Raw genomic sequence first — 272427 nt, 5'->3', positions numbered from 1 at the left:
GAGAGAAGAGGAGAGACGGGGGGAGGGAGAATGAGTGGGGAGGGAGGAGGAGGAGAGGGGGAAGGGAAGGAGGGGGAAGGAGGAAGGGGAGGGGAGGGAGAGGAGAGGAGAGGAGGGAGAGAGGGGAGGGAGGGAAAGAGAGTAAAGCAGAGACGGGGAGGGAGAGAGAGTGGGAGGGAGAGAGAGAGGGGGAGGGAGGGAGAGGAGGGGCGGAGAGGGAGAGGAGAGGGGGAGGGAGGGTGAGGAGAGGGGGAGGGAGGGAGAGGAGAGGGGGAGGAGAGGGGGAGGGAGGGTGAGGAGCGGGGGAGGGAGAGGAGAGGGGAGGGAGAGGAGAGGGGGAGGGAGGGAGAGGAGAGGGGGAGGGAGGGAGGGAGAGAGAGGGAGAGGGGCACAGCACAGCTGTTGACCAGGCGAGACATACCCAAAACTGTAAAACCTGGAGTATATGGCTACTGGCAATCCCCATTAACAAAAAACGAAGTTAAAGGACCACCTCCTGGGTGCTTAGGAAGACTTCTCTCTCTCTCTCTCCTTCCCTCTCTCTCTCTCTCTCTCCTTCCCTCTCTCTCCTTCCCTCTCTCTCTCTCTCTCCTTCCCTCTCTCTCTCTCTCCTTCCCCCCTCTCTCTCTCCTTCCCCCCTCTCTCTTTCTCTCCTTCCCCCTCTCTCTCTCCTTCCCCCTCCCTCTCTCTCCTTCCTCCTCTCTCTCTCTCTCCTTCCCCTTCTCTCTCCTTCCCCCTCTCTCTCTCCTTCCCCCTCCTTCCCCCTTTCTCTCTCTCTCCTTCCCCCTTTCTCTCTCTCTCTCCTTCCCCCTTTCTCTCTCCTTCCGCCTTTCTCTCTCTCTCCTTCCCCCTTTCTCTCTCTCTCTTCCCCCTCTCGCTTTCCCTCTCTCTCTCTCTTTCTCTCTCCTTCCCACACAGACAGACAGACAAACTCATTTATATATATAAAAATATTTGTTCTTTTTTCATAACACGCCCTCAAAAAACCCTCGGCACCGCCGGGCACTCCAGCTAGTAATATATGTAATACCATATTGTATGTACTATTACACTAATATATGTACCACCATGTGTACTACAATACTGTAATATGTAGTACTGTAATATACATGGTATTATAATATTCATAGTACGGTACAGTCATTCTATTGCTGACAACACTTAGGGTGTAATAGTAACCTAACCCATCCCATCGTGCAAGAAACACAGAAAGCTAGCATGCAGGTACAGCAAGCAATAAGGAAGGCAAATGGCATGTTGGCCTTTATTGCAAGGGGTTTGGAGTATAAGAGTAAGGAAGTCTTGCTACAATTGTACAGGGCCTTGGTGAGACCACACCTGGAGTACTGTGCACAGTTTTGGTCTCCTTATCTAAGGAAGGATGTACTTGCCTTGGAGGCGGTGCAACGAAGGTTCACTAGATTGATTCCTGGGATGAGAGAGCTGTCCTATGATGAAAGATTGTGTAGAATGGGCCTGCACTCTCTGGAGTTTCGAAGAATGAGAGGTGATCTCATTTGAACATATAAGCTTCTGAAGGGGATTGACAGGGTAGATGCTGAGAGGTTGTTTCCCCTGGCTGGAGTGTCTAGAACTAGGGGGCATAGTCTCAGGATAAGGGGTCGGCCATTTAAGATGAGATGAGGAGGAATTTCTTCACTCAGAGGGTTGTGAATCTTTGGAATTCTCTGCCCCAAGGGCTGTGAATGCTGAGTTTGAGTATATTCAAGGCTGAGATCGATAGATTTTTGGACTCTAGGGGAATCAAGGGATACGGAGATCGGACGAGAAAGTGGAGTTGAGGTCGATGATCAGCCATGAACTTATTGAATGGCGGAGCAGGCTCGAGGGGCCGTTTGGTCTACTCCTGCTCCTATTTCTTGTGTTCTTATGAAGTTACAGGAAACTGCCTGTTTTACACCCACTTGATTTTACTCTCCATGGGCACCAGGTGTAAAATCTGTGGCCGAGCCAATACCGTCACTTTCCTGCTGGGCGGGTTAGATTACAATTATCCTCTTTGTTTTATCGTGCCTGTGACTAATCTGCTACAATCCACCCCCTCCACCACCGGCGCACTCTGACCGCATTGTGTACTATCTACAGGATGCACTGCAGCAATTCACCCAGCTGACTTTGACAGCACCTCCTGGCCTCCATCACAGAGAAGGACAAGAGCAGCAACGTCACGGGAACAGCATCATCTCCAAGTTTCCCTGCAAGTCACACGCCATCCTGACTTGGACATATATCGCCATTCCTTCATCATCGCCGGGTGAAAACCCTGGAATTTCCCCACCTGGTGGGGCTAATATCACCACAAAACATGCAGTGGTTCAAGGAGCTGGCCCACCGTCCCTTTCTCATGCCAACTAGGGATGGGCAATGAATGCGGCCTTGCCAGTGTCACCCACATCCCGAGAACAAAACAAATTGTAATCATTTTTAATCTGCAAAGTTTTTAAAAATCCCAGAAGTTAATTTGATTGATTCTGGCCCATTTGGTCTCATCCTTCCACAATAATAGTTAATCTTTGGCGATTTCTACCTCCACCAATTTCCCCGTCTCTGCTCACTGTTCACTCAATGTCAGTCACCACATCACCTCCCCCGCCCACAGCCACCTCTTCATCCTCATTGTTGTATCCATGTGTTAATGGAGACACGGAATGCAGGAGTTGGTTTCACAGGTGTTTACTGAACAAAGTCTGGAGGTGAACTAACAGATACAAGACACTATACAGGCTTATATACCCGAGTGGCCATTACCGGCATTACAGTACACAGGGGGCTCTTAAAGGCACATACACCACAATTCCTCCCCTTTTAGACAACCAGTACATAACATTTTAAGTAATCATTAATTAACATGTTACAAGAACAATAATCTACACATTTGCTGCAGTTAATCAATTATAAGTCAGTCTCTCTGGAGGCTTCCTGACTCGGTCCGGATAACGCCTCGTGGTGTAGTAGTTTTTGGTGGTGTAGTAGGTTCTTTTGGCAAGGTCGATTCGGCTTGAATGCAAGTGTCGGGTTCATCTGGTTCCAGTATCACCGGATCGGAGGTAGATACTATGGGTATCTCTGCTTCATCATTAGGCGTATAGAGTTGTGGTGTAGGTTGTCCCTTTTCGGATGACTCTATGATCTGGTCAGCATGGCGCCTTATTATGCTTTCTCCAATGTCCACGGTATACATCAGCGGTCCTACTCGTGTGCAAATAGTTCCAGGCTGCCATTTCTCGGTACGGTAGTCCCGGGCCAAAACTTGTTGACCTATCTGGAAGGTTCTAGTTGGCTTTTCATTCATGCCTTGAAATTGCCGGTTCTCCACGTCCCTTCTGATGTTTGGCTTGATCAAATCCAGCCGGCATCTTAGGCTTCTATTGAAGAACATCATGGCGGGAGTTTGGTTTGTAACCACATGTGTTGCATTCCTGTATGCAAACAAGAAGTTATCTAACTTATGCTGTAGATTTATGTCTTCATTACCCATGGCCTTTATGGCCTTCTTGAAGGTCTGGACAAACCTTTCAGCCAATCCATTGGTGGCGGGATGGTATGGGGCGGACGTGTAGTGCTTAACCCCATTGTTTTTTAAGAACTTCCTGAATTCTTCGGACACAAATTGCGGTCCATTATCAGAACAGATCTGTTCAGGCAGCCCATTCCTGGCAAATATGGTCCTTAATACTGTGATGGTTTTTTCCGTGGTGGTGGAGGACATCTTTATTACCTCCGGCCACTTGGAGTGTGCATCAACCGCGATTAAGAACATTGAGTCCATAAATGGACCAGCAAAGTCGATGTGTACCCTTTGCCATGGAGATGAGGGCCACTCCCATGGATATAGAGGGGCTTGTGGTGGGGCGTTTTGGACCTTCTGGCATCCTAGGCAGCTCTTGGTCATTTCTTCGATGTCTCCATCGATACCTGGCCACCACACAAACGCTCTGGCTAGGTTCTTCATTTTCACTCCACCCAGATGCCCCTCGTGAAGCTCCTTTAGCACTTTATCCTGGAGTTTGGGTGGAATCACCACTCTGGATCCACACATCAAGGTTCCTCGGCACACTGACAGCTGTTCTCTTCTTTGCGAGAATGCTGGCAACAGTGGTTCGCCATGTGCTGGCCATCCTTTCACCGTTAAATCGTAGACTTGTGAGAGAGTCGGGTCATTTCTCGTTTCCTTTTCAATGGCAGAATTTGTTACTGGTAGACATTCCACTATGGTTGAGTGGAACATCTCCACTGGGTCCACTGTAGGTGTCTCTTCTACCGTTGGCAATGGTAGGCGCGATAAACCGTCAGCATTCCCATGCTGTTTTGATCCTTTGTATTCTATATCATATTGGTGTGCCCCTAGGAAAAGGGACCACCTCTGTAGCCTTTGTGCTGTCATAATGGGAACACCCTTTTTAGGGTTGAATATGGAGACGAGGCGTTGATGGTCAGTCAACAAGGTTAATTTTTGTCCGTGTAGTTAATGGTTGAATTTCTTCACTCCCCATACCAGGCTGAGTGCTTCCCTGTCAATCTGGGCATAGTTACGCTCAGCTGAGTTCAATGAGCGTGACGCAAAAGCTATCGGCCACTCCGAGCCATCGGGGAATCTATGCGATAATACTGCTCCTACGCCGTAAGGGGATGCATCGCACGCCAGTCTGATTGGCAGTGATGGGTTGTAATGAGCCAAAACTTCCTTGGACGTGATCAAGCATTTATGGAAGGCACGTTTAGTCTTCGCTCCATTTCCAAATTACTCCTGTTTGTAGCAGTTCGTTAAGAGGGTGCAGAAGAGTTGACAAGTTCAGTAAAAATTTATGATAGTAATTTATCAATCCCAGGAACGACCTTAATTGTGAGACATTTTCAGGTGCTGGGGCTTTTATGACCGCTTCAATTTTTTCAGGTGACTTATGCAACCCTTCCTCGTTAATTATGTGGCCACAATATGATATTTGTTTCTGGAAAAATTCGCACTTGGGGCGATTTGCTCGTAGGCCCCGTTCTCTCAGCCTAGTGAGCACCTACTCCAAATTGGCAAGGTGCTCGTTGTCGTTTTCTCCTGTTACAAGGATGTTGTCTAGGTAGCATTGAGTCCCCGGAATCCCTTGGAGGACTTGCTCCATAGCTCTTTGCCAGATAGCTGGAGCTGATGCTACTCCGAAAACCAGTCGATTGTACTGGTACAGGCCTTTGTGTGTATTTATCGTGAGATACTTTTTAGAGGCCTCTTCAACCTCCATCTGTAGATATGCCTGTGCCAAGTCAATTTTGGTGAAACATTTCCCTCTGGATAGTGAGGCGAAACTATCTTCTATCCTCGGAAGAGGATACTGTACCATGTGAAGGACTGGGTTTACAGTCACCTTGAAGTCCCCACAGATGCGAATTTTTCTCTGTTCTTCAGATTTATCATTATTCAATGTTTTCTTCATGACCGGGACGATGGGTGTTGCCCACTCGCTCCAATCTATCTTGGATAATACGCCTGCCTTTTCCAAATTCTCCAGCTCTGCCTCGACTGCTGGACGAATTGCGTATGGCACCAGCCTTGCCTTAAAAAACTTGGGAATTGCCGCATCTTCCACTTTTATTGAGGCGGTGACGCCTTTCAAGGTTCCTCGTTCCTGTTGAAACACTTCCTTGGCGTTGGCCAAGATGTCTTTTAATCGTTCAGGTATGACGTCATCATCATTTTTTTTCTTACTGGTCACCGTCAGTGCCTGAATGGAGTGCCAGTCTAAACGTATCTTCCTGATCCATTCACGTCCCAACAGCGGTGGACCACCATCTTGCAGAACGTATAAATACAACTTCTGTATTTCCTTGCCGTTGTATACAACAGGCACCCTTATTTTCCCTTTGGGGTATACTTTCTGCCCCATATATGTTTTCAGGATAATGGATGTGTCTTTCAAAGGTATATGCGGAAATAGCCGCTCGTAATCCCGTAGACTTATGACGGTCAGAGCTGATCCTGTATCTAGCTCCATTTTAACTGGGGACACTGCTATCGTGAGGGTAACCCAAATGGTCTGGTAATCTTCTTTGGCAATTACATTATGTAATTTGAGACAGCTTAGTCTCTTGTTTCCGGAGTCGCTATCGCTCTTCTGGTCTTCAGAGCTACTGTCCATCATCATTTGTACTTTTCTGTACTTTGCCTTATTGATTTTTTTCCTGTCCGTGGATATTTTGTTTCCAGATCGGCATACACGTGCAATGTGTCCAATCTTTCCGCATTGCCTGCATGCTTTGTCCTTGAACCAGCAGTCCCTCTGGTCATGGGTGGATCTGCTGCAGCGATAACATCTCTCGAAACTCTGTGTCATTTCATGGGTGCCGAAGTCCTGCGGCTTTTGCTGTATCTCTGCAGCTCCTCTTGCGGCTGCTTCGTATGATACAGCCACACTGAAAGCCTTGTCCAGTGTCAAATCTTTCTCAGAAAGTAGCTTAATCAGCGTTACTTTCATTCTTGTGCTGATTCCTCCTGAAGAATTTGAATCGTTCCACTATCAGCAGCGGTGTTGGGTTTAAGTGCTCCTGTAGGGTATCAACAATCTCCTTAAAATTCTTGTCCTTCGGTTTGGCTGGAGTGATTAAGTTTCGTAACAGAAGTACTGATGCCTTTTTATCATCCTCTATTTCATTTGCCGTGCAATATACCTCCACTCTTTCCACATATGTGGTCCAATCCTCTATATCGCTATCAAAAGCAGTAATATTGCCAGTCTTAGGCATCCTGAAAAAAAAATGGCGCCTCCCGCGCTTTCCTTTCTTCCCCGCAGAAAAAAAATGGTGCCTCCCGCGCTTTCCCGCCGCTGCCGCTGCTGACAACGCTGTTCTCCGCGGTTTTTATTTACATAGGTGTTTTTAATAGATGGAGACTCGTTCCCGCCAGACTCTCTGGGACTTTTCCCTCCCTCTGCTTGGTCCAAACGCCGACCTGCTTTGCAACGCTGGCTGTCTCCCGAGTGCTCCACCCTCTGTCTCTGTTTGCCTCCGCCTTCGCTGCTCGGCCCCGCTGCAGAGCCAGCCGATGGAGCCCCAGCCCGCCGCCCAGGAAGGATTATTGCAGTACCTGCCACCAGCTCGGCTAGCTGGTGAAACCACAGTTTTTTTTTTCTTTCTTGTTTTTCTTCGACTTTCGTCTGAGGAATCGATCTCCTTGAGGTGCTGCCGAATTGCAGGTAAGTCCGTTTCCAATTCGTCGCCACTGTTGTATCCGTGTGTTAATGGAGACATGGAATGCAGGAGTTGGTTTCACAGGTGTTTACTGAACAAAGTCTGGAGGTGAACTAACAGATACAAGACACTATACAGGCTTATATAGCCCGAGTGGCCATTACCGGCATTACTGTACACAGGGGGCTCTTAAAGGCACATACACCACACTCATCACCTCACAAGACCCTGCCAACTCCGAGGTTCCTATGTTTGCAAAGTCTATCTCCGATCGCTTCCTCGTCTCTCTCGCCCACGTTGACTCACTCCCCCCACCCCCACCTTCACCTCCAACACCTCTAACATCAACCCCACCCCGAGAGATAAACTATTCCCTGCTCACTCTCCAAAACCCTCTCAAACTCCCACTTTCCTCTGCTTTGCCCCTCCACCCAGCGTGACAACGTTTCTGCTTTTAATCTGCTCAATGGCTCCATTGCCTCTGCCCTCGCTCCTTCTGTCTCCCACCCACACCACTGTCCCCCTTCACCCCTGGAGACCCCTCGCCCTTAATCTGACAGCTGCAGGCTTGAGCGGACCTCCTGAATGATCGGCCTTTTTGTTCACCACCAGACGTAGCTTGATTGTCTTTAGCAACATCATGGGCAGGATTTTCATTGGGCCGTGGAGGCGGGATTGGAGGCGTGTGGGGGGTTAAATTCTCAAAATCGGGGGCACGAATCCATCCCGCCCCCAACCCGCCTCCATGCCAGTTTCAAAGGAGGCGGATACCTGACCTGTGCTGGGACCCACCTCCCCGAGGCAGGAAGGGGATTAGTGCCAATTAACTGCCTGTTAACAGGTAGTTAACAGGCAGTTTTTAGCCTAATCCCTATTTTTATTGCTGAAGTGTGGGATTCCCGACGGCTCCAAACCATGCCAAATTAGCGAGGTGGGCTGAAGGGCTTGGAGGGGTCAAGAAGTCTGGTGTTCAGGTGAGTGATGGGTGCATGAGTGCAAAGGTAAGTGTGTTTGGTGTGTGTAAAGTGTTTAAAGAAGTTTAATTACCTTTACTTACCTTTACAGCCTTCCTTCCTTCAGGTCTCGGGAGTCCCTCATCTCACCGGCACAGAAAGCAGAATGGCCGCGAGCTGTCAATAGTTGCAGCATTCTGCTTTCTGTTCTGGAGAGATCTCTAAATCAGCCTGAGAGGAAGGAATTAACTTAGTGTACAGATTGTCAGTGTTTGACGGCTTCAAAGAGCTGTCAAACGCTGATATTTCATCTGTCAAAAGCTCTTGACAGATGAAATGTCAATCTGTGACGTTACCTGTTGCCGGGTGGCCCTTAATTGGCCTGCTGAGCCCGCTGGGTGGGCTCAACAAGGTCAATCAAGTGAAAATCGAGTGGGTTGGCCACAACTCGATGGAGGCGCGACTACAACCCCAAGAGTTGTAGTCCCGCCTCCTACACGCCTCCAGTATCAAATTCCAACCCCATGTCTCGGTATCCTCAGCCAAGTCCACAACTGTGCTGGAGGGTAAAAACAATTCCAAAGTCCTTGACGACAAACTGCAACACTGGCAAGACCACGTCTATTGCCCATCCTTAGCTGCCATGGGCCTTCCTCTGGTAGCAATTTGCTTTTATAACTGAGTGGCTTGTTAGGCCACTTTAGCTGGCATTAAGAATCAACCACATTGCCTAGCACTGGAGTCACATGTAGCCAGACTGGATAGGACTGGTAGGCTCCCTTTCCTGAAGGACAGCAGTGAACTAGTAGAGTTTTTAAGAAAGAAAGCAGGACTTGCATTTCTATAGCACCTTTCACGACCTCAGTATGTTCCAAAGCGCTTTACAACCAATGAAGTACTTTTGAAATGTAGTCACTGTTGTAATGTAGGAAACACGGCAGCCAATTTGCGCACAAACAGCAATGTGATGATGACCCGATAATCTTTTATTTTTAGTGATGTTGATTGAGGGATAAATATTGGCAAGGACACCCAGGGAGAACTCCCCTGCTCTTCTGTGAAATTGTGGGATCTTTTACATCCAACTAAGAGAGCAGACGGGGCCTCGGTTTAATGTCTCATCTGAAAGACGACTTATGACAATCCGACATCTTTCACGCTCATTTCTTTCAGGTGCCAACGATAAATGGCCAGATTTATTCGATTGAATTTCACAACTTGCCATGGAGAGATTTGAACTCACGGCCTCTGTTTTATTTGGCCAGGACCATAACCACTCGCACAAACAAACCCCCTCATCCACTAATACCACCTCTCTATTATCGCTTGTACCCATTGGAGAACATATATTCACGGGGTGGGGAAGGAAGGAAGAACTGAAGAACAAGATGTTTCCATAGCTGCTCAAACCCATCTTCCAAGCTTTGGTGGAGGTCTAGAACCTAGAAGCAGACTACCTACCCGCGAGGCTGCAGGCAGTGTGTGACCCAGGGACACCAGCCCAGAGAGGAGTAAAAAAAAATAGTTTGTTTAAAACACACACACACACACACACACACACAGAAAGAGCTGATAATGGACTGAAGCTGTGCGGCGAGATGGCCTGTGATTTGCAGCCAAAGGTTTGATTGGGTGAAAGGTCATCTTTAACAAGGCCTGTTATCACTGGATTTGGCCAGGTTCCAGGCCTGTCGAGTGGGATCAACTCAATCTACACAGGAGGCCCAGGCACATTTCACCAGCTGCTGTTCTGTGGGGGGGGAATCATGTTTCAACCTCTTGCCATCCTGTCCTTTAACCCCCAGAGTACTGAATCTTCCCTTTTCACAGTACGTCATGAATTAAAAGGATGCCGGGGGGGGGGGAACTAAATCACGTCGGCTTCTCCTGATTTTCCACTGTAACGTCGGTGGAAGTTTGGCAGAAACCCTGAGCCATTTATATTGTTTTTCCAGAACTTCCACCGATCTCTCAATGGTGCCGCCACAGCAATTCCAGATGAGGTATTTGTGTGTGCATCTGTGTCTGCTGTGGCTTAGTGGGTAGCACCCTCGCCTCTGAGTCAGAAGGTTGTGGTTTCAAGTCCCACTCCAGGGACTTGAGCACATTAAAGCTAGGCTGACACTCCCAGCGCAGTGCTGAGGGAGTGCTGCACTGTCAGAGGTGCCGTCTTTTGGATGAGATGTTAAATTGAGGCCCCGTCAATTTAAAAGATCCCACGGCACTATTTCGAAGAAGAGCAGGGGAGTTCTCCCTGATGTCCTGGCCAATATTTATCCCTCAAATCAACATCACTAAAACAGATTATCTGGTCATTGTCACATTGCTGTTTATGGAACCTTGCACAAATTGGTTGCCGTGTTTCCCACATTACAACAGTGACTACACTCCAAAAGTACTTCATTGACTGTAAAATGCTTTGAGACGTCTGGTAGTCGTGAAAGGTGCTATAGAAATGCAAGTCTTTCTTTCCCTGTGCACGCACACACACACATATATGTGTGTGTGTGTGTGTGTGTGTGTGTGTGCATGCGTGTGTCAGCATACATGCCAACTTTGAAAGTGAGGTTTATATTCCTGCAAATGTAGAAGTCAATAGCCAGCAGGGTCAATGAGAAGAAGCTCAGTGGATCGGGTATTGGATTCTGCCAATCCTGCGTGAGGCTGTTTCCCGAAGAAGAGCTCCCGGTGACAAACTACAAACCCGCGGGAATTAAGTTAAATCGTCACAAGTTTGACTTGTGTTGTGGTGATCTGCACCTGCCAGTTACAGATACGCACCAGACAATTCTCGCCCCACTGCCCCCAGCTCCTTCACCAGTTTGCTCTCTGACTTCCAGCTCCCTCTCCTCTGCAGTTCCCCCCCACCCCCCCCATTGCTGCCAAAGTTGATCTGCTAAAGAGCTGCTTCACTTCTGCCTTGGATGCCCTCGTCCCCACCAAGTCACAAAACATCTCTCAAACCCTGGTATGGTTTCCCAACATCTCTGCCCCAGGCTTGCTCCCACCACCCCCCGGTCCCCTGGCCATGATTGTCCTGAATAGCCACTCCCCCCCCACCACTGCTGCCCTCCCTTACCTCACCAAGCACCACGTCCTTGGGTCAGGGAAGATGACCAGCAGCCCCACGGTTTCCCGTTCCCGAACGCCGCCCTCTATGTCATTCCCGCCAGCTTTGAGCGAGAGTCAGCGAGCGGACATTAAAATGAGACCCGGGCGTCAAAACCTCACCTAAGTGCCCAATCTTCACGAGTAAGCCTAACCCTAGGCAATGACTGTTGGCAGGCTATTCCACTGTGGTGGGGGAGAGGGGGTGGGGGCATTCAGCCCTATCCTGTCCTCAACTGACATCCAGTAAGACTGACTGGAGAGTGATCAGTAGTGGGCACCATTACTGTTCCTCTGCTTCCTGACCCAGGGTAAAGAAAACCCTTTTTTTATCACATTGACAGGTTGCCTGATTTGTGCCATTTGAACGGTTTCGCTAGCCTCTAATTGGGATGTCAACCATACATTAGACACATGTCCCGACTGCTGTGTATTCTGTTTATCAGGCAGCACCGGCTGAAAGCGGTCGAGAGATAAGGAACGTTTGAAAAGACTGGAATCTACAGGGGCGAAAATAAATACCACTCCTTTCAACTAGAGGAGGTGAAATAACATTTAATGGAACTGCCTTACGGACGGCTCGCTTTGGTGAATACTCGCTGCAGCGCCGAGCCATTAGGAGCAGGAAGGTCCAAGTTCCGATCGCTGGGTCCGTGCCGATTTAACTGATCTGATCACAATCTGCTGGCTTCCGTAGAGACATCGGGTGAGGTTCAGGCTGTGGTGCCACCTCCACAATAGAACAGGCCACCGACACCCACAGTTCTGGTGCCATGTGGGGAACGGCCACTAACAGTCGGTAACCAAAGGACACAGATTTAAGATAATTTGCAAAAGAACCAGAGGGGGGAGATGAGGAGGAATGTGTTCACGCAGCCAGTTGTGATCTGGAATTTTTTTTAAATTTGTTTATGGGATGTGGGCATCGCTGGCAAGGCCAGCATTTATTGCCCATCCCTAATTGCCCTTGAGAAGGTGGTGGTGAACCACCTTCTTGTATAGCTGAGTGGCTTGCTAGTGGCCATTTCAGAGGGCAGTTAAGAGTCAACCACATCACTGTGGGTCTGGAGTCACATATAGGCCAGACCGGGTAAGGACGGCAGATTTTCTTTCCTAAAGGACATTAGTGAACCAATGGGTTTTTACGACAATCCGGTAGTTTCATGGTCACCATTACTGACACTAACTTTTTATTCCAGATTTATTTAATCAACTGAATTTAAATTCCACAGCTGCCGTGGTGGGATTCAAACTCACGTCTCCAGATCATTAGTCCAGGCCTCTGGATTATTAGCCCAGTGACATTACCACTATGCTACCGTTCCCAAAATGCACTAGCTGAAAGGACTGTGGAAGCAGATTCAATAGTAATTTTCAAAAAGGAATTGGATAAATACTTAAAAAGGACAAAATTTGCGGGGCTAGGGGGAAAGTGGGAATAAGTGGATAGATCTTTCAAATGGCCTTCTTCTGTGCTGTATGATTATATGTATGAAATCTGAGTTAGAAGGAGACAAGAGGGAAAGAATATAACATCCTCTGCAATGCAGTAGAGACCTATGGCAGCACACACACCAAAAACAGGAGGGAACGGTGATGCCTGTGTGAGACCAGTATTATACATTATATTAAAAATAGAATTGAAACCATATGGCGTCTCTATTTATCCTTTGAACTCATACATCTGGCAAGTCTAAAAAGACCAGATTTATGATCTGAACAAATCTATTAATAGGGACATAACTGGAACTATTAAATGCCACTCCTCTTGCTGCTAGTTGCCTGCCCTGGCTTGAGTCAGCACAGCTTCCATATAATTTCGAGTTGGAGTAGGTCCACAGCATGAAAAATGCCCAATAAATTGACACGGAATCAGTGATCTCACTTGGAGAGGGTACAAGGATGGTTGGTGCTCTGTTAAAGTTGAAGTTGAGACACAAGGGGCAGGATTTTCATTGGGCCGTGGAGGCGGGATTGGAGGCATGTGGGGGGTTAAAATCCTGAAATCGGGGGGCACGAACCCATCCCGCCCCCAACCCGCCTCCATGCCAATTTCAAAGGAGGCGGGTACCCGACCCGCACTGGGACCCGCCTCCCCGAGGCAGGAAGGGGTTTAGTGCCAATTAACTGCCTGTTAACAGGTAGTTAACAGGCAGTTTTTAGCCTAATCCCTATTTTCATTGTTAAAATGTGGGATTCCCGACGGCTCCAAACCATGCCAAGTTAGCGAGGCGGGCCGTCGGGATGAAGGGCTTGGAGGGTTCAAGATGTCCGGTGTTCAGGTGAGTGATGGGTGCATGAGTGCAGAGGTAAGTGTGATTGGTGTGTGTAAAGTGTTTAAAGAAGTTGTACTTACATTTACTTGACTTTACAGCCTTCCTTCCTTCAGGTCTCGGGAGTCCCTCATCTCACCGGCACAGAAAGCAGAATGGCCGCGATCTGTCAAAAGTTCTAGCATTCAGCTTTCTGTTCCAGGGAGATCTCTAAATCATCCTGAGAGGAAGGAATTAACCTAGAGTACAGATTGTCAGTGTTTGACAGCTTCAAAGAGCTGTGAAACGCTGATATTTCATCTGTCAAAAGATCTTGACAGATGAAATATCAATCTGTGACATCACCTGTTGCCGGGTGGCCCTTAATTGGCCTGCTGAGCCCGCTGGGCGGGCTCAACAAGGTCAATCAAGTGAAAATCGCGTGGGTTGGCCACAACTCAATGGAGGCGGGACTACAACCCCGAAAGTTGTAGTCCTGCCTCCTACCCGACTCCTCAATGAAAATCCAGCCCTTGGTTAGGAACGTGGAAAAGGAGCTTAACTTTTGCGTCTGGCTCTCCATGCTGACCATGGGGTGAACGATGTGCTTCCCAGGTCAGAGATGACAGCCCTGGGCATTGGAATAATTGTCCACTTTATTATACCCAAGCACTTCCAGGTCAGGTACAGCATAATTTGGAAGAAAAGCAAAACTCCTTCTGTGCCATGGCTCAGTGGGCAGCACCCTCGTTTCTGGGCCTAGAAGGTTGTGGGTTCAAGTCCCACTCCAGAGACTTGAGCACAAAAATTTAGACAGTGATGGGGGAATTTATTGTCTGTGGCACCAGAAAGAAATGAGCATGAAAGATACCGGATTGTCATAAATCGTCTTTCGGATGAGACGTTAAACCGTAGGCCCCGTCTGCTCTCTCAAATAGATGTAAAAGATCCCATGGGCCCTGTTTTGAAGAAGAGCAGGGGAGGTGTCCTGGGCCAAGATTTATCTCTTAATCAACATCACTAAAAAAAAAACAGATTATCCGCTCATTATCACATTGCTGTTTGTGGGAGCTTGCTGTGCGCAAATTGGCTGTTGCGTTTCCCACATTACAACAGTGACTACACTCCAAAAAAGTACTTCATTGGCTGTAAAGCGCTTTGGGACGTCCGGTGGTCGGGCAAGGCGCTATATAAATGTAAGTTTTTCTTTTCAATGACCGCCAACTCCCAACCTATGACGTACATCTCTTACTGTATCAGTGAAAGTATTTCAACTTTACATTCTCTGCCAGCATTTTTGCGTAACTTTATATTTTAGTGCCAGATAGTTCTGGCAGAGAGAGGAGCGACTCATTGTACCGGCATGGGGTGTTTCAAACCTAAATCCCAAAGGACTATAGGGTGGATTTTTACAAATTTTCCTTAATGAATGGAAAATCCCGTGGAACTCAGTGACCTCCGCTCACATTCCTGATTCCAGTGTTGTGCTCTGGAAGCACAAATTAGTCAAATCTAACCCTATGTTGTACCCATTGCATCAACCAGTCCTCTAGTTGACTCATTTCTAATAACTCTTTAGAGTACAGAGAGCTCTCACACAACACCGCTCCACTCCACACAGGAAGAGAGCGGCTGATTTCTGTGTGAATTGGATTCCAAGAATCTCTCTTCTATCGTACTGTCAGCAGATTGTTATCTCTGCATTTCTACTCTTTTGAAAGCGGCAAACCTCAAACGCAGATCACAGTTTTTCTTCTGCCAAGCAATAAAGGTTAAAGTTAATCTCATTCTTGCCGGCTTCTCTGTTAAAATTTTCAATACCACACATTAGTCATCCACATAATTTAGTCTTTGTGGTCTTTCTCTTAGGCTCTTCCCATAGACTGCCCATCAATCGATGATCCTCGTTAGTTACTGAGCCTTTTTTTTCCCTTCCATCTTTTCCCCCGTGCAGGATTCATGATTTTTATTCATGTTCCCGATTCTCCCCACCTTGTTGGGGATTCTGGCAGTGGAGTTCCCCTCCGTCCACCTCCATGACCCCTTTCACTTCTCTCTCAACCCTTTCGCAGTCTAATTCAGGAATGTACTGTACATTGTGGCATCACATAATCACAGGAAAGGCGTTTTTACCCTTTGGAAGGGTACAGTAGCATAGTGGTTATGTTACTGGACTATTAATCCAGAGGCCTAGACTAATGATCTGAGGGACATGAGTTTAAATCCCACCATGGAAGCTGGGGGAATTTAAATTCAATTAATTAAATAAAATCTGGACTAACAAAAAAAAGCTAGCATCAGTAATGGTGACTATGAAACTCCCATTTTGTCGTTAAAAACCCATCTGGTTCACTAATGTCCTTTAGGGGAGGAAATCTGCCATCCCTACCCGGTCTGGCCTATATGTGACTCCAGACCCACAGCAATGTGGTTGACTCTTAACTACCCTCTGAAACGGCAGCTCACCACCACCTTCTCAAGGGCAATTAGGGATGGGCAATAAATGCTGGCCTTACCAGCATCCCGTGAATGAATCCAAAAAAAAGGGGGCAGAGGGGAGCAATGGAGATGGTTCTGGGTATCAGGAACTTAAGTTATGAAGGAAGTTGGACTTTGGAAAAGAGTAGGATTCAAGGCAACCTGAATTAAATGGTAACGGAGATAAAGAAAGTTCAATTAGGGTGAAAGGTTCAAATTCCAAGGGCCAAAAGTTAAAAATTAGGACATTAGGAAAAAGTAGGGAAGGAATAGAGTAATAAAATAAGTTACTGGAGAAAACCGATGAAGTATAAATGGCTTCAAGATACAAATAGAGGTGTTTCTGGAGTGTTGAGGAATATGAATAAGCAGATAGATGGAGTTCACCTATTAAATGGGGCAAGTTTGTTAAGCCTAATGGGGCTAGAACTTGGCCTCCTTAACGCTTCCCGTTATCGCCTCCGGGGGGCAATAATGGGGCGCCAAGCACTTACTGACTGACCGACCGACCGAGAAGGTCGACTTCCGTTATATTCGGCGGGAGGTTTGTGGCGTTGGGCCCCAGATCTCCTTCACCCGGAGATCGTGACATCGTCACCGTGCGTAGCGCCCCGGACCCGAACTTCGGTTCCGCCCCCTGCAGCTAGGCTGGGCGAAAACACCGGCAGCTGCAGGAGGCGTTAATTGGGAGGCCGAGCGGTTCGGGGGGCCGATACTTAAAGGCGAGGTGGCCGAGGTAAGTGAAAAAAAATTCTGAAATGCTCGATTTTTTTTTTTCATTTCTCTTCGCCAGCGATCGATCAGCCCGGCACTCTTGCTGCAGTGTATCGGGCTGATCAGGCCGGATCGCAGCTGCCGTCGGGGACCAGGTAAGTTTCCCTCTTGCAGAGCCTGCAGCGATGGCCCTTCCCTTTAAGGGAGGTGACATGAATCAGTCATTCGTGAAAGAAAGACTTATGAAATGATACTGAGCGGCCTGCGGGTGGCGCTGTCCAGGGAGAGTATAAATACTCGGGCACGGGCCCAGCTTGCGCAGGACATTCTTAACAGGAACTAGTGAAGGACACAACTAGACCTCCCATGTTGTAAAACAGTTGATTAAAGCTTTGTTTAACGCTTAGACCAAGTGCCTAGTAGTTTTCTTACATCAGGAGGGAAGGAGTCTTCCAACGCGGCAGCGCTGCTCACCTACCGCTCCGCCTGCTGCCTGTTGCGCTCCAGGAAGGAAGTGGAGCGCTTCATTTAACACTCCACCTCCTTCCTGGAGCACAAACTCCGAACGTTTTAAAAGTTGGATAGCATGAGCGCCTGGCACTAATTTTTTCAACTTTTAAAAGTTAGCGCCCCAAACCGAATTTCTCCCCCGTGGTCTTTTCAAACCTTTAATGGAACAGAAAATCAGATGGGCACCGATTCGCTATTGACCATTGTGTGCTATCAACGTTGACCAGTTTCACCCCAGTGCCTTTGTGAGTAGATGGGGGGAGGGGAGTTGGATGGGGCACGGAGTCTGAACTGGGGCAGGGGGTCATATGTTGGAGATTGAGTGTGGAAGTAAGGTTTAGGAAGTTGGTTTGCTGAAATTCCAAATCTCACTTTGTTTCTCTTTCTAAATGTAAATGAAAGAAAAATAAATCACTGGTGGTCTGTGATTCCGCTGCCAGCACTCTCCAGGAGCAGCGTTCCACACCGGGAGCAGCGTTCCACACCGGGAGCAGCGTTCCACACCGGGAGCAGTGTTCCACACTGGGAGCAGCGTTCCACACCGGGAGCACCGTTCTACACCGGGAGCACCGTTCTACACCGGGAGCACCGTTCTACACCAGGAGCAGTGTTCCACACCGGGAGCACCGTTCTACACCGGGAGCACCGTTCTACACCGGGAGCACCGTTCTACACCGGGAGCAATGTTCCACAGCGGGAGCACCGTTCCACACCGGGAGCACCGTTCCACACCGGGAGCACCGTTCTGTGCCGAGAGCAGCGTTCCACACCGGGAGCACCGTTCCACACCGGGAGCACCGTTCTGTGCCGAGAGCACCGTTCTACACCGGGAGCACCGTTCCACACCGGGAGCAGCGTTCCACACCGGGAGCACCGTTCCACACTGGGAGCAGCGTTCCACACCGGGAGCACCGTTCCACACCGGGAGCACCGTTCTGTGCCGAGGGGGCCGAGTTACAGAATCGACCATTTGGTTTCCTCTTTGATACCAAGCAGTTCTTTTCCCCTCAACAAGCACTAACTCTCTATAAAGCCAAAGTCCAAAGACTTGAATAGTTATGAGCACGGAGGAGATTATGTAATAATTTAATGTCTTGATTTCTCAATTTTAAGAAATTATCAAATTCTCCCATCCCCCGCCACGATTTTCTCCCCTTCTCTTCTGAAGGTGCGGACTACTTGCTGGGGTACAGTGCCACAGGTGCAGGTACCACGTTTGATCCCTGGTCTATGCCGAGCTGGCTGATCTCTGGTTGGGCAACAGCCGAGGTGCTCCAGACGAAACCACACCTCAGAATCATTAGTGCCATAAGGATAGGAGGGGAGAGGGAATTACACTCAGAACAGTTTAGTATAAACTGACGTCATCGCAAAGTACTTCACATCAATTTCAATCATAAAGGTGCGCTATTTAATGTTGCAGGTGACAGAGTGACAACTCAGATGTGGCTGGGCTCCAGGTGGAGGACCCTTTAAGTTGGCCCATGGAACAACTTCACAATATCTAGTTGAGGAATGCGAATGGATAAATATTTAGATGGAAAGTTAGAACACAGATAGCTTATCAGCATTTATCAGGTTGGCAGAAATGCCAAGACTGCAGAGCCCCGTGTGATACCACAGGGACGAGGAGGCATGGCTGGGATTGAATTACATGTGTTCTGTAACAGGCTCCTTCAATTACATCAGCACAGTGCCCCCAGCTCACAACCTGCATGTCTGAGTGCAAGTACGTGACTGAAAATAAGTTTGGAATTTGCAGGAAAGACTGAACAGGCTGTTTTCTCTGGAAAAGAGAAGACTGAGGGGTGACCTGATAGAGGTCTTTAAGATTATGAAAGGGTTTGACAGGGTAGACGTAGAGAAGATGTTTCCACACAGGGAGACCAGAACTAGGGGCCATAAATATAAGATAGTCACTAATAAATCCATTAGGGAATTCAGAAGAAATTTCTTTACCCAGAGAGTGGTTAGAGTGTGGAACTCGGTACCACAGTTGAGGTGACTAGCTTAGAGGCATTTAAGGGGAAGCTGGATAAACACATGAGGGAGAAATGAATAGAAGGTTATGCTGATAGGATTAGATAAAGAGGGATGGGAGGAGGCTCGTGTGGAGCATAAACACCAGCATAGACTGGTTAGGCCGAATGGCCTGTTACTGTGCTATACATTCTATGTCATTCTTTGACTCCCATCAGCACCTACGTGCCTTGGGCCTCAACCCATCAACCTCTCTAGCTGCTACTTCAGTCCAGAAGCATGGAGCCATGGTATACGGCTTGACCCAGAGCTTAGCTTTCTCCTCCACATCCACTTTGTTATCAAGACAGGTTTTTTCCACCATTGCAGAAAGTTCCTGCCTCCAACCCTACCTCTCCTCATTGTTATTGAAACCCTAATCCATGATTGTATCACCTACAGGCTTGACTTCTCGCCTAGCTGGCCTCCATATATCACAACACACTCAGAATGCCATGGCTGCACATGGCCTTGCATTCCTATCACCCACATCTTTGCCCAGCTCCACTGGTGCCATAAGCCCAACCAAATTACCTGCAAGGAAGAATGAGAGGGGGATCTCATTGAAACTTATAAAATTCTAACAGGACTAGACAGACTAGATGCAGGAAGGATGTTCCCGATGGCGGGGGAGTCCAGAACCAGGGGTCACAGTCTAAGGATAAGGGGTAAGCCATTTAGGACAGAGATGAGGAGGAATTTCTTCACCCAGGGAGTGGTGAACCTGTGGAATTCTCTACCACAGAAGGCAGAGGAGGCCAATTCATTAAATATATTCAAGAAGGTGTTGGATATATTTCTTAAGGCTAAAGGGATCAAGGGATATGGGGAGAAAGCAGGGACAGGGTACTGAATTTGGATGATCAGCCATGATCACATTGAATGGCGGAGCAGGCTCGAGGGTCCGAATGGCCTACTCCTGCTCGTATCTTCTATGTTTCTATGTAAGGTGCTAGGTCTCATTTTAAAACCCTCCATGGCCTTGCCCCAACCTTCCTCCGTGATCTCCAGCCATTTATCCCTGCATGCACCCTCAGATCCCCCAATACCAGATTGCTCCTCATTCCCTGCTCCCTCTGCTTCACCATCCAATCAAAACAGGTTCAGCTCAGAGGCTTCAGAGAAGGATAATTCTGGGGCTAAGGGCAATAGAAAGACTTGCATTTATATAGCGCCTTTCACGACCACCGGATGTCTCAAAGCGCTTTACAGCCAATGAAGTACTTACTGAAGTGTAGTCACTGTTGTAATGTGGGAATGTGTGTAATAAGGACATCTTATTGTCCTTAGGCCCAGAATAAACCTTATCACCCTTCTCAGAACCCTCTTAAAAGCATCAATGTCCTTTTAAAACAAATAACTGGAAAATTGAGAGGACAGCAAATTAGGCCCACTGACCTCCGCATCCAGTGGTGCATTCTGCCATCTTGTCAAGGGTTGCTCTGTGCCCGGAGCACGAACCCGTACAATTTACCCCAATATTTCAAATATGGCCACCGTACGAGGGCTGAGTAACTTAATTGGACTTAAAGTCAAATGCCCTTCAGATGGATCCTGAATACTTGGATAGTGTTTTCGATGACAATTTCACATTGACTGGATGGTTTCAGCGATTAATCATTCAAAGCTCATTCCTTCTGCACTTTTTGTCAATGGACGCCACTTCATCTTGTACCCGTGTGAATTTTTAACGCCGCTCCCCCTGCAGTGATTTTCAAATGTTTCTACGTGGCGGCTCCCCTGTAAATATAGGCACACACCCTGTCCTAACATTCAAATGTCAGCTACCTAAAGGAATACAGTGCTATCATTTCAGAACATGTTTTTCATTAGGAACAGACGTAATGGGGATAATTTTAACCTAACTCGTCGAGTGGGAAACCCAGGGGATCGGGGGGAACGCCGGTTTTACTCTCTGCCTGATATTATTCTCCACTGACTTCAGTGAAGAGTAAAATCAGGTGGGTTGTAAAACCAGCGTTGCACCCAATCTCGCAGTTTCCCGACAAGCGTTGTTCCAGTAAATCAACAGGTACAGAAAAAAGTATCAAATAAAAATTTCCTGAGACAAGGCTTGTGGCCTGACCACAGGTGGACAGAGTTCTCACTATGCAGACCCTCACGAATCCCTTCATGCACTCCCCAGCGACTGATGCCTCGCAGTTTGAAAGCCAATATTGTAGAAAAGGCTCCTAGTGATGTCTCCCCTGTGTGGGTGGGCTTCACTCCCACAATCTGCTAGTCTGCTAGAAATACAGGACTATTCATCATATTTTACCGTCTTTCGGATGAGACACTAAACCAAGGCCTCGTCTGCTCTCTCAGATGGACGTAAAAGATTCCATGGCACTATTTCGAAGAAGAGCAGGGGAGGTGTCCTGGCCAATATTTATCCCTCAATCAACATAACAAAAACAGTGCTGTTTGTGGGAGCTTGCTGTGCGCAAATTGGCTGCCCGCGTTTCCCACATTACAACAGTGACTACACTCCAAAAGTACTTCATTGGCTGTAAAGCACTTTGAGATGTCTGTTGGTCGTGAAAGGCGCTATATAAATGCAAGTCTTTCTTTTATATACTCCTCTCATATTTCCTTGTCTATACATTATCTTGTGGCAGAACCACTGAATGACTCTGGATAACTGTATATAATTCCCTTTAACGATGTTCTTACACCAGCCTAAACCTGTACCATTGTGTTAGGCATTACTGTGTTTTGTATATAGAGTTTGCATGTACGGGGCGTGGCCCCTTTAAGAGCGTGGGAAAACGCGGGCAAACGCGATGACGTCACGTCGCAAACCACGGGGCTGCCCAGGCAGTCCCTGTGGCATCTCCTTTGAGTAAAGACCTGTTTAATTGCTCTCCTGTGTCGATCTCAGTTATTCGTAGGAATTCGTTAATTCCTTCATTGGTGACCCCGTTTTTGTGAACGTTTTCACAGAAGAAGAGCACAGCATGGAAGCAAACGCCATTTCACTAAAGCTACCGCAGTTCTGGGAGCAGCAAGTGCCCTCGTGGTTTATTCAGGTCGAGGTCCAGTTCGCCCTGAGGAACATCGATGTGGATCAGACCAAATATCTTTATGTGGTCTCCGCACTCGACAGCCTCTCGGATCGTCAGCCTCCTCGAAAAACCCCCAACGGAGCACAAGTATTAAACCCTCAAAGCGCGGTTACTGCAGGGTTTCGGGCTCACAAAATCGGAGTGCGCCCGTCGATTACTCGCTATGCCCAGGCTCGGGGACTCCAAGCCTTCAGAGTTGATGAGCCAAATGCTCACACTCCTGGGCTCAGAGCGGGAATGTTTCCTCTTCTGCGAGATTTTCCTCAGCCAACTGCCTGAACAGGTACAAGCTGCCCTGGCCAGATCTGAAATAGAAGACTGCGCAACACTCGCTGCGGGGGCTGACAAAATTTTCCCTGTAACTCGGCAGTACTGCGCCGCCATGAGGCACCCATCCCCCGCAGACGCCGCCCCAGCTCGTCAGCCTGCTGGGCTGTGTTTCTACCATGCGCAGTTCGGCGTGAAGGCGAAGCGTTGCCGCCCTCCCTGCAGTTTTCCCCCAAAAAAACAACTTACACTGCGACCACCGAGGAACGGGTCTAACGGGCACCCCGCGGCCGCGATGGCGGTCGGCAACGCGGGAAAATTGCTGTTCATCACTGATACTCTCTCTGGTCGTCGTTTTCTGTGCGACACCGGAGCGCAGTGCAGCATTTTACCCGCGTCCGCCCTCGATGTGCAGACGGGGAATCACGGCCCCGCCCTTGAAGCGGCCAATGGCGGAACTATTCGGACCTTCGGCAGATGGCGAGTGGAGTTGTGCCTCGGGGGGCAACGTTTTCACTGGGAGTTTGTTACGGCCAAAGTTTCCCAGCCCCTCCTCGGCGCGGATTTCCTGTGCGCCAACAGCCTCCTGGTCGACGTTAGGAACCGGCGGCTGATCAACGCAGCAACTTTTAATTCTCTTCCGTGTTACCGCAGTAACACTACGTCACACACCGTCTTCTGTGCGTTCCCGACTCCTGATGAGTTCACTCGCCTGCTCAGCGAATTCCCCGACTTGACAAGACCCACGTTCTCCTCCACAGCCACGAAACATGGTGTGGAGCACCACATCACCACCAACGGCCCTACGCGTGGGCCCGGCGCCTGGAACCTGGCAAGCTGGCGGTCGCAAAGGCGGAGTTCGCAACCATGGAAAGGTTAGGGATTATTCGCCAGTCGAATAGTCCCTGGTCTTTGCCCCTCCATATCGTCCCGAAGCCTGGCGGCGGATGGCGGCCATGCGGCGACTATCGACGGCTAAACGACGCCACCACTCCTGATCGGTACCCGATCCCCCATATCCAGGATTTCTCTGCCCATTTGGCAGGGAGCACCGTGTTCTTAAAAGTCGACCTCATCCGGGGCTACCACCAGGTCCCAGTTCATCCACAAGACGTCCAGAAGACCGTAGTCATCACCCCATTCGGCCTCTTCGAGTTTTTACGGATGCCGTTTGGGTTAAAGAACGCAGCCCAGGCTTTCCAATGCCTGATGGACTCCGTGCTGCGGGACCTCAAGTTCCTCTTCGTCTACCTGGACGATATTCTAATCACCAGTCCTACCAAGGAAGAACATACCTGTCACCTACGCACCCTTTTTCGACGCCTCAGCCAACACGGCCTGATTATCAACCCGGCCAAGTGTCAGTTTGGCCTGCACCAAATTGATTTCCTGGGGCATCGCATCACCTCAGAGGGAGCGGTTCCTTTACCTTCGAAGGTAGAGGCGGTGACATCTTTTCCACGCCCGCAGAACATAAAGGCCCTGCAGGAATTCGTGCCTAAGGCGGCACTACTCATGCAGCCCCTGTACGAGGCCCTCAAGGGCAAGACTGGCAAGAACCCGGTAGACTGGACGGAGGACATGGCCCGAGCATTCGCTGACACCAAAAGCGCCTTAGCCAACGCCACCATGCTGGTGCACCCGCTGCCAGGAGCCACCGTCGCCCTCACCACCGACGCATCGAACTACGCAGTCGGTGCCATGCAACAGCAGTGGGTGAATGGGACGTGGCAGCCGTTGGCATTCTTCAGCCATCAACTACGGCAGAATGAGAGAGCATACAGCACGTTCGACCGGGAGTTGCTCGCCCTTTTTCTGGCCATCCGCCATTTTCGGTTCCTTCTGGAAGGACGTCCTTTCACCGCCTTTGTGGACCATAAGCCGCTGACCTTTGCCATGTCCAAGACCGCCGCGCTGTGGTCAGCCCGACAGCAGCGTCAACTGACCTACATATCTGAATTCACCACGGATATACGGCATGTGGCCGGTAAGGACAACCTGGTGGCAGACTGCCTCTCCCGTGCGATCGTCAATACGGTTCATTTGGGCATCGACTACGCCCTCATGGCAGCGGACCAAGCCTCAGACCCGGAAGTCCAGGCTTACAGAACGGCCATCACTGGCCTCCAGTTGGCCGATGTCAAGTTCCATTTCAGCAGGTACCACGCTGTTGTGTGACGCCTCCATACAGGATCCTCGCCCTGTCGTGCCGGTCGTCTGGCGCCGCAAAGTGTTCGACGCCATACATGGGTTGTCACACCCTGGAATGAAGGCCTCTCAGAAACTGATGTCAGCGAAATTCGTATGGCATGGCATGCACAAAGATGTCCGCGACTGGGCCAACACCTGCGTGATCTGCCAAAAGGCTAAGGTACAGCGCCGCATCAAAGCTCCGTTGGCCGCCTTCACAGTTCCGGAGCGACGATTTGACCATGTCAACGTGGACCTGGTAGGACCACTCCCACTCTCCCATGGTTTTTCACACATCCTGACCATGGTTGACCGCATCACTAGATGGCCAGAGGCGGTCCCCCTGTCATCCACTACTTCGGCGGACGTGGCCAGGGCGTTCATTTCCTCCTGGATTGCCCGTTTCGGAGTGCCCGCAGATATTTCGTCGGACAGGGGACCGCAGTTCTCCTCCGAACTCTGGAATGCAGTGGCCCAAGGACTCGGTGTCAAATTACACCACACCACAGCCTACCACCCACAGGTGAATGACCTCTGCGAACGCTTCCACCGTTCAATGAAAGCCGCCCTGAGGGCCAGCCTCCAGGACGCTGGATGGGCAGACAAGCTACCGTGGGTCCTTTTGGGCCTTCGCATGGCCCCCAAAGAAGACCTTCACTCTTCATCAGCGGAGCTTGTCTAGGGTCAGCCGCTGCGAGTCCCAGGGGACTCCCTACAAACATCGACAGAGCCATGGTCCACGTCTGCCCAGCTTGCTAGTCACCAAGAGGTGGCCAGATGTTTTGCACCGGTGCCCACTTCGCACCACGGGCCGCAGAGGTCACACGTTCCCACGGAGCTTTACAAGGCGGAATACGTTTTTATTCGCCATGACGCACATAGGGATCCGCTCAAGGCCCCATATAGCGGTCCCTTCCGCGTGTTGGAAGCAGGGGACAAAACCTTCACGGTAGATGTCGGTGGTAAACCAGACCACATTTCGGTCGACCGCTTAAAGCCAGCGCATTTAGACCTCGACTGTCCCGTTGAGACAGCACAACCGCCGAGATGGGGTCGACCACCCATCATCGTTACGGCAGATCAAGTGCGACCGCCCGCCAAACTGCCAGCCGCCCAGCAGCCTCCGCCTCGAGAGTACAGGAGTCGTTCTAACAGGCTTGTCAGACCTCCTCACCGTTTGACTTTGTCCGTTAAAGCGAATTCTGGGGGGGGCGCATGTGGCAGAACCACTGAATGACTCTGGATAACTGTATATAATTCCCTTTAGCGATGTTCTTACACCAGCCTAAACCTGTACCATTGTGTTAGGCATTACTGTGTTTTGTATATAGAGTTTGCATGTACGGGGCGTGGCCCCTTTAAGAGCGCGGGAAAACACGAGCAAACGCGATGACGTCACGTCGCAAACCACGGGGCTGCCCAGGCAGTCCCTGTGGCATCTCCTTTGAGTAAAGACCTGTTTAATTGCTCTCCTGTGTCGATCTCAGTTATTCGTAGGAATTCGTTAATTCCTACAATCTTACATTTATCTAAATTACAATCTATTTGCTCTTCCTCAGTGTTCAAACTGTAGCCCGTGGGCCACATACAGGCCCTGGGATGTATCAATCCTGCCCTCAAAGCCCAAGCAACTCAGTCCAATTTTGGGAGTACCTTCACCGCACGCACTGCAGCAGTTCAAGAAGAAGGCTCACCACCACCTCCACAAGGGCAACCAATGATGAGCAATAAATGATGGCCTTGCCAGCAATGCCCACATCCCAAGAACGAATAAATGTCTGAGACAAGATGCTGTGATGACAGGCTATTCCACTGTGGGGGCATAACATCCAAGGTTGCTCCTGTCCTCGCCTGATGTCCATACACAGACTTTCCAACAGGTGTGGCTGCTGGAGAGAGAGAGAGAATGCATTCCCACAGGGAGAGAGGATGAATCTGAGGAAGAGTCACCCCCAAGCTGCTCTCATGCACTCCATAGTCACTGAATGACGTAAGAAAACTACTAGGCACTTGGTCTAAGCGTTAAACAAAGCTTTAATCAACTATTTTACAACATGGAGGTCTAGTTGTGTCCTTCACTAGTTCCTGTTAAGAATGTCCTGCGCAAGCTGGGCCCATGCCCGAGTATTTATACTCTCCCTGGACAGCACCACCCGTAAGCCGCTCAGTATTATTTCATATAAGTCTTTCTTTCATGAATGACTGATTCATGTCACTGGATATAAAAAAAAAAGTCTGAAAGCAGAACTCCATTAATGGCAGCCAGTTTTCAAGTCAGCTCGGTTCAGTTTTTCTGTAACATGCCAAGCTCAGGTTGCCACACTGGTGCCAACTTTGTGCCAAATTTGGGAGTGACCCTATCCCAGGCCTGAGCTCATTTCACCTCACACACTGAGCAGCTGTCAACACACGAGGAACTTGTTTCTGGATTCAGATCACGGTCCCACGGGGTGGAGCTGGTGGCCAAAACTGCACTCAGCCTGGATAAGGGTGTGGGACCCAAGCTCAGAATTCCAAAACCAGTCCAGCCCATCCTGCACAATGCCAAATCCAGGCACACCCCTGATCCCACTTAATGCCAGTCCTGATCCTAGCTAAGCCCAATTCAGATTCCGGCAGAAAGGTTCTTGGTAAATAATTCATAACATTGAAATTATTTAAGAAATCAACCGATTAATGATGTTCTTTTACAAAAAATAAAGCTCTCTTTATTCTACCACAACAATGGGCCTCTGTCCCAACCTCTGAGAATATCCTTACTACACTCATTACAGCCTGTCATCCATATGTGTTCAGACTGCAATAGAGATATGCTGCCAACCCCACTGCCCACCTCTGACTGCACTCTTAGCTTCCAACCTGTCTCTAACACTGCCAACCTGTACCTTAACCCTCGACCCGACTCAACAAGACAGCCTCCGACCCCATCAGGCAACTTCAGACCCAACTGGGCAACCTCTGACCCCACCGGGCAACCTCCGACCCCACCGGGCAACCTCCGACCCCATCGGGCAACTTCCGAACCCACCGGGCAGCCTCTGACCCCACCGGGCAGCCTCCGACCCCACCGGGCAGCCTCCGACCCCACCGGGCAGCCTCCGACCCCACTGGGCAGCCTCTGACCCCACCGGGCAACCTCTGACCCCACTGGGCAACCTCTGACATGACCGGGCAACCTCTGACCCCAGTGAGCAGCCTCTGACCCCACCGGGCAACCTCTGACCCCAGCGAGCAGCCTCCGACCCCACCTGGCAGCCTCCGACCCCACCGCGCAGCCTCCGACCCCACCGCGCAGCCTCCGACCCCAATGGCCAGCCTCCGACCCCACCGGGCAGCCTCTGACCCCACCGTATCCCGCTGAGTCTGCCGGCTTGGCCATCGATCCTGCCAATCTAACTCCAAATCAACCAGGTCTCTGATCCACAAACCTGACTCCGGGTCCACCAACTTGATTCTGATCTTGTTGTGATGCTTCTGAGGCCACATTCCCCTCCCGCCTCCCCGCCTCCCCCCCTTCCTTCCCACTAAACGTTGAAGAAATCTGGAAAGGAAAAGACACAAAAAGCCATTCACTTACAAAATCTCCATAAATCAGACAAAACTGACTCAGATCACTGCGAGTAGTCTGTGATCCTGTAACTGGTCAAAGACTCGCCCTGCAGCCTTGCACTCAGTCTGTCCTATTCCATACTTCCGTGGTCACGTCGTTTCTGCATCTTCCCATTATTTTCCCAACATTTCACCACCATCTCACCTCAGGGACTTCTCCCGAGGGCGCTGTACATCACTCCTGCACAAGGCTGGCACTGCGGGCATGCCAGTGATGCCAGGCGCCCTTCTCTGGTGGCTGGCAGTGTACGCAAGGGAATTCCTGAACCGTCTGTCAGTAATTTACATCGTTCTGTGGCGGCAGTCCAGCAGGAAAGCCTCTCGAGGAGGAGAACCCAGCAACAACACCAGCTGCAACTGCCAGCCAATAGCCTTTATCCTTGATCCGCCCAACTCCATCTGCCATGTGGTTGAAACTCAGAACAGCCGCACCACACTTCTACTTTGTACCACTAAGGGGATCACTTGCCACTATGGTAGACACTAACCACCTTCGTACCCAGGGGGCGGGGCAGGCATAGTGAGGCAGTCAGCAGTGGATTGACATCCTTCAGTCACCAATCTTGCTGGGCTTCATGAATTCAAAGTGACGTGTTTGCATCTGCTTTAAAAAAGCAGATCCCAACTCCTGAGCGCATGTTATCTGCTCACCCTAGAGACCCAAGGCCCCAATGCCAGAACAGGTAAAAAGGAGGGGAAATAATGTTAAAACTTTGAAAAACACCCAGGCACCGGTCACCTTACTTCCCTCTGCCCCCCCCCCTCTTTCTCCTCCTTTTTTCAATGTTTTTCCAACTCCAATCTTGTTCCCGACTCATCCTGGGAGGCAGCCCTTGACAACCTGCCCAAGTGCCCATTCTTCAAGTGTGAGCTGAGGCCGCCACTGCCAACGGGCAATTCGACCGTGAGTGGCAGCACAAGTGCACCGGCGTGGACAGATCTGGTCGATCCCAGTCTTTGCTGAGTTAGCCGACCTCAGCCGTGGCAGCGGTACAGTCAGCCTACCGTCGGCCCAACTGAGCTGGCCTGAATGAGGGAGGGAAGCCAGAATTCACACCTCTGCTTTCGATCCAGTGATTCCTGCTGGAAAGGGCACGGTGTGTGGACGTTGGGCGAGGGTAGGATCAAGCTCGGCTGGGATGCCCATGGATGAATATCTAGCCGACATTCATTTTGCAGATTGACGTAATAAAGACTCACTACGCACTTGGTTGTACATAAAGCAAGGCTTTAATCGACTTGTAACAAAACATGGAGGTCTAGTTAGTAGTCACTAGCTTCCTGTTTCCAGACTGTCTCTGGCCAAGGTGGGCACACGCCCGAGTAATATACTCCGCGGACGGCGCCCTCAGCTGACCGTTCAGTAGTACTTCCTGAGTTAATTCTTGTAGAAGTTGCGATTTATGACACAGATCACGTATGAACAATGACCAATTGGGTGACACATCCAAGGGGCAACAGGTACCCATGCAATTGTACCCCAGGAGAGAGCAACAACAACAACGTCTGTTTATATAGCACCTTTAACGTAGTAAAACGTCCCAAGGTGCTTCACAGGACTGTTATAAAACAAGATTTGACACCTAGCTACATAAGGAGCTATTAGGGCAGATGAGGTAGGTTTTAAAGAGCGTTTTAAAGGAGGAAAGAGAGGCGGAGAGGTGGAGAGGTTTAGGGAGGGAATTCCAGAGCTTAGGGCCAAGGCAGCTGAAGGCACGGCCACCAATAGTTGAGTGATTAAAATTGGGATGCCCAAGAATCCAGAAATAGAGGAATGCAGATATCGCAGAGGGTTGTGGGGCTGGAGGAGATTACAGAGATAGGGAGGGGCGAAGCCATGGAGAAAGTTTGGGGTAGGGGATGGAATTTAAAAAAAAGACTAAAACAGGAGCTTGAAGTACCAACCTGTAAATCACTAAGGTTCCTCAGGGCAATTAGCAGGTAGCGGCACAAGTTAATGAGTGATGTGGAGCCCCAGGTAAATGCTAATTACCATATTTCATTCAGCATGCAGTCATGTCATCAGCATTTGCAGAGCATGGGGATTGAACTGTTCAGTTAGACATTTTCTTCACAGATGTGGAATCTTCTTCTTAGGCAGTCCCTCGGAACTGAGGATGACTTGCTTCCACATTAAAAATGAGCTTGCAGGTGGCTGATTAGTCCAATGCGGGACCTACAGTCTCTGTCACAGGTGGGGCAGACGGTGGTTGAAGGGGCGGGTGGGCGGGGTGCTTGGGTTGACGTGCGCTCCTTGCGCTGCTTGCGCTTGGAATACTTAGGCTACAATCATTTGGAGCTAATCATCTCTTGAAGGAACATTAATGAATCGGCAGAAGAAATATAGCAGTTTGAATTGTTACGCTGCAGTAGCTTAGATACAGACTGATGATTCATCTGATAGGTCGGGTGGGGGTTTTATTGAGTGAGCAGGATGGCCCCAGGATTGATTCGCCGTTTGTGCTGAATTAAATTTGGGGGAAAAAAATGGGAACAGCTGGCTGATTTCCCGCTTGCTGACCCGGGGCACTGAGAACAGTTAATTCAGCACAAACGGCAGATCAATCCTGGGGCCATCTTAGTCGCTATCCATGATTTCTATTGGATGCGCCTGAGTGGATTGTCAGGTAAGGGCAGGATCAAGTTTGGCTGCGACGTTCCCTGGGAGTCGTGCATGCTGCCGACACTCACTGTTAAGGCTCATGCTTTGTCTGAAATGGTCACTTGGATGAGGAATCGGAGACTCACCACAGCAGTGCAGCAGTACCCAACACGGAGTCCATGGCCCCCCAATTTCCTTGGGTCATGATCCAACGGCTTTAGTGGGGATCAGTGGGTGGGCACCTAATTAGCAGGGGGCACGAGCACCACTACGGGTCTATCTCATGCCCACATGCCCGCAGAAACTCGCCTGTTTGCCCCAGCCTTGCTCAGGGACACCCCTCCCCCCCCCGGACCCCACTCTCCTTGGCCGCCAGAGCAAGGAGGTTGAACTGGGCAAAAAAAACAAAAGTTAAATTATGAAGTGATGGCCCTCATGGCCAAATAACCCACTGTCCCAGCTCACACATGAAGAATAGCCGCTTGGATGATGTACTGAAGGGCATCCAGTGTCCACGTAACCGTACTGCAACTGGAATCACCGTTTTCAGGCGCACAGTTGGAGGGAAAAAGAAAGAAAGACTTGCATTTATGTAGCACCTTTCATGACCACCGGACGTCTCAAAGCGCTTTACAGCCAATGAAGTACTATTTGAAGTGCCGTCACTGTTGTAATGTGGGAAACACGGCAGACGATTTGCGCACAGCAAGCTCCCACAAACAGCAATGTGATAATGACCAGATAATCTGTTTTTGTTATGTTGGTTGAGGGATAAATATTGGCCCCAGGACACCGGGGGAGAACTCCCCTGCAAAAAAAAAAGAACTTTAAAAGAAGCTTGAATGGGTGCAATTCAGGACTCCTCAGGACAAAATATTGAATAAGCACACGAACAGTACTGGAAATTCAGACTATTTCAGATTGTGGCCTTTCCCATCCCCGGCATCACTGACCTTGTTTGTGGAATCTGCCGGCCCTGTATATTTGGGACAGGTAGTCATAGCAACCCAGGGAGCCCAGGCCTACTCAACCAGGCTAATAAAAAAAAACAGACATTAGAAGCCCCTTTTTAAACTTTCAGGAAATCATGATTATAAATAAAAACACCTTACTAAAATGTTTGCTTATCTAAGTTTACAGTACTGACAAAGAATTTTCTCCTTCGCCAATACTGATGGGCCTGCTCTGCATTTCCAGCACTTTTGTTTTTTGTCAGACTTCCAGAGTCTGCAGTTTCCATTTTATTTGTGATTGTAAATGTGAGGCGGAGACAAAAGTCGATTTTTATTGTCAGTTCCGATTGTTTCTGCACCAGTACCTTGTGGGACTGACCGGTCTGCACAAACCCGCAACTTAAAAGAGATAAAGTGAAAAAAAACGCATTAAAAAAAAAACCCACTGAAATAAAATGCTGGAGAGGCGTAGCAGGTAGGTCATGCACTTCCAAGAGAAAAGGCAGATGAACGTTTGAAGTGGGACTCTTCATCACAGTCCTGAGCTTTTAACTGGTTCCAATTCTTGCATTTCAAAGCAAGTTCTTTTGTGGGAATAAAGAGCCCGATTCAGGACAGAAATGGACATCCACCAACACCCCTCCCCCCACCTCCCCATCCCCTCCCTTCCAGACACAGACACACCACAGTATAGTACACAGTTACTATCCATATCTGATTGGCTGGATGGTCAGTTGCTTTAAAAATGCTGGTCCCTCCTTTATCCCCCAACAAGCCTCTACTGTGTGAGCCGTCCTCAGCTCCAGTCTGGGCTTGTCCCCTCTGACTGCACCATTCCATCTGGCTTCCCCCCCCCCTTCGGCATTCTTCTCATCACTTGACCTTCGCCCCTTGCGATGTCCAGAGTTCCTGTAGAGCAGCACTGAGGCTCGGCTTGTCCAGGGCTGAGACAAAGCATCCACTGTCCGTATCTGTCTTGAGACACTCCAGCCACCCGACTGCTGCTTCTATTAAACAGCACCGAAAGTTATTAAGACAAGGATAGAAGTCTGATGTTTATTTCAGTAACAGCACGGAGAGATCTGCTCCATACCGGGGACACAGACTTGCAGCCAACAGGTACTTGTAACCAGGTGACTTTCAACAGATACCTTTAAACAGGCAACAAACTCTCTAGGTTTTAATCATTCTATCTTAACAAAAAGATATTGCATCTCGTTTGCATGTCCTTTTCTAAGCATGTTTAACCGTTACTAGTTACTAGGGATGTGATTAATATTTGTGTAATGATCAATATTTTTGTATGGAATGGATTTGGAGACCGCCTGATCTTATTAAATCAGCACAGGGAGAACTTGCTTCAAAGAAGAGTCTGAAAAAGGCAATTCTATTTACACAAGCTCGTTCTAATTAACAGGCCACAAGTGTCTCATAATTCACTTTATTTGTTCTAATTTGCCCCTCTCATCTCCTGAAGGGGCTGACTCTACCTTGTGTACAGTGGCATGGATACCAAAGAATGGCCACTTGGGTGTGAGGTGCCAGGGAGCTGCCGGTTCCCACAGTACCGTACCCTGGCAATAGTCAGCGCCTGTCCCAGCACAGGAGGGGAGAAGAGGGCAGAAACTTAGGGTGGGGGGGGAACAGAAAGGAAATTGTCGCCTGTTTTCACCTCTGCGGCACTGCGTTTGATATGCACGTCGTCTCACGGACACCCTGCAGCTCCAGATGTCCCTCGGGTTAGTCGGAGACTCATTCTCAGTATATTTTAAATGGACACAGATACTATTTATAAGAAGAGAGAGTAGACTGGGGCTCACTGCTTCAAGAGTCGGGTTGATACGCAGTTTTGTACTGGATCTAATACTTTACAAATATTGTACTGTTGTTTGGTTTAAGTGCCTCTAGTTGCTGTACATTAGACTTCGTTGTAAGCAATTCAGTGGACCCATATTTCTTGTCATCTAATGAACAAGTGCTGTTCCACAAACAATGCCTACCATTCTTAAAGGAACACGCACACCACTGAAAAACAAGGGTGCTAGGGTATGCATTACATAAGAATATTTAGGAACAGGAAGAGGCCATAAGGCTCTACAAGCCCCCTTTGACTGATCTGAACTCCACTAATCCATCTTCTCGCTAGATCCCTTATTTCCTTCTCCTTTGAGAAACACATCTAGTTGCCTTTAGGCTTTACTTGATAGCTTATTCCACAAGTCTATTACCCTTCTGTAGAAAAAAAAAATCTGATTCTTCTTCTTCCTCCTAACTTTCCAATTTTTAACTTGAGTCCTTTGGCATTCGAATCCTTCATAATCTTGAAAGTTTCAATTTGATCACCTCAAAAGTCTCCTCTTCCGTACAACTTAAATTTCTAACAATCGGATTCATTTTCCTTGCTCACTTCTGCACCTCCAAGGCCAACAATATCCCTCCTATTATAAGATTCCCAGAGCTAATTCTGCCCTCTTGACTGTCCCCAATTTTAATCACTCCACCTTTGGTGGCCATGCCTAAGCTCTGGAATTCCCTCCCTAAACCTCTCCGCCTCGCTACCTCTCGTTCCTCCTTTAAGACGCTCCTTAAAACCTACCTCTTTGACCAAGCTTTTGGTCACCTGTCCTAATATCTCCTTGTGTGGCTCGGTGTCAATTTTTTTTGTCTTAGAACACTCCTGTGAAGTGCTTTGGGACAGTTTACTACGTTACAGGCGCTATATAAATACAAGTTGTTGTTGTTGTTGTTGAACTACATACAGTACTCAAGGCACGTTGGGGGTCAACAGGTTTCACCATTGCGTCCTTAAAATGCTCCACACAACGAATTTCTTGTTTGAACCGGAGCGACTGCAGTTAGCTCACCACATATAATTAGTCCAGTGACAACGCGACTGAATCAATTTTCAGACAAGGTGCTGAGCTCATGTGTGTTTTTTTTCCCTACATTACAACAGTGACGATTCCTCTAAAGTACTTAATTGGCTGTGAAGTGCTTTGGGAACATCCTGAGGTCATGAAAGGTGCTATAGAAATGCAGGTCTTGGAACAGAGAAGGTTAAGAGGTGACCTAACAGAGGTTTTCAAGATGATGAGAGGTTTTGATATAGAGTAGAGAGAGAAAAATTATTCCCTCTGGCGAGTGGGTCAATAACCAGAGGTCATAGATTTAAAATCGTTGGCAAAAGATCTATTCAATTCAATTCAATTTTATTTGTCATATATGCAGCAGACGTGTATACTGCACAATGAAATATTGATTTTTACGAGTCCTCCTAACATTGGAATAAATATGGCATAACAATGATAAAAATACTAATAGAAATACTAATAGAAATACAGTAATAATAAATAAAACAACAGTAATAAATAATAATAAATTAATCATTCATGAGTCTTATGGCCTGGGGGTAGAAACTGTTTCGAAACCTGTTGGTACGAGACCGTATGCTTCGGTATCTCTTACCGGACGGGAGCAGGACGAAGAGGTTGTGGCTGGGGTGGCTCGTGTCTTTAATGATTCTCAGGGCCTTCCCCCGCACCTCTTGGGGGGCACGGTGGCATAGTGGTTAGCACTGTTGCCTCACAGCGCCAGGGACCCGGGTTCAAATCTGGCCTCGGGCGACTGTCTGTGTGGAGTTTGCACATTCTCCCTGTGTCTGCGTGGGTTTCCTCCGGGTGCTCCAGTTTCCTCCCACAGTCCAAAGATGTGAGGGTTAGGTTGATTTGGCTATGATAAATTGTCCCTTAGTGTTAGGGGATTAAATACGTGGGGTTACGGGGATAGGGTGGGATATGTGTCGGTGCAGGCTCGATGGGGATTCTGTGAGATATCCTGCACAGCAGGTAGTTTAATTCCTATAGTGTGTTGTGCAGCTTTCACTACCATCTTGAGGGGAGATGAGGAGAAATTTTTTCACTCAGAGAGTTGTTGGGATCAGGAACGCTCTGCCTGAAAAGGTGGTGGAAGCTGATTCCATAAATAATTTTAAGAGGGAGTTGGACAAGTACTTGAGGATGAGGGTTACATAGAAACATAGAAGATAGGAGCAGGAGTAGGCCATTCGGCCCCTCGAGCCTGCTCCGCCATTCAATGAGATCATGGCTGATCATCCAAACTCAGTACCCTGTTCCTGCCTTCTCTCCATATCCCTTGATCCCTTTAACCTTAAGAAATATATCTAACTCCTTCTTGAATATATTTAATGAATTGGCCTCAACTGCCTTCTGTGGTAGAGAATTCCACAGGTTCATCACTCTCTGGGTGAAGAAATTCCTCCTCATCTCTGCCCTAAATGGCCTACCCCTTATCCTTAGAAAATTACGGGAAAAAAAGCGGGGGTGTGGGGCTAAGCACGACTGCTCTTTCAAAGAGCCAGCACAGGCACGATGGGCCGAATGGCCTCCTTCTGTGCTGTACGTTTCTATGATTCTACGAAGTCTTTCTTTCTTTGCTTTTGTGAAGCTGGATGTGAAGAAGCCATGGTGTAGAAAAGAAGCACCTGGGTATGTATGGAATAGGGGATTGGTGTCTCCCTGCAGCAAGAGGGAAACCTGAGAGTAAGGCAGTACCTGGACAACTCTCACCTGCCTTTTAGCCTTGGGTTCTGAGCAGCACTAGTGGAAGTCTTTGGGCAGGACTACCCACTCCCTCATAGCCCCAATGCTGCCCACAGAAAACTAATCAAGGTTCGAGGTCTACAGTCCGCTCTCAGGGCTTTCATTTCCCCAGGCTCGTACTTTCAGGTCATATTCTGTTTAAAATAAACAGGTTCACAGCTGCGTTACAATAGCGCGGAAAAGAACTTTACATGAGCATCAACTGGTGTGTAACCAGAGGAAATGAAACCCCTCGTAGATCCAGAGAAGCAACTTATAAATGTACTTGACAAAAAAGATTTCTGATGATTTAAATTCTAAAGGTGTCCTCCGAGTAAAGAAGTCTTACTCCTATTATATAGGGCCTTGGCGAGACCACACCTGGAGTACTGTGTACAATTTTGGCCTCCTTGCCTAAGGAAGGATATACTTGCCATAGGGGGAGTGCAACGAAGGTTCACCAGACTGATTCCTGGGATGGCGAGACTGTCGTATGAGAAGAGATTGAGTAAACTAGGCCTGTATTCTCTTGAATTCAGAAGAATGAGAGGGGATCTCATTGAAGCGTACAAAATTATTACAGGACTTGATAGGGTGGATGCTGGAAGAATGTTTCTCTTGGCTGGGGAGTCTAAAACCAGGGGCCACAGCCTCAGGATAAAGGGTAGGCCATTCAGGACTGAGATGAGAAGAAATTTCTTCACACAGAGGGTGGTGAATCTTTGGAATTCTCTGCCCCAGAGGGCTATGGAGGCTCAGTCATTGATTTTTGACTAGTAAGGGCATCACCTGGCGATAGGGCCGGTGAATGGAGTTGAGGCAGAAGGTCAGCCATGATCTCATTCAATGGCGGAGCAGGCTCGAGGGGCCGAATGGCCTACTCCTGCTCCTATTTCTTTTATGTTCTTATGTCCTGGCCAATATTTAACCCTCAATCAACATCACTAAAACAGATTATCTGGTTATTATCACATTGCTGTTTGTGGGAGCTTGCTGTGCACAAATTGGCTGCCGTGTTTCCCTACATTACAACAGTGACCATACTTCAAAAATACTTCATTGGTTGGGATGTCCTGAGGTCGTGAAAAGCGCTATATAAATGCAAGTCCTTCTTTCTATTTTTATCATATATGCAGGCCTCTCCCTATGGCCGATTAATGAATGCATATTTCTGACCAGCCTGGATTCCAGCAGAGCTCTGTAATAGTTTAACTGAATTCTTGTCCTGAATCCTGCTCACTCTCACCACAGCTGGTGCGAGCACTAACTAACCTGCTGGGTGGCTTCTTTTGTATATTTAAGTCAGGGGCTGTTGGCGCTGTGTGTAAAAAAAAAAGCAGTGGGAACTTGCCCCCCTAGGGATCAGAATTGAGTTCACAGGCCTGCACAATTTGCCCTGAAGGCCTTCAGTTAGTTTATGAGGGTTGTCATGCCGTTACTAATCTGAACTGTCCAATTTGTAGTCTTGGTAATTAATTCTGACAGTGTGGATTGCGCTAGAGCAGTGTGACTGAGGGCTCTCCTGGGCACCTTGTACCCGCGCAATGAACCCTCACGCAGAGAGAAGGCCTCTCCTCCATGGTGATTGTCCACCTCCTGCGCACATACCGGGGCTGTCGGACCCACGTGTTTTAAGGCTGCCGCAGCGCGTCGGTGTTGCCGTAACCCTGCTCTTTCTGTGGTGTTCACGTTGTTCTGAACGAGGAGAGAGCCGCTTGTTCCGTGGCTTGTGTTGCGGGGAGGAGCCCGGGACAGCAGGTAAATAAAGTCGCTGGGTTAGAATTTGGCCATGGGCAGCAGCACTAAAAGGGTGGTATCAGCTCGGCTCGGCCACCTGTTACACTCCCCGCCCGATATTCAGTGCCATTGCTGTCAATACAACTGAATATCAGGCGGGGCGTATAACAGGCGGCCGAGACGATACCGCCCGCTTTGCGCTGTTGCCCAAGACCAATTTCTAAAAGAAAAAAGACTTGCATTTATGTAGCACCTTTCACGACCACCGGACATCTCAGAGCGCTTTACAACCGATGAAGTACTTTGGAAGTGGAGTCACTGTTGTAACGTGGGAGACCCCGCTGATCGCAACCTTGCATTCCAGCTGCAGACCAGGTGAGGCAATACTGAAGCTTGCTCAAGCTGTGTGCGGTAAATTGCATATAATTGCAGTTTGTGCTCAGTATATTATCTAGCCCCATGTTATTTTTTTGGGGGGCGGGGGTGGGGTTTGTGTGTGAATGTTATTTCACAGACTGAAGCTGGGACTGAACATGGATCAATTTACAGTCAAGTCAGTCTGAAAAGTGCATGAACTGTGTGGGTAGATATTCCCCCTCAGGTCACCGCGACCTCAGTGCTGTGTAAACGATGATTTCCCATATTTCCCACACTCAGAGAACAATTTTAACTTTTTATTTATACTTTAGATCCCGGCAGCTGTCAACTTAACTTTGCCCCACTGACCACAGCAGGCTCACAGCGCCACAACCTGAATTCCAAAAAAACGTTCAATGCAGCAGTTAGTCCAAAAAATCAGGAGCTCGGAATTGGAATGAACTCATCGCTTCTATTAATGTGGAATTTTGGGAAGCAACGGCACATAACCCGTCCTGCTCCCCCCACCCAGTGAAGAACGGCATGGGTTATTGCCCAGAGCCCCGCTGTTGGATCTCTTCCTATTCTTCTTCTTCTTCTTAGGCAGTCCCTCGGAACCGAGGATGACTTGCTTCCACATTAAAAATGAGATCGCAGGTGACTGATGAGTCCAATGCGGGACCTACAGTCTCTGTCACAGGTGGGGCAGACGGTGGTTGAAGGGGCGGGTGGGTGGGGTGCTTGGGTTGACGTGCGCTCCTTGCGCTGCCTGTGCTTGGCTTCCGCTTCCTATTCGCTCCAGCCTTGCCAACTCTGGTTGAAGGCATTCCTGGAGGTTTGATCACAAGGTGCTCCGGTCCTGCGCCCTCTGATTATGCGCCGTCTGATCACGGGCCATTTAATCACGTGATGTCGGCAAATGTTATTATATCTACCGCATCAAGGTTGGGTCCCCTGTAGTTGAGTATCTTTGTTGGTTTCGTGCCAGCAACTGTTGTGGGTGAACTTCAGTAGCCATTTGTGGTGAAGCATCCCAAGGCATAATAGCCCCCATTGCAAAAACCTTCCTCCTCCCTTCCCCCTTGGTTCTCCCAGCGCGAATCCTCGGTCTTCATCCCCTTGTTCCCTATTCATCCACCAGCGCAAACAATCTTTCACTATTTGCCCACAGGAAGGGCCCCAGGTTCCGCTCACCCCTTGACTGAAGTGTCAGCCAGTGGCTCAGTGGGCAGCACTCTCACCTCTGAATCAGAATGGATGGTGGTGTTCAAGTCCCACTCCAGAGAATTGAGCACAAAAGTCTAGGCTGACACTCCTGTGCAGTACTGAGGGAGTGCTGCACTGTCGGAGGTGCTGTCTTTTGGATGAGACATTAAACCGAGGCCCCGTCTGCTCTCTCTTCACTCTTTTCTCCTCCTTTAAGACTTCCATTAAAGCCCAACTCTTTGACCAAACCCATCCTAATGTCTTCTTTGGCACAGTGTCCATTTTTTTCCTTATGCCTCTGAGAAGTGCCTTGGGGTATTTTTCTACATTAATGGCACCGTATAGATGCCAGTTGTTGCTGTTGTTGGTAGATACTGTGGCTCAGTGGGTAGCACACTCGCCTCTGAGTCAGGATGGTTGTGAGTTCAAGTCCTACTCCAGAGACTTGAGCACAAAAATCTAGGCTGACACTCCCAGTGCGGTGCTGAGGGAGTGCTGCACTGTCGGAGGTGCCGTCTTTTGGATGAGACGTTAAACCGAGGCCCCGTCTGCTCTCTCAGGTGAACGTAAAAGATGCCACGGCACTATTTCGAAGAAGAGCAGGGGAGTTATCCCCGGTGTCCTGGCCAATATTTATCCCTCAACCAACATAACTAAAACAGATTATCTGGTCATTATCACATTGTTGTTTGTGGGAGCTTGCTGTGCGCAAATTGACTACTGCGTTTCCCACATTACAACAGTGACTACACTTCAAAAAAGTACTTCATTGGATGTAAAGTGCTTTGGGACATCCAGTGGTCATGAAAGGCGCTGTATAAATGCAAGTCTTTCTTTTTTATTGGTTGCTCCTCTCTCGGCGCCGTTCCCACTCCCCACCTTGCTGCTGCTGCTGCTCCCGGCTCTGCAGTAAACGCTGGGCCCCGTGCCCGCGCCCTTCCCACTCCCCAGTCTCCCCCTCTCCCCCCGCCTGAGGCCACTGTCTGCGGTGGCGAGGAGGGGAGTGACAGCCGCGAGCTGGAGGCTTCTCCGTGGCGGCAGCCGGGCGGCAGAAGAGGGACGCTACTGCAGCGAGAAATTTAAAGTTTTCCTGGGATACATGTCCCATTCCGGGAGACTCCCAGGCAATCCAGGAGGGTTAGCAACCCTAATTCACTCCCATTGTACAGAATTCAGATGAACCAAACCGCTTCCCATTTACTCTCATTATATCGAATTCCAGTGAATCAAACTTAATGCATGGTACATACTACCTGGAGCGTGACAGACTTATTACACTTATTGCACTCTAGAAGTATGTTGGCGTTATTCACTGTGAAAATATTGTGCAGTTGGTAGAAGTTGGTAATATTAATGTTGAATTCTTTCCTTATTTTGTAAGGAGCTAATGGAAGCTGCTTCTTCACTCTGTTGCCTTCACAGACCACTTGAACTGCCAATTTATAGAGTTCTGACATCCAAGAAGCGGACAACATCCCTCAACCATGTCCAGCATCCAAATTTATCCCAAACGTGAGAAATACAGAGGTAAGCAATCGGCAGGGGAGTCACTTAACATGTTTTTAAACATCATAAGATTCTGCTAATGGGACCAGAGGTATTGACGGTCGAGGTCAACGCTTAATGTACAAAATATGTTGTGGGATAGGATTTAAATCCCATTCAGAGCACAGTAAATTCAACCCATTCGGGGGATATAAATCATGGGTTTTCGTAATGTATTCCCCATCTCTAGTGACGCCAGACAGCAACTAATGAAACACAATCTGAACAGCGCCAGACAAACACGAGTGAAAATACATTGGGTTCCCACACACACTTCCAAAAAGAGAATTTAGGGAGCGGTTTTCCTAATTCATCACTGAAAACCATCTCGGAACTCTGGATGGAGGAGTTATGGGGAATCTGGAAAATGAATCGTTCCAGAGCTCAGACTAGAAGTACCGTGTGCTGTTCATGTGGACAGAAATGCAAAAGAAGTTTGTGATAAAAATTCTGGTTTGAAATAAAGGAATTGCATCATCTAGGTAGGCCCGAGATTCAATCACATGAGGTGAAAATTGGTTATGGCTCCACATCAACCTTAATTTTTTTTTAACCTACCTTTTTGGTGGCAGTTGCTTGCTAGGCCACATCCAGGCCCAATTTCTCAGAGGGGACACAGAACGGGCCCATCATTAACACATGCAAGGGGCCTAATGCTTGTTTTAAGGCAGCTGCCAGGGATGCCTGGAAACTCAGGCCTCATTGGGGGGCGTGGGTCAGCGCCGTGAAATTGGGCCCCATTCTGAGCGTGAAAAACGGATGCAGCAAGCTCCAATTTCTATTCTCCCCCGCCCGGCCTCTGCTGAGTGGTGTTTGACTTCAGCAGTCCTGGGCTAGGGAGGGGAGGAATCAGACAGGAATTCCAATCCTGGTCATTATCCATTGGATGAGGAAAGGGTTGGGCTCAAGAGAGCAGAAGGGGGGGTGAACATTGGCAAAAATCCTCCCGTGGTAGAGCAGCTGAGAGCAGCGAGCTGGTTTTAAGGCAACAAACCCAGGTTTGTTCCCACCTCCAAAATGGATGACAGGAGCCAGAAAGAAAACATAAATAATGGGCTGGAATTTGCGGTCAGCGGCGAAGCGACGGCACTTGCCGCTGACCTCGAAGAAAGCTGCCCACAAAGATCTAGCGATCTCTGTGGTGTGAATTTCAGCTCCCCCCGACCTTAGTTTGAATCAAGCGAATCTCCAGCATCCAGCAACAGTGATGTGATCAAGCCAGCTAAGCAGCCAATCACATTGAAGAATTCTCACAGACAGCAAACCAGGAAGTAAAATGCACAGGTTATAATTTACATTGTATAAATTTAACAGAGAGCAAAATAATGATTGGGACATATCACATAGGATTAAGGTAGAAGCTGAAATACCATAAACGAACTTAAAAAAAAATTAAAAACCATGTAATTCTTAATCATGTTAATGGAAAAAATTGACACTCCACAAGTATAAAATTAGTTTTTCAGGGCCAGGATGGCTGTTCAGCAGTCAATATGCCGTTAAAAACCCAGTTACACCTCTTTCAACGAGGCTAAACTTTTTCGGGGTGGGTTTAACAGCGATGTTCCAGTGTAATAGGGGAAGTTTTCGCCAGGAACTGTGATTTGAATTGATTGCCAGCACCGAGGAGTTCCACAGCACAACCTACGGAGGAGCAGGGAATAACTGACAGCAGCTTCTGGATTTCCACGTTTATCTGCGCATGCGCTGATCCCCGACGTTGCTGTCACTTTCAGAGGAGTAATGACGACACACGCTGACAGTTTTGCCACCATTACCACCGCAAAATCCGGGCCAATATCTTTTATGTTTTCTTTTAGGAGAAAAAAGGTTTTGAGAGGGAATAAATTAGGTTAGATAGAAAAATAAAATTAAAGTTAAAAAAATTTAAAATAGAAAACACAAGTAAAAGAGAGAACAAGGGGGAAAATAGCAAGGAGGGAAAACAGAATTAACGTTTACATTTTTAAAGTTTAAAGCTATGTTATTAATTTTTATTTTAACAGTTTAGGGTTTAATTTTTAGGTATTACATTTATTTGTGATGTTTGAGTAGCTTTATGACTGCAATATTGCTGTTTAATTTAGTGTCACAGTGCATAAGCTGGAAACAAATACAACCAGTCAGCTCAGGGAAACAGGAGGTTCCCTGGACCTACTAATATTCGAAGGTTGAAAGTACAGTAACTAGCTTTCCAATTTGATAACCTTGGATCCTTTCTACAGAGTGTGGAGAGAATCTTCGCAGTAAATGGGCTTTTCCAGTGGGTAGCTCTCTCGCCTCGGAGTCAGAAGGCTGTGGGTTCAAGTCTCACTCCAGAGACTCGAGCACAAAGATCCGGGCTGACACTCCCAGTGCCAGTGCTGAGGGAGTGCGGCACTGTCGAAGGTGCCGCCTTTCGGATGAGACGTTAAACCGAGACCCCGTCTGCCCTCTCAGCTGGATGTAAAAGATCCCATGGCCACTATTTCGAAGACGAGCAAGGGAGTTATCCCTGGTGTCCTGGCCAGTATTTATCCCTCAACCAACATCACTGAAACAGATTATCTGGTCATTATCACATTGCTGTTAGTGGGAGCTTGCTGTGCGCAAATTGGGTGACGCATTACCTACATTACAACAGTGACTACACTTCCAAAAAAAGTACTTCATTGGTTGTAAAGCGCGTTGGGACATCCTGAGGTCGTGAAAGACGCTATATAAATGCAAGTATTTCTTTCTTCTTTCTGTTCACTTTTGCTTGTTTACTTAGCTGGGCTCAATAGAGTTCAGCCCTGCACAGAGGTCTTGGCAGACAGGAGTTCATCAGATATGCTCCAAGCACAGAGGCGACCCATAAAACACGTCAAACACATCAATGACAATTACATCTGTCTTGTTAGGAGGTTACTGACCGCCAATGCAGGGAGCAGTAGCGAAGATTCAAAGGACTACGTGTAACTTGAATAATGAGCCTTTTTTCACGCGGGACACATACCTGCTACTGGGGCACGGAACAAGACTGGGGAACAAGGGGGCGGATTAAAGGATTACACTGAGCAAGGAGACAGCTGATATTTAAGACAGGCTAATTTAATTAAGATGTGAAGTTATAACTCCTGCACGTGGGTTTGAGCGCAAAGCATGCCAATGGAGAGTCAGATTGGTGATGATAGATATAAGAGAACAGATGGTGCAACACAAGCCCTTTCTGCCTCTAATGTTTTTTGTTTAATTCTTCCCTCCGCCACTCCCTTTTATGAAAGAAAGAAAAAAGGAACTTGGATTTCTATTGCATCTTATCATATTTTCAGTGCTTTACAACCAATGAATTACTTTTAAAATGCAGTCACTGTTGTTTTGTAGGCAAATGTGGCAGCCAATTTGCACACAGCAAGATCCCATAAACAGCGATTGACCAGATTATACAATTGTGGTGGTGCAGTTAAAGAAGGAACGTTAGCCAGGACCCCAGGAGAATTATCCTGTTATACTTAAAGGAGTGCGTGGGATGCTTAATGCCCACCTGAGTAGGCAGGTCTCAGCTCATCCGAAAGACGGCGCCTCCAACAATGCAGCATTCCCTCAGCATTACCCTGGATTAAGTGCTCGGGTCTGCAGTGGGTGTTTGAATCCACCACGCTCTGACTCAAAGCACTACAAACTGAGCCGAGCTGAAGTTGCTGGTTAATGCTGTGCTGAGTCATACAGACGGGGAAGGTCCCAGGTTCAATTCCTGGTAGGCGATGAGTTAGCTGATTTTAGTCGTGGCCGTGGTATGAGGTCACGGTTGAGGTCTACAGGTCCAGGGCAAGCGACGAGCGATACCAGCCAGGGATCCCACTCCTGAACCCGATCCAATGACCCACCCCTGGTGGAAGGCGCACATCAGCTGAGCGCAGAACTGGGTTCAGCTGTGAGGCCACCCATTCCCAAATAGCCGGCTAGCATTCACTGTAACACGAAGGACGGCCACTAGAGTAGAGAATCGGAATACTGTGGAATTCTATCCCAGTTCCTTCGGGGAGAGGAGAACAAAAAATTGGAAGAATGACAAATCCCAACCCATAGACTGAATTACAGGGCGATAGTGGGGGCGAGGGTTTGATTACCATGGTCTTCTCTGCATGACGTAGTGTCGTGCAAAACATGTTACAGGAAACTTCGCGATATCCGGCACCGACGGGACCGGCGTGATGCCGATCTATGAAAACTTCCGGACAGACCAGCGCTAATGTTGAAGGATACGGAGGTTTTCATCTCCGTATCTGACAACAAACACTGTTGCTTAGCAACAGCTTGTAAACAGTTGGCCCGTACCTTGGAAGCATCTCTGTAGCTTAGCAACAGCTTCAGAGAGGCTTTCCAGAGACTGACTGTTTAAAAAAAATGCTAGGAGAAGAAAAAAAAACTAACAAAACGGCTGCTGATTTCTGCCGTTAGATCGAGGTTTCCGGACATACAACCTCCGGATAAACCAAAGTTTCCTGTACTGTGGAAACACGATTCCCTTTAAGAAAGAAAATTATTTTCAGCGGTACAGTTTATTTGTCAGGCCATTCGGTAACACTCCTGAGGCTAATGAAGCCTAGAGGACAAAAAGCACCACAGACCAGTGGCACTGGCTGAGGTAAAGCTTCGAATGGAAAGGGATCATTCTTTCCTACCTCTCCCATTTCTTTTTCTTTTCCCTCCTGCTTTGTTTCTGCGGCACTTAGAGATGCACACGTGTTCTTGATTAATTCCAGCTACAGGACGCCATCCTTTGTCGTGCTTGAAGAGTGCTGTAATGAAACACAAAGGCTTTTAAAGGGGCCTCATGATCTGCTCACAACTGGTGCACCGTGAGATATCATCACTGTTCAAAAAGGGAAAATGCAAAAAGCCCCCTCCTAATGGCGTGGGGGGTTTAAATGCACCACTAGATGTGGTACTGAGGCCAACAGTCCAGGCAGGTAATTGGGTTCAGGTTCCAGTCGGTAATGCATTAGTCAGTCTCAGGTGAGGTGGCAGTAAGTGAAAAGAGCGAGGAAGGGCGGGGCGGGGTAATTAGCCATGGTTCCAAGCTCTGATTATTATCCAGTGATCCTGGTGGAAAGTGCATGTGTTTAGGGTCAAGACAGATTCAGCAGTGATGCACCGTGTGGTCGAATATCGCGTGGACATTTGCCACCTGGGCTCGCACAGGAAAATACTACTTAGATGACTGCGGACTGACCTCAACCTTTAGGATAGGGTAAAACAATCACCCTCTCAAGATTCCTCGACACAAAACATCAGCTATGTGTGAAAACGGGGAATGACGATTTATCCAATATTGCTCGGGTAGCCTGAAATACATGAGACTGACTGACATGGAGATTGTATAGGTACAGCCTGAGAGGCAAGTCAGGGCAGACGGAATAGTACCATGTCCTTCAAAGCCTGAGTAATAGAGGTACTGGAAATAAAAGACTTGCATTTATATAGTGCCTTTCACGACCACCGGACGCCTCAAAGTGCTTTACAGCCAATGAAGTACTTTTGGAGTGTAGTCACTGCTGTTGTAATGTGGGAAACGCGGCAGCCAATTTGCGCACCGCAAGCTCCCACAAACAGCAATGTGATAATGACCAGATCATCTGTTTTTGTTTTGTTGGTTGAGGGATAAATATTGGTCTGGACACCGGGGATAACTGCCCTGCTCTTCTTCAAAATTGTGGCCAGGGGATCTGACGTAAGAAAACTACTAGGCACTTGGTCCAAGCGTTAAACAAAGCTTTAATCAACTGTTTTACAACATGGAGGTCTAGTTGTGTCCTTCACTAGTTCCTGTTAAGAATGTCCTGTGCAAGCTGGGCCCATGCCCGAGTATTTATACTCTCCCTGGACAGCGCCACCCGCAGGCCGCTCAGTTGATTCATGTCAGGATCTTTTACGTCCACCTGAGAGAGCAGACGGGGCCTCGGTTTAACGGTGAATCAGTGCTGTGTGTAGATCCATACTCCAGCAGGGACTATCATCAACATCAACAATAACAACTTGCATTTATATTTTAAAAAAAAGAAAACTTGCATTCATATAGTGCCTTTCAAATCCTCAGGACGCCCCAAAGCACTTTACAGCCAATGAAGTCATTTTGAAGCGTAGTCACTGTTGTAATGTAGGAAACGCCTTTAACAAGATTTGACACCAAGCCACATAAGGAGATATTAGGGCAGGTGATCAAAAGCTTGGTCAAAGAGGTAGATTTCAAGGACCATCTTAAAGGAGGAAAGAGAGGTAGAGGGGGGAGAGATTAAGGGAGGAAATTCCAGAGCTTAGGGCCAAGGCAGCTGAAGGTACGGCCACCAAGGGTGGAGCGATGAAAATCAGGGATGTGCAAGAGGCCAACATTGGAGAAGCGTTGAGATCTCGGAGGGCTGTAGGGCTGGAGGAGAATGGGTCAGGAGGAGAATAAATGTAGCGGAGGTCACCGCTGACAACAGAAGTTCTTTGCAGTGCAGAGGAGCAGGACTTTCTTCTGTGCAATTTAGGTGGTTGGCTCTGCGATCAATCTCTGAGGATCTGAAATGCAGACAAATTGACCAATTACACGAACCCTTCCCAATGCTGTATTTAAACATCACTCGCCTAGCGGGGGATCAATTACTGACGGCTAAGGAGCCTCACGGGTGGAGCACTACCGCTTCCTTCTGCTTTTACAGAACGTGTGAAAAGGCTGGACCGCTCAGAGCTGCAGCCCTTCAAGGGAAAGCAAACAGCTTTAACCCCCGTGTGACTCAGACAGGACAGAAGTGGTTAACATCACGGCCCTGAAACTCCACGGGTCTCCTGCTATAACTCCCGAGGACGCGGGGGAGACCTTTGGCGTCTCCATTCTTTCTGCCAGTTTCCGCATGGACATGTAAGGGGTGGTGGGGAGCGGCAGCACTTCTTTCCGCCCCCTTATAAGGAAATGATGGGCTGGGGGCAGAGCCTGGGGTGGGGGGTGTGTGGGGGGAATCTCTTGGGCCAAGCGCCAGGCCCTTGATGGAGACTCAATGGAGACCCTGGTGTATCTGTGTCGACCGATACGCTGAGCAAAATGAAGGCACGCCAGCCTCCACCAAGGCACGTTTGGCCGGCAGCAGTAAAGTTGTCAAAGGCTGCCAAAGGTCCTTTGGACCCCCCAAAGAGGACAACATTTAAAAAATAAGAAATCCTGGATCCGTCCCCTTGCTTGGCAGCCAATAGGAGTGGCGACAGATTCGGGGCCTGGACAACTGCCCCCTCCCCCATGACCCCCCCCATGTCTGTACCCTGTTCCCCGCCCCACTCTTTATTCCACTTTATAGAATCATAGAATAGTACAGCACAGAAGGAGGCCATTCGGCCCGTCGAGTCTGTGCCAGCTCCTTCGAAGAGCAATCCAGTCAGTCCCACTCCCCCGCTCTTTCCCCATATCCCTGCAATTTTTTTCTCCTTCAAGTGCGTATCCGACTTTCGGAATTTTTACGCCTCCCTCCGCCCAGCGCGGGCAAAGGAGATTTTCTTGTGAGGGGATCTCCTGCGGCGTTGCTCCCAGTGGATGATCAGCCATGATCGCATTGAATGGCGGAGCAGGCTCGAGGGGCCGAATGGCCTCCTCCTGCTCCTATCTTCTATGTTTCTAAGTGAGTTGTGGGGAGGAGGCGGATGACACAATGTTTTATTGTAAGGGTCTCACTTCTCATTGACAAGGCTGCTGGCTCCTGGCTTTTTTTGGCTGAATATTTCGAGTAGCCTGGTGCTTTACTGTAACACGGCAAAACATTTTGTTGTATGGGAACTGCATTCTAATCAGAATGGAGTCTCAGTGGAATGCTATGGTGTGGGGTGTTGGGGCACTAATAGGCAAAGCCATGGAATAGTGGACGCCAGGGTCAATCCTCCAGACTGAGTATTACCCTGTCTTTGTGATGAGGCACCAATTAGGGATGACTCTGTGATGAGGCACCAACAGGGAAGTGGAGTTGAGGCCAAGATCAGATCAGCCATGGTCTTATTGAATGGTGGAGCAGGCTCGAGGGGGCCAAATGACCTACTCCTGCTCCTACGTCTTATGTTCTTATGTTCTTAATTAGAGATGACATGGTTTCCCAGGGAATGGGGGAGGGGGGGAGATCCAATTCCTAGACAACACCCTTTCACCCCTCAGCTGATGGTGTCAGAGCAGCATTGGCAGAGACTGTGGCTCCCTATGCTGCCATCGGTGCACAACCTGTGTTCAAAACAGAGGGACTCTGCATCACACAACCTGGGTGGAGTGTACAGATCGCTTCTGATCTGGCGTCTGACCTTTCACTGTCTGCCATCAATAGACAGTTGAGGAGTTTTGATTTTACTCAGTGTGAGCTCAACTAATAAACAACTGGCAGCCTCAAAAAAACCCTGCAGTCCCTAAATTTCTAACCACCCTCCCAAAGCTGAGCCTTGCATTGCTGATCCTTTCTGGTGTACAACTCCGTTAGATTCCTTGAGTTACGTCTGTGACATTCCATCAGAGCCTGGTTGTAAAGTAGCTCCTACAGAGGATTGGCTTCATAAAATAAGCGTTCATCAGGCAATTGGCTGGGAATAGTTCCTGAACCCAACAGTGTGCGGGAGATGAATTTACAGAAGTGTCCCAGGTTAATGGCTGGATCTTCACAGGTGACGGAGGACAGCTTGACACCCCCACCTAATGATGTCATCAGCACCCCCTCGAAACTATATTAAAAAAAACACAATCAGAATACTTTACAAGAGTTTAGTGTTTCAAAGAGGTCCTGATGGTGGCGTTAGATGTTGAAGCGCAAGCTTGTTATATTTTAATATAATCAGTGAGGCGACAAAAGATTTAAGAATGACACTGATGTCAGCTAAAGTGAAAATAAATCCCAAGTAGATGCACAGCTGATCTGAAGACAGAATTTGGCAAACCTTCGCACACATCCCATCGAGTCCCAGTGGACAAACTCCTTATCATTCACTCCCATTGCATACAATGCCAAGTGGTCAGGCCCCTCCTCATTGACTCTCAAGGGTAAGATGCTCCAGAGCGAATGCAGAATTCCAGTGTACGAGCCAAACCACCATTCGTGTTTTAAGCTACAAATATGGGGGGGTGTTTATACAGTGAGTTTTGCGGTATTCACTCGTCACTGCTTTGAGCATTAAACGTTGTTAATAAACCACATGCCAGATCTCACCTTGCATAGCAGGAAGTCCAATCATATTTGTATAATCTGCTTAATTTTATTCAGGCTGAATTAATGATAAGAAAAAATGGGTCACAAAGATTGACAAAATGGCACCTTTTAAACTGTGATTTACAACATTCCTGATCCACGGATAATCCACATTCAGACTTAACATTTCTTAGCAAAATAATTCTGTGTTTCCTAGCAGGGGGGGTTACGGAAAAGCACTGTCAGAGCGGGGAGCCACTTGGTGGGGGATTGGTTTGTGGTGATGTAAATAAGTGGCAAGTAATATATAACTACCAAAAATCCCCCATTCACACACGGCACAGGGGTCCCTGGGTTTACAGGATTTTATTTCACAAGTATCTGACTATCTGTGAAGAACATCAGCAATTCTGTGAAGACTGCATTTTTTTATTTGTAATTTACATTTCATTTTTTCCCCTACTCCCCCTCGCCCATTTCCAGTCAACTGTAGGGACCTCAACTGAGCTCACCTAAATCAGTACAGACGGGGGGGGGGGGCGGGCACTGAACCGGGGGTGGGGGCTGCAGGGGCTTCGAGGTCAATGTTAGTAGCAAAAAACTAGAGCATTTTTCAGGAAGGTTTTACTCAGTGAGATTCTCTCTCTCTCGATTTCCTGCTGACAGCTGCTTTCTGAAGGGACACCAGTAGTCAACAGGGATCAGGTTCTTTACCCAGCCTCTCAAGCTTTGGGAAGCTGCAGTGAGACATGATAATGAGAATACAACACGTCTCCTTGGAGCACTAGTGAGTTACACTGATATCTCTTTTAGAGGGGCTCGCATGCAATATATCAGTTGCCAACCCTCCAGCATTGCCCTGGACTCTCCAGGAATGAAAGATTAATCTCCAGGACACTGCTGGGAGCAACTCGGGAGAAAAATATCACCGGGGCATTAAAAAAATTATGGCCGAGAAATTGGGTTGAGGTGCCAAAGTGGCGCCAAGTTCGCCTGGGCGCTGATTTTTGCGCAGCGTTCGGAGCATTAGCGAACGTCAGAAATTCAGTTTCAGCGCCCCTAGAGGGAGACGGGGCGAGGCTCGAGGCGCTCCGCGTCCCTCTTAGGGCGCTGAAACTGAATATCACAGCGCAACGTGCCGCAGCGCCACATGCTGCGGCACGGCACGCTGCGGTACTGCAGGCCTTCCTCCCATTCTAAAGGGGGAGGGGCCTGCAACAGCGCGATCCCCGATCGCCAGTGCCAGCAAAAGAGCCCGGCACCGAGGAGAAGTGCCGGGCTCTCGGGAAACAGCCAGCAATGCCGCGGGTGGGGGGGGGGGGTGTCAGGAGGCCGGGGACGGAGGTGCTGGTTTCGGCGGCCACCCCGCACCTCCACCTTAACTTGCGCCACTGCCGGCACAGCCACTGCCGGCACAGCAAGGCCCTGTGAACCGGGCGCGGGTAGCGAACGGCGCTACAGCGGCGTTCGCTACCAAATATCGCGATCGGGGCGCTAATGGGGCGCTGCGCACACTGATGACGTCATCGGTGGCGGCGCAGCGCAACAGGCTAACGCCACCATTAGCGCCCCCGCTGAATATCACGGGAGGCGCAGCCAGTGGCGCTACAGCCACTGACTGCCCTCTTTAGGCGCTAATAGGTGGCGCTACATACCCAATTTTTCCCCTGTTTTTTTCCATTTGCATTGAACACTTGCGTTTTATTAATTAGAAAAATATTGGAGGTGGCAAAAAAAGGCTGTTTGACTGAATCAGAGAATCAGAGAAAAGCACAGCACACACGGAGACCATTCGGCCCATCGAGTCTGTGCTGGCTCTTTCGAAGAGCAATCCAGTTAGTCCCACTCCCCCGCTCTTTCCCCAGATCCCTGCAATTTTTTCTCCTTCAAATATTTATCTATTCCCTTTTGAAGGCTACTACTGAATCTGTATCCGCCGCCCTATCAGGCAGCGCATTCCAAATCCTAACCACTCGTTGCATAAAAATGTTTTTACTCACGTCGCTTCTGGTTCTTTAGCCAATCACTTTAAATCTGTGTCCTCTGGTTATTGACCCTTCAGCCATTGGACACAATTTCTCTTTAGTTTACTCTATCTAAACCCTTCATGATTTTGAACACCTCTATCAAATCTCCTCTTAGCTTTCTCTGCTCTAAGGAGAACAACCCCTGCTTCTCCAGTCTATTCATGTAACTGTAATCCCTCATCCCTGGAACCATTCTAGTGAATCTCTTCTGTACCCTCTGCAAAGCCTTCACGTCCTTCCTAAAGTGTGGTGTCCAGAATTGGACACAATACTCCAGCTGGGGCCGAAATAGTGTTTTATATAAGATTAGCATAACTTCCTGGCTTTTGTACTCTATGGGCTCGATTTTCCCAGCCCCGAGGAGGCGGGTTTGGAGGCGTGTGAGTTGTTAAAATCACCAAAACTAGCGGGCGGGCCCGTTCCCGCCTCCATCCCGCCTTCGAGCAATTTTCCCAAGTGCGTGTTTTCTGACCCGCTTTCCATCCCGCCGGCCCTTAAGGCCCTTAACAACCACTTAATTACCTCTATAATCTCATTTTGAGAGGCCTTTCCGATTTTAACACATTTCCCCCATCCTACACGCCTCCTCTGGAACACGCCAGGTAATCCTGGTGGCCTCATTAGTCGATTGCTTACGAACAGCTGCAGCTCCACCATTACAAAGGAGTTTTTACCGATGATCATTTGCAGGTGGCAGAACTTTGTTGTTTCAGGTCTGGGGGAACTTTTAGCAGACATACTCAGTGTTGTGGAAGTTTGGAGCCTGACACCCATCTCCGGTGTGACCTCCTTGGAAACCCCTCTCCCCACCTTGACTAAGCGCTTCCTCAACTGAGGCATATACCAGAAACATGCCGACCATTTAATTCCTTTCCTCCTGGACATCAGATTCGGATGAAGACCAGCCGCGGCAGCAGCAGAACCAGGAGCAACAGCAGCACCAACAGCAGGAGCATCAACAGGAGCGCCAAGCTGCTAGTTACCCACCTGAAGATGCACAGGCCAGAAGGTGCCAGAACGCCACCATATTGCTGCCTGGGATGCAAGGGACGCACTCATCCTGGCCAGATTTGCTTAGCCTGCACAATCAAACACGTTAGTCTCGCTCCTTCTTACCAGATCATCGACAATGGAGAAGAACCTACAGAACCCTATCACTCTGACCACCATTCTGATAATTGCAAGGCACCCTAAGCCCTCAATGTGAAAGTCCCATTTGCGAAATGACACAGGCCACAACTTCAACAGTTTGCCATCAAAACACTTTATAATACAATTACAATGGCTGGTGCAAAAACAAAACAACACCGCACCCAAGTGACTACCCTTGTGACTACTTGTGCTTTATCTTCCTGTTACGCGTGCTCCTACACGGTGCTTCCTCTGTGGCTTCAGCAGATGTGGAGGCCCCTTGCTCGCTCTCTTGCTGCTCCTGTCTCGATGCCTTTGGTGGGCATCCTCTGGGGTGGCGAACCTGTGCGGGCTTGGCAACAGTCTGCTGCTTCTACGGCTGTGCAGGGGCTGAGACGCCCTTCTCATTTGGGTGAGGACTCTGGTGGGGCTCTGGCCGAGGGCTTTGCTGTGGCATGGTCGTGTGAACGTTTGGAGAGGAGCCCCCACTTCCTTGTTGTCTGCTACCAACATCCCTCTCATGGGTCAGCCCCACTTCAGAGGTAGCAAGTGGCTTGACAGTACCTTGCTGCACTGGGGGCCATGAGGACCCATTTCTGCACTGGAAGTCCTACTCCAGAGGACTTGCATGAAGGTCTGCTTTGTTTGCCCAATAGCTGACCATCGCTCCTCAAGAAATGTCATTCTATTCTGAACAATGACCATGTTTTCAATACCCTTGCGACTAAGCTCCTCCATGGACCATGGAAGGAGTGAGTGTAGTGAATGCATAGCATAAATGCTCAGAAGGGTACAAAGGACCCCCCCTGTGTGTTGTAATCAGTTATTGTCAAGGCATCACAGTGATAGGAAGTGTGAGGGCTGCATGGTCGAATAGTTAAGTGAATATGACCATAGAGAGAGAGGGAATGGGTAAGGGTGCAGGGATGTAAGTGTCAAGTGGGATGTGGAGGAAGAGGTTGGCAAAGCAGAGTGCTGGTGAGGAGAGGCGATAGGGATCAGATTGAGGGTGATGGGAAAGTCATACTCACTTTTCCGGTGCGGAGAAGGCCATGAAACCGCTTCCTGCATTGCAGCCAGGTTCTGCGGCTCATTGAAATGGAGTTGACAACCGGGGCCACTTGTAGCCACACAGCTTTTGTCTGCTGGGCTGGCTTTTTTCTCCCTGAGGAAGGGAACAGCACCTCCTTATTACAGCTGGCTCCGTACACCAGAGCTTGGACGGAGGGCTCATCAAATCGAGGAGCACACATTTGCTTGATCGTTGACATTTTCCACAATTCAACTCCTTCATAAAAATTGCAGAGCCTTTGCAGTCTCCAGAAGAATCAAGGCTGCTTGCAGGCCTTAAATCCAACAGCATTGATGATGTCATCGGAGGCGACTTTCTGTATGAAAAGACTCATTGGGCCAGTGGTTCCCACACGCAGGAAATGAATTGCCCAATTAGGGGAAAATCTCACTTTTTCAACACTTCACTTAGGAGTCGGGGTCCTGACACGATTTCCACCTGACACACCCCAGCCCGCCCATACTGACAAAATCCAGTCCTATGCCTCTATTTATAAAGCCCAGGATCCCTTATACTTTATAGAAACATAGAACATAGAAAAATAGGAGCAGGAGTAGGCCATTCGGCCATTCAATATGATCATGGCTGATCCTCTATCAATACCATATTCCCGCTCTCTCCCCACACCCCTTGATGCCCTTTGTGTCTAGAAATCTATCTATCTCTTAAATATATTCAGTGACTTGGCCTCCACAGCCTTCTGTGGTAGAGAATTCCACAGGTTCACCACCCTTTTGAGTGAAGAAATTTCTCCTCATCTCAGTCATAAATGTCCTACCCCTGTGACCCCTTGTTCTAGACCCCCCCCCCCAGCCAGAGGAAACATCCTCCCTGCATCCTAGTCTGTCTAGCCCTGTCAGAATTTTATACGTTTCAATGAGATCCCCTCTCATTCTTCTAAACTCTAGTGAATACAGGCCTAGTCGACCCAATCTCTCCTCATACGACAGTCCTGCCACCCCAGGAATCAGTCTGGTGAACCTTCGCTGCACTCCCTCCATGGCAAGTATATCCTTTCTTAGGTAAGGAGACCAAAACTGCACACAGTACTCCAGGTGTGGTCTCACCAAGGCCCTGTATAACTGTAGTAAGAACTGCTTTGTTAACCTATCCTGCCACCTTCAGAGATTGGTGCACAAACACCCCCAGGTCTCTCTGTTCTTGCACCCCCTGTAAAACCGATGGTCAAGAATCAACCAATCGGGTAACAAAGAGTCTGTTCACTATCCAATTAGTGTGGGAGGGTGATGCACCGCGAGGGTGTCAGGCAACCGTTGGCGGGAGCATGGGGACAGGGTGCTTGGAGGCGGGAGGTCATGTGATGAATCCTCCAGGAATACCTCCAAGCAGAGTTGGCAACCCCATACCAGTCAGCTGTTTTCCACAGCCTGCTCACTTCACGCAAGTGATTGAACATTTTCTGGTCCCTCTTCTCTGTTTCACATTTATCCACAGTTCAGTTAGTAACAGACCGACTGGTATCAATCAACATCACGGATTATCTGGTCATTCTCACATTGCTGTTCGTGGGAGCTTGCTGTGCGCAAGTTGGCTGCCGCATTTCCTACATTACAACAGTGACTGCACTTCAAAAAGTACTTAATTGGCTGTAAAGCGCTTTGGGACGGCCTGAGGTCGTGAAAGGCGCTATAGAAATGCACGTCTTTCTTTTTTAAATTATTTATAACATCTATTAGTTGTGACATCGGGATGATGCCCAGCAGTGAACCAGTGAGGAATGTTAGCCTTTATTTTTGGTGAGTTTTTGTGCTTATTAATGCTGGGAAATGGAACAGTTTCCACCCAGGGTCTGTATCAGGCACGCTCAGATCGGGTACTGCCAGAGTTAGTCATGGAGGAAAGCTCCCTTTACAACATTACTCAAATTGGACAGAACTTTTTGAGAGGAATGTAAGTATTTTATGTTTTGCAGATGGGATAGAATCTGAGCTTTGGGCTGCCTCAGCTCAGGTCCTGGTCAAATAAATCCACAACATAAAGGTGCCCAGAACCGAACACAAAACTGGCACCAAATTGGAACAACCTTGATGCTCGTTAGCAAATAAAATAGGGGGTACTCACAGAATCACAGAAACCCCACAGTGCAGATAGAGGCCATTTCGGCCCATCGAGCTTGCACCGACACATATCCCACCCGATCCCTGTAACCCCTACACCAACACATATCCCACCCTATCCCCGTAACCCCACGTATTTAATCCCCCTAACACTAAGGGTCAATTTATCATAGCCAATCAACCTAATCTGCACATCTTTGGACTGTGGGAAGAAACCGGAGCACCCGGAGGAAACCCACGCAAACACGGGGAGAATGTGCAAACTCCACACAGACAGTCACCCAAGGCCGGATTCGAACCTGGGTCCCTGGCGCTGTGAGGCAACAGTGCTAACCACTATGCCACCGTGCTGCCGGAATAGTGCTGAGGCAGAGTAGAGACGGCTTTATTTTGTATCAAACCCGTACCTTACCTGAATTAAAGGCAACATTTCCGCTGGTCATGGAGTGTTAGCAATATCGTAAACATAGCAAATCAATTTCTTGTGTTCACTATTTCTAAGAAAATCATAAAAATGTTTTAAAAGAGCACCTTTACGATATTGCTAGAAATAAAAACTGGAAAAAAATCATCCCTCCATGTTTACGATATCACTGAGACACAGCGACCAGAGCAAATCTTACCGCCGTGTTTACGATATCACTAAGACACAGCGACCAGAGCAAATCTTACCGCCATGTTTACGATATCACTAAGACACAGCAACCAGAGCAAATCTTACTGCCATGTTTAAGATATCACTAAGACACAGCGACCAGAGCAAATCTTACCGCCGTGTTTACGATATCACTAAGACACAGCGACCAGAGCAAATCTTATCGCCGTGTTTACGATATCACTAAGACACAGCAACCAGAGCAAATCTTATCGCCGTGTTTACGATATCACTAAGACACAGCAACCAGAGCAAATCTTACCGCCGTGTTTACGATATCACTGAGACACAGCGACCAGAGCAAATCTTACCGCCATGTTTACGATATCACTAAGACACAGCGACCAGAGCAAATCTTATCGCCGTGTTTATGATCTCACTAAGACACAGCGACCAGAGCAAATCTTATCGCCGTGTTTACGATATCACTAAGACACAGCAACCAGAGCAAATCTTATCGCCGTGTTTACGATATCACTAAGACACAGCAACCAGAGCAAATCTTACCGCCGTGTTTACGATATCACTGAGACACAGCGACCAGAGCAAATCTTACCGCCATGTTTATGATATCACTAAGACACAGCGACCAGAGCAAATCTTACCGCCATGTTTACGATATCACTAAGACACAGCGACCAGAGCAAATCTTACCGCTGTGTTTATGATATCACTAAGACACAGCAACCAGAGCAAATCTTACCGCCGTGTTTACGATATCACTAAGACACAGCAACCAGAGCAAATCTTACCGCCGTGTTTACGATATCACTAAGACACAGCGACCAGAGCAAATCTTATTGCCATGTTTACGATATCACTAAGACACAGTGACCAGAGCAAATCTTACCGCCGTGTTTACGATATCACTAAGACACAGCGACCAGAGCAAATCTTACCGGCGTGTTTACGATATCACTAAGACACAGCCACCAGAGCAAATCTTATCGCCGTGTTTAAGATATCACTAAGACACAGCGACCAGAGCAAATCTTACCACCATGTTTACGATATCACTAAGACACAGCGACCAGAGCAAATCTTACCGCTGTGTTTACGATATCACTAAGACACAGCGACCAGAGCAAATCATACTGCCGTGAAATGTTCCCTTTAATTTTTGGGGGGCCGCGTGGCCCATTTAAAATACCGCGCATGTGCGGTTTTTCCATTTAAAAGCCAACAAGCCGGCTGCGAGATCTCTGGAGCGCTGCACGACCACGCAGCGTACAGGGAACAGTGTCGCCATGTTTACGATGTCACTAACATACAGCGACCGGAGAAAATCTTCCCCATGGAATGTTTGACCCTGACACAGACTGTAAAAAGTAGAATATTATCCCTTTACCTCGACAAGCACAAAAATAAATAAACCACAACCCACAGTCTCCAATGGGTTAAAGGGAAACTCCTCAGAGAAATGAAATGAATACAGATGTCTTGGCTAACTGTCAGAGAGAAACCATTAGCTGCCTTACTGCATTCACAAGCAACAAAAAAAAAACACAGAAGATACAATCTAGGTAAGAGATGAAACTGAGAGTTCAGAAAAGAGTCAGCAAACGTGACATTTAAGATGCTTCGAAATGCAGAAAGTGACCTTGTCACTTGAGAAGGCAGCCCAGGCATTTGACAGCTCTCAGGAAGTGACTGTGTAATGATTCAATGCAATCGGCAGAAGGGGAGCTGCCGTGAATGCCATGGAGATGTTGTAAAAGTATGAAGGTCTCTGGCTGACACAGAAGAGTGTTTCTTTTTTCTTTGTAACAGTGCATCTACCGTCTTTCACTGCCTTTGCAAATGAGAGAAAACCTCTAACAACAGGAGCCAACATGAGTTTGAAAAAACTAAGTAAGTGTCAACCGTTGATTTCACGATGAAGCTGAGTAAAAAAAAGTTCTCTCGTGCAGATAAATGTCTTTGTGCTCTGATGTAATATTGAACTGTCAGGCAGTTTAAAGGGAAAGTTTTTTTAAATGGAAAATATGTATGTGGAGTGTGACCTTTGCTGCTTCTCTCAGTCTTCAAGCTGATTTTTGATGCTTTGAGACCTCTATCTTCCATTGTGAGAGTGGTGTGTGTGTGTGTGTGAGAGTGTGTGTGAGTGTGAGTGTGAGTGAGTGTGAGTGTGTGAGTGAGGGTGTGTGTGGTGAGTGTGTGTGTGTGTGTGTGTGTGTGAGTGTGTGTGTGTGTGTGAGGGTGAGTGAGTGTGAGAGTGTGGTGACTGTGAGTGTGAGTGTGAGTGTGAGTGTGAGAGTGTGAGAGTGAGTGAGAGTGTGAGAGTGTGCGAGTGTGTGTGAGAGTGGTGTGTGTGTGTGAGGGTGAGTGTGTGAGTGTGAGGGTGGTGTATGTGTGTGAGTGGTGTGTGTGGTATGTGTGTGTGTGGGAGTGTTTTGTGTGTGTGTGTGTGTGTGTGTGTGTGTGTGAGAGTGGTGTGTGTGCGTGTGTGTGTGTGTGAGAGTGGTGTGTGTGTGTGTGTGTGTGTGAGAGTGGTGTGTGTGTGTGTGTGTGTGTGTGAGAGTGGTGTGTGTGTGTGTGTGTGAGAGTGGTGTGTGTGTGTGTGTGAGAGTGGTGTGTGTGTGGGTGTGTGTGTGTGAGAGTGGTGTGTGTGTGAGAGGTGTGTGTGTGTGTGTGTGTGTGTGAGAGTGGTGTGTGCGTGTGTGTGTGTGTGAGAGTGGTGTGTGTGTGTGTGTGTGTGAGAGTGGTGTGTGTGTGTGTGTGTGTGTGTGTGTGTGAGAGTGGTGTGTGTGTGAGAGTGGTGTGTGTGTGTGTGTGTGTGTGTAAGAGTTGTGTGTGTGTGTGTGTGTGAGAGGTGTGTGTGTGTGTGTGTGAGAGTGGTGTGTGTGTGTGTGTGTGAGAGTGGTGTGTGTGTGTGTGTGTGAGAGTGGTGTGTGTGTGGGTGTGTGTGTGTGAGAGTGGTGTGTGTGTGAGAGGTGTGTGTGTGTGTGTGTGTGTGTGTGTGAGAGTGGTGTGTGTGTGAGAGTGGTGTGTGTGTGTGTGTGTGTGAGAGTGGTGTGTGTGTGTGTGTGTGTGTGTGTGAGAGTGGTGTGTGTGTGAGAGTGGTGTGTGTGTGTGTGTGTGTGTGTGTAAGAGTTGTGTGTGTGTGTGTGTGTGAGAGTGGTGTGTGTGTGTAAGTGTTTTGTGTGTGTGTGTGTGTGTGTGTGTGAGAGTGTTTTGTGTGTGTGTGTGTGTGAGAGAGTGTTTTGTGTGTGTGTGTGTGAGAGTGTTTTGTGTGTGTGTGTGTGTGAGAGTGTTTTGTGTGTGTGTGTGAGAGTGGTGTGTGTGTGTGAGAGTGGTGTGTGTGTGTGTGTGAGAGTGTTTTGTGTGTGTGTGTGTGAGAGTGTTGTGTGTGTGTGTGTGAGAGAGTGTTTTGTGTGTGTGTGTGTGTGTGTGTGAGAGAGTGTTTTGTGTGTGTGTGTGAGAGTGGTGTGGGGGAGGTGGGGGGAGTAGTATTTTAGGCGTGGTCTATTTTTTTTAATGTGCTGTATGAAAAACAATCTATGACATCACTGAACTATTTGGCAACAGCTCCCTACAGAGAAAGCTCAGCTCCCATCTCACAAGTATTATTATTGTCAGATGGCTCAGCTTGGACATTATGAAGGAGAAAAGTAGAACTCCAAAGATAACTTCAATATGCTGTACTTTTTCATGGTTTAAATGGTAATGGAAAACATCTGTGCTTCACAGCACTGTTTACAGTTATTGGTAGAGGACATGGTTCATACTCTTACTGGTGCTCTTGTCGCAAGATGATATAAAGAGGGGAGTATCCAGGGATTGAAATACAGTTTTAAAATGCATGAGTAATCAACTGAGGCTGCCTCTGAATATTTTCTAGTAAAAGACCTGGGAGCACATTACCTATCTGCCTTCATCCATCAGTGAATGTTGCATCGCACAGAGGGAATATAATGACATTGAAAATTGAGAGAATGTGTTTAATTAGAATTAACCAATTCCTCCTGCTCTAGCTGGCACTGTCGTGTAGACAAGGCCATTAAATTCTCCACAACAATCCCAATTATTTTTCAGTCAATAGGAAGCAACCTCAAAGCAAAGATTAAACCAGGTAGTTAATTTTTGTTCCAAAGAAGGATTCTACTGGGATTCCTAATAGCAGAAAGTAGATCGAAGTGACAACAACAACAACTTGCATTTATGTAGCGCCTTTAACATAGAAAAACGTCCCGAGGCGCTGACAGGCAACCATAAAGAAAGAAATACTTGCATTTATATAGCGCCTTTCACAATCACCGGACGTCTCAAAGCGCTTTACAGCCAGTGAAGTACTTTTTTTGGAGTGTAGTCACTGCTGTAATGTGGGAAATGCGGCAGCCAATTTGCGCACAGCAAGCTCCCAGAAACAGCAATGTGATAATGACCAGATAATCTGTTTCTTGTTATGTTGGTTGAGGGATAAATATTGGCCCCAGGACACTGGGTCTTGGTTGGGAGACAGGTGCCCACTTGAAAATGCGGGGCTGTTTTCTTTCAATGGGGCGATTTATAGAGGTGTTTAAAATAATGAAGCGATGGGACATAGATATAAATAGACTGTTTCCAGTGGTTGAGGAGTCTAGGACAAGGGACCATAGATTTAAGATTAAATGTAAGAGATTTAGGACTGAGAGCAGGAGAAACATTTTTACACAGAAGGTTGAGAGGCTATGGATCACACTACCAGAGTAAGTGACTGAAGCAGAGGCCATGTCAACTTTTAAGAATAGGAGTTGTTGGATAGGTGGTCAAATGAAAAGAGAATAAAAGGATATGGGAACAGGATGGACACATAGGATTAGGACTACTGCTCGTGTGGAGGATACATCCTAACATGGACTGTTTGAGCTGAATGGCCTGTTTCTAAGTTGTAATTTCTATGTAATTCAATGTAACAATAACTCCTAAGGGGTTCCATCCATTAAGTTCAATATCAGATGGATGGTTGACATTCTAATTAGGTACAACAGGAGGATCTAGAGTACCCAATGTGGACCCAACGCTAATATATTAAACAACTAATGCAGTATCGCCTAGACTCACTCGCAGGTTTAGTCAATTCTGGATCATAATATGAACACCACATGCTCCAGATATCTAGGGGGAGATTTTAACCTACCTGGACTGGTAGCATGTTGATAAGGGCCGGGAGTTATAATAGGCCAGGCCTGATTTCTGCAGCAACAGGTGTGTATCCAGCTCACCTTACCACCGCACCCCCCCCCCCCCCGCCGAAACCCACCTGGAGTTAAAATCGAGGCGAAACAATGTTAGTGCCTCAGCTTCACCTTGCCTCTGTGACTACTTGCATCCAACATTTGAACCCCCTAGAGGTTGAAAATGAGAATCTGAATGGACACCTGGATCTAACTGGCCTCAACAGAAGTCATAGTTGGGAAACTGGTGATGAACTATGAATGTTATTGATGTAAAAAGACTACTGAGCACTTGGTTTGAGTATAAAACAAGGCTTTAATCAACTGTTTCAAAACCATGAGATTTCTAGTTACAATCACTAGTTCCTGGTTACAGAAACATCCTGAGCAAGCTGGGCCCACGCCCGAGTATTTATACTCCTTGGACGGCGCCACCAGCTGGCCGCCCAGTGTTACTTCATGAGTCATTCTTCATGAATGCTAAGATTCATGACAGTTATCTTTTTGTACGCTTTGTAAATATATAATTGGGGCGGTAGTACTGCACCATGGTGAAGGTACATCAGCAACAGTGCCAGTGTGGGGAGATATTGAGCAGAAACCAATGAGACATATTCCTAAGGCTGCTCGTGTGCACAGCTGATTACAGAATGTTACGTGGATTGGCTGAGGATCAGCAGATATGTGTTCCTCCCCGCTCCAGGCGGGCACAAAGCGGCCACAGGTAGGGGAGAAAATAAATACCCTATACAAAAAATGGCCTGCGGCGCCTAGGACAGAACATCAATACTTCACCAAACTATTCCTAATTTTATTGACAGGCTATGTGACTTGGCCAGCTTGGTCTTTCTGTGGTGTCCAATTGGGCAGCCAGCTGCTCACTGGACATTTGGACAATTGTTCAGGTCTAAAGTCGATTGGGCGTAAATTGTTAGATTCAGGTTTATTCATTCTCACTGCTCGATTCTTTCTGTTACCCTTTTTCCAGGGTTAACCCACTGCACACCGAGCAAAGAAAGAGTTCTGCTAGTGGAGCATAGGAACAGGAGGAGGCCATTCAGCCCCTCGAGCCTGCTCCGCCATTCAATGAGATCTGCACCTCAACTCCATTTTCCCGGCTTTGCTTCCTATCCCATGACACCCTCACCCAACAAAAATCTATCGACCTCAGTCTTGAAAGTTCCAATTGTCCCAGCATCCACAGCCTTTTCGGGCGAGAGAGTTCCAAATTTCTACTATCATCTGTGTGAAGAAGTGCTTCTTCATTTTGCTCCTGACTGGCCTGGCTCTAATTTTAATATTAATACTCTTTGTTCTTGATTCCTCCACCAGAGGAAATAGTTTCTCTGTATCTACCCTCTCGAATCCTTTTAGCATTTTAAGCACTTTGATCAGGTCACCCCTGTCATGAATCTCATCCAACACCAGGTTATAGTCCAACAGCTTTATTTAAAATCACAAGCTTTCGGAGCGCTGCTCCTTTCGTCAGGTGAAGTTGACTTCACCTGACGAAGGAGCAGCGTCCGAAAGCTTGTGATTTCAAATAAAGCTGTTGGACTATAACCTGGTGTTGTGTGACTTCTTACATTTGTCCACCCCAGTCCAACACTGGCATCTCCACATCATGAATCTCATCATTCATGAAGAAATAACTCATGAAGTAACACTGGGCGGCCAGCTGGTGGCGCCAACCAAGGAGTATAAATACTCGGGCGTGGGCCCAGCTTGCTCAGGATGATTCTGTAACCAGGAACTAGTGATGTAACTAGAAATCTCATGGAACAGTTGATTAAAGCCTTGTTTTATACTCAAACCAAGCACTCAGTCGTTTTTTTACATCAACCCCTAAGCTGCAATCTCACTCAAAAAAGGCGACCAAGCTAGATAGGGGGGGAAAGACCCAACTAAAGCTGTTAAAGTTATGTTGCTGGGACACCTTTAAAAAAAAGAGTTGGATGAATATTGTTGGTTAGGATCATTTGAGGGTTATATGGATGAACACAGGCAGAAATAATCCAATCTTACATGGATGATGATGGTTCTTGGGCTCCTGGGCTGCGGATCTGTCCTGCCAAGATAGACAACTGAACTAGTGCTTATAAGCCTAGACTTCGGACCTGTGTTATTTTAACACCTGTAGTAAAATAAATGGCTTACAGCTGGAGTTAAATCTAGGCTTACACTGTAGGATGTAAGGTTAGCTAGAAATTCAGAACTTTGTCTTGATAACCTTTGAGGGGGAGGGTGAAACTTTACTGAATCTGTCCTCAGGAGACTAAACAGATGGAATTTATAATAGAGACAATCTTATTGCCTGTGGAAGGAACACGCTGCTTTCCTTCCATTTTCTCCCTTTCTCAAGGTGCCGACACTTGCTGGGGTGCATTTCCACAGGCCCTCTGCTTCCTCGCCCAAGGGACCATTCTTCACGTGTGAGCCGAGACAGCGAGGGTTCGGCAGGCGATTCAACTGCAGCAAGCATTCACAGCCGAGACCAACCTCGACCTCAGTTCATGGCCATTCCCATGCACTTTCCCGTAGGGATCACTGGGGAGCAAATCGGAGCAGGAACCCCTGGCTCTCTAGCCTGTGGGTGCTGAGGCCAATTATTCACACCGCCCGTTCGTGTTTCACACGGATGATTATGCCTCTTGTTATTATGCCTGTCAGCATACAATAGTCAGCGTGCGATTTGAATTGCTGGCAATTCCACTGAGGTTGCCCCAGAATGCTTTGGAAATATCTTCTGCACATGCCCAAGCAGGTGACTCCCGCATTGGCTCCTGCCCAGGCAGAATCATCTCCACTTTAAAGCTCTGTCCAGCTTCTGGTTTCTGTAATGTCCGTGTGTAATTGAGACACGGACTGCAGAAGTTGGTTATAACAGGTGTTTACTGAAAGGAGACAAAACTGGAACTACTATACAAAATTACTACACAGGCTTATATACAGGGGTGGTCACTACTGGTACTGCAGTATACAGGGGCTGCAGAATATAGTTCCTTCTTCAAGGTACATACACTACAATTCCTCCCCTTTTAGCTAAACAGTACATAACATTCGATTAATAATTAAATAACATATTTACAATTACAGTTGCTATATACATTAGCTGAAGTTAATCAATTATAAATTCAGTCTTTGAGGAGGCTTCCTGATTCTGTCCGGATAACGCCTCTTTGGGGTATCAGGTTCTTCTGGCAAAGTTGATTCGGGATCAACGTCGTTGTTTGGTTCGTCTGCTTCCAATATCACCGATTCTGAGGTAGATGCAATTGGTACTTCGGTTTCATCACCAGGTGTATAGGATCGTGGTGTAGATTTGACGTTTTCCAGTGACTCTAGAATCTGGTCAGCATGGCGTCTTACAATGCTCTCTCCAACGTCCACGGTATACATTAGAGGTCCTTGCCGTGTGCAGATCGTTCCTGGCTGCCATTTCTCTGTGCGGTAGTCCCGGGCCAAAACTGGTTGACCTATCTTGAAACTCCTGGTTGGCCTTTCATTCATATTCTGAAACTGCCTGTTCTCCACATCTCTTCTGATGTTTGGCTTAACCAAATCCAAGCGGCATCTTAGTCTTCGATTGAAGAACATCATGGCTGGAATTTGGTTGGTAACCGCATGTGTCGCATTCCGGTAGGCAAACAAGAAGTTATCCACCTTGTGTTGTAGGGGTATGTCTTCATTACACATCGCCTTGATAGCCTTCTTGAATGTTTGAACAAACCTTTCAGCCAATCCATTGGTGGCTGGATGATATGGGGCGGATGTGTAATGCTTAACACCATTGTTCTTTAAGAACCTCCGGAACTCTTCAGACACAAACTGTGGTCCATTGTCGGAGCAAATCTGTTCAGGCAGCCCATTTCTGGCGAATATGGTTCGTAAGACTGTGATAGTTTTTTCTGTGGTGGTTGAGGACATTTTTATTACCTCTGGCCACTTTGAATGTGCATCCACCGCAATTAAAAACATCGAGTCCATAAATGGACCAGCAAAATCAATGTGTACCCTTTGCCATGGAGATGAGGGCCACTCCCATGGATGTAGAGGGGCTTGTGGTGGGGCGTTTTGGACCTTCTGGCATCCTGTACAGCTCTTGGTCATTTCTTCGATTCCTCTATCGATTCCCGGCCACCACACAAACGCTCTGGCTAAGTTCTTCATTTTTACCCCTCCCAGATGACCCTCATGAAGCTCATTGAGCACTCTATCCTTCAATTTGGGTGGAATTACTACTCTGGATCCACACATCAAGGTTCCTCTGCACACTGACAGCTGTTCTCTTCTCGGCGAGAATGCTAGCAACAGTGGTTCGCCATGTGTTGGCCATCCCTTCACCGTTAAATCATAGACCCTGGAGAGTGTCGGGTCATTTCGTGTTTCCTTTTCTATGTTTGCATTCGTCACAGGTAGACATTCGACTATGGTCGAGTGGAATATCTCCACTGGATCCACTGCAGGTGCTTCTTCCACCGTTGGCAGCGGTAGGCACGACAATCCATCAGCATTCCCATGCTGTTTAGTTCCTTTGTACTCGATGTCATATTGGTGTGCCCCTAGGGAAAGGGACCACCTCTGTAACCGTTGTGCTGTCATTATCGGGACGCCCTTCTTAGGGTTGAAAATGGAGACAAGAGGTTGATGATCAGTTAGTAGAGTAAATTTCTGTCCGTGCAGGTAGTGATTGAACTTCTTCACCCCCCACACCAGGCTGAGGGCCTCTCTGTCAATCTGGGCGTAGTTACGCTCGGCTGCGGTTAACGAGCGTGACGCAAAAGCTATCGGCCTCTCTGAACCATCAAAGGATTTACGTGACAGTACCGCTCCAACGCCGTAGGGAGACGCATCACACGCCAGTCTTATCGGTAGTGATGGGTTGTAGTGAGCCAATACTTCTCTTGAAGTGATCAGGCCTTTACACTTCTGAAAGGCCCGTTTACATTCATCGCTCCATTTCCATGCTACTCCAGTTTGTAGCAGGGCGTTCAGTGGGTGCAGAATTGTGGACAAATTCGGCAAAAACTTATGGTAGTAATTCACCAATCCGAGGAATGACCTCAGTTGCGACACATTTTCAGGCGCTGGAGCCTTAACTACCGCTTCAATTTTGTCAGGGGACTTATGTAACCCCTCTTCATCAATCACGTGGCCACAATACGATATTTGTTTCTTAAAAAACTCGCACTTGGGGCGATTGGCTCGTAGCCCATGTTCTCTTAGTTTAGTGAGCACCTGCTCTAGGTTGGCAAGGTGTTCACTGTCATTTTCACCTGTCACTAGGATGTCGTCCAAGTAACACTGAGTCCCCGGAATCCCTTGCAGGACTTGTTCCATCGCTCTTTGCCATATAGCCGGAGCTGATGCCACTCCGAATACCAGTCGATTATACTGGTAAAGACCTTTGTGAGTGTTTATCGTGAGATATTTCCTAGAGGATTCTTCAACCTCCATCTGCAAATATGCTTGCGCTAGGTCAATTTTTGTAAAACGTTTCCCTCCAGATAGTGAGGCGAAAATATCTTCTATCCTCGGAAGAGGATACTGTACTGTGTGAAGGACTGGGTTCACAGTCACCTTGAAGTCCCCACAGATGCGAACCTTCCTTGGCTCCTCAGACTTATTGTTTAACGTTTTCTTCATGACAGGGATGATGGGTGTCGCCCACTCGTTCCAGTCTACCTTAGATAACACGCCTGCATTCTCCAGATTCTCCAGCTCTGCCTCGACGGCTGGGCGAATTGCATACGGTACCGGTCTTGCTTTGAAAAACTTGGGAATTGCATTCTCTTCTATTTTTATCGAGGCGGTTACGCCTTTAAGAGTTCCCAGTCCTTGTTGAAATACCTCTTTAGCGTTAGCTAAGATTTTTGACAATCGTCCAGGTGTGACATCGTCATCCTTTTTACCAGCCACAGTCAGTGCCTGAATGGAGTGCCAGTCTAAACTTATCTTTCTGATCCATTCACGTCCCAATAACGGTGGTCCACCATCTTGCAGTATGTACAGATACAATTTCTGTATTTCCTTGCCGTTGTATTCGACAGGCACCCTTATTTTCCCTCTGGGGTATACTTTCTGCCCCATATATGTCTTCAAGACAATGGATGTGTCTTTCAAGGGTATGTGTGAGAATAGCCGCTCGTAGTCTCGTCGATTCATGATGGTCAGGGCTGATCCTGTATCCAATTCCATTTTGACTTGGGACCCTGCTATCGTGAGGGTGACCCAAATGGTTCGGTGATCCTCTTTTGCGATTACGTTGTGTAGTTTGAGGCAGCTTAGTCTCTTGTTCCCGGATTCACTATCGCTCTTCTGGTCTTCGGAACTACTGTCCGTCATCTTTTGTACTTTCCTGTACTTTTCCTTAGTAGTCTTTTTGTTGTCATTAGTCTTCTTCCCGGACCTGCAAACTCGTGCAATGTGTCCCATCTTTCCGCATTGCCTGCATGTTTTGTCCTTGGACCAGCAGTCCTTCTGGTCATGGGTTGTTCTGCCGCAGCGATAACATTTTTCAAATCCCCGTGTCATTTCATGGGTGCCGTATTCCTGTGGCTTTTGCTGTATTTCTGCAGCTCCCCTTGCTGCTGCTTCGTACGATACTGCCATGCTGAAAGCCTTATCTAGCGTCAGCTCTTTCTCTGAGAGTAACCTTTTCTGGGTTCCTTCACTCAGGAGTCCACAGACAAATTCGTCCCGTAGGGTATCTGCCAGTCCTGCTCCGAACTGGCAGTGCTTTGATAGCTTGCGTAGTTCCGTAAGGTAATCAGCATTGCTCTCATCTTTATGCTGATTTCGCTTGTGGAATTTAAATCTTTCTGCTATCAGCAGCGGTGAAGGATTTAGGTGTTCCTGTAGGATATCAACAATTTCATTAAAACTCTTCTCCATCGGTTTGACTGGAGTGATCAGGTTCCACAATAGGCCGTACGTTCTTGCGCCCATTAAGTTTAGTAGTACCGATGCCTTTTTCTCATCGACTACTTCATTTGCCTTGCAATATACTTCGACTCTTTCCACATACGTGGTCCAGTCTTCTATTGCATTATCGAAGGCAGTGATATTGCCAGTCTTCGGCATCTTGGAGATCTAAGATGGCGCCTCCCGCGCTTTGCCTTCTTCCCCGATTGAACAAAATGGCGCCTCCCGCGCTTTGCCTTTTCCGCTGCTGCCAGCGCTGTTGCTGGCGTTTTTATGCCTTGATGGTGGCGCCCTATGGTCTTCGCGCGCTTCCCCCCGCGCTGCTGCCAACGCCGCTCTCCGCGGTCCCCGTGGCAAACTGCAGCTCCTCGCGGCTTTCTGCGCTTCTAACTTCTTTTTCCTTTATTTTAATTACTGTTCCCGTCGTCAGAGCAGACCCTATGGGACACTTTCCTCCCTCTTCTTGGGTCTGTACGCTGCCCGGCTTCGTAGCACCGGCCGCGCCCTGTGTGCTCCACCCTCTCTCTCTCTCTCCTCTTTCCCGACAACACTACTCGGCCCCGTTGAAAAGCCACCCGATCGAGCTCTAGCCCGCCACAGCCCAGGAAGGATCAGTGTACTACCTGCCACCAGCCCAATTAGCTGGAACACCATAGACTGGATAACCAAGCCCAGCTCTCGACAGCCTCTCCTGCAAATCTTCGAATTCGATGAATCAGAGGGTGGTTGCCCACGGTCGACGCCCGTTTCCTCTGTCTGTTTTTTTCCTTTTTCCTTTCTTTTTGGATTTCTTCCTTCTGGCTTCGACCTCCAATAACTTCGCTTCAGGGATGGATCCCCGTGAGGTGGTGCAGAACTGTAGGTAAGTTCGGATCTGTTCGTCGCCAATGTAATGTCCGTGTGTAATTGAGACACGGACTGCAGAAGTTGGTTATAACAGGTGTTTACTGAAAGGAGACAAAACTGGAACTACTATACAAAGTTACTACACAGGCTTATATACAGGGGTGGTCACTACTGGTACTGCAGTATACAGGGGCTGCAGAATATAGTTCCTTCTTCAAGGTACATACACTACAGTTTCCACAGAAGCTAAGGCAGCTCCTGTTTAGCTCCAACAACATGGGTAGATTTTCTAACAAAACTAATATCGCCCATGAGAGTCTCGGGAGAGGGGAATTTATTTCACGTGGTGCTCACTCAGTATTCAAGGAGATAGGGGGTGAAATTGGACTTGAGTGGGGAGGGGGAGCGCAAAAAGAGGCGGAATCGCAATTGCCGCCTGTTTTGAAACCCCTCCCAGCCTATGTTCAATTTCACCCTGTAATCCTTTCATTCACTGGATATGAGGCGGATTCTGGCCGACTCTCTATCCTTTGCCTCTAAAGGATGTCATATTTTGATGGATTAACATGGCTTCCAGTATACTTTGAAATATAAGTTTAATATAAGAACATAAGAAGTAAGAGCAGGAGTGGGCCCCGGGCCCTCGAGCCTGCTCCGCCATTCAATAAGACCATGGCTGATCATCGACCTCAACTCCACTTTCCCGCCCGATCTCCATATCCGTCGATTCCCCTAGAGTCCAAAAATCTGTTGATCTCAGCCTTGAATATTCTCAATGACTGAGCATCCACTGTCCTCTGGGGCAGAGAATTCCAAAGACCCACAACCCTCTGAGTGAAGAAATTCCTCCTCATCTTGGTTTTAAATGGCCGACCCCTTATCCTGAGACTATGCCCCCTGGTTCTCTCCAGCCAGGGGAAACAACCTCTCAGCATCTACCCTGTCAATCCCCTAATATGAAAAACAAGTTTTAATTGCGAAGGAGGTAACAAAAAAGAACCCCTGATACATCCAACTCTCTGTAGCAAAGTTGTCAGTGTCATTGGTGCCGGGACGGTGCACTGTGGAGGGACAGCACCTCGGGCAGATCTCATGCTGGTGTCACTGCGGAGGTGATGAAGTGCAAAGAGGCAGCTGGTCTGAAGCCGGTATCTTCCCCCCCCCGGTCAGACATCTGTCAATCAGCCTGAGCAGGGATCCCTGTAGCACCCAGGACTGTAACGAGAAATGTAAATGGAGTCACTTTAATTAATTTTAGCTGTTATACCCAAAGTGCTGCGGTAAATTTCACCTGCACCACATCGTGCCAGGTCCTAACCCAGACGTAAGAAAGCTGGAGTTGTTTACAGTGGAAGAGTAAGTCTGGACTACAGATTAATCCACTCATTTGGGTATCTAGACCAACAGACCAGAAGCATACATGACAGCCATCAACATTGCACACAGGCAGGGCTTTTTAAGCTTCTATAACTTGTCAGCATTTTAATGGATGGAAGGTCATGGGCAACGCAGCCGTGGTTTCCTAATATGTGGGGGCTGGTGGCATGCCGGCAGTGCGAACTCAGAAACACAGCCCTGGTGGGTTTAGCTGCGGCTTAACTTACAACAAGGTCATGTTGCACTATCAGCTCGACCACCCTTTAAACGCATCTCCCGATATTGCCCGTTTTACACTATCGTCTAAAGTCAAAATGACCCAGTCAGTGTGTCCGCATCGTTTCACATGTCGAATGCAAAGACTTCAGCTTCAGTTTTCCTAGAATAACAGGCCACGTTGTGGAATGTGATCTGCAAAGCACTGGAAAAATTTTGCAATCCAGTGTAATAAAAATGGAATTTAACTTATTCAGTCAGTTATTCTCATTGAAACATACAAGATTCTGAGGGGGCTTGACAGGGTAGATGCTGAGAGGTTGTTTCTCCTGGCTGGAGAGTCTCGATCTAGGGGGTCATAGTCTCAGGATAAAGGGTCAGCAATTTAAGACTGAGATGAGGAGGAATTTCTTCACTCAGAGGGTTGTGAATCTTTGGAATTCTCCACCCCAAGGGCTGTGAAGGCTGAGTCTTTGAGTATATTCAAAGCTGAGATTGATAGATTTTTGGACCCTAGGGGAATCAAGGGATATGGAGATCGGGCGGGAAAGTGGAGTTGAGGTTGAAGATCAGCCATGATCTTATTGAATGGTGGAGCAGGTTCGAGGGGCTGTATGGCCGACTCCTGCTCCTAATTCTTATGTTCTTAAGACCTTGAGAGCTGTTCTTGAGTAGTTGGCTGCTTTTTGAGTCGCCAACTTTATTGAAGTTGGGCAGTGTTGATGCGTTTTCTAGGTTGGCATGTACGAACATCCCTATCACAGGCCGACAATGAACTCTGGAGCCTTCTGATCTGGATGGCTCAGTTACAAACCACCTTTACTAACTGAGCCATGTGGGGGGTGGGGGAGCTGGAAACTTCAAGAGCATGAGAAATAGGAGCAAGAGTAGGCCATATGGCCCCTCAAGCCTGCTCCACCATTCAATATGATCATGGCTGATCTTCTAGCTCAACTTCACTTTCCCGCCCTATCCCCATGTCCCTTGATTCCCTTGTGCCAACAAGTGGGGCTATTGACCTGTTCTGATTCCAAGTTTTCTTAAGCAGGGATGGCTGGTGTGAGAAATGGAAACATCACACTGGTACAGTAGGAGTGCTCTTCTGGGGCACACTGTCAAGCCAGAGTAGAGGTCGCTGGTTTTTTTTTCCTTGGTCGATGTTATTTCCTCTCTGAAGGGTCTGATTCTTATTGGTTACAGTTCCACGGGCACCACCAGCCCCCTGGGAACTCACTAAAGTGACAATTCAGGGTCAGCAGGCCAGTCAACCATAGAGTGCGTCTGAGACGCAGCCGATCCTATTCTTTCTCAATAGCAGGCGTCAGTGGATAGCAGTCAGGAGCTGGAATCCTGGGTGACATTTACACCACTTAGCCCAGTGACAGCGAGGTCAATTGTAATGCCCCAACTGTTACCTAAGATCAGCTGGCTTGACACAATCAAACCTACACTGGCTATTGTCTGTACCCACTAGGTCATCAGTGCAGGTTTTATTTTTTGCTTTACTGCATCATGGTCCCTTTGAGCAATTAACCCCATTGCTCACGTACACACACTCCTGCATTACAAAGGTGGAACCAACATGTCCACGGGACAGTGCTGCACCTCGGCCTGGCTGCACCTCCAAGAAGTGCTGTTGAGCAATCTGAGAGGAGACCACCTTCTTCACCAGCTTTACTTCCTCTTACAAGAGCAGCCTGTCGAAACCAGCTGAAGAGGTCCATGTAGAACTAAGCATCGAGTGTGTGGTTCAAATGGAAAACTGGATAAGTACCCAAAACGCCAACCCTGTACTTTCAGGTCTCACCCCTCCTTTTAATGTAATGTATCTTCCAATGCATAAAATATCTTTTTGCCAACATCACTTGTAAATGAGAAGGCTGGAGTTTTCATTCCTGCCAGAATGTTTGCCAACAGCAATACTGTTTGTTTTTAATTTGTCTCTCTCTCTTGGATCAAAACTATATTTTCGCAAGAGAAGGGCGTCAAACAGAAACCTTCACTCGAGAGGCATGACTATTTCTGGACTAACAGGTCAAGACCACGGAAACATATTGGTTTAGAATTATCTGCGAGCAGCTTTTGCCGAGCTCAAGTCTTCAGTTTGTTATCAGCAGCGTGCGGCCTGATACACTGTGGAGATTCAGTTCCTTTTGGGTTCTTTAGCTCACTGAATGCAGCTCTGCAGCTTTTCCCCTTTAGAATTTTATCATCCCAGCCCCTATAGTTGAAATGATTCTCTCCCACTGTCCCCTCATGCCTCGATGAGAAGCTGCGGCTCCCAGTGTAATACTGAACCATTCAAATTGGGACGGTCCCACGTTCCATTGCTAGTCACTCGTGGCTCAGTTGGTAGCGCTCTTGCCTCGGGAGTCAGAAGGGTTGTGGGTTCCTAGTCCCCACTCCAGAGACTTTGAGCACAAAATTTACGCTGACACTCCAGTGCAGTGCTGAGGGAGTGCTGCACTGTCGGAGGTGCCGTCTTTCGGATCAGATGTTAAACCAAGGCCACGTTACCTTCTTAGGTGGACGTAAATGATCCCGTGGCATTATTTCGAAGAAGAGATGGGGCGTTCTCCCCAGCGACATTCCCTCTAAGCTGCGTGGTTGCGCAGCTCTCTGCCGGTCCTGCACAGCCCAAAACCAGCTTTTCCAATGTTAAGTTTCGCGCGCGGAACTGTGAATGGGCTGTGCAGCCCCTTAAAGGGGCCGCAACCCCAAAAGAAGGGGAACATTGCTCCCCAGTGTCCTGGCCAATATTTACCCCTCAACCAACAACCCTAAAAAAACAGATTATCCAATCATATCCTCTAATTCTGCCCTCTTGAGCATCCCTGATTATAATCGCACAACCATTGGTGGCCGTGCCTTCTGTTGCCTGGGCCCTAAGCTCTGGAATTTCCTGCCTAAACCTCTCCGCCTCTCTACCTCTCTTTCCTCCTTTAAGACACGCCTCAAAACCTACCTGTTTGACCAAGCTTTTGGTCACCTGCCCTAATTTATCCTAATGTGGCTTGCTGTCAAATTTTTTGTCTTAACAGACTCCTGTGCAGCGCCTTGGGATGTTTTACTACGTTAAAGGTGCTATATAAATACAAGTTGTTGCTGTTGTTGTCATTATCACAGTGCTGTTTGTAGGACCTTGCTGTGCGCAAATTGGCTGCCGCATTTTCCTACATTACAACAGTGACGACACTTCAATAGTACTTCATTTGCTGTAAAGCACTTTGGGATGTCCTGAGGTTGTGAAAGGTGATATATAAATGCAAGTCTTTCCTTCTTTTCACCAGTCTGTGCTGGGTTCAATCATCTGAACTGGATCAGCAGTCACAGCACTATATCTGGCCTGGGTAGTGACAGCGCAAGTCGCCACTCTTCATGTGTGAGTTTACACAAGGAATGTCAGCAGGCTTATGAACCATGGAGAGCATCACAGACAATTGGATCCCATCCTCCAAACACTTGGGATCAGGAATGGGGACCTCAGCTGATTTGTCTCCTCTCTGAGTCGGGGAGGCTGAGGTCAATTGTAGCACTCCCACTGACCCCCCCCCCCCCAACCCCAGTTGAGGTTAACTGACCAGATCTAACTTGGCACGAGTGGCTCACTACCACGCTGGGCAGCACATTTACCAACTTGGGACATCCTGGGAGCCCAAGTGGACCTTTTGCTTCAACGGTTTAACTGGTTATTAGACAGAAGAGCAACTTTTCTTTTGTCTGATAATCGCTCCCGTGCAGCGCCCTGGGACGTTTCATGACGTTAAAGGCACTATATAAAAGCAAATTGTAGTTGTTGTTTTCATGCATTTCTATCCTGCAGAAATTAGGGAAGGGGTTTGCAAAGACATTTCCACAGCAACGCTCGGTAAATGAGAAACATCCACTTTGAAACTTGTTTTTTGCCTCTGTACGCGACATGATAAAGATGGATTGTGTCGGGAGTCTGATATCAGAGACGGGTTTTGTGTTCGATGGAAGCTCTGTGGAATTTAAGAGTGTCTCTTTAAATAGTTCCCATTCATATTTCACAAATAAATCGGCAGCTTTTCATTCATATCAGGAAAGCAAAGTTTTATAGCCTGCATAGAAGTTCTAATTTATTCGGGGTTGGAGAGGAAGTTCACAGATATTTCTCCCAGTGGAAATTTCACTTATTCCCCAGGACCAGATCCTACACATTCCATTAAAGGCAGCCTTGCCAACAGGACCCTCACTTAAAGGCTCGGCTGGCTTTTTTTTTTACTGAATCTGGCCCGGATTTGCATTTTATTGTTAAATTATTGAACATTTTAAAACCTTGAAATCAAGTGATCCACTGTGCCATTGGTTGGTACGGTGGCCTGTGGTCAGTATGTGGGCACTGTCACTTCATAGATGATGACTCATTATGGTGTGTGTGCAGCCTGCAATATGAAAGAGTCTGTAGGAGCAAGGCAAAATCTGCAGAAGGTATATGAACAAACTGCAGTGCTTGAAAAGTACACACAGCGCTTCAGGGTCGCCAGCCCTCCAGGAATGGCCTGGAGGCTCCAGGAATTAAAGTTTAATCTCCTGTGAGCAACCCGGGAGAAAAATCATTGGGGAATTTAAAATAAATGTGCTTTTCATTTTCTTTGAACACTTGAGTTAATGATCAATATTGGAGATGGGGGGGTGGTAAAAAAGCTGTTCGACTGACAGTCCAGGGTCATCCAATCGGATGCCGAAGAGTCTGTTCACTTTCCAATTGGGTTGGGGAGGCGGCGCCCTGTGAGGAGTGACGCGTCGGGCGACCAATGGCGGGGCAGTCGGAGGTCAGGTGCTGAAAACCTCCAGGAATATGTCCAATCAGAGTTGGCAACTGTACCCGAGAGGGGGTCAGTTACAGAAAGGCATCGGCGGAATCCCGGGAGTGGGCCAGCTGCTCAACTCCTTGCGCACGAGGCTGGCGGGCAGACGGAGGGAAAGGAGAAAAATACTTTTAAAGAAGAGCCCTGCCCTCGGCAAAAATAAAATAAAGTATCACAAATATTTTATAAGCCGGAAACCAAAACAGTTGCTGAGGATCTTCGACCTGAAACGTTAACTCTGTTTCTCTCTCCATGGATGTTGCCTGGCCTGCTGAGTTTTTCCAGCATTTTCTGTTGTTGCAGGAAACTCTCTTTTAACCGGCAAAATTCAGGAGTAGGTTCAGTAAGTTTTACTTCATATTAGTGGCAGTTCCTGGATCTGTGGCTGTGTAACTGGCGTTCGTGCACTTGTTGCTAAGCAACAGGGACGCTTGGTCTATGGCCGGAGTTCCTGCACATGTTGCTAAGCAACAGGGAAGCCTGGATTTGTTGCTGTGTACGGAGCTCTCGTACCTTTTAAACTATACCTCTCTGTAATCCAGACTTTTGGATAAACCGGCACCACGCCGGTCCCATTTGTGCCGGATAATAAAGAGTTTCCTGTATAACCCAAACAGTTAATGCGGATGGAGTGATGTAGGGAGGTGCTGGGGAGGAAGCTAACATCTAGCTGTTTGCCAGTTGCGAGGCGTTGACATTCAACTTCGATCTAAATATAGAGCTGTAGCAGGGAAAGCGTGAGTCCAACAGAGTGTTGTACACAGGACATGACCAACCCTCAGTACAGCTCACCGCATCACCGGCCTTAACCAGACCAAAAAATTTGCCGTCCTTTCCTTTGTTTTTAAAATGATACATGACACAAGAAAATAGACAGACCTGGGTTTGCGTGCACTGTTCTCCCCGTGCCACACGCTCTCAATCTCGGGGGGAATTGCTGAGTAAGAGCGGAAACACAACCTCACCAAGAGGAGAGTGACAGTGTCACCCTGGACTCAAGAGCGTAGCAGAGGCGTAGAGCTGGGAGCAGGCGCAGAGTAAATACAGCGGGCACAGTTTACCTGAACAGTTTGGGGAAAGGTCCCACCTGGGTAAATGAACAGTAATTCAGATAATAGATTGAGAATTCATTTCACTGTTGTACCGCGTTAAATGACATTAATTGTGAGGGAACCTCTTTTATATAGGAAGATTAAATGATACAGCCAGGTATTGTACTGAGCCACACAAACCAGAGACCCAGGTTCAATCCCCTACTGTTAATCTAAGCTGGGGTAGGAGTTGGTGGGTGGGCTACAATTGGACTCAATGGGCAGGATTTTCATTGTGCCGTGGAGTCGGGATTGGAGGCATGCGGGGGGTTAAAATCCTGAAATCGGGGGTCCCGACACCATCCCGCCCCCAACCCGCCTCCATGCCAGTTTCAAAGGAGGCGGGTACCCGCCCCACACTGGATCCCGCCTACCCGAGGCAGGAAGGGATTAGTGCCAATTAACTGCCTGTTAACAGGTAGTTAACAGGCAGTTTTTAGCCTAATCCCTATTTTGAAGGTTGAAGTGTGGGATTCCCGACGGCTCCAAACCACGCCAAGTTAGAGGAGTTGGGCCGTCGGGTTGAAGGACTTGGAGGGGTCGAGATGTCAGTGTTCAGGTGAGTGATGTATGCATGAGTGCAAAGGTAAGTGTGTTTGGTGTGTCTAAAGTGATTAAAGAAGTGCAAATTACCTTTTCTTACCTTTTCAGCCTTCCTTCCTTTAGGTCTCGGGAGTCCCTCATCTCACTGGCACAGAAAGCAGAATGGCTGCGAACTGTCAAAAGTGACAGCCTGCAGCTTTCTGTGCAGGAGAGATTTCTAACTGAGTCTGTGGAGAAGGACTCAGGTTAGAAGTAAGATTGTCAGTGTTTGACAGCTTCAAACAGCTGTGAAACGCTGATATTTCATCTGTCAAAATCTCTTGACAGATGAAATTTCAGTCTGTGACGTCACCTGTTGCCGGGTGGCCCTTAATTGGCCTGCTGAGCCCACTGGGTGGGGTCAACAAGGTCAATCAAGTTAAAATCGCATGGATTGGCCGCATCTCGATGGAGGCGGGACTACAACCCCAAAAGTTGTAGTCCCGCCTCCCACCCGACTCCTCAATGAAAATCCTGCCCAATGCCTCTGGGCTAAGGAGGGGAGAAGAACTCAGCCATGGTTCCTGCTCTTGATTATTACCCAGTGACTCCTGCTGTGAAGTGCAGGAATGTGCATTGGGCTCAACTGAAACGACCTTTTACCGTCTAGGGTCACACAGATTGACCACCTGGGTGAGGTACAGGAAGTTGGCTCAGTGGGAAGCACTCTAACTGCTGGGTCTGAAGGTTGGGGGAATCATAGTCCCACGCCCAGTACCATTGAGCACATAATCTAGGCTGACGCTTCAGTGCAGTACTGAGGGAGGGCTGCACTGTTGGAGGTGCCGTCTTTCAGATGAGATGTTAAACCAAGGCCCCATCTTCCCTTTCGGGTGGACATAAAAGATCCCACAGCACTATTTCAAAGAAGAGCAGGGGGGAGGGTTTCCCCGGTGTCCAGGTCAATATTTATTCCTCAGCCAACACCTAAAAACAGAACATCTAGTCATTATCGCATTTCTGTTTGTGGGAGCTTGCTGTGCGCAAATTGGCTGCTGCGTTTCCTACATTACAAGAGTGACTCCACTTCAAAAGTACTTCGCTGGCGTAAAGCACTTTGGGACATCCTGAGGTCGCGAAAGGCACTATAGAAATACAAGTTCTTTCTTTTTGTCTGTCAGCACTGCAAAAAAATCCACATCTTCGGGAGAAATAATCACACACGCAGGGCATGTTGGGAAGTTCAGCCAGCCTGGATAACTGTCTGGTTTCACACTCGATTCAGAACCTTCTCTGGGCTTCCGGATTATACGGGAGGCATTGCACCTTTGGTGTTGCGTTAGCTGCAAGGTGAAAAGTAACCAAGAATGTTCTTTCAAATGAAAATCACGATGGCAGCCATCGCCATGGTCACAATTGGTGGGGGTGGTGTGGGGGTGGGGAGAGGGGCGCAGGGCAAACAAAACGCTCCAGTCACTGCGTGCCTCCATATTGTAAACACGTTGGCAAAGATGTACTCTGGCTGGTACTTCTCAAAAGGAATGTGTCTACCATGTCGCTACGTATAGCCATCAGAGTGATTCTTCCCTTATTTCAGCAGCCCCCTCTATACATAAGAACATAAGAAATAGGAGTAGGAGTAGGCCAATCGGCCCCTCGAGCCTGCTCCACCATTCAATAAGTTCATGGCTGATCTGATCCTAACCTCAAATCTTCTATCACTCTCCATCCACCCGAACCCATGTGATCTCCCGGGAGAGGCGAAAAACCAGATAAAAAACCCAATGGCCAATTTGGGAGAAAAAAATCTGGGAAATTCCTCTCTGACCCATCTAGGCGATCGAAACTCGTCCAGGAGATCACTCTGTCCCTATATTTTCTACAGTATTTACCTTCTGTAAAGGCAATCTCCACCCCAAGAACCTGGTGCCGTAAGACAGAAATGGGAAGGTTTACCACTGACCAATACTGTTGCAGACTTTCAGCAAACTCAGGGAACCACATAAATGGCCGGTGGTGATCCAGGAGAAAATCAATTCTGTTGCCACATCGCGGCAGACATTTTGTTGCGACATCCATCATTATGATTGTCTTGGGGTTTTGGGTAGGGCTGGGGTGAATTCAGCAAAGAGACAAAAAGAGGAAGGCAGAGAGTGTGACCTGCTGGCAATGGAAGAAAAATTGCACTATCAGTTGTTATTCTCTCATGTGTGAGATCTCAGTGAGACGTGTACAGCAACACGTTCGGATCTCTTGATGGCCTAGTGGATGAAAGCATCACCCAATGTAGTACTGAGCCAGACAGATCAGAAGATCCCAGATTTTTGCCTCATTCTCCCCCCGCTATCCTGCGCCATTTTGGGCAGGATCGCGGATGAGAATCCAGCCCCAAAAAGTCCCGTGCAACCAGCCCTTGTCGGAGACGGGGCGATCCAGTTGCCGGTGTTCATTCTCCCACTCGGTCGCTGGAAGCTGGCGATGTTCCCATGGAAACCCATTGCAACGGAGTGTTACCTAATAAAGGCAGGACCATGCTGAGCTCTCCTGATGACACAGGTGCCGAGTGCACTGATCGATGCTAGGACCAAACTATACAGGCTAGGAAGGTAGCGGGTTCAATGACTAGCCTACGTGGAAATAGCTGACGTCAGCCAGGGCAGCAGCAGCAGGGGGCATTACAATTGGCCTCAGTATCCCTGTGCTGGGTGGGGGGAGGGGGTGGAACAGTCAGTCCGACAGGTTCCTGATCGCTGTCAATCCAAGTGTCATCTGTGGCTCAGTGGTTAGCACTCTGAGTCAAAAGGTTGTGGCATCCATTCCCACTCCAGAGACTTGAGCACGTAATCTAGGTTGACACTCTGATGCCCTGTCTGCTCTCCCAGGTGGATGTAAAAGATCCCTATGTTGAAGAAAAGCAGGGGAATTATCCCTGGAGTCCTGGTCAATATTTATCTCTCAACCAACATCACTAAAACAAATCATCTGGCCATTATCACATTGATGCTTCAGGGAGCTTGCTGTGCGCAAATTGGCTGCCGTGTTTCCTACATTACAACAGTGACTGACATGAATCAACTGAGCGGCCTGCGGGTGGTGCTGTCCAGGGAGAGTATAAATACTCAGGCACAGGCCCAGCTTGCGCAGGACATTCTTAACAGGAACCAGTGAAGGACACAACTAGACCTCCATGTTGTAAAACAGTTGATTAAAGCCTTGTTTAACGCTTAGACCAAATGCCTAGTAGTTTTCTTACATCAGTGACTATCCTTCAAAAGTACTCCCGTGGCTGTAAAATACTATGGGACCTCCTGAGCGTTATATAAATGCAAGACTTTCTTTCTTTTTATTATCAATTGCCCCTTACTAATAGTCAGCAGCTTCAGGAGAGGAGAGAATTGTGGGGGGGGGTGGGGCAGAGATAACAGTTTCAGTTCTAAATTTACATTTATATAATCAAAAAACTGTTGCATGCAACGGAAATTTGAAAAACAGACACTGCGTTTGAGTACAGAATCTGTTTAGTGCTGATGGGCGAAACACAGTTTCCTGTCAGAGATACAAATAGCTTTCCGCTAAAGGGCTGACTTACAGGCTGCAAAACACAGGCCGATATCCGAGGGTGATGAGAGAGAGAGAGAGAGAGAGAACGGATGGTGTTGTTCTAAGTTAAGGGGCTCAGGTGCAAGATCCGGCGGTGGAAGTGGCTTGATAGCATCTCTTTCAGCGCTGTGCCTGTACTCGCTTGTATCAAAAACAATGCACAACAACACTCAACCAGCCACCGACAAGGCCTCTCTCTGACAGCACATATTTGGTGCAGAGCATTCATGGGCCTTGCACACATTTAACCTTCCCCCACCCCACCCCACCCTCCTCCAGTTCACCAACACTTCTGTGAAAATCACATTGCTGGTCAGATAAGCGCAGGCATTAAATGGCACGGGAATCGCTTTAAAACAACCATGTCCCGTTTTGCTTGGCTAACCGGAATTGCTACATTTGAGCAACATAAGCCCACAGCACAGGATGCGGTGTCGGCCCATCAGGCAGAGAGGCTGGTGCGGTTGAAAGAAGGAGGCAACTTCTCGACAGGTTTTGTTTTTTAAGAAGCAAAATTGGCTTGTGGTAATTGAACCCTGTCACATTATGGAGTTAAAAGGCGAGACAAGGCCTACTGCAAGGCCTCTGCACTGTTACAAAGGGAGACAGTCGCACACCTAACTCTCTGTTAGTCTATTTTACTCTTTGGAATGCCGATTCTGAGGTAGTCTGGGAGCAGCTGTTTGTGGAAAACTCTCCCTCATGCGACATTATTAATGAATGGTGCCCACAATCCACCTTCCCCATTCACAATATTTAGGATTGCGGAAAAATGGATCGTCCCAATGTCAGTCTACGACAGAACAAGGATAGCATCCAAGCTTGGGCTGACCAGTGGCAGGTAACACTCACACTACAAGAGTGCCGGGAAATTACCATCTTGTACATCTCACTAAAACATATAAAATTCTTACAGGGCTTGACAGGGTAGATGCAGGGAGGATGTTTCCCCCGGCTGGGGAGTCTAGAACCAGGGGTCACAGTCTCAGAATAAGGGATCTGCCATTTAGGACTGAGATGAGGAGAAATTTCTTCATTCAAAGAGTTGTGAATCTTTAGAATTCTCAACGCCTGGATGCTCAGTCATTGAGTATATTCAAGAAAGAGATTGATAGATTTTTGGATACTGAGGGAATCAAGGGATATGAGGATAGTGCAGGAAAGTGGAGTTGAGGTAGAAGATCAGCCATGATCTTATTGAATGGCGGAGCAGGCTCGAAGGGCCGAATGGCCTGCTCCTGCTCCTATTTCTTATGTTCTTATGTACAAGAGAAATCCAGCCATATCCCCCCTAACATTCAATGGCACCACCATCACCAAGTCCCCCACATCTTAGGGGTCACCAATGACCAGAAGCATAAATGGAACAGACAGATCAACACCATGGCTACAAGAGCAGGACAGAGGCTGTGACAAGTGGCTCACCTCCTGACCCCTCAAAGCCTCACCGCCATCTACAAGGCTCAAGTCAAGAGTGCCATGGAACACTCACCACTCACCTGAATGTGAGCAGCTCAAACAACACTCAAGAAGCTCAACGCCACCCAGAACATGGATGTTCACTTGATCAGCGCTCCTACCACTGGAGTCAATATTCACCCCCGCTATCACTGGCACATTGTGGCAGTAGTGTGTATCATCTAAAAGGAGGCATGGCAACAAATCACTAAGGCTATTTCGACAGCGCCTCCCTCCCCTGCAATTTCTACTACCAAAAGGGACAAGAGCAGCGATATCATGGGAACTCTGTCGCCTATAAATTCTCTATCAAGTCGCAGTCCAGCCTGACTTGGACATGTATTGCCGTTGCTTCATCATTGCTGGGTCAAAATTCTCAAATTGCTCACCTAACAGCAATGTGGAAGTACCTTCGCCACCAGGACTGCAGGTTCAAGGAGAAGGCTCACCACCAACACCTTCTCGGGGCAACAGATGCCCACCTCCTGAGAAAATATAAAAGGGGAGCAGATGCTGGGAGCAGGTTGCAATGGGCAATGGTGCATTTTACCAGATGCCCACCCCTCGCTTGCAGTCCTGGCCTGGGGAAGTGTGTGCAATGCCCGTCTCAGAATCAGTACACCTACGAAGGGTTAATACTGTAGAAAAGCACATTGAACTCTGCATCTCTCTCAGCTGTGGGAGGGTGGTGTGGCCGTAGGGAGGAAGGAACGCAGCGGGGAAACCAGAAAGGACAATACTCAAAAAGGGAAATGGGGCCACTTGTTTATTTTTAAATCGCAGATGGCATTCTGGAGGGAAAGAAAAACCCAAAGATACTAAATAGGAACCTAAAAACAGCCGAGATATTTCAGATGCAGCAGATTTGGATTTTTGTATGCAAATAAATTAGTGATTAGATTCAAAACTGATCAAGAGAGACAGACAGACAGAGACAGGGCCATCAGAGAGAGACAGAGAGAGACAGACAGACTAAGACAGAGAGAGACAGAGAGAGACAGACAGACTAAGACAGAGAGAGACAGAGAGAGACAGGCAGATCAAGAGAGAGACAGAGAGAGACAGACAGACTAAGACAGAGAGAGACAGAGAGAGACAGACAGACTAAGACAGAGAGAGACAGAGAGAGACAGGCAGATCAAGAGAGAGACAGAGAGAGACGGACAGACTAAGACAGAGAGAGACAGGCAGATCAAGAGAGAGACAGAGAGAGACAGACAGCGAGAGACAGACAGAGACAGAGAGAAACAGGCAGACTAAGACAGAGCCATCAGAGAGAGACAGACAGAGCCATCAGAGAGAGAAAGAGAGAGACAGAGAGAGACGGACAGACTAAGACAGAGAGAGACAGGCAGATCAAGAGAGAGACAGACAGACTAAGACAGACAGAGACAGGCAGATCAAGAGAGAGACAGAGAGAGACGGACAGAGAGAGACAGACAGAGACAGAGAGAAACAGGCAGACTAAGACAGAGCCATCAGAGAGAGTAACAGACAGATAGACAGAAAGAGTGCGAGAGCGAAGGAGCGGGAGAGACAGGCAGAGAAGGACAGACAGAAGAAAAACCGAGAGAGAGAAAATGAGTCAGCAAGAGATAGAGATTGAGACAGACCGAAACAGAGCGCTGATGTATCTCTGAGATTAGAATCTGTTTATTCCGGCCCACACGGCGACATTTTACTTGACATTCTGCTTTCTACTGGACTCTCACGTCTATATTTATTTCTAATTTAAAGTAGCATTTCAGGATGAGTACCAAGACAAGATGTACACCTCCTCTTACTGTGCGGTCAGACCCCTTTCGATTGTCACCAGCTCCACCCAGTGGACCAAGGGGTAAATGCACCGCTTGGTGTGGTGCAACGGAGTCAAAACCCGTCTCGGGGCGGTAGAGCAGAACGGGCGATAGCGAATCGGAAACCCGTTTTTCACTCCGCCTGATTTTGTTTTTCCGTTGACTTCAATTCGCTATTGCCCGTTTTGCACTCCGGCCCAAGGGAATTAACGCCCCAATAGGTTAACAGAGGTCAGTCGGACTGAGAAAAAATATTCGCCAGGGTTCCACCTCCTATCCAGTGACGCTTGCTGTGGCCAATCCTTACTGCGTGAGATCAGCTAACTGAACACAGACCGGCCATCACACTTGGCACCTTCCTCCGTCCTTGTTAGAAAAAAAGACTTTAGTTTAAATGTTGGATGCTGATTAAAAAAAAGAGAGAACCTGCATTTATATAGCGCCTTTCGCGACCTCAGGACGTCCCAAAGCTCTTTACAGACAATAAAGTATTTCAGAGGCAGCAGATTTGGATTTTTGTATGCAAATAAATTAGTGAATAAATAAAAAAACGATAAAATGTACGTACGAATGTGCTCATATATGTACAATAGCTTCTTAAATTGCAAACGTACATTGTTGAGATTCCAATAAAAGAAATTTGAAAAATCAAAACTAGAGAGAGAAACAAAAACAGAGACCAACAGATCAAGAGACAAACAGACAGAGACAAGAAGATTAAGACAGAGAGCCATCAGAGAGAGAAACATACTGAGAGAAAGAGAGCAAGAGCGAAGGAGAGGGAGAGACAGGCAGAGAATAAGAGAGAGTTTGCATTTATATAGTGCCTTTCACAACCTCAGGGCATCCCAAAGCGCTTTACAGCCAATGAAGTACTTTTTGAAGTGTAGTCACTGTTGTGATGTAGGAAACGCGGCAGCCAATTTGCGCACAGCAAGATCCCACAAACACCAATGAGTGAATGACTAGATAATCTGTTTTATTGACGTGGGTTGAGGGATAAATATGGGCCAGGACACCGGGGAGAACTCCACCCTGCTCTTCTTCGAAATAGTGCCGCGGGGATCTTTTACATTCACCTGAGTGAGCAGGCAGGGAGCCTCGACTCGACGTCTCACCCGAAAGACGGGCACCCCCGACAGTGCAGTGCTCCCTCGGTGAGGACAATGATAACATCGGTGAAGTGTCTGGCTCGAAGCAGTCTCCAGGTCTGACAGGGTGAGAGAACTGAATTAAGAGACACTGCAGAAGCCAGAGCCTTGCACAGTCAGGCTTAGTAACTCCTCCCAGCTAGTTTCCCTGACAATATAATCAGTACTCGCTGGTTGACCAAAAATAGGCAAAAGACAACTCAGCGAGGAGAAAAAAGTGAATTGCAATTTTTGTAAATGTTCTTTTATAGATATATATATATATATAGATGTGTGATGGTGGGAGGGGGAAAAAAAAACCTTTGAACTGTTGGACACACCAGTGGTTGAATTTCATAATGCTGGCTGTGTGTTGAGTGTGAGGTAACGCACTGTTTTGTAAACGTGGTAAGTATGTGGCTGGAATGTGTTTGCAGCTGTTTTGCAAGCCAGGAAATGTATTTCTGATGATTATCCTGCTGGGGACAGCTGGTGCCCGGAGAACGAAGAGAGAGCGAGAAAGATCAGCTAGATGGCGCAGGCCCCACGGGGTTTCACAGCTCTCCGTGCTCACTCTCCGATATTTGCAATCAAATGCCACTTCACTTACATTTGGACGTGTTTCAGGCAGCAAGAAAGCAGGGGAACATTTCACAAGCACTTTCCGTAACTGCAGTTGGCAGTGCTTCAGGTTGAACTTTAGAACAAAACACTGCTCTCAAAATCTTTCTTTGCAGGTCAAAGGCATAACTTCTTCTTAGGCAGTCTCTCGGAACCGAGGATGAATTGCTTCCACAATAAAAATGAGTTCTCAGGTGACTGATGAGTCCAATGCGGGACCTGCAGTCTCTCTCACAGGTGGGGCAGACGGTGGTTGAAGGGGCGGGTGGGTGGGGTGCTTGAGTTGACGTGCGCTCCTTGTGCTGCCTGCGTTTGGCTTCCCGCTTGCTCCTGGCGAAGAGACTCGAGTTGTTTGGCACCTTCCCGGATGCTTCTCCTCCACGTTGTGCGGTCTTGAGTGTTAACAATCATTAACACTCGGTTACATACAGTGTGCTATACAATACGGTAGCATAGTGGTAGCTTTACTGGGCTAGTAATCCAGAGGACTGGACTAATGATCCAGAGACGTGAGTTCAAATTAAAAAATATATATACTGGAATGTTATACCTAGTGCCACATGTGGTGTCAGCCGTGGCTCAGTGGGCAGCACCCTTGCCCTCTGAGTCTAGAGGTTGTGGGTTCAAATCCCACTCCAGAGACTTGAGCACAAAAATCTAGGCTGACACTCCCAGTGCAGTGCTGAGGGAGGGCTGCACTGTCAGAGGTGCTGCCTTTTGGATGAGATGTTAAACCGAGGCCTCGTCGTCACACCCAGAGTGTATTGTTGTAAACTCGACACAGGAACGTAATACGTCGCAAACATACAAGGTCAGCTCATTTGGGTGCAGGTTTGTTATATAATAATTCCGGGAGTGTTACACCCAACAACACGCTGGGGCTGATAATGCGTTGCTTGGTGCCAGTAGTGAGGGAGATAAACTTGCAGGGCTACGGGGATAGAGCGGGGGAATGGGACTGACTGGATTGCTGCACAGAGAGCCGGCACGGACTCGATGGGCCGAATGGCCCCCTTCTGTGCCGTTACGACTCTATGATTCTAGTGCTGATGCCCATTGTCCACTCCTTCCCTCCCCCACCCCAGTTCGGCCAATCTGCTTCTGCCCCTTTTCCACCCAGCGGTAAAGATGAAAGTTCACCACAGCGTATTATTGTAGAGTACTGGCTGACCTCCCGTGGCGTTGATCACGGATAAGATTTTTTTTAATGATTTTGTGGAACTGAGCAAGTCTCAGCAGCCGGTATCTCTCACTGGGGCGTGTTCATTAATTGTCTCGATAACTTGTCCAGGGGCCCATGGCTTCGACCTAGCTCAGACCTGCGACTGACTTAAACTTTCAGTTACAACTCTTAAATAGCTAAAGTCATTTCACTTATTTAAAAATTCAATTTTTTTTGACGAGGAAGTATAATGTTGTGGAATGTGATTCTTGACTCTGATTGGTTGCTTGATTGATAATATCACATGGTTAGCACATACACCAATCAGAAAGCAGCATGGAACATTATATTCATACAATCATACAGACCCAAGAGATTTTATTATACAGCCAGGAAACTCTCGATTTACCGGCACCTAAATAACCGGAAATCTCTGTTATCCGGCAAAATTGAAGAGTAGGTTCAGGTAAGTTTTACTTCATATTAGTGGCCGTTCCTGGATCTGTGGCTGTGTAATCGGGGTTCCTGCACTTATTGCTAAGCAACAGGGACGCTTGGTCTGTGGCCGGGGTTCTTGCACCTGTTGCTAAGCAACAGTGAAGCCTGGATTTGTTGCTGTGTACGGAGCTCTCGTACCTTTTAACTATAACTTTCTGTAATCCGGACTTTTTGATAAACCGGCACCACGCCGGTCCCGTCGGTGCCGGATAAAAAAAGAGTTTCCTGTATATGGGAGCATTATACTCAGTGATGCACAGAGAGTTATTGCCAAATATATATAGAAGCATTATAAGGTGCCACACGACGGATTATTTCTCAGTAAAGCCCTCTCTTTCCCTGGTTTACAATGAACTGGTTGGTTGAATTTAAGAGCAGTGTGATATTTTCTGTTAGGGGGACAGGGTATGTCCTCTGGCTGCAGTTGCTATTCAGTGTGTCAGTTCTGGCTCAGTAGCAGCACTTGCTCCTGAGTCAGAAAGGTCGTGGGTTCAAGTCTCACTCCAGGGACTTGAATACATAATACAAAAAGAAAATACTGCAGATGCTGGAAATCTGAAATAAAAACAGAAAATGCTGGAGATACTCAGCAGGTCAGGCAGCATCTGTGAGGAGAGAAACAGAGTTAATGTTTCAGGTCGATGGCCCTTCGTCAGAACTGGAAAAAAAGCAGGAAATGGAACAGATTTTTGAGCAAGTGTAGGGGCTGGGAAAGGGGGGAGGGGATGATAGAACAAAAGGGAAGGTCTGTGATAGGATAGAAGGCAGGAGAGGTTAAGAGACATTAAGAGATATTCAGGACAAGAGGAGATGATAACGGGACAGGTTAAGAAACAAAGGATGGCTCGAGATGAAGTGTAAATTGCGCTGGCAGAATGAAAGACAGCTTCCATGTGGGAGAGAAGAAAAGAAGACACAGACAAAAAGTGTGGCTGAAAAATATATATATGATAGGGGCCGAGGTTATGGTCTGAAATTGTTGGAACTCTGTTGAGTCCAGAAGGCTGTAAAATGCCTTCTGTTCCATTTCCTGTTTTTTTCCAGTTCTGACGAAAGGTCATTGACCTGAAACGTTAACTTTGTTTCTCTCTTCACAGATGCTGCCTGACTTGCTGAGTATCTCTGTTTTTATTATACTTGAATACATAATCTAGGTTTGACACTTCAGTGCAGAACTGAGGGGGTGCTGCACTGTCAGAGGGGGTGTCTTTCAGATGAGATGTTAAACCTTTCAGGCGGACATGAAACATTCCACAACACTATTCAAAGAAGAGCAAGGGAGCTGTCCTGGCCGACATTGATTCCTCAAGCAAATTATCTAGTCATTTATCACATTACTGTTTGTGGGAGCTTGTTATATGCAGATTGGCTGCCATGTTTCCTATATTACAACAGTGACTACACTGCAAAGGTACTTCAAAGGCTGTAAAGGACTTTGGGACACCCCGAGGGTGTGAAAGGTGCTATATAAATGCAAGTCTTTCTTTCCTTTTATCTTTTTAACCTATCACTAGAGATGTGCAACAGCATCCACCTCCGACGCTTCCCTTCCCTTCCTTGACTTCTCCGTCTCCATTTCTGGCGATCGGCTTTCAACAAACATCCACTACAAGCCCACCGACTCCCACAGCTACCTGGACTACACATCCTCCCACCCCGCTTCCTGTAAGGACTCTATTCCATTCTCCCAGTTTCTCCGTCTCCGCCGAGTCTGTTCTGACGATGCCACCTTCCATACTAGTGCTTCTGACATGTCTTCCTTTTTCCTCAACCGAGGATTCCCCTCTACTGTGGTTGACACGGCCCTTGACCATGTCCATTCTATTTCCCGCACTTCTGCTCTCACCCCTGCCCCTCCCTCCCAGAACCACGATAGGGTTCCCCTTGTCCTCACCTTTCACCCCACCAGCCTCCACATTCAACGAATCATCCTCCGCCATTTCCGCCACCTCCAATGTGATCCCACCACCAAACACATCTTCCCCTCACCTCCCCTTTCAGCATTCTGAAGGGACCGCTCCCTCCACGACACCCTGGTCCACTCCTCAATCACCCCCAACAGCCCTGCTCCTTCACCTGGCACCTTCCTGTGCAAGCGCAGGAGATGCAACACATGCCCTTTTACCTCCTCCCTTCCCACTGTCCAGGGCCCCAAACACCCCTTCCAGGTGAAACAGCGATTTACTTGTACTTCTTGCAATTTAATATACTGTATTCGCTGCTCACGATGTGGTCTCCTCTACATTGGGGAGACCAAACGCAGATTGGGCGACCGCTTTGCAGAACACCTCCGTTCAGTCCGTACGGGTGACCCTGAGCTTCCGGTCGCCTGTCACTTTAATTCACCGCTTCACACCCACTCTGATCTCTCTGTCCTCGGGCTATTGCATTGTTCCAATGAAGCTCAACGTAAGCTCGAGGAACAGCACCTCATCTTTCGATTGGGCACTTTGCATTTTCTGTTGTTATTTCAGCATCCAGGAGTAATTTGCCATCCAATTTTTCCTTCCCTTGGTGGGGAGAAGTGTTCTCTTCCCCTTGTGTCTACAGATGTTTGACTGCTGCTCATGAGGGACAATGTCAGGGTTAATGAGAATGAGCTGGGAAAACTCTAACCTTGACACTGGATCCTGAACAAAAAAATGTACAATTCACTGCAGCCTTTACAGCTTTAACCTCAAAGCCACTGAGAAGCCCATGATTAGAAGCAAACATAACATCATTCCCAAACTACATCATTTCCTTTAAACAGGGGTCTGATAGACTGATTGTTATTTTAAGATGTCATTAAGTCACCGGATGGGCCACTCAACCGCACCAGGCATCCCATAATCAACGCCACATGCTCGCTCGGAATGCGCTCCAGAAATAGCTGAGAGGGTTTGAATTCTCCTGTCTCCCATACGGCTGATCTGAACCCTGGGAACTTTTCAATTTTCCCTTCATCCCTCTCGGCCATAGATGGTCGATGCTGGCTCCTGCCCTGACCTCTAACCCCTCCTGGAGCGTCAGATTCTAAAATACACCGAGGACATCACAGTTGCCAAATGAGTCCAAGACCCAGTGGAAATTCCACAAGTGAAGGAAATTTAAAGTAATTGGGGGGGGGGGGGGTGGAGAGAACACTGTAATTGCCCATTGTGGCCCCTGGGCCTGATTTTTGCCGCTCCCTAGCCCAGTGGCCACAAAGGCCTCCTCCTGATGGTTGTCCGCCGACTTCCTGCTGGAACGTTCACCTGTGGATGTCGGGAGGGTACAGAATTGCCTTCAGCGGTCGAATAGCCAGCTGACACTCACTATTCAGCTTCACAGGAGGAGAGCGATGGCTTGGGAGAGGTGCTGGAAGTCAGCGAGAGGCTGTGGAACCGTTACCCTGGCGCACGTAGGTGGCTTTCAAACGACAGGATTGCGCTCGCAACCGCACGGTGCTGTGGAATCCGCCTCACAATGTAAATGGACTGAATTACGCAGCACTGGCTCCCCAGCTCATTTGTTTTAATTATTCGTCCATGGGACATGGGCGTCGCTGGCAAGCCCAGCATTTATTGCCCATCCCTAATTGCCCCTTGAGAAGGTGGTGGTGAACCGCCTCCTTGAACCGTTGCAGTCCATGCGGTCCAGGCTGATACCTCGGATGGCAGGAATGACGTATGAGGAGAGATTGGGTCGATTGGGCTTGTACTCGCTGGAGTTTAGAAGAATGAGAGGGGATCTCATCGAAACTTATAAAATTCTAACAGGACTAGACAGACTGGATGCAGGAAGAAAGTTCCCGATGGTCGGGGAGTCCAGAACCAGGGGTCACAGTCTAAGGATAAGGGGTAAGCCATTTAGGACAGAGATGAGGAGGAATTTCTTCACCTAGAGAGTGGTGAACCTGTGGAATTCTCTACCACAGAAGGCAGTAGAGGCCAATTCATTAAATATATTCAAGAAGGAGTTGGATATATTTCTTAAGGCTAAAGGGATCAAGGTATATGGGGAGAAAGCAGGGACAGGGTACTGAATTTGGATGATCAGCCATGATCTCATTGAATGGCAGAGCAGGCTCGAGGGGCCAAGTGGCCTACTCCTGCTCCTACCTTCTGTGTTTCTGTGTGAAGATACTCCCACAGTGCTGTTGGGGAGGGAGTTCCAGGATTTTGACCCAGCGACGATGAAGGATCGGCGATATACTTCCAAGTCAGGATGGTGTGTGACTTGGAGGGGAACTTGGAGGTGGTGGTGTTCCCATGCGCCTGCTGCCCTTGTCCTTCTAGGTGGTAAAGGTCGCGGGCTTGGGAGGTGCTGCCGAAGAAGTGACCACCTCCATTCAAAGAGGCTGCATAACATAAAAAGGCCATTTATAGCCCTTCAGTTTGGGCTTTTGCTTTTTACAATGTTAAAATTAGGGGGGGAAATATGCAAAATTACAACCCCTCCCCACACACATCCAGGGTTTCATGCTGTTCCAGATGGATGTGCCTGGACTTCGAGCTCTGCTCTTACTGGGTGAAAGGGTGCGTGCCTGAGTTTGACATTATTTAAAATGCTATTTATTTATTGCTCAGAGGGGTCCAGACCCACTGGGGACGGACTGTTACAGATCCTGCAAGGGCCCCAGTGGGGGTAAAACCACAGCTCAACCGAAGGCAGGTCTGGGGAGGCCATTCAGCAAGGAGCTGAACAGGCGCAGTGTTAAAGGCCTGAAATGGGTTTGCTGAAGAGAAAGTAATTTATTCATTCAACATACTCCCCAATTTATTTTTTCAAATCCACTTTCTTTAAAAGTACACAAGTCCTTACATTTAATTAAATATTATCACTTTGGGCATAATGCAAAATTTGGGCACTTCTATACACCAGGAGATAGCGGATCATCTGCCTGTTATACACCTCTCCCAATTTTAATTTCCTTGGATTTCATGGGAATGAAAATCGGGAGAGATGTATAACGGGGTGGATGATCCGATATCGCCTCTTATACACTAACGCCCAAAGTCAAAATTAACCCCCCGCCTCCACACACCAGCGTCTTTTCGGTAAAGGTCGCAGAGAGCAATCAGTAGCGAGACCCTGCGTGGTTTTATTGCCTCCGTAGTTCTGAGATGCTCAGGGGAATCGTAGCGCACCCCATCGCCACCCTGGCTGGGCTCAGCAATCAGAGCTGGGGCATTACGATCAGCACGGCTCGGGGGCTCGGCCCATGTCACAACTGAGCTGCCGAGAGTGCTCGAGGTCATTTCAGTAGAATTTCAGTATAAGAGGCAGCAGCTTGGATAAGAAAGATCTACTTCTCTTTCAATTATTACAAAACCAAAAGTATATATATATATTTTTTTAGTGCTGCTTCATTTTCTGGGTCCTGCTCCCGGGCGGGGGGTGCACGGGTTGAAAGTTTCTGCTCCAGGTGATTAGCTCATGAGGGCTGTCTATAAAGACAGGGCAGGTAAGGTCGGGTGGGGGACAACGCCATTGCCATTCTCTGACCAGCCACCAGGAGGTGCAGGAGAGTCACACACAAAAACAATAGAACAATAAAACATTTAAAAAATACACAGCAGATGTTTCTGCATCTGGAAAGAGATTAAATTGGTGTCTCAGAGAGACCCTTCGCCTGTAACTTAAACGTGAACCCATTTTCCCTCCCCTTCTTCTGTCCGCTAACAAACCTGTGTATTTACAACACTTCTCAGTTTTTATTATCAGTAATACATGAGCAGGAGATTGCTTGCTACCAGTTTTGTTCCTGTGTGTAGTTTTATGGCCCGAGTGTCCTGGAGCTGTGGAACTCTTGCCTACCAACACAGAGTTTGTTTCTGGCTGCTCACCACACATGGCTTGCCCCCTCCTCCCATCACCCACTGCCCCCTCCGATGCCAAATCTATCGAATTGAACTGTGGGGTGGGGAGCGAGCTGAACCTCACCTACTCGTTTATACTGAACTAAATCACCACCTTCCTAGGAAATGCACAGATCATCATATCCGAGCTCAGACGCTCACAGATCGAATGGACAAGCTCCCATCAAGGTCCTATATTCTTTTACTATGTACATTTTTAAAATTTGTTCTTGGAATGTGGGCAACACTGGCAAGGCAGCATTTATTGCATATCTCTTGGTGCCCTGAGGACATGAGTCAACCACATTGTGTCAGATTGGATTCGTGTGTAGGACCGGTTAGGGGGTGACAGACCCCGGCCTAGAAATTGAGTAGCCTTAGCGCCGCATTTGAGGCGCTAGAGGGCCTAGCGCCGGAGTTATGGCCAGTTGGGAAATTGAGTGGGGCCCTTCCGTCGGCGTTAAGCCGGTAGCGCTGCGCCGGCACCGATGACGTCATCGGTGTGCGCAGCGTCCCGGTTGCCATGACGACGGGCCCCAGCGCCGAAATTCAGTTGCGGCCGCCTCGCCCGTGGCAGCCGCAACTAAGACTCTGGCAACCGAGTCTTCCCCGAGTTAGTGCCGGCGCATTAAGGTCGCGCGGCGGCCGGCCGCTTTCCCGTCGGCTGCCTGCCCGCACCTCCCTCCCCGGACTCCTCCACCCCCCCCCCCGCGGAACAGATGCGTCTGGCCTGCAAGCCCGGCACTTGTCCGAGGTGCCGGGCTCATTTTTTCAATATTTGAACGGACAGCGGGCGGGTGCAGGCAGCTCCTCCTTAACTGAAGGAGGAGGCCTGCACTTCCCCAGCCTGCCGCACCGCATCGGGTGCCGCAGCGCCGGATTAGCGCCGCAATTCGGCACTCAGCGCCCATTGGGAGGCGCTCACGCCCGCCAGTAGCGCCGGCCGCCGTCTGGGCGCGGCGCTACTGAATTTTTGGCGCGCGCAAGGGAATTAGCGCCGGCGCTAAATTTCCGGCGCTAAAGCCCTGGCGCGGCGTCAACTCAATTTCTAGGCCCCCATCTTGGAAGGACATCAGTAAACCGAGTTGGGTTTTTGCAACATTCCTTCACGGTTATTTTTCGGGTGCTCGCCCACTAATTGCCAGATTTTTATTGAATTCAATTTCACAACTTGTCATGGTGAACTCACAACGACTGGGTTGCTTGTCCAGTACCCTAACCACTAGGCTGTGAGGTTATTCACTTTGCTAGGAAGAATAGAAAAACAGAATACTTTTTAAATGGTGAGAAACTATTAAATGTTGGTGCTCAGAGAGATTTAGGTGTCCTCGTACAGGAAACACAGAGAGTTAGCAGGCAGGTACAGCAAGCAATTGGGAAGGCAAATGGTATGTTGGCCTTTATTACTAGGGGGTTGGAGTATAAGAGTAAGGAAGTCTTGCTACAATTGTACAGGGCTTTGGTGAGACCACACCTGGAGCACTGTGCACAGGTTTGGTCTCCTTATCTAAGGAATGATATACTTACCTTGGAGGCGGTGCAACGAAGGTTCATTAGACTAATCCCTGGGATGAGAGGGTTGTCCTATGAGGAGAGATTGAGTAGATTAGGCCTATACTCTCTGGGATTTAGAAGAATGAGAGGAGATCTCATTGAAACATATAAGATTTTGAGGGGGATTGACAGGGTAGATGCTGAGAGATTGTTTCCCATGGATGGGGAGTCTAGAACTAGGGGGCATTGTCTCAGGATAAGGGGTCGGCCTTTTAAGACTGAGATGAGGAGGAATTTCTTCACTCAGAGGGTGGGGAGTCTTTGGAATTTTCTGCCCCCAAGGGCTGTGTATGCTCAGTCGTTGAGTATATTCAAGGCTGAGATAGAAACATTTTTGGACTCTAGGGGAATCAAGGGATATGGGATAGTGCAGGAAAGTGGTATTGAGGTCGTAGATCAGCCATGATCTTATTGAATGGCAAAGCAGGCTCGGGGGGCCGTATGGCCTACTCCTGCTGCTAATTTTTATGTTCTTATGTTCTTAGGATACTGTACTCTGAATATGTACAGGGTTCCCGGTGGTATGTGTGCTGTTCATATCAGACAGGCTGCTTATATGCAGAAATATCTGGTCTGCAAGCCAAAAATTCCTAAAGGCAACAAATCCGTAGGAAGATATTGGTTACCTTTTACTCCACAGTTTTCCCCACATTTTTCCTACGTTACAACACTTCAAAAGTAGTTAATTGACTGTAAAGTGTTTTGGGAAGTCCTGAGGAAGTGAAAGGCGCTATAGAAATGTAAGTCTTTTGTTCTGTGTGAGGGACTGAGGACTCACACAACAGGAGCTGAAGACTTTCCCCATATTGTTAGAGTGAACCCTGGAGATTAGTCACCAGTGAACATTTGATGTGTATTGAGCAGGAATTGAGGAAGAGCATTCAAACGTTCAGGTGCACCTCCTGCTTTCAAGGAGCAGTGCCTTTCTGCAGAGCTTTGGGGAGGAGAATCGTGACCTAACAAGCAGCACCCCAGTAAAATCCCAGCTTCAGGCCTGATCTGCAGATGAAGACACCCTCGCCCCATTGTTTTTAGCTAGTGAACCCATGGCTCTTTGTCCTCAGTCCTAATTTAGGTTGAACACAGAAGCAAAGGTTTAAGAGTCACAAACCTCAAATGAGATTAGAGATTGGAAGATATACACCTCCCCTCCCCTCCCCCTCATAGGGTATTGTGTGTGGCACAGACTTCTAACAAAAGCATTTGGGACTAGGTTGATTAACTCCTTCAATAAGGAGCTGGATAGAGTTGCGATTAGGGAAGAAATTTGGAGTTTCATGGGACAGGTACAGACTCGGCTGATCAAACCCTTCATGGGACATGATGGTTCCTCTAGGGGCTGGAGGTGGGGTGGGGCACAGAGTACGTTGGCTGCAGAGGGCAGGAGAGCACAGTTGAATAATGAAGGTGCAGAATGGATGAATATTATAAAGGTTTGGTTGATTATCTTTGGGGATCAGGAAGTATTTATATTACACAGAATTACATAGAATTTACAGCACAGAAACAGGCCATTCGGCCCAAACGGTCTCTGGTGGAGTGTTAATGCTCCACACGAGCCTCCTTCTACCCTATTTCATCTCACACTATCAGCATATCCTCCTATTCCTTTCTCCCTCATGTACTTATCTAGCTTCCCCTTAAATGCATCTATGCTATTTGTCTGAACTACTCCCTGTAGGAGCAAGTTCCACATTCGAACCACTCTCTGGTTTATATAGAAGCCAACTATCCATTACTTTAAATATGGGGGTTATGGTCCATGATATGGTGAAGAAACAAAGAAAGAACTTGAATTTATATAGCGTCTTTCACAACCTCCGGTCATCCCAAAGTGCTTTACAGCCAATTAATTACTTATGAAGTGTAGTCACTGTTATAATGTAGGAAACGTGGCAGCCAATTCAGGCACAGCGAGTGACCAGATAATCTGTTTTAGGTGTTGGTTGAGGTATAAATATTGGCCAGGACGCCTGTACACAGTCTGTGGAAGGAGCAGGATTGCTAGGTGAAATGGTTGTCTCTTGTTCTATATTTTCTTAATTTCTTAACTAACCAGCTTTTATTCCTTTTGTTTCAGAGTTCTTTAAGTTTAAGGGCTTCAGCAGTTTAACAAACATCCCGCGACATCTGTCGTTCCGACGATCTTCAAGTAGTTCAACTGATGACAAGAAGAAATGGTTGGGAGAGAACCATCTGGACCTCCAGATTCCCAAAGAGATAGTACAAGAAACGGTAGATGATTTAGAGACTATACAACGGAGTCCTAGCTATGCCTGTTCAAGCGAAATGTACACCTACATAGGCACAATGCCACGCCGGAACTCTAACAGGGCACAGAAACCAATCAAAACTCCCAGTACTTCCAATGGACAGACTGGAGGGAGGGGTAGACTCGGGCCTCTGCCGCCAGTGCCAAACAGTGACCAAAATGAGCCACCGGATAAGGGGTCTACACTGGCTGCGGCGGCACAGCCGGACAAGGAAGCCAAAGCAGTTCAGGGATGTCCGAGTTCCAACTGTTCAAAGCCAATATATTCCAGCTCCAAAGCACCAATGCCAAACTCCACCAATTCCTCAACCAAATCAGCTGCACTTCAAAGTAAGGGTGATCCGACCAAACCAGTTGAACCACAACGCAAGGATATCCAGAGCAAACCAAATGAGCCAGAAAATGGAGATGGTCAGACCAAAGCACTTTCTGCTAAAGATGGGGCCGGGCAGCTTAATCCAACACAATCAGAAGTCATTGATGACAGGTATGATAATCGCTGGTCTTCCTTACATGTTCCATTTTGCACAATTAGTCTCAGATATGGCAACAAGACTGTTCTGCTTTAACCGTTTGAAATTTCTTTGGCAAAACCCAACAATTGATTTGTCCCCGTCTTGTTGTGCACCCTATAACCATTTTTAACAGGGATTAAACTGAACCAAGCTGGATCGGCACCTGATTAAAGAGAGGCCGACCGGTAGCTGCTGAGGCCCGTCATTCTTGAGTAAAATATCGCCTTCAACTACGTTTAATTTCTGCCTTCAATTTGACCAATTAGTTATCTTTTTTCACCATTTTTATTCTTTTTAAATTGAAAGTCTTAAGCTTCAGTTATTCTGGTTTCCTCATAGGATAAAAAAAAAGGAAAAATAGAATGAGAAAAGTCCATTCAGTCCATCAAGCCCACTCCACTCCTTCCAAAGGCCATGTCAATCGACCACACACATTTCATATCCTGATACTGAAAAGTTATTAAGCAAGTAGTCACCCATCCCCGCATCTCCACCACTATTCAACTCTGGCCTGCTGTCCCTCAAAGTAAGTCAACTGCACCCCAACAGGACGGGAGCCATTGTGCCTTGTGGAGTATTTGAGGACCTCAATCTGTAGCCGTTCCTGTGACCCTCCATCCTCTTCACACCAGATATTTATCCAGCTCCTTTTTTTTGAAGGAGTTCAGTGACTCAGTCTAAGCTGCTCTTGCTGATGATTCTCATCCACATCCTTCACTCTGTGGGACATAGAAGAAAAGAGCAGGAGTAGGCCATTCGGCCCCTCGAGCCTGTTCCGCCATTCAATGAGATCATGGCTGATCATCCAAACTCCGTACCCTGTCCCTGCTTTCTCCCCATATCCCTTGATCCCCTTAGCCTTAAGAAATATATCTAACTCCTCCTTGAATATATTTAATGACAAATGATCCAGGATAATTTTAATAGGAACTACTGATTGATAGCGAGGGAATTCAGGTTAGTTTTGCTTAACGGAGCCCCTCCCAGATCCTCATCAGTGCTTCTAACCTCCAATTGATGATTGGTGTATCCTTAACTTCTGATTGGCTCAAAAAGAAGGTAATGTCTGTCCAAGTATTGGACACTCTCTCATTTACAGTTTGATTAAGCAATGCTTTTCCTGGTGACATGGGGAATCTGCCGACAAAGTAGGAGCTCTTTGTCGCTGCGTCTCACATTCAGGGAACCCCACACACAGTCTGATAGCCTGATGACTGATACCTGGGATGGCAGGAATGAGGTATGAGGAGAGATTGGGTCGATTGGGCTTATATTCGCTGGAGTTTAGAAGAATGAGAGGGGATCTCATTGAAACTTATAAAATTCTAACAGGACTAGACAGACTAGATGCAGGGAGGATGTTCCTGATGGTGGGGGAGTCCAGAACCAGGGGTCACAGTCTAAAGATAAGGGGTAAGCCATTTAGGACAGAGATGAGGAGGAACTTCTTCACCCAGAGAGTGGTGAACCTGTGGAATTCTCTACCACAGAAGGCAGTTGAGGCCAATTCATTAAATATATTCAAGAAGGAGTTGGATATATTTCTTAAGGCTAAAAGGATCAAGTGGTATGGGGAGAAAGCAGGTACCGGGAACTGAATTGGGATGATCAGCCATGATCGCATTGAATGGCGGAGCAGGCTCGAAAGGCCAAATGGCCTACTCCTGCTCCTATCTTCTATGTTTCTATGACAATAGCATGCAACATAGGAACAGGAGTAGGCCATTCAGCCCCTCGAGCCTGTTCCACCATTCAATTAGATCACGACTGATCTGTATCTTAACTCCCATCTACCTGCCTTGGTTCCATAACCCTTGCCTAACAAAAATCTAGCGATCTCACTGACGTAAGAAAACTACTAGGCACTTGGTCTAAGCGTTAAACAAAGCTTTAATCAACCATTTTACAACATGGAGGTCTAGTTGTGTCCTTCACTAGTTCCTGTTAACAATGTCCTGCGCAAGCTGGGCCCGTGCCAGAGTATTTATACTCTTCCCTGGACAGCGCCACCCGTAGGCCGCTCAGTATTATTTCATAAGTCTTTCTTTCATGAATGACTGATTCACGTCACTCAGTTTCAAAATTTTCAGTTGATACACTTTTTGGGGGAGAGAGTTCCAGATTTCCACTGCTGAAGGGTGATTAAGTGAGGTTCCAGAAGCTGCCAAGTGACTCTAGGAGCTGCACCCAAGTGCGGAGTTAATGCCTTCAGGAATAGGGGGGGTTGCGCGTGGGGAGGGAAGAGCACAAATTGACAGAGAAAATGGTGAGACTAAAAATGAGAGGCTGGAATGGGAGCGAGTAGCTCGCTGCCTCTGCACCACGCGTGTGTGTTTGGTGTCAGCACAAACCTTAACGCATTTTGGAGAAGTGGAATTGTTCATCTTTCCTCAAATGAAGTGAAACCGCTGACCGTGTGGAATTCTTTTGCATAAAAAAAAGCCTCTCCGGAGTCTTTCTGGACGGCCTCCTCTGCGGTTGTTTGTATGGGTCCAGGCTGGGGAGGATCGCCAGTCTGCTGATGCCTCACTGATGTGCTCACTGCACCCTTGTGCTGAACGCCTGAATCCAACAGTTGCACAAAATGGTGAAGAGCTCAGAACAAACTCTGTCTAGATCTACCCGCAGCGGTCTATACCAACCCAGGTCTGCCCAGAACTACCTGGGGCTGCCCAGATTACTTGGTCCAATCCAGATAAACCCAGGCCTGCCCAGATTGATGCTGGTTTGCCAAGATCTACCCAGGTTTGTCCAGCTCAAACACAGATCTGCCCAGACCTACTCGGGACTTCTCAGGTCTTTGCGGGCTTACCCAGATCAATCTGAGTCTGCCCAGATCTACTCAGGGTTGTCCAGCTCAACATGGGATAGTCCAGATCTATCTACGATTGTCCAGATCAACCTGGATTGGAGCGGTCAACTGGGTCTACCCAGATCTACTCAGGACAGGTCTATTTTTCCAATTCTCTGCTCACCTGAAGACTGGCATCTGAGTCCACCAGTGCTGGGGTCCGATTCTATGAGTGTTAGCAGCCATTCAATAACTAACCTAAATGGCCATATATCAGTTGGGGTGGGGGCGGGGGGGGGGTTTCTCAGTGGGGATTGGCTGGTTGGTGCTCACATTGAGGAATGGCTGAAAATTGTGATGAGACCTTCCTTTTTTAATGACACATTCTCTTGCGCATCTTCCCCTCCCTTCCAATCCCTTTGCCCCATCACTGCTGGTAGTGCCTTCAGCTGCGTAGACCCCATGCTCTGGAATTCCCTCGCTAAACCCCTTCTCCTCTTCACTCTTTTCTCCTCCTTTAAGACTTCCATTAAAGCCCAACTCTTTGACCAAACCCATCCTAATATCTTCTTTGGCGCAGTGTCTATTTTTTTCCTTATGCCTCGGAGAAGTGTCTTGGGGAAGGTCTCATCACAATTTTCAGCCATTCCTCAATGTGAGCACCAACCAGCCAATCCCCACTGAGAAACCCCCCCCGCCCCCACCCCAACTGATAGATGCCAATTGTTGCTGTTGTTGGTAGATACTGTGGCTCAGTGGGTAGCACACTCGCCTCGGAGTCAGAGACTTGAGTGCAAAATTCTAGGCTGACACTCCAGTGCAGTGCTGAGGGAGTGCTGCACCGTCGGAGGTGCTGTCTTTTGGATGAGACGTTAAACTGAGGCCCCGTCTGCCCTCTCAGGTGGATGGAAAAGATCCCATGGCACTATTTTGAAGAAGAGCAGGGGAGTTATCCCTGGTGCCTTGGCCAATATTTATCCCTCAATCAACATCACAAAAACAGATTATCTGGTCATTACCACATTGCTGTTTGTGGGAGCTTGCTGTGCGCAAATCGGCTGCTGTGTTCCCTACATTACAACAGTGACTACACTCCAAAAGTACTTCATTGGCTTTGAGAGGTCGTGAAGGGCGCTATATAAATGAAAGTCTCTTTCTTTCTTTCAAAAACGAATTCATTTCAACTTATCAAAAGTTGGTATACTCTTCTTATTTTGGGTGATTAACCAATTGGACTGTAGCTTAATAAAACTTTAAATAAAACTTAACAAATTAAATTGAAATTGCATTGGCCAGGGTGATGATGCACTCCAGTCCCCGCGGCGCCCACCGATTGCGGAAGGCCTCAAGCGTGCCGGCGGACACCGTGTGCTTCATCTCCAGGGCCACCCGGGCGCGAATATAGCCATGGAAAAGAGGCAGGCAATCGGGCCGGATGACCCCCTTGACCGCCCACTTTGGCCAGGCCCAGGAGCAGTCCTACGCGGAGGTCCCCCGACCTGCCCGCTCCCCTCCGCGCCGGGTGACCAAAGATCAGGAGCGTGGGACTGAAGTGCAGCCAGAAATCGAGGAGCAGCCCCTTCAAATAATAAAAGAGGGGCTACAACCTCTCACATTCCATGTATACATGGAACACGGACTCCTCCAGGCCAAAAGTTGGTGTACTCTTTTGATTGGGTAATTAAAAAACAAATTGTCTGTAAATAAATAAAACTTTAAATGAAACTTAACAAATTAAATTAAAATTTGGTTTTCCGGGTTGATAATGCACTCCAGTCCCTGCGGCGCCCACCGGTCATGAAGTACTCAAGCGTGCCAGCGGACACCGCATGCTCCATCTCCAGGGCCACCCGGGCGCGAATATGGCCGTGGAAGAGAGGCAGGCAATCGGGCCGAACGACCCCCTCAACCGCCCGCTGCCTGGACCAATTGATGGCTTTTTTGACCAGGCCCAGGAGCAGTCCCATGAGGAGGTCCTCTGACCTGCCCGCTCCCCTCCGCGCCGGGTGACCAAAGATCAGGAGCGTGGGACTGAAGTGCAGCCAGAAATCGAGGAGCAGCCCCTTCAAATAATAAAAGAGGGGCTACAACCTCTCACATTCCGTGTATACATGGAACACGGACTCCTCCAGGCCAAAAGTTGGTGTAAGGGACAAGACTTTAGATTTCTTTTTTTCCCCCCTATTACCCCCGCCCCCTCCTCTCCTGAAGGTGCTGACTGCTCTACGAGTATGGTTCACACAGACAATGACAGCCGCCTGTACCTCCCTCTGTGGACAGTTTCCAGGTGTGTTGGCAGGCTATTCGAGCCCCGTGCAGCCCTCGCCTGAAACCTGCCTCGCTGTGTGTAACTTCCAGGAATCAATAAAAGACCCATGTTAGAAATAAACCATCAAAGAGAAACCGTTGATGTTCAATCAGACTTGGGGGAATGGGTTTTGGAAAGGGGAGGGATGGGTTTTGGAAAGGGGGGGTGGGTTTTGGAAAGGGGGTGGGTTTTAGAAAGGGGGGTGGGTTTTGGAAAGGGGGGTGGGTTTTGGAAAGGGGGGGAATGGGTTTTGGAAAGGGGGGAATGGGTTTTGGAAAGGGGGGAATGGGTTTTGGAAAGGGGGAATGGGTTTTGGAAAGGGGGGAGGGATTGGGTTTTGGAAAGGGGGGTGGGTTTTGGAAAGGGGAATGGGTTTTGGAAAGGGGGGAATGGGTTTTGGAAAGGGGGAATGGGTTTTGGAAAGGGGGAATGGGTTTTGGAAAGGGGGAATGGGTTTTGGAAAGGGGGGAATGGGTTTTGGAAAGGGGGGAATGGGTTTTGGAAAGGGGGGAATGGGTTTTGGAAAGGGGGGAATGGGTTTTGGAAAGGGGGGAGGGATTGGGTTTTGGAAAAGGGGGGTGGGTTTTGGAAAGGGGGGAATGGGTTTTGGAAAGGGGGGAATGGGTTTTGGAAAGGGGGAGGGATGAGGCAAACAAAAATTCTACTGATTAATACTATTAATTATACTTAAAAAAAGACATTCATTGTAGGTCAACGAAAGGGATTACTGTGTCTCGCAGACATGCAGAAAAACACAAGTAGGCTTAATGCACAGTCTTAACCTGGAATCAGTGAGTTTACAGCATATTTCCCCAGTACAAGTGCAACAAACAAACAGAAAGAGCAAATTGTGTGAGAAAGCGGCTGGAGAGAATGGGATTTCTACCAGCCAGACAGAGTGAGCATTCACTGTGTGGGGAGACTGGAAGTTTCAGGACAATCCTGTAATCCCATTCACAAGTTCAAACTTCGGAATCTCATGCCTCTTCAGTAATCTTACCAAATCCACTTAAGAAAACTCTCACTACCCAGGGAAAAGATGGGATTAAGTCCCTGCCCCCTCACTTGGCTGGGATTGGTGCATTCCATAAGTAGTTCTTTCCTCCCTCTCTCTCTATCTCTGCCCCCACCCCCGAGAGGGTTGCTGAGATTGGATCAGTCTGTGTGTGAGACTGTCAGTCAGTCCCTTGCTGTTGGAGCTAAGCGAAGGCAAGGGCCACTCGCTCCTGTCCGTGACACAGTGAGTGAGGACAGATGACGGAACTAGCCGGTGGGGGCTGGACCATGGGTCTGAGGTAGGTCTGATGTGATTTTGCCTTTTGGTTTCCCCCCCCCCACACCCTCTCCCTTTCTTCTTGGTTCAGTGAAGTTAACTTAATCCAGCTGTGGCTTTGAATGAAATCTGTAGTTTCAGACTGGAGTGGAATGTGTTTCTCACTGTGTGAGACAGGCTTTCAGCTCTGGGGCTCCTTCTCTCTCTCGCTCTCTTTTCCCCCCCCCCTTTGCTTCTGAAACAACTTTTTCCCCCACTGGCAGCCTTGCTGCAGTTTTAAGTTTTCACGCTGCTGCCGGATTGAAGTATTTAAAAACTGCCAGGTTTGCTTGACCCGCTGAAATTGAGAGCTGCTTTTTCGTTTGCGTCTTGCGAAAATAAACGAAACCAGAGGCGCCCAGGGAAAAAAAAGAGGGGGCAGGTCGGAGAGAGGCTGTCAAAGACTGAGGGTCAGATCGGTGGTTAAAGAGACTGCGAGAGAGAAGCAAAGTGAGCAAAACACGAGTGAGACACACAGACAGGGCGACTGTTAAAGGGACAGACACACAAGAGGGACAGATAGTGAATCCTACAGATGGAGATCAAACGAGAAGGCAGGAGAAAGTGTCAGAGAGAGAGAGAGAGAGAATGCAAGAGAGCGAATCATGGAAAACAGACAGGGAGCAAAAAAGGGACAATTGAAAAGACAAAAAAAGAAAACCAATTAAAAAGGAGTTTAAAAGAAAAACATATAGAGACAGAGAGAAGTGCAAACCGATTCTCCTTGTTTGGATCCGGTTCTTTAGTAACAATCGACTGTTACAGATGATTCCTCGTCTCTGTCCCACTATTAACAGGTGACTTGGAGAGGTTCCCATTATTAGGCCCTCTGGTGGACCCCGTTAGCAGGCGACCTGACAATCTCTCAAGCTGTCGTTTGTGCTCTCCCTCAGGCTCAACCGGGAAATGCACCATGTGGCACTGAGCCATACAGACGAGGAGGCACCAGGCTTGATCCTGGTCTCTGCTCAGTTGAGGTTTTAGTTGGAGCCCCACAATTGGCCTCAGTGCCCTCAGCTAAGAATGCACCAAGGTTCCTTGTTCCTGATTCGCGTCTTGTGACTTCTGCTGGACATCGGATGAGGATGGGACGCTTCTCCCCGTGGTTGAATAGTTCTGCAATAATGACTGGCTCGGGTCACGTGAGCGAAGAACCGCAGGGCGTCGGGGTGCCTGTGGAACTGTATCCCAGCAAATATAGTCAGTGCTTTTAGACCAGAGAAAACTGGTTGGGGAGGGGGTGGGAATGGGAAATATTTCTTTAAAAATACAATTCTGCAAATCTTTTCACACCTTCGAGCATTTCTTCAAAAATAATTTCTAATGAAAACAAATGAGGACGACTCTGCAAAAAATGCATCTTAACTGTGGTGGAGATCATGTCTACTACAACAACAACGTGTATTTATATAGCGCCTTTAACATAGTAAAACGTCCCATGGCGCTTCACAGGAGCGTTGTCAGAAAAATTTGACAGCGAGCCACATAAGGAGATATTAGGACAGGTGACCAAAAGCTTGGTCAAAGAGGGAGCTTTTAAGGTGTGACTTAAAGGAGGAAAGAGAGGTTTAGGGAGGGAATTCCAGAGCTTAGGGCCTAGAGAGTTGAATGGTGGAGTGATGAAAATCAGGGGTGCACAAGAGGGCAGAATTGGAGGAGTGCAGAGGGTTGTAGGGCTGGAGGAGATTACAGAGGTAGGGAGGGGCGAGGCCACAGAGGGATTTGAACATGAGGATAAGGTTTTAAAATGGAGGTGTTTCCGGTTTACTACAGCATCAAAGTTGCCTGGTGGCCTGAATACTCCTCAAAATGGTAGATAATCTCTTTTAAATGTACGTGGCTTCAGTACAAAGGGCACTTTATAAATTGTTGATTTGTATAGAGTGCAGCGTAAAGGAAGTCAGTCAGATACTTGGAGCTTGACACGAGAGGATTTCCCTTTCATTGTTTGACTTCAGAATTATTTGTGCATCATTTCCCTCAATAGTTCACCATCTTGACCACTCATCTGCCTTCCTCTGTCACTTCTAGAATTGTTATTGAAGTCTTTAATTTAAAAATTGTATTTCTGAAATGAAATGTCCTCGCCACATCTCTCTGTGGGAGGCAAATAAGCAGAGTTGAGTCATCAGGTGGGAGATGAGGAATCTCTCCAGTAGGGTGGAGAGGGCAAAAAAAAAATCAGACACAGCAAGTTAGTCCCTATTCTTCCTCTTTCGCTCTCGAGAGTGGCTGGTTTGAGGGGATGGTAGGAACCTGGGAGCAGGGAATAGGTTGTGTCGCAGATGGCCTGTAAAGAACAGGGAGATATGTAATATAAGCAGAAAATACTGGTAATACCCAACAGGTCTACAAGAACAACAACAACAACTTGTATTTATATAGCACCTTTAACGTAGTAAAACATCCCAAGGTGCTTCACAGGAGTATTAGAAGACAAAAAATTTAAGGAGAAATTAGGGCAGGTGACCGAAAGCTTGGTCAAAGAGGTAGGTCTTAAGGAGCATCTTAAAGGAGGAAAGAGAAGTAGCGAGGCGGAGAGGTTTAGGCAGGGAATTCCAGAGCTTAGGGCCTAGGCAACTGAAGGCACGGCCACCATTTGTTGAGTGATTATAATCAGGGATGCTCAAGAGGGAAGAATTAGAGGAGCGCAGATATCTCGGGGTGGGGGGGGTGTTGTGGGGCTGAAGGAGATTAGAGATAGGGAGGGGCGAGGCAATGGAGGGATTTGAAAACAAGGATGAGAATTTTGAAATTGAGGCGCTGCTTAACTGAGAGCCAGTGTAGTTCAGAGAGCACAGGGGTGATAGGTGAACGGGACTTGGCGCGAGTTAGGACATGGGCAGCCGAATTTTGGATGACCTCAAATTTACGTAGGGTAGAATATGGGAGGCCAGCCAGGAGTGCTTTGAAATAGTCAAGTCTAGAGGTAACAAAGGCATGGATGAGGGTTTCAGCAGCGGATGAGTTGATGCAAGGGCGGAGATGGGCGATGTTACGGAGGTGGAAATAGGCGGTCTTAGTTATGCCGCGGATATGTGGTCAGAAGCTCATTTCAGGGTCAAATATGACACCAAGGTTGTGAATAATGTGGTTCAGCCTCAAACAGATGTTAGGGAGAGGGAAGGTAGCATCTGTCAGAGAGAGAAATGTAACTAATGGGGACGAAGAAACTCGGAGCTTCCCTGATGCCTCAGCTGCTAAATACAATGGCCAGAGTCAAACTGATCCATACAGAGCGGAAAGTAGCCAATCTCAGCCAGGGCAGTGGATGTGGGTGCTACAGTTGGAACTAAGTGTCATGTATGAACCATTACAGTGTGTATCAGGAGTCTTTCTGCAGTGAGGTCAAACTCGACCCTGTCCTCCCTGACTACCCACACAGTAGGAACAGTAGATAGCAACCAAGACCCTGGCTAATTCTTTCTTCCCCAGGCTATTCAACTATACAGGTCATCACAGTAAAGCCCGATTATTCATTCTCGGGATGTGGGCGTCACTGGCAAGGCCGGCATTTATTGCCCATCCCTAATACAACTGAGTGGCTTGCTGGACCACCTCAGAGGGCAGTTAGGAGTAAGCCACAATGGTGTGGCACTGGAGTCACAGAGGCCAGACCAGGTGAGGGCGGCAGGCTTCCTTCCCTAAAGGACATTAATGAACCTGTTGGGTTTCGTACAACAATCTGACAGCTTCACGGTCACTTTTACTGATAACATGCAATCCAGTAACATAACCGCTACACTAACATAACTAATATCCACAAACACACCCTGTCCAATGGGAGTCACTGAATGGTAATCAGAGTCAAGAATCTTGGCTGGTTAGTCTCCTCTCCAGATCAGGGACATTGAGGTCAATTGTAGGACAGTTTATATTTCTATAACCATCACCCTGGCGGAGATAATTTAACTCGACCCAGAGCAGGTATCGAAGCTGAGACTGCCTGGTCTATATGACTCAGAATAAATTGTGCTCTCCTGGTGTCCGAGGTCAGTATGCTAAGTGTGGTGCTAACAATTTGCGACTTTGACACTGTCTCATGAGCAACATTGGAGAAGTACACCTTGTGCTGGTTAGAGGAGAGCCGCAGGAATTAAGGAAGGAAAATGCGCTCAGCCTCACTAGGAAGATTAAAGTTTCATTCTTAGTGAAGGAGTTCATTTTTTTTTTGAATTGCGGTTGACTTTAATCCTGATTCATCAACTATCACAGGCTCGGAAGAGTAGTAAGCATAGTTGATTTTTTTTAGTAAGTCGTATTTATTGCCGTTTTACTTCCTCCTCCTCCCTCCTCCTCCTCCTACCTCCACCCCACGTCTCGCCAAGAAGGTGCCGACTCACACTGGGATTCAGTTCCACAAGCGCTGGGAACCCTCCAGTCCCAGACCCAAATGCCCATTCTTCATGTATGAAGCTGGATAGTGAGTGTCAGCGGGCTATTCGATCAAGGGGCGTCACAATAGGGTCTATTCCTCTGCTCGCCCAACACCCATACGTCAGAAGGAGTCACAGTTTAACAATGTGAACTTGAGCTGATTTTTCTCATCCCCCCCACCCCCCTAAAGTTAGCAGTCCTACCCCCAACCTGGCTGCGATCAGCTAACTCAGCACAGAGCAGAGATTGAACCCTGGTGTAGTAAAGTGGATTGTTGGGCTGAAGCATCTATAATGAGCTTAGATATTGAGTCCAAACACACAGCCAACCACTGTACTGGCTCAGAAACTACCTATATCTCTATCTACATATGTGTATAGACAGCACCTGCCATTATAAGAGCTGGCGAGCAGTAACTGGATCAGCAAAGGCTCTTGTACATTGTTCATTTGAAATAAAGCCTGATTGTCCAATGAAGGGTTGAATGAGCCCGAATACTTTGGAGTTTCCCGGTGTATATTGCTGAGGAACGAACCTCTTTCAACTTCTAAAAGTTGTAACAAATGCAGTCATTTTGCTTTCCGTCTTTCCTTCCATGTCTCTCTGGCAGTCTCTGCCTCTTTGGGCTGGATTTTCTGGGGGAGGTTAGCCAGTGGGATCAGTAGCGGGTTGGGAGGGAAAATGGGTTTTTCTCGCACCCCACCGCCATGCACCTTTCCCCAATGTCAGGTCCGTCAGCGCTGAGCAGACCCGGCACGCAGTGGCAGGTTCACAGCAGGGGACCCAATTCAGGTAATTAGTGGCTTGTTTAGAGCCACTTAAGAATCAATTTCCGCTCACCTTCTGCATTTGACAGCTCGTCCATGGGGTCCACGCTGGTCGTGGACCACGTCTGTCAAGCTGAGGTGGGAAGCCAGGGATAGCCCCACCATGGCCAGATTTACTTCACTTGACGCTGTACACCCTGGCTGCCACATGATGCATGCGGTTGGCACCACCCCACACCAACACCATAAAACATCCCTACAATGCCCAAGTCATTCCTTTCACACTCATCACCATTGCGGAGGGTACCGTTATGTCTCACCATTCACTGCAACTCACTAAGCCACTTCCAAAGGTGCTCACTGATCTGTCCAAGAGTGCAAAGTGTTGAAAATAAAGGTTTCAATGTTTGACACTACATTAACAGAAACTTTACATGAACATTGCATAAAACACCCAAGTGCCTACCCTTGTGTGTTATTAGTTAGTATGATTGGACTAGGATGAGGGTGAGTGTGAGGGGTGGCTAGTGAGATGGAGATGTGATAATGTAGATAGAGAGGGATGGGTGGAGGTGCAAGGTAAGTTGGTGAGAGTAAGGATGTGCAGGAGTAGGGTAGGGAAGGCAGAGTGAGGGGGATGTGATGAGAGGCACAGCAGGATGAGGTTGAGTGTGGCCTTCTACTAATGTTCCGTAATCTGCTCAGATCATTGAAATGTTTGTGGCACTACACACGGGTCCTCCTGACCACATCCCTGCTTGTGCCCTCCTGTGCAATGTGCAACCAGGCTGTGTTGATCTCCTGGGGAGGTCTCTTCTGCCCATGGGAAGGGAAGAGGACCTCCCTGCGTGCTGTGACACCCTCCATAAGCATATGGAGGGAGTCACGGGAGAGCCTGGGTGCGGCTCTGTGCAGTCATTGTCAGTGATTGCAGCACCTCAATGCTGTAGAACATGGACAGCACAAATGTCAAAAGAAAGTTGGCCATGGTCCCTTTTAAGGAAATAACAACAGAAAATGCTGGAAAAACTCAGCAGGTCAGGCAACATCCGTGGAGAGAAATTTGAGTTGACGTTTCGGGTCGAACCCCTCTTCAAAACTGGAAAGAAAAGAAACTGGATCGAAGGCAGGGCTGCGATCGGACAAAAGAATAAAAGAAACAAAAGAAGTAAAAGAGATTAGAAGCTAGACGAGATGGTAATAGGCTGAGATTAGGTGTAAAGTGTACTGGCAGGGCAAAAGATAGCTGCCAGGTGTGAGAGAGAAACAAAAGGAAAGGGGGGGGGGGGAAAGGAGTGGAACAATTACAAGAGAAAATGAAATGGGGGCTGAGCTTATGATCTGAAATTGTTGAACTCGATATTGAGTCCGGAAGGCTGCAGAGTGCCTAATCGGAAGATGAGGTGCTGTTCCTCGAGTTTACGTTGAGCTTCCGTGGAACAATACAAGAGGCCAAGGACGGTGAGGTCTGAGTGGGAATGGCTGATGATGCGTCATCAAATGACGTCACCAGACTCGCTTCCTCTAATTGGCCAGGAAACGCACTGGGCGGGGCTTAACAAACACAATCGGGAAATTCATTTCAAAGGCCAGGTCGGAGACTGCAGCGGGGTCGGGACCCGCCGAGGTTCATAAAATCGCGGCATTTGAGTCTCTGGGATCGATTTCACTCGGGTCGGCCGCCTGTTTTACACCCCACCCAGTTTTTCTTTCCAGGAAGAACATTGACCTGGGTGTAAATCGGGCATTCACTGGCCGCCCTTTCCTGCCCGGTTAAAATCACCTCCTCTGTGTCTAGTTATCATGCTCAGTTTCACACACCCCTTTATTTTTTTAGTTTACTTTTATCTGCTTATCAAGTTGAGGGGCAGTAATGCTGGAGAATAGAACACTTTGTGTTTCAGGCACTCGGTATCAGTAATAATCCCTCCCAGTTAGATGCAAACTAAGGCTCCTTCTACTCTGCCCACACTCTGCTCAACCTCAGAAAAACATCCCCTGCGCTACCAGTGTGACATTTTCCATTTACCAGCTGTACTGTGGTCTGTCCGGCAGTAAATTGGTATTTTCCTCAATCAGGGTGGTTTTATGCTGTGGTCTATGCACGGGGAGTTAAAATAAGATTACCGTTATAACTCTCATCATCAAGAAACTACTTATGAAATAACACTGGACAGCCAGCTGGTGGCGCCATCCAAGGAGTATAAATACTCGGGCATGGGCCCCAGCTTGCCAGGGACATTTTGTAAGACAAGGAGCTAGTGAAGTACAACTAGACTTCCATGTTCTGAAACAAGTTGATTAAAGCCTTGCTTTATGCTCACACCATTCTGGCATGGATAGAGGATTGGCTATCTAACAGAAGGCAGAGAGTTGGGATAAATGGATCATTCTCAGACTGGCAATCAGTAACTAGTGGTGTTCCGCAGGGGTCAGTGCTGGGTCCCCAACTCTTTACAATCTATATTAACGATTTGGAGGAGGGGACCAAGTGTAACATATCAAAATTTGCAGATGATACTAAGATGGGAGGGAAAGTAGTGAGTGAGGAGGACAAAAAAACCTGCAAGGGGACATAGACAGGCTAAGTAAGTGGGCAGAGATTTGGCAGATGGAATACAATACTGGAAAGTGTGAGGTTATGCACTTTGGCAGGAAAAATCATAGAGCAAGTTATTATCTTAATGGCAAGAAACTGGAAAGTACTGAAGTACAAAGGGATCTGGGGGTCCTGGTGCACGAAACTCAAAAGGTTAGTATGCAGGTGCAGCAAGTGATTAAGAAGGCCAATGGAATGTTGGCTTTCATTGCTAGGGGGATAGAATATAAAAATAGGGAGGTATTGCTTCAGTTGTACAAGGTATTGGTGAGACCGCACCTGGAATACTGCATACAGTTTTGGTGTCCATACTTAAGAAAAGACATACTTGCTCTCGAGTCAGTACAAAGAAGGTTCACTCGGTTAATCCCGGGATGAGGGGATGGACATATGAAGAGAGGTTGAGTAGATTGGGACTCTACTCATTGGAGTTCAGAAGAATGAGAGGCGATCTTATTGAAACATATAAGATTGTGAAGGGGTTGGATCGGGTGGATGCGGGGAGGATGTTCCCGATGATGGGTGAAACTAGAACTAGGGGGCATAGTCTTAGAATAAGGGGCTGCTCTTTCAAAACTGAGATGAGGAGGAACTACTTCACTCAGAGGGTGGTAGGTCCATGGAATATGCTGCCCCAAAAAGCTGTAGAAGCTACATCATTACATAAATTTAAAACAGAAATAGACAGTTTCCTAGAAGTAAAGGGAATAAAGTGTTATGGGGAGTGGGCAGGAATTTGGACATGAGTCTAGGTTCGGATCGGTCATGACCCTGTGGGTAGCGGAGCGGGCCCAGGGGCCATGTAGCCTGATCCTGCTCCTATTTCGTGTGTCTAATTCTGTTAGATTCAGGAGATGGTTCTGTGATAGTAGATTGGCGGTTAGGATCAGATCAGCCATGATCTTATTGAATGGCGGAGCAGGCTCGAGGGGCCGATTGGCCTACTCCTGCTCCTATTTCTTATGTTCTTATGTAGTGATTTTTATTACGCCAATTACCAAACTCATTCTAGATCAGATCCTTACAGTCAGCAGACTGAGGTGACCCTCACTCCGCCGGTTAGGACAGGATGTGAACCCAGATGCCAGAGGTCACAGGTCACTGCCTAACCCACTGGGCCACCCCTATTCGCGCCCACGCTTGTAGCAACTTATTCATTTCACACCTCAGGGGTCATGTTCGCATTTTTACAATTATCTGGAAAGTTGTTGAAAGGCCCGTTCAGTGCTGATGTCAGAAAAGATTTCAACACTTGGAATGGTTTGTCGGGTAGGGCAGTGGAGATGAAAATGTCAGATAAAGAGCGAAAGAAATGGCTTGCATTTCTATAGCGCCTTTCACAGCCTCAGACGTCCCAAAGCGTTTTACAGCCAATGAAGTACTTTTGAAGTGTTGTAACATAGGAAACGCAGCAGCCAATTTGCACACAGCAAGCTCCCACAAACAGCAGTGACCAGTTAATCTGTTTAAATGATGGTTGAGGGATAAATATTGGCCAGGACACCAGGGAGAACTCCCCTGCTTTCCCTTGAAAAGTGACCATGGGATCTTTTACATCTGCCCGAGAAGGCAGATGGGACCTGAGTTTAACGTCTCATCCAAATGACGGCACCTCCGACAGTGCAGCACTCCCTCAGCACTGCACTGGGAACGTCAGCCTAGATTATGCGCTCAAGTCTCTGTGGAGTGGGGCTTGAACCCACGACCTTCTCGCTCAGAGGCGAGAGTGCTGCCCACTGAGCCACGGCTGACACCTTAGTCTTAAGGTACAGTTAGCTGTTCGATGAGAGGACTGGACGGTGGGCTAAGATGAACTGGATCCCTCATCTGCGTTTATCTGTGAGGTTGTTTGCCGCCTTATGATGAAATGTGCCAGCTGTGTTTGTACTTTTAACATATTTGAGAATATTGTGCATTAAGAGACACCCTGAGGTACAACAGTATCCCAGGGGATGCTCCACCATGGAGTGACCGTTGGATGGCCCTAGGAATGTAATGAGCAGAGCCAGGACACCCTCCTCATACCCCCCGCCCCCAACAAGGAGCAGGACAGAGGAAACCAGGGGCCGTGGCGACTCCCCATCGTGTGGCACTCTCGCACAGAGACGCTCCTAGGGACTGGTTTAAGAGCGACACCAGCCTCAGGCCAGGAATTGTCCCTCTCCTTTGCAGTTGGGGGGGGGGGGTGGGGAAGAAAAAATAACAAAAGAATGAATCAAATAAGTAAAGGAAAGGTTATTTAGGTTTAATTGTAGTAATCTGTTGTCATGGAGACCAGGCTGGAGGAAACACATCATTGGGTGATTGATGGTGGAACTAATCTAGAGTCAACAAGGGGATTGTTGGAGAGGGAGCAAGCACTACATCAGCTTGAAGCAGACTGACCCACACCTCTGAAGAAATATCCTGAATTAACAGTGGAGGGACCCTGTACCATAACTTTTTACATTTAAGGTGCACTATTTTTGCAGTGGCTCCGTTGTTTAAGGCATCATCTTGTGTGGTACCGAGCCACACATCGCAGCAAGGCCCCCGTTCCCCTGTCCCCCATCTGGACTGAGCTGGCCGCTCTGAACCATGGCACCAGTTGAAGCGAAATGCCCCTGGGTTACTTGGGAGACGAATTGGGCAGGATTCCTGATCCTGCTGGAAGCTTCATGTGTGTGTGTGTTTCGGTTAAGAAAAGGATGAGCCTGGCTGTTAACCCCCTGCAGATGAATAGCCAACTGATACCCATTGCGCGAGGTACCACAAGGACTCGTGGCTCCCACCGAACCATGAGCCGGCAAGATTCAGCGCCTTCAGCAGAGGAGGAGAGAAACATAGAAGATAGGAGCAGGAGTCGGCCATTCGGCCCCTCGAGCCTGCTCCGCCATTCAATGAGATCATGGCTGATCATCCAAACTCAGTACCCGGTCCCTGCTTTCTCCCCATATCCCTTTAACCTTAAGAAATATATCTAACTCCTTCTTGAATATATTTAATGAATTGGCCTCAATTGTCTTCTGTGGTAGAGAATTCCACAGGTTCACCACTCTCTGGGTGAAGAAATTCCTCCTCATTTCTGTCCTAAATGGCTTACACTTTATCCTTAGACTGTGACCCCTGGTTCTGGACTCCCCCGCCATCGGGAACATCCTTCCTTGCAATAAAAAATAGCTTTGTAATATAACCGGTTTCTCTCAAGATTGTGTTTTAATTCCCTAACTTTTGTCTGGTTTTTCGAAACTTCACTTTGGCTCAGTTGGGTTCGTTTCCACATTACTCCCAGCTGTGTCAGTTGTGGCTCGGTTCACCTCGGAGTCAGAAGGTCGTGGGTTCAAGTCCCACTCCAGAGACTTTGAGCACAAAATCTAGGCTGACACTCCGGTGCAATGCTGAGGGAGTGCTGCACTGTCAGAGGTGCCGTCTTTCGGATGAGACGTTAAACCCTCTCTCAGGTGGACGTAAAAAATCCCACGGCCACTATTTCAAATTTATCCCTGGTGTCCTGGCCAATATTTATCCCTCAATCAACATCACTTTAAAAAAACATTATCCGATCATTATGTTTGTGGGAGTTTGCTGTGTGCAAATTGGCTGACACATTTTGTACGTTACAACAGTGACTACACTTCAAAAAGTATTTCATAGCCTGTAAAGTACTTTGCAACACCCTGAAGTTGTGAAAGGCGCTCTATAAATGCAATAAATCCATTCAAGGTGCGGGCGGTTTTAAGTCGAGGCCGCGGTGCGCAGAACGCGTGCTCCCTGGAAAGACGCTGCTTGTCAGGAGGCTCCTGTGAACAGCTGCTTTCGGATCCGTAACTTGAGACACCCCATACAACAACAGACCAAGCAACTGACTGCATTCCTGACACTCCGCAGTCCTGTACACTCAGCACTTGTCAAACATCTTTCAGCAAATCTCCACCCCTGGAGGGCGAATCGCTCATTCTTTACATTCTGGCAATCAACAGGTCCCCCTCTCAAAATCCCACGTTTTTAATTTACCGTTAATATGTTGCTGCTGAAGATTCAGTGGCTTCCTTCTTTCTGCACGGACTGCTCTAATAGGTGGTGTGATCAAGTAAAGAATATGATTATCATTGGAATAGTGCATTCGAGGAGGAAGGAGCAACAGACAGTGGAGTTGAGGCCAAGATCAGATCAGCCATGATCCCACTGAATGGTGGAGCAGGCTCGAGGAGCCGGATGGCCGACTCCTGCTCCTATTTCTTATGTTCTTGTGACACCGTGTGGTTGGGCTCTCCCCGTGGCTCACTGGGCACGCTGGGTGATAAAGCTATGCAGACCAGGCTGGTCCCAAGTTCAGTTCCTCGGTTTAGTTGATCTCAAACAGGGCAGCTGTGGGGGCACCAGAATCAGCCTCAGAGCCCCAGGGTTAAGGGGGGTGGAAATCACACAGAGTTCCTGCTCTTGGCCGTAATCCAGTGACCCCAGCTGCAAGGCGGGTGTGTGTGGACATTGGGAAGCAATGGGTTTGGGTGCGCTTTTCACCCACACACATTGCCCACATTCACTCTCAAGGTTCACACAGGCAGACTAGCCACACTTGGGTGAGGTACCAAAGAGCAGCCCTGCATCTTTAGAAGCCGTGATGAGAGTTAATGCCTTCAGGGCAGGAGGGGGACATACCTCCATGTCACGTTTTAAATAAAAGATGATTGAAAGCAAGAAGGGCGAACCGCAGTTAATTAATAGCATCATTACACAATCATTCATGGCCACGTTTTATATCATGTTAACGTCTTGTTAATGGCCACTTTATCTCACGGTAATTGATTTTAATTGATTCTTCATATCCCCCCCTCCCCTTTTTAAAACGAAACATTACCCACAATGGGAAGGGAAGCCGCCTGTGAATTAACTCTTTCGCCGGATCAAAGCACTCACTATTGGAAAATGGTCATTGCGTTATTTGTTTTTTCCCGGTGTACTCTCCTCCTCGGGCCGCATGGTCACACATGTGCCGCCCACCCTCTTGCACTCGGGCCGTGCGAGTCCACAGTGTGACTCTTGTCGAGCTTTTCAACCTTGAGGCATCGCAACCACAGTCCTGTCCTCGCAAAAAGTTCCCACGTAAATACCATTCGGCAGGAGCCCCTGGGGCATGGATTAAGAATGGGGAAACTCTGTGATTTGTCCAATTTCCTAACCCACCCTACCCAACCCGAGGACATCTAACTCGGCACAGGCTGGGGATTGAACCTGCGACACTCCTGGTCTAGGAGCATAGGAACTGGAGTAGGCCATTCTGTAGGACTCCGTTCCGAAGTGGGCCGTGCAGGGGCTAACATCGCCACTGCGACAGCCTCCTGTGTGTTTTCACTGTCACTGATAATGATTAAGTTGATCTGCTGAGTTGCGTCTGGCTTGTTTGTGTTCAGTTGACAGAATGCCACCCAGGGGTGAATTTTATAATCTGACCCCAATAATAATAAAGGCTTTGTCACATGGGGTCATGCCAAGAAACAAAAGTTCATCCGAAACTTAAATCCGACTGGTGCCGGGCAATGAATGGGTTAAACCTGCGAGCGTTCCCAGACCCATGTCTGGCACAGACTGAAAGGATACACATGTCCTGGTCGCTGGTTCCTGAGTTTAAGAGGTTCCGTCACACTGAGCGCAGTAGAAGCAGATGTTGTTTCAACAAAATCTTCTTGACATCCGCTTGAGAGAAACTCTTTCTGCTGGCTGAGCGCTATCTGGACAGCGTGGCTGCAGTTTATTTGGGAAGTCAATTAATAATCCGATATGTAATGCACAGGATTTGTGTACATCACGTCAAATCTGTACATCACACCCAGAGCGTCATGTATGTACCATGAAAATCACCCGTCCATACTTTGCTGAGTGTCTTATGATTAAACCACAGGCTGTTCTGGTGACCCATGCTGATTTGTTCAACGCCAGAAAAAAAAAATACCATCCACCAATCATTTGTTTTCCAATCAGGAACCACAAAATGAACCAATCAAATTGGTCGCACAGTCTGTTCAAAACGCTCCCTTGTCCAGCTGAAAGTAACATTTATAGAACCTGTAATGAAACCAATCCGTAAAATCACTAAAATTACCCATAAATTAGTCACTCAACGTTAGAATTGCCGGCATAAAGCTTCCCTTACCCCGTAACCTAGCAGGCTGGATGGCGCCGGAGGAGCTGGCGCGGCGCCTGTCCTGGGCCAACGTCCGGCTCGCAGTCGAAGCCATCAAGTCGGTGAAAGTGGCACTGGGCCCCGACTCCACTAGGTGTATCGAGGCGGCTCAAGCACGTGAGGTGATCCCGTCCGAGCTTACCCCCGTTCGGACGGAATTCCTCATTGGTGCCCGGCCCCGAAACTCCCCTCGGGAACCGGCGCCTCACAACTTGAGCCGTCTCGAGGAAATACCCTCCGTGCCTTTTCATTCCGCGCAGAGCGGTTTCCTGTACGGGCTGCTCCTGCACACTCTCCACTTTGCCATCTTCGTCTGCCGTCCGGACACGCCTTGGCGTGGCGTCTTGCCGACCGGCGGAGGCGGAGGTCCCCAATGGAGGGCTCTCTATGCGGGAGTCCTCCCTTGTTCCATCGGGGACTTGGCCTGGAGGGTGTTGCATGGAGCGGTCCCGTGCAATAAGGTTTTAAATAGGTTCACGGACTCCCAGGCCGCCTGCATTTTTTGCGGCCTGGAGGAGTCCATGTTTCACGTTTATATCGAGTGTGGGAGGTTGCAGCCCCTCTTTCACTACTTGAAGGGGCTGCTCCTCGATTTTTGGTTGCACTTCAGTCCCACGTTCTTGATCTACGGTCACCCGGTGCGAAGGGGAGCGGGCAGGTTGGAGGACCTCCTCGTAGGACTGCTCCTGGGCCTGGCCAAGAGAGCCATCAATTGGTCCAGGCAGCGGGCGGTCGAGGGGCTCGTCCAGCCAGATTGCCTGCCTCTCTTCCGCGGCCATGTTCGCGCCCGGGTGGCTCTGGAGATGGAGCACGCGGTGTCCGCCGGTGTGCTTGAGTTTTTCCGCGACCGGTGGGCGCCGCGGGGACTGGAGTGCATCAACAACCCGGAAAACCAAATTTTAATTTGATTTGTTAAGTTTTAGTTGAACTTTTGTTTACAGTCCAATTTGGTTTTTTTTTTGGTTCAAACAACAAGAGTACCCCGTAACCTAAATCACGTGAAAACCATTTGTTATTGATCAGTAACAGTTGTGAGGTAGGAGTGCTCGAGAAAAATTCATTCCTTGGAAATTTCAACCCGTCAAAATATCCTTATTTCGAGCAATAAGAGTCGGTGCCTTCAGAAAGGACGGTGCTGGGTGTTACAGTGGGTTTTCCCTCCTCCAGTTTTCTTATCTCCTCTTATAAAGCGCTGAATCTTGCTGCGTTCGGGTTCCACAAGCACCCTGACCGCCCCCGAGTACCTGAAACTGAGTGTGCACTCTTCAGCTTTGAGCCTTAATCCTGTCCTCACCTGATGTCTAGACGCAGACACTGGCTACGGTCAGGAGCGGGGCTCCCTCCTACCTCCCGCGGGGGGTGGTGCTGAGGCCAATTATAGATCGTACAACTTCTAAAGCAAATCTGATCAGTCAGCAAACTCAGCATCGACCAGAGACCAAGTCTGGCAGCTTCCTTGTCCAAATAGCTCAGCTATGCAGTGGATTGGATTGGGTGGGGGGGGAGAGGACCGGGGTCAGAAGGAGCTGTGTCAGGCCAACGGTTTTGTGTTTCAGGTCAGCCAAAACTGGACATTATTTCTTCCCCTGGGGAGTGACCTTTCCCAGTAACGGCTGTGAAGAGACAGGCTTACGCACACTCCATCACATGTGAACTATTTGTTCCGATATTTAAAGATCTCTGATGTCATCTTAATGAAGAACGTAAAGGGGCAGTTCTGAAAATTCCATTTGGTATCCACCATGTTGGCAGTTTGCACTGAGCTGGTCTTGTGTGTGTTTCATGCCCAGAATTTCGGAGACAACATTTTGATCCATATGCACCTCTGTGGCAGATGTGATGATGTCACCGTCTCACTGATCCCATCATCATGCATAGCTCAGGACTGGCACAACATAGAATTATATCAAGTCTCCAGCACAGAAACAGGCCGTTCGGCCCAACTGGTCATTGCTGGCATTTATGCTCCACACGAGCCTCCTCCCACCCCTCTTCATCTAACCCCATCAGTATAACCTTCTATTCCTTTCTCCCTCATCTGCTTATCTAGTTTCCCCTTAAATGCATCTATACTATTTGCCTCAACCACCCCTTGTGGTAGCGAGTTCCACATTCTAACCGCTCTCTGGGTAAAGAAGTTTCTCCTGAATTCCCTATTAGATTTATTGGTGACTTTTTCATATTTATGACTCTTAGTTTTGGTCTGTCCCACAATTGGAAGTATAATTTCTACCTCTATCCTATCAAACCCCTTCATAATTTTGAAGGCCTCTATTAGGTCACTATTAGAATCCTACGAAACTCCCTACAAGATAGCAATACTCCTTTAAAGGCTGGAATCCCCCTCGCTGAAAGACGAAATGAGTAATCAGGTCAGGAAGCTCGGGAGGAAACAGTTCTGTCCAAACGTCGGTCCCAGATTCCGTTCCCAGATCAATGTGGAACACAGAGTTTGAATAGCTGGAAGTGCGAGTGCAATCCCAGGACTATCATTAATAAACAGGCCTCCCCTCCCCTTTGGGTTTACAAAGAGAAAATAAGAGTAGCGCTCGACTCTCTTGATTCATTGTGAGTTTGCTGTGCCAGTTGTTTCCAAGAACGGTGTGTATCATCTCTTTCATCGTAAGAGCCAAGCCTAAAGCAATTCCCAGCTCCTGCCCAAGTTCAGGAATTAAACTGAATGAATTCTTTTTAAAACTGAGAAACCAAGATGAAAGGCTGAGGAACATGACACAAGATACCACCGAGATCAACAAGAATAGGAACGAGGAAGACGACAGTCGACAGTAATGGTTGGGTATTTCCACTTTTGGGTATTAGAGCCTGTAGCTGTAGGGTGACGGGATTGCTGAGCGATGTGAGGAGTTCTATGATTTTGGTAGAAGACTCTATGATGCATCCTGAATTCAACACAGTGAGAATGCAGGTAGGGGCAAGAATATGTATGGTGGCATGTTTGGACTTTAGTGGGAACAAGACAGGGAAACGTAAAGTACAATGAATTAGACATAAGAATTAGGAGCAGGAGTGGGCCATATGGCCCCTCGAGCCTGCTCCGCCATTCAATGAGATCATGGCTGATCTTCGACCTCAACTCCACTTTCCCACCTGATCTCCATATCCCTTGATTCCCCTAGAGTCCAAAAATCTATCCATCTCAGCCTTGAATATACTCAACGACTCAGCATCCACAGCCCTTTGGGGTAGAGAATTCCAAAGATTCACAACCCTCTGAGTGAAGAAATTCCTCCTCATCTCAGTCTTAAATGGTCGCTCCCTTATCCTGAGACTATGCCCCCTAGTTCCAGACTCTCCAGCCAGGGGAACAATCTCTCAACATCGACCCTGTCAATCCCCTTCAGAATCTTAAATGTTTCATGGCGGGGTGGGGTGGGGGGGCTGTTTATATAATTTAAGGGACTGTTGTGTGAACTGGTTGAATTCAAGATCACGGAAACATTGGATTCTCTGGGTGGGTGAGGAGAGGAGAAATGTTGATGGTGTTTATCCTTTAATTTTCTCTCCTCCCCCACAATTTTTCTCTCTCCTATAGTCTCCCCAGGTTAAGAGGGCAAGTGGATGATCTGTTCATAAGGCTTCTGTCCCCTTCTTAGATGCTTTCAAAAGGAAACTAGACGAGTACATGAGAGAAAAGGGAATAGAAAGATATGCTGAAAGGCTGAGATGAGGTAGGTGGAATGGGAGGAGACTCAGGTGGAGTATAAACACCAGCACAGATTAGTTGGGCTGAATGGCCTGTTTCTGTGCTGTATATTCTATGTAATTCTATGTAATACTCCAATGCTGCTCTACTCTAGGCCACCAGGAGGGAGGTTACAGGGTCTTGGTGCAACTTCCTGTGAGTTTTGCCTCCATCCCTCTGGAGCAGTGCCTGGCATCCTCTCCGCCCCTCCGGGCGCTGTACGTTGGTTCTCCAATTCACTGAGTCACCTTCCCAATGCCAATGGCTTCACAGCCATCCATAGCCATTGTCTGTCTTATCCTGGCTGCGCTAAAATAATTTATTTTACTTTTTTTTCTCTCTCCACAGTAACCTACAGAACATGGATTCCAAGTCGGAATATGTCAAGGTAAGAGCAGCTTGTGCTTTCCTGAAGGGCCGCAGTGCTCCGTGGAGCTAACATCCTGTTTACGCACTAGCATCCCTCAGAAGTGGGGCTTGGCCATTGATTGTTTTGAAATTTTTAGTGACCAATCTCCCTGACCCTAATGGCTGACTAGTGATTAAATTCCCCTTTGTCGCTGCTTCAACAGATTAGTCGCTCAACATGAAAACTCGATGACATCTCAGTGGTAGCTCTCTTCCCCTGTGTGGGGCTGAGCCATCAGACCAGAAGGTCCTAGGTTCCCTTACAACTGCGTCTGTTGAGACCAATTAACTCAACCGCGCCGAGTTACTTCATCTCAACAGGGCCAGGAGCACTAGAATTGGCCTCAGTGCCATGGGCTGGGGAGGGGCGAGGATCGGCCGAGGCTCCCTGCTCCTGACCATCATCCACTGCCTCCTGCTGGGGAGTGCACAACACTCCAGGTGATAACAGCACCAACCTCAGATATGCCACCACCCCATGTCCCAATAGCCCTCCGACACTGTCCGTCTAGGTTCACACACGAAGAATGGCCACTCTGGTGAGGTGCTGGAGAGTGGTTAATTGCTGTGAAACTGTACCCAGCACAGTCAGCACCTTCAGGAGAAAAAATTGACAGAAAGGCTTTTTAAATAAACACTCGGAAGCGACTCCCTGTGAATAAGGTCTGCCTGGCACATCATAACTCTGATGACTGAATGGTTTTTATTTAGTGTTGTCAAGCACTGAATGCGTACGCTGATTTTTATCGTGTGGTCTGTAATAGCCAGTCAACCCTAATGTGTACTGCATCGCCTGTGAGGAATGGCTCCAGTTGAATGTAGATAATGGCCTTCATTCATACTGTGTATTTAGCCCCAGTATTCAGGCAACACCACTTGTTCTCGTATTGTTAGTTTACTATAGTTAATGGCAGAAGGATTATTATATTTACTGTGGGATATATTGTATGTGGACCTCTGTCTCACCATCCCTCTTAGGAATAGAGAATGAGGTAGAGTTATCAATGAGATGGGGACAGAGGGAGTAAATGAGGGAGAGACAGAGAGAAAGAAAAGAATAGATGGAACAAATGAGAGGTGTGTGCTACCTAGATACACACCCACATTGCGTTCTGGCTCAGAAAAAGAGGTGGAGCTGTGATCATTGATTGTAATTATAGTAAGAGCATCATTAGTGTCTACCCACCGCAGGCCACAATATGTTCACACTGACGGTCTGGTGCTCACTATTATTTTAAAGGGGAAGTTGATCCTGTTCATAGAATGGTAAACGTTAGTAAATTGCAGCAGAGTCCTCTGCCCCACGTTCTGAGTCGGGCACAGCCATTCTATGGATTATTCAGGTTTGTAACATTGCCAGCTGTTTCAACACAAGGGTGTCAACGTTGTACCTCCTTTCGCCTGCTGATATTGTGATGGGGACTGGTTACCAGTAAATGGACCTCAGCAAAAGACTCTCCCTCAAAGGGATCTAGTCAGCCAGCCAAATACTGTTCAATTACAAACATATATATATATATATATATATATCTGAGAGTCTCAACTGTCAATCAATGACACTCAGGCCTCAAACAAGCAACTTAATTATAACGTTACCAGAGTGTGTAAGGTATTTAACAAATTGGATGACTGGGTGAGATATCCCCATTCAGCAGCTTCCCCTGTCGTAGAATCATGCAATGATACAGCACAGAAAGAGGCGATTCAGCCCATCGTGCTTGTACTGGCTCTTTGGTAGAGCTATCCATTTAATCCTACTCCCCATGCTCTTTCCCCCTAGCCCTGTACTATTTTCCCATCAAGTATTTATCCAATTCTCTTCTGAAAGTTACTATTGGCTCTGCTTCCACCGCCCTTTCAGGCAGTGCATTCCAGATCACAACAGCTTGCTGTGTAATAAAAAGTTTCCTCATGGTTCTTTTGCCAATTTCCTTAAATCTGTGTCCTCCGGTTACCGACCCTTTTGCCACAGGAAACAGTTTCTCTTTATTTACTCTATCAAAACCATTCTTGATTTTGAACACCTCTATCAAATCTCCTCTTAACCATCTCTGCTCTAAGGAGAACAACCCCACTTTCTCCAGTCCCTCCACATAACTGAAGTCCATCATCCCTGGTACCATTCCAGTAAATCTCCTCTGCACCCTCTCCAAGGCCTTGACATCCTTCCTAAAGTGCAGTGCCCAGAATTGGACACAATACTCCTGCTGAGGCCTAACCAATGTTTTATAAAGGTTTAGCATGTCATGACATCATTTCTTCAAGCAGCTTGTTAACTCAAATACGAACTTTCAAGTAGAACATAAGGCATTCACAAAAGTGTTTAACAAATTCTATTTCCAATCTGCTTTCAGATTTTTATCAGATATATTGAGTTTGATTTAAGGTCAAGCTCACCAAAACCTTGAATATTGCACCAATTTGTTCTTATTGGGGAAATCCAAGGGAAGGACCAAGGCCCCATAGTGCAGGACACCACCTAGGTTGAAAAGAGTAGGAGAGAAGATGAGATAAATCAAGGAGTGACTAAATGACCCCAAGCTTGGGTTAAAGCTTGTTGTAAGAGGATGGGTGGAGGGAGGCGAGGAGTTCCACAGTATTGAGAAGGTGCAGTGAGTCTTGATTTGAATAATGATGAGGTTGCAGGGAGGGGCAAGAGGGCTTTGGACAGTGTGTAGGTAGAACAAGAGGGGAAAGTTCAGCAAAGTCCCGATGATTGTGGTATAAATAGATTCGAGAGAGACAAGAAAGTTCAATGAAGAGAGAGGATTAATGGGACCCACTGATTTGGGAGTTGAATGGGTAGAAGTAGCTGAAGAGGGTGCTGAATCATGGGAGCAAAAACACTAGGCTGAAGCCTTGGTTCTACATCGCTCCAAGCTTTGAACAAGAGAGAGCTTTGTGCACAACATTTTGAAACCACTGGCACTGCTTTGCCTTTTCTTATTTCTCTCCTTAACTCTAAGAATGAAGCCATCTAGGTTTTTTTTCTTTCTTTTGCATTGGAAAGAATGGCAGAGGGAGAGAGAACTTTTGTAAGAGTTTCCCAGCAAGGGAAACATGAAGGGTTTGAATGAACTCAGCACACAGTCGGTGATTGTTAGCACTCTGTCGCTTTCTAGCTGTCAACTGTGAGGGAATGTAGTGATCTGATGCCAATGTGAAAGACATTTGCTTAAAAGGGCACTATCACTGTTAGTCCACACTAAATCCTGGCCAAACAACGTTTACACTTAGTTTCCAAATGCAAACAAGCTTGACACAAAGCACAGAGGCTCTCTGCTCCAGTATCCGTTGAAGAGTTTGTGGGGTTTTTTCTATCAAGAAATTTTAATTGGAATTTTCTTGCTGAGGATACAGGGGCTATTTCCGGGCTACATCAGGACAGACTAAGTCAGTCTAGAGGATATCCAATACAGCAGAAACTATTCCAATTTGTGTAACAATCAAAGGGTGGCCATAAGAACTACAATGGGTAAATGAAGGCAAACAAGTCAAATTAGCCAGGATACCAATTCCCCATCACAAGCCAGTGAAATAGATCCGAGAGAGACAAGAAAGTACATATGTGTGGATATTGGCTGAGGACAGGGTTGAGTTTTGGCTCAGTTGTGATGGCCCCAATCAAATAGTCAACAGTCACCGTGTACAACAACAACATCCTGCATTTGTACAGCGTGTTTAATGTAGTAAATCAACCCAAGGCGCTTCACAGGAGCGAAATCGAACAAAAAATTGACACCGAGCTACATTAGGACAGGTGACCAAAAGCTTGGCCAAAGAGGTAGGCTTTAAGCAGCATCTTAAAAGAGAGGTGAACGGTGGAGAGGTTTAGGAAGGGAATTCCAGAGCCTAGGGTCTAGACGGCTGAAGACCACAGCTGCCAATGGTGGGGGCGAAGGAAAGGGGGGGGGGTGCGCGAGTCTTGCACATAGAAAAATTAGCCACTTGGCTGAATTACAGGAGGGCAGTCAGTTCCTATCCTATCCCAGCAAGAGTTGGCACCTTCCAGAGTAGGGGGTGGAGGGGCAAATAGAGAATATAAACAAAAAAAGGGAAAGATAAATGGGGTCTCACTTGTAGTCTCGATGTCGGTGTGTTGTGCGAGATGGGGGTGGGGAGCTGATCATGACTTGTGTAAATGTTTGTCCTGGGTTCCTGCTGGTTTTAATGGAGCTGGGTCTATTTGGTGCTTCCTTACCCTGGCCCAATAAACTTTATGAGCTGTATAGTGTGGGACTAATGAAGTGTGCAGCATTTGACGGGACCATTGTCCCTCGTGCCTCTCCCGCTGCCGCTTATAGGTTGCTGTTGAATTTTGCACCTTACGTGTGAACGTTTGGCTTTGGCACAGTGAGCACACTGGTACTATCCAGGGTCAAGGTTGGGGGACGCGGAGGGAGGAGGAGGGGGGGGGGTCATCGGCAATTGTAGTTGATTCATAAAAGGTTCCCAAAGACGGAGACGGAGGCATCTCCTACTTTTACAAATATGGTAAAAGTTTGGTGACCACGTCCAATTCATGTGTTTGGGGAAGATTTGCTCTGGGTGTTATGTGTAACAGAATCTGCACAGACATGGTGCACAGAAGTGTTCCTGATGTTTGGGGAGGAGGAGGCAAGAGAAACAGAATGACAAGACAGGGAGACTCTGGTAGAAAAGCACTGGGTGCAAAGCTGCAGGGATTACTGGCTCCTGCGTCTGATGTATACAGCGGGATTACTGGGTAGGTCTTCAGTATCCCTCGGGGGCTGCTAACGGTTGAGGTGGCGAGAGATGGGGTGGGGTGTTTCCTTTGAGGTTCTGGGGAGCTTGGCTAGTGGGACAGCTGTGTGGGTGTGAAAGTCCATTTCATTAATTGCACCGAGACAAAAAAAAAACAAAATAAAAGACTTGAGATCTCAGGAAGTGAGCAGAAAGTACCTCCAGGAACTGGGAGGGGCTCTGCCTCGGTGAAATCGTTAAAACTTTACTGAATTGGTGTTGCCTGAGCAATCTGTTTTTAAATTATTTACAGCAATGTACGTTCGAAAAATTGATTTTATTCAACGTGATCTCAAACTAGAACTTCGGCGTTGCTGCCATTTTGGAATCAGGGTTCCAAACAGTTTGGCTATCCCATCATTCATCAAGTATAGCTCCATGGCAACCTGTCACTGCAACATGCCATGGGTAAACTTTTCTGCAATATCTTAATGAGGAGGGGCTGGGCCTAAATTAAAGCAGATAGCTGCCTTAAAAGAGCGGGATATGTCAATGGATTGTCCTGCAATTAATCTCTAATATTTCAAAGGGAGAACACTGGACACCCATCGCTACCTTGCAGTTACCCCTTGTTTGTTGGTTGGAGGGCAGTCTGGGAGTGCAATATTTTGCATACCTTACATTGTGAAGTTCTGCTCCAGCAACATCATTAATCAGGAGTGCTGGTGGTGTCACATTAGGGGGCAATTCTCCACAATCTGACTGCTCCCACAGTGTCGGCTGTGGCTCTGTGGGTAGCACCCTCGCCTCTGAGTCAGAAGGTTGTGGGTTCAAGACCCACTCCAGAGACTAGGCTGACACTCCAGTGCAGCGCCGAGGGAGTGCTGCACTGTCAGAGGTGCCGTCTTTCGGATGAGACATTAAACCGAGGCCCCATCTGCTCTCTCAGGTGGACGTAAAAGATTCCATGGCCACTATCTCGAAGAAGAGCAGGGGAGTTATCCCCGGTGTCCTGGCCAATATTTATCCCTCAATCAACATCACAGAAACAGATTATCTGGTCATTATCACATTGCTGATTGTGGGAGCTTGCTGTGAGCAAATTGGCTGCCGCATTTCCCACATTACAAAAGTGACTACACTCTGAAAGTATTTAATTGGCTGTAAAGCACTTTGAGACATCCGGTGAAAGGCGCTATATAAATGCAAGTCTTTCTTTCCTGGGCTGCCTCTACTCTCCATCTATCAAAACATTGAGTTGCTAAATGACATTTCTTATATTTTGAGTGCTGTGATTGGGCTGTGGCTTTTTAAAAATTCATTTATGGGATGTGGGCATCGTTGGTGAGGCCAGTATTTATTGTCCATCCCTAGTTGCCATTGAGAAGTTGGTGCTGAGCCTTCTTGAACCGCTGCAGTCCGTGTGGTAAAAGTACTGTTAGGTAGGGAGTTCCAGGATTTTGACCCAGCAACGATGAAGGATCGGTGATATACTTCTAAGTCAGGATGGTGTGTGACTTGGAGGGGAACTTGGAGCTGGTGGTGTTCCCATGCGCCTGCTGCCCTTGTCCTTCTAAGTGGAAGAGGTTGCGGGTTTGGGAGGTGCTGCCGAAGAAGCCTTGGCGAGTTGCTGCAGTGCATCTTGTAGATGGTACACACTGCAGCCAGTGGTGGAGGGAGTGAATGTTTAAGGTGGTGGATGGGGTGCCAATCAAGCGGGCTGCTTTGTCCTGGATGGTGCCGAGCTTCTTGAATGTTGTTGGAGTTGCACTCATCCAGGCAAGTGGAGAGTATTCCATCACACTCCTTACTTGTGCCTTGTAGATGGTGGAAAGGCTTTGGGTTCTACATAAAGAAAGGATTTGCATTTCTATAGCGCCTTTCACGACCTCAGGACATGCCAAAGCGCTTTACGGGCAATGAAGTACTTTTTTGAAGTGTAGTCACTGTTGTAATGTACATGGTCACTAAATCAGAGCTCTGATTGGGAGCAAGATCCTGTTGCACTGTGAGTGGGATGCTCCCCCTTTGGCACCTGGAATGTAAATGTCACTGGGAGTTTGGGCTGTAGCTCACAGCCTGACCTGTCATGCTTTATCTGTAAAATGAAACTCGATAGTGAAAAAGATCTACACCTGTAAATCCTCTCCTGCCTGCCCCCGGTGATGAATGGTGGAAACCCGGCCCCTATCTGTTAATAAAGTCTGATCATTATTTAATGATCCTGGACCTGCTTCGGAGGTAATATCATTCAAACAAGAGATGGCATCCACGCACCTGACTTTTATGCCTCTTTGGGAATGTCCGTGTCATTTTTATTTTTGTTTCCTCTTTGGAGATTGTACCGTCCTGAACTGATTTGACTCTCGGCAGCGCTTGCAGTTCAGGGCGGTCACACGTCCGACCGAGGTGGGGACGGGAGGGAGGCGTAAAGAGGAAATGGCCTTGATCATCGGGAACACAGTGTGCGGGAGGAGGGAAAAGCAAGACCTTTCAGAGGAAATCTGCAGAGCGACACTTGCTGTATCCTGACGACCCCGGCACCTCCCGAGCTCGTTAGGTTAACCTGATTGAATTGTGTCACTTTTTTTCCCCCTATCCTGTCTCCATCATAATTAAGGCTGGCAGATTCTCACATCTTGCAGCCTTGCTGTTTTACTGATGTGCTCGTCCTCCTCCTACTTATCTACCCAGCTGCAAGTGCAGATTGATTTCAGTTTGTGGCCGTGTTATGTTAAGGGGACGGTAGCTCTGGGAAACAGCAGTCACATTAATTGGCTTTTAAACCAGACGGTCATGCCAGGCCTGGTAATTTTCCCCCTTTGTGGCACTGAATCTCACCTGCCGCTACGGGATATCACAACCGCGCTGTGCCCACCCGCCGGTACCCACATCCGCAGACAGAGATGGCCAGACATTGTTCTGGCGGATGTGGAGGCGCCTCTTTCCAAAGGAAGCCGGGGTGGCCGACCCATTAGCATCATTAGGACAGGTCAATGCCCGACCAACCGTAATGTTGATGGCTTCCTTGGGCACGTCTCAATCGCAGTGGGCCATGCGTTCGGTGACACTGCATCAAAGTGTGAGGTGATGCATTTTGGGAGGACTAACAAGGCAAGGGAATACACAATGAATGGGAGGACCCTAAGAAGGTCAGAGGATCAGAGGGATCTTGGTGTGCATGTACATAGATCCCTGAAGGCAGCAGGACAGGAAGGCATATGGGATACTTGCCTTCATTAGCCGAGGCATAGAATATAAGAGCAGGGAGGTTATGATGGGGCTGTACAAAACGCTAGTTAGGCCACAGCTGGAATACTGTGTGCAGTTCTGGTCATCACACTATAGGAAGGATGTGATTGCACTGGAGACGGTGCAGAGGAGATTCACCAGGATGTTACCTGGGCTGGAGCGCTTCAGCTATGAAGAGAGACTGGACAGGCTGGGGTTGTTTTCCTTAGAGCAGAGAAGGCTGAGGGGGGACCTGATTGAGGTGTACAAAATTATGAGGGGCATAGATAGGGTAGATGGAAAGGAACTTTTCCCCTTAGTAAAGGGGTCAATAACCAGGGGGCATAGTTTCAAGGTAAGGGGCAGGAGGTTTAGAGGGGATTTGAGGAAAAACTTTTTCACCCAGAGGGTGGTTGGAATCTGGAACTCACTGCCTGAAAGGATGGTAGAGGCAGGAACCCTCACAACATTCAAGAAGCATTTAGATGAGCACTTGAAATGCCATAGCATACAAGGCTACGAACCTGGAAAATGGGATTAGAATAGACAGGGCTTGATGGCTGGTGTGGACACGATGGGCTGAAGGGCCTCTTTCTGTGCTGTATAAATCTATGACTCTATGACTCAAAGGAGTCATGGCAGGGTGAGCAAGAGCCAGCACAGTCTGGGCACATCCACCAAGATCTAGGACAAAACAGCCCGCTTGATCGGCACCCCGTCCACCACCGTAAAGATCCACTCCTTCCATCACCGGGCGCACAGTGGCTACAGTGTGTACCATCTACAAGATGCACTGCAGCAACTCACCAAGGCTTCTTTGGCAGCACCTCCCAAACCTGCGCCATCTACCACCGAGAAGGATACGGGCAACAGGTGCATGGGAAGACCATCACCTCCCAAGTTCCCCTCCAAGTCACACACCATCCTGACTTGGAAATATATCGCTGTTCCTTCATCAGCGCTGGGTCAAAATCCTGGAACTCCCTCCCTAACAGACGGACTGCAGCAGTTTAAGAAGACTGCTCACCACCACTTTCTCAAGATCAACTAGGGATGGGCAATGAATGCTGGCCTTAACGTAAACTTGAGGTCATCCGAAACTCGACTGCCCATGTCCTAACTCGCACCAAGTCCCATTTGCCCATCAGCCCTGTGCTCACTGACCTACATTGGCTCCTGGATAAGCAGCACCTTGATTTCCAAATTCTCATCCTTGTTTGCAAATCCCTCCATGGCCTCGCCCCTCCCTATCTCTGTAACCTCCTCCAGCACCACAACTCCCCGAGATATCTGCGCTCCTCTAATTCTGCCCTCTTGAGCATCCCTGATTATAATCGCTCAACCTTTGGTGGCCGTGCCTTCTGTTGCCTAGGCTCTAAGCTCTGGAATTCCCTGCCTAAACCTCTCCGCCTCTCTACCTCTCTTTCCTCCTTTAAGATGCTCCTTAAAACCTACCTCTCTGACCAAGCTTTTAGTCACCTGCCCTAATTTCTCTTTATGTGGCTCGGTGTCACTATTGTTGTTTTATAATACTCCTGTGCAGCGCCTTGGATGTTTAACTACGTTAAAGGTGCTATCTAAATACAAGTTGTTGTTGTTGTTGTAAGAGGAGGACAGTATTGAGCGCGGCTGTGATTACTGAATAGCCAGCCACTGTCTTGGATCACAACTGAAGAATGGCCACTTGGATGAAGTACTGGAGAGCTGCTGAGCCCTTTGGAAAATAAATGACAATCTTCCCATTTAAACGTCACTGGTTTCCGCACCATGATACCAATTTCAAGGAAAAATAAAGCTGCCACCTCCTGCCGACAATTCAAACCTGTCACGGGTCCAAATAGATTCTTCCTCTCTCCTTTATCCCTAAGGACCTCCTACTGTGGCCCATTCACATTTACACAATGTTCCAGCTGGCAAGACAGGCTGAGTGATGACTGTGCTGAAGCTAATGTGTTTCCAAACCCAGTATTGGAGAGGAGCTGAAGGGAGGATTTGTCTCCCACCTTCCTATTCCCTGTGCTGGTGATGGTAGAAACATTGGAAAGTGTTCTCCTAAACCCCTTGACATCCCTCTCTGTGTTAAGCACAACATCCAGCCTTTAGTTAAGGGGGGGGTGGGGGAGTGCCCTGGGAAGGAGATGGAGACTGGGTCAAGTCCTGTTCCCCTTAGTACCTGATCTGAACTGTATCAGGTTGGGGTGGGGTGGTCGGGGGACCACTTCGAAAGGAGGCTGCTGGCAACGTCAAGTTGGGGTTGGAGGGGAAGAGGGATATTCAGAGAGCGGAGGAAGGGAGGGAGGGAGGGGGAGAGAGAGCGAGTGACTCCTGGGTGGTCTCTGCTGCCACCTGGTGGTTAGCAGTCGGGGCCAGTGTGGGCAGGCTGGGAGCAGGCTGTGAATCTGCCCAACAACAACTTGCATTTAGATAGCGCCTTTAACGTAGTAAAAGGCCCCAAGGCGCTGCACAGGGGTATTATAAGACAAGAAATTTAACACCAAGCCACATAAGGATAAATTAGGGCAGGTGACCAAAAGCTTGGTCAAACAGGTAGGTTTTCAGGGGCGTCTTAAAGGAGGAGAGAGAGGTAGCGAGACGGAGAGGTTCAGGCAGGGAATTCCAGAGCTTCGGGCCCAGGCAACAGAAGACATGGCCGCCAATGGTTGAGCGATTATAATCAGGGATGCTCAAGAGGGCAGAATTAGCGGAGCGCAGATACCTCAGGGGATTGTGGGGCTGGAGGAGGTTACAGAGATAGGGAGGGGGTGAGGCCATGGAGGGATTTGAAAACAAGGATGAGAATTTTGAAATTGAGACGTTGCCGGATCGGGAGCCAATGTAGGTCAGCGAGCACAGGGGGTGATGGGCGAACGGGACTTGGTGCGAGTTAGGACACGGGCAGCCGAGTTTTGGATCACCTCAAGTTTATGTAGGGTAGAACGCGGGAGGCCAGCCAGGAGTGCGTTGGAATAGTCAAGTCTAGAGCAACAGATGAAGGGAGGGGGTAAAATGACAGGAAAAAGTGGCACATGGACAAAAAAAAGTACTCCCTCCCCCGCCCAAAACATCATTACAAAATAAAATGGCAGCTGGTGCTGAGGGGGAGGTGAGTGGGCACCATCATCAGTCCCAAGTGATAACGTCCGACAATTGAGTATAGCTTCCAACAAAACAGATAGCAGTAGACACAATCAGCACTGCAATAAAGTCACTGTGTCACTGTCATGCCATCACTTACAAAAGTAACTTGCAAGCTGCTGCACTAGGTGACCGGACAGCCCCTTTAATTCAAACACAGATGGATTTTTCCATATTAATGGGCAAGGAGTCTGCAAACTTCTCCTGGCACAGGCTGAAATTTCAACAAGCCTTGCAGACAGAAAGAGTCACTAATCCATGCCGGAGCACGTACTAATGGAAAAAAAAACCCTTACGAAGCAATCGTGTCAACACCTCCCAGGTCGAGTGGGTCGATAGTGAGAAACGAGTTACTCCAGCAGGTTAATTAATATTACAAACGCAATCGGAATGCAGCAAGAAGGCAGATTATCTCAGCAAATGAGTCTCGTACAGCACAAATCTGCTGACTCCATCTCTACAGCCCTGTCCAAGTGGAAGGACTTGTTGGTGCAGTGGATTAGACATGGGCCGATCACCTCTGGGACCTGTGTTCGGATCCAGCCCAATGGAAAGGATACAAGTCTTTCCTAATTGCTGGCTGTTGTGAGCTTGGGCTGATCCCAACCCAGTGCTTGCTGGGCATGGCCGCACAGTACAAAGCTGGAACTAATTGGCAGTCTGGCTCAGGCCACAGGGACGGCTGTTGTGGGAAATTGGAAAATGTTGCACGAATGTTTCATGAGGTGCTTGCCTGATGTTGGGCACATTAGAGCGAGTTTTAATCTAAATCTGACCTCTTTGGTCCTCGATACGGTTCTTTAAAAAAAAAAAATATGCACCAATTAGTTGTAAAACAATTTGTTTAATTGTCTGCCATTATGGGCTTTTCAGATGGACATCCCGCAGCTTCCGCTGATGGTTAACCTAAAGTGTTTATTAACGGGCCTGCATTCAGCAGACTAACCCGTGTCGCCCACTCCACCATTGTCACAAGCCGTGATAACGCTTCAGAGTAAAGTTTCATTATTAAATAAATTCATCATTTGAAGCATATTTTTCCCCCTGATGTTTGTCCCCTCCAAAATCCAAGAAGATGTTAATAAACTTGCAGAATGGGCATGTCATTGGCAAATTAATTCCAATATAGGTAAGTGTGAGGTGGTGCATTTTGCTAGGAAGAATAAAGAGGCCACATACTGCTTGGATAATAAGGGCAGGATTTTCATTGGGCCGTGGAGGCGGGATTGGAGGCGTGTGGGGGGTTAAAATCTCGAAATCGGGGGGCACGAACCCATCCCGCCCCCAACCTGCCTCCATGCCATTTTCAAAGGAGGCGGGTACCCGACCTGTGCTGGGAGCCGCCTCCCCGAGGCGGGAAGGGGATTAGTGCCAATTAACTGCCTGTTAACAGGTAGTTAACAGGCAGTTTTTAGCCTAATCCCTATTTTTATTCCTGAAGTGTGGGATTCCCGACGGCTCCAAACCACACCAAGTTAGTGAGGTGGACCGTCGGGCTGAAGGGCTTAGAGGGTTTGAGATGTCCGGGGTTCAGGTGAGTGATGGGTGCATGAGTGCAGAGGTAAGTGTGTTTGGTGTTTGTAAAGTGTTTTAAGAAGTTTTACTTACCTTTACAGCCTTCCTTCCTTCAGGTCTCAGGAGTCCCTCATCTCACCGGCACAGAAAGCAGAATGGCCGCGATCTGTCAAAAGTTCCAGCATTCAGCTTTCTGTTCTGGAGAGATCTCTAAATCAGCCTGAGAGGAAGGAATTAACTTAGAGTACAGATTGTCAGTGTTTGACGGCTTCAAACAGCTGTCAAACGCTGATATTTCATCTGTCAAAAGCTCTTGACAGATGAAATGTCAATCTGTGACGTCACCTGTTGCTGGGTGGCCCTTAATTGGCCTGCTGAGCCTACTGGGCGGGCTCAACAAGGTCAATCAAGTGAAAGTCGCGTGGGTTGGCCACAACTCGATGGAGGCGGGACTATAACCCCGAAAGTTGTAGTCCCGCCTCCTACACGCCTCCTCAATCAAAATCCAGCCCTAAGAGTCTAAATGGGGTAGAGGAGCAAAGGGATCTAGGGGTACAGATACACAAATCATTAAAAGTAGCGACACAGGTTAATAAAGCCATAAAAAAAGCAAACCAAGCACTGGGGTTCATTTCTAGAGGGATAGAATTGAAAAGCAGAGAATTCGTGTTAAACTTGTATCGAACCTTGGTTAGACCACACTTGGAGTACTGTGCACAGTTCTGGTCTCCATATTATGAAAAGGGTATAGAGGCACTATGCCTCTGCTGGTCTATGCTGGCGTTTATGCACCACGCAATCCTCCACTCACCCTACATTCATCGAATCCTATCAACATATCCTTCCATTCCTTTCTCCCTCATGTGCTTATCTAGCTTCCCCTTACGTGCATCTATGCGATTCGCCTCAACTACACCGTGTGGTCACGAATTCTACATTCTAACCACTCTCTGGGTAAAGAAGTTTTTCCTGCATTCTTTATTGGGTTTGTTGGTGGCAATCTTATATTTATGGTCCCTAGTTTTGGACTTCCCCGCAAATGGAATCATCTTCCCTATAAAATCCCTTCATAATTTTAAAGGCCTCTATTAGGTCACCCCTCAGCCTTCTCTTTTCCTGAGGATTCTGCATTCTCAGCCAGAGCAGCAGCAGCAGCAGGGGGCTCTGCAGTTATCCCCACTTGCCTGGCCGGGAGGGGGAAAGGTTGGGAGGGGGAAATCGGCCAGGGTTCCTACTTCTAACCGCTACCCAGCGACCCCCTGCTAGGAAGTGTGCGAGTATGTGGATATCGGCCAACAACAGGATCAGGCTCCCCTGTGACGTCTCCCTGCCCCACGGTGGAAGCAGCCACCTGTTGTCGAGGCTCACGCATGAAGAAAGGTCACCTGGGTGAGGTACCGGAGAACATCCTGTGCGTGTGGGACCCCTAACCCGGCCTCAACAAGACGGGAGGGAAGAAAAAATGGCTCTGGGGTCGCAGATCTCGTGTTTGCCCTGGCAACGGGAACAACTCCCATTTCTATGTCGCTTCTCGCATACTTGGAAGGGGAAAAAAACCACATGGTAGACACTGAGCCGTGAGGAAAATAGAGGGAGAGTTTGCGCGCGGGGGCGGGAACTGATCAAGAAGGGCGGCTTTGAAGAGGCTTCTGAAGGGTGTGACAGGGCAGAGGGGCTGGAGGAGGGAGTTCGAGAGGGTGGGAGCATAGTGACCAAAACTTCCAGCAGACCAATCTCAGAACAAGGTCTACACAGCTCCACTGGGGCAACTGTTCCTATTTAAGAACCAAACACCATTACTACAGCCGGGCACAATTCCCTTGAAGCAGGCTCAGGTGCGGAGGCTGCAATCTATTGAAACTCAGTGATCTTCTGTGGACTGTCACCCTCCTGCTAAATGGGTAGGAAACTTCACCAATCAAAACAAGACTGAACCCAACTCTTGGGTTCAGTATAAACGTGTAAAATTCTTAGAGAGCTTGACAGGGTAGATGCTGAGTGGCTCTTTCCCCCTGGCTGGAGAGTCTAGAACCAGGAGTCACAGTCTCAGGATAACGGGTCGACCATTTAGGACTGAGATGAGGAGAAATTTCTTCACTCAGAGGGTGGTGAATCTCTGGAATTCTCTACCCCGGAGAGCTGTGGAGGCTCAGTCGTCGAGTATATTCAAAACAGAGATCGATAGATTTTTGGACTCTAGGGGAATCTAGAGATATGGGGATCAGGTGGGAAAGTGGAGTTGAGGTAGAAGATCAGCTATGGTCTTATTGAATGACGGAGCAGGCTCGAGGGGCCGTATGGCCGACTCTTGCTCCTATTTCTTATCTTATAAAAAAAAATGGGCAAAACATCCTGTTATCAATTGTGCCACTTTATGACTGTTCCCCAAATAACACCCAGTCGATTGTAAGGGTACTCGTGCTCCAATCAGTTGCAGGGAAGGAGAGGACCGCTTTTATAAAAATAAAAAAAATCCTGAGAGGAGGGGAGTGGGAATCAAAAATAAAACCGAGAGCCTTGAAAAAACGATTCTCTTGTGCTTTGACCTCCTTTTACAATTTTTCACCACTCATCTGCGATCATTACATCAGAAATTAGAAAAGGGAAGTGTCTCCCCTCAGCGGTGTGATATCTCCATCAGCTGGAGAGTGACAGACCTTATTGTAACCCTATTATTTCTATTGTACCTGAAGCCCGAGGCTGCAGCAGCTTAGCTCCAACACTCCTAAATTGAACATGGCGTCTTGAATAGGGCTCCAATTGGTGTTCAATATGACTTTAATTGCAGAGATTAGAGACTCGACACAACAATGAGTCAGGGCTGCAGGAAGAGCGAATGCATGGGGGCGGGGGGCACATGACACACTCCTTTATCCTACTCTGCACATAGCTTGTATTTGAATTCAATTATTTAAATCCCTTTCAACTCCGAACAGCCCGCTCATCTATTTTCTAATACAACACTATCAAATGAGGACCCCTGTCATCCAATTGAATACAAGGAATGTTTTTTTTTTGCCTCGGCTACACCAGGCTTTTGGGTCCTGTGCACAGAGAACTTGCTGAATAAACTGAATAGAAGATTTTTTTTTTTGCTAACCTTGACACATTTGCTGGTGCATCACTCGCACAGCAGTGCTGCTGGGAACCGTTAACCCTTTCATCTGCTTCAACTGGCCGATACATCAGCCTTGGCTCAGTGGGTCGCCACTCTCTCTCACCTCTGAGTCAGAAGGTTGTGGGTTCAAGTCCCACTCCAGGGACTGGAGCACATAAAGCTAGGCTGACAGCCTCCAGTCCCAGTGCTGAGGGAGTGCTGCACTGTCCGAGGTGCCGTCGTTTGAACGAGGCCCCGTCTGCCTTCTCGGGTTGGTGTAAAAGATCCCATGGCCACTATTCAAAGGTAGACAGGCCATAAAACACAATATTTGTCCCTCAACCAACATCACTAAAAACAGATTAAATGGTCATTACCTCATTGCTGTTAGTGGGATCTTGCACATATGCACGGCAGGGGTCATTGGATAGCGATCAATAGCAGAAACCCTCACTGATTATCCCCTTCCTAATCTAGGGAAGGTCAGTCTAGTTGTAACACTCCTACTGTAGTCCCAGCCGAGATAAGTTAACTCATCGCAGTATTGAACTGTCTTTACCTTTATACCAAATACCGCTGTCCCAGGAGACAGCAGCAGGCAATACTAAGCATCATGTTTTTAATCGTGTGTTTAGCACAGTGTATTGTGGATCTGGGGAATACTGTCCTCAGGGAGACACCGAACCAAGGTCAGCTGCTCCTGCACAGAGAGGGGAAAATAATATCAGGGTGCACCCCAGGTCCCTCGCACACTTCTAGTGACGGGTGACACGGCAGCATTGACCGAGGGCTAGGCACTGGTTTAACTGCCTATTCTCAGCCAGATGCGGTTCTTGACACAAAGGGACATAGAGTGTGGGACAGGGGACAAGAAAAAATATTGTTTAGGAAAACTGTATAAATCGACATCAAAAACATTTATCCCATTAAAAAAAAAATCTTTCTTTAGCCCCCCCCCTTCCCCACAACTTCACACGCAACATTGTTCACTGGTTGAGAGGCTGGGGGGGGGGGGGGGGTCTATTGCCCCCACCCCCGCCCCCATTGCACTTCACCATGTTATTTGTTGGTTTTCTGCTGGAATATTGATTATGATCAATTTTCCCTGTGAGTTTTAGAGGACGGGTGTGTTCTAGTTTTAAATGATAGAACAATGAAATGATCACTGGATTCCATTCTGCAACACAGTCCTACCAAGCACCAAATTAAACAACACCAAGGCCATTGACTATTCATTACTGGACACTGATGTATGGGCTTATCCCACCGATGAGCTGTTCAGTTCCAAACCGTGAAATGGTTAATGCCTCTCAAATCAATTCAACATGTTCAACAGCTAACGTCAGCCCCTAGCCTAACAGACTGACTTTTTAAGTTCTTCCAAGTAATGGATCACTTAGCTTTCCGAAAGCACGCAGTCTGCTGCTCCCCCCACCCACCTCCCCCCGGAGGCTTAACTGGTTAAGGAGTGACTATCGGACCCATTCAGGCCAGAAGGCTCCCAGGTTCAATCCCCCAGGCTGTGCTGAGCGGCGAGCTGCTCTCTGCTGGGGGCCGCAGTACAGACAGAGGTTGCCAACCCTCCCGTATTGTCCGGGAGTCTCCAGGATTGAAGGATTCATCTCCTGGTCACTGCTGAGGGCAAATCGGGGAGAAAAATCACAGGGGCATTTAAAAAAAAAAATGGTGTGTTTTTGTTTAATTTCTTTGAACACTTTCCTTTATTAGCTATAAAAATATTGGAGACAGCATAAAAGGCTGGTTGACCGGGCGGGGCGGTGGGAGGCGGGAGGTCAAGTGATGAAATCTCCAGGAATACGTCAAACCAGAGTTGGCAACCCCGCAGTATGGGCTTTACAATTGGCGTAAGTGCTCCTGAGCTAAGCAAATGGAAATGTCAAGAGTTCCCTCTCCAGAGACTCCCTCCTAGAAAGTGGTGAGGAAAGGATCACGCAGAAATGCCAAGCCCAGATACACGGGAAAAAAAGTGAGACTCCCACACACAAAATAATTCAAACCTTCCTCCCTGAAGTTTGAGAGCCAGGAAGCTAGTAACAACAACAGTGGGAGATGGCTCAGGGATTGTTATCCTTTTTAATGTCCTTTTACAGCAGATTTCTGTCATTTTAGGGAAGGAAACCTGCCGTCCTTACCCGGCCTGGCCTATATGTGACTCCAACGCGGTTAACTCTTAAATGTCCTCCGGAACCGCGACACCACCTTCTCAGGGCAGCTCGGGATGGGCAATAAATGCCAGCAACATCCCAAGAATGAGTAACAGAAAAAGATATTCTGGAGCTTGTAGATTTCACTGCCATTGGCTCAGGTGACCCCGGCCCATAATACTCTCTCCGAGTGAATGTTGCTAAGGTCTGCCGCCAAGTACAGGCCCACCAGCAGTGCAGTGTTCCAAATGACCAGGGTAGGCTCTGTCCTTCTTCCTCCACCAGCAATGACAGTGGTGGATTAGTACTTGCTTTGTTACAAGTATTTCTGCCAGAGTATCAGAACTTTTCTTCCATTCGGCCTCTGCTGTTCTAATTTCCTGGACCTGGAGGACTGGTAAAGATTGATTCCTGATTGGTGCAAAAAGCAGCTCCCTGAATGAGCGAAATCCACCGAAGAAGGAGCAGCTTTTTTTCCAGGCCCAGAAATTTTAAGGGGCTGAAGCTGAGCTGATGTTCAAATCGGCGCCGTGCGCATTTCTCATCCTTGTCCTCAACTCGCTCCGTGGCCTCGCCCCTCCCTATCTCTGTAGCCTCCTCCAGCCCTACAACCCTTCGATTTCTCTGCGCTCCTCTAATTCTGGCCTCTTGCACGTCCCCGATTTTAATCGCTCCACCATTGGTGGCCGTGCCTTCAGCTCTGCAATTCCCTCCCTAAACCTCTCCGCCTCTCTACTTCTCTCCTCCTTTAAGACGTTCCTTAAAACCTACCTCTCTGACCAAGCTTTTGGTCACCTGCCCCAATATCTCCTTATGTGGTTAGTGTCAAATTTTGTTTGATAATCATTCCCGTGAAGCGCCTTGGGCCATTTTTATTACGTTGAAAATGCAGCTTGTTATTTACAAAGATGGAAAAGTACCCCAGCAAGGGCTTCGCAAGCTGGATAAAAGGAAGCTTGTGGGCCAGCTGTGCCCCACAGGCCACAGCCAATGTTCCTGTTAAGCTGCGTGGCCGCACAGTGGTCTGGAGGTCCCGCGCAGGCCTCTCACCAGCTTTAAAATGGAAGAAACTGCACACACGCGAAAATTTGAATGGGCTGCGCAGCCACTTAAAGGGGCCGCGCATCAAAAAAAAATTATAGGGTACATTGACCGCAGCCCCAATTTTAACCAGATCTGCCTGCCGACAACAAGTTGGGTTTGGGTCAAACGCCTGATTTTACTATCTACTTTCAGGAGAAAAAATTGGTGAGAAAGAGGCAGAACAAAAAATATATAGAGTGTAAAATTGGAGGTGTAAATTGGGCATCCAACCCAAACCTGCCCTATTCTCACTAGGTGGGTTCGGTTAAAATCGGGGCTCGTGTGTTGGTAACCCTTACTGCATAATACATTGTAGATGCATTGCGCCCTTTTTAAAATATTATTTGTTCTTGGGACATGGGCAACACAGGTAAGGCATTATTTATTGCTAGTTGCCCGAAGGCCATTAAGAGTCAGCCACATTCTGTGGAACTGAAATCGCATGCAGGCCAGACCAGGTAAATTCCCCTGAAAGACCTTGGCGAAACAGTTGAGTTTTTACAGTAATTCGGTAGCTTTCGTGTCATTTTCTGATGCTAGCCCACAACTTGCTAGGGTGGGATTTGCTCTAGGCTGTAAGTCCTGTACCATAACTCACTAGGCTACCAGACCCTATAACATATACAGAAAGTATCTGTGTATATTGCACCCAAAAGCCAGCTGGTGTCCAGAGCAAGGAGTCGACACTTTCAGGAGAAAAAGGGAGGAAAGAGGAGAAAGTTGGTGGAAAGAGAGAGAACACGAAATAAAGGGAGAGAAATATTTGTCCAGTTGAAAATATTTGATTTCTTGCCAAACACAAAATGCAAAAACGTGAGTAAGGACCAAATGCATCATTATGTTCCTTGGGATTGATGCGATTGTTGAGAAAATGACACTCGTCTCTGGTCCCTCAGAAACAGATAAAGGTTCGCCAAAAACCCTTCCTCAAGTAGCTGTCTCTTTAAAAGGTCTTGAATTGCTAAATATTTATCCCCTTATTCTCAATGGACTGTTCCACTAATGATGTCACGGGTTGAAACAATGCAGCTGCCGCCACTGTCTTCATTTTGACATCATCCCGTGGAACAACTCACATGAAATAAGGGAAGCAACATTATTGTTGGCAATAAGAATTAAGGGGCAGCATCAACATACCAACCTTTCTATTTTACACACAAAGAACCCATTAGATGTCAGAATTTGAAATGTCTGCTGTAAGATCGGTTGCCTTTACTTTAACACAAGCTGTATAGAATAAGGGAAATCTCGTGGTTACAATACCACAACTTAATTGAGGGTTTCAAATCACAACAAAAAGTGACTTGTTAACATTGGCATCATATTAAACAGGCTTGAGCTCACCAACAGCAATCTACTATTATCAATAATATAAACAGTTATACACACAGGAATTGCCACTGGGGACAACTGTGATTGGCAGGGTCCTGCCTGCCACTGAATTATTTGACCTTAACCGAGGTGCTATTGGATGTAATTTTATCGTATTTTACAAGAAAATAGCAAACCCTGTATATAATATAGGGACAATAGCAGACAGTGTAAAGAGTATAGCGAAACAGCACACTCCTACCCAGTCTGGCCTACACATGACTCTTGCCCGCACTATGTGGTTGCCCTTGAAGTAGCCAAGCAAGCTACCCAGTTGTACAAATAATTACTTCAAGAAGGCGGCCCACCATCTTTTGAGGGCAACTAAGAAAATGCAATGAATGCAGCTCACATCCTGACAACAAATACAGACAAAAAAAACCTACCTTGTCTATCCTACAGAAGAATAACGTCATCCTGTATAGAGGAATAGAAAGGACATATATTTATATAGCACCTTTCACATCCACAGGACATACTAAAACATTTCACAGCCAAATAAAGTACTTTTTGCAACATAGGTCGACACGACAGCCAGTTTCTACACAAAAGGTCCCATTTCCCGCACTTCTGCTTTCACTCCTTCCCCTCCCTCCCAGAGCCATGATAGGGTTCCCCTTGTCCTCACCTTCCACCCCACTAGCCTCTACATTCATCCTACATCATTTCTGCCACCTCCAGCGTGCACCCACCACCAAACACATCTTCCCCTCCCCTTCCCTTTCAGCATTCCGAAGGGACCATTCCCTCCTCGACACCCTGGTCCACTTCTCAATCACCCCAACACCCCCTGCCCTTCCCGCAGCACCTTCCCGTGCAAGCACAGGAGATGCAACACCTGCCCTTTTACCTCCCACCTTCCCACCATCCAGGGCCTCCAAACACTCCTTCCAGGTGAAACAGCGGTTTACTTGTACTTCTTTCAATTTAGTAAACTGTATTCGCTGCTCACAGTGCGGTCTCCACTACATTGGGGAGACCAAACGCAGAGGGTGTGACCGCTTTGCGGAACACCTCCATTCAACCCACAAGTGTGACCCCGAGCTTCCGATTGCCTGTCATTTTAATTCCCCGCCCCACTCCCACTCTGACTTCTCTGTCCTTGGCCTCCTACACTGTTCCAATGAAGCTCAACGAAAGCTCGAGGAACGGCACCTGATCTTTCGATTAGGCCCTTTACAGCCTTCCGGACTCAACATCGAGTTCAACAATTTCAGATCATAACGACTGCCCCCATTATTTCGAACAGCAGCTATTGCTAATGATTCTGCTAATCCCATTTACACCTCCTCTAGACCCATCTTTGTTTCTTTGCTTGTCCCATTACCATCTCCTTTCGCCTTGCACCATCATCCCTTTTGTCATTTAATCTCTCCTGTCTTCCACCCTATCGCAGACCTTCAATTTTGTTCTTTCCTCCGTTCCCCCTATTCCCTGACTCTGTACTTGCTTAAAACTTGTTACATCTCTAACCCTTTCTAGTTCTGATGAAACGTTATCGACCTGAAACATTAATTTAGATTCGCTCTGCACAGATGCTGCCTGCCTGCTGAGCATTTCCAGCATTTTCTGTTTTTATTTCAGATGTCCAGAATCTGCGGTATTTTCCTTTTGTCTTATTATTAATGAGATAAATGACAGATAATCTGTTTTTGATGATGTTGGTTGAGGGATAAAGGCCCCCTGCTCTTCTTCCAAGCTGCTATGGTATATTTTACATCCACCTGAACAGGCAGACAATGCCTCATTTTTACGTCTCATCTAAAAATCAGCACTTCCAACAATGTGGCAGAAATGTCAAGCTAGTTATATGCTCAAGTCCTGGAGTGGGACTTGAACCCACAACTTTATGACTCCGAGACAGAGTGCAACGACTGAAACAGAATGACATGTTTTTCCTTTCTATCTGTTGAGGAATAGTGCCCCACACTGTAGCAATAGAGCACTGTGCATGTATTACAGAGGATTAGAATAGACTGTATATACTATAGAAGCATAGCACAGCCACAGAGTATGTATTATAGAAAAATAGCACTATCGTGATTATATGATATAGGAATAGTCCACTCTGCATATATTATAGAGGAATGGTGCAACCCTATATATATTAGAGAGAATAGTGCACCCTGAATATATTTTACAGAATAGCACACTCTGTATATATTATAGAGAATAGTGCACCCATTATATATTATAGAGAATAGCGCACCCTGTATATATTATAGAGAATAGCACATCCTGTATATATTATAGAGAATAGCGCACTCTGTATATATTATAGAGAATAGCGCACCCTGTATATATTATAGAGAATAGCGCACTCTGTATATATTATAGAGAATAGTGCACCCTGTATATATTATAGAGAATAGTGCACCCTGTATATATTATAGAGAATAGCGCACCCTGTATATATTATAGAGAATAGCGCACCCTGTATATATTATAGAGAATAGTGCACTCTGTATATATTATAGAGAATAGCGCACTCTGTATATATTATGGAGCATAGTGCACCCTGTATATATTATGGAGAATAGCACACTCTGTATATATTATAGGGAGTAGTGCACCCTGTATATATTATAGAGAATAGTGCACCCTGTATATATTATAGAGAATAGTGCACCCTGTATATATTATAGAGAAAAGCACACCCTGTATATATTATAGAGAATAGTGCACCCTATATATATTATAGAGAATAGCGCACCCTGTATATATTATAGAGAATAGTGCACCCTGTATATATTATAGAGAATAGTGCACCCTGTATATATTATAGAGAATAGCGCACTCTGTATATATTATAGAGAATAGCGCACCCTGTATATATTATAGAGAATAGCGCACTCTGTATATATTATGGAGCATAATGCACCCTGTATATATTATGGAGAATAGCGCACTCTGTATATATTATAGGGAATAGTGCACCCTGTGTATATTATAGAGAATAGTGCACCCTGTATATATTATAGAGAATAGTGCACCCTGTATATATTATAGAGAAAAGCACACCCTGTATATATTATAGAGAATAGCGCACCCTGTATATATTATAGAGAATAGTGCACCCTGTATATATTATAGAGAATAGTGCACCCTGTATATATTATAGAGAATAGTGCACTCTATATATATTATAGAGAATAGTGCACCCTGTATATATTATAGAGAATAGTGCACCCTGTATATATTATGGAGAATAGCGCACTCTGTATATATTATAGGGAATAGTGCACCCTGTATATATTATAGAGAATAGTGCACCCTGTATATATTATAGAGAATAGCACACCCTGTATATATTATAGAGAGTAGCGCACCCTGTATATATTATAGAGAAAAAGCACACCCTGTATATATTATAGAGAATAGTGCACCCTGTCTATATTATAGAGAATAGTGCACCCTGTCTATATTATAGAGAATAGCGCACCCTGTATATATTATAGAGAATAGCACACCGTGTATATATTATAGAGAATAGTGCACTGTGTATATATTATAGAGAATAGCGCACCCTTTATATATAATAGAGAATAGTGCACCCTGTATATATTATAGAGAATAGTGCACCCTGTATATATTATAGAGAATAGCGCACCCTGTATATATTATAGAGAATAGCGCACCCTGTATATATTACAGAGAATAGTGCACCCTGTATATATTAGAGAATAGCGCACCCTGTATATATTACAGAGAATAGCGCACCCTTTATATATTATAGAGAATAGCGCACCCTGTATAAATTATAGAGAATAGTGCACCCTGTATATATTATAGAGAATAGCGCACCCGTAATATATTATAGAGAATAGCGTACTCTGTATATATTATAGAGAATAGCGCACCCTGTATATATTATAGAGAATAGTGCACCCTGTATATATTATAGAGAATAGCGCACCCTGTATATATTATAGAGAATAGTGCACCCTGTATAAATTATGTAGAATAGCGCACCCTGTATATATTATAGAGAATAGTGCACCCTGTATATGTTATAGAGAATAGTGCACCCTGTATATATAGAGAATAGTGCACCCTGTATATATTATAGAGAATAGTGCACCCTGTATATATTATAGAGAATAGTGCACCCTGTATATATTATAGAGAATAGCGCACCCTGTATATATTATAGAGAATAGTGCACCCTGTATATATTATAGAGAATAGTGCACCCTGTATATATTATAGAGAATAGTGCACCCTGTATATATAGAGAATAGTGCACCCTGTATATATAGAGAATAGTGCACCCTGTATATGTTATAGAGAATAGCGCACCCTGTATATATTATAGAGAATAGCGCACCCTGTATATATTATAGAGAACAATGCACCCGTATATATTATAGAGAGTAGCGCACCCTGTATATATTATAGAGAATAGCGCACTCTGTGTATATTATAGAGAATAGTGCACCCTGTATATATTATAGAGAATAGCGCACCCTGTATATATTATAGAGAATAGCGCACCCTGTATATATTATAGAGAATAGCGCCCCCTGTATATATTATAGAGAATAGCGCACCCTGCATATATTATAGAGAATAGTGCACCCTGTATATATTATAGAGAATAGTGCACCCTGTATATATTATAGAGAATAGCGCACCCTGTATATATTATAGAGAATAGTGCACCCTGTATCTATTATAGTGAATAGCGCACCCTGTATATATTATAGAGAATAGTGCACCCTGTATATATTATAGAGAATAGTGCACCCTGTATATAATATAGAGAATAGTGCACCCTGTATATATTATAGAGAATAGCGCACCCTGTATATATTATAGAGAATAGCGCACCCTGTATATATTATAGAGAATAGCACACCGTGTATATATTATAGAGAATAGTGCACTGTGTATATATTATAGAGAATAGCGCACCCTGTATATATTATAGAGAATAGCGCACCCTGTATATATTATAGAGAATAGCGCACCCTTTATATATAATAGAGAATAGTGCACCCTGTATATATTATAGAGAATAGCGCACCCTGTATATATAATAGAGAATAGCTGCCCCTGTATATATTGTAGAGAATAGTGCAGCCTGTATATATTATAGAGAATAGCGCACCCTGTATATATTATAGAGAATAGTGCACCCTGTATATATTATAGAGAATAGCGCACCCTGTATATATTATAGAGAATAGCGCACCCTGTATATATTATAGTGAATAGCGCACCCTGTATATATTAGAGAATAGCGCACCCTGTTTATATTAGAGAATAGTGCACCCAGTATATATTATAGAGAATAGCGCACCCTGTATATATTATAGAGAATAGTGCACCCTGTATATATTATAGAGAATAGCGCACCCTGTATATATTATAGAGAATAGCGCACCCTGTATATATTAGTGAATAGCGCACCCTGTATATATTAGAGAATAGCGCACCCTGTATATATTATAGAGAATAGCTCACCCTGTATATATTAGAGAATAGCTCTCCCTGTATATATTAGAGAATAGCGCACCCTGTATATATTATAGAGAATAGTGCACCCTGTATATATTATAGAGAATAGCGCACCCTGTATATATTATAGAGAATAGTGCACCCTGTATATATTATAGAGAATAGCGCACCCTTTATATATAATAGAGAATAGTGCACCCTGTATATATTATAGAGAATAGCGCACCCTGTATATATAATAGAGAATAGCTGCCCCTGTATATATTATAGAGAATAGTGCACCCTGTATATATTATAGAGAATAGCGCACCCTGTATATATTATAGAGAATAGTGCACCCTGTATATATTATAGAGAATAGCGCACCCTGTATATATTATAGAGAATAGCGCACCCTGTATATATTATAGTGAATAGCGCACCCTGTATATATTAGAGAATAGCGCACCCTGTTTATATTAGAGAATAGTGCACCCTGTATATATTATAGAGAATAGCGCACCCTGTATATATTATAGAGAATAGTGCACCCTGTATATATTATAGACAATAGCGCACCCTGTATATATTATAGAGAATAGCGCACCCTGTATATATTATAGTGAATAGCGCACCCTGTATATATTAGAGAATAGCGCACCCTGTATATATTATAGAGAATAGCTCACCCTGTATATATTAGAGAATAGCTCTCCCTGTATATATTAGAGAATAGCGCACCCTGTATATATTATAGAGAATAGTGCACCCTGTATATATTATAGAGAATAGCGCACCCTGTATATATTATAGAGAATAGTGCACCCTGTATATATTATAGAGAATATCGCACCCTGTATATATTATAGAGAACAGTGCACCCTGTATATTTTATTTAGTTGGGTTGTTATAATTGGCTTCCCTGTTTCAGGGCTAAATATTGGAAAACATCAGTAAGATTTGCCCCCTCCGGGGCTCTCTCCAGTAATCCCGGCTTTGTGCGGATATCGATGGGGATGGAGCTTGGCAGGCCTGTCAGCATGTGAAAAGAGAAAGGGCGAAGTCGTGTTTGGGGCCAGGTGTCCATGGGACAGGAGCCCAGGGCGGAGTCAGTGTCTTCAGGTGGGGGTCCGGGGCGGGGGAGGGAATAAACTGGGTTCCTCAGTAAAAAGTGTCAACAATAAAGCAGCATTAGAAAGAAGCAGGGATGGAGCCTGCTGTGTTTGCACAGAGCCAGGCTGCTTTTTATCTTGCAGTAATTAAAAGCCTGTGTGAACGGCTGGCTGCTCACTCACTGAAGCACTAAACAGGCTGCAGTGTCTGGGTCTGCGGGCACCGCGGGCTGCGAGGCTGCCCGTCCAGAAGGCGGCTGTTTCATGTTTGTCTCTTTTATTTTATCCTTTTTATTTGCCCCTTTCCCCACCAAAGTGAGTACCGGTTGCTTCATTGCAGCGAGTCCACTGAGAGAGAGAGAGAGAGAGAGAGTGCCTGACTCTGGGCGTCAGCTATTGATTTGGTGTCTGGCAGGAGGCGACCAGGGGCTGTCGATTTGTCGATTTGCAATTCTGTGGAAGTGTTTTGAACAGAGGGAGGGGGTGGTGGTGGTGGGGGGTTGGAGGAAGGGTTGAGGTGGTCTCACTCACTCCCCCCCCCCCCCAACACCACCACCATTGCAGGTTCCCCATCAATTCCCGCCGGACTTGATTGCATTTTCATGAGCTGGGAGGCAGAGCAGGCAGCTCCCGACAGTCATTGGCGAATCGTGGCTGAGCCACAAACTGTCAGGAGGAGAGCCGTGCAGGAGGGAGTTGGTGATGCTCCCGTGCCCAGCTCCGGGGCTGTTTTAGACCCTCTCATTCTATATATATGTGGGTATATCTAACTACATACATTACTGTACCGCCAGACAGTAATCCAAGGTGAGAGTGTGGGAGGAACCCGCGCCAGCGCTTAATAAGACACTGGATTACAGTCATTTATAAAGACATCTTTGCAAGGAGGGAACATGACTGACAAGTGCAGTTTGTGGAGCGCGATCTCAGCGGCGGCCTGCTGCTTCTACCGAGGCTCCTTCATGCAAGTTCAGGTAAGGAGGACACCCTGCACTGAGGAGAGACACTTTGCCTCTAGTCTGTGTGTGTGTGTGTGGCGTCCCTCCACCGAGGGCATGCTGAGCTGCAGCACACCGCGCCGTCACCCTGCCTATTGCCACTTTATTTTATGAATGAGATTTTTCAAGTAGTAATAGTAAAGTGTTCAATTCTTTCCCTGCCTCTTGCTTTCCAACACCGAAAGGACGGAGGATTTTGAAATTCCTGAAGTAATCCTACGGGATTTGCATTGTATCTTTCTACAGGTACAGTGTTTAAATCTAGAACATTTCTATATTTTAACATTCTGAATGAATAGCAGTGGAGGATGTGTTAGTAAAGAATTATCGGTGAAGGGCCTGAACGGAGGCTCTCAGCTGATAGATGTTATAGTGTCTGGTGCAGGAGGGGTGTTAACAGATCCAAACAGTCCCTGCATCTACCCAGGGACAGACACACAGATACACACTGAGAGGGACATGGCATAATCAGAAAGAAAGGGAGAGAGGGGCACACAGACACAAAGATATATATATAAAGGCAGAGAGACTCACAATATCAATCAAAGATACACAGAGGCAGAGAGGAAGAGAGACAGATGTACAGACAGACCCTGGGAGACATAATCACGGATGGAGAGGGAGCAAAAGAGACAGAGAGAGGCACATAGAGAGAGACACACACAATGATACACACACACATATATATATATAGAGAGAGACAATGCTACACACACATAATGATAGAGAGAGAGAGATGGAAGGAGAGATACATACAGACACACAGTTATACACACCTAGAGACAGATCCTCAGAGAAATACAGACACACACCTATATAGAAAGATACATAAAGAGCGAGGGGCAGGTGCACTGACTCAAGGATTCCATGCACAGGTTTAGTCTGTTGTGTTTCAGTGTGTATTCTTTGTGCTGATGATCCCCAGAATCATTGCAAGCACTCGATGATGTAATGCAGTTACTCTCCCCTTCACGTCGTTACTGAGCACTGTTGGAATTTGAAATATCACCCATGTTACATGTACATAGTTTGATAACGGTCCGAGGTGTGTGAGGTTCCATTCAGTTCCTTGCCGCAGGCAATAGCCCGGTTGGTATCTGTGCAGTGATTGATCTGCACTCAATGATTAAAGTCTCAGCCTCTCACTGAGTTGCTGATACAGTGTACAGTACCTTCAATACTGGAGCAAGCGAGTGGGCAGCCGGGCGAGGCTTGCATTGAATAGTTAAGTATGTTATATTGGAGGGACATTGAACCAGCAAGTTCCTCCTGTCGAGGTGGAAATAGGTTAAGGGACAGAAGCTCTCCGTCACTGGAACGGGCATTGTCCCATAGGCACTCTGACCTATGTTACCCTGCAGTATCTGCCAGGTTACAAACACAAATACACAGCTGGGGGGGAGGGGGGAGGGGGGTGCAATGAAAAGGGCAACAACCTTTAAAAGAGGAAAGTCAGACTTTGAAAGTTTTCAAATGGTGAAGTTACTCTCGGTTTACAACTGGACTATAGAGACTAGGAGAGTCCCCAGGTTCAATTCCCCACCTCCCCCCGGGGTTAGTTAGCTGATCCCCGCCAAGGCAGCTTCAGTACTTATGGGCTAAACAAGAAAAAATCCAGCCAGAGTTCCTGCTCCAATGACTCCAATCACAGTCTAAGGATAAGGGGTAAGCCATTTAGGACAGAGATGAGGAGGAATTTCTTCACCCAGAGAGTGGTGAACCTGTGGAATTCTCTACCACAGAAGGCAGTTGAGACCAATTCATTAAATATATTCAAGAAGGAGTTAGATATATTTCTTAAGGCTAAAGGGATCAAGGGATATGGGGAGAAAGCAGGGACAGGGTACTGAGTTTGGATGATCAGCCATGATCGCATTGAATGGTGGAGCAGGCTCCAGGGGCCGAATGGCCTACTCCTGCTCCTATCTTCTATGTTTCTATGACTCGGGCTGGAGAGTGCGTGGACATGGATACTGCATGAGGGCAGAATCAGGTTTGTCAGTGATTCCCTCCCTGGTCCAATAGCCTGCCAACTCTGACTTCAGGCTCACAAAATGAAGAGTAGTCAACAAGGTAAGGCACCAGTGAGTGTGGAACCATAGAGTCACCACCCTCAGCAGAGGAAATGAAAAAAAAACCTTTGGGGAGGAAATGCCAGACCTTGTGATATGGGGAGTAGATGCTATGTGAGTGAGGGAGCTGTAAAGAGCGTGTGTTATATAGAGATAATAATAGACTGTGGTACGTCAGAGAATGTTGTATTGGTGGGTGTGGTATAACCATAGCGTGTTACAGAGTGAGCATGCTATGCGCCTTCTCTAAGAATGAGAGAAAATAACCTATTTAGTATGGAGAAGTTATTGAGCCTGACGGTGCGAGGAAGCTGGATTAACATACACAGTGAAAACATATTGTACAGAAAGAGTGTTGACTTATGTCCGATCAGCTCCCCTACACTATCGGGCTCAGTAACTCCTTCCCTGCTGTAGTCATCAGTATCCAAACAATGTTAAATACATTATTATGTTTGCTTTTTATTAAGGATCCTGATGTTGACTATTGTTCCTTAATTCCCTTATTTTGTCCTGATAAGTATATAAAATCACTTTAATCTCCTCAGAATTGTGGTGGCCAGCACAGCAATAATCTGGCCGGCAATCCTTGGTAATTGGAAGGTGCTAAAAAAAAAAACCTGCCTATCAGTTTGACCAGATACTCTGAGCAAGGCCTGAATTGATGGAGATTTGCCTCTTCAAACCATTCCGGAGCTTCGGGGCCAGGGTTCGGGTTACAGCGGACTAAGAACAAGGCTGTTCTCCCCATTCCTATCTGTTTTGGATTATTTTGCCAATCTCTTCACCCCCACCCCGACCCCCCACAAACCATTGGCTTAGACTGGGGTACGTCTCCATGGGCGCTCGCTGCCCTCTGGTACCTTGCCCAAGTCGTCATTATTATTGATGTCAGTCTTGACATTGAGTGTCAGCAGGCCATTCCACCACAGGGGCATCACAACTACTCGTCCAACTTGCACACAAATGCACTTTCAAGCAGGGATCAGTGGAGAGGGATCACGAGTCGAACTCCTGACTGTCTCCCCCACCCCCCACCCCCAACACCTCTCTCTCTAACTCATGAGCACTAACAGCAATTTTAGCACCTTTATTGAACCCCCACCTGAAATCAAGTAACTCAACACAGATCAAGAATTGAAGCTGGGATTTTTGTGGTTTAAATTATTCAGTTTCACACTGGCAGAGCATTTATAAACTGAGTCATGAGGGGAGATGGGGGGAGAGACGATATCCAGCAAAATAATAAACGCACTTTATAGCCACGTTCTTTCTAAACGTGCTCTTTGTAAGTGTGTTTATAAATTTGCAACATATAGTGCACAGAGCACCACTTCTCCGAGGTTAGCACTAGCCGATTTATTGCTCAGACTTTGAAATCCAGGAACATGAATCCATTGGAAGCTCACTCGCCATTTTAAAGCACTGTGACTCGTTGCAGAGTCGGTGTGAACAGGGGTTCGAGTCTGCAGCAATACTTGGCCCATCAGCCTACCCACCTTGGCTCGCGACACAATCATCATTTTTTTTTTACAACGTAATACAGGGTTAATGTTTCCAAGACTTGGGGTTATTGAAGATAGAACAACACTGTTGAATGAGCTCAGATTTTATCAGCAAAGCGAAAATAAAAAGACATCCGCAGTCTATTGGAAGTTGGTGATAGAGGGCCATTAATCAGGGTGATGGACTCAGCAAAGCAACATTTCAAACCCATCTACAGCAAGGTGGAGACAATTCAATTGAAATATTATGGGGGGAGAGAATTTAATTTTGTTTTATCCCAGTCATTCAGACATTTATGGTTTTAATGTAAGGGCTCTTTAAATCAGCTGCTGGAACAGTATTCTGCTCCTGATTTGTTGGACCGTTTTAAATGTGCCGGAGAGGGATTGTTTGTAAGTTTGCAGATCGAGAACAGCAGGACTAGTGTCCAGAGGTTTCATGCCATTTCTGTCCTCATGCTACAACGTTTGTCAGGCACAGCAAAACAGGTTCCCAAATAATAAAGGAAATGTCTCTTTAAAACGTTATATAGCCAAGAAATTACGGGTTGCAATTTCAGTTTAATTAATACATTCCTAAGGCATCCCTTTGTCTTCTCTTTTCACAGTGTACAGATACCTCCCTGAGAGAGAGGGACTGAGAGACACCAGTCAGTGTACAGATACCTCCCTGAGAGAGAGGGACTGTGAGACACCAGTCAGTGTACAGATACCTCCCTGAGAGAGAGGGACTGTGAGACACCAGTCAGTGTACAGATATCTCCCTGAGAGAGAGGGACTGAGAGACACCAGTCAGTGTACAGATATCTCCCTGAGAGAGAGGGACTGAGAGACACCAGTCAGTGTACAGATATCTCCCTGAGAGAGAGGGACTGAGAGACACCAGTCAGTGTACAGATATCTCCCTGAGAGAGAGGGACTGAGAGACACCAGTCAGTGTACAGATATCTCCCTGAGAGAGAGGGACTGAGAGACACCAGTCAGTGTACAGATATCTCCCTGAGAGAGAGGGACTGAGAGACACCAGTCAGTGTACAGATATCTCCCTGAGGGAGAGGGACTGAGAGACACCAGTCAGTGTACAGATATCTCCTTGAGAGAGAGGGACTGAGAGACACCAGTCAGTGTACAGATATCTCCCTGAGAGAGAGGGACTGAGAGACACCAGTCAGTGTACAGATATCTCCCTGAGAGAGAGGGACTGAGAGACACCAGTCAGTGTACAGATATCTCCCTGAGCGAGAGGGACTGAGAGACACCAGTCAGTGTACAGATATCTATCTCCCTGAGAGAGACCCGTTAATATAGCAGGTTATCGCCTCTGTTGAAATAGTGAATGGCAACTGACACGTTAATCGTTTGCCCCCCTAATCACTGACAGTCATTTCTAATATCGCTTTAAAATCTCCAACGATTGGGCTGCAGAACATTCAAAAATCTAAAGCCATAAAAAAAATTGCATGAGAAATTCTGTCATTTACACCAGGATTTTGCAGGATTCGTGGATTTCTTGCCGCACCGTTTAATTATTTCCCCTTTAAAGCCGTTGAGGGGAAAAAATGCTACAAGATCAGCTTGATCAGATCAAGGAGATTTTTTTAACCCAGCGAGTTGTTGTGATCTGGAATGCACTGCCTGAAAGGGTGGTGGAAGCAGATTCAATAGTAACTTTTTAAAGGGAATTGAAGAATTGAATACATACTTGATGGGGAGAAAATGGCAAGGTTATGGGGAAAGAGCAGGGGGAGTGGGACTAATTAGACAGCGTTACCAAAGAGCCGGCACAGACACCATGGGCCGAATGGCCTCCTTTTATGCTGTAAGATTCTGCGGTGGGCGGGGGGGGGGGGGGCGGTGTGACTTCCCTTTCATTTTTTCCAGCCCTTCTTGTGGGGAACCCCCAAGCCCCCTACAGTGACTCCCCACAGCGGTATGGCGGAGACTGCCATCGCTCTGAGTGCCAGCTCCTTTGACACGCCCTGCATGTAGGGATCAGTGTGTGTCACACCCCAAAATCGGAGGGAGCGATGCTGTTTCTGATGCACTTTAACATGGAACTGGCTCCAGGCAGCGAATCAGAAAATGATTAAGCCAAAAAAAAAATTGCGTTTTAAACGGTGAATATAATCAGCCTTCAAGCCGCCTGCTATTGTCTTCTAATTGTTACAGACATTCTTTATCTGTACAAGCTGTTCGGGAAATCAGAGGAGAAAAAGCACGTTCTCTGCAAGGATGGCATTTAAGCTCTAAGCAAGCAGCTGTGCGGTGCTGTCTTTCGGCCAATGAGAGCCTTTCCTTTGTGGTAACGATGACATCATTTCTGGCCAATGGCAGCGCTACTAGATGACATCCAGAGAAGAAAGGGGCCGCTGACAGAGAGAGAGAGAGAGAATCCTTAACACGTTCAGAACCAAAAGTTTAATCTCCCCCCCACCCCCTCAGCAGGTTAACTTTTGCTGGCTCCCAGATTGACGCGTCAGTAGCCTTCCAGTGACTAGTCCAAGTTGTCCCCTTTTTCACATGTGAAGCCAATAGTGAGTCTTGGTTAGCTAATCGACTGTGAATGGCATCACAGTTGAGCCCAGGCCAACCGACATATAGACACAACCGCATGTATACATGAATCAATAAACCTAGAGTGAGTTACAGACTGGAAACTAATCGAGTGCTTCAGATGGTTCACATGCAGAGTGGATTCTTTGGTTTACAGCTCTCTGATCAGATTACTACCTTGAAGTCAATCCAGGATTTTTTTTTTTACACAGTGCATACACTAAAGTCTGAGGTGATGTAACTTGGGTCTTGAGGCTGCTTTTTCTGCCAGTCAGAGGCTGCTTGTGCAACGGTGCCAGTCTGTGCACACCCACTCACTGCTGAGTGGTGACGTCTGTGCTGGTGGGTTTAATTGCTGTTACATCAGGGCTGAAGATTTATGAAGAAATTATGCACAGCTCATTACCGGGAAATTCAGTGTCCCGGACGTGTTCAATTTGGTTAATCACCCCTGCCAGTTTTCACGGCACCTCCCAGCTGCCAAGTCAAGCGGTCGAGAGGTTGTGGTTGGAAGCTCTCCCGACCTCAGGCAGCCCACGACCAATGGCATCGCTGTAATATAAATGAGTGGGCACCATGGTCTCCGCTGGGGAGGGGGGGGGGGGCAGGACGGGCAGCTCCTCCAGAGGCCTCCACTGCTGGGTGGAGGTGGCTGGCGGTGGGTGCGAGTTGCCATTTTTCGGCACTCCTTGTGCCAAGCACAGCTGCAGTGTGGTTTTCACCTCATTGTCTGCAGAGACCATTCTCCCGATCGGCTGCCACCACCCCATCAGGCAGTGCATTCCAGATATACCAACAGAGCTCTGTTTCTTCAGTTTTTTCTTCATTTTTTGTCTTCCTCTCTTTAGGTCCTACAAGGTATCAGAGCCTTGGCTCAGGGGGCAGCACTCTCACCTCCTGAGTCAGAAGGCTGTGGGTTCCAGTCTCACTCCAGGGACTCAAATGCATAATCTAGGCTGACAGTTCAGTGCAGTACTGAGGGAGTGCAGCACCGTCGGTGTCTTTCAGATGCGACATTAAACCAAGGCCCCCGTCTGCTCTCTCAGGCAGATCCCATGACACTATTTGAAGACGAGCGGGGGAGTTCTCAGCAATGTTCCCTCGAATTTTTATTTTAGGTGCACGGCCCCTTTAAATTTGCTGCGGGGCTGCGCATGCGCGGTATCTTTTCCAGCGGAGCAGCTGGTGAGCGGCCTGTGCGGGGCCTCCCGATCGCTGCGCAGCCGTGCGCCCAGGCAGCTTAGGGGGAAGGTTGGTTCTCGGCCAATATTTATTTCTCAACCTACATCACTTCTTTTTTTAAAAAGCCCATTTTCTGGTCATTATTACATTGCTGTTTGTGGGAGCTTGCTCTACGCAAATTGGCTGCCATGTTTCTTACATTACAACAGTGACTACATTTCAAAAGTACTTCATCTCCTCAAAAAACCAATCCTTGACCCCTCCGTCCTTGCAAACTACCGCCCCATCTCCAACCTCCCCAAAGTCCTTGAACGTGTTGTCGCCTCCCAAATCTGTGCCCATCTTTCCCGCAATTCCATGTTTGAATCCCTCCAATCAGGTTGCCGCCCCTGCCACAGTACCGAAACGGCTCTCATCAAAGTCACAAATGACATCCTTTGTGACTGTGACAAAGGTAAACAATCCCTCCTCGTCCTTCTTGACTTGTCTGTAGCCTTTGACACGGTTGACCACTCCATCCTTCTCCAACACCTCTCCACTGTCATCCAGCTGGGTAGGACTGCACTCGCCTGGTTCCATTCTTATCTATCTAATTGTAGCCAGAGAATCACCTGCAGTGGCTTCTCTTCCCACTCTCGCATCGTTACCTCTGGTGTCCCCCAAGGATCTATCCTTGGCCCCCTCCTATTTCTCATCTACATGTTGCCCCTTGGCGACATCATCCGAAAACACAGCATCAGTTTCCACATGTACACTGACGACACCCAGCTCTACCTCACTACCTCTTCTCTCGACACCTCCACGGTCTCTAAATTGTCAGACTGCTTGTCCGACATAAAGTTCTGGATGAGCAAAAATTTTCTCCAATTATATATTGGGAAGAGCAGAGCCATTGTTTTCAGTCCCCGCCACAAACTCCGTTCCCTGGCCACTGACTCCATCCCTCTCCCTAACATCTGTCTGAGGCCAAACCACACTGTTCACAACCTCGGTGTCATATTTGACCCGTAAATGAGTTTCCGACCACATATCCGCAGCATAACAAAGACTGCCTACTTCCACCTCCATAACATCGCCCGTCTCCGCCCTTGCCTCAGCTCATCCGCTGCTGAAACCCTCATCCATGCCTTTGTTACTTCTAGACTTGACTATTCCAACACACACCTGGCTGGCCTCCCACATTCTACCCTACGTAAACCTGAGGTCATTAAAACTCGGCTGCCCGTGTCCTAACTCGCACCAAGCCCCATTCACCCATCACCCCCTGTGCTCGCTGACCTACATTGTCTCCCAGTCCGGCAACGCCTCAATTTTAAAATTCTCATCCTTGTCTTCAAATCCCTCGATGGCCACACCCCTCCCTATCTCTGTAATCTCCTTCAGCCCTACAATCCTTCGAGATATCTGCGCTCCTCTAATTCTGCCCTCTTGAGCATCCCTGATTATAATCGCTCAACCTTTGGTGGCTGTGCCTTCTGTTGCCTAGAACCTAAGCTTAGGAATTCCATGCCTAAACCTCTCCGCCTCGCTACCTCTCTTTCCTCCTTTAAGACGCTCCTTAAAACTTACCTCTTTGACCAAGCTTTTGGTCACCTGCCCTAATTTATTCTTATGTGGCTCGGTGTCAGATATTTTGCCTTAAAATACTCCTGTGCAGCGCCTTGGGATGTTTTACTACGTTAAAGGCGCTATAAAAATACAAGTTGTTGTTGTAGTAAAGCACTTTGGGATGTGTTGAGGTTGTGAAAGGCGCTATATAAATGCAAGCCTTTTTTCGATTGAGGTGGGCATAAAGGGGCAGATGACCAAAGCTCTTCTGAAACCAGCTATCGGGAGCCAGGTGATTTCTCTCCGTCCATGATTTCAGTCTGCAGTTCTTCCCTCCAACTGAAATGGAAAAGCACCTGTTCTCATCTGAGCATATCTCTCTTCCCTCCCCCATAAAACTAATGCAATTGGAAATCATTTGGGAGCAGAGGGGCGAGGCGACCGGGGGGGGAGGTCCCTGTTGTAAAAGGTAACTGGATCTGGCCTCTGACCCCCATTAGCTGCCCCATCTCTGGGCGATCAGGGTCGGAGGTGGCATCAGAAAGGTCACAGCTAGAAAACCAGGTTTGTCAGCTGTTTCCCTGTTGCTGGCTGGGTCAATAATAATCTGCCGAGGTTCCACACGACCACTCCGCGAGATGTGTAAAGGCTGTTTGTATTGGTTAAAACAGATCGTAACCTTCATTTCAGGCAGCACAGTGACTGAGGAAAGCAAACAGACTCTCCCCTTTTATAAATGAAAATTGTTTTCCTGAGCAGATTATTTTGGGCTCTGTGAATTTGATGTGCTGAATTAAACTTGTAAATCTGAGACTTCACATTGCTAATTCCATGCAACTGTCAAGCTTCCAACTCTAAAAATATTCGACTTTGTGTCAATATACAATGTAAGCAAGAGAGAGCAATAACTGCCTTATTACAAGGGGCCGTATCAGGCAGTGTTATAACTGGGTGCATTATTATCAGAGTGGTTGTAGCAGACAGTGTTATAACTGGGAGCCGTATTATCAGAATGGGTGTATCAGACAGTGTTATAACTGGGAGTGTTATTATCAGAGTGGGTGTAGCAGACCATGTTATAACTGGGAGCCTTATTATCAGAGTGGGTATAGCAGACAGTCTTATAACTGGGAGCCTTATTATCAGAGTGGGTGTAGCAGACAGTCTTATAACTGGGAGTGTTATTATCAGAGTGGGTGTAGCAGACCATGTTATAACTGGGAGCCTTATTATCAGAGTGGGTATAGCAGACAGTGTTATAACTGGGAGCCGTATTATCAGAATGGGTGTATCAGACAGTGTTATAACTGGGAGTGTTATTATCAGAGTGGGTGTAGCAGACCATGTTATAACTGGGAGCCTTATTATCAGAGTGGGTATAGCAGACAGTGTTATAACTGGGAGCCCTGTAATAACAGTAACAACCTTTGTCTAATAGACTGCCGTGGGGATATAGGAGTGGTTTCACCAATGTAAATGCAGGGAGCTGGCGTACGGGTGCCAGCCTGCCACGACCTGAGCTACAGTAGCAAAAGTGCCCGAGAGTCTAGCTCCACTGGCTTGGTGAGTCAATGCAGCCTCCTCTGCCTTTCCTGAAGGCACTAACCTTTGCTGGGAGATGATTGTTTTGGGTGTTGGTAGTTCTCTGGGCCCTCATCCAAGTGGGCATTTTTCATGTTGGGGTTCAGACAGTGAGTGCCGCCAACAGGCTGTCCAGTCGGGAGGTGCGTTGAGCCAAACCCAATCCTGTCTTCAGCCAGTCACTGGATAGTAATCTGAACCAGGAACCCCATCAACCCCACCCTCCCAAACACCTCCCCTCCTCTTCCTAACCCAGGAAAGCAGTGGCTAACTGAAACACTTTCACTAACTCAGCATGGACCAGAGATGGAATCTGCAATCTTCAGGCATATCGGGCAGTGCATTTTACCCACTAATACAGCAGGGCAGTATTCTTTGGCTGTCGAATGTTTCTCTGATTCTACTTCATGACCCTCTGAAATTCTCAGAGACTGTTATTTACTCAGGTTATTGTGTGTAGTTTGGAAGTTGCTGCTCGCTGGGTAAAGTGTATTCATGATTTAATTAAGAGTTGTCAGGTCAGTTGAACATTCAATAGAGGTACACACTGTACCAAAAGTGATGCATCGAAACGCACTGTGTAAATCATGCTCCAAAGCTGCTTCTACATATTTTATAGACTGCAGTTGATTGTGAGGTTGCTATGGTAACTGCATCCTTCAGCACCCTCGGCTCGAAGCCTGGCAATTTCAGATGTAAGCTTTTGTCTCAAATCATGGGGGTCAGACGTGCTTTTATTGCTGAATATCATCAATATTCTGAAGGGAGGAGGGTGGAGTCACCCTGGGGCGAAGGTGGTGGGGGGGGGGGGGGACCTTGTTTGTGTGAAGATGGATCAGGCTGAAGTCACTCAGGACAGACTGAAGGGAGGTACTGAACGAGGAGGCCAAGTGATTAATCTGCAAGGTTTAAATTAAAATACCATTTTGAGCCTAATGGGCACATCATGGATTATTGAAAAGGCAGAAAGTACTGGAATAAAGCAGAGAGTTTAGTCATAAATAAAAGAATAGAGTTGCTTACTACTCAGTGAGTTAGTCAGCATTGATGCAACACAAACAGTTCCTGTAAACTCCCGACACAAGCAGCAGTGCCAAGATGCATATTTTGTTAACTATTTATAGAGTTTGCACTATTGTAAGTGTGCAATTCACTGGAATAGGAGGACGAGATGGGAAAGTGTTATCCATCGGTAATGCAAGTGTCAGAAACGCTGTGTTCCTGCTCCCCACCCACTGTGTTCCTGCTCCCCAACCCGTGTTCCTGCTCTCTTCCCCCCCCCCGTGTTCCTGCTCCCCACCCTCTGTGTTCCTGCTCCCCAACCCCTGTGTTCCTGCTCCCCAACCCCTGTGTTCCTGCTCGTTAGTAGTTTTTCTGTCTGTTAATCACTGATGGATTGTATATATTATAATTACGCGGGTCAATTGTAATAAGCTAGCCGCATCTGTGATCGGATGATTAAACAGTAAAGTCACGACATAACGCAAAAAGTTACAATTCCTGAGCCCCAGAACGTGGGTATGGAACCAGGTCGGATTCCACACGGGGGTGTGAGTATGATTTGTTGTTATTGTCGTTCGTAGTTTTTCTGTCTGTTAATCACTGATGGATTGTATATATTATAATTACGCGGGTTAATTGTAATAAGCTAGCCGCATCTGTGATCGGATGATTAAACAGTAAAGTCACGACATAACGCAAAAAGTTACACATCAAATGATGAGGGATGACCATCATATTGAACGGTACTGGCTCAGCTCACTTACCTTGGTGGAGGCTTCCACGATTGGTTGACTTGTATGGCCGTCGCAAGATCAGACCAGTCCTTACAAGATCCTGGTTTTGCCGGCCACTTTGGTTGTGGTTAGCGGATGGACTTTTGCTACGTGGACGAGCCACGTTAAGACTCGGAATAGTCACTCAATCAATGGGGTCTAGGCCTCACGAGTGTAACCTGTGTGTTCCTGCTCTTCCCCCCCCCACTGTGTTCCTGCTCTCTCCCCAACCCGTGTTCCTGCTCTCTCCCCCCCCCCGTGTTCCTGCTCCCCAACCCCTGTGTTCCTGCTCTCTCCCCAACCCGTGTTCCTGCTCTCTCCCCCCCCCGCCGTGTTCCTGCTCCCCACCCTCTGTGTTCCTGCTCCCCAACCTCTGTGTTCCTGCTCTCTCCCCAACCCGTGTTCCTGCTCTCTCCCCCCCCGTGTTCCTGCTCCCCACCCTCCGTGTTCCTGCTCTCTCCCCCCCCCCGTGTTCCTGCTCCCCAACCCCTGTGTTCCTGCTCTCTCCCCCTCCCCGTGTTCCTGCTCCCCAACCCCTGTGTTCCTGCTCCCCAACCCCTGTGTTCCTGCTCTCTCCCCCTCCCCGTGTTCCTGCTCCCCAACCCCTGTGTTCCTGCCCCCCCGTGTTCCTGCTCCCCACCCCCCTGTGTTTCTGCTCTCCCCCCCCCCCCATGTTCTTGCTCCCCACCCCCTGTGAAGCACCCTCCCATAATCAAATATCCTGCTGACAATCCCTGTGTGAGGCTCACTCATGAAGAAGGGCCGATTGGGTGAGGGACCAGAGGTTTGCAGATATTTTAAAAAAAACACCCCTATCCATTGATTTGATTCCAGCCTGCAACTTGCTATCGATTATATTACACACATATTATACACTAAGATATTAGACACAGCAATTTTTTTAACATTGTACTTTAAAGTGAAAATGTAGCAGAACTACACTTATTCCTGAGAAACTGAAGGGGTCCTCCACTTTTCCAGGGATGTTGAATCCCACTCCTGCCCTTTTATGAAAGGTACTGATTGTGTGGGATTGGCCCCTCTGCTCTGTGTGCACGGCCGGCAGGTGCAATGTAAATGCTGCAAGTCACCAGGGACTGATTGCATTACAGCAACTTCCTGCCACAGTCGATATTCTTGCTGTGTGTGCATCTCTCTCTTTCTCGCACACTTACATACATACACACATATATGCACAGACACACACACGTAACTGTGTCCATTTCCACCCCCCCCCCCACCAATTCCATCAATTTCCATAATTTAATGAAATTTGAAAAAAAAACTGTCACAACTCGAGATCCTTCTCCGTCTGACTCCCCACCCCCCCCCCCCTCTCTGATTTATTGAAGCATTAAAAATATTTTGTTCTCTCTGTGTGTCGCTGTATTTTATTGGCAGGGGACGGTAGAGGGGAGGTGTGTGTGAAGGGGAGGGGAGGGACTGGGAAACTGCCTGCTGAGGGCTTGCTGTGAAACGCATTGTGAAGAGGCGCAGCTCAGCCAGACATTACCTCATCCTCCTGCAGCCTCCCAGGCAATGGTGTGGCGGGGGAGGGGCGGCGAGGAAAGAGCCGCATGAATCCAGCCTGCGTCAGGTGCCTGAGCGTTAATAAAAGCTCATCTGATTCATTCGACTTGATTACTATTCAGAACAGCAGCAGAAACAAAGAATATGCTTTTTTGAGGCATTTCTGGCAACACTTGGCTCCTTTTTTTTCTTACTTTATGTTTAGCGTCTCTTAAAATATTGCACAGATATTGCTGCTGTCAAGATGAAAAAGGAGCAAAGTAAAAATAACCCATGCAGTGATGGATTGCACTTGTTGTATTTGAAATGCACCTTACTTGCTAAATGGCATCATTTTTTGGGTGACTAATGGTCCTGATTGCCATCCCGCAGCGTGCCAGTTTATAGGGGGGTGGGGGTGGGGGTGAATGGTTTTAGGTCATATATGAACTCACTGCCGTTGTACCATAGCAATCATTTGCCTCTCTTGCCCACCACTACTCAGTCTCATCTCTTCTTCCTCCCAGGGATGGACCAGCTTTCCCCAAAAAGAGAGAGCCGGATTCTTTGGGATCCTGACTGATAAAAGGAGGGGTGCTGACAGGACAGCGTGTGGAACCATTCATGGGAGGAGGGAGGGTCCCCAGGAAACCACCTGTATGTGGTCCGTCTGCCCCCATCCCTCCCCCTCTCCAAGAGAAGTCCCCATTATATCTCCCACTAAGATGTTGCTTACCCTCCTCTATCTTTCCCTCCCCATAAGACTCTACTGTTTCCCTTGGCCTGTCCTCCCCTCACCCCTGAGGGCCTGCCTATCCCCCATTCTTTCTCCCCGGAGTTCTCCCGGCCAATATTTCTCCCTCAACCAACATCACTAAAAAAAAACATTATCTGGCCATTATCACATTGCTGTTTGTGGGAGCTTGCTGTGTGCAAATTAGTTGCCGCATTTCCTTACATTCTTCTTAGGCAGTCCCTCGGAACCGAGGATGACTTGCTTCCACATTAAAAATGAGCTCGCAGGTGACTGATGAGTCCAATGCGGAACCTACAGTCTCTGTTACAGGTGGGGCAGACGGTGGTTGAAGGGGCGGGTGGGTGGGGTGCTTGGATTGACGTGCGCTCCTTGCGCTGCCTGCGCTTGGCTTCTGCTTGCTCCCGGCGAAGAGACTTGAGGTGTTCGGTGCCTTCCCGGATGCTTCTCCTCCACTTTGTGCGGTCTTGGGCCAGGGATTCCCGGGTGTCGGTGGGGATGTTACACTTTTTCAAGGAGGCTTTGAGGGTGTCCTTGAAGCATTTCCTCTGCCCACCTGGGGCTCTCTTGCCGTGCTGGAGCTCCGAGTAGAGCGCTTGTTTTGGGAGTCTCGTATCGAGCATGCGGACAATGTGACCCGTCCATCGGAGCTGATTGAGCGTGGTCAGAGCTTCGATGCTGGGGATGTTGGCCTGAGCAAGAACACGGACGTTGGTGCGCCTATCCTGCCAATGGATTTGCAGGGTCTTGCGGAGGCAGCGTTGGTGGTACCTCTCCTTACATTACAACAGTGATGGCACTCCAAAAGCATTTCATTGGCTGTAAAGCGCTTTGGGACGTCCTTAGGTTGCGAAAGGCGCACGATATAAAATACAAGTTCTTTCATTCTATACACGCCGTCTCAGCCATGCTGTGGAAGGATGTCTGCCAGCGTGCTTGCTGTCAGAGGCCCTTCATGGAGTAAATGGGGCACTAATGAGAGAACATTCCTCCATACCCTTAACTGAGACAGGCGCTGTTCCTGCATCCCATATGTTACCAGCGGCTATGAATTAGGGCTGTGTTTTATATGGTAATGAATTGCTGAATTGAAAAGGCACATCATTAACTGGGACATGTAATTATCAGCCTTGTGTTTAAGGGCACTGACTATTGTTTTGCTTTCCTTCCCCCTGATCTTGTAGAGCGATGCGAGAAGCTAACTGATAAACAATTAATTAGAGTTTACAATTAAAAACTCCAGGAATATTAAAAACTGCTCAGATGTGTTACTGGGGAGGAGGGGATGGATTTCCCAACCAGAAATCATTAAATGCTGATCAGTTCAAACTGCACAATTCAGAAAGTGGGGGGAGGGGGGTGGGTTGGTGCAGGGGGATCATTTAATTTGCTGGTTGTGGTTCAAAGGTCACGGTTCTGCCCTTTGTGCAGGCTCACAGTACGTGTCACTAATGACCAATCAGCTGCCTTAGATCGAACCCCGCATAACAAATGAAACATTCAACAGGCCAAACACAGGTCTGGTATCCAGCTGCTCAGCATTGTAAATTGTGATACAACTGCCCCGGTGAAACTAAGACAGTACCCCCTGTCCCCACAGAGCTGCTTCAGTTAAGTCGTGGAACTGCTTCCATTCGCTGTTCCAAATTTGCCCGGTTTACACTGGTGCCCGCTTTAGATCAATCTTGCGCATGCGCAGCTGTCCAAAGGCTTTGAACGTGGTCATGGCGGGATGAAATATCCCTGCCCACCCCTGCTCTCAGAATATGAGGCCTGAGTCACAAGTTTCACAAATGACTGTGGCTGTGTAGCTGTCTGTTATTGTAGCGTCCACCCACACAATGTCAATGGGAGAGATCCCACAGCACTGGGATACCAGGCACTTTTATATTGCTCGAGGCCCATGCTAGGGCCACCGGGTTCCCCCAAGCTGGCCTTGCACAGCTTGCTGTAAGCCAGATGTAAGGCTGCTGGGAAGATTAGTTTTTAGTGAAATATAACAACAATATACATTTACATAGCGCCTGTAATGTAGTAAAACATCCCACGGTGCCTCACAGGAGTGTAATCAGGCAAAAGATTGACACCGAGCCAAAGAAGGAGATATTAGGACACTGACCAAAAGCTTGGCCAAAGAGGTAGGTTTTAAGTAGCTTCTTAAAAGAGGAAAGAGAGATGGAGGCAGAGAGGTTTAGGGAGGGAATTCCAGAGCTTAGCACCCAGACAGCTGAAGGCACTGCTGTCAATAGTGAGGCAAGGAAGTAGGGGATGTACAAGAGGCCAGATGTGGGGGGAACGCAGAGTTCTCGGAGGGTTGTAGGGCTGGAGGAGGTTACAGAGATAGGGAGGGGTGAGGCCATGGAAGGATTTGAACACGAGGATGAGAATTTTTAAATTGTGGTGGCTGCTTTGAGATCGATTCAGGGTATCCTATGTTTCATATTATATAGTCTAATTTCAGAGTGGATTTATACTGGAGGATTAGTGTTACCAATCTGACGTATTTTAAATCCATTTCCCCCCAGCCCCAGGTTTTGCCCATTTTCTCCCCTCCTCTCTTGAAAGCGCCAACTCAGGCTGGTTGTACAGCTATAGTAAATCTGTAAGCAGTGCCTGATGGGGCTCTGAAGTGAAGTGGAGTGACACTGCCTCCTCCGAGGGATTTTTACTCCACCTCACTCCCTGACTACATTACAGATTTAGCATTGATGTGAAGTGAAAGACTTTGTATTGATGCTGCTGTTGTAGCCTCGATACCTCTGTCTGTCTCTGTCCCACTTCCAATCCCTCCTCCTTTCTTTTTTCCTTCTACTCCTCCTTCTGTTGGCCTGCTCCTCTTCTGTTTCTCTCCTCTCTTCAATAGGCTGTCTTTTTCTCTGTCTCTCAATCGTTCAACCTGTCTTTCTTCATTTGTCTATCCTTCTCCTTCCCTCTTTCCCCCCCCCCCCCCCATTCTCCCTCTCTCACTGAACACCTTGACTGGCTGCTAGCTGGATCCTGATGTTTAAATCTCACCCATTGGCCCACGGGAATCATGACTACCAGAACAGCAGAGTAAAAATATAACATTACATCAGCAGCTGACCTGGATCTGCACCGTGGGCTGTGTATTTGCAGTCACAGCAGCAGAACACATCAAATTAACTCAATGGAATCAAAAGCAATTTCATACAGACAAACCCTCCAGGGCCAGCTAGTAAATCAGTAGCAAACAGGAGAATGAGATCAGAAAACAGCTAACGTCATGATCACTGCTGGAGTTAACAGCAAGGAAATTTTGACTCATTACATTTATACGAGCTGCATGATACCCCACGCTCCCACTTATAACACACCTCTCATCACAACACGCTCCCACTTATAACACACCTCTCATCACAATACTGTCTGATACCCCACGCTCCCACTTATAACACATCTTTCATCACAACACTGCCTGATACCCCACATTACCACTTATAACACACCCCTCATCACAACACTGTCTAATACCCCACGCTCCCACTTATAACACACCCCTCATCACAACACTGATACCCCACGCTCACACATATAACACACCCCTCATCACAACACTGTCTGATACACCACGCTCCCACTTATAAAGCACATCCCTCACTATATTTAAAAAGCCTTTTCACCACTTGACCCCACTCTTCACAGTACCATGAGCACAGATATAATACAGAATGTCTGTGGCTTCTTCAGCTCAGATAATTGAAGAAACATGTCCCTGTAACATACTTTGATGTAACACACTTTTTCCCACAAAGACTATTTCACAGGGAGGATCCAGTGCATTCATTTAATTTCCCGAGATAGAGGAAAATAACTCCCACTGGGAATTAATTTTTGGTCATCTGCTTAATTACATTTGATGTTTCAGGTTAAAATAGCTTTTAGTTTAAACATAGCTTTTAATGGCTAAACTGTGGGCCAGATACTGGGGAATATTCACCTCCCTGTCCCCCTTTGCGCCTTGGAACATTTTACTATGTTAAAGGCGCTATATAAATGCAAGTTGTTGTTGCAGATAATCCCCTGAGACTGTTATGTAGCACAAACCAGGCTCCCCTCCTCCTGCTGTCTGAGTAACAGAAGTTTGCCTGGAAACATGGCACCTTTCACCTTCTGCATTGTTGCCATTGTATTGTATTCTCTCCGAATTAGTGTCACGGGCATTGCAAAAAACCAAAGTGCTCTGTAAATAGGGTTGCCATCTCTGGTTGGATGTATTCCTAGAGATTTTATTACGCAAACTCCTGCTTCCAACCGCCCCGCCCAGTCAAATAACCTTTTTTCCCCATCTTCAACATTTTTATAACTAATAAACATGTTCAAAGAAAATGAAAAGAAATTAACCATTTTTTTTTAATGCTCTTATTTTGTTTCTCTTGGGTTACTCGCAGCAGTGTCCCGAAGATTAATTTTCAATTCCTGCGGACTCCAGGAGTGCTGGCAACCCTAGTTCTGTAACTGTCAGGCACAATGGGGAGACGGGGAGTAGGTTGGTGTGGTTTTGCTGTAGCTATTTTACACCATGTGCAGCAGGCTTTATGCTGCTTTCCATGTTCACCTTCCCCCCCCCCCCCCAATTAGCCCACAACCTGCCTGTGGCTTAGTGGGTAAATGCATCATGTGGTACTGAGCCATGCAGAACAGGAAGGTCCCAGGATACGTCCCCGGTTTGTGCTAAATGATCTGATCCGAGCTGAGCTGAGCTGAGGTGGTGGTGGTGGTGGTTGGGGCTAAAATTGGTAAAAATCCTTCCCATTCCCGATCACTGTCCAGTAACCCCGGCTGGAAAGTGGGTGCGCAGATGTTTAGGGAAAGACGGGATTGGGTTCAGCAGTGATACCTCCTGCTTGAATAGCTTAATCGAGCTCCTCACGTATGATCAATCAAATCAAATCAACTTTTATTGTCATTGTCAGTGCACAAGTGCAGTACAACGAAATGTAGGCTTGCGGCTCCCGAGAGTGTACATTTAGATTAAGACATTTAAACATTCAACATACATTTGGCTTGTAATACATTAACATAAACATAACCATAATAAAGTGCATTGGCAGATGTGCAGGCTTTAGAGTTTATTTGTGGAGTTCAGTAGGATGACAGCCCTGGGAAAGAAGCTGTTCCTAAATCTGGTCGTATGATGAATAGTCACTTGGGTGAGGTGGAGGACCCATACAGTGAAAATGTACCTGGGCACAAGGGGAAGGAGGGAAATGGCATTAAATTGAATGTATTCTCTCTCTTGTTGGATTTGTAAAAGATCCCATGACACTATTCTGAGAAGAGCAAGGCCGTTCTCCCCAGTGATCTGGCCAATATTTCTCCCTCAACCAACGCCACTAAAACAGATTGTCTGGTCATTATCCCACTGCTGTTTGTGGGAGCTTGCTGTGCGCAGATTGGCTGCCGGCGTTTCCATTACAACAGTGACTACACTTCAAAAGTACTTCATGGGGATGTCCTGAGGGCATGAAAGACACTTGTCTTTCTTTTTTTTAATTTATGTTAGGCTGTGTGAAGAACAGTAAAACAGCAGAGATTTCAAAGCAGCTCTTTGTTGGAAACGAACACAATTCGCCAGCTTCACTCCCATCATTTCAGTAGCGTTGATAACCACGAAATTGGAAAAAAAAATAAGCTTGTTACTCCGGTCAGTTGGTGGGCAACAGGTTTCAAAATATCAACCCACTCGGGAAATCCCTCAACATCTGGGGGACATGGGAACCCAAAAAGCCAGTGAGTGATGTCTGTCCAGTTTTAGGGAATTGTTTCCAGTGCAGACGGAGACTGTGTTAAAGCAGGTGTCCATGAGCTTTGAAGGATTCAGAAACTTTTAAGACATGTTGGTAGAATTTGCTGAGCCCGGGCGGGTGTTGCAGACAGGAAATGGTTGGTGGGGGATGGGGGTAGGCGTTGAAAACAAAATGCAATAAACAGACAAAACTAGGTGTTACTTCAAAGGCTGCCAATTATTGATTTTACTAACGTCCAGTTTCTCTTGTTTCCTGCAGTTTTCAAAGGACAAGTACATCCTGGATTCCAGCCCGGAGAAGCTGCACAAAGAGTTGGAGGAGGAGCTGAAGCTGAGCAGCACAGACCTGCGGAGCCACGCCTGGTACCACGGGCGCATCCCACGGGAGGTAAAGCATCATTGCAGAAATGGCATTTTAAATGGTTTCTCTATTAATGAAGGCGAGAAAGGAGCCGCAGGCCTTGTGTTTTATATTAGAGTACAGGGTATGTTGGAGACTATTGTATCTAGGGATATCTACATAGGATTACATTACATCGGATATACGGCACAGAAACAGGTCATTCGGCCCAACTAGTCCATGCCAGCATTTATGTTCCACTCGAGCCTCCTCCCGTCTTTCCTCATCTAACTCTATCAGCGTAACCCTCTATTCCCTTCTCCCTCATATGTTTGTCTAGCCTCCCCTTAAATGCATCTATACTATTCGCTTCAACCACTCCCTGTGGTAGCGAGTTCCACATTCTCACCACTCTCTGGGTAAAGAAGTTTCTTCTGAATTCCCGATTGGATTTCTTGGTGACTATCTTATATTGATGGCCTCTAGTTATGCTCTTCCCCACAAGTGGACACATTCTCTCTGTATCCACTCTATCAAAAATTTTCATAATTTTAAAGACTTCTATTAAGTCACCCCTCAGCCTTTTTTCAAGAGAAAAGAGACATACGAACCTACGAATTAGGAGCAGGAGTCGGCCACTCGGCCCCTCGAGCCTGCTCCGCCATTCAATAAGATCATGGCTAACCTGATTGCTCCACATTCCCGCCTACCCCCGATAACCTTTCACCCCCCTTGCTTATCAAGAATCTATCAGACCCAGCCTGTTCATTCTTTCCTGATATATATAACCTCGCACTTCTGGTATCATCCTTGTAAATCTTCTCTCCACCCTCTCCGGTGCCTCTATATCCTTTTTATAATATGGCGACCAGAACTGTATGCAGTACTCTAAGTGTGGTCTAACCAAGGTTCAATACAGGTTTAGCATAACTTCCTTACTTTTCAATTCTATCCCTCCAGAAATAAACCCTTGTGCTTGGTTTGCTATTTTTTAAGGCCTTGCTAAGTAACCTGTGTCGCAACTTTTAGTGATTTGTGTATTTGTACTCCTAGATCCCCTTGTCCCTCTACCCCACCTAGACTCGCACCCTCCAAGTGATGTAACCTCCCTATTCTTCACATTTATCTGTGTTGAACTTCATTTGCCAATTATATGCCCATTCTGCAAGTTTCTTAATATCCTCCTGTAACTCAGTATTGACTAGGGGTGTTACATATGTTGGAGACTATTGTATGTAGGGGTGTTATATATGTTGGAGACTATTGTATCTACGGATATCTGAAGGTGTTATATATGTTGGAGACTATTGTATCTAGGGGTGTTATGTATGTTGGAATCATGGTTTAGTTTATCGGACACAATGTTTTACAAAAACTAAAAAAAAAAAAAAAAATTCCAATAGCTCCCCTGATGTCTTGCTGACTGTTACACGTTTTAAAGTTGAGTGCACAGTAGAGATTTGTTAATGTATACCTCGGTGTAGAGAAAAGGCATCTTATTTCTCTGTTTCTTCTCTGAGAGCTGCCAAACACTCAGAGAGCTCAGGCTCCCCCTATGGAGCAGAGGTGGTTGCGAGAGGGTTAAGATGCCAAAGATGACAGCAAAATATAGCACGGCTAGCATCTTTTGTGAATGTAAAAAAATAATTAGATTACAACATTCATTGGCACGTTTTATCTTTTTTTTTAACAACTTGTCTGGAAACTTTTTCAGGCAGCTCTGAAATGCACGGGTAGTTTAATGCTGTTTGTTTGTCCCCACTGGGAATTGGGTTTACACTGTGCCACTCAACTCACTTGAAATACAAACATTTGCAAACCTGCCTGTTTCACCCTGGATATATACGTCAGCATGTGCTGTGTGCTGATCTACTGGCGTCAGCCATTTCCAGACCAAACACCTTTTCTAATTCTGTCAAGGAATTTCTATTCTTTAATTTTTAATTCTTCACGAGGGTTGGATATGCATCCAATATTTTATTTTCCTCTCCTATTTGCTCACCTCTTCTCCAGGATATCTGTCTGGATTTCTGCTCAGGCCAGGCCAGGTGACACTCATTGTCCAGGCTTTCACATTATTACATTCGGTGAGGTACCAGAGCTGTACTCCAGCATGAGACTTCAGCAAAGAATGCATAGAAATTGGAAGGGGGAATGGCATTAAAAAAAAGCAAAGTAAATCTGCCTCTCTTAATTCTCCTGCTGGCTTCAAAGGAAGAAGAAGCTTTAAACGTGGAAATATCTGTTTGCAAAATAAGTCAGCCAAAAATTTAGATGGGCAAAACAGCAGCAGATGAAACTTAATATAGACAAGTGTAAAATACTGCACATAGGAATGAATGAATGAATGGTGTTGAAATAGCCAAGAGTGAAGTTGAAAGAGACCTTGGAGTCTTAGCAGACTTGACACTCAACATGTCCAACCATGTAGACCAACAATCAGCAAAGCCAACAGAATGTTGAATTATATCGTCCACACAGTACAGAACAACTGAGCGAAGTCATTCTCAAATTTTACAGTACACTGGTCACACATTAATTAGACTACTTTTGTTGAGTTCTGGTTACTGAGACACAAGAGAGACACGGAGGAGCTGTAAAGAAGAGTCACCAGGCTGATCCCGAATGTCATATGGAAAGACTGGAGGAACTTTGGCTTTTCAACCTTGAAAGGAGGCGATCTTCTAGATAGATATAATTATTCAGGGTATGGTAAAGGTAAATTTGGAAAATTACTTTAAGCCAAATTTGACAATAGGAATAATGGATACAGCTTCGAACTAGTAAAAGGGAACATTTGATATCAAGTCTGATAAAGATGTTTTCCTTCACACACAGAGTTATCAATACATAGAATGGAGTTCCAGATAGAGCAACACATCAAAAACTTTAGAATCATTTAAGGAACAATTGGATGTAGCAATGGGTGAACTTTTGGGTCTTTTATGGATGGGTGAATTAAGATGGACCTAATCGTTATCCTCATCTGTAATTATCTTGTGATATGTAAGAATGCTCAACACAACAGGTTTGTACGATATTCTTCTGGCCACTATTTTAAAATAAACCGGTTGCCGCCTCTATTAAAGTAGTGGAGAGAAGAACTCATGCGACTGTGTCCAATGTTCATACACTAATACTGTATCGCAGTCATTTCTAGATTCAGTTCCTGTTCACTAAAGCCCTATGATTCAGTTCGTGTTTTCAAGGTGTTTGCAAGAGCACTTTGCAAAAAAAAGGAAATTCAGATACCAGAAATGAATCTGATTCAAAAACAAATTGAAATGTCAAGGTGATAGCTCCCCCGAGTATTACTATGAATATGAATTGAGCGATCGAGAGAGATAGTCACCTAAAAGCCGGGTAAACAACTGCAATAGATCTTCTGCTTTTCCTCTTTGCAGGAAAATGGTTTGACGTTTTTACTGCTGTATGCATTACTGATATAAATATACAGCACAGAGGGTGAGGTGCAGCTGAAAGCCAGATACACAGTCGACAGCTGCTCAGTGTCTCCAACCACAGCATTTCATTATTGCCGAGTGTCTTTTATTTTGTGAATTTTGTGCTCATCCAGGCGTGGTGCAGAATGGATGGAACACTCTCCCTTTTCAGGTACCCAGGGTCAGTGACGAGCACTGGCAGGTCAGATACAGCATGGTAAAGCACCCTCTACTCTTCTCCAACAACGTGCCTCAGTCCCAATCACCTGCTGCACCACTGTTCCATTTCTTGTCCAGAGAAGTTGCAAATTAGAAGAATGACCAAATACACGCTTTCCGGGGAGAAGTTGCTGGACCGTGGCTGGTTTTCCCCAACCCCTGGCCCATGGATGGTATGGCCGATGGTAGATAGACACAAACTGCAGGTTGAGCCTGGGACCTTCCTAGTCTGTATGGCTGGGTCAAGGGAGCTGACGCAGAGGCATTGACTGTTAGAATTTATAAAATGTTGAGCGAGGTTAGCAACACAGCGTTAGACTGGAAACTGGGGGGGGGGGGGGGGGATTTTGCCAGCCCTGGGGACTGCCGGGAAAATGGCAAAAACTGGGAGCGGGTACCAAATCCGCTCCCAACTCGCCTCCGTGCCATCTTCCCGGGAGGCGGGTCCCCAACTCGCGCAGGGACCCGTCTCCTTGAGGCGGGAAGGGGATTACAGCCACTTAACTGCCTGTTAACTAGTAGTTAAGAGGCTTATCCCCATTTTACCCACACAAGTGCGGGCTTCCCGATGTCAGGAAACCTCGCCAGGGTCAGCGAGGCGAGCAGTGGGTCTGCGGGAGTCAGAGGGGTCGAAAAGTGCACTGTGGAGGTGAGTGATGGGTGTAAGCGTGGAGAGGTAAGTATGGGAGGTGAGTGAAAAGTGTTAGAAAAAGTTTACCTACCTTTGTTTCTTCCTGCAGGCTTCAACCATTGGGGATCCGGAGGCTCCTCATCTCCACGGCAGAGATGACAATGATTGCTACATTCTCCGATGCAACAGCCATCTGATTTTTGCTCAGGAAAGAGGTTTGGTGAGTCTTGAGTACAAGGACTCACCAAAGAACAGATTCTCCGTGTTTGACAGCTTCTCCAAGCTGTCAAACGATGACAATTCATCTGTCAAAAATTTTTGACAGATGAAACGTCATACGCTGACGTTCTCTGTCACCGGCTTTCCCTTAATTGGCCGGCTAAGCCCGCTGGGTGGGTTTAACAAGGTCAATCAAGGGAAAATAGTGTGGGTTGGCCGGACGTCGTTGGGGCGGGACTGAAACCCGACAACCAGCAGTCCCGCCCCCAACGCGCCCCCATTAATAAAATCCAGCCCCCACTCTCTTCACCCCCTCCCCTCGCCCCACCAAAAAGCTGTTGAGGCTGGGGTCAATTTAAAATTTCAAAACTGAGATTGATAACTTTTTGTTTAGGTAAGGGTATTAAGGGATATGGAACCACAGCAGGTAAATGGAGTTAAGATACAGATCAACCATGATCTAAGTGATCGGTGGAATAGGCTTGAGGGGCTGAATCCTGATCCTATGTTGCTCGAACTTTTTTTTAAAAATCAGCTTTTATTTTTTCAGGTTTCCGAGAACTTGGTGCAGAAGAACGGGGATTTCCTCATCCGTGATTCGCTCACATGCGTTGGCGATTACGTGCTGACTTGCCGATGGAGGAATGAGCCTCTCCATTTCAAAATCAACAAAGTGATGATCAAACCGAATGAGACGTACACCCGCATCCAGTACCTGTTCGAGCGGGAGAGCTTCGACAACATCCCCGCCCTAGTCAGGTTTTATATCGGGAACCGCAAGCCCGTCTCCGAGCAGAGTGGCGCCATCATCTACTCTCCAATCAACCGCACTCTCCCCCTCCGCTACCTGGAGGCCAGCTATGGACTGTCCAATGGGAAGCACGGGCTGGCCCATCCAACCAATCAGAAAGGTGGATACATCAAGAGGCGGAGTGTGACCATGACGGATGGTCTAACGTCTGATAAGATTATCCGAAGTGACAGCTGTGGCAACAGGTAAACATTTGGGTTTTTGGAGGGCTTAAGGTAGCCTCAGCTCCCCTGTGCAAGAGAAAACAAGGCTCAGATCATTAGACAGCAGCCCCAGTATAATGGTCTGTGTGTGTACGCGCGAACATTGGTTGATGACAGGATCAGGCTCGGCTGTGATCCCTTCCCCCCCCCCCCCATGGTCAAATTGCCTCATTGTCTAAGAATAGGCACTTGGGTGATGTTCTGGAGCATGGCAAACACCGATGGAACTGTGTCCCACCACAAACCTGTGCCTTCAGGAGACGGGGGGAATGGGTGGGGGGGGAAATTGAGGGGAGCTTTTCAGAAAATGGCGAAAATGGGGCGGCAGTGCCCAGACAATGGTGGACAATCACCCACCGCCCCCTTGCCACCATCACCATGGCTGCAGCAATGTTTCCCCGGGCCTACTTTTGGGCGGCTGGAGCGGCCCTACCTAGTCAGTAGGTGGGCCCACTTAAAATGCAAATCAAGGGCCTAAGATGTAGTAGGGCCCCGATTACCATTTCTTGGTCTGCACTGGGTGGAAAACGTACCAGCCTGGCCGAGGAGGATACCAAAGCTGAGCTCCTCTTCATTTTTATGGGGCCGAGAGGAGCAGGAGTGCTCCTTGGGTCTCTATAAAACCAGCCTGGCCTGCTGCCGCTCCAGGTTCCTCCCCCCACCCTCAGAGAGCAGGGCCCCACCCCTATTCTTTCAGCCCAGAGGCTGGCCCCGATATTGCGGCGGTTCAGAGCCGTTTCGCTGCCGCCAGGATTGCCTGATCTTCATCCGCAGTCCATCAGCCTGATGTTAACGAGGATCCGGCCCTCAAAATGGACCAGGCCTCACGCCGGGACCACCAGGCATCAGGCCAGTGCATTCCGCGGCCAGCTGACCGAAGTCCTCCATTTGACGCCTTAGAGTATTTTGTAGCCTCTTAACAGCTTCTTAACAGTTATGTGGTTAGTGAGTGAATGATGGAGCTTCCTTGCCTTTCTTCAGTATTCCGTCACCACATCACAAGGAAACAATCCGGAATTTTGCTCTCAGTATGGATCAAATCAAGGATATTCGCCATGGGATGTCTCCAGTGAACGAGATCCCCCTGTCTCCAGAATACAGCACAAGTAAGTGGCATATCGGTAATACAGTTTATGGTAAATTCCTGCCATCCATCATTAACAAAAACACTTGATAAAATTCTGAACAGACATTAATAATAATTTAAAAATCAATAATGTTCAGGAGGTTTGGAATGTAGAATTCTTGAGCGTTTATTTTTTAAATCTGCTTCCATAGTTGTAGAGTGAAAAACAGACACAATTCCTGGACCTGATCACTATCCAGTGACTCCTGCTGGCAAGGGCATGTGTTTGTGGACATCAGGTGAGCTCAGGCCCCGGCTCCACCTCAGGCCCAGGTCCAGGCCCAGGCCCCGGCTCCACCTCAGGCCCAGGCCCCGGCTCCAACTCAGGCCCAGGCCCCGGCTCCACCTCGGGCCCAGGCCCAGGCTCCACCTCGGGCCCAGGCCCCGGCTCCACCTCGGGCCCAGGCCCCGGCTCCACCTCGGGCCCAGACTTCCACAGTCAAAAAGTCTCACTCTCTAGGCCTGTACATGAAGAGTGGACACTAGGGCAAGGTATGGGAAGGGGCCCAGTCCTCAACGTGCCAGCACCATCAGGAAAGGAAAGGGGCGGGGAGGAAATACACGTAAGAATACTTTGCCTCTAACATTTTGTCACATCTTCCACAGGTTTGAAGCACAAAAGCCAGCTAGGCCGAGTGGCAAGGATGTCGCCATCGTCGCCGGTGCTGCGACGGTCTAGTGAGCCACAGCTTAGCCCACCGATCGGTAGTAGACTGTGCCAGGACTCTCACAGGGAAGGGCCCCCGGAGGCCTCGAGCAGACCCCACTGTAACAGTACACATTCCACCCCGTTGCACGGCTCCTTGCAGTCGGCCCAGAGGATCGCCTCAGAGAATTTCAGAGAACCAGAACACAGCCACTACAGTGAGCTGCGACCCTCGTCACCAATCGACTGGGAGAGGCAGCAGCTGGAACTGGCCCTCAAGCAAAGTCAGCTGATGGCAAAGAGCTATGTGGAGCGGTTGAAAGTAGAGGAAAATCCCAGCATCTCCAGCTGGCAATCCGAGACGAACTTCGGGTTCCTGGAGACGGAAATGTACCTCAGTCCGATGCCGAGTTGCGCGGAGGAGGGGGAGGAGGACCTGCACCATCTTTCGTTCACAGCCCCGGTCATCGAACTGGTGTCTTCCTTCAAGCCGAACGGATACCAGTCGATGCTCATTCCCTTGGAGAACAAGCCACTTGAGATGACTGTGCTAAAGAAAGTCAAGGAGCTGTTGGCCGAGGAGGACGCAAAAACCACAGCCAAACACATCACAAAAGTAGACTGCACGGTGAGAAAGTCCAAGTGCCAGTGGATTCTCCCCAATTGTGTCTTCAATTTTGCATTGTGTTGTGGAATTGACAAATTTTTCTTTGTAGCAACACCTCACCCAAAGCCCCAATGCCTCAGTAGTTAATTACACTGATCGGTGCCATAAAATTTTCATTCACATAATGCCTTTCATGTCCTCAGGATGTCCCAAAGCACATCACAGCCAATGAATTCCTTATTTAAGGAAGGATATACTTGCATTGGAGGCAGTTCAGAGAAGGTTCACAAGGTTGATTCCTGAGCTGAAAGGGTTGCCTTATGAAGAAAGGTTGAGCAGGTTGGACCTATACTCATTGGAGTTTAGAAGAATGAGAGGTGATCTTATTGAAACATACAAGATTCTGAGGGGGGTTGACAGGGTAGACGCAGGGAGGATGTTTCCCCTCGTGGGGGAATCTAGAACTAGGGGGCATAATTTCAGAATAAGGGGGCACCCATTTAAATCGGAAATGAGGAGGAATTTCTTCTCAGAGGGTTGTGAATCTTGGAATTCTCTTCCCCGGAGAGCTGTGGAGGCTGGGTCATTGAATATATTTAAGGTGGAGATAGACAGATTTTTAAAAGGTAAGGGAGTCGAGGGTTATGGGGAGCGGGCAGGGAAGTGGAGTTGAGGCCAAGATCAGATCAGCCATGATCTTATTGAATGGCGGAGCAGGCTCGAGGGGCTGAATGACCTACTCCTGTTCCTATGTCTTATGTTCTTATGAATTACTTTTTGAAGTGTAGTCACTGTTGTTATGTAAGCACATTTGGCAGCTGATTTGTGCACAGCAAAGTCTCACAAACAGCAATGAAATGAATAACCAGTTAATCTGTTTTAGTTTTTTTGGCTGAGGGATTAATGTTGGCCAGGACACCCTGGGAGAACTTCCTGCTCTTCTTTGAATAGTGCCGTGGAATCTTTTACATCCATTTGAATGGGTAGACAGGGCTTCAGTTTAAGGTCTCATCAGAAAAGCAGTACCTCCAACAATGCAGCACTGCCTCAGTACTGCACTGAACTGTCAGCCTAGATTATGCACTCCAATCCATAGCGGGCCTTGAACCCACAACCTCTGGCTCAGAGATAAAAGTGCTACCACTGAGTCAAACCGAGATTGTAAGGGCCTGGAAGGACCCACAATTCTGTGCTGTTGGCCAATCTCAGCTAGGGTTTAGGTGGTGGCACTCCAGCTGGCCTTGGTGTACCTGGTCTAGGGGAGGGGAAAAGCCGGTCAGGTATCCTGCTTGTGATTGTTATCCCAGCGCTCCCCCTGCTAGAAAGTGCATGTGTGCGCACATGTCTGGTAAGGACAGGATCCGGCTCAACTGTGATGCCACCCACAGTCGAACAGACTGTTGACACATACTATCCAGGCTCTCACATGAAGAGCGGCCACTTGGGTGGGGTACCGGAGGGTGACTGAGCCTGTGGAGGTGTACACTAACAAGAGTTCGCCAGCTCAGGAGAGGAAATGGAGGGAGGTGAACCTGCTTTATTTATTTGTCTTAGAGCAATATTGTTGGCGTGTTACCATTCTGTTCCAAAATCTCAGTTCAATGTTCCCGATGGTCGGGGAGTCCAGAACCAGGGGTCACAGTCTAAGGATAAGGGGTAGGCCATTTAGGTTAGAAATGAGGAGGAATTTCTTCACCCAGAGAGTGGTGAACCTGTGGAATTCTCTACCACAGAAGACAGTGGAGGCCAATTCATTAAATATATTCAAGAAGGAGTTAGATATATTTCTTAAGGCTAAAGGGATCAAGGGATATGGGGAGAAAGCAGGGACAAGGTACTGAATTTGGATGATCAGCCATGATCGCATTGAATGGCGGAGCAGGCTCGAGGGGCCGAATGGCCGACTCCTGCTCCTATCTTCTATGTTTCTATGTCTTGGGGACAATAGTGGCTCTGTTCCTTTTAAACTAAAATAAAGTGAAAATCTTTCAGTATTTACACTCGCAGACTAATGTGGATCTAGAGCATTTATCTTGTCCATTCTGTGAGACGAATGTGTGTCCCTAACAGTTAATCGGGACTCTCGATATTTCACACATGCCAAGATAACTGCGGAGATGCTTTTGATAAACAGATCGATATGCAGTGGGTGAACGCGATGCCTGTTGCTTGCGGCCTTGTAATTGCTGAGAGTGCAAGTTGATTAATCTCCTTTTATATCCTGTCCCCACAGGTTGCTAGGATACTGGCCGTTTCTAAGGAACTGCAGAAGCAGATGGGAGTGAGTTCGGGGCTGGAGTTACTCACTCTGCCCCACGGGCACCAGCTCCGACTCGACTTACTGGAACGGTGAGAGAAGCAGAGGGTCGTGCGTGATGCAAACCACGTCCTGGGTGTTCTTGGCTTGTGGCGCTGCTCAGTTACAGAGGGACTCGTAGGAACAGCTTCATAACAGTTCTGGCATCAATTCGTAAAACCTCCCTTGACTTAATGTCGCTATATTTGAGCCGGCCTGCTTGCTTGTACTGAATCAGATGGTGTATCTACTGCCGCACACATTTACACAACTAAGTTTATATTTTATTTCTTTATTCCCCCCCCCCCCCCCCACCGAGGGGAGGTGAGAGAGATATGATCATTTTCTTCATCTCCTGAAGGCGCTGGACCCCTGCTTTGCTACCCTACCTTGGGCACATCCAAGTGCTCATTCTTCATATTAGAAACCCAGCCAGTGAGGGTCAACGGGCTATTCCGCAATGAAGGGCATCACAGGATGGAGTCACCGGATCGCGATCCGGAGCAGGAACGCTTGCTGATTTTTTTTTCTCTTCTCTTCCGTAGCCCAGGAATGTAAAGACCAATTCTGGCATTCCTACCAGTGCCGTGGTTGAGATCAGCTGACACAGCACAGGCTGGGGGGTTGAACCTGGAACCTTCTGGTTCGGTGTGGCCCAGTAGCAACAACAACTTGTATTTATGTAGCGCCTGTAACGTAGTAAAACGTCCCAAGGCGCTTCACAGGACTGTTATAAGACCAAAAAAAATTGACACCGAGCCACATAAAGGGAAATTGGGGCAGGTGACCGAAAGCTTGGTCAAAGAGGTCGGTTTTAAGGAGCGTCTTAAAGAAGGAAAGAGAGGTAGAGAGGTTTAGGGAGGGAATTCCAGAGCTTAGGGAGCCGGCAACAGAAGGCACGACAGGCAGTGCATTTGCAATTGGATTTACAGTAGGGAGCTTTGTGTGGCCTTCTCCACCGAGCTTCCACCGCCAGAAGCACAGGCTGGAGTCCTGCTCCATCCTCATGTCTCGAAGTTCGCAAGAACCTCAATATCTGGGTTTGTACATGAAAAATGTGAGGGTCTGGGGGTTGGTGGGGGGGGGGGGGTGCGTGGTGGTTGTCCCCCAGCAGGTCAGTCCCTTCAGGAGAGTAAGGTTGGGGTGGGGAGGGTGGAAAGTGAAGGAAGGAAAAGCATAAGCAGACGTGTCAGGGTGAGTTCCTTTGCTCAGCCCTCCACCCTACAACACAGCTGAGCTGAGGTCAGACCCTTTCCCATGGGTTGGAAAGGAAAATTAGAGGGAATCTTCCCGGCCCAACCCAGCTGATCGCGTACAGACTAGTGAAAGTCTCGAGAGTGGCACAAACACAGACACGGAGCAGTGTGCGTACCCGTACCTCCTCAAGTGAGGAACGATGCTCTGCTGTGTATCAAAACATATCCTGCACATGGTTTGGAACTCCCAGCTATGGGAGTGTCAACACCTACTTACTGTGTTCTGCACAGTGAATGACCAATCCTGTGCAAGCTGTCGGGATGTTTGAAAGCTCTGATCTCTCGGTGTCATTCACTACAATAACCTCTGTTATTTTCAATGAAGCTGGTAAAACCGTTCACTGATTTTTACCTGCTATCAATTTAAAGATTAATTTGAAGAAGTTGGACACAGACTCCAGGGGCTGCTAACTCTATTAGAGAGTTTGGAGCACCCCCAGATGGTGCCCTTACCAAACAGGTACTGCTGTCAGATAAAATCAGTGAATGGTTGTACCAGATTAGTTTAAAATAACAGCTAATAATATGAGTGACATTCAGTGGTAGAGCTTTCGAACAGTGGGAGTCTGGAACTGAATAGAAGTGACCGAATGAGATCGGCCAATGGGGGGGTCAGAAGAGAGAAAGATAAAGGAAAAGGAGTGTGATGAATCACTCGCTGTCAGGGGGGTTAGAACAGGCGACATGCATGTTATTTTACAAAACGTATGCAGCTACGTAGTTTCTCCTGTAAAGAATGGCCAGCGACTGCCGGAAGGAATTACCGTCAAATTCTGACAGTCGTCTCCCACAGCAGAAACAATAATGCAGCGTGTTCTTGAAGAGCACCTCAGAGTAATGTTATTTACTGAAATAATTAGACTGGGAGTTAGGGTAGAGTGAAACACTCAGGGTCTTGAAGAAGTTCTGCTCTTCTCTCCGACGGGCAGTTCTGACGAAGGGTCGGTGACCTGAACCGTTAACTCTGTTTCTCTCTCTCCACAGATGCTGCCTGACCTGCTGAGTGTTTCCAGCATTTTCTGTTTTTAACTCAGGGGATCTTTTTGCTCTTTTGGTAGGTTTAATACCATGTCGATCATGATGGCAGTGGATATTCTGGGCTGCACTGGCAGCACAGAGGAGCGGGCAGCCCTCCTACACAAAACGATACAGCTGGCTGCTGAACTAAAGAGCAATATGGGAAATATGTTTGGCTTCGCCGCTGTGATGAAAGCATTGGAAATGCCTCAGGTAGGCGCTGGAAACAGTCAGGCAATTCTTTTGAGGGTTTCTTATCCTTGTTTTATTCGATGACCGCTACTGTGTAATCTTCTCAGGCAGTCCCTCAGAACTGAGGATGACTTGCTTCCACATTAAAAATGAGTTCTCAGGTGACTGATGAGTCCAATGCGGGACCTACAGTCTCTGTCACAGGTGGGGCAGACGGTGGTTGAAGGGGCGGGTGGGCGGGGTGCTTGGGTTGACGTGTGCTCCTTGCGTTGTTTGCGCTTGGCTTCCACTTGCTCCCGGTAAAGAAACTCGGTGTTCGCCGCCTTCCCGGATGCTTCTCCTCCACTTTGTGCGGTCTTGGGCCAGGGATTCCCAGGTGTCAGTGGGGATGTTGCACTTTTTCAAGGAGGCTTTGAGGGTGTCCTTGAAGCATTTCCTCTGCCCACCTGGGGCTCTCTTGCCGTGCCGGAGCTCCGAGTAGAGCACTTGTTTTGGGAGTTTCGTATCGGGCATGCGGACGATGTGACCCATCCATCGGAGCTGATCGAGTGTGGTCAAAGCTTCAATGTTGGGGATGTTGGCCTGAGCAAGAACACTGACGTTGGTGCGCCTATCCTGCCAATGGATTTGCAGGATCTTGCGGAGGCAGCGTTGGTGGTACCTCGCCAGTGCTTTGAGGTGCCTGCTGTACACGGTCCATGTCTCTGAGGTATACAGCAGGGCAGGTATCACTACTGCCCTGTAGACCATGAGCTTGGTGCCGAGTTTGAGTCCTGTAATAAACTGCCTTTAGCCATAGGCTGGGGAGGATAGTCTTCTCCCAGGCCTGCTCTCATCAGCTACGTGAGCCAGTGTGGCCTATTGAACACGCCAGTCTGACATCCCTGATTCCCCCCCCCCCACCCCCCAACTCCCCCATTCCATTCCATTCCCACACTGTGCAGAGACCTTTGCTCATTGCTTCCTCACAGAGGCAGATGTTAAAAACTCAACAGAAGGGAGTGGGGAGGGGAGGAGAGTTCTGATCAGTTTCTGTCCAGGGTGTGTGGCGCTGGCCTCAGTGATTTAACACCACCCATTATCATTGGCAAAGCTTTGGTTTCTTTTGTCTTGTAAGTCACGTCTAAAACTAACTCGGCACCGTGAAAACGGTACTGATTGTGTTGGTCGTACACGGCACTGTCCCACTAAAAATATATGCACAGCAAAACGTCAGCAGTAGCCCGTAAGCATTTTATGGCTGGTGCACTATCCAGCTGCTGGCTTTTAGATGTCCCATTAAATACCTTCGCCCATCAGTGCTGATCCTGTATTGATCCAAACTCAATTAACTGGAAATATGAGAGAGGTCCAGTAAATGTGTACTGCTGCATCACCTTGTTATTTATGAGATGGCTGTTGTTCCAAAAATGAAGCATTATTTTTTTTGTCTGTTAGATGATGTCATTTGCTTCTTTCTTGCTGGTCGTGGTACACACAGGGTTAACATTAAGGTTTTTAAGTTTAAAAAAAAGAAAGTAACAGTTTTTGTTTTGCTGCACACCAGACCCAGAGTCAGACAACTGTCTGATTATAGAGATCAGGGGACTTATGTATGTGAATTGGAACTCAGTATTTACTTGCCTGATCTATTGTGGTCAAAATGTGGTTACTGGTAGACGTCAGTTGGATTGTTTCAGGTGGGACGGGATCATTTGTTCCCGGTGGGGGTCAGGCAATTCAATTCAATCACAAGTATCCCATGGACCATTTTATAGAACTAGTCAACCTCCAGTGGCATTGCTCACAATGAGTCTGATCCACTATTTTATAACAATAGGGGTGTTTAGGGAGACAACATCAGGGCTGCTGATTTATAGCGACTGAATAAGTCAAATTCCATTTCCAATAAACGGCATTCTGGGATTCTTCCTGGTCTGAGGATTAAATTTCACAGTTTTGTCCATTATTCTGTGAAAACTGAAAATGAGTGGCCTTTAGATCCATAGAATCATAGAATCTTACAGCACATTCGTCCCATCGTGCCTGTGCCGGCTCTTTGGAAGAGCGGTCCAATTTAGTCCCACACCCCAGTTTTTTCCCTATAATCCTGCAAATTAGTCCTCTTCAAGTACATGTCCGATTGCCTATTGAAAGTTCCTGTGGAATCTGATTCCACCACTCTTTCAGGAAGCACGTTCCAGATCTTAACAACCCTCTGTGTGAGGAAATTTCTCCTCATTTCCCCTCTAGTTCTTTTGCCAATTATTTTAAATCTCTGACCTCTGGTTACCGACCCACTTGCCAGAGGAAACAGTTCCTCCCGACTTGTTCTAACAAAACCCCTCATAATTTTAAATACCTCTATTAGGATTCCCCTTAACCTTCTCTGCTCGAAGGAGAACAATCCCAACTTCTCCAATTGCTCTGCATAACTGAACTCCCTCATCCCTGGTATTATCCTGGTAAATCTCCTCTGTACCCTCGCCAGGGCCTTGACATCCTTCCTAAAATGTGGTGCCCAAAATTGTACACGATAGTCCAGCTGAGGCCTAACCAGTGATTTGTAAGGCTGTTCCCGATGGCGGGGGAGTCCAGAACCAGGGGTCACAGTCTAAGGATAAGGGGTAAGCCATTTAGGACAGAGATGAGGAGGAATTTCTTCACCCAGAGTGTGGTGAACCTGTGGAATTCTCTACCACAGAAGGCAGTTGAGGCCAATTCATTAAATATATTCAAGAAGGAGTTAGATATATTTGTTAAGGCTAAAGGGATCAAGGGATATGGGGAGAAAACAGGGACAGGGTACAGAGTTTGGATGATCAGCCATGATCTCATTAAATGGCAGAGCAGGCTCGAGGGGCCGAATGGCCTACTCCTGCTCCTATCTTCTATGTTTCTATGTAAAGGTTCAGCATAACTTCCTTGTTTTTGTACTCTATGCCCCTATTTACAAAGCCAAGTAAAAAAGAAAGACTTGCATTTATATAGCGCCTTTCACGACCTCCGGACGTCTCAAAGCGCTTTACAGCCAATGAAGTACTTTTGCAGTGTAGTCACCGTTGTACTGTAGGAAATGCGGCACCCAATTTGCGCACAGCAAGCTCCCACAAACAGCAATGTGATAATGACCAGATAATCTGTTTTTTGTGATGTTGATTGAGGGATAAATATTGGCCAAGATCCCATATGCTTTCTTAACTGCCTTATCAACTTGCTCTGCCACCGTCGAGGATTTCTGAATATGCACCCCCAGGTCCCTCTGCTCTTGCAACCGCCCTCAAAATAGTACCATTTAGATTATACTGCCTTTCCATAATGTTCCTCCCACACTTCTCTGCATTAAATTGCATCTGCCGTGTGTCTGCCCATTTCACCAGTCTGTCTATGTCCTCTTAAAGTCTGCTACTATCCTCTTCACTATTTACTACGTCGCCGAGTTTTGTATCATCGGCAAACCTCTAAATTGTACTCCCTATGCCCAAGTCCAAGTAATTTATATATAACAAAAAAAGAAATAGTCCTAATACCGACCCTGAGGGACCCCACTGCATAATTGCCTCTAGTCAGAAAACCATCCGTTCACCGCTACTCTCTGCCTCCTTTCCCTTAGCCAATTTTGCACCCAGTCCCTTTAATACCATGTGCTTCTATTTTCCGAATAAGTCTGTTATGTGGTACTTTATCAGAAGCCTTTTGAAAGTCTATATATACATCAACTGCACTACCTTCATCACAACCCTCTTTGTTACTTCATCAAAGAACTCAATCAGGGGAAAAAAATAATAAGCAGCAGGTATTAAATTCCCCCCTCCCTGACACAAAAGCAGCTGTAAAGGTGAATATTGCTTTTTGACTGCAAGTTGCCCACCAGGTGGTGGCGTTATTCATTTTATAGCTCTTGTCTCCTCCCAGTTACAGCTTTTATTTTACCCCGCGTTTTCTCTGTGTTGTAGATTTCAAGGCTCGAGCAGACGTGGATGACTCTTCGACAGCGACACACGGAGGGAGCGATTCTCTACGAGAAGAAACTGAAGCCCTTCATGAAAAACATGAATGAAGGCAGAGGTAATTGACCAGTTATTCAACCTGCGCACAAGTGTTTTTTAGAATTTTTCCTCCCATTTTAGGGGGCAAAAGGAAGGGAGAGAGGGAAATATTTTGCTTAGACAACCTGCCTCCAAGTTTTTGTCAAATGCCTTTCTATGCTGGTGAGCTGGCCTCTCTCACTTGTGGGATAAAATGCCCAAATGCTGTTTTGTGCCTCACCTGATGACCCTGGGCTAAGATTAGGAACATGTGTGGACTGGAATGGATACAGATCTAATACCTACTGACTCTAAAGTTTAATAACAGAAAGAATGTACCTTAATATGAACAAGAGAGTATCACAGGAAGATACGTGAAACAGATCCCTTCACAAATGAGCCATATGGATAGACAAGGTAAGGGCTTGGAGGTATAGAAAGAAAGAAAGACTTGCATTTATACAGCGCCTTTCACGATCACCAGACGTCTCAAAGCACTTTACAGCCAATTAAGTATTTTTTTTGAAGTGGAGTCACTGTTGTAATGTGGGAATATATAGGGATAAGTATAGACTGAGAGGATCAAATACTCCATAGGACACCATAGTTCCTCTGCTCCTGAGGAATGTGGGGAGATGGAAGTCCAGGACGGAATAGTGAAGATGAATATTTTTGGAGTTTTCCTTCAATACTTTTGGAGATCAGTGAGTGTTTCGGCAAAACCTTCCCTCCAGAAGATTAAATGGGTGGGGTAGAGGTCCTGATTGGGCAGATAGTCTGTAGGAGGAGCGGGATTGATGGCCTTTTCTCATTCTTTGCTTCACATTCTTATCCCTTCTACAATTTCAACCTTCTCACTTTAAAAAAAAACTCTCTACCTTTCAGAGGTATCCCCGCTGACCAACACGACCTTTCCTCATGTGGTTCCCCTCATCACTCTGCTTGAACGTAACATTGTGACTACTGACAACATCGAGTCGTGGGAGATCAGCGACAGTGGCGTAGAGGTGGTTATGTCACATCTGGAGGCTGCAAGGACGATTGCACATCATGGGGGGCTGTATAGAACAAACGCTGAACTGAAACTACAAGGTAAATATGGAGAACCCTTCTCTCTTTTTCTACTTTTTACCCGATTAAACACTTTTTTATTTTTCATGTTTATCAATAATTTCCGTCCCCCCCCCGGCCCCAGCCCCAATGGTCCCCCCTCCTTTCTGAAGGCAATGAGTCATGCCGGGGCACAGTTTCATGGGTGCGGGCCTGCTCCTGACGGCCCCGGCCCCGGCCCCCTCCCCCCATACCAAACTCATTTTCCACATGTGAGCTTTGACGGTGACTTTGGCTGTTTGATCACTGCGACACCACAGCCTTGCCCAACCCTGTCATTTGCCAGCAGGGGCCACTGACAGGAATCTGAGCTGAATTTGGTTTCCTGTCCTTAACCCAGCGATACTGAAGCCAATTGTAGTGCACCCACCGTCAGTCTGGCCGGAGGTCAGCTAACATGACACAGAACAGGGATCGAAACCGAGACCTCCCTGATCTGTATGTACTTGCCATAGAAGGAACGCAGTGAAGGTTCACCAGACTGATTCCTGGGATGGCAGGACTGCCGTATGAGGAGAGATTGGTTCGACTAGGCCTGTATTCACTGGAGTTTAGAAGAATGAGAGGGGATCTCATTGAAACATATAAATTTCTGACAGGGCTAGACAGACTGGATGCAGGGAGGTTGTTTCCCCTGGCTGGGGGGTCTAGAACGAGGGGTCACAGTCTCAGGATACGGGGTAGGACATTTTAAGACTGAGATGAGGAGAAATTTCTTCATTCAGAGGGTGGTGAACCTGTGGAATCCTCAACCACAGAAGGCTGTGGAGGCCAAGTCACTGAATATATTTAAGAAGGAGATAGATAGATTCCTAGACACAAAAGGCATCAAGGGGTATGGGGAGAGAGCAGGAATATGGTATTGAGATAGAGGATCAGCCATGATCATATTGAATGGTGGAGCAGGCTCGAAGGGCCGAATGGCCTACTCCTGCTCCTATGTTTCTATGTTTGTGTGTATGGCTCAGTACCACACGGGGCAGTGCACTCACCAACTCAGCCATAGTTCAAGGCTTCATTCTAATGGTGTGTACATTGGGCTTTCCACTGATAAGTTATATTGTTATAAAGGGAAAGTGGAAAGACAAGACAACTGCACCGTGGAACAGGAGGATGTGGGTAGCTTCTCCTGAGCATTCCCCACGTGATGTATTTGTGCACTCAGCTGGCACGGCAGGAGAGGATGCATCCTTGTCATGGATAAGGACGGAATCCAGCATCAACATGTCATCCTGCCCATCCCTCTTATCAACTGGTTACAAAGCAGAATTGGCATGAGGCCCAGGAACAAATTGCTTGTCTACTGTCTGTTTTGGTGAATAGTGCAAGGTGGAGGGTGACTTGAAAGTAAGAGAATGTGTGTGTTATTACTATTCTGTAAGCGCTGTTAGTGCATTGTTAGTACCCTGTGCTTTCTCCTCTGGGATGTAGGTTTGGATTTGGTCCAGACTGATGGGTTGAATGCTGGCGATGAGACTCACTGTTCTTGGTGGACACAAGTCCACAGCACAGCGTGTGCATGTAGTTTGGCACAAATTGCCTCTATTCTCAGTCTCACTCAGAGAGGCTACATGGGTGGCTGATGTAGGAAATCGAAGTATCACACTGGGGCAGTAGGGTGTGCTGTGTTGAGGTTGGTGTTGAGCTGCACGGTTGGGGCAGTGTAGAGGGAGCTTTACGCTGCATCTCATAGAATCAATGAATGATAGAGCACAGAAGGAGGCCATTCGACCCATTGTGCCGGCTCTGCAATTAGTTCCACTCTTTCCCCCTCCCCCCCCCCCTTTGCCCTGCAAATTTTTCACTTTCAAGTATTTATCCAATTCCATTTTGAAAGTTACTATTGAATCTGCTTCCACTGCCTTTTCAGGCAGCACATTCCAGATCACAACAACTCGCTGCGTAAAAAAAAACTCCTCCTCCTTGCTAGCCTACGATAGCAGAGTTGAATGATCAGAGCCCACAATGGGCACTCTTATAGTCACCTGGGGCAGTTTGTGCTGGAAGTTTATGCCCCAGATGTTTGTGGCATTCCTCAATTTGCTGAGCACAAAGCTTCCCCCCCCAAAGAAAGTTCGAAGATGTGATACTTTTATTCGTTTTCTTCCCCCAGGATTTCAGGAAAACGATCAAGTTCTTGAAGTCTTCAAGACAGAGTTCCAGATGCGGTTGCTGTGGGGGAGCCGAGGAGCAGAAGGCAACCAAGTCGAGCGATACGAAAAATTTGACAAGGTCCTAAGCGCACTATCAAACAAGCTGGAACCTCCGGTCCGGCACAGTGAACTGTAGCTCGGAGGGGGGGAAATTAATTCACAAAGGGTTTTAAAAAGTAGTACAAGTTTGGTTAAAGGGAACAATCACTGAACAGAAACTTCCTAGTCTTGTATTATTTTTCCTTCTATTTAAATTTTAAAAAAAATCCCCAAGTGTTTGATTGACAGAGCACTATCTTGTTAGTGATTCACAAGTGGCTGTGTGCCCAGAATCACAAGAAACAGGAGGAGATGGGAGAGGAGGGAGGGGATTTCAAATAGTGGTGAACTTTTTTTTTGACCAACCAGTCTATAAGTATCTCTGACTCATTCTTCTCATTCTTGAGCATAAGGAAGTTTAAAAAATGCCATGTGGCAGCTGATAAAGTCATCGCCCAGATCCGGAAGGTCACTGGTTCGATCCTGATCTGTATCAGGTAAGCTCACCTCAGCCAGGTGAGCATCCAGGTGCTGTAAATGGCACCAGCAATCCTTATTTTGGGCTGAGAGAGAAAAAAAAATCAGCCGCGATTGTTATCCAGTGGCTCTTGCTGGAAAGTGGATCTGCAGACAAGATTGGGCTAGGCTATGATGCCCTTAACGGTCCAATAGTCTGTCGCGCTCGCCGCCTGTACGTGGACATGACCGGCGGTAATGTGGGCGAGGTCCTGGCGATCTGTCGGCACCACTGGATCCACACCCCAGCAAGAATTGGCACCTTTAGAAGAGGAGGGGAGAAACTTGAGGGTAGGGATGAAATAAAAGCTCCTGTCGGCAACAATAATCGAAAAATGATCTTAAGACTTTCAAAAGATGACTGAACCCAGGGTGATTTGCACTTTCTCCAAAAAAGAAACTAACCAAAAATACTACTATTATACAACAACAACCTGCATTTATCTAACGTAGAAAAACGACGCACGTAAAAGTGACGGGAAATTCCCCAGAAAAATCAGCGATATCTGAATGCTGAGTCAGCAAGGTCTGAGGGCATGTCTCGAAAATTAAAGAAATCATAAAAAATCAATGGCGGGCCAATACTCCTACTGAGTGGGACAAAGCGGGGGGGGGGGGGGCGGGAATTAGTGAGTTGCTGTTTGGATTGTTGCCCTTGAAGTGACGATGTCTGACTGTCTCATTGTAAAGTTATTGTACAGTAAAGTTTTATTTCCCCGCTCTAAGATAACTTGGGGGTAAAGCAGCATGTGTAGAGAGCCACTCGGTACCCAGTGTAAATACATCCCCACTACTGTATCGGTGGGAGAATTGATCCCGCGTTGATCAACATGACTCCAGGCTGGCTGACCAACAAGAGCCATCAATAACACCATGTGCAGCTGCGGTGGATAGTGTGTGAGAGGGTCTTACTTGGGAGATAGGGAATGCTGGTAGAGAGTACCATTACTGACTGCGCAGCCCAGAACAATACAGGATATATATCCAAGATAAGTGTCTTACTGAGCAATACCTGAGTAACTAGTTAGGAACCAGTCAAAGGTTCTGCTCCGCCCCCCCCCCCCTCCTGATCACTATCCAGTGACCTCCCCTTCCCCTCCATGAGGTGAGGCTAGGATTGGATGTAGCTGCGATGCTCTCCATGTTCAATAGATGGCCAACCTTCTCTATCTGGGCTGACTTGGGTGAAGTACCACAAAGTAATTGGAGCCTGTGGGACTGTACCCCAGCACGAGCCAGCACCTTCAGGAGAGAAAACTGGGGAAGGGGGGAAATCGAGTGACTGGACTTGGATTAGCTTTATACCAGGAAACGAACCTTTCCCTCAGTCTCTGCAGCACTCCAGCACATCAAACTGTCTCTCACTGAAGAAACAGTGAAGTCGCTCGCAGCAAATGTTGCAGCTTGGAATGGACTTGTACTTTTGTAGCCAATTTTCTGTATTTAAAAAAAATGCAGAATTTGGTATTATAGATGTACATGAATACATTAACCACACTGGTGAATACAAGTACACAAGAAAGCAAGCGGTATATCTTAAAGCTAAAATCGATGAGCTGTGCGTAGACCCCGATTGCTCTCCGCTAGAGCGATAACGTTTACCGTTATTCCCAGGCAGTTGCTTCAGACTGGGCTTTTGGAAGGGGACAGTGCGACTCGGTTTCTGAGACAGCTGCTGTCGAAACTACAGCACTTCCCAATTCACACACATCAAAACAAAAATAAAAAGCACTCCACCTGGGCACATATCATGTGAAGTGGCATAGTACCATGTGACAAAGTGCACAGGTACAAAAATTTAATTTAACTGAATGATGCCGGTAAATAAAAGGCCTCCAACACCAATCCTGTAATCCCCAGGGCAGGAGTGTACCTTGCACACACTCAGGGTCCTAATGCTGTGTTATGCCAGTCTTTTAACTCATTCTATGTTGGACCACAAAACCATTGTGTTCTCTTCTTCTGCTTTGCAACTATGGCACAGTGTAAATACAGAGAGATGTATATATGAATTCTATGTTCTTGCATAAAAAACAAAGCCCTGTTTGTTGTAGAGTATAATCCTGGATGTTGATGAATGTATTAATTTGTATTAATAGACTTGTGTAAGGGGAAACAAGTGATTGTGCGTGGTTTCTGGATTTCATTGGTGCAAACAAAACGATTTTTTAAATGTACAAGCGAATTAAAAGTTGAAAAAAAGAAACATCACAATAAACACTGAAATATGAGGAGAAAATGGCGGTGTACTGTTTTAATGTGTAAATAATAAAAACAACTTGTATTTATATAGTGCCTTTAACATAGTGAAATGTCCCAAGGCGCTTCACAGGAGTATTTTAAGACAAAAAATTTGACACTGAGCCACATAAGGAGAAATTAGGGCAGGTGACCAAAAGCTTGGTCAAAGAGGTAGGTTTTAAGGAGCGTCTTAAAGGAGGAAAGAGAGGTAGAGAGGCGGAGAGGTTTAGGCAGGGAATTCCAGAGCTTAGGGCCTAGGCAACAGAAGGCACGGCCACCAATGACTGAGCGATTATAATCAGGGATGCTCAAGAGGGCAGAATTAGAGGAGCGCAGCTAGCACGGCGGGGTTGTGGGGCTGGAGAAGATTACAGAGATAGGGAGGGGCGAGGCCATGAAGGGATTTGAAAACAAGAATGAGAATTTGGAAATCGAGATGCTGCTTAACCGGGAGCCAATGTAGGTCAGCGAGCACAGGGGTGATGGGCGAATGGGACTTGGTGCAAGTTAGGTCACGGGCAGCCGAGTTTTGGATGATCTCAAGTTTACGTAGGGTAGAATGTGGGAGGACAGCCAGGAGTGCGTTGGAATAGTCAACTCTAGAGATAACAAAGGCATGGATGAGGGTTTCAGCAGTGGATGAGCTGAGGCAAGGGCGGAGACGGACAATGTTACAGAGGTTGAAATAGGCGGTCTTAGATATGCTGCGAATATGTGATTGGAAGCTCATTTCAGGGTCAAATATGACACCAAAGTTGCGAACAGTGTGGTTCAGCCTCAGACAGATGTTAGGGAGAGGGATGGAGTCAGTGGCCAGGGAGCAGAGTTTGTGGCGTGGACCGAAAACAATGGCTTCGGTCTTCCCAATATTTAATTGGAGAAAATTTCTGCTCATCCAGAACTGGATGTCGAACAAGCAGTCTGGCAATTTAGAGACCGTGGAGGGGTCGTGAGACGTGGTGGTGAGGTAGAGCTGGGTGTTGTCAGCGTACATGTGGAAACTGACGCTGTGTTTTCGGATGATGTCGCCAAGGGGCAACGTGTAGATGAGAAATAGGAGGGGGCCATGGATAGATCCTTGGGGTGTCAGGGCGAGGCTGGATCTGGACCCAAGTGCAGAGACGAGGCTTGAGGCAGGTATAAAGTTCAAACAAAGTACTTTACTTAATAAACACAAAGATACAATTACACTTTAGGAGCTCTGACAAGCAACCACTTGGCACAAAGGCTTGTCAAGACTGAGCACAGAGAAGGGGAAAAACAGAACTAATATACTACAAATCACAGGTGAAACTCATAAGCCCAATAACAGTCAATTAGGGATTTAACACAGGGGTAACCACTCATGAAGGTGCCACCTAGGGGTTACTAGGAGAACTAACCGGCACCCTCACAGGACCCCCTCCCCTAGGAACGGCTCCTGACGTTCCTCCTGGACGAGCAGGGTGACGACGGCGAAAATCCCTTGTGAGTTCCGGATCCAAAATGTCCCGGGCCGGAACCCAGGAATGCTCCTCAGGACCGAAACCCTCCCAGTCAACCAGGTATTGGATGCTCCTCCTGACCCGGCGACAATCAAGGAGACGACGGACCGTGAAGACTTGCTGGCCGTCGATCATATGGGGCGGGGCTGGAGGTCTAGCCGCAGGAACCAAGGGACTAGTAAGTACCGGCTTGAGGTGAGAGACATGAAATGTGGGATGTATCCTCATCGATCGAGGAAGGAGGAGCCGGTAGGCCACCAGGTTTACTTGCTCCAAAATCCTAAAAGGTCCTATGAACCGGGGAGCCAACTTGCGGGACTCTACATGGAGCGGAAGATTCTTGGTAGACAGCCAGACCTTCTGTCCGGTCCGGAACCGAGGAGCTGGGCGACGGTGACGGTCGGCCTGTACCTTCTGCCGAGATGAGGCAAGCTGCAAGGCGGATCGGACCCTCCTCCAGGTACGACGGCAGCGTTGGATTAACCCCTGGGCAGCCGGCACTCCTACCTCCTTCTCCTGTTCCGGGAAGAGTGGCGGTTGGAAGCCATATTGGCACTCAAAAGGCGAAAGACCAGTGGAGGAGCTCTGAAGGGTATTATGTGCATACTCTGCCCAGACCAGGTACTTGCTCCAGGAGGAAGGATTGGAGGACACAAAGCTTCGTAGCACCCTCTCCAGATCCTGATTAGTTCTCTCAGTCTGGCCGTTAGATTGAGGGTGGAACCCTGAAGAGAGACTGACGGAAGCCCCCAGGAGGGAACAAAAGGACTTCCAAAACCTAGATGAAAACTGAGGACCACGGTCAGAGACAACATCCAGGGGCAAGCCATGGAGGCGGAAGACGTGTTGGACAACCAGCTGGGCGGTCTCCCTGGCCGAGGGAAGCTTGACCAGAGGAACGAAGTGAGCAGCCTTTGAAAAGCGATCAACCACAACTAGGATGGTGGTGAATCCTTCAGATAGAGGTAGCCCGGTGATGAAATCCAGGGCGATATGAGACCAGGGACGGCTGGGAATAGGCAAGGGATGCAGGAGACCAAGCGGAGGTTGTTGGGATGTCTTGTTCTGGGCGCAGACGGGACAAGCGGAGACAAAGGTCCGGGTGTCGGCTTCCATAGCGGGCCACCAGAACCTCCTTTTAAGAAACTCGAGAGTCCGACGGATCCCAGGATGACCCGTCAATCGAGAAGAATGGCCCCATTGAAGGACCTGGGCGCGCACTTGACTGGGAACATAAAGTTTATTAGGAGGGACTCCTCCGGGATCGGCCTCCTGACGTTGGGCCCTTCGCACCACAGTCTCAATCTCCCATACGACGGGAGCCACGATGCAGGAACTAGGGACGATAGGTTCCGGAATCCGGTCCTTTTCCGAGGGGTCAAACTGGCAAGAAAGGGCATCCGGTTTGAGGTTCTTAGACCCTGGGCGGTATGACAGGAGAAAGTTGAACCGGTTAAAGAAGAGTGCCCACCTGGCCTGCCGGGGGTTGAGGCGCTTAGTGTCCTGAATATATATCAGGTTCTTATGGTCGGTCCAGACGACAAAAGGATGTTCCGCTCCCTCCAACCAGTGTCTCCACTCCTCCAAGGCCAACTTAACTGCCAAAAGCTCCCTGTTGCCGACATCATAGTTACACTCAGCTGGCTTCAGGCGACGGGAGAAGAAGGCACAGGGATGGAGTTTTTGGTCCTTGGGGGAGCGCTGGGACAGGACAGCCCCAACTCCAATATCCGAGGCATCTACCTCTACGATGAAGGGCAAGGCGGGATCGGGATGTATCAGAATGGGGGCGGAGGTGAAGTGTTGTTTGAGCTCCTGGAATGCCCGTTCTGCTTCAGAACACCAGCTAAACCGTACAGGAGAGCCCTTGGTCAATGCGGAGAGGGGCGCGGCAAGGGAGCTGAAGTTGCGGATGAAGCGTCTGTAAAAGTTGGCGAATCCCAGGAACCGCTGAATCTGCTTAACCGACGTGGGACTCGGCCAGTTCAGAACGGCTTGAACCTTACTCGGATCCATCTGGACGCTTCCACCAGAGATAACGTAGCCCAGGAAGGTGACCTTAGTGACGTGGAATTCACACTTCTCGGGTTTGACGAAGAGACGGCTCTCCAAGAGCCTCTGCAACACCCGCCTGACGTGTTGGACATGCTGCTGGGGGGACTTCGAGAAGATGAGAATGTCATCCAAATAAACAAACACGAACTGATTCAGCAGGTCCCGGAGCACGTCATTGACCAGAGCCTGGAAGACAGCAGGGGCATTAGTGAGACCAAAGGGCATGACAAGGTATTCCCAGTGACCGCTCGGGGTGATAAAGGCAGTTTTCCATTCATCCCCCTCCCTAATGCGGACCAGGTTATATGCATTGCGGAGGTCAAGTTTGGAGAAGATGGTAGCTCCCTGTAGCTGCTCAAATGCTGAGAACATCAAAGGGAGAGGATAGCGGTTCTTAATCATAATTTTGTTGAGCCCCCGATAGTCTATACAAGGTCTGAGACCGCCATCCTTCTTCTTTACAAAAAAGAAACCTGCACTCGCTGGGGAGGTGGAAGGACGAATGAAACCTGTGGCGAGGGCTTCTTTGATATATTCCTCCATCGAAACATTCTCAGGACCAGAGAGAGAGTAGAGCCGACCCCGAGGAGGGCTAGTGCCAGGCAGGAGATCAATCGCACAGTCGTAGGGCCGGTGTGGGGGGAGTGTAGAGGACCGCCCCTTACTAAATACCGCATGGAGGTCCGAATACTCAGGAGGCACATGAGCAAGATCCAGCTGATCCGCTGGCACGGGAGAGGAAGGACGAGGCAGACTAGGGAAGACCTTGAGACAGTTAGTTGAACATGAAGGGCCCCACTCCAGCACCATCCCAGTAGTCCAGTCAATATGAGGGTTGTGGAGAAAGAGCCACGGGTGTCCAAGAACGAGAGGAAGCTCAGGGGAATCTATCAGGTGAAACTGCAGCAACTCTTGATGTCTCTCCCCCACTTGGACATGTAACACTCCAGTGATATAGAGTCATAGAGTCATAGAGTAATACAGCACGGATAGAGGCCCTTCGGCCCATCGTGATATGATGAATGAGCCCAGAACCAAGGGGCCTGCCATCGAGGGCCATGACTTGTAAAGGCTTATCCAGGCAGGAGAAAGGAATCTTCAGTCTGTGCACCAGGGTACGGTCAATAAAACAACCCGCGGCCCCGGAGTCAATGAACGCCTGCAGATTGAACTGCTTTCCCTCCCAAGAGAGACGAGCAGGAATCAGGGTTTGGAAGACAGAAGGGGTAGAAGAAGGGGTTTGATCAATCTGTATCTTCCCAATCCTCCTGGCTTGTTCCTGGAGCTCTGGGCATGTGGCTCTGAAATGACCAGACAGGCCACAGTAAAGACAACACCCCTCTCTCAATCTCCTCTGTCTCTCAACCTGGGAGAGCCGAGTTCTGCCGAGTTGCATAGGTGTCTCCTCCGTGCTAACAGGTGGACTCGGGGGTACTTGGAAACTCCTGGTCAAATCCGGAACACCAGACGATTTCACCCTTGTGGAAGTAGTGAATCTCCTCTCTCTAGCATGCTCCCAGAGGCGGTTATCCACTCTGACAGCAAGGGAGATGACCGTGTCAAGGTCCTCCGGGATCTCTCTGGACGCTAGTTCATCCTTGATAGTTCCGGAAAGGCCGTAAAAAAACATGGAAAGGGCCTCGGTGTTCCAGTGACTCTCCGCAGCGAGTGTGCGGAACTCAATGGCAAAGTCGGCTACGCTGCAGCCGCCCTGGCGGAGATTCAAAAGTCTCTTAGCTGCCTCCCGTCCACTCACAGGATGGTCAAAGACCTTGCCCATCTCAGCGGTGAAATCAACAACATCGAAGCAGACCGAGGATTGCTGCTCCCAGATAGCGGTAGCCCAGGCGAGAGCTTTTCCCGAAAGTAGTGAAATAATGAATGCTACCTTAGAGCGAGATGAATGGAACATGGAAGGTTGAAGTTCAAAAACCAGGAAACACTGGGTCAGGAAGCCACGACACTTGCCTGGATCACCATCATAGCACTCCGGCGCCGGTAGGCGAGGCTCTCGGTAAGTTTGGTGATCGGCGACTGGTGGGGTAGCACCCAAAGGAACTGACCGAAGAGGAACGTCCCGAGCAGAAACCACAGCAGCTAGGTGTTGAATGGCCTGAGTCCACGTATCTACCTTGTCCGAAATGCCTTGGAGAAGTTGCTCAAGGCGGCCGAGGAAAGCACCCTGAAGGGAGAGAATAGAACGAAATTCCTCCATCACTGCTGGGTCCATACTGGCTCAGTCTTGCTGTCAGGGCGAGGCTGGATCTGGACCCAAGTGCAGAGACGAGGCTTGAGGCAGGTATAAAGTTCAAACAAAGTACTTTACTTAATAAACACAAAGATACAATTACACTTTAGGAACTCTGACAAGCAACCACTTGGCACAAAGGCTTGTCAAGACTGAGCACAGAGAAGGGGAAAAACAGAACTAATATACTACAAATCACAGGTGAAACTCATAAGCCCAATAACAGTCAATTAGGGATTTAACACAGGGGTAACCACTCATGAAGGTGCCACCTAGGGGTTACTAGGAGAACTAACCGGCACCCTGACACAAGCTCAGTCTGTTCCTTGCAGTCAGAGGAGCAGGTTGTGTGGCTGAGCTGCTCCTGCTGCTACTGCGGGGAGAGAGTGTGTGTCCCACACCAACCCATCGACAGAGGTGCCTGGAGAGGAAGGAGTGGAGGACAGAGGAGGAGGCCAGCATTACACCTGGAGAGGCCTCTTTTCAAGCACTGCCTCCCAATTCGGCCTCCAGCCCAGGAGAGGGAGAGAGGGAGAGAGGATACCAACAGCTCCACTTGGAAGGAGGGGAGGAGCTGCAACTCCAACATCTGCAGGTGGGTGTCACTGTGTATTCCCCCTAAAGACTTTTTGCATTCTAGGCGGGGGGGGAAAAGAAGACGGTTCGAAAGCCTGGCCTGGGTTGGCTGGAGCCTGCCCAGGTGAAGCTGCTTCCCTCATCAAAAAGACCTGGTGTGGGCTGAACCTGGGCTGTCTCCAGTCTGCCCAGGCGAAGACATCTTCTCCCCCTGCCCGAAGACCACCAGAAAAGACTTTGCTTTGACCATCGGGGGAGTACACCCTGCCGACACCCACCCACCGCCTATCATCGTCGAGTGGGGACCCTGCCTTTGCGGCCCCCCCCCTCCTTCCCACCCCCCTCTCTCTCTCTTTGTCCTCTCTCTGCCTCTCCGATAGGCACCTCCCTTATTAATTTCCCAATTGAGCAGAGGGAAGAAAGGGCCCCCTCCCAATTCATACCATCAAGGGGAGAGGTGGCCCAGTACATTTACGCTCCCTCTGCTCAGGAAAGACCTTGTTACACCGAGGCCATTTTTAACACCTTCGGGCCTGTGACTTTTGGGGTGTGTGTAGCTCTTTTTTTTAAATCCACCCCACGATGGCATCTACATCTGCGGCGGCGACGGGGCCGGCGAGAACTTATGCGGCAGTGGCGGCCAAAGCTGCGGCCGCTGCCGCTTCCGCTGCTGCCCCGTCGCCGTTCCGATTGCTGACTGAAAAACTTGGGGTGAAGAGCTACACCCACCCCAACATGACTATTGAGGCGTGCGTAAAGGCTATGGCCGGGGTTGTCGGCCCTCCGGCCATAGTCGCCGCCTCAAAAATGTATGGGAAGGCTGTCTTTTTCCTGGAGTCCGAGCGGGCGGTGGCCCTGGCCATCGCTCAGGGGCTCACCGTGGGCGGGACTTTCCTGCCGGTGGACCCGCTGGAGGCCACCGCGCAGAGGGTGGTTTTGTCAAACGTCCCGCCCTTTATCACCTGTGAGCTCCTCCTCCCCCACCTACGCCAACTCGGGGAGGTGAGGTCGGGGATTTCCCCGATCCCGCTCGGACTCCGGGAGAGCAGCCTTCGCCATGTCTTCTCCTTCCGGCGCCAGGCCTTTATCCAGCTGGCGCGGGAGGGGGAGACGGACGGGGCTTTCACGGTCCTCCACGGGGGGACCTCGTACCGCGTCTTCTGGACGACGGACGGCGTGCGGTGCCACGCCTGTAGGGAGGTGGGGCACGTGCGCAAAAACTGCCCCGCCTCCAAGGCCGCCAAGTCATCTGCCGTGGCCAAGGCTGGCGCCGCCGCCGCTCCTCTCTCCGGGTCTAGCCGCGCCCCCGCTCGATCCAACGCTACCGGGGCGCGGTCGTCGTCGGAGGTCGATGCCATCCTGGCCTCCGGCGGGGGGGAGGAGGGAGGTCCCGTCCGAAAGAAGGCGCGGGACAAGACGCGAAACCGTGGGGTGGGTCCCCCCGCGGAGGGCGTCCCCCACAACATGGAGCCCCTGACGCCGGAGAGCGTCGCCGCGCTGATCGCGGAGTGCGGAGGGGGGGGTGCCCTCGTGGCCGAGCCTGTGGCCGCGACCGCCGAGGCGGTAATGCCAGAACCCGCGGCCGGGCTCGGGCCCGGGGGACCCAAAGAACTCGCTCCTCCAGAAGGAGCAGGGGAGGCCCCTGAAGAAATGGAGGCCTCCCTTTACCCCTCCGCGCTTAAAAGAAGGCGCGACCCCCTGGATGAGGAGGAGGACCGGGAGGAGGAAGGTCCCTCCGGTCAGGGGGAGTCGTCGCCCGCCGCGGGCGCTGCGCCCCACCCCACCGCTAACACCATTACGGGCGAACGGCAGGGGTCGCCTGTCCCTGAGGAGGCTGAGGCAGAAGCGTCTGCCCAGCTCGTGCCTCCCGGGGATGGGGACGAGACCCTGCCCGTGGGGGGGGTCGCGGAACAACCCGCGGCGGGTATTCATCCAGTACTGGTGGCATTGCCCCTCGACGGGTCGGGCGGCCAGGGGACCGGGTCGGGCGGGTCGTCTGAGGACGAGCCCGCCCAGAGCGACCCGGATTTTTCCCAGGTGCTGCTCGACCTCGTCGAGGTGTGTCAAAAATTCACCCCGTCTGCTGGGTCAGAGGCCGGTGGCGTCGCAGAGGAGGGCCCTCGGTCTGTGTCTCCGGCGCCGGGCGACTTGGAGGAAGCCCGGTTTTTTGTATTCTCCGATCTCTCCGGCCTCTCCGGTCGTTCCGGCGCCTGGGGCGGAGGGGGTCTCCGAACCGCCGCCGCCTGCTGACCCGGCCCCCCTAGAGGAGCCCGGGGGGGAATCCTCCGCTACCGATCCTGGGGGTGGGATCCGGGCGGAGGCGGGGCCGGCTGTCGCGGCCAGGCCGCCCGATGCGCATTGCGTGGTGGACGGTTCGGCCGCCGGTGGCGACCCCCCGGAGGAGGACGGGGACTCGGTGGTGGGGGCGGAGGTGGACTTAGAGTCCGTCGCCGACGAGGCGATGGATGACCTCGCGCCCCTCGCCGGGACCCCCCTCGTTCTCATTCCCATCAGGGAGCTCCGGGAATTTGTGGCCACGAGCCAGGGTCGCCGCAGGACCCAGCAGGCCCTCGACAGATGGTCGGGGCTGGCGCTGCTCATCGGGTCGGCCCGCGTCGCCTACAAGACCATGGGTGCGGACGCGGGCGTGAGCCCGTCCGAGCTGTGTCGGTTCCGGGCATTCCTCACCGGGCTGCTAAGGGAGTGGCGGTCGGCTAGCGGCCGCCCTCCCTTCCCCCGTTAGGTTTAAGTAGGGGTTGGTTGTGCTTCTGAAATGAAGATAACCATAGCCAGCCTCAACGTCAACGGCAGCAGGGAGGCTAGCCGCAGATTTAATAACTTTTCGGTCCTTCGGGACGGGAAGTATGCGGTGTGCTTCCTGCAAGAAACCCACACCGTTCCGGGAGACGAGGCCACGTGGCTCCTGGAGTGGCAAGGAGGGGTCAACATGAGTCACCTCTCCAATGTTTCCAGTGGGGTGGCTATCTTGTTGGCCCCGCATTTTCAGCCGGAGATCTTGGGGGTCAAGGAGCTCGTGCCGGGCCGCTTGCTCCAGGTCACTGTTCGCCTGGGGGGCGTGCCGTTCCATCTAGTGAACGTGTACGCCCCCGGGGCCGGTGCGCAGCAAGCGCGCTTCTTTGAAGAAGTGTCCACTCTTTTGGGCTCCATCGACGCGGGCGAGTGCGTCGTCCTCGGGGGGGATTTTAATTGTACCCTCGAGGCCAGGGACCGCACGGGTACCCAGCCGAGCCCGGCGTCGGTGGGGAAGTTGAGGGACCTGGTCGGGTCCCTCGACTTGGTGGACGTCTGGCGTAATCTCCATCCCGACTCCAGCGCCTTCACCTTTGTGAGGTCTGGGGGAGGAGCGTCCAGGATCGACCGCCTCTACATTTCCCGGGCGTACGTCTCCTGCGTTCCGACGGCTTCCGTGCGGCCGGTGCCGTGCACGGACCACCACCTGGTGTGGGCGGAGCTCGTGCCGCCGCGCGCCGGGGGGCGGTCCGCGTACTGGCACTTTAACAACCTGCTGCTGGAGGACGCGCGGTTCCGGGATTCGTTCGGTCGGTTCTGGGCCGGCTGGAGAAGGAAGCAGGGGGGCTTCCCCTCCTTGAGGCTATGGTGGGATGTGGGCAAGGCTCACATCCGTCTCTTCTGTCAGGAGTACGCGAAGGGGTCGACCAAGAGGCGGGAGGCCAGGGTCGGGCAGTTGGAGAAGGAGGTGCTCGACCTGGAGTCCCGTCTCGGTCAAGTCGCCGAGGACCCGGCCCTGCGGCTGGCGTACGAAGAGAAGAGGGGCGCGCTGAAGGACCTGCAGCTCGTCGGGTCCCGAGGCGCGTACGTGAGGTCGCGGATCCAGTTCCTGCGGGACCTGGACCGCGGCTCCCCCTTCTTCTACTCGCTGGAAAAAAGACGGGGGGTCCGTAAGCAGCTTTTGGAGCTGCTGGCCGACGACGGATCTCCGGTCTCGGATCCGGAGGGAATCCGCGCGGAGACCCGCGCCTATTACGGGGCTCTGTTCTCTCCGGATCCGTCCAGCGAGGACGCGCGCGGAGTTTTGTGGGAGGACCTGCCGAAGGTCGGCCTGGAGGGCGCCGAAAAATTGGACGCTCCTCTGAGTTTGGAGGAGCTGTCCGGCGCCCTCCGCCAGCTCTCTAGGGGGAAGTCCCCGGGGCTGGACGGGCTGACCGTGGAGTTCCACAGGGCGTTCTGGGGCGTCCTGGGGGGCGACTACGTGCGGGTCCTGGGGGAATGTTTGGCGACCGGGGAGATGCCCCTCTCGTGGCGCAGGGCGGTGATCGTCCTGCTGCCTAAGAGGGGTGATCTCCGCCTCCTTAAGAACTGGCGCCCGGTCTCCCTCCTCAGCACGGATTATAAAATCTTTGCCAGGGCCATGTCTGTTCGCCTTGGCACCGTGCTGGCCCGCATGATCCATCCCGACCAGTCCTACACGGTCCCGGGCCGGACCATTCACGATAATATCCATCTGGTCCGGGACCTGGTCCACCATTCCCAGAGGGCTGGTCTGTCGGTCGCCTTCCTTTCCCTGGATCAGGAGAAGGCGTTCGACAGGGTGGATCACGAGTATCTTTTCGGGACTCTGCGCGCTTTCGGGTTCGGGACGCATTTCGTCGCCCGGATCCGACTTCTGTACGCTGCCGCGGAGTGTCTGATTAAAGTTAACGGGTCCTTGACGGCGCCCCTTCGCTTCGGGAGGGGGGTGCGTCAGGGATGCCCCATGTCCGGCCAGTTATACGCCATTTGCGTGGAGCCTTTCCTGCGCCTCTTGCGGAAGAGGTTGGCGGGATTGGCTCTGCAAGGGCCGGGCGTGGAGGTGGTCCTCTCGGCTTACGCCGATGACGTGCTCCTCGTGGTCACGGATCCCGTTGACTTGCGGAGGATGCGGGAATGCCAGCAGATTTACTCGGACGCATCCTCCGCCAGGATCAACTGGGGGAAATGTTCCGGACTCCTGGTGGGTCAGTGGCAGGTGGACTCTCTGCCGGAGGAGTTCAGGCCCTTCGCCTGGAGTACTACGCACCTCCTCTACTTGGGAGTCTACCTCAGCCCGGCCGAGGACGCCTGGCCGGCGAACTGGCACGAGCTGGAGGCCAAAGTCACCGCTCGCTTAGGACGCTGGACAGGATTGCTCCGAGTGTTGTCCTACAGGGGTCGGGCGTTGGTCATAAACCAACTGGTGGCCGCCATGTTGTGGTACCGGTTGGTTACTCTGACCCCCCCCCCCTGCGTTTGTCGCCAGGATACAGAAGAAGCTCGTCGACTTCTTCTGGAACAACAGGATGCACTGGGTCGCTGCCGCGGTTCTGAGTCTCCCGCTTAGGGAGGGCGGTCAGGCGTTGGTGTGCCTCCGCACCCAGATTGCGACTTTCCGTCTTCGGACGCTGCAGAGATACCTGTACGTCGAGAATCCTCCAAGATGGTGTGCGCTGGCGACGTATTTTTTCCGCCAGCTGCACGGCCTCAATTACGACACGCAGCTCCTGTTTTTGGAGGGGAGCGGCAGGCGTGAGAGCCTGCGGGAGCTGCCTGTCTTTTACCAGGAACTACTATGGGTTTGGAATCACGTCGCCTCCAGGCGGAGCTCTCCCCCGTCAGGAGCGGCGGCTGTCCTCCGGGAGCCGCTGTTCAGGAATCCGCACCTCCACGTCCGCGAGTTCGGGTGGCTGGCGGAACGGAGGGCTGTGCCTGCCAGGGTGACTAGAGTCGGGGACCTACTCGATGGCGGAGGAGCGGGCTGGATGGCGCCAGAGGAGCTGGCGAGGCGCATGTCGTGGGACGACGTCCGGCTCGCGGTCAATGCCATCGGGGCGGTGAAAGCGATGCTGCCCCCCGGCGCCACGAGGTGCGTCGAGGCGGCTCGGGCACGTGGGGAGATCCCGTCCGAGCTTACTCCCGTTCGGATGGAATTCCTTATCGGCGCCTTTCCCCGAGACTCCCCTCGGAGATCGGCGCCTCACAACTTGAGCCGTCTCGAGGAAATACCCTCCGTGCTTTTTCATTCTGCGCGGAGGGGTTTCCTGTACGGGCTGCTCTTGCACACCTTCCACTTTGCCATCTTCGCCTGCCGTCCGGACACGCCGTGGCGTGCCGTTTTACCTCCGGACGGAGGCGGAGGTCCCCAATGGGGGGGCTCTCTATGCGGGAGTCCTCCCTTGTTCTATCGGGGATTTGGCCTGGAGGGTGTTGCACAGAGCAGTTCCGTGCAATAGATTTTTAAATAGGTTTACGGACTCCCAGACCGCCTGTTTGTTTTGCGGTCTGGAGGAGTCCGTCTTTCACGTCTACACGGGGTGTGAGAGGTTGCAGCCCCTCTTCCATTTTTTGAGGGGGCTGCTCCTCAAATTTTGGTTGCACTTCAGTCCCACGCTCCTGATCTACGGTCACCCCGTGCGGAGGGGGGCGGGCGGGTCGGAGGACCTCCTCGTGGGCCTGCTCCTGGGCCTGGCCAAGAAAGCCATCAATTGGTCCTGGCAGCGGGCGAGCGAGGGGGTCGTCCGACCGGATTGCCTCCCCCTCTTCCGTGGCCATGTTCGCGCCCGGGTGGCCCTAGAGATGGAGCACGCGGTGTCCGCCGGCACGCTCGAGCTCTTTCGTGACCGGTGGGCGCCGCGGGGACTGGAGTGCATTGTTAATCGGGACAACCAAATTTTAATTTGATTGGTGGAGGGTTATTTAAAAGGGTAATTGGGTTGTTGTCACCTTATTTGTGAAATTGTTTCTTTTTTTTGGGTCCAATGAAAAGAGAGGGGTAACCACTCATGAAGGTGCCACCTAGGGGTTACTAGGAGAACTAACCGGCACCCTGACACAAGCTCAGTCTGTTCCTTGCAGTCAGAGGAGCAGGTTGTGTGGCTGAGCTGCTCCTGCTGCTACTGCGGGGAGAGAGTGTGTGTCCCACACCAACCCATCGACAGAGGTGCCTGGAGAGGAAGGAGTGGAGGACAGAGGAGGAGGCCTTTTCCAGCACTGCCTCCCAATTCGGCCTCCAGCCCAGGAGAGGGAGAGAGGGAGAGAGGATACGAACAGCTCCACTTGGAAGGAGGGGAGGAGCTGCAACTCCAACATCTGCAGGTGGGTGTCACTGTGTATTCCCCCTAAAGACTTTTTGCATTCTAGGCGGGGGGAGGAAAAGAAGACGGTTCGAAAGCCTGGCCTGGGTTGGCTGGAGCCTGCCCAGGTGAAGCTGCTTCCCTCATCAAAAAGACCTGGTGTGGGCTGAACCTGGGCTGTCTCCAGTCTGCCCAGGCGAAGACATCTTCTCCCCCTGCCCGAAGACCACCAGAAAAGACTTTGCTTTGACCATCGGGGGAGTACACCCTGCCGACACCCACCCACCGCCTATCATCGTCGAGTGGGGACCCTGCCTTTGCGGCCCCCCCCCTCCTTCCCACCCCCCTCTCTCTCTCTCTTTGTCCTCTCTCTGCCTCTCCGATAGGCACCTCCCTTATTAATTTCCCAATTGAGCAGAGGGAAGAAAGGGCCCCCTCCCAATTCATACCATCAAGGGGAGAGGTGGCCCAGTACATTTACGCTCCCTCTGCTCAGGAAAGACCTTGGCACACCGAGGCCATTTTTAACACCTTCGGGCCTGTGACTTTTGGGGTGTGTGTAGCTCTTTTTTAAAATCCACCCCACGATGGCATCTACATCTGCGGCGGCGACGGGGCCGGCGAGAACTTATGCGGCGGTGGTGGCCAAAGCTGCGGCCGCTCCCGCTTCCGCTGCTGCCCCGTCGCCGTTCCGATTGCTGACGGAAAAACTTGGGGTGAAGAGCTACACCCACCCCAACATGACTATTGAGGCGTGCGTAAAGGCTATGGCCGGGGTTGTCGGCCCTCCGGCCATAGTCGCCGCCTCAAAAATGTATGGGAAGGCTGTCTTTTTCCTGGAGTCCGAGCGGGCGGTGGCCCTGGCCATCGCTCAGGGGCTCACCGTGGGCGGGACTTTCCTGCCGGTGGACCCGCTGGAGGCCACCGCGCAGAGGGTGGTTTTATCGAACGTCCCGCCCTATATCACCTGTGAGCTCCTCCTCCCCCACCTACGCCAACTCGGGGAGGTGAGGTCGGGGATTTCCCCGATCCCGCTCGGACTCCGGGAGAGCAGCCTTCGCCATGTCTTCTCCTTCCGGCGCCAGGCCTTTATCCAGCTGGCGCGGGAGGGGGAGACGGACGGGGCTTTCACGGTCCTCCACGGGGGGACCTCGTACCGCGTCTTCTGGACGACGGACGGCGTGCGGTGCCACGCCTGTAGGGAGGTGGGGCACGTGCGCAAAAACTGCCCCGCCTCCAAGGCCGCCAAGTCATCTGCCGTGGCCAAGGCTGGCGCCGCCGCCGCTCCTCTCTCCGGGTCTAGCCGCGCCCCCGCTCGATCCAACGCTACCGGGGCGCGGTCGTCGTCGGAGGTCGATGCCATCCTGGCCTCCGGCGGGGGGGAGGAGGGAGGTCCCGTCCGAAAGAAGGCGCGGGACAAGACGCGAAACCGTGGGGTGGGTCCCCCCGCGGAGGGCGTCCCCCACAACATGGAGCCCCTGACGCCGGAGAGCGTCGCCGCGCTAATCGCGGAGTGCGGAGGGGGGGGGGGCCCTCGTGGCCGAGCCTGTGGCCGCGACCGCCGAGGCGGTAATGCCAGAACCTGCGGCCGGGCTCGGGCCCGGGGGACCCAAATAACTCGCTCCTCCTGAAGGAGCAGGGGAGGCCCCTGAAGAAATGGAGGCCTCCCTTTACCCCTCCGCGCTAAAAAGAAGGCGCGACCCCCTGGATGAGGAGGAGGACCGGGAGGAGGAAGGTCCCTCCGGTCAGGGGGAGTCGTCGCCCGCCGCGGGCGCTGCGCCCCACCCCACCGCTAACACCATTACGGGCGAACGGCAGGGGTCGCCTGTCCCTGAGGAGGCTGAGGCAGAAGCGTCTGCCCAGCTCGTGCCTCCCGGGGATGGGGACGAGACCCTGCCCGTGGGGGGGGTCGCGGAACAACCCGCGGCGGGTATTCGTCCAGTACTGGTGGCATTGCCCCTCGACGGGTCGGGCGGCCAGGGGACCGGGTCGGGCGGGTCGTCTGAGGACGAGCCCGCCCAGAGCGACCCGGATTTTTCCCAGGTGCTGCTCGACCTCGTCGAGGTGTGTCAAAAATTCACCCCGTCTGCTGGGTCGGAGGCCGGTGGCGTCGCAGAGGAGGGCCCTCGGTCTGTGTCTCCGGCGCCGGGCGACTTGGAGGAAGCCCGGTTTTTGTATTCTCCGATCTCTCCGGCCTCTCCGGTCGTTCCGGCGCCTGGGGCGGAGGGGGTCTCCGAACCGCCGCCGCCTGCTGGCCCGGCCCCCCTAGAGGAGCCCGGGGGGGAATCCTCCGCTACCGATCCTGGGGGTGGGATCCGGGCGGAGGCGGGGCCGGCTGTCGCGGCCGGGCCGCCCGATGCGCTTTGCGTGGTGGACGGTTCGGCCGCCGGTGGCGACCCCCCGGAGGAGGACGGGGACTCGGTGGTGGGGGCGGAGGTGGACTTAGAGTCCGTCGCCGACGAGGCGATGGATGACCTCGCGCCCCTCGCCGGGACCCCCCTCGTTCTCATTCCCATCAGGGAGCTCCGGGAATTTGTGGCCACGAGCCAGGGTCGCCGCAGGACCCAGCAGGCCCTCGACAGATGGTCGGGGCTGGCGCTGCTCGTCGGGTCGGCCCGCGTCGCCTACAAGACCATGGGTGCGGACGCGGGCGTGAGCCCGTCCGAGCTGTGTCGGTTCCGGGCATTCCTCACCGGGCTGCTAAGGGAGTGGCGGTCGGCTAGCGGCCGCCCTCCCTTCCCCCGTTAGGTTTAAGTAGGGGTTGGTTGTGCTTCTGAAATGAAGATAACCATAGCCAGCCTCAACGTCAACGGCAGCAGGGAGGCTAGCCGCAGATTTAATAACTTTTCGGTCCTTCGGGACGGGAAGTATGCGGTGTGCTTCCTGCAAGAAACCCACACCGTTCCGGGAGACGAGGCCACGTGGCTCCTGGAGTGGCAAGGAGGGGTCAACATGAGTCACCTCTCCAATGTTTCCAGTGGGGTGGCTATCTTGTTGGCCCCGCATTTTCAGCCGGAGATCTTGGGGGTCAAGGAGCTCGTGCCGGGCCGCTTGCTCCAGGTCACTGTTCGCCTGGGGGGCGTGCCGTTCCATCTAGTGAACGTGTACGCCCCCGGGGCCGGTGCGCAGCAAGCGCGCTTCTTTGAAGAAGTGTCCACTCTTTTGGGCTCCATCGACGCGGGCGAGTGCGTCGTCCTCGGGGGGGATTTTAATTGTACCCTCGAGGCCAGGGACCGCACGGGTACCCAGCCGAGCCCGGCGTCGGTGGGGAAGTTGAGGGACCTGGTCGGGTCCCTCGACTTGGTGGACGTCTGGCGTAATCTCCATCCCGACTCCAGCGCCTTCACTTTTGTGAGGTCTGGGGGAGGAGCGTCCAGGATCGACCGCCTCTACATTTCCCGGGCGTACGTCTCCTGCGTTCCGACGGCTTCCGTGCGGCCGGTGCCGTGCACGGACCACCACCTGGTGTGGGCGGAGCTCGTGCCGCCGCGCGCCGGGGGGCGGTCCGCGTACTGGCACTTTAACAACCTGCTGCTGGAGGACGCGCGGTTCCGGGATTCGTTCGGTCGGTTCTGGGCCGGCTGGAGAAGGAAGCAGGGGGGCTTCCCCTCCTTGAGGCTATGGTGGGATGTGGGCAAGGCTCACATCCGTCTCTTCTGTCAGGAGTACGCGAAGGGGTCGACCAAGAGGCGGGAGGCCAGGGTCGGGCAGTTGGAGAAGGAGGTGCTCGACCTGGAGTCCCGTCTCGGTCAAGTCGCCGAGGACCCGGCCCTGCGGCTGGCGTACGAAGAGAAGAGGGGCGCGCTGAAGGACCTGCAGCTCGTCGGGTCCCGAGGCGCGTACGTGAGGTCGCGGATCCAGTTCCTGCGGGACCTGGACCGCGGCTCCCCCTTCTTCTACTCGCTGGAAAAAAGACGGGGGGTCCGTAAGCAGCTTTTGGAGCTGCTGGCCGACGACGGATCTCCGGTCTCGGATCCGGAGGGAATCCGCGCGGAGACCCGCGCCTATTACGGGGCTCTGTTCTCTCCGGATCCGTCCAGCGAGGACGCGCGCGGAGTTTTGTGGGAGGACCTGCCGAAGGTCGGCCTGGAGGGCGCCGAAAAATTGGACGCTCCTCTGAGTTTGGAGGAGCTGTCCGGCGCCCTCCGCCAGCTCTCTAGGGGGAAGTCCCCGGGGCTGGACGGGCTGACCGTGGAGTTCCACAGGGCGTTCTGGGGCGTCCTGGGGGGCGACTACGTGCGGGTCCTGGGGGAATGTTTGGCGACCGGGGAGATGCCCCTCTCGTGGCGCAGGGCGGTGATCGTCCTGCTGCCTAAGAGGGGTGATCTCCGCCTCCTTAAGAACTGGCGCCCGGTCTCCCTCCTCAGCACGGATTATAAAATCTTTGCCAGGGCCATGTCTGTTCGCCTTGGCACCGTGCTGGCCCGCATGATCCATCCCGACCAGTCCTACACGGTCCCGGGCCGGACCATTCACGATAATATCCATCTGGTCCGGGACCTGGTCCACCATTCCCAGAGGGCTGGTCTGTCGGTCGCCTTCCTTTCCCTGGATCAGGAGAAGGCGTTCGACAGGGTGGATCACGAGTATCTTTTCGGGACTCTGCGCGCTTTCGGGTACGGGACGCATTTCGTCGCCCGGATCCGACTTCTGTACGCTGCCGCGGAGTGTCTGATTAAAGTTAACGGGTCCTTGACGGCGCCCCTTCGCTTCGGGAGGGGGGTGCGTCAGGGATGCCCCATGTCCGGCCAGTTATACGCCATTTGCGTGGAGCCTTTCCTGCGCCTCTTGCGGAAGAGGTTGGCGGGATTGGCTCTGCAAGGGCCGGGCGTGGAGGTGGTCCTCTCGGCTTACGCCGATGACGTGCTCCTCGTGGTCACGGATCCCGTTGACTTGCGGAGGATGCGGGAATGCCAGCAGATTTACTCGGACGCATCCTCCGCCAGGATCAACTGGGGGAAATGTTCCGGACTCCTGGTGGGTCAGTGGCAGGTGGACTCTCTGCCGGAGGAGTTCAGGCCCTTCGCCTGGAGTACTACGCACCTCCTCTACTTGGGAGTCTACCTCAGCCCGGCCGAGGACGCCTGGCCGGCGAACTGGCACGAGCTGGAGGCCAAAGTCACCGCTCGCTTAGGACGCTGGACAGGATTGCTCCGAGTGTTGTCCTACAGGGGTCGGGCGTTGGTCATAAACCAACTGGTGGCCGCCATGTTGTGGTACCGGTTGGTTACTCTGACCCCCCCCCCTGCGTTTGTCGCCAGGATACAGAAGAAGCTCGTCGACTTCTTCTGGAACAACAGGATGCACTGGGTCGCTGCCGCGGTTCTGAGTCTCCCGCTTAGGGAGGGCGGTCAGGCGTTGGTGTGCCTCCGCACCCAGATTGCGACTTTCCGTCTTCGGACGCTGCAGAGATACCTGTACGTCGAGAATCCTCCAAGATGGTGTGCGCTGGCGACGTATTTTTTCCGCCAGCTGCACGGCCTCAATTACGACACGCAGCTCCTGTTTTTGGAGGGGAGCGGCAGGCGTGAGAGCCTGCGGGAGCTGCCTGTCTTTTACCAGGAACTACTATGGGTTTGGAATCACGTCGCCTCCAGGCGGAGCTCTCCCCCGTCAGGAGCGGCGGCTGTCCTCCGGGAGCCGCTGTTCAGGAATCCGCACCTCCACGTCCGCGAGTTCGGGTGGCTGGCGGAACGGAGGGCTGTGCCTGCCAGGGTGACTAGAGTCGGGGACCTACTCGATGGCGGAGGAGCGGGCTGGATGGCGCCAGAGGAGCTGGCGAGGCGCATGTCGTGGGACGACGTCCGGCTCGCGGTCAATGCCATCGGGGCGGTGAAAGCGATGCTGCCCCCCGGCGCGTCGAGGCGGCTCGGGCACGTGGGGAGATCCCGTCCGAGCTTACTCCCGTTCGGATGGAATTCCTTATCGGCGCCTTTCCCCGAGACTCCCCTCGGAGATCGGCGCCTCACAACTTGAGCCGTCTCGAGGAAATACCCTCCGTGCTTTTTCATTCTGCGCGGAGGGGTTTCCTGTACGGGCTGCTCTTGCACACCTTCCACTTTGCCATCTTCGCCTGCCGTCCGGACACGCCGTGGCGTGCCGTTTTACCTCCGGACGGAGGCGGAGGTCCCCAATGGGGGGCTCTCTATGCGGGAGTCCTCCCTTGTTCTATCGGGGATTTGGCCTGGAGGGTGTTGCACAGAGCAGTTCCGTGCAATAGATTTTTAAATAGGTTTACGGACTCCCAGACCGCCTGTTTGTTTTGCGGTCTGGAGGAGTCCGTCTTTCACGTCTACACGGGGTGTGAGAGGTTGCAGCCCCTCTTCCATTTTTTGAGGGGGCTGCTCCTCAAATTTTGGTTGCACTTCAGTCCCACGCTCCTGATCTACGGTCACCCCGTGCGGAGGGGGGCGGGCGGGTCGGAGGACCTCCTCGTGGGCCTGCTCCTGGGCCTGGCCAAGAAAGCCATCAATTGGTCCTGGCAGCGGGCGAGCGAGGGGGTCGTCCGACCGGATTGCCTCCCCCTCTTCCGTGGCCATGTTCGCGCCCGGGTGGCCCTAGAGATGGAGCACGCGGTGTCCGCCGGCACGCTCGAGCTCTTTCGTGACCGGTGGGCGCCGCGGGGACTGGAGTGCATTGTTAATCGGGACAACCAAATTTTAATTTGATTGGTGGAGGGTTATTTAAAAGGGTAATTGGGTTGTTGTCACCTTATTTGTGAAATTGTTTCTTTTTATTTGGGTCCAATGAAAAGAGAGGGGTAACCACTCATGAAGGTGCCACCTAGGGGTTACTAGGAGAACTAACCGGCACCCTGACACAAGCTCAGTCTGTTCCTTGCAGTCAGAGGAGCAGGTTGTGTGGCTGAGCTGCTCCTGCTGCTACTGCGGGGAGAGAGTGTGTGTCCCACACCAACCCATCGACAGAGGTGCCTGGAGAGGAAGGAGTGGAGGACAGAGGAGGAGGCCTTTTCCAGCACTGCCTCCCAATTCGGCCTCCAGCCCAGGAGAGGGAGAGAGGGAGAGAGGATACGAACAGCTCCACTTGGAAGGAGGGGAGGAGCTGCAACTCCAACATCTGCAGGTGGGTGTCACTGTGTATTCCCCCTAAAGACTTTTTGCATTCTAGGCGGGGGGAGGAAAAGAAGACGGTTCGAAAGCCTGGCCTGGGTTGGCTGGAGCCTGCCCAGGTGAAGCTGCTTCCCTCATCAAAAAGACCTGGTGTGGGCTGAACCTGGGCTGTCTCCAGTCTGCCCAGGCGAAGACATCTTCTCCCCCTGCCCGAAGACCACCAGAAAAGACTTTGCTTTGACCATCGGGGGAGTACACCCTGCCGACACCCACCCACCGCCTATCATCGTCGAGTGGGGACCCTGCCTTTGCGGCCCCCCCCCCTCCTTCCCACCCCCCTCTCTCTCTCTCTTTGTCCTCTCTCTGCCTCTCCGATAGGCACCTCCCTTATTAATTTCCCAATTGAGCAGAGGGAAGAAAGGGCCCCCTCCCAATTCATACCATCAAGGGGAGAGGTGGCCCAGTACATTTACGCTCCCTCTGCTCAGGAAAGACCTTGGCACACCGAGGCCATTTTTAACACCTTCGGGCCTGTGACTTTTGGGGTGTGTGTAGCTCTTTTTTAAAATCCACCCCACGATGGCATCTACATCTGCGGCGGCGACGGGGCCGGCGAGAACTTATGCGGCGGTGGTGGCCAAAGCTGCGGCCGCTCCCGCTTCCGCTGCTGCCCCGTCGCCGTTCCGATTGCTGACGGAAAAACTTGGGGTGAAGAGCTACACCCACCCCAACATGACTATTGAGGCGTGCGTAAAGGCTATGGCCGGGGTTGTCGGCCCTCCGGCCATAGTCGCCGCCTCAAAAATGTATGGGAAGGCTGTCTTTTTCCTGGAGTCCGAGCGGGCGGTGGCCCTGGCCATCGCTCAGGGGCTCACCGTGGGCGGGACTTTCCTGCCGGTGGACCCGCTGGAGGCCACCGCGCAGAGGGTGGTTTTATCGAACGTCCCGCCCTACATCACCTGTGAGCTCCTCCTCCCCCACCTACGCCAACTCGGGGAGGTGAGGTCGGGGATTTCCCCGATCCCGCTCGGACTCCGGGAGAGCAGCCTTCGCCATGTCTTCTCCTTCCGGCGCCAGGCCTTTATCCAGCTGGCGCGGGAGGGGGAGACGGACGGGGCTTTCACGGTCCTCCACGGGGGGACCTCGTACCGCGTCTTCTGGACGACGGACGGCGTGCGGTGCCACGCCTGTAGGGAGGTGGGGCACGTGCGCAAAAACTGCCCCGCCTCCAAGGCCGCCAAGTCATCTGCCGTGGCCAAGGCTGGCGCCGCCGCCGCTCCTCTCTCCGGGTCCAGCCGCGCCCCCGCTCAATCCAACGCTACCGGGGCGCGGTCGTCGTCGGAGGTCGATGCCATCCTGGCCTCCGGCGGGGGGGAGGGGGGAGGTCCCGTCCGAAAGAAGGCGCGGGACAAGACGCGAAACCGTGGGGTGGGTCCCCCCGCGGAGGGCGTCCCCCACAACATGGAGCCCCTGACGCCGGAGAGCGTCGCCGCGCTAATCGCGGAGTGCGGTGGGGGGGGGGCCCTCGTGGCCGAGCCTGTGGCCGCAACCGCCGAGGCGGTAATGCCAGAACCTGCGGCCGGGCTCGGGCCCGGGGGACCCAAAGAACTCGCTCCTCCTGAAGGAGCAGGGGTGGCCCCTGAAGAAATGGAGGCCTCCCTTTACCCCTCCGCGCTTAAAAGAAGGCGCGACCCCCTGGATGAGGAGGAGGACCGGGAGGAGGAAGGTCCCTCCGGTCAGGGGGAGTCGTCGCCCGCCGCGGGCGCTGCGCCCCACCCCACCGCTAACACCATTACGGGCGAACGGCAGGGGTCGCCTGTCCCTGAGGAGGCTGAGGCAGAAGCGTCTGCCCAGCTCCTGCCTCCCGGGGATGGGGACGAGACCCTGCCCGTGGGGGGGGTCGCGGAACAACCCGCGGCGGGTATTCATCCAGTACTGGTGGCATTGCCCCTCGACGGGTCGGGCGGCCAGGGGACCGGGTCGGGCGGGTCGTCTGAGGACGAGCCCGCCCAGAGCGACCCGGATTTTTCCCAGGTGCTGCTCGACCTCGTCGAGGTGTGTCAAAAATTCACCCCGTCTGCTGGGTCAGAGGCCGGTGGCGTCGCAGAGGAGGGCCCTCGGTCTGTGTCTCCGGCGCCGGGCGACTTGGAGGAAGCCCGGTTTTTGTATTCTCCGATCTCTCCGGCCTCTCCGGTCGTTCCGGCGCCTGGGGCGGAGGGGGTCTCCGAACCGCCGCCGCCTGCTGGCCCGGCCCCCCTAGAGGAGCCCGGGGGGGAATCCTCCGCTACCGATCCTGGGGGTGGGATCCGGGCGGAGGCGGGGCCGGCTGTCGCGGCCGGGCCGCCCGATGCGCACTGCGTGGTGGACGGTTCGGCCGCCGGTGGCGACCCCCCGGAGGAGGACGGGGACTCGGTGGTGGGGGCGGAGGTAGACTTAGAGTCCGTCGCCGACGAGGCGATGGATGACCTCGCGCCCCTCGCCGGGACCCCCCTCGTTCTCATTCCCATCAGGGAGCTCCGGGAATTTGTGGCCACGAGCCAGGGTCGCCGCAGGACCCAGCAGGCCCTCGACAGATGGTCGGGGCTGGCGCTGCTCGTCGGGTCGGCCCGCGTCGCCTACAAGACCATGGGTGCGGACGCGGGCGTGAGCCCGTCCGAGCTGTGTCGGTTCCGGGCATTCCTCACCGGGCTGCTAAGGGAGTGGCGGTCGGCTAGCGGCCGCCCTCCCTTCCCCCGTTAGGTTTAAGTAGGGGTTGGTTGTGCTTCTGAAATGAAGATAACCATAGCCAGCCTCAACGTCAACGGCAGCAGGGAGGCTAGCCGCAGATTTAATAACTTTTCGGTCCTTCGGGACGGGAAGTATGCGGTGTGCTTCCTGCAAGAAACCCACACCGTTCCGGGAGACGAGGCCACGTGGCTCCTGGAGTGGCAAGGAGGGGTCAACATGAGTCACCTCTCCAATGTTTCCAGTGGGGTGGCTATCTTGTTGGCCCCGCATTTTCAGCCGGAGATCTTGGGGGTCAAGGAGCTCGTGCCGGGCCGCTTGCTCCAGGTCACTGTTCGCCTGGGGGGCGTGCCGTTCCATCTAGTGAACGTGTACGCCCCCGGGGCCGGTGCGCAGCAAGCGCGCTTCTTTGAAGAAGTGTCCACTCTTTTGGGCTCCATCGACGCGGGCGAGTGCGTCGTCCTCGGGGGGGATTTTAATTGTACCCTCGAGGCCAGGGACCGCACGGGTACCCAGCCGAGCCCGGCGTCGGTGGGGAAGTTGAGGGACCTGGTCGGGTCCCTCGACTTGGTGGACGTCTGGCGTAATCTCCATCCCGACTCCAGCGCCTTCACCTTTGTGAGGTCTGGGGGAGGAGCGTCCAGGATCGACCGCCTCTACATTTCCCGGGCGTACGTCTCCTGCGTTCCGACGGCTTCCGTGCGGCCGGTGCCGTGCACGGACCACCACCTGGTGTGGGCGGAGCTCGTGCCGCCGCGCGCCGGGGGGCGGTCCGCGTACTGGCACTTTAACAACCTGCTGCTGGAGGACGCGCGGTTCCGGGATTCGTTCGGTCGGTTCTGGGCCGGCTGGAGAAGGAAGCAGGGGGGCTTCCCCTCCTTGAGGCTATGGTGGGATGTGGGCAAGGCTCACATCCGTCTCTTCTGTCAGGAGTACGCGAAGGGGTCGACCAAGAGGCGGGAGGCCAGGGTCGGGCAGTTGGAGAAGGAGGTGCTCGACCTGGAGTCCCGTCTCGGTCAAGTCGCCGAGGACCCGGCCCTGCGGCTGGCGTACGAAGAGAAGAGGGGCGCGCTGAAGGACCTGCAGCTCGTCGGGTCCCGAGGCGCGTACGTGAGGTCGCGGATCCAGTTCCTGCGGGACCTGGACCGCGGCTCCCCCTTCTTCTACTCGCTGGAAAAAAGACGGGGGGTCCGTAAGCAGCTTTTGGAGCTGCTGGCCGACGACGGATCTCCGGTCTCGGATCCGGAGGGAATCCGCGCGGAGACCCGCGCCTATTACGGGGCTCTGTTCTCTCCGGATCCGTCCAGCGAGGACGCGCGCGGAGTTTTGTGGGAGGACCTGCCGAAGGTCGGCCTGGAGGGCGCCGAAAAATTGGACGCTCCTCTGAGTTTGGAGGAGCTGTCCGGCGCCCTCCGCCAGCTCTCTAGGGGGAAGTCCCCGGGGCTGGACGGGCTGACCGTGGAGTTCCACAGGGCGTTCTGGGGCGTCCTGGGGGGCGACTACGTGCGGGTCCTGGGGGAATGTTTGGCGACCGGGGAGATGCCCCTCTCGTGGCGCAGGGCGGTGATCGTCCTGCTGCCTAAGAGGGGTGATCTCCGCCTCCTTAAGAACTGGCGCCCGGTCTCCCTCCTCAGCACGGATTATAAAATCTTTGCCAGGGCCATGTCTGTTCGCCTTGGCACCGTGCTGGCCCGCATGATCCATCCCGACCAGTCCTACACGGTCCCGGGCCGGACCATTCACGATAATATCCATCTGGTCCGGGACCTGGTCCACCATTCCCAGAGGGCTGGTCTGTCGGTCGCCTTCCTTTCCCTGGATCAGGAGAAGGCGTTCGACAGGGTGGATCACGAGTATCTTTTCGGGACTCTGCGCGCTTTCGGGTTCGGGACGCATTTCGTCGCCCGGATCCGACTTCTGTACGCTGCCGCGGAGTGTCTGATTAAAGTTAACGGGTCCTTGACGGCGCCCCTTCGCTTCGGGAGGGGGGTGCGTCAGGGATGCCCCATGTCCGGCCAGTTATACGCCATTTGCGTGGAGCCTTTCCTGCGCCTCTTGCGGAAGAGGTTGGCGGGATTGGCTCTGCAAGGGCCGGGCGTGGAGGTGGTCCTCTCGGCTTACGCCGATGACGTGCTCCTCGTGGTCACGGATCCCGTTGACTTGCGGAGGATGCGGGAATGCCAGCAGATTTACTCGGACGCATCCTCCGCCAGGATCAACTGGGGGAAATGTTCCGGACTCCTGGTGGGTCAGTGGCAGGTGGACTCTCTGCCGGAGGAGTTCAGGCCCTTCGCCTGGAGTACTACGCACCTCCTCTACTTGGGAGTCTACCTCAGCCCGGCCGAGGACGCCTGGCCGGCGAACTGGCACGAGCTGGAGGCCAAAGTCACCGCTCGCTTAGGACGCTGGACAGGATTGCTCCGAGTGTTGTCCTACAGGGGTCGGGCGTTGGTCATAAACCAACTGGTGGCCGCCATGTTGTGGTACCGGTTGGTTACTCTGACCCCCCCCCCCTGCGTTTGTCGCCAGGATACAGAAGAAGCTCGTCGACTTCTTCTGGAACAACAGGATGCACTGGGTCGCTGCCGCGGTTCTGAGTCTCCCGCTTAGGGAGGGCGGTCAGGCGTTGGTGTGCCTCCGCACCCAGATTGCGACTTTCCGTCTTCGGACGCTGCAGAGATACCTGTACGTCGAGAATCCTCCAAGATGGTGTGCGCTGGCGACGTATTTTTTCCGCCAGCTGCACGGCCTCAATTACGACACGCAGCTCCTGTTTTTGGAGGGGAGCGGCAGGCGTGAGAGCCTGCGGGAGCTGCCTGTCTTTTACCAGGAACTACTATGGGTTTGGAATCACGTCGCCTCCAGGCGGAGCTCTCCCCCGTCAGGAGCGGCGGCTGTCCTCCGGGAGCCGCTGTTCAGGAATCCGCACCTCCACGTCCGCGAGTTCGGGTGGCTGGCGGAACGGAGGGCTGTGCCTGCCAGGGTGACTAGAGTCGGGGACCTACTCGATGGCGGAGGAGCGGGCTGGATGGCGCCAGAGGAGCTGGCGAGGCGCATGTCGTGGGACGACGTCCGGCTCGCGGTCAATGCCATCGGGGCGGTGAAAGCGATGCTGCCCCCCGGCGCCACGAGGTGCGTCGAGGCGGCTCGGGCACGTGGGGAGATCCCGTCCGAGCTTACTCCCGTTCGGATGGAATTCCTTATCGGCGCCTTTCCCCGAGACTCCCCTCGGAGATCGGCGCCTCACAACTTGAGCCGTCTCGAGGAAATACCCTCCGTGCTTTTTCATTCTGCGCGGAGGGGTTTCCTGTACGGGCTGCTCTTGCACACCTTCCACTTTGCCATCTTCGCCTGCCGTCCGGACACGCCGTGGCGTGCCGTTTTACCTCCGGACGGAGGCGGAGGTCCCCAATGGGGGGGCTCTCTATGCGGGAGTCCTCCCTTGTTCTATCGGGGATTTGGCCTGGAGGGTGTTGCACAGAGCAGTTCCGTGCAATAGATTTTTAAATAGGTTTACGGACTCCCAGACCGCCTGTTTGTTTTGCGGTCTGGAGGAGTCCGTCTTTCACGTCTACACGGGGTGTGAGAGGTTGCAGCCCCTCTTCCATTTTTTGAGGGGGCTGCTCCTCAAATTTTGGTTGCACTTCAGTCCCACGCTCCTGATCTACGGTCACCCCGTGCGGAGGGGGGCGGGCGGGTCGGAGGACCTCCTCGTGGGCCTGCTCCTGGGCCTGGCCAAGAAAGCCATCAATTGGTCCTGGCAGCGGGCGAGCGAGGGGGTCGTCCGACCGGATTGCCTCCCCCTCTTCCGTGGCCATGTTCGCGCCCGGGTGGCCCTAGAGATGGAGCACGCGGTGTCCGCCGGCACGCTCGAGCTCTTTCGTGACCGGTGGGCGCCGCGGGGACTGGAGTGCATTGTTAATCGGGACAACCAAATTTTAATTTGATTGGTGGAGGGTTATTTAAAAGGGTAATTGGGTTGTTGTCACCTTATTTGTGAAATTGTTTCTTTTTTTTGGGTCCAATGAAAAGAGAGGGGTAACCACTCATGAAGGTGCCACCTAGGGGTTACTAGGAGAACTAACCGGCACCCTGACACAAGCTCAGTCTGTTCCTTGCAGTCAGAGGAGCAGGTTGTGTGGCTGAGCTGCTCCTGCTGCTACTGCGGGGAGAGAGTGTGTGTCCCACACCAACCCATCGACAGAGGTGCCTGGAGAGGAAGGAGTGGAGGACAGAGGAGGAGGCCTTTTCCAGCACTGCCTCCCAATTCGGCCTCCAGCCCAGGAGAGGGAGAGAGGGAGAGAGGATACGAACAGCTCCACTTGGAAGGAGGGGAGGAGCTGCAACTCCAACATCTGCAGGTGGGTGTCACTGTGTATTCCCCCTAAAGACTTTTTGCATTCTAGGCGGGGGGAGGAAAAGAAGACGGTTCGAAAGCCTGGCCTGGGTTGGCTGGAGCCTGCCCAGGTGAAGCTGCTTCCCTCATCAAAAAGACCTGGTGTGGGCTGAACCTGGGCTGTCTCCAGTCTGCCCAGGCGAAGACATCTTCTCCCCCTGCCCGAAGACCACCAGAAAAGACTTTGCTTTGACCATCGGGGGAGTACACCCTGCCGACACCCACCCACCGCCTATCATCGTCGAGTGGGGACCCTGCCTTTGCGGCCCCCCCCCTCCTTCCCACCCCCCTCTCTCTCTCTCTTTGTCCTCTCTCTGCCTCTCCGATAGGCACCTCCCTTATTAATTTCCCAATTGAGCAGAGGGAAGAAAGGGCCCCCTCCCAATTCATACCATCAAGGGGAGAGGTGGCCCAGTACATTTACGCTCCCTCTGCTCAGGAAAGACCTTGGCACACCGAGGCCATTTTTAACACCTTCGGGCCTGTGACTTTTGGGGTGTGTGTAGCTCTTTTTTAAAATCCACCCCACGATGGCATCTACATCTGCGGCGGCGACGGGGCCGGCGAGAACTTATGCGGCGGTGGTGGCCAAAGCTGCGGCCGCTCCCGCTTCCGCTGCTGCCCCGTCGCCGTTCCGATTGCTGACGGAAAAACTTGGGGTGAAGAGCTACACCCACCCCAACATGACTATTGAGGCGTGCGTAAAGGCTATGGCCGGGGTTGTCGGCCCTCCGGCCATAGTCGCCGCCTCAAAAATGTATGGGAAGGCTGTCTTTTTCCTGGAGTCCGAGCGGGCGGTGGCCCTGGCCATCGCTCAGGGGCTCACCGTGGGCGGGACTTTCCTGCCGGTGGACCCGCTGGAGGCCACCGCGCAGAGGGTGGTTTTATCGAACGTCCCGCCCTATATCACCTGTGAGCTCCTCCTCCCCCACCTACGCCAACTCGGGGAGGTGAGGTCGGGGATTTCCCCGATCCCGCTCGGACTCCGGGAGAGCAGCCTTCGCCATGTCTTCTCCTTCCGGCGCCAGGCCTTTATCCAGCTGGCGCGGGAGGGGGAGACGGACGGGGCTTTCACGGTCCTCCACGGGGGGACCTCGTACCGCGTCTTCTGGACGACGGACGGCGTGCGGTGCCACGCCTGTAGGGAGGTGGGGCACGTGCGCAAAAACTGCCCCGCCTCCAAGGCCGCCAAGTCATCTGCCGTGGCCAAGGCTGGCGCCGCCGCCGCTCCTCTCTCCGGGTCTAGCCGCGCCCCCGCTCGATCCAACGCTACCGGGGCGCGGTCGTCGTCGGAGGTCGATGCCATCCTGGCCTCCGGCGGGGGGGAGGAGGGAGGTCCCGTCCGAAAGAAGGCGCGGGACAAGACGCGAAACCGTGGGGTGGGTCCCCCCGCGGAGGGCGTCCCCCACAACATGGAGCCCCTGACGCCGGAGAGCGTCGCCGCGCTAATCGCGGAGTGCGGAGGGGGGGGGGGCCCTCGTGGCCGAGCCTGTGGCCGCGACCGCCGAGGCGGTAATGCCAGAACCTGCGGCCGGGCTCGGGCCCGGGGGACCCAAATAACTCGCTCCTCCTGAAGGAGCAGGGGAGGCCCCTGAAGAAATGGAGGCCTCCCTTTACCCCTCCGCGCTAAAAAGAAGGCGCGACCCCCTGGATGAGGAGGAGGACCGGGAGGAGGAAGGTCCCTCCGGTCAGGGGGAGTCGTCGCCCGCCGCGGGCGCTGCGCCCCACCCCACCGCTAACACCATTACGGGCGAACGGCAGGGGTCGCCTGTCCCTGAGGAGGCTGAGGCAGAAGCGTCTGCCCAGCTCGTGCCTCCCGGGGATGGGGACGAGACCCTGCCCGTGGGGGGGGTCGCGGAACAACCCGCGGCGGGTATTCGTCCAGTACTGGTGGCATTGCCCCTCGACGGGTCGGGCGGCCAGGGGACCGGGTCGGGCGGGTCGTCTGAGGACGAGCCCGCCCAGAGCGACCCGGATTTTTCCCAGGTGCTGCTCGACCTCGTCGAGGTGTGTCAAAAATTCACCCCGTCTGCTGGGTCGGAGGCCGGTGGCGTCGCAGAGGAGGGCCCTCGGTCTGTGTCTCCGGCGCCGGGCGACTTGGAGGAAGCCCGGTTTTTGTATTCTCCGATCTCTCCGGCCTCTCCGGTCGTTCCGGCGCCTGGGGCGGAGGGGGTCTCCGAACCGCCGCCGCCTGCTGGCCCGGCCCCCCTAGAGGAGCCCGGGGGGGAATCCTCCGCTACCGATCCTGGGGGTGGGATCCGGGCGGAGGCGGGGCCGGCTGTCGCGGCCGGGCCGCCCGATGCGCTTTGCGTGGTGGACGGTTCGGCCGCCGGTGGCGACCCCCCGGAGGAGGACGGGGACTCGGTGGTGGGGGCGGAGGTGGACTTAGAGTCCGTCGCCGACGAGGCGATGGATGACCTCGCGCCCCTCGCCGGGACCCCCCTCGTTCTCATTCCCATCAGGGAGCTCCGGGAATTTGTGGCCACGAGCCAGGGTCGCCGCAGGACCCAGCAGGCCCTCGACAGATGGTCGGGGCTGGCGCTGCTCGTCGGGTCGGCCCGCGTCGCCTACAAGACCATGGGTGCGGACGCGGGCGTGAGCCCGTCCGAGCTGTGTCGGTTCCGGGCATTCCTCACCGGGCTGCTAAGGGAGTGGCGGTCGGCTAGCGGCCGCCCTCCCTTCCCCCGTTAGGTTTAAGTAGGGGTTGGTTGTGCTTCTGAAATGAAGATAACCATAGCCAGCCTCAACGTCAACGGCAGCAGGGAGGCTAGCCGCAGATTTAATAACTTTTCGGTCCTTCGGGACGGGAAGTATGCGGTGTGCTTCCTGCAAGAAACCCACACCGTTCCGGGAGACGAGGCCACGTGGCTCCTGGAGTGGCAAGGAGGGGTCAACATGAGTCACCTCTCCAATGTTTCCAGTGGGGTGGCTATCTTGTTGGCCCCGCATTTTCAGCCGGAGATCTTGGGGGTCAAGGAGCTCGTGCCGGGCCGCTTGCTCCAGGTCACTGTTCGCCTGGGGGGCGTGCCGTTCCATCTAGTGAACGTGTACGCCCCCGGGGCCGGTGCGCAGCAAGCGCGCTTCTTTGAAGAAGTGTCCACTCTTTTGGGCTCCATCGACGCGGGCGAGTGCGTCGTCCTCGGGGGGGATTTTAATTGTACCCTCGAGGCCAGGGACCGCACGGGTACCCAGCCGAGCCCGGCGTCGGTGGGGAAGTTGAGGGACCTGGTCGGGTCCCTCGACTTGGTGGACGTCTGGCGTAATCTCCATCCCGACTCCAGCGCCTTCACCTTTGTGAGGTCTGGGGGAGGAGCGTCCAGGATCGACCGCCTCTACATTTCCCGGGCGTACGTCTCCTGCGTTCCGACGGCTTCCGTGCGGCCGGTGCCGTGCACGGACCACCACCTGGTGTGGGCGGAGCTCGTGCCGCCGCGCGCCGGGGGGCGGTCCGCGTACTGGCACTTTAACAACCTGCTGCTGGAGGACGCGCGGTTCCGGGATTCGTTCGGTCGGTTCTGGGCCGGCTGGAGAAGGAAGCAGGGGGGCTTCCCCTCCTTGAGGCTATGGTGGGATGTGGGCAAGGCTCACATCCGTCTCTTCTGTCAGGAGTACGCGAAGGGGTCGACCAAGAGGCGGGAGGCCAGGGTCGGGCAGTTGGAGAAGGAGGTGCTCGACCTGGAGTCCCGTCTCGGTCAAGTCGCCGAGGACCCGGCCCTGCGGCTGGCGTACGAAGAGAAGAGGGGCGCGCTGAAGGACCTGCAGCTCGTCGGGTCCCGAGGCGCGTACGTGAGGTCGCGGATCCAGTTCCTGCGGGACCTGGACCGCGGCTCCCCCTTCTTCTACTCGCTGGAAAAAAGACGGGGGGTCCGTAAGCAGCTTTTGGAGCTGCTGGCCGACGACGGATCTCCGGTCTCGGATCCGGAGGGAATCCGCGCGGAGACCCGCGCCTATTACGGGGCTCTGTTCTCTCCGGATCCGTCCAGCGAGGACGCGCGCGGAGTTTTGTGGGAGGACCTGCCGAAGGTCGGCCTGGAGGGCGCCGAAAAATTGGACGCTCCTCTGAGTTTGGAGGAGCTGTCCGGCGCCCTCCGCCAGCTCTCTAGGGGGAAGTCCCCGGGGCTGGACGGGCTGACCGTGGAGTTCCACAGGGCGTTCTGGGGCGTCCTGGGGGGCGACTACGTGCGGGTCCTGGGGGAATGTTTGGCGACCGGGGAGATGCCCCTCTCGTGGCGCAGGGCGGTGATCGTCCTGCTGCCTAAGAGGGGTGATCTCCGCCTCCTTAAGAACTGGCGCCCGGTCTCCCTCCTCAGCACGGATTATAAAATCTTTGCCAGGGCCATGTCTGTTCGCCTTGGCACCGTGCTGGCCCGCATGATCCATCCCGACCAGTCCTACACGGTCCCGGGCCGGACCATTCACGATAATATCCATCTGGTCCGGGACCTGGTCCACCATTCCCAGAGGGCTGGTCTGTCGGTCGCCTTCCTTTCCCTGGATCAGGAGAAGGCGTTCGACAGGGTGGATCACGAGTATCTTTTCGGGACTCTGCGCGCTTTCGGGTTCGGGACGCATTTCGTCGCCCGGATCCGACTTCTGTACGCTGCCGCGGAGTGTCTGATTAAAGTTAACGGGTCCTTGACGGCGCCCCTTCGCTTCGGGAGGGGGGTGCGTCAGGGATGCCCCATGTCCGGCCAGTTATACGCCATTTGCGTGGAGCCTTTCCTGCGCCTCTTGCGGAAGAGGTTGGCGGGATTGGCTCTGCAAGGGCCGGGCGTGGAGGTGGTCCTCTCGGCTTACGCCGATGACGTGCTCCTCGTGGTCACGGATCCCGTTGACTTGCGGAGGATGCGGGAATGCCAGCAGATTTACTCGGACGCATCCTCCGCCAGGATCAACTGGGGGAAATGTTCCGGACTCCTGGTGGGTCAGTGGCAGGTGGACTCTCTGCCGGAGGAGTTCAGGCCCTTCGCCTGGAGTACTACGCACCTCCTCTACTTGGGAGTCTACCTCAGCCCGGCCGAGGACGCCTGGCCGGCGAACTGGCACGAGCTGGAGGCCAAAGTCACCGCTCGCTTAGGACGCTGGACAGGATTGCTCCGAGTGTTGTCCTACAGGGGTCGGGCGTTGGTCATAAACCAACTGGTGGCCGCCATGTTGTGGTACCGGTTGGTTACTCTGACCCCCCCCCCTGCGTTTGTCGCCAGGATACAGAAGAAGCTCGTCGACTTCTTCTGGAACAACAGGATGCACTGGGTCGCTGCCGCGGTTCTGAGTCTCCCGCTTAGGGAGGGCGGTCAGGCGTTGGTGTGCCTCCGCACCCAGATTGCGACTTTCCGTCTTCGGACGCTGCAGAGATACCTGTACGTCGAGAATCCTCCAAGATGGTGTGCGCTGGCGACGTATTTTTTCCGCCAGCTGCACGGCCTCAATTACGACACGCAGCTCCTGTTTTTGGAGGGGAGCGGCAGGCGTGAGAGCCTGCGGGAGCTGCCTGTCTTTTACCAGGAACTACTATGGGTTTGGAATCACGTCGCCTCCAGGCGGAGCTCTCCCCCGTCAGGAGCGGCGGCTGTCCTCCGGGAGCCGCTGTTCAGGAATCCGCACCTCCACGTCCGCGAGTTCGGGTGGCTGGCGGAACGCAGGGCTGTGCCTGCCGGGGTGACTAGAGTCGGGGACCTACTCGATGGCGGAGGAGCGGGCTGGATGGCGCCAGAGGAGCTGGCGAGGCGCATGTCGTGGGACGACGTCCGGCTCGCGGTCAATGCCATCGGGGCGGTGAAAGCGATGCTGCCCCCCGGCGCCACGAGGTGCGTCGAGGCGGCTCGGGCACGTGGGGAGATCCCGTCCGAGCTTACTCCCGTTCGGATGGAATTCCTTATCGGCGCCTTTCCCCGAGACTCCCCTCGGAGATCGGCGCCTCACAACTTGAGCCGTCTCGAGGAAATACCCTCCGTGCTTTTTAATTCTGCGCGGAGGGGTTTCCTGTACGGGCTGCTCTTGCACACCTTCCACTTTGCCATCTTCGCCTGCCGTCCGGACACGCCGTGGCGTGCCGTTTTACCTCCGGACGGAGGCGGAGGTCCCCAATGGGGGGCTCTCTATGCGGGAGTCCTCCCTTGTTCTATCGGGGATTTGGCCTGGAGGGTGTTGCACAGAGCAGTCCCGTGCAATAGATTTTTAAATAGGTTTACGGACTCCCAGACCGCCTGTTTGTTTTGCGGTCTGGAGGAGTCCGTCTTTCACGTCTACACGGGGTGTGAGAGGTTGCAGCCCCTCTTCCATTTTTTGAGGGGGCTGCTCCTCAAATTTTGGTTGCACTTCAGTCCCACGCTCCTGATCTACGGTCACCCCGTGCGGAGGGGGGCGGGCGGGTCGGAGGACCTCCTCGTGGGCCTGCTCCTGGGCCTGGCCAAGAAAGCCATCAATTGGTCCTGGCAGCGGGCGAGCGAGGGGGTCGTCCGACCGGATTGCCTCCCCCTCTTCCGTGGCCATGTTCGCGCCCGGGTGGCCCTAGAGATGGAGCACGCGGTGTCCGCCGGCACGCTCGAGCTCTTTCGTGACCGGTGGGCGCCGCGGGGACTGGAGTGCATTGTTAATCGGGACAACCAAATTTTAATTTGATTGGTGGAGGGTTATTTAAAAGGGTAATTGGGTTGTTGTCACCTTATTTGTGAAATTGTTTCTTTTTTATTTGGGTCCAATAAAAGAGAGGGGTAACCACTCATGAAGGTGCCACCTAGGGGTTACTAGGAGAACTAACCGGCACCCTCACATGGGGGGACACCAGAGGTAGCGATGCGGGAGCGGGAAGAGAAGCCATTGCAGGTGATTCTCTGGCTATGATTAGATAAGAATGGAACCAGGTGAGTGCAGTCCCACCCAGCTGGACGATGGTGGAGAGGCATTGGAGGAGGATGGAGTGGTCAACCGTGTCAAAGGCTGCAGACAAGTCAAGAAGGACGAGGAGGGATAGTTTACCTTTGTCACAGTCACGAAGGATATCCTTTGTGACTTTGATGAGAGCCGTTTCGGTACTGTGGCAAGGGCAGAAACCTGATTGGAGGGATTCAAACATGGAATTGCAGGAAAGATGGGCACAGATTTGGGAGGCGACAACACGTTCAAGGACTTGGGAGAGGAATGGGAGGTTGGAGAAGGGTCGGTAGTTTGCAAGGATGGAGGGGTCAAGGGTTGGTTTTTTGAGGAGAGGGGTGATGGCGGCAGATTTGAGGGAGAGGGGGACAGTGCCTGAGAGAGAACCGTTAACAATATCAGCTAACATGGGAGCCAGAAAAGGAAGTTGGGTGATCAGCAGTTTGGTGGGAACAGGGTCGAGGGAGCAGGAAGTGGGTCTCATGGACAAAATGAGCGCGGAGAGGTCATGAGGGGAGATCGGAGAGAAACTGGAGAAAGATGTGAGTTCAGGGCTAGGGCAGGGGGGAACCTTAGAGGAAGTTTGTCCCAGTGAGCTAGGGGAAGGAAGGGAAGTGGCAGAGGCAGCTGAATGGATGGTCTCAATCTTAGAGACAAAGAAGGCCATGAGCTCCTCACACTTCTTGTTGGAGGTGAGGGTGGAGGAGACAGGGAGAGGGGTTTAAGACGATTGGCAGTGGAGAATAGGAGCCGGGGTTTATCTTTGCATTCCAGAATGATTCTGGAATAGTGAGCAATTTTGGCAGACGAGAGCAGGACCTGATAATGCTTTATGTGGTCCAGCCAGATCTGCCGGTGAATGGCTAAACCAGTTGTCCGCCATATCCGTTCAAGTCTGCGTCCCTCAGAATTAAGGGAGTGAAGATGAGGGCTGTACCAGGAGGAACAGCCAGGGTGAGAGATTGTAATTATTTTAATAGGGACTAGGGCATCAAAGGTGGTGGTGAGGGTGTGGTTAGGCAGGTCCGTAGCTGCAGAAATGTTGTGGTGAATGGAGGGCCAAAGGCTGGACAGTTGAAATTTCATAAGTGCAGTTGTAAGAGAGTTGGGAGAGAGTTTTTTCCAGGGGCAGACACAGAAGGAAGTTGGGTTGGGGGGTGAACATAAGAACATAAGAAATAGGAGCCAGGAGTAGGCCAATCGGCCCCTCGAGCCTGCTCCGCCATTCAATAAGATCATGGCTGATCTGATCCTAACCGCCAATCTACTATCACAGAACCATCTCCTGAATCTAACAGAATTAGACACACGAAATAGGAGCAGGATCAGGCTACACGGCCCCTGGGCCCGCTCCGCTACCCACAGGGCCATGTCCGACCCAAACCTAGACTCATGTCCAAATTCCTGCCCGCTCCCCATAACCCTTAATTCCCTTTACTTCTAGGAAACTGTCTATTTCTGTTTTAAATTTATGTAATGATGTAGCTTCTACAGCTTTTTGGGGCAGCATATTCCATGGACCTACCACCCTCTGAGTGAAGTAGTTCCTCCTGATCTCAGCTTTGAAAGAGCAGCCCCTTATTCTAAGACTATGCCCCCTAGTTCTAGTTTCACCCATCATCGGGAACATCCTCCCCGCATCCACCCGATCCAACCCCTTCACAATCTTATATGTTTCAATAAGATCGCCTCTCATTCTTCTGAACTCCAATGAGTAGAGTCCCAATCTACTCAACCTCTCCTCATATGTCCATCCCCTCATCCCCGGGATTAACCGAGTGAACCTTCTTTGTACTGACTCGAGAGCAAGTATGTCTTTTCTTAAGTATGGACACCAAAACTGTATGCAGTATTCCAGGTGCGGTCTCACCAATACCTTGTACAACTGAAGCAATACCTCCCTATTTTTATATTCTATCCCCCTAGCAATGAAAGCCAACATTCCATTGGCCTTCTTAATCACTTGCTGCACCTGCATACTAACCTTTTGAGTTTCGTGCACCAGGACCCCCAGATCCCTTTGTACTTCAGTACTTTCCAGTTTCTTGCCATTAAGATAATAACTTGCTCTACGATTTTTCCTGCCAAAGTGCATAACCTCACTTTCCAGTATTGTATTCCATCTGCCAAATCTCTGCCCACTTACTTAGCCTGTCTATGTCCCCTTGCAGGTGAGTAGGGGTGGAAGGGGGATGTGGGTGCAGAGCGATACGAGGAAGTGGTCAGAGATGGCCTTATCTGCGATTGACACGATGGAGTAGCGAGGCCGTGAGAGATGGCAAGGTCGAGGGGGTGGCCATGAATATGGGTTGGGGAGTTTACATAGAGGGAGAGATTAAGGGAGGATAGGAGGCGAGTGAACTCAGAGGATAGAGAGCATGATGAATTGAGATGGAGGTTGAAATCACCGAGGATGAGAAGTCGTTTGGTGCAGAGGCTGAGGGAGGAAAGCAGTGAAGATATCTTGGTAATAACATTTTTATGGTATTTGGGGTATGGTCGGTAGAGAATGAGAATTTTAAATGAGAGGTGAGAGGGGTGGAATAAGGTGAGATGTTCAAAGGAGGAGAAAGTGCCGGTGGAGTAGGGGGACAGACCAAGGTGTGATTTGGTGATGAGAGCCACACCACTAACATGAGTGTGATTAAAACTCTCGCAATGTCCCAGTGGGTTAACTGCACCCCTGGTGTGGTGTGAACCATACGGATCCGAAGGTCTCCCTCTGGTTTGGCCCCGGGTCTGTGCTGAGTTAGCTTATCTCAGGCCACTGAATAGCCTGGGAACAATTCCCGCTTAAACTGACAAACTTGGAATGGTCGATTGGGGCAGGGACCACAGGGTACCTGCGGAACCCCAGCATGAGGCACTGCCCTCAGGAGAGGAAAAGATTTTTTTAAAACAGGCTCACTAATAGGGGCCGACAGTGGTAAGAACACAGGTATCTCTATAACGTTTAAGATCGTATGAGAATTCAATAGAACACATTTCCCCTTTAAACACATCTGTTGTCACCTTCGGTCACTGTTACAGCCTTTATTAACCTTCCAGCATAAACTGCCCCATGGAAGCTGTTGAACTGCCCTTAATACATCTCTCTTTCTTGGAGTTAGCTGGCAGAGCATCAAACACTTTGCAGGCTGATCCCTCTGGTTGTGGCATTCCAAAGGCTATGTACTCTAACACATAAACCACTAACCTTTAATCTGCTGACAGTATTTGAGGAGGTGGTGGGGGGGGGGGGCTTCACTTTACTGGCTGTCTGCAGACACTTTGCGTTGATCAAAGTGACGGATGTTAGTGTTGAGGAACAGAACCTTGTTTCCACCCTGGGAATCTAGTGTCAGCATCGAGCGCTCCCAGGTCACGTACAGCACAGGTCAGCTGCAGAGTGAAGCTCCCTTTATTCAGCTCCAACAATGCTTTAACCCCCCCCCCCCCCCCAAACCTCCAGTCACCCCCTTACTGCACCAGTGTGACATTTTCATTTCCCCCCACCAGTCCTCCTGCAGCCGCTCTGCCTGAGATGGACATTTGTTGTGCCAATTGGAGCAGTCTTGTGCAGTGGGCACACACACACACACACAAGAATGGAGGAAACTAGAAAAGAAATGAAAGTTCCACACTGCACTTGAGTCTTTGATTTCAAAATAATCAAAAATCAAATGAATCTGCGAAAGAGTCTTCAGAGAGCTGCAGGTCAGGCACCTTGGACAAGACGTACATCAGACACTCATAGCCTTCCAGACCTTTCAGAAGTTTAATATAAAATATTAACTGGACAGTGTACGAATTACGAGACACTATCCAAAACACACAGCAGCCTAGTTTCAAGGCCTGACTGACAGCTTTCGGGGGAGGAGTGGGAGAGCTGGAATGTGCCACATATGGTTTCAATGTGCTTCCAAAACCAAAGACACAGAACTTAAAATACTTCGATACTGGCATCATTGCTGACCGAGTTAAACCAAATAAACAGGCAGCTCCCCAGAGTGCTGGTGAGAATGTGCTGAGGCAGGATCCAGTGTCAAATATTCTGCTGTTGTACAAATCTTGAAACCAGTGTAAATACAAACACCTGATTATGGTTCCTCTTCTGTCCTAGTTCTCTCCCCTTCTTTCATTAAGATTGGTGACTAATGCTGGGATTGTGGCTGCATGGACACCGGCCATCTTCAGCTACCTCACCCACACAGCCATGTTTGATTTGCCAGCCCAGACAGCGTTGGGAGATTGGTCAACGGGGGATGGCGGAGGCATCACAACGTAGCCCAAGCCTGGCCCTGCCCTCAGCCAACAGGGGCACATGCATATTTTCCAATGGAGGTCACCGGATAGTGCGAACGAGTGACATTCTTAGTTGATCCCCATCTCCCTCCCCACCCCCCAACAGCTTAGAGGTGCGGAGACCAATGACTCTGTCATGGTTTGGGGGTTTTTAACACTATATATTTTCTCCAGCTCAGAATCACCGGTCAGTCCCGTAAACTGACTTTGTGTCCTCTACAGTCTTGAGTGCATCTTACCTTACCCAATATCCGAGTAAATGCTAGGCACAGCCACAACATGTAACAGTGAGCCCTTACTCTATACATTGGTTACTGGAATATATCAAGTGCCACTAAATGATTATCCTCTCTTCCTATACTCTTACCAGACTGAGACTCAGGCTCAGAACCACAAGTGGGTCTATTCACATGGGAGTAGTGAGTGAACAGTAAAGAGTAGAAAACAGTGACGCATTAGTTTCTCTACTCGGTTAGAGATAAGAAATAATAAAGCTGCCACTCATATTCTCGCTAAATATTGACTTTAAAACATAAACTCACTTCTCGTGCTGGAGAACATATCACAACCTTAAAACTGAACTCTGTAGGTCAGCACACAGCTCACGGCACACAGCTTAGCTTACAGCACACAGCTCACAGCACACAGCTCATCTCTGGCTGGTGGCTGGAAACCTGACAATGACTCCACCGGTAACACTCTCCCATAAAATACAATCCCAACCCCTTGAAGTTATACAGAAACAGAAGGAAATAGGCAACTGTACCTTTCATAGAACAACAACCATCCACAGAAGGACTGCATTTCTCTCATCAATATTTGAATGGTCAGCCGATCTTGGATGCTGGTGATTGAATGCTATGGCTCCAGCCAATTACACCTTCAACCAACCATTGTGGTATCCTTAGAATCACACAGATTGTGAAACTGTTGCTGTAGCCTTTCTGGTCTCTGAGCTGATGACTTTTCTGAGATGCTGAGAGGTTGTTTCCCCCTGGCTGGAGAGTCTAGAACTTGGGGGCATAGTCTCAGGTTAAGGGGGTCGGCCATTTAAGACTGAGATGAGGAGAAATTTCTTCACTCAGAGGGTGGTGAATCTTTGGAATTCTCCACCCCAGAGGGCTGTGGATGCTCAGTCGTTGAGTATATTCAAGACTGAGATCGATAGTTTCTTGGACACGAAGGGATATGGGGATAGGGCGGGAAAGTGGAGTTGATGTAAAAGATCAGCCATGATCTTATTGAATGGCAGAGCAGGCTTGAGGGGCCATATGGCCTACTCCTGCTCTTATTTCTTATGTTCTGCATGTTGGTGGGATTTTAACCCCTTCTAACTGGCTATCCAGTACTGATTAATGATCCGATTACAAAGAGAAGTAATTTTTCTCCTTCTTTTCCAATTTCTGCCCATGCTGGGTACCCACAGAAGCTGACAGACCCCAGGGACCTCCCTCAAGTGGCCATTCATCATGTACGAACCTAGACTGAGTATTGACAGGCTAGTTGACCTGGGCTGGGGACGGGGGTGTGGTTGGTATCACAGTCTGTCCGCACATGTACACTTTCCCGCAGTCACTCAACGGTAATCAGGAGTGGGAACCCTGGCTGATTCTTTCCTCTTCCTAACATAGGGGCACTGAGGCCGATTGCAGCACACCTACCACTGGTCTCAGCACAGGCCGAGGACTGAACTTAGGATCTTCCCGATTTGATTGTCTCAGTACCATAACGTGGATTTACCGGGCCACAGGGCATACATGGGGAGTTTTGGGAACGCCACACTGTAATCTGTGCATGCTGACATCTAGCCTTTTTGTTATTTACAATACGTAATCATTTTAATTAACAAAATGGAAAGAACAATTTTGCTCTCTGAGTCAGACTTTGCACAGTTGAACTACAGATGTTCCTTGACATCTGGAATGACACACTTGTACTGGAATGACACACTTGTAATGAATGCAATTTGGGCCCATATGTTCCCCTGTACTGTGTGATTCAATAGAAGAATTTCTATTTCCATCTAATTTCACGCTGATTTCAGCCCAGCTTTATTATAACATCCTATTTATAATGAAAGCTCACACCTTGTACACATATAATTCCAAATTCCCTTCACCTTCACAGTGGCGATTAAACTCTCCCAATGGCTCAGTTAGTAAAGTCACTTTATGGAACTGAGCCATACAGAACAGGAAAGGACCCGAGTTGATGTTGAGTTCATTAATCTGCACCAAGGTGGTAGTTGCGTGCTACAATTGGCCTCAGTATCCTGGGTCTAGCAAGGGGAAAATCTAACCAAGGTTCCCTCATGGATGCTGTCCAGTGATCCTGCTGGAAAGTGTATGTGTGTGGACATCAGGTGAGAGAACTGCTGCATGACTTGGAGACAGCTACAAACACTCCAGCCACATTTTCCTGCTCACTCTATGTCACCGGGAGCAGCTTTCCTTTGTTGCCTGTGTCAGTAAAAATAATGGCTGTCCTCAGTAAGTGACTGGGTAACAGCAGCAACAATAATCCAGGATGTGTAGAGCATGGATAAGCACTCCAAAAACACCAAACAACGTTGCAGGATTAGAGAACTGGATGTGAGTAATTCCCCACAGGGCGAGTTCCCAATATTGGCCATGTCACTGGGGGAGCAAAATGCTGAACTATGACTAGCTGCTTTCAGGGGCGATGAGGAAAATCAGAGAGAGCGAGTGACCTCCCCCAACCTGACCGATCTTAATTTCTTACTGCGATCTGACTACAAAGTGGCATTAGGAGAAGCCTGGGGCGCAGGTTGGCCTGTTTATCCACAGTGAATGATGGAACACGGCACTGAAAGACCACAGAAGCAAGGGGGCGATTTTCCCAGCCCCAAGGAGGCGGGTTTGGAGGCGGCATGGTTGGCAAAATGGCAAAAACTGAGGGCGGGTTCAGAACCCGCCTCCAACCTGCCTCCGCGCAATTTTGCCGGAGGCAGGTTTGATGGGTGCGATTCAGTCCCGCCTCCATCAGTCGGGAGAGGTAGTTAAGGCCCTTAAGTAGTAGTTAAGGGCCTCTATAATCCTATTTTGACAGGCCCTCGTTATTTTACCACATTTCCAGCATGTTGCACGACCCTCCTAAAGCACGCCAGCTAATCCTGGCAGGCTGACAAGTGGGTGGCCTCCTCACAGCTGCAGCTCCACCATTAAAACAGAGCTTTCATCAGGGAGCAGTTGCAGGTGGCAGAACATTAGTTCCACAGGTCTTTCAGCACTTTTAGCAGGCCTACCAAAGTCGGAGGTGCTGCAGCTTCTATCTCTCAACTGTGGGACCTCCTTCGAAGACCCTCTCCCTGCTTGGACTGAGCGCTTCCCCAACAGAGGCATCTGCCAGCTGCATGGGAACCATTTATTTCCTTTCACCATGGACCTCAGATTCGGATGAGGATCAGCCACGGCAGCAGCAGAACCAGGCAGCTCAGCAGAAGGAGCCCCAACCTCCTGCTCACCCACCTGATGCTGCACAGGGCAGAAGGCGCCAGCGCATGGAAGCACGTCGCCGCAGGAGATACCCACTTCTCAGGGTTTACAGACAGAGGATGAGCTACCTCAACATGACTCTCTGGCCTCATTTCACTCTGGCCACCAACCTGACCACGCAAGTGTCGCGGAGCCCGCAATGTGGAGCTGCCTAAGGCGAACTAACAGATGCCATCATGCCAACAGTTCGCCATCACCTCATTTTTATACATTCAAACAGGGATGGCATTTCGTCAATAAACAGAAACAATCACCCAAGTGCCTACACCTGTGACTACTGCTGTGTTATTTTTCTCTTACGCGTGCTCCTACGTGGTGCTCCCCCTGTGGCTTCAGCAGAAGTGGAAGCCCCTTGCTCACTTTGATGCCGCTCCTGCTTCGACACCATTGGCGGGTGTGAGGGCTCGTCAAATGTCTGCTCATCCTATGACAGTGCAGGGGCTGAGATGCCCATCTCAGTTGGGTGCGGACTCTGGTAAGGTTCTGACCAAGGGCTACGCAGTGGCATGGAAGTGTGAGCACTTGTTCTCTGCCACCAACATCCCTCTCATGGGTCAGGTCCACCTCAGCGCTTGCAAGTGGCTTGAGAGCACCTTGCTGCACATCAGGGGGGCGGCCATGGGGACCCGTATCTGCACTGGCAGTCCTACGCAAAAGGACTTCCATGAAGCTCTAGTTTCTCAGCTCAATAGCTGCCCATCGCTCCTCCAGAGATGTCAGTCTATTCTGAACAATCACCATGTTTTCCTCACTCTGGCAACTTATTTCCTCTGTGGTCGTAGCCATCCTTTCCGTGGTGCTGCGTATATGCGCCATTGCCTCTCCAATGGCACTGCTCAGGTTAGAGTTGGACTCCTCCATCCTCTGCACACTCACAGTGACCCTGGAGATAAGACCTGTCAGAGACTCCTGCACCTGCTCCTGGAGTTCCAGCACCGCTCTCCTTCTGGATGGACCCAGAGGCACAGGGTCCACATGCAGCGGAGCAGAGCTAGGAGAGTCCTGTGGGGGAGTAAAGGCATGGGTTAGACATTTGACGGAAGTCTGGCATGCACATGCAATAGTGCAGATGCTCAAGTGGCATTCTAATAATGTACACCAGCAGCCATTTCAGTCACTCAAGCAGTGTAAATGAGAGAGACGCAAAACTATTCTGTCACCAGCTTGCTCTGCATCGCCCATCTGTCCATCCCCCACTTCCACCTCCACCTCTGCACCAGCAATGTCCAGGGCCGCCTCTTCAGCCTAGGTGAGAATGGCGAGAAGGTAGCCCTCCTCCTGTCTTCGCTCTTTCTCTTCTATTGTGGGATCTCTTTTCCTGCAGTGGGGGAGACAAGTGGAGTTGGAGTGAGAATGATGGAGTGAGTGCAGAGAGTCCAGAGCATAGATGCTTAGGAGACAAAGCTGGAGTGAGGTTCGATGTACAAGGGCACTCCCTGTGCGTTGTTAGTCGTTGTCATTGCATAACATTGAAATGGAGTGTGAGGGCAGCATAGTCGAATAGTGAAGTGATTGGGTTCATCGAGTGAGAGGGATGGTGAAGGGTGCAAGGGTTCTAAGGGTAAAGTGGGATGTGGAGGAGGAGGTTGACAATGCAGAGTGCTGGTGATGAGAGGAGGAGGAGGGTCAAGCTGAAGGTATATTCACTTTGCCTGATCTTACAAGGTCATTGAACCTTTTACGGCACTGTAGCCATGTTCTGCTGCACACTGATCTGGAGGTGATCTCCCTTGCCAGCTGTACCCACACAGCCTTCGTTTCTTTGGGAGGTCTCTTCCTCCCAGATGAGGGGAAGAGCACCTCCCTGTTGGCTCGCGCCCCCTCAACCAGCATTCCCAGCGCCTCATAGAAGAACCTCGGGGAGGCCCTTGCTTTGGAGTTGGCCATCCTTGAAGGAGATAACAGCTTGGAGATGGTGCAGCATTGACCAAAATCCAGTGGAATGAGCCAAGGCAGCAAGCAGCCCTTAAATGAAGCTGGATAAGTGACGTCAGCAGAGGCACGTTTCAGTCCTAAAACACTAATTGGCCCAGGGGAACCCACACCTCTGAAATCAACTGGCCAATTAGGGGAAAATTGCAATTTTTTCCCACCTCTCAGTGGAGGCGGGTTTGGAACCCACCCAAACCGAAACCCGCCTCCATTGGGAAAATCGCACCCAAGGGAACAAAAATGGCACTTTAAATAAATTAAATCTAATATCAAAAAATGAGTTGATTTAACGATAGCTTATGGGGAGAAGCTAGATAGATTATCACAAGATAAATTGTTATGACAGGTGCAGTCACTACACCTGACACCTCTTCAGGGAGCGCTAGTTTGTGGTTAAATCATTAAAGGCAGGTTTGTGTTAAAGGGGCAGTGTTGATGACTGGAGGAGTGCCTGTCTGTCATAAAGTCTGTCCCACAAACGTGAAGGTGAGATAAAGAGCAGAGGTTAACTGCCCTCTGGCATTTTATCCAAATGGTCAATTTCCACTTGTGCCCATGGCAACAGGGGTCATTTTGACTTTGGACGATTGTGTAAAACGGGCGATGTCGGCTCGACCACTCGTTAAACACTTCCCCCATTTCATTGGCTTCAATGGAAAATGAAATAAACAGGAGAGGTGTGTTTAACGGGCGGTCCAGCCGACATCGCCCATTTTACACTTTTGTCTAAAGTCAAAATTACCCCCCAATGAGTACCGGCAGTTTGCGGACGCACCATTTCGGAGCCTGATCCTGATCCTGATCCATTCTCGACATCCACACGTGGCCTTTTCAGCAGGAGTCATCAGGAAACAATCGGGAGTGGGAACCCTGGATGATTCTTTTCCTGCCTCCAGTCCAGGCGCCAGTTGCAGCATCCGCTGTTGCTAATAAAACAATCTGTGCCAGTGAAAGGAATAGCTGCACTGTTGGCTGAGATTAGTTCGCTCAGCACAGACCTGGTGTTTGAACCTCGAACCTTCCTGCAGTTGGTCAATACCGCAATGGGCACTGAGCCATTAGGGAACCCCAAACATCTATAGTTAACGTTTTAGTGCAATATTTAGACAAGACTTAACTAAGTTCTACCGGTGAGCTCGACCCAAATAACTAGGTTCCTGATGTAAACATTTAAAGGTGACATTTAAAGTTTTCCTGCACCAACACCAGTCCCATGAATTGGAAACAACACTGATTCAATAGTGGTTGCTGGAAACCTATCATTTCAAATTTTACTTTTTAAATAACTGTGTTGTCTTTTAAACCAGACCTGAGCTGTCTGTCTTCAGATTGAAGCGAAATTATACCCTTCACTGACACGAGTCTATTTCTAGGACTGAATAAAATGTACTCCAGACAGTAAGCAAATATAAACGTACAAAAGAATCCTGAAAATAACTCATTGGTTGGACGCAATGATGGTGCGGCTTGCTCTCTAAGAGCAGCATAGAACAATGTATCTATTTCTACCCCTGGAGTCTCCCTCTTTCTGTACCTCTTTCGGTTTCTGCATAATCTCCGTTTCTGTATCTCTGCAGTCTCCCTCTTTCTGTCTTTCTCTGTGTGTGTGCAATTTTTCTCTCTCTACCATCTTTCACTTGTCTTCTCTCCCTGTACAGTCTCATTTCTTCTTGCTGTCTCGTTCGGTTTACCCTCTGACGCTGCCTGTTCCTCACAGGGGCATTCTTATCTCACAGCAGCCTTTACGTAAGTGTTGATAGACACACTAAATCGTTCAGATATCCATATTAAACTTCATTATTGCTATCAGCCCTCATTGACAATTCAGGTAACTAGGAACTAGATTAAGGAGCTGATCACATGTAAGTTAATAGTGTAACAAGAACCCTCTGTGGCGTGGGGTAGGCTGAGAAGACTTTAATACCCATTTCACAGTCCCTGTCTATGCAGCAGTCCACGAAGGAGATCAGCAGCTGCACTCTTTTTATTTGGTTAACATAAACAATGACCTGCGTAATCTGCATTGAGTGACCCCACCTCAGCAGATGCCTACCCTGCTGTTAGTCTCATCTGTCACAGAGACAGGTATCAGCATGACAATGGTGATGCCCCTCTGCCTGCAGCTGCCAACAGGATTCCGAAAGACAGTCACTGCCTGGTGGAATGAGTGGGAGATCCCAGTGTGTCCTCACATCAGCTCCACACAAGGCAATTTATTGCCATGTATTAGGTGAGTGGGGGGAGGGGGGGCGGCAGACATATTTCTGTTTATGTCAGTTCAAGATTGTTACCACCATAACAGATGGGGGCAAATAACAAAGACCATTCAAAGCTGCTCTTCCACTGTCTCAGTGGCTAAATACACAATGTGCTGTGAAACTACGCAGCAATAACCAAAGAACACCCATCATCTCCAAGTTACACACTGTTATAAATCTCATCATCATAAAGAAACTACTCATGAAATAACACTGGAAGGCCAGCTGGTGGCGCCGTCCAAGGAGTATAAATACTCGGGCGTGGGCCCAGCTAACCAGGGACATTTTGTAAGACAGGAACTAGTGAAGTACAACTAGACCTCCATGTTCTGAAACAAGTTGATTAAAGCCTTGCTTTATATTCAAACCAAGTGCGTAGTGAGTTTTATTACGTCACACACTATCTTGACTTGCACAAATATATCCATTCCTTTACTGGATCAAAATCCTGAAATCCCCGACCTAACACCATCAAGGAGCAGCATCAGCACCAGGACTGAAGTAATTCAAGGAGAAGACCCCCCCTCCATCCTCTCATGGCAACAAGAATGGGCAATAAATGTGGCCTTGCCAGCACCACCCACACCCCAAGAATAAAATTTTAAAAATACTGATCAGGAAGGTTTCCAGGGTTCATTCCCTGATCCGTATTGTTCGCTGATCTCAACTGGGATGGCACTCAGAGTGCTTCAACGCTGGCAAATATTCATTTTGAACCAGAGCTGAAAATTCAGCTGATGCATCAAGTATTTAAAGAGTCCCAGTTCTGAGTGCATTAATATAAGATATCCATTCTGGTGTGCACTGTTAAACTCCTATCAGCAGTCACATCGGTAACATCCAATCTCCAAACACCTTCCCCCTTCCCTGCAATTTCACTGTGCTCGGACTCTAACTCACAATCCCAGGTCCTCACAATTGCAGAACTCCTCACCTCCCTCAGTCTCCCCTTCCTCCTACAATATTCCGGGTTTTTTTTAAACTCAAGCTTGACGTAACCTAATCAGTATTTTTTTTTACACATCGATCTCGTCCTCGCTCCTAATCTTTTTAACCTCAGTTGTCCTGCACTATGAGCTCTGGCCCTTCATTTAGGTTCCTTAATTTTTTTAAAAAGGGGCCCAAATTCATTAGTGCCCAAAACCAGCGATCTGTGAGGTGCGCGGCCAAGGCACGCTGGAATCGAGACACCCAAGCACCATCCTAAATAACAACAGAAAATGCTGGAAAAACTCAGCAGGCCCGGCAACATCCGTGGAGAGAGAAACAGGGTCAACGTTTCAGGTCGAAACCCTTCGTCAGAACTGAAAAAGCACAGGAAATGAAACAGATCAAAAGGCCAGTTTGGGGGCTGGGAAATGGGGGTGAGAGAACAAAAGAGAAGTGAAGAGACATTAAGAGGTATTCAAAATGAGACGAGATGGTGATAGGACCATCCTAAATTGGTCCACGAGTCTCATCGTCACAACATCATAATTGAGTGTGTAGTTCACCGGTCCGGCCATTGGAATTTCAACCGGCACAGGTGAGTCTGGGAGGGGGAGGCGATCTGGTGGGTGGGTGGGGGAGATCGAGGCGATCAGGGTGGGGGTGGGGAGATCGGGGTGGGGGGGCGATTGCAGGTTGGCAGCTGCCGTAGTCTTATTGTGGGGACAGGAAGAGCACTCCTGCTCCTCCTGGCCGCGCATTAAGGAAAGTTAAAATAAAACACCTCCAACGGTCCCTATAAGCAGCAATGCAAGTTGTGACTACTTCCCACCAGTTTGTGGAACGGGTCCAGAAGTGGGGGTTAGCAGCCTCATTTCAATATTGAAAGGCGGCCTGTGCTGATTTCAGGAGGCCACCAAGGCCCCCTAAAAAGAAGTCCTGCCGATTCTAGCAATGGCCCAGGCCTTTCCGATGGTAAATTTGTCTCCTTGTGCTCATGTTACGCTTGTAAACTGAATGCAACAATGTTGAATTTAGGCCCCACAGTGCTTTGTTTAGCAGGAACGATCTTTTATTAAACAGTTGTACTGTTGAAACTTGGCAAAACAAAACACTGCAAAGAACTTTCAATGAGATTAGGGCAAATGGTAAAAAGGTATTTACCCAATACTTAAGAACTAACTATTACCCACATCCTGAGGACACCCTCCATTGTGTTGCGTGATACTACCACCGTGCTAAATGGGATAGACTCAGAACAGATCTAGCAGCTCAAAACTCACGACACAAAGCTGGGTGGGCATGTGTGCTGTGAGGAGGATGCCGAGAAACTCCAGTATGATTTGGACAGGTTGTGTGATTATACTGCATCTGCCATGCATCTGCCCAATGTGGATAAATGCGAGGTTATCCACTTTGGTGGCAAAAACAGGAAGGCAGATTATTATCTGAACGGCAATAGATTGGGAGAAGGGGAAGTGCAACGAGACCTTGGTGTCCTTGTGCACCAGTCGCTGAAGGTAAGCATGCAGGTGCAGCAGGCGGTTAAGAAGGCAAATGGTATGTTGGCCTTCATAGCGAGAGGGTTCGAGTACAGGAACAAGGATGTCTTACTGCAGTTGTACAGGGCCTTGGTGAGACCACACCTTGAGTATTGTATGCAGTTTTGGTCGCCTTATCTGAGGAAGGATGTTCTTGCCATGGAGGGAGTGTAGCGAAGATTCACCAGACTGATATTTGGGATGGCAGGAATGATGTATGAGGAGAGATTGGGTCGATTGGGCTTATACTCGCTGGAGTTTAGAAGAATGAGAGGGGATCTCATTGCAACTTATAAAATTCTAACAGGACTAGACAGACTAGATGCAGGAAGGATGTTCCCGATGGCGAAGGAGTCCAGAACCAGGGGTCACAGTCTAAGGATAAGGGGTAAGCCACTTAGGACAGAGATGAGGAGGAATTTCTTCACCCAGAGAGTGGTGAACCTGTGGAATTCTCTACCACAGAAGGCAGTTGAGGCCAATTCATTAAATATATTCAAGAAGGAGTTAGATATATTTCTTAAGGCTAAAGGGATCAAGGGATATGGGGAGAAGGCAGGGACAGGGTACTGAGTTTGGATGATCAGCCATGATCTCATTGAATGGCGGAGCAGGCTCGAGGGGCCGAATGGCCTACTCCTGCTCCTATCTTCTATGTTTCTCTGTTTATCCCTGAGGCACTGTGGGCCATCAGCAGCAGCAGAATTGTATTCCACCACAATCTGCAAACTCATGGCCCGGCATATCCTTCACTCTACCATTACCATTAAGCCAGGGGACCAATCCTAGTTCAATAAGGAGTGTAGAAGAGCATGCCAAGAGCAGCACCAGGTGTACCTAAAAATGAGGTGCCAACCTGGGAAAGCTAAAAGCAGAAGCAGCATGCTATAGATAGGGCTAAGCGATCCCACAATCAACGGATCAGATCAAAGTTCTGCAGTTAAGCCACATCCAGTCGTGAATGGTGGTGGACCATTAAACAACTAATGGGAGGAGGAGGCTCCATGAATATCCCCATCCTCAATTATGATGGAGCCCAGCACATGAGTGCAAAAGACAAGGCTGAAGCGTTTGCAACCACCTTCAGCCAGAAGTGCCATTCGCAACTCTTCAGATAATGAAGCAGTCCATGCCTGCATACAACAAGACCTGGACGACATTCAGGCTTGGGCTGATAAGTGGCAGGTAACATTCGTGCCACACAAGTGCCAGGCAATGACTATCTCCAACAAGCGAGAGTCTAACCACTGCCCCTTGACATTCAATGGCATTGCCATCACTGAATTCCCCACCATCAATATCCGGCAGGTCACCATTGACCAGAAACTTAACTGGACCAGCCACATAAAAACTGTGGCAATAAGAGCAGGTCAGAGGCTGGGTATTCTGCAGCGAGTGTCTCACCTCCTGACTCCCCCAAAGCCTTTCCACCATTTATAGGGCACAAGTAAGCAGTGTGATGGAATACTTGCCTGGATGAGTGCAGCTCCAACAACACTCAAGAAGCTCGACACCATCCAGGACAAAGCAGCCCGCTTGATTGGCACACCATCCAACAACTTAAACATTCACTCCCTCTACAAGATGCACTGCAGCAACTCGCCAAGGCTTCTTCGGCAGCACCTCCCAAACCCGCGATCTCTACTACCTAGAACGACAAGGGCAGCAGGCGGATGGGAACACCACCAGCTTCAAGTTCCCCTCCAAGACACACACCATCCTGACTTGGAAGTATATCGCCGATCCTTCATCGTCGCTGAGTCAAAATCCTGGAACTCCCTCCCTAACAGCACTGTGGGAGTACCTTCACCACACAGACTGCAGCGGTTCAAGCAGGCAGCTCACCACCACCTTCTCAAGGGCAGCTAGGGATGGGCAATAAATGCTGGCCCTGCCAGCGACGCCCACATCCCATGAATGAATATTTAAAAAAATCCTACGATTACAGAGCAAGTCAGTAGAGTGTTTCTTTGTTTTACTAGCAATCCCGCCCACTATATTTATTCTAATTACAGCCATGTAACAACTGTTGTACTAGAAATGAGCATCTTTTGTTATTGTGCAAAGATTTAACCAGTGTAGCTCACTGAAGCGACAAATTAAATTCAGGTCAGGGTCCTGTATTGGGGGAAGGCGAGAGAAAGAGTGAAGAGGTAATTAGGTTGAAGGTTCCTTTGAGGGATAATTGACCGGGGCACAAGGTAATACCCTATTCTTTAAAAATCTTGGAAGTGGATGTATTTTATTGCACATAAAGAAAAATGGGTTAACTCAATGTTTTCATTTTGTGCAGTGCTAAGTGCAGTACTGATTGTCGCTCAACTCTGGGGTTGAAATTCTGTGTAAGTAATCCATACTTCTGTACTGTTTCTGAAGACAGAATTTGATTGTGAGACCAGTTTGAAATGGGATGGATTCTTCAAGTTTTATGACAGCTCCTTGAAGTATTTTATTTTTGCTGCTTTGAAAAAACTTCAATCGAGCTGTCCTCATGACTCGGGGTAAATGCTCCACCTGATGTGGTCCAGAGCCCGACAAGCCAGCAAGGACCCGAGGCAAAACAGTTGGCCTCTCAGCCATTGGGTTAGGAAAGGGGGGGAAAAATCAGCCACAGTTCCTACTTCTGATCACGATCCAGTGATCCCAGAGTGCATGCATGCATATTCGACAAGGGCAGAATTGAGCTTAGCCGTGGTGCCCTCCATGGTAAAATAGCCTACTGATTATCACTGTCTGGGTTCACAAGAAAATTGACCACTTGGGCAAGGTAAGAGCGGGCAACTGGCATCATGGGACTGTATCCCAGCGAGCATCAGGAAAGGAAGGGAGAAGAAAAGAACTCACCTCCCTATTAGAGTCATAGCTCTAATGGTTTTCCCTTTCATTCAGTGTTTATTTAAGCACAGGGGCTGTCTTACAATGATTTTCTGCCTTCCGTATATCTGATGCTTTTCTTCAGGCAACAATAAATCGGATGCCAGTATGGTGCAGTGACTCACTGCAATACCATCTGTCCCGTGCAGCTGTGTAACTGCAGTTTAAAAGGTCTGAAGTCTGCTGAAGTGCAATGCATCACGTCTAACATGTCAGTGGGTCCCACAGCAAGACGTCCTGTGAGTGCAGTTACAAATGAGTAAAAAGATCTCAAAACAACAGATGTGCTAAGAAGGCCCTGCATGCCGACAGTAGCCTACTGGTGACTACCTTCTGTCTTCTGCACACTGCAGCAGAATTCCACACAATACTTATTTTAAAACTTTCTCTAACATAGAAACATAGAAGATTTTATAGATATGTGAAGAGAAAAAGATTGGTGAAGTCAAGCGTAGGTCCCTTACAGTCAGAATATGGGGAATTTATAATGGGAAACAAGGAAATGACAGACCAACTAAATACATACTTCGGTTCTGTCTTCACAAAGGAGGACACAAATAACCTCCCAGAGATGCCGGGGAACATAGGGTCTAATGAGAGGGAGGAACTGAAAGAAATCAGTATCTGTAGGGAAATGGTGTTAGGAAAATTGATGGGACTGAAGGCCGATAAATCCCCAGGGCCTGATGGTCTACACCCCAGGGTACTTAAGGAAGTGGCCCTAGAGATAGTAGATGCATTGCTGGTCATCTTCCAGAACTCGATAGACTCTGGAACAGTACCCATGGATTGGAGGGTAGCTAATGTTACCCCACTATTCAAAAAAGGTGGTAGAGAAAAAGCGGGGAATTATAGACCGGTAAGCCTGACATCGGTAGTGGGGAAAATGCTAGAGTCTATTATAAAAGATGTAATAGCAGAGCACTTGGAAAGCAGTGACAGGATCGGACAAAGTCAACATGGATTTACAAAAGGTAAATCATGCTTGACTAATCTACTGGAATTTTTTGAGGATGTAACTGGTAAAATAGATAAGGGAGGACCAGTGGCTGTGGTGTATTTGGACTTTCAGAAGGCTTTCGCTAAGGTCCCACATAAGAGATTAGCGTGCAAAATTAAGGCACAAGGGGTTGGGGGCAAGGTATTGACTTGGATAGAGAACTGGTTGGCGGACAGAAAGCAAAGAGTTGGAATAAACGGGTCGTTTTCCGAGTGGCAGGCAGTGACTAGTGGGGTACCGCAAGGATCGGTCCTAGGACCCCAGCTGTTCACAATATATATTAATGATCTGGACGAGGGAATTGGATGTAATATCTCCAAATTTGCAGACGACACAAAGCTGGGTGGGAGGGTAAGCTGTGAGGAGGATGTCGTGAAACTCCAGTACGATTTGGACAGGTTGGGTAATTGGGCAGAAACATGGCAAATGCACTATAATGTGGATAAATGTGAGGTTATCCACTTTGGTGGCAAAAACAGGAAGGCAGATTATTATTTGAATGGCAATAGATTGGGAGAAGGAGAAGTGCAGAGAGACCTGGGTGTTGTTGTGCACCAGTCACTGAAGGTAAGCATGCAGGTGGTTAAGAAGGCAAATGGTATGTTGGCCTTCGTAGCAAGAGGGTTCGAGTACAAGAACAAGGATGTCTTGCTGCAGTTGTACAGGGCCTTGGTGAGACCACACCTTGAGTATTGTGTGCAGTTTTGGTCACCTTACCTGAGGAAGGACGTTCTTGCCATGGAGGTAGTGCAGCGAAGATTCACTAGGCTGATACCTGGGATGGCAGGAATGACGTACGAGGAGAGATTGTGTCAATTGGGCTTATACTCACTGGAGTTTAGAAGATTGAGAGGGGATCTCATCGAAACCTATAAAATTCTGTCAGGTCTGGACAGACTAGATGCAGAAAGGATGTTTCTGATGGCCGGGGAGTCCAGAACCAGGGGTCATAGTCAAAGGATAAGGGGTAAGCCATTTAGGACAGAAATGAGGAGGCATTTCTTCACCCAGAGAGTGGTGAACCTGTGGAGTTCTCTGCCACAGAGGGCAGTGGAGGCCAGTTCATTAAATATATTCAAGAAAGAGTTGGATATGTTTCTTGAGGCTAAAGGGATCAAGGGATATGGGGAGAAGGCAGGGACAGGGTACTGAATTTGGATGATCAGCCATGATCTCATTGAATGGCGGAGCAGGCTCGAAGGGCCGAATGGCCTACTCCTGCTCCTATCTTCTATGTTTCTATGATAGGAGCAGGAGTAGGCCATTTGGCCTCTTGAGCCTGTTCCACCATTCAATGAGATCATGGCTGGTCATCCAAATTCAGTACCCTGTCCCTGCCTTCTCCCCATATCCCTTGATCCCTTTAGCCTTAAGAAATATATCTAACTCCTTCTTGAATATATTTAATGAATTGGCCTCAACTGCCTTCTGTGGTAGAGAATTCCACAGGTTCACCACTCTCTGGGTGAAGAAATTCCTCCTCATCTCAGTCCTAAATGGTTTACCCCTTATCCTTAGACTGTGACCCCTGGTTCTGGACTCCCCCGCCATCGGGAACATCCTTCCTGCATCTAGTCTGTCTAGTCCTGTTAGAATTTTATAAGTTTCAATGAGATCCCCTCTCATTCTTCTAAATTCTAGCGAATATAAGCCTATACAGAAAATCAATTATGATTCTAGTTTCAAATTTTTTTTTGTTGCCAATTTCCTCTCCATGCTTCTCAAGACATTGGGTCCTTGCTGAGGTTGGGTTCCAGTCACTCTCTGGTGCCTCAGCTGGTGGCAGTTCTTCATGCGTGAGCCTCGGCAGTGAGTGGTGGCTGATTATTCGACTGCAGGGAGGTGTCATGGGAACACAGGGACAGGAGTGGGCCATACAGCCCCTCAAGCCTGCTCCGCCATTCAACTAGATCATGGCTGGTCTGTACCGCAACTCCATTTACCCACCTTGGCTCCAATCCCTTGACACCCTTACCTAACAAAAATCTATCGATCTCTGTCTTGAAAGCTCCAATTGATCCCCAGCACCTCAGTCTTTTGGGGGGAGAGAGTTCCAGATTTCTACTACCCTTTATGTGAAAAAATACTTCCTGATTTCCCTCATAAATGGCTGAGCTCTCATTTTAAGATTACGCCCACTGGTTCTTGATTCAGAGGAAATAGTTTGGCTGTATCTATCCCATCCAATCCTTTTAACATTTTAAACACCCCTTGATCTTCTGTACTCCATCACAGCTGAGCTGGATCCTCCTCCGACCCACAACACTCCCTGGATATCAATCAGGAGAGTGAACTCTTGGTGACTTTCACTTTCCTAAGCCGAAGATCAGCTGTGGCACAGTGCTGTTGCCCTGGCAGCAATCAGCTAATTCAACACATTCTCAGTCTTACCTGGAACCTTCATGGTCAGAATGGCTCGGCTGCTCCTGGGTTGCGCTCAGCCATTGGGGAGCCTTGCTTCTCTTGCCTTTCTTGCTTTCACTCTGAAAGTGCTTGTCACAGCCTTTATTGTGTCAGCTGTTTGCAGTTACGGTAGTTTTATTACACATTCTTCATCTAATAAATCAGCATTAGAAACATACAGAATGTAATGTTCTACTTTAGAAATTAAAATATTTTCTCTCACCCCCTTTCCTGCCAAACATTGTCTCTGCTGTGGTGAGGCAGGAGAAACCATCAGTCTCCTCCTGCAGGAAGATGTGTGTGTGTGTGTTGGATGTTGGGGGAGGACATGGTGGGGCTCAGCTCTGACGCCGCCCAATACCATTCCAGTTGTCTACCAGTATTCGCTATCCACACTCACACATAAAGAATGGCTTGAGACCTTTACAATTGCTTTTTTTTTTTTTTTAAAACTGATTTTCATGGATACATTCCCGGATTTTTCTGGGTTGGTGGGTCAGTAAAAAAATCAATTTCTGCCCCAGAATTACCCCTGCTCCCAGTGGATCCCGAGATGAGCACGTGTCACGATAGTCTTGCAGTCACGCACGTAATGTGAGCAAAATGGGCTCGACGTTCAAGAGTCAAATTCTGGAAGGGAAACAATTTGAGTTAAGACATCACCATACCTCCAAGGGTAGTGTAGTGGTTATGTTACTGGACTGGTAATCCATAGGCCTGGACTAAAAATCTCAGATTTCGAGGGTTCAAATCCCATCACATCAGTTTGAGAATTTGAATTCAGTTTAAGGACTCTGGAAATAAAAAGCTGATTATCAGTAAAAGTGAGCTGTCAGACTGTTGTAAAAACCCAACTGGTTCGCTAATGTCCTTTAAGGAAGGAAGCCTGCCATCCTTACCCGATCTGGCCTGTATGTGACTCCAGTCCCACACCAATGTGGCTGACTCTTAACTGCCCTCCGATATTGTTCATAGGCTGTGGTAACAATAGGAAGAAAAATTAAAGTATTAATCATCCCAATCTCAAGCAACCTGAAAAATACCAGAAATTTCAGAAATGTTAAAGCGGAAAAGAATTGACTAAGTGGGTGACCCAAGTGAGAACATTGTTTTGCTGCCAATCACTGACCCATGGAACTGCTATGAGTTTGCTTCTCAATAAACATGGAATCAAATCTTTTGCTGTATTGGGCCCTCACATGCTGGTGATATTGGAGCTGGATCACTGGCTTCATGAAATGCAAGTCTACATGCTCCAAAGGCTGAATAAATATGAATGCTTAGGTTTATCCCTTCATTTCCTACGTGTTTGGTGGCTATTAAATGATCCATTGAGCATTACTGCCTTGTTAATCGCTTGCTTGTTTTTCTGAAGGTGTAATAATGTTGAAAATAAAAACTGATTTTTTGCCGATTTTCTCCAAATTTACCCTGGCATTTTGCGCTCAACTTCCCTCTTTCCCACCGCCGATTTTCTTGTTTTTTTTGTTGGTTGCTAAAAACAAAAAATGAACATCGACTTTCAGAATGGTCACTTGGGTGAGATAACAGAGAACTATTGGCACCCAGGGATCCATCTCTCTTGGAAAAAGTCACTGCTTATGGATTAAAAATACCTAAATGACAACATTTTATTGTTTAGTTGTTCTTCTTGGGTAATTTCCTTTCACAACCTTTTGTGCAATACATGAATTGCAGGTGCAGCACTGAGTCTGACAGGATAGACGAGTGAAGGACTAATACACGGGGTGAAGACAGAGCAAGGTGGGGAGAGGGCAGTGTGAATCATTTGTTTTACCGCACCTTGTAATATGCAGCCATTTTACATTAAAAAAAAACTTTATACACACACACACATAAACACAGAAAATATCCTGGGAGTTATACACTGCAATAAGAGAAGCCTTGCAACACTCGCCATCCTTCCTCTGCTGTACCATCATCAGTACTTTTGCAACAGAGTTTCAAACCTCCTCCCTCACTTTGCTCAATTTCACCACGTCCTGTCAATTAGCGTTTGCTTAACCACAGAAAAGGTTGCTACAATACAAAAAATAACGAATGTCTGGAACTGTGTTACATTACGAGGTTTGTAACACATAAGCTCCAAATTGCAGTCTTGAGATTCAAAGAACTTTGTTTTCCTGAGTTACATTACCACCGAGCCATCATTGAGAGGAGTGAAAAACTATCTGTGATTCTATGAACGGGTCAATGCTGCTATCTGCTGGTAATTAGAAGTCACTGCCACACTAACTTACGGCACCGGCTAACCATTCTGGCTATTTGGAAAACAGTTATCACCTTAAGTGAGCCTCCTCTCCTCAATTTTTTTTTTAACTTAGTGCTTAGTGGACTAAGCACTGAAGGAAAAAGCTATGTGAAGTGGAGTCAACTTTGCATAGTCTGACATCAGACTTTTGGTACCAAAGCAACACTGAACTTGCAAAAAAACACAGCACTGATGGAACAATGTACAGTAATCCCTCCCCAACCGGCAAAAAAACACAGCACTGATGGAACAATGTACAGTAATCCCGCCCCAACCGCGGGGGATACGTCCCTGAAAACCCCCGTGGTTAGTAAAACCGTGGTTGGCAAATACAGTATAAATGTTCAAATAACACAATAAAAAAGAATATAAAAGCAATAAAATCATGTTATTTACCTTAAGCCTAAATTAAAAAGCGCATATACGCAAAATTCACTGCCTGCGGTCGGCAAAAGTTGTCAGAGAGAGGAAACTGTGTATACTTGAAATCCGCGTACGGCAAAACCGCGGTTGGGGCGGGATTCCTGTATTTAACTAAAACATTGGAACAACAGCAGCACAATCGGCAATTCCATTCTGGTGCCACTTTGCTGCACTATAACTGCAAGGACTGTGCATGCTGCCCCCCCATGGAAGTATGCAGTACATTTCCCAATGCAGTGAAAATAGGAAGATCCAGGGGTACAGATGCACACACGTCTTTAAAAGCAGAATTGTGTTAAAAAAAAGGGTTAATGGGATTCTGGGTTTTCTACTTAGGAGAACTGAATACAAAAAACAAGGAGGTGCTAATTAGCCTGTACAAAACATTAACAGTTGGACTATTTATTTCAAAAAAAAAGACTTGCAACTACATAGTTTCTCATTGCATCTCAAAGTGCGTCACATACAATTAAATGTTTATTAAAGTGACTGACTTGCAAACATACAAACAATGCTGCAACAGCAAGATTCCATAAACAGCAACAAGGTGAATGTGTTTAGATCATGCTGGTATCATCGAGGAATACGCATCCACAGTGCTATTCTACATCAACAGCTGCATCGAGGTCGTCACAACCCATAAAAATATCAGGACATACCCCAACCAGAAACCCTGGATGAACGGAGAGGTCCGCTCACTGTTGAAAGCACGCGACGCAGCATTTAAATCTGGCGACGCGGCGGCTTACAGTGCAGCTAGGACCAACCTAAAAAAGGGTATCAGGACTGCCAAAAGGAAACAGACACTGCGGATAGAGGATCACTTCCACAACAACTCGGACCCCCGGCGCATGTGGCAAGGCATCCAGCCCATCACTGACTACAAGGGCAAAAACACCAGCCCCCCAGTTAGCGATGCCTCCCTTCCGGAGGAGCTTAACAACTTCTACGCTCGCTTCGACAGGGACAACAGGGAGCCGGCTACCAAAGCCTTGCCACCCCCGGAAGACCATGTGCTCACTCTGTCGACCTCCGATGTAAGGGGTGTTCTACGCGGAGTGAACACACGAAAGGCTGCTGGACTGGATAGCATCCCTGGACGGGTACTCAAGGAATGTGCTGATCAGCTGGCTGATGTCTTCACCGCCATCTTCAATCTGTCATTGGCCCAGGCAGTAGTCCCTACATGCTTCAAGACCGCTACCATTATTCCTGTGCCAAAACAAACGGCTGTGACGTGCCTGAACGACTATCGACCTGTTGCACTCACACCCATCATAATGAAGTGTTTCGAGAGACTGGTCCTGGCTCACATCAAAGCCAGTGTTCCCGCCTCTCTTGACCAACACCAGTTTGCCTATCGTGCAAACAGATCAACGGAGGATGCAATCACAACTGCTCTACACTCGGCACTGAATCACTTAGATGGTAAGGAGACCTACATCAGAATGCTGTTCATAGACTACAGCTCAGCATTCAACACTATCGTCCCCAACAAGCTGGCCACCAAACTCCAAACTCTTGGCCTGAACACTTCCCTCTGCAACTGGACCCTGGACTTCCTAACAAACAGACCCCAGTCTGTCAAATTAGGTAACCACACCTCCCCCCCCGACCCTGAACACGGGGGCCCCACAAGGATGTGTGCTGAGCCCCCTCCTCTACTCCCTCTTCACCCACAACTGTGTGGCTGTTCATGGTTCCAACACCATCATCAAGTTTGCGGATGACACCACGGTAGTAGGCCAGATCACCAACAACGACGAGTCAGCCTACAGGGAGGAGGTCCAGCATCTCGTGAAGTGGTGCGCCAATAACAACCTGGCCCTTAACATCAAGAAAACCAAAGAAATCATTGTGGACTTCAGGAAGTCCAAAGGCGGAAGTCACACCCCCATCCACATCAATGGGGCTGTGGTGGAAAGGGTGGACAGCTTTAACTTCCTCGGAGTCCACATCACGGAAGACCTCTCCTGGTCCCTCAATACCTCCTCTCTGGTGAAGAAGGCCCAGCAGCGCCTATATTTCCTAAGGAGGCTGAAGGGATGTAACCTGTCACCCCTGATCCTCTCTAACTTTTACCGCTGCACTATAGAGAGCATCCTGACAAACTGTATCACAGTATGGTATGGCAGCTGTAGCTACTATGACCGGAAAGCCCTGCAGCGGGTAGTCAAAACTGCCCAACGCATTACCGGCACCCGGCTACCGACCATAGAGCACATATACCAGAAACGCTGTCTACGGAGGTCACGGTCCATCATCAAAGACCCTACCTACCCCAGCCACAGTCTGTTTGCCCTCCTGCCATCTGGGAGACGCTACAGATGCATTCGCACCCGTACGACCAGATTTAGGAACAGCTTCTTTCCCAGGGCTGTCATCCTACTGAACTCCACAAACAAACTCTAAAGCCTGCACATCTGCCAATGCACTTTATTATGGTTATGTTATGTTAATATACTACAAGCCAAATGTATGTTGAATGTTTAAATGTCTTAATCCAAATGTACACTCTCGGGAGCTGCAAGCCTACATTTCGTTGTACTGCACTTGTGCACTAACAATGACAATAAAAGTTGATTTGATTTGATTTTAATTGAGGGAGGGATGTTGGCTCAGACACCGAGAAAGCTCTCTGATCCTCTTCAAATAGTGCCGCAGGATCTTTAACACCCACACCAACTACAGAAACAGTTAACATCTCATCCACAGGGCAGCGCCTCTGACAACACAAGATTCTCTCAGTATTGCACTAAAGGGTTAAATTACGTGTTTAAGCCCTGAAGCAGAGTTGAACCGCCAATCTTCCAAAGCAAGCAGTGTTACCAGGCAGTTTTGGCCATCCGGTTATAAAAAGGAAGCAATGAACAAGGTGCGATGCAGATTCACCAAGGTAGGTGTCACTCAGGAGTCAACGGAATTTATTTATGGTAACATCAGGGAAGCTTTTTCCTCATAGTGGGGATCAAAGGAGGGTGTGCCAGCTGCACTGGAACCTGTGATGGCCTCAGAAGTGGGCAGGGACTCTGTCTCCATGGAAGCAATTGTTGTTGCCCTAGTGACAGTAGGGAAGAGATTAGGCAGCACACTTTCTGTCAGGTTTAGATACTGGGAGCCAATGCGCAGGCCACTGTCTCTCAGGGCTTGCTGTATTTTTTTTTTATTCGTTCCTGGGATGTGGGCATCGCTGGCAATGCTAGCATTTATTGCCCATCCCTAGTTGCCCTCGAGAAGGTGGTGGCGAGCCGCCTTCTTGAACCGCTGCAGTCCGTGTGGTGATGGTACTCCCGCAGTTCTGTTAGGGAGTGAGTTCCAGGATTTTGACCCAGCGACGATGAAGGATCGGCGATATATTTCCAAGTCAGGATGGTGTGTGACTTGAAGGGGAACTTGGAGGTGGTGGTGTTCCCATGCGTCTGCTGCCCTTGTCCTTCTAGGTGGTAGAGGTCGCGGGTTTTGGAGGTGCTTCCGAAGAAGCCTTGGCGAGTTGCTGCTGTGCATCTTGTAGATGGTACACACTGCAGCCACGGTGCGCCGGTGGTGAAGGGAGTGAATTTTTAAGGTGGTGGATGGGGTGCCAATCAAGCGGGCTGCTTTGTCTTGGATGGTGTCGAGCTTCTTGAGTGTTGTTGGAGCTGCATTCATCCAGGCAAGTGGAGAGTATTCCATCACACTCCTGACTTGTGCCTTGTAGATGGTGGAAAGGCTTTGGGGAGTCAGGAGGAGAGACACTCGCTGCAGCGTACCCAGCCTCTGAACTGCTCTTGTTGCCACAGTATTTATGTGGCTGGTCCAGTTAAGTTTTTGGTCAATGGGATATTGATGGTGGGAGATTCAGCAATGGTAATGCCGTTGAATGTCAAGGGGCGGTGGTTGGACACTCGCTTATTGGAGATAGTCATTGCCTGGCACTTGTGTGGCGCAAATGTTACCTGCCACTTATCAGCCCAAGCCTGGATGTCGTCCAGGTCTTGCTGCATGCGGGCATGGACTGCATCATTATCTGATTTGCGAATGGCACTGAACACTGTGCAGTCATCAGCGAACATCCCCACTTCTGACCTTATGATGGAGGGAAGGTCATTGATGAAGCAGCTGAAGATGGTTGGGCCGAAGACACTGCCCTGAGGAACTCTTGCAGCGATGTCCTGGAACTGAAATGATTGACCTCCAACCACCACAACCATCTTCCTTTGTGCTAGGTGTGACACCAGCCAGTGGAGAGTTTTCCTCACGATTCCCATTGACTGCAGTTTTACTAGGGCTCCTTGATGCCACACTTGGTCAAATGCTGCCTTGATGTCAAGGGCAGTCAATCTCACCTCACCTCTGGAATTCAGCTCTTTTGTCCATGTTTGGACCAAGGGTGTAATGAGGTCTGGAGCTGAACCCAAATTGGGCATCAGTGCTGCTTGATAGCACTGTTGATGACACCTTCCATCACTTTGCTGATGATTGAGAGTAGACTGATGGGGCAGTAATTGGCCAGATTGGATTGGTCCTGCTTTTTGTGGACAGGACATACCTGGGCAGTTTTCCACATTGTTGGATAGATGCCAGTGTTATAGCTGTACTGGAACAGCTTGGCTAGAGGCGTGGCTAGTTCTGGAGCACAAGTCTTCAGCATGATAGCCGGGACATTGATGAGACCCGCAGCCTTTGGGGTATCCAGTGCGCTCAGCCATTTCTTGTTATCACATGGAGTGAATCGAATTGGCTGAAGACTGGCTTCTGTGGTGGTGGGGACCTCAGGAAGAGGCTGATATGGCACTTCTGGCTGAAGATGGTTGTAAACGCTTCAGCCTTGTCTTATACACTCACGTGCTGGGCTCCACCATCATTGTGGATGGGGGTATTCATGGAGCCTCCTCCTCCCGTTAGTTGTTTAATGGATGTGGCAGGACAGCAGAGCTTTGGTCTGATGCATTGATTGTGGGATTGCTTAGCCCTGTCTATAGCATGCTGCTTCCACTTTTTAGCATGCATGTAGTCCTGTGTTGCAGCTTCCCCAGGTTGGCATCACATTTTTAGGTATGCCTGGTGCTGCTCCTGGCATGCTCTTCTACACTCCTTATTGAACCAGGGTTGGCCCCTGGCTTGATGGTAATGGTAAAGTGAGGGATATGCCGGGCCATGTGGTTACAGATTGTGGTGGAATACAATTCTGTTGCTGCTGATGACCCATAGCGCCTCATGGATGTCCAGTTTTGAGCTACTAGATCTGTTCTGAATCTATCCCATTTAGCATGGTGGTAGTGCCACACAACACGATGGAGGGTGTTCTCAGTGTGAAGACGGGACTTCGTCTCCACAATGACTGTGCGGTGATCACTGCCACCAATACTGTCATGGACAGATACATCTGCGACAGGTAGATTGGTGAGGACGAGGTCATGTAGGTTTTACCCTCACCGCCTGTCGCAGGCTCAGACTGGCAGTTATGTCCTTCAAGACTCAGCCAGCAGTGATGCTACCAAGCCATTCTTGATGATGGACATTGAAGTCCCCCACCCTGAGTACATTATGTGCCCTTGCTACTCTCAGTGCTCCTTCCAAGTGGTGTTCAACATGGAGGAGTACTGATTCATCAGCTGAGGGAGGGCGGTAGGTGGTTTCCTTGCCCATTGTAGAATTTGCAAAATTGAACATTGTCCTATAAGGGTCTATTGGCAGAAAAGGCCTGAATTTTAAAGACTGCTTTAAAAGCCCAGAAAAAGGGACACACAAAATGGCCGCCAGACCCCATGACCAGCTTTTGGGACATTTTAAAATGGTTCCTGCAGTCCCCAGACAGCTTTTGTGGATTCAGTCCACAGTAGGTTCTGGAAGGCAGTTTCAGGGAAAACGAAACCAGACAGAGCCCCATACATATAGATTGGATGCAGATCTGATCAGATCGGCCTGTAGATAAAGGCCATCTAAATGTTTACCCAGACAAAGGGGAACAGATTCAAGTTCGAAGAGAGACATTAAAGACAATACAAGGTCATTCCAGACCAGAGATGGCAGTTACCGGCCATCCCGAAGATACTTTAAAAAACAAAGACTACTCCGCTGTGCTACAAGCCCGCCAAAAGTTAAACAAAGACTAACCTTGATTTGGCAGGAGATAAGGGCCTCCATGAAAAAGTATAACTGGAGTCCCGGGGTAGCCATCAGGGGCTTTTTCGGTAGCTTTTGGAGCTTGTTGGGCAGCTTTAGCTTGGTCGCTTTGTGAAGAGCCAGTCGTTTCGAGAGATTGCTCGGGGGGTCCGAAGAAGGCCTTTTTCGGACTCAGAAGAAGACGAGACCTGGGATAGTTATCGGGAGATCATCGACAAAAACCCCGGGCCGTTGACGAGACGAGAAGAGGAGGAGACGAAACGCCTTACGGAACGGGTAGCCACCAGTGTCGTGTGCAGGAGCATGGAAAAATTGAGACTGTGACCACCATCGTTGTATGCAGGAGCACCGAGAAGACAGCTGGTGGGTGAAACGATGGATGGCGAGTCCTGCTGAATTAAGGTGGCCGAGACGCCATTAGCCTGGGCAGCCCAACGACCACGTGGAGACAGGACGCCTGAGAGGACCAAAACGCAGACTTCAAAACCTCTATGTTTCTAACTGGGATTGGTGAGCATGTTTCTGGCCCCTCATAATCTAATCTAGCTAGGTTTAGGGGGTGGGCATTTAGGGGATAATTAACAATGAGTTGTTGTCCCTCGATGTTCCGTGTGTTTCCCTATTTCTTGATGAACCTTGTAAAGCGTAATATGCCTGTAGATATGTTGGTTAGTACTGTATTATGATTTGTTTTTCCCTCCCATGTACCTTATTGGCTTACATTCAATTTTTCCTTTGTGCAATAAAATTTCATTTCGTTTCATTAAACTTGGTCTATAAGAGTATTCTGCATTGTAGTTCCTGCCTCAAAGTCCAGTGTATAGAACCTAAGGGGTGAGTAGGTCGAACCACTTGGTGAATTACTGTGCAAGAGAGAGAGGCCTCTAGAGAGAGAAAGAGAGACCTCGTCGATCGAAAACCCCTTACAGAAAATGGCGACCGCGGCAGGACACTGGCAGCAGGATTGCAATGTATTAGACCCAAGTTTAAATGGATGAAATGTTATGGATGAGAGGATAGCGGATTATGTTTTTGGTAAGGTAAATCTCACTAAGCAGTGGATTTCCGATCTCTTACTGGATGGGCGTCCGGTAGACGCAGCCATCAGGTGGACAGAGAGTAAAGAACATAAAAAGTCAGTAGAGAAGGCAGTGTGGCTGATGTGCTACAAAAGACAAGTCCAGATTTTGGACAAAGTCATTGCAGCGCAGGCAGCCAAGATCAAAACCCAGGCTTCAGAGATAGAGGAAAAGGCCATGGGTGGGGAAAAGCTGATCGCAGCGCTTCACGCGCTGAATCAGGAACGCCAAACTGTAGCCAGCCAACATCAGGCTAAAATAGAGTACCTGGAATGTCAGGTTACTGAGGCAAAGTTGCATGAAGCGAGGGTACGGGAGAAAAGCGCACGCCTTGCACAACAGCTAAGAGCGCAGGAGGAGAGAGTAGTGGAGGTTAAGGCAGCTTACAAACTGGCCATTGAGAACGGGTTTGAGAGCGCAGACCACGGCCCCTGCCAGAAGGCGTTAGAAGACCTAAGAATGGCCCTGGCGAAGGCAAAAGGCATGGTATGCCTCATAAGCCCAAAAGCAAGTCAAATAGACTTCCTGAAGGAATCCAAAAGACCGATTCCACACGAAGTAGTTGTGGCACCAGCCACTGAACCCTCAGCACCGCTGAGCTATAGTGAGGTTTGGCCTGAAGGGGGGGTGGTAGAAGGGGAGGAAGCCGAGGTAGAACCGGAGGAAGAACAACCCCCGGTAGTGAAGCCGGAACCGGCATCAATGTGTCCTACTCGGCACCAGAGGTACAGTCCCGTCGACGCAAATGGAGTTGACGGACCCCTCCTGAACCAGATCGTGTTGCCCCACGGTGCCCAACAACTCAGAGCGATGGTGAGCCACCTTCCAAAACTCTCCGAGAAGGGAGATCCCTCAGTCCATTTCAGGGAGATAGAGCAGGCAGCCGCAGTCAATGACTGTGACAGTCTGGAACAGCCTAGGGTTTTGCTATTCTCCCTGGATAGTACAATCCTTCAGTGCCTCTCAGGCGGGAGTAAGAGGGGGCAGAGCGGGTATGAGGAACTCCGGGACAAGGTCCTGGAGGTTATGGGAGTGGACGATGGCAACCCGTTCCTCCGTGTGGAAGGGACTGTGCAGTTAACTGGAGAACCCCCACGGGTTTTCGCAGAAAGGCTGTGGCCAGTGTATCGGCGCAGCTGTCCGGGCATGCCTGAACGGGCCGCAATGAACAATGTCCAGCGGGTTCATTGGCTCCACTGCCTGGTTGCCAACAGCTCACCACAGATACGGGCCCAAGCAAAAGCTTGGTTTGACCCCCAAGGTCCCGGGATCACAGAGGAGACAGTGCTCCGACAGCTCACCACTGCATATAAGAATTGCAGGAGTCAGGAGACACCCACCTCTAAGGGAAAAGTGCATGAGGCAAAACCCGCAGCCCCAAGTAAAAAGGAGTGGCATCAGGAGGGGAATCGCCCTCCCCAAGCCAAGCTCAATTGCTACGGGTGTGGGAAGGATGGACATTGGCGCAGGGACTGTAAAAATCCGTGGAAGGATAATAAGGGAAGATCTCCCGCAGCCCAAGCCCAAGCCCAGACCGCCGCCCCAGCACGAGTCCAGGTCCAAGCCGCAGCCCCGTCCCAGAAAAGGGAACTGGTGCAGCTATGGATCCCGCTGCGATAGAGTCAATTTTAGAGACAATGCAGTCTCTTATGATCTCGCAGGGGAGGGTAGCAGCCACCACTGGTCCTGTCGTTCTCGCAACCCCGACCCTTTCACCCTAATGACTAGAGCCAGCGCAGCCCGTTTACCTGTGTTCGCTGCGATATGATTTATGGAGACGACCCCTCGTGGAGATGGAAGTAGAGCAGGAAAGGGGGACCTATCTGTTGGATACAGGGGCATCGTGCACCGTGATCCACACAGCTAACCCTACCACCTCACCTCTGTCCACCGGGGGTCCATATATTCTGTCGGGCTTCACAGGTGAAGAACAGGCTGGCGCATTCTCCATCCCTCTCTCCATTCATTTAGGGCCACTCCGCACCACGTGGAAGTGTATACTGATGAAGTGGGAGGTGGAGGGTGGTAAAGGGATCCTTGGGTCCGATTTCCTCGTAGAACACGGGATTCTCGTGGATCTTAGAAATCACTGTCTCTGGGGAGCGAGTACGGGTAAGAGAGGCGAGGTAGTCATCATCCCAGAAAAGGAAGGGAAAGGGACCCTATGCACCGTGAAGCCAAAAGAGGGCTACGACCTCGAGCTCATGGTCGCAAGCGTCCCACAAGATCTGCAGGCATTCGTGTCAGACCACCTGACTATGTTTGCCACTCACAAACACGATTGTGGGAGGGTCACCGGGTTTGAGGTCAGAGTAGATGGGGACCCCATGGCCCGACCCCAAAAACAGTACAACTTCCCCAGGGAAGCGGAGCCCGACATGGAGACAGCAATGTCTTCACTGGTGCGGCAGGGCGTGTTGAGGCCGATAGCCACCCACATAAACTTTCGTTTGTGGCCGGTGAAGAAGCCGGACAATTCATGGAGAGCCACGGTGGACTACAGAGTCCTCAATAGTAACATCCCAGCCTGCGCACCGACGGCAGCAGCAGTTGCCGACCTGATAGGGAGTATTCCAGCATCCGCGACCACGTTCACGGTGCTGGATATTTCCAATGGGTTTTGGTCCATCCCTTCAAGGAGGGAGGATCAGTACAAGTTTGCCTTTACTTTTAAAGGGCAACAGTACACCTGGAACTGCTTGCCACAGGGTTTCCATAACAGCCCCAGCATTTTCCATCAATGTATGGCAGGAAGCTTAAAAGAGTTCAGCCAGCCCAATCAGCTAGTGCAGTATGTGGACGACCTGCTCCTGTTCACAGGTTCCAGGGAGGAGCATGGTCCACTATTGGCCGAGCTATTGGAGCTGTTAGGCAGAAAGGGTCTCAAGGTGAACCCAAAGAAGGCACGGATCGGCCAGCAGGAAGTAAAATTCCTGGGTCTGACCATCCGCGCTGGAGAGAGAGCCATAGACAAGGCTAGACGGGAATCGGTGCAAGACCCACCGGTCCCCACCACCGTAGCCCAGTCGTGGGAAGTAGGAGGCAAGGTCATGGTAGGAAACTCTGCCCGAGTGGGGATTTTAGAACCACTGTACATGGGGCCCTACAGTATTGTAGATAAAGCCAGCCCCATGGTTTACGCAGTGAAGTTGCCCCGGCGCACTAAATGGTTTCACGTAAATCAGTGCAAACTATTTAAGCCTGGTGCAAAAGAGCCAACAACCGAAGCCAGGCCTGAGGGTAAAAATCCTCAGCCTGAGGCGTGCAAAGAGTCACAGACCACACAGGCTGGAACCGCAGCCTGCTTGAGGGGAGGAGCTATCCCGCTTACCTGGGAGGTTTCCCCATTGGCCTGGGACTCAGACGGGGAAGAGCCCGAACAGCTAGGCCCTGCCCTTGACACGATTCTGGAGGAGGTGGAGTCGGAGGACGGAGGTCCCGCCCTCGGCTCAAGCTTAGGGGAGGTAGAACTTGGGGGCAGAGATTCTCCACCTGTAGGGACAGGTAGGGAGAAGTCGTCCGCCACAGACCCAAATCCCAAAGGGGTGGAGTCTGAGGGAAGGGAGCCAAAGCCGACAGTCATGGAGAAGCCACGGGCTGTGAGGGCTAAAGTCCCAACCAAAGGTCCACTCGCAAAGGGAGCCTCGCCCGAAGTACCCCCTCGCAGGTCGTCTGACCCGAGCACAGTTAGGGGGGAGCCCGAACAGCTAGGCCCCGCCCCTGACACGATTCTGGAGGAGGTGGAGTCGGAGGACTGAGGTCCCGCCCTCAACTCAAGTGTAGGGGAGGTAGAACTTGGGGGCGGAGATTCTCCACCTGTAGGGACAGGTAGGGAGGAGTCGTCTGCCACAGACCCAAATCCCGAAGGGGCGGAGCCTGAGGGAAGGGAGCCGAAGCCGGCAGTCGTGGTGGAGCCACGGGCTGTGAGGGCTAAAGTCCCAACCAAAGGTCCACTCGCTAAGGGAGCCTCGCCCAAGGCACCCCCTCGCAGGTTGTCTCGAACGCCTCAGCCAGTAAAGCTCTGGCCCGATTCCCCCTACTTCAGCAGACACCGACTTGGGAAATCCCTAGAAAGACGCAGTCCCCAATTGGCAGCAAAAGGCTGCGGGGGACTCAAGCTACAGGTCAGTGCGGCCCCGCCACAGGGAGCGGTGAGCTGCAGTCCGAACAGGGATTAGGTAGGCCGCCCGGGGACGGGCGGCGCTGTACATAAGTTTAGTTAAGTTTAAGTTTGGTTAAGTATCAGGTGTGTAAATTTTTAAGGTGATGGGTGTTATAAGGAATAGTTTTAGAAACTGCCCAGCATGTGTTTGTGTTTTGGATCGAGGTCGAAAGACCCGATCATGCCTTCACCTAGGCCAGAATCTCTTGGGAGCCTGGCTGTATCGTTTAATCTGTTGCAGGAACCAAAGGTACTATGGAAAGGATTCTCATTGTGTTCGCGGTGATCGGGTGTAGCTTGGCCTATCGGGGCTACACCAAGGACTCCATCGTATATGGATGCTCCGGGGACACAGCCCCCATCGCGACTGATGGGACGGGTGTACGGGACGTTGAAGAAACAGCTACCTGCTTCCATGAAGGGAGGTGGCCAGGATGGCTGGGGTCGAACTCTATGGAATACTCCAGCCAGTCCGGGTTTGCATACAGAGAGACTTCTCTAATGTGTCCCAGGGTGAGGATCATCGCGCCCAGAGTCAGCATCACCGTCGGAAGGAAGATTTGTTTGCTATGTAATGGACATGTTCCTTTGGACAGATGGTGGTGGCTTCGGAAGCTGAGTAAGACCATGAAGAACTCCACGGTCGAGTGGGAGCGACTGGGTAACAATACCCATCGGACTATTACGGGGACTCATGGGGGATTGAGTGTCTATTGGGACAAATGGTGGGAACCAGATGAGGGGATTTACATCTGTATGTGGGGTTCAGAACGCGTCTGCCCCACAGGTGTCTCCATCTTTTTCCAAAGACAGTGGCAGGATGCTGGGAAAGGGATGAGGTGGGACGTCAGCACACTGCCGTGCGGAGTCCCATACTCTCAGATCCCGGTGAATGCCACTGAGCTCATCACCCGCCCCCGCAAGCCCCTGCCCACGATTCCGGTAGCCAAAGCCCACAAGGAAGGGTGCCCCACCACTACCAAGGGACCCGGGAACGGACTGGTATTGGTACCCACAGGTCAGGTGCTGTACCAAGGGGTGCACTACGCGGTGGCCTCGGTGATTTTAAACCTCACCGAGGTGCGATTGCCAGACTGGTGCCCCAAGGAAACGGAGCAATTGTACCAGGTCCTGTTAACAACTATGTTCAGACAATTTTATGAGTTCGACTTTGCCGATGTCGACAGAGCCGGATTATACACCACACCACATGAGGTCTTGAACAGGGTAGGGAGACAAAGAAGGGGTACAGTCAATGATATTTTTACTGCTTTTAACACAGGGACTTCCGTCATCAACACTCTGGATGACGTGGAGCTGCAGACTCAGATCAATGGTTTAAAAGCACGGTTAAGTAAGATACTGATGGACAAGAATAAGGTAGTGGGTTCTGAGTTACATGAGGACCAGGCCATGACACTACACTTAAAGGAAATCATAGCTGAGCTGGAGAAATACGCTAAAACGGTAAATGCTCTCATCAGAGAGGATCGGAATGTGTCAGATCAGGCTGCGCAAAACAAAGCGTGCGTGCTGTATGGGGCGTGGTTACTGGGCGAGGGCCGCAGTAATCTGGAGGATTTAAAACAAGGTTTGGTCCCCTCCTGGATTGGCAATAAGCACCTCGCAGCCCTCCACCCTTTTCAGAACGCATTAAGTCCGTGCCAGCTCAGACTAGCTTCAGAGGCCTACCCAGTCCCAGTGGACTGTGGGCGGTCTAATCACACCATTATGGGTATAGTGGTAAGAATGCCAGTTATGGGAAAGACAGCTAAACCTGCCCCAGTATACAGGGTGGAGAACATTGGAGTCATTCAAGGGGGTGCACACATTCGCTATACAGCGGTCCCACCGTACGTCATTCGATGGGAGCATGCAATGATGGGTACCGACCTCTCGGGGTGCCGGAGCCGGGGAGCACACATCATCCTGTGTCCCCAGCACTTGAATGCCTATTCGAAACCGCAGTGCGGGTTCAGAACTGCTGGCGTGAAGCCTATAAATTGCACCATGGAGGCAATGGCACAAGGCCATGTGCCCCCGCAGGTGGCATATATAGGAGGTGGGACATACTGTGTCACCACTGCAGCGCCCCACTACCAATATGGACAGCATGGCTGGTGTCCAGTCAGTGACAGCAGTTTCTGCTTCAAACCCAAGGCAGAAGTTCAAGTGGCCCAAGAGCGAATTGTCCCTATTCCTGAACCTTCCACTGTTCACCTGTCAAGGAAAATGTCACCGATCTGCAATGATTCGTTGCACATTTTGGCTATATCATTCCCCCTCTCCCTGAACACCTCACCAAGATACTAAAAGCCGTTGCCGTTTCACAGAAACATTTTTACACGCTGGAGCAGAAGACATTAGAAATAGGGGCAGACATATTAGATATAGTGACCCCACAGTGGTGGGACCTGTTCACTAATATAGAAGTCCCTTCTTGGATTAGGATAACCTCCCACATCCTCATAGTATGTCAGATTTTTATTGTGATTTATTTACTTTTTGTACATTGTAAGAGGGATAAACGTTTCCAGAAGTATGAGAACAGAGGAGAGTGGAGGGAGCATTATGTGCGTGTAGATGAGGAGACAGCCGTTTGAATTTTGCTGCTATGTATAGAGTTAAAGTTTCCCTCCCTCCTCTATTTTTGATACTATTCATGTGTGATTTTGTGTGTATTTTCTTTCTTTATTATTTTATTGAAGTTATTATGTGTGTTGTTATTAATAAAAATAATATGTATGAACCAGGTGGTGTAGGGGTATTAGGCCCCCCTCCACGCCTGGAAATGTGTGTCAGATTTTAAATCCAATGTATTGCCATCTATAGATGCTTAGTGTACACTCTGGGTTTTTCTGAAATGGGAAATGCATGTGTCGTGGGGTCATAGATAGGTAAATACAGGGGATGGTTTGATTATGGAAAGTCAGAAAATTTTGCTCACCCAGAATTATACTTCAAGCAAGTTATAGTATCATCAGGGGGGACTGTAGAATTTGCAAAACTGAACATTGCCCTATAAGGGTCTATTGGCTGAAAAGGCCTTAATTTTAAAGACTGTTTTAAAAGAAGCCCAGAAAAAGGGACACACAAAATGGCCGCCAGACCCCGTGACCAGCTTTTGGGACATTTTAAAATGGTTCCTGCAGTCCCCAGACAGCTTTTGTGGATTCAGCCCACAGTAGGTTCTGGAAGGCAGTTTCAGGGAAAACAAAACCAGACAGAGCCCCATACATATAGATTGGATGCAGATCTGATCAGATCGGCCTGTAGATAAAGGCCATCTAAATGTTTACCCAGACAAAGGGGAACAGATTCAAGTTCGAAGAGGGACATTAAAGACAATACAAGGTCATTCCAGACCAGAGATGGCAGTTACCGGCCATCTCGAAGATACTTTAAAAAACAAAGACTACCCCGCTGTGGTACAAGCCCGCCAAAAGTTAAACAAAGACTAACCTTGATTTGGCGGGAGATGAGGGCCTCCATGAAAAAGTATAACTGGAGTCCCGGGGTAGCCATCATTGGCTTTTTCGGTAGCTTTTGGAGCTTATTGGGCAGCTTTAGCTTGGTTGCTTTGTGAAGAGCCAGTCATTTCGAGAGATTGCTTGGGGGGTCCGAAGAAGGCCTTTTTCGGACTCAGAAGACGAGACCCGGGGTAGTTATCGGGAGATCATCAACAAAAAACCCGGGCCGTTGATGAGACGAGAAGAGGAGGAGATGAAACGCCTTACGGAACGGGGAGCCACCAGCGTCGTGTGCAGGAGGATGGAAAAATCGAGACTGTGACCACCATCGTTGTATGCAGGAGCACCAAGAAGACAGCCGGTGGGTGAAACGATGGACAGCGAGTCCTGCTGAATTAAGGTGGCTGAGACGCCATTAGCCTGGGCAGCCCACTGCGCCTACAGCCCAACAACCACGTGGAGACAGGACGCCTGAGAGGACCAAAACACAGACTTCAAAACCTCTATGTTTCTAACTGGGATTGGTGAGCATGTTTCTGGCCCCTCATAATCTAATCTAGCTAGGTTTAGGGGGTGGGCATTTAGGGGATAATTAACAATGAGTTGTTGTCCCTCGATGTTCCGTGTGTTTCCCTATTTCTTGATGAACCTTGTAAAGCGTAATATGCCTGTAGATATGTTGGTTAGTACTGTATTATGATTTGTTTTTCCCTCCCATGTATCTTATTGGCTTACATTCAATTTTTCCATTGTGCAATAAAATTTCATTTTGTTTCATTAAACTTGGTCTATAAGAGTATTCTCTGCATTGTAGTTCCTGCCTCAAAGTCCAGTGTATAGAACCTAAGGGGTGAGTGGGTCGAACCACTTGGTGAATTACTGTGCAAGAGAGAGAGGCCTCGTCGATCAAAAACCCCTTACACCATGCTTGGACTTCATGGAGTCCGGAGTCAATGTTGAGGACTCTCAGGGCCGCTCCTTCCCGACTGTGCATGCCGCCACCCCTGGTGGATCTGTCCTGCATGTGGGACAGGACATATCCAGGGATGGTGATAGAGGAATTTGGGACATTGGCTGAAAGGTACTGTGAGTATGGCTATATCAGACTGTTGCTTGATTCGTTTGTGGGACAGCTCTCTCAAATTTGGTACAAGTCCCCAGATGTTGGTGAGGAGGACTTTGCAGGGTCAACTGGGCTGGGTGTGCCGTTGTCGTGTCCATAGTCAGTGCCGAGGTCAAAGTCCATCCGTTTTTATTCTTATTGTTTTTCGTAGTGGTTTTTTACAACTGAGTAGGCCATTTCAGAGGGCAGTTAAGAGTCAACCACATTGCTGTGGGTCTGGTGTCACATATAGGCCAGACCAGGTAAGGATGGTAGATTTCCTTCCCTAAAGGGCATTCGTGAACCAGATGGGTTTTTACGACAATCCGATAGTTTCATTACTGATACTAGCTTTTTATTCCAAATTTGTTCAATTACCTGAATTTAAATTCCCCCGCTGCCGTGGTGGGATTTGAACTCACTGTCTCCAGATCATTCGTCCAGGCCCACATTACTAGTCCCGCAACATAACCACTATGCTACTGTTCCTGATTATTTCGAACTCAAATTATTCATGGTGATTACATTGATATGAGAAGAGGAGCAATGTTTTGTTCTCAATTATTCAATCAGGTGATTTGGACTTGCACAGACATTAAGGCCAAAGAGGTAGGCTCCTGAGTTGAAAGAGTTGTAATTTATGAGAGGGGAGTTGGCGGAGAAGAAGGATTAACAGCAGTCATGGCAAAGGTCGGCTGTGTTAAACAGATCAGAATACTTCATTGATAAATTTGAGTTCTACACTCCCTTGCAGCTGTCACTGAGGAGTCCTCCTCCTGATGTCCTACTATACAATGTTCTGCCACCAAAGTGGCTAGGGCCACCACCCCAGGATTCTGTATGTCCAGACCTTTTTGTGCAGAATACAAGAAGCTACTAATATGCAGGATACATAATCATAGAATAATACAGCACAGGATACCATTCGGCCCATCAAGTCTGCACCAGCTCTTTCGAAGAGCAATCCAGTTAGTTCCACTCCCCTGCTCTTTCCCCATATCCCTGCAATTGTTTCTCTTTTAAGTATTTATCCATATCCTTTTTGAAGGTTACTATTGAATCTGTATCCACCACCCATTCCAAATCCTAACCACTCGTTGCATAAAAAGATTTTTCCTCTTGTCGCCTCTGATTCTTTTGCCAATCACCTTAAATCTGTGACCTCTCGTTTCAACCCTTCAGCCATTGGAAACAGTTTCTCTTTATTTACTCTATCTAAACCCTTCATGATTTTAAACACCTCAATCAAATCTCCTCTTAGCCTTCTCTGCTCCAAGCAGAACAACTCCAGCTTCTCTAGTCTAGCCAAGTAACTGTATTCCTGCATCCCTGGAACCAGCAGGAGCATATTGCTGAGTCCTTAATGCTCTACCACAGCAGTGAAAGTGCCTCTTTAAGACCCCAATATTTCTCTCTTTGGCAATTCTGGTAGAAGCGTGTACCTCATGGTAGCACTCCTTAGCTGCTGCTCTTGCAACTCTTGTAGAAAACATCTTCCAAACATGCTGCTTCACTCTCCTTACCGCCATCATATACTGCCGTGCTGCCTTCTCCATTATAATGGCAAACTAAGGACTGCCCATTGGGAATCTCACGCTTGGTATTCGGAACCTCTTACTGTGGGTGGGGGCAAAAAAAACCTCTGTGGTCTTTCAGCTGGTCAGAGACAAGTGGTCCAAAGCAAAAATTATCACTGCAAATCTTTTTTCTAGCTCCAGTAATTAGTGTTTACATTTTCTTCCGCCTTCAAAATTAAATCTCAATTGTTACTGACAAAGGGTACGCCTCATTTAAATAATTTCAAATTAGCATTGGCATTCAGGGGTGATGTTAGGAAGCATTCTTCACACAAAGGGTAGTGGAAATCTGGAACTCTCCCCCAAAAAGCTGTTGAGGCTAGGTCAATCGAAAATGTCAAAACTGAGATCAATAGTTCTGAAGAAGGGTTTCGACCTGAAACGTTAACTGTTTCTCTCGCCACGGATATTGCCTGGTCTGCTGAGTTTTTCCAGCATTTTCTGTTGTTATTATCAATAGATATTTGTTAGGTAGGGGTATTAAGGGACACAGAATCAAGGTGGGTAAATGGAATTAAGATATAGATCAGCCATGATCTAATTGAAAAAAAGACTTGCATTTATATAGCACCTTTCATGACCATTGGCTGTCCCAAAGCACTTTACAGCTAATGAAGTACTTTTTGAAGTGTAGTTACTGTTGCAATGTAGGAAACATTACAATGGCAGAACAGGCTCGAGGGGCTGAATGGTCTATGCCTGTTCCTATGTTCCATTGGAGCATTCTGATTTGGCACATTTCTGGGCACTATTTCAGTGCTCCTACATTCCATGAGGTTCTGGGCAGGACCTTTTCCATCAGGTTTCTACCCTTTTAAAGCAGCAGCCTAATTTGTGATCTCCATGGAGGTTCCCTATGGGTTATTTAAATACATTTAAACAACGGCCTAAAGCATTAGCACACTGAAATCCCAAAAGTGAAAATGATGTAGTTAATCCCCACTCAATTTTCTTAGTAAAAAGGGATACCGCTCAGTGTCCAGATTATATGCGCCAATATATAAAGTACCCTCTATATCAATGCCATATTTGCTGGAGGCTGCCACGATGCCTTTGCCCTCAGGAATTCTGCCCTCCTTGGATTTCAGCATGTCAATGCTATAGGCCCTCATTTAAATATATTAAACAGTTCAAGGAAAGTTATGGCACCTTATGCCTGTTTACACAGAGGGTTTGAAATATGTCTAAGTGAAGGAATGCTCTTCAAGGAAGTCAGAACAAATGAATTAGCTTGCATTTATAAAGTGCCTTTTATGACTTCAGGATGTACTAAAGGGCTTCACAGCCACTGAGGTGCTTTTTACGAATTGTAGTCATAGTTGTAATGTGGAAAACCTGACAGTCAATTCGCACACAGCAAGATCCCACTAACAGTAATGAGATAAATGGCCCGATGATCTGTTTTCGTGTTGTTGGTTGAGGGATAAATGTTGGCCAGGGCACCAGGAGAACTTACCTGCACTTCTTCAAATAAATGATGGGAGTCATCACAAAAATGCTGGAGTGTGGGTGAATGATTGGACCTGGAGGTCACATTTTTGGGCGGCGTGTGTGAGATGGGAGAACATTACAGCAAGGGAAGGTAAACAATACGAAGGGCATGGTGCTGTGGAACACAGTGCCTCAACCTTGGACTCTTTGGGAAATTTAAACCTCACCAGTTTATACTTATTACCCAGGAGCAAGCCATTGGCTTATGATAGCCTGCGAGTCAGAAGGTGCAGAGTTCAAACCTTGTTCCAGTGTCTGAAATCTATGTTGGCATTCAGTAGGATACTTGTGTCGGTGGGCGTGTGGGGCCCTCCCTCATTGTATGAGTTGTGGGAGTCCATAAAAACCCTACCACCATAAAGGAATAACCACCCTAGCAGCTGTTGGTTACAGCCATGCAAGGAGCGTTGTGGTCTGCCAGACTGTTAATCAGCCAAGAAATCCTTCCACGTCTTCACACTATCCTCCAAGGGAAGGGTGTGAAGATACAAAAAACAAAGCAAATAGCCAAACTTGATGGATACTGTAAGTGACATTCCTATGAGCAATGTGGTAATATATTACTAACAGGTCTCCTGTGGCATTGCTCACATTAGGTCAGAGGAGATACTAATTGAAAGCAATAGATGCATCAGCATGATGAGACACAAATTCTGTTTTTATTGCATGGTATTCTGTCATTTTTAGCAGTGCTGTGGCGATCCAATTCTGTACCATGTGAATTTTACTGTGACAACTGTGACTGGTTATGATTATTATTGTATGCTCGAGGAATTCCGGCTCCGTGTTGAAGAGCTGGAGTCTGAGCTTCAAACACTGAGACACATCAGGGAGGGGGAGAGTTACCTGGACTCTATGTATCAGGAGGTAGTCACACCAATTAGATTAATTAATTCAGATGTAGTCCGTGGCCAGGGTCAGGATGGTGTGACTAGAAGTGAGGAAGGTACGGGGATCCAGGAGGTAGTGTTGGAGGAGCCGCAGCCCTTGCTCTTGTCCAACAGGTTTGAGGCTTACTCCCTGTGAGGATGGGAAGAGGGACTGCGGGGAGGATGAGCAACCTGG

The 272427-nt window shown here is 49.3% G+C and overlaps 1 protein-coding gene across 4 annotated transcripts; it reads left to right on the top strand.

Moving 5' to 3' along the window:
- The first annotated feature begins 32785 nt into the window (after positions 1–32785).
- On the top strand, positions 32786–192837 carry LOC147101681 (SH2 domain-containing protein 3C-like). Of its 4 annotated transcripts, XM_085965481.1 has the most exons (14): positions 32786–33033; positions 41235–41339; positions 59240–59320; positions 98155–98833; positions 123227–123266; positions 171642–171770; positions 176785–177230; positions 178230–178354; positions 178981–179648; positions 181861–181976; positions 184238–184409; positions 188324–188435; positions 189281–189487; positions 191619–192837. In XM_085965481.1, exons 2-14 carry the CDS (start codon positions 41297–41299, stop codon positions 191792–191794), a joined length of 2994 nt encoding a protein of 997 aa, XP_085821607.1. In that variant the 5' UTR covers positions 32786–33033; positions 41235–41296; the 3' UTR covers positions 191795–192837. The 4 variants fall into 4 exon arrangements, with proteins under 4 accessions (XP_085821607.1, XP_085821608.1, XP_085821610.1 ...); XM_085965482.1 differs by lacking the exons at positions 32786–33033; positions 41235–41339; positions 59240–59320; positions 98155–98833 and adding an exon at positions 105115–105255; XM_085965484.1 differs by lacking the exons at positions 32786–33033; positions 41235–41339; positions 59240–59320; positions 98155–98833 and adding an exon at positions 121743–122101.
- Positions 192838–272427: the final 79590 nt, after the last annotated feature.

Source organism: Somniosus microcephalus, chromosome 23 (genome assembly GCF_052327205.1).
Source record: "Somniosus microcephalus isolate GS21.2 chromosome 23, FLI_Smic_1.0, whole genome shotgun sequence".
In the NCBI taxonomy this organism is placed as follows: Eukaryota; Metazoa; Chordata; class Chondrichthyes; order Squaliformes; family Somniosidae; genus Somniosus; species Somniosus microcephalus.
The sequence above is the reverse complement of the archived record's forward strand: the minus strand, read 5'-3'. Positions and strand labels throughout refer to the sequence as shown.

Excerpts from the sequence above, each read along its gene's own strand:
- LOC147101681 (XM_085965481.1), top strand. The coding sequence starts at position 41,297 with ATGTCCAGCATCCAAATTTATCCCAAACGTGAGAAATACAGAG. Across the intron at positions 171,771-176,784 it reads ACGGGCGCATCCCACGGGAG|GTTTCCGAGAACTTGGTGCA; the intron begins GTAAAGCATCAT and ends TTATTTTTTCAG. Across the intron at positions 177,231-178,229 it reads AGTGACAGCTGTGGCAACAG|TATTCCGTCACCACATCACA; the intron begins GTAAACATTTGG and ends GCCTTTCTTCAG.